Source organism: Plectropomus leopardus, chromosome 5 (assembly GCF_008729295.1).
Source record: "Plectropomus leopardus isolate mb chromosome 5, YSFRI_Pleo_2.0, whole genome shotgun sequence".
In the NCBI taxonomy this organism is placed as follows: domain Eukaryota; kingdom Metazoa; phylum Chordata; class Actinopteri; order Perciformes; family Serranidae; genus Plectropomus; species Plectropomus leopardus.
Genome location: NC_056467.1, coordinates 7,774,406 through 8,024,168, shown reverse-complemented (window position 1 = coordinate 8,024,168; position 249,763 = coordinate 7,774,406). Strand labels below are relative to the sequence as shown.

The window sequence follows — 249,763 nt, the reverse complement described above, 5'->3', positions numbered from 1 at the left end:
AAAAACACCATAATATTGCATGTTGAAAAAACCACTGAAAATGCCATACTATAGTAACCACTAAGTTTTTCAGCTGTTTTTGGGACACGCCATATTTCGTCATTTTTTTTCCATACTATAGTACTGATATTTTTCAGTCATAATATTTGGATATTTTTGGCAATAGTGTGGCATCTTTGGTCGTATTTGGACATTTACTTTGACATTGTATATTATAACGTTTGTCAACAAACCAAAATATGTTTACTTGTCGTCGGTCAAAGCCAAGCAGCAAACAGAAAGTTCACGTTTGTCCAACAACTTGTTTCTTTTTTGTCTTGTTTTGTCTTTTTAGCCACACACATCAGAAGGATGAAATGCAAACACCCAATGATGGTATATAACTGCTTGAGGCAGGCTTTATTCAAAGATAAAAATGTCAAAAGCTTAAAACATAAGCATCAGTTAACTCTCTCCCTTTTACAGAATCTATATTTACTGTCTGACACAAGGTCTAAGCAAGATAAGGCAAAAGCACAAAAAGCACACACTCAGTGATCTGTTCTTTCATGTGGAGGTCCGTCATGTCATCACTCTCTCCACTCTGTCCCTTCTCATTGGCTGGCCTTGGGGTGGCATGCTTGAGTAGAAGCTTCCTCCTGCTGCTTGGGGTGTCATGTTTGGGTAGAAATGTCCTCCTCCTCCTGCTGCTTGGGGTGTCATGTTTGGGTTGCTGCAGAGTTTCCATTCCTCTGCATGTGGTTTTCTGAGAATTGCTCAAATGGCTGCTGCTGCTGGTTCATGAACATGTTAAACATGCTCATGAGCCAGGGTACGGTTGCCCCTACCCCCACCAAAGTATTTTAAAGCCAAAGTATACTATGTCAAAAAATGGCATACTATAGCATTTCGAGAAATTGTCAAAAAAGTGATCGCTCATTGAAAAAAGTCATACTACAGCATGATGAGGCAGTTTATAGTAATGCATGTTGGGAAGAAAACATCAAAAAGGTCAATATTTTAAGTGTTTAACGTCATTGTATAGTATGTCAAAAAAAAGTCCAAAAAGTGATCCCTCCAAATGGTGAAAAAAGTCACACTACAGAATAATGAAGCAGTTTATAGTATGACGTGGAAAAAAAATGTCGTAAAGATCAATATCGTGTGATCAAGTGTTTTAAGGTCATTGTATAGTTTGTCAAAAAACACCATACTATAGCATGTCAAAAAATGGTCAAAAAAGTGAACACTCCAATGGTTGAAAAAAGTCAGTGCAGCATGATGAAGCAGTTTATGGTATAACATGTTGAAAAAACTGCCCAAACTGCCCAATTTTCTGTGTTTAAAAGTCAAAGTATAGTTTTTCAAAAAAGCCATATTATAAGACGTCAAAAAAGTTGTGGGTCCAAATGTTATAGAGTCATAGTATAGTATGTTTAAGTATTTTTTAGCATGGCATGTTGAAAAAAACGGTCAAAAGTCAATATTTTAAGTTTTTTAAAGCAAAGTATTCACAGCAAAAAGTCAATTGTTGAAGTAACTCCTACAGATTTGATTTCAACACTTTTTCAGGGTTTATATAGCTCAACACTTTTCAGAGTTAAATTAACACTTTTGAAATAGTTAAATATTTAACACTATGCCAGAGTTCCTTTTTAGCTCACAAAATAGAGTTAAAGCAACACTATGAGATTAGATCTAATAACCCTTTCCTGAGTTACATTTTTATTATTTGAGTGGTGTTAGTCACTCTCTAAAGTCCACATCGTCACTGAAAAAATGTTAAAATTAATAAACAAATTACAAAAGAATTAATTCAAACAAACAAAACAATTTTCCAAAATAGCATTTATTTTTTTACTTTTTAATCTTAGTCATTAATACAGATAATTAAAACATTAGTTAAGGTACACTGCACAAACTTTTATCTGAAACACTATATGAGCTTTGCACCTGGCATGGGATGGGATACTTATCCATGGTGATGTAGTTGAAGTTGTCAGTCTTGCTATTGAGACGCCCAACAGTGAGGAGGTATGGCTGCCAACCTGGCTGGTTGTGGAGATGCTTCTCCAAATTGCAGCATGACTAGAGCTGAGATAAGGAAACTCAAATTAGACACAAGCAATATGTGTCAGTCAAAGAAAAATAAATTAAAGAAGCGATAACTCAAACATTTTCTTACTAGCCAGTGCAAGATGGGGTGTCTGATCCTCCTCTCCTTCAGATGCCAAGAAATGTATCCTGTGCTGCTTGCACAGCATCCTAGGATCATAGTGATCCTGAAAAAAATAAATAAATGCCTTGTCATATTAAAATCATAAGGAATTTAAGAGAATTCAAGTATCAGTGTTATACATATAGCGCCAGGTCACAACATGTTAGTATGACATGAAAGCATTATAACAATTAAAGCTGCAAGCAGCGATCAAAGGGCCATCACACACCCACGCACATTGGGGTTCCTGGCGGGACTCCAACTGACGCCGCCACTCATCTCTGTCAAAGTCAGTTAATGCACACAGAGAGTTTGGACCCTGGAGTGAGATATTCCATTTAGATATGCCATTAGGTGGCAGTGGAGGGGACATCAATTCCACGTTACTGTGGTGTACATCATTTGTAGGCCAAACTATGTAAATATGTAAATTTAAGGGTGACTGTCCTGTAAGGCTTACTTCCTGTTGCCAGTAGGTGGCACAGTGAATTTGACAGGTAATGTGGACCCACTTGGTCAAAGCAAAGTGAAGTTACAACAATTTCCGGTTGCATGGCGAAACATCAAATTTCGGTGCCACACCACATGAAAAACATTGAAGTTTTGCTCTGAACTTTGATATATTTTGATCATGACGGACTTAAGATTGGAACCACCAGTTTAGAATTATTTAAGCAGTTTATAGTATGGCATGTTGGCAAAAAGTCAATATTCTAAGTGTCACTGTCACTGTATAGTATGTTGAAAAAACACCATACCATAGCATGTCGAAAAATGGTCAAAAATTGTGGTTCAAAATGTGAAAGAGAGATACAGTATTGCATGTTTAAGTATTTTTTTTTTTTGGCATGCCATGTTGAAAAAACGGTCCAAAAAGTCAATATTAAAAGCCAAAGTATAGTATGTTGAAAACCACCATAGGGAGAGCAGAGTGATTTGAGCCAGTTTTTACTTGAGGCATATTTTATGTAAAACTGACACATATATCAGGATGTGTTGCATCCCTGGGAAAAAATATCGTCAGATCTGAAATCAATTCAAAATAGATTTTATTCAAAAAAAATGTGTCTCTCGGATCAACTTGCCCCTTATGAGGTGTAAGTTGAACCGAGGGGGAGGTTAAGTTGAGCAACTAGGGGGTAAATTGTGCCAGTCATGTTAAAAAACTGACCATTTTTACCACTTATACTCCTATATCAAATTCAAGACATCTCTAAGGTTTCATTCAAAGTTAACGTTTGCAATGTCAAAGACCAATTATCTGTAACAAGTCCCATTTCCAAACCAGAGCCAAATCAAGCCAAAAAATTGGTGATCAAATGACCAACTTTGTCTATGGTTGCCTAGAAACAAGAGGTGGTTCCACGGGCTCAAATCACTGTGCTCTCCCCTATAGTAGGGCTGCTCGATTATGGCAAAAATAATAATCAGGATCGGGAAGGCAAGGAACGTGTTGCGGCCGCTACAATAGCTCGGCAGTTTGCAGTGTTTAGGGTAGTCCGTGTGTGCCGTGCATTGATGATGCAATGACAATTCTGTCTGACCAGTCAGTGGTCTGCATTGTTTTGCGTCACCTTTTAGCACCTCCACAAATTGTGCAGAGTTTAAATTTTCCAGGTCTGTTTCTATCACGAGACCTCATAAACTTCAACTTCTAAACGGTATTTTGCAATGTAGACTCAAAACCTGAGGATATACATGCAGTAAAATGAACTAAATTGACATATATCACATGTTTTAGTGTTTTAGCAACAATGGACATGAATTACTTATCATGAATTGCAGTAAGTACTTTCACAAATGAATTAATTATTTACCTTGGTAAAGCCTCATCTTTTTAGTAGCATTGCTCTTTTTAAACAGTTTTTAAACATTTATAATATTTTCCACTTTAAACATTAATTACTGTGTTAAATACACTTCATGTGTATAGAATAACCAATATAAGTAAAATGCAAATATAGTTACACTACAAACCAATAAAGTGAGTGAATACCACTCAAGTGCTACAATGTCAACAAATTGGGTGAAATGCTCCTTAAGGTTTCACCAGCTGACTAAGCAGACTAGCTTAACATTAGCATGGTGGTACATAACTAAACAAAACAGCAACTGCGTTAGCAATTAGCGTTACCCCACGCGCTAGCGGTTAGCGTTAGCATCTTTATTTACATTAGTGCAATGATACAGTTCGCTCCAAAGTACACTGAAAACATTGGATAACCTTCTCATAACTCACATTGTTCTTTGGTTAAAAGTATCTGAACTCCAACACCATATATGGTCGCTTATCAAGAGCTAGCACACAACAACAGATTAGCACGAGACCTGCGGTACTCACCGGAGTTTCAAGCATCGATAACTCGACATAAGTTATTTCCTTCAGGTTCACAGCTCCTATTCTGATAACAGAGCAATTTAAAAACGCTGGTATGGTTGAAAAATAAAACAAGTTTTAAGATCAAATCCTGGCACTTTACACCAGGACTCGCTCTGTCGTTCACCGCGACTTGATAACAGGACGCTCTCGGGACGTTTCCTGCGCGTTATCGGGAAGACAGGTAGGAAGTGACGTCACGCCAGGTAGGGCATCCTTCGGCACTCCAAAGTGGCAGCCGTGCCAACTCACTGCACTGGGCAGAGGTGTATCAATGAATAATGTCATAACGCACTAAATTTTCAAACCATTTTCAAGCTATTTGATTTGTTACAAATGACATATATGTATTTATAAAACAGAGTAACTGCTGAAATAAATACAATAAAAATGAAGTATATCAAATATACCATAATAAACTGCTTAAGCCAAAATGCTAAATATTAGAATACTAGTTCTATGAGTAAATATAAGTTCTATGATGAATTCATGTAATAGAATATATATATGTATGTATGTATGTATATATTGAAAGCACTTTTAAGCACAGTGTAACATACATTTTATATTTATGATAATTATAAATATAGTTCTCTGGACATTTTCCCCTAATTTCACAATAATATTCTAGGAATTTTCCCAACCATCTCACTCCTTTCTGAGATTATTCATTTTAAAAAATCCTATTAATTATATACATAAAAGCCTACACAAACAAGGAATTTGACTCTTTACTTCCAATGTACAGGAATTAAATATTAAATAAACAAAAACAACTAAAAATTGTAGTTTTAAATTTACGTATGTACAAGTAGGATCGTCAGGGTTGCAAAAGCACAAAGCAAGCAAAAATAGACTTAACTTACCTCATTAGCATGGGGGGTGGCATGTCTTCCTCTTGCTTATCACAGTGAACAGCATGATGTTTTGTTTTCTTAATCACCAGAAAATTGTGTCGTTATCTTGACAAAACAGGCTTCATTTTCCGAGATAATGAGATAAATTAATGTCATCCTAAATGCCATAAAGAAGTAATAAAAAAGTAGGCCTATGTCACCCAAAATGGTATTAAAACATACTATACTATATACATACTATATTATGACATCCAAACTATCATTATAACATCATACTATAGTATGGCATCCAAAATGGCATAAAAACATCCTAGTATTGTATGTCATCCGAAATACCATTACAAAATACCACAGGGTCCACCACCATCCATAATATAGTAAGTTTAAAATTAAAAAATCATAGTTTTGATTGTCATAAAAGAAAAAAAAAACCTCATAGTACAGTATATACAGTACACTAGTATATACAGTATACTATAGTATAGTATAGTGTAAAAATCAGGCATGTTTTGAACAGGCACTGCACTAGTGAATGAATACAAAACCATAATAACTGGTGTGGAGAAAGTTTGTAGTTACAGGGGTAACATCCTTGAAAGTAAACACATAAAAGCACTGCACGCTCAGATAACCAAACCAACCCTCCGCTGTGCTCAAACTTGACCATTTTTAATGGGTGAAAATCAGACTCCTAACCCTCCCTTAGTGATAGAAATGTGCTCTACCTGTCATCTCTAGCAGCAAGTCTGTGTTTCTTTGAACAAGTCTATTTTGTCTCCTGGGGGAAATGATCTCCATCGGTGCTCAGCGCAGCTTATTTCAGGCTGACATTTTACCTACTGTTTCATGTGGGTAATTAAATACTGAGATGTAGGCCACCGGGGCCCCTGCTGAGACATAAATCAGATAGCGGCACAGAAAGAGAAAGAATGACATTCAAGGACTTGACCGGACAGGCCAAAAATCTGACGTTTTTAAAAAGACATAAAACTGACAAGCTCTATATTTCCTCATGTTCTGTATTTGAGTGTAAAATTATTAAAACCAAAGGCTCTGTGCTTCTATGAGAAACAAGGGGAAGCTTGATCCCTTGCTGGTTTCACCAATTAAACTTATTCAACAGACAGAGCAGACGGGTTAAAGAGGGACTTCTTTTTTTATACAGTGCACGTCCCAAATTGAACTGTCGGCAGGGAAATATTTTAAACACCGAGGAATACAATCTGTGGAGCTGAAGAGAGGTGTTACAGTGAGATTGGCATCCTTCCTCTTTGCATTCTGATGCTCTCAGCTTCTCTGTCTCTCACACACCTTGTTTTGTCTGCAGCTCTTTACAAATTCACTTCACACATGCCTGCAGCCAAGCGCTTCCACCCTTCCCGATGCTATTCATAATGTTGAGCTGAGTCAGGGGCAGCGGAGAAGTTGCATACTGCTGATTCACATACAAAGATTATTTCATTCTCACTTCTCCCATTCTCCCAACCCACCTCCAAAGTGCAGAAAGCAGCCCGGGTGCTCTGAGTGGTGTTTCTTAGGGTTTAGAGTCTCTAAGCTGTCCTCTTCCTCCCTGTCAGGCCTAAAATAACTACAGGCAAAACCCCCCTTGGATCAGGCTGAGACGCTGGGAATCCATGTCACACAGAGGATGATGGAGGTGGAAGCAGCTAAAAACAGATCAGCTCTCTCTGGTGCCGACTGACGCTGCAGCTTTCCCTATCTTGTGAGAAATTAATTGCCTTTGTCACTGCCCTTCACTCAAGAGGACCAGAAAACTGACTTACAGTGAAAAAGCTGCAGCTAAAACTCAGTGAGGGGTCAGGGGATTTTGCAGAATGCGAACGCTGTAATTTAAAAATAGATTAAGAAAGAAGGTGCTCATGCAGTGCTGTTCCAAAAAAGATGTTTCTTTATTGGAATCACTTCCCAGCATACACCATGAAAACATCTCACTGCATCTCTTTTTTTTTCTGCAACATTTTTTAAAAAGTAAAAAAATGAATATTTTGTTTCTTATCAACCAGGCAAGCTTAAATATGAATTGGAGAGGAGACAGAGGTGGTTCTTTTCAGTTTGTGCTGATATTGGAGTGCGAAAGTTTTTTTTTTTTTTTTTTTAACATTTCTTTCAAAGAAATAATAAAAAAAAGAAAATGGATAAAAAAAAAAGAAGCTGTCCCTGTCTGTCCTCGTCTCTTGCAACAAAGGTTTCAAAGTGTAGCCTTGAGCCCTGCGATATGAAATTACTTACAATTATGAGAGCGACAATCTTTACAATCCAACAACAAAATTCTCCACATTTGTTGTTTTTTGGGGGGATCTTCGATTTGGAGCATGTTGTGGAGCTTGCTGTTGGTGTGCAGTAAAGCCTAAAAATTGCTGTCATGGCCTCTACAATGATTCTCACATTTTCCCTCAGAGAACGTGCTCTGATATTGCAGGTCTCCAGGCTAGACTCAAGTAGGGGAGGAATGAACCTCACACGGGTGCAGACCATGCTGAAATATTGCACACACACTGTACCGTGACTACACAGAAATACAGAAATCATCCACTCACGCAAGGTGAGAGGATGCAAATATACAGATTTCGGATAACATTTCTATTCCACAATCCACTTACAATGTCCCTTTATTGTTTGTATTACACACAGGCTGGCCACTACTCATTCACAGTCACATACAGGTTAGTTAGTACACCAAGTGTTCCATCTGAGTCTCATCATACAGTATCTGTGCTCCTGCAGTCTAACCTACAAACTACAACTGGCCTGAGTTTAGTTTGTGCTCAAACTCGTCATCTACGTCCATTAACAGTCAAATATGTGATCCAACCGCAAGATAAATACAGTACATCTGGATTTTGTGCAAAGAAAAAGAAAAAAAAAGGTACCAAATGTTTTCTTTAAAAACTGAGGAAGTCTGATGGTTTGTCGACATTCACCTCAACTTGACCAACAAGTATTCTCCCACGCCACTAGTCCTGGCTCATCACTGCTCTGTCCACACAAGCTCTTTTTTTTTTTTTATCACATTTGAAACCACACAACAGTGGCAAAAGGACCTGTGTGTGTGTGTGTGTGTGTGTGTGTGTGTGTGTGTGTGTTAGTGCTGGAGCAGAGAGTTGGCCTTTACGATTTCCAGGACAGAAGGTAATTGGTGACCCCTTTGCGGAGAGCTGGTTTTGAAACACATACACAAATACACACACACACACACCTGCAAACAGACAGTAATCACTCATCCAAGGTGGGAATTCCACTGAAATGTTGTATCTGATGTGTTTGTTGTAAACTGGCACTGGTCGAAAAAGTACCATGTGGCACCAGGAAGAGGGAACTGATGTCCCTCTCTGGCTGTCTGAGGCCGGACAGCCGCATCGCCGTTATGGCTTCATGGGAAAGGTCTGGCGAAGGCAATGGGAGAAAAAGGAGGAGGCCACTTGATCGTATGAAACCACAAAGATGATTTTGGCGTTTATTTCCAGCCACTTACAGAGTGTGCTTTAAGTTTTAATGTTGCCCGTACTGTCCTTTTCTCCCATGTGCCCTTGGTCCAGACCCCCCCCCCAATAAGACCCCTGCTTGGCCACTCAGCTCTCATTTCTCCATGAGTGACAGCTGGATGATGCGCTGTAGCTCCGCCTCCTCCTGTTGCCGCCGAAGCTCCGCCTCCTCCTGCTCCCGAGCTGAGATCTCCATGGCAATGCGCAGCTGCTCATCATAGCTGCAGGTGGTTGCCTGCTTCTTGGAGGGGGTGGAGCAAAGGCTGGAGGGGGCACGAGGCTTGTGCTGGGGCGTCCTGGGGTGATGAAAAGTGATGGAGGTAGAGGAGGGAAGAACACTGGTTGAAATATCTGCTGTTGACTCAAAGTATGTCACTTCCTGTAGCTACAGTAGTTTCAGGAGTTCCATTGGACCTTTTTTTCTTTCTTTTTGGCAATGTTTCAACTGTTATAGTAAAAAGAAAAAAGCTATGGAAAATGTCTAGGGAATAAAGAAAAAACAGGGAAAAAACATATTTATAATGATCATAGTTGCATGTTTAAAATTATGTTACAAAATTATTGTGATTTTTAAGCACTCTTTCCAAGTCTTGTTTGCTTTGTTTGCTTGTTTGTTTTACTTTTTTCTTACTTTTGTACTTTTCATTATTTTCTTGCTAATTTTTTGGTCATTTCTTTTTTCGTTGCTCATTGCCCTCTTCCCATGTTTTTGAAAGAAATCAAGCCCATTTGCTCAGGTTCAAAGGGTTTAGTTGAACCCGCTGCACTTTACTACTTTACTAGCAGTTTACTGACATTCAGATGTTGAGCTACAGAGGTAAAGCAAGTATTGTGATGGTAATTTTTCACAACCTGGCGACCCATAAATTAACGATATAACAGCTTATAAATATTTAATGTAAATTAAGAATGCCATATTAGAGAGTGTTGTCATCTCTTCCATATTTCCATTTCCATGTACCACATCATATTCAGTCAAAACAGCCAAGACTGCGTTTGCCTTTTTACACGTAATATGACTGAAAGAACACCACAAATCATTAACGACTCTAGTTTAGTTTCAGTTTATGGTCTATACAATGCTTCCAATGTTATAACCTTGGTGTAAGTACACATTGCAGTAGCGAGATTGTGTCAAGCCAGGGAGCGAGAGAACACATCTGTCTGTGTATCCATCCATTCATCCACAAATGAGGAAGACACAGAGAGAGAAAACACTGCCTAAAGATAACAGGCTAAAGTCAACAACAGTACTGCCGACTGTGAAAGCAGGAAGCTCTATCATCCTCCAGTTACTCCCCACTCCACACACACACACACACACACACACACACACACACACACACACACACAGAATTACACAGTAGACAGGAGATTAGAGGAGAATAGCAGGATGGATAGGAGAATAGAGGAGGGGAGGACGGGACAGGAATACAGGATGTGAGTCAAGGATGGAGGGAAAGATATGCAGGATGGAAAAAAAATACAATGGAAGAGTACAAGACACTAAAGAATAATAAAACATGACAGAAGTGAGAGGAAGTCAGACACAATGTGGGTGGAAAAATGACTGGAAATAGCGCCTTTGTCCTGACAGTCATGGAGATTTATGGTTTTTCTTGAGGATTCCAGCTTTTTTGAAAATAAAAGTCTCATTCAACTTTTAACAACTGATGCTTTTATCCAACTTTATCTGCAGCTCCTGGTTGATTCCTGATTATAGAGGGGTTGATCTTTGGAAGGGGAACGTAAAGTGAGTATATACAGTGACTTACAGAACAGAGTGGAAGGTAAGCGCAAGACTGATGCAGAGAGAAAAGAAAGAAAAATTAACATAAAATACAATTGACTCGAATAAAAAAAAAAAAAAGAGATTGAACTTCTGACCTGTCAAGACGACTTGGATCACAGGACAGGGGGTGTGCTCCTGGCTTGCTATTGGTCAGCGCCTCCCAGATGGTGACCTAGACACAAAGAGGAGGCCACAGGAAGTCAGAGAGGGAGCACAAAAAGTTGGTAGTGGGAGGATAAAGAGATGTTGATACATCTTAAACAACAGCATCCCCTCTGCAGGCCTTTTCCTGTGAATGTATGCTGAAGTACCTCTCACAGACAGCACAGAGACGGCTGATTATGATTTATAAACGGACTGAATGTAAACTAGATTGATCCTGGCCCATGTTCTTGAGTACATACGCCCAATATTAATACTACTACTGATACTGCCATTAATTTTTTATTCATATTAGTCACAAAGTCACTGCAAAACTGAAGCAGGACAGAGAGCTGCATTAGGTCACAGATACTTGGGGGACCATCAAAAAAAGGTGATTTGTGTTGGTATTTTGTTTTAATTTTATTTCCGATATTAGTTATGGGTAAAACAATGAATGGGCGGGTTGTGAATGTTGAATATTTAAAATAAAATGAAATTAATAATAGCCACATTTCTATCCTCTGATTTTAAATTTAAACTATGTAATATTCATGACTAATGTTTTCATTCGTTTATAATCATCTGAAACTAAAAACTGCTGTGTTGTTGTTATCTTAGATTGAGCTCTTTAGATCTACATAGGGAAAAAGTCTGTCATGTTGTTCTACAGTAGCCTAGAATGGACATATCCAGCATTGGCTCTAGGGCCACTGTGGTTCCCATACATGCTTAGCACATGGAAGAGGTTTCACTTTTGCAGCCTTATCACTAGATGCCACTAAATACTGCACACTCGGCCTTTATACATGATGTGTAATCAGATTACACATATGGCAAGACAAGACTATATTCTCAAAATCCCTCTCATACAACACACACTTCCTTATTGTTCCAAACAATTAATATTGCCAGTTCCTCAAAAATGAAGGCATACTGAATGCAGACTATTTATCCACTCCTGTGCTGCTCTTTTCCTACACCAAACTGCGGTTGGACATGCACACAATCCACATTTCTCCTTACTGTTTGTCAGCAAGTTGAATTTCTTGACAGCATAACTATGGCAAAAAATATTCTCCCAGGATTCAACTATAAATAAACTTTTATGACAATTAGGCTAGGTGTCATACTGTCATAAAATTAAAGGAAACTCTAAATCAATGATGGGAAATTACAACCATATGGTGAGTTTTAGAAGATGACAGGCGATTTGTACTGTAAGTTAATGCTGTATGTTTTACATGCAGCATCAACACTCTGGTCCTTTAACACCTGTCCTGCTTCCAAATTAGAGCTATAATTAAAAATGTCACCTTCTTTATCCCAGTTTGAAGCAGCAGTACAGCAGCTCGGAACAGCAGGCTGCGGAGGACGACTGCACAAACTACAGCACCTGCAACCTTGCCTCTGCTTTCTCTACATTCGCCTGCTGCATCCACGCTCAGAAAACACTGAGGATGTTCTGTGACCTGTCTCACTGAGCCTATTTATACTTCTCTCTGTCCCTTGGAAGAAGGCCAAGGACTATCAGGACCAGGATCTCTGGGATTTCAAAACAGCACCTATCCTGAGGCAGTGTTGAATATAATGGGTCTGGGCTCCACACATCACTGGCAATTTATTCTGCTTATTGATTTTGCTTCAGTATTGATTGTTTTTATTTTGAAACTGGTCGCTTTTTTCTTACTTTTCTGTGTCTACTTGCTTGGTCTTGCTTGACTTATTAGTGAATTTACTGCTGTAATTTGTAAAGAGTGTTTCATAGCTGGAATATTTGGCAACTCGGTTGATATGGCAACATGGCTTTGTGAACCTTGAAAAAGACACATATAAGTTTTACAATAGTTATCAAATATCCAACACACTGACAGTGACAACTAAGACTATCCAATCATAGCTTAGTAAATATAACTGGGCATGGCAGGTCTCTAAGGTTTTGAGATATACTCATCATGTAAAGAGTTTAGAGTCTTTTTTTAGCTTTTACCTAAACAAGATTAAAACATATAAGGAATGGTTTAAAAGCATTTGTTTGCTGTAATGTCAGCTTCAGAGTTTTCATGCCCAGCTAATTAGACCGAGGCATTCAAAGCCAAGGAGCATTTCATTAGCTATCTCCAGTGAGCTACAGGTTAATTTAAAAGAAAGCTAAGCTTAATTAACTGGCAAGCTATAGCTGATTAAGCCAAATCTTCCAGCAACAGTTTCTGTTTCAGCCAACAAAATGCTAGAAAAGAAAAGAAAAGAAAAGAAAAGAAAAGAAAAACCTGCTTTTGTTAACCTTTGTTCTAATCATCATGCAGAAATGATTGGGAGTCTTAAGTGGTACAGCTGCTCGGAAGTATAATGCATTCATTTTGTTCAGTTACTCTCTTTTTCAGAATTAAAAAGATAATAATCTTGTAAATTCTCATTTTTATGAATTAATGACATTGTAAGATCTTGTAAATTCAGAAAAAAAAATCAGAAAAACAAGAATACTGATTACAACCAGCAGAAACTTCTCCCGAAACAAACAGACTGGTTGATTAAAACTGATTAAAACACTGAATAAAGTAGTGTCACGTACAAATCAATACGGCTGGACCCAAATATTCAGCTATTCGGATATTCGTTGACTGGGTAGGTATTAGGTTTTCAATTTGAACATTCGGGTATCCTTTTTTCTTTCGGCAGAGAATGAATGCCATTTCAGTGTTTGTGATACTGCTGTTGGGCCTGCCACACACACAGTGACAGGAATGATCATTTTACCCAACAGTTATTAACAGGTTTATTGACTGAGCCAAACCATTTCTGTGTCGTGTGAGCGCAAATGCCTGAGCAGCACAGAGCAGGTGAAGGTGTCATGAAGGGGCTGCTGACTATGGTGACTGATGCAAAGTGTTCTGGGCTACTACAGAAACATGGCTGTGCAAAATAGTGATCTCCATGAACAAGGACCTGCTCTCTATGTAGATATCAAGGGCTCATTCTAAGGTAACGAAAAACAGGTTGCTTATTTTCAGGTAATTATACACTAAAGAAAACATACTTATTATATCATATTCCATTTGTGGCAATATATCCCCCTGTATCCTACACACTGGACCATTGAGATGTTTGACTGGTTTTCCTTTAATTTCAAAACAGAAAATTATCTCTGGAGCATCACACCTATCCCACCTGATCATATTCAGAGCCTGCCTCTAGCAGACTCTGCTGTATGGCGAATTGCAGCAGGTCCTCCTCCTCCTCCCTCATGCTGTCTCTCTGCTTGCCCCCTAGCATGGAGTATCCAGGAGGGGGTTCGAACACACATGGGGGAATCTCTCCAGCTCGACACGACACTGCAGCACACAGGGGGAAGGCAAAGGGCAAGAGATGGAAAGGAGTGTCATCTAAAGGAGATTAGACCATAGGTGAAGAGCAAGGATGGAAAAACTGAACTTTTGGGTAAACCCTTTAAAACCTGAGCAGATAGATTTCTTACCAAAAAACAGGGAGGAAGGCAATCAGCAACAAAAGAAGAAATGACCCTCAAATATGCAAGAAGTTAGTAAGAAAATTGCATCAAAATATGTTGTTTTTATTTTAATAAAAAAAAAAAACAAAACAAAAAAAACAAGGCAAAAAGGACTTGAAAAAAGGTTTTGGCTTAAAAATGATAATTATTCTGTCGCATAACTTTGAAGTGTTATTATTATAATTATAAAGAAAGTTTTTCCCTAGCTTTTTTTCTTTTGGACCTACGCATTTTTTCCTAGCTTTTTTTCCCTTTTAATTAATTTTTAAAATCTACCAATTTCTTGCAGTTTTCGGGGTATTTTTGCCAAGTTGCTCATTGCCTTTTTCCCCTTGCTTTTGAAAAAAAATGCACCAATTTGCTCAAGGTTCACAGGTTTAAATACTTGTAAAAGGTGTCTGAAAGCAGTACAGGTAAAGTGATGTTGCTCTGGGTTTGAAAGAGTTAAAAGAAGAGACATCCAGAGTCAGAAAAGTTGTATCAGGATGTTATTATACCTCCATACTATTATTGCCAAAATATTTTTACCACTTAACTGTATTTCAACAGGACTATAACTTAAGTTGGGACAATTCTGCAAGATTACCTCAAGGACTTCCAGAGAGGTTCCTTCTGAGCGGTCACACAATAAAATGTATTTTCCCTCTGCATGGCTGCAGATTTAAATGTGGCTGTTGGGATTCTGATGAAGTGATAGGATGATGAAAGGGAGCCATAATCTCACATACTACACAAGGAACATAACCTTGCGTCCAACGTCAGTGATAAACACTGCTCATAACTCTATCACGCAGCTGAAAACTGTGTTTGTGGACTGAAGCATGCGGCAGGATCAGCAGTAGTAGAGATTTACACAACAGCTTGTTTGAAAGAAATGGCATCTGTAATTTAATCAGCTGGAGAAGAAGATATAAGAAACAGTGACACCTTAATACAACATTGTGTTATGGGAGTTTGTTCTTACTTGTGGAGCTTGAGCTAGAGACGCTGGAAGAGTCACTGCCCGGAGATGGAGTGTCTGTTCTCTGGGTGTCCCTCTGTCCGTCCCCCTCCACTCCCACTTCGTTATCAGAACGGACGCCCGTCCCCTCCTCGCAGCCATTGAGATTGCTGAAAGTGATCCTGGCATTCAGGATGTGGTAGAGTGGGATCTCTGCAGGCGGTGGAGAGAAATGGAGCAGAGCATGACATTTTTATTGTTATTATTAAGTTTTTGTCTTTGCATCAGTCTCATCATCCAGTAAACCATGTGTGCCCTCATATCAATTCTTATTTAGTGCTCAAATTTGCAATCTTTTCCGTCAGTTTTACTAACTTCATCCCCCTGTCTTCATTTCTTTCCATTCATCTTAGTATCTATTTAAATCTCCCATCATCCCCTTTAGTTAACGAGCCATCATTTTAACCTCCCTCCCTCCTTGCACCCATCCGTCTCACTCTCCCAACTCTCACCAATCTTGACAGGGAAGCCAGGCGGCAAACGCAGAGTGATGAAGTCACGCAGCTTAGCGAACAGGGCGTTGGAAATCGCCATGAGATCGATGATAGGCACCACTTGTTCTGCCAGGGACAGAGGATGGGACTCGCACAACCACAGCTTGGCTTTAAACCTGGACACAAGAACACATGCACACTCTGAAGGTACTGATGAGGTGACCAGTCACAAAGTTTGTTGATTAAAATGGCCAAATACAATTCTGGCTTCAGTGTAATTGAAGCAATTTATGTCGTCATTCAAGTGATTAGCTCTTTGGCCAGAGGTACACAGAGGCATTGATTACATCAGCCAGCAGCGATCGTCCACAAGCTGCTGACTCGTGTTCAAATTGAAGCCGGTCAATGCCTATATTTTAACATGTCAGATATAATGAACACAGAATCGAGAGGCAGTTTCAAAACCTCAAACACTTCATCCTCACAATGTGCTGTCACTTTTTATTAAGCGGCAGGTAATAATGAAACTGACGACTGAAGACAACAGTCAGTCAGTTAGAAGAGCCGAGGGAAGATGATTGGACAGCAGGTTGGCAAGTGAATAAGAGAAGCAGAATCTTGACAACAAGTATTGTTAGCTACATCAAAAATAATAATAATAGAATAAAAGCTTCAATTTATCCTAAAAGATCGTTCATTTTTTTTCCTTTTACTTGAACAGAGTAGACATGATGTGTCATGAGCTGTGTGAATATGTGTGTTTAATATTCTGTCTTTCCCCTCAGGACCTCGGTGGTCAGCTGTCATGGTCGGCTGATTTTACCCTGCCTGTGTGTGTGTGTGTGTGTGTGTGTGTGTGTGTGTGTAAACCTGTCTACTCTCTGTCCATCAGTTTGTCAGCTCTGGCACTTGGTGGTGAGTTTGGAGGGCGATTTCACTGTATGCATGGCCGCCCGTTTGTTTTCCTGTCATGACTGCGTCACCTCTGGGTCTTTGTGGTGAGCTGGCACGGGTGGCCGATGTCCCTCTGAGTCGGTGACGAGCTGGGGTTGAAGTATTCCTCGGCCGTCAGCGCTGCAGGATTGGTCACCGCTGGACACGACATCTGGGTCACCAGGGCCTGCAGGAAGTGAATATTGAATTAAAACTAGAATAATCACCTCATCGGCGTGTGCCTCAGCGAACCAGTCAAGTTGCAGTTAAAGTTTAAATACATGTCTGTCCAGATTCATATGTAGCCATGAAAAAGTCCATGCTTCGAATATGATGCTGCTGCGAAGAAGCTACAGTTTCTAGAATTCTGATATTTCATACACATCTTCAACCAGAGCAGCATAGAAGATCTAAACAATCAGCACAGTTTCAAGGTGGACACCCAAGACAAGTGTCACCAATTCAATATCTGGCCAAATGTCTCCTCTTCTGTTTATGAGATATGATGTCACAGTGAGGTTGACCTTTGACCTTTTGTGCAATTTTGTAATAATAATTAGGATATAAATTCTTGAGTTATGGCCAAAAAAATGTTTTGTGAGTTCACAATGACCTTGACTTTTGACCACCAAATTCTAATCAGTTCATTGCTGAATCCGAGTGGATGTTTGTGCCAAATTGGAGGAAATTCCCTTAGGGCCTTATTGAGATATCCTATTGACTTGAATGAAATGGATGCAAGCTCACAGTGACCTTTGACCTTTAACCACCAAATTGTAACTGGTTCATCCTTGAGCCCAACTGGACATTTGTGTCAATTTGAAAAAAGAAAATCTGTGAAAGTGTTCACAAAACATTGCATTCACGAGAATTTGATGAATCAGGTAGTAGTGACCTTGACCTTTGGATCATTACAATCAAAATTCAGTTCGGTCATCGTTGAGTCCAAGTGGACGATTGAACCAAATTTAAAGAAATTACATCACTGTGTTGAGTTCACAGGAATGAAACATATGCACATACAGCAACCTGAAAACAAAATGCCTCTGTCCACAGCTGTCGTCAGTGTGGAGGCATCAAAACAAACTCCTAATGTAACCATATGTTGCCATTTTAAAGATAAAATTTACCCATTCATAATAAAAATAAAAATAAAAAAAAACATCAAAAAGATTTGATCAATAGCAGTGACTCACAGATTACTTTATAAAGTAGAAAGATTTCTGGCTTTTCAACCTCACTTGCCTTTGCTTTTATTCTGTTGAGGAACAAAAACCTCACCACCTACTGGGACTTCAAGGCTTCCTTCTTACCTTCTGACATTTTCAAAAGCCAGATGAAAGAAAAAACCTTGCGCAAAAGCCAAAAGTTGAGAACAAATGACAAGGCAGTTTTCTTATGCCTGTACTTTTCTTCATTGCAGTAGATTTGCCTGTTGGTTTAGTGCTCTAATTAGTAGCTCACTGTCAGCTGTTAAGTATGACTTAAATACACCCGCCAAAGCCTGTCATCATCACTGAAAGGAAGTAGAGGCTTCGTAAGAGTTGTGAAACAGAAGAGAATTGTTTGCATTTCCCTTCCAGTGGCAGTCAATTCGTCACAATCCATTTAAGGTTTGGCAAAACTGAAACATTGCAGCTTTACAGTTGCATAAACTATCTGCGCAGTGTACATCAAAACCAAAAAAAGCTTGTCTCAATGCTGTGTAGAAAGAGCATAGTGAGAGGCATCAAGTTGAAAAAGAGCAGAGGTGACAGTGAGGGGGAACAAGTGAAAATACAGAATAGAGAAAAAGGGGAAGGAGGGAGGTATGCGTCATAGAAGCTCTCTGACAGAAACAAATTTAAAAAACATAATCAATATTTGAGAGCAGGTTGGAGCCTCTGACTTATTGTTTTACTGTGCAAGCACGCTCACCGGACAAGGAATTATACACTCACTGTCCACCCAAAGAGGGGATGTGATGGCAATGATGCTAATATTAAGGACAATGATTTATTTATGAGCACAAGAACCCATTAATCACTGATTTTAGTTGAAAACATCCTTGTTCCCATCACAACCAAGTATGTTTTTTTGGTGTATTAGATTAAGTTTGAAAAGTTTTTATTACCTCTCCTCAACACCTGGAACAAAAACAATAATCCCTCATTTAAAAATGAAACACTGTCAAATCACCACAAGTGGAATTTCAGGTTACACAATCTAAAATAAACTGTCCACTCACCCCATTGTTAGGTCCCATGTGTTGTTCAGCAATCCCAAGGAAGTTCTGCAGTGGAGTCTTCCCACCTGCTCGAAGACACACAGCAGTGATGAGTTACACTGAGAGAATGTAGTTACACAATGTACACTCACAAACTGACTCAAACTGTCCTGTTATTCAGAGCTTCAGAAACCTCCTGAGTTTTGGTACATGACAGAGCACCCAGAGCTGGATTCAGTTGATGCTTGTTTATCAAGAGATGATGACACATGGGCTCATTAATCTCCACTGTGGTGTCTGTAATATCATTCTCCTCTACAGTGCTCTGTTCAGGATATTTTATTGCATTTTATGCTGTAGTCTTATTAACAACCATGAGCCAGTATGAAATGAACACAACCATAAGAGATTTTCAGTTTAAGTTCTATGTAGCTACAGTAGCAGAGATGGCAGATGGTGGAACAACCAAAGTAACTGTGAAAAACAAAATGCAGAGTGGTCCTGTGTTGTTGGTAGTTGCTAGACTCAGAGGAAGACAGACAGTGATCCGGTTGTCTTTGTGACAATGGCTCCAACGATAATACCCCTTGGAAATGCTAGGGAGGGAAGAGTTTAAAAGTCGGCTGTGTCCACTTGGAGCTGCAACATGAATTCTATAAAAATGAAAAGTCACAGTTAAAGATACTAATACTATGCCATCAGTATATCTGCCTTCACTGTAACTCAAGGACCTGAATGTCACATTTCTACAGCTGAAATCATATTACAGTCTACTCCACCTGAAAGCACACACTATTATACAATAAGCACATGAACACAAATGCAACAGGTGGAAGTTGCTGTCACCATTAGAATGAAAATGCATTAAAAAAATACAGGACATTTGTTAAATAATCAAACACCTATGTGATAAAGACCGACTCCGAAAATGGCAAACGCTCTGAAGAGCCTTTTGGGACTGTCAAACTGTCTTTTTTGGATTTTAAAGAGCCCTCCAGGCATGTTTTCAAACACATGCTCTGCTTAGAATAATAATTTGTGTCAGATATTGTTTTTTTCACAAAAAAGTTACCATTTTACGATTCTTAAAATGATATCTTTTCCTTCTTCCTCATTAAAATATACGGAAAATATGAATATTTCAAAAGCTTAGCCGTTGGAAACATGTCTCCAACTGAAAATTCTAAAAAAAAAAAAAAAAAAGATTTGCAGCAGTTAGACCACAAATAGTTTTCAATACGTCATACGTACAGGTATGAAACTCAGATTTCGGGTGATCACAAAGAAACTTCTTTCCTTTGAAAGTTTATGTGAAAAATGGCTTTTAGAATTACCCTTTGCAAATAAATAATTTGAGCAAAGCTCAAATATCAAATAAGAAAAAAACCTTTTTGAGTGGAGGGGGGCTTTAAATTCTCAAATTAAAAACAAATCAAATTGTTTTTTTCCATGACACTGAGAATTCATCACTAAAAAAAGCATCAATCAAAGCTCAAAAACATTTTAAGTATCTTTAATCAAATATCTAACACTCAAAGACTCAGTTAATCTGCTTCATTAGGACTGTGTGAGTGTGTCTGGACCAGATTTGATTAAAAGTGACCAACAACCACAATCGTCGCATTTTCATTCATGTGCCGCAACATCCTGTTTGGCACATGCCATCACTTGAGCCCTGTCCAGTTTAAAAAGTAGTTGGAAAAGCACAAAGAAAACACAATTCCACAAGTGTCTTGTGTGAGATAACTCACATAATTGCAGATTTTTTTGCAGAAAATAATGAGTTTGTATAGGATGCCATCACTCAGCAAAGAGCTGAATGAGAAAGTGAGATTTATCACACAGTGAAGGAGCCCTTTGTTTTTAAAGTGGCACCAGAATAACAGCAGCTGCTGCTGATTTAGATATGAGAGAGATGTGCGCAGCAAAGAAAACATGACCAGCTTGTTAGTGTGTGACTTGTACTTTGTGACAGAACTGATGCTGTGGTTGTCCTCACCAACCAGAAACTGAATGAGCGCTGAAAAAAATGCAAAGGCCCATCAATTAGTTTTAATGAGGGTGGTGTCATGTCGCGTTGTGGTTTATAAGACAAATGTCCACATTTTGACCTTCAGCCGGCTGATCTGTCTGCAGCTGCTGCTCGACTCAAGATACAGTATGTGTCTCTCTTGATGCTAAGATTTTTTTTACATTGTTGACAAAATGATGATAAGTAGCACAAGGGAAAGGCAAACAGTGAGTCACTCTCGAAAGCGCCAGACAAAGAGAGGGAGGAGAGCCAGCATCAGGCTGACCCAACTTGGACTAAGAGCTGTTCCTCTACCAAGCCTTTTTCAGGCTAATGTCCGGTCACAGGAGAATAATGTGGATGAGATGTGATTGAGGCTCAATCCGCAACGGGAGATCAGGGACTGCTCCGTGCACGTCTTCACAGAGACATGGTTGACCCCTAACATCTTAGATCAAGCTGGTGCACTTGATGAGTTGACCTTGTTGGGAGTCATAAGGACACAAGACTCTGATGCAAATTCAAAAAATGCATTCCAGGAATTTAACAATGCCACCAGCAGCAACATGCCTAAACAACTGTATGGAGTCTTCATAGTAGCTGCTGATTTTAATCAACTCATCCCTCAACTCCTATGATGTTGCAGGACCAAGGACAAATGTAGTTTCATTTTTTTTAAACTTTATTTAAAAAATGACTAATAAATCTACCTTTTACCTTCTATTCCGTATAATGCTTCCAAGAACACTTCCCTTCTCATATTAGCAGAGTGCAGATGGGGATTGTGACCAGGGAGAGTGGAGCTCTCGGAGGAGCATGTGATGGTTGATCCTTGCTGACAGCAATAGTCCAGGAAGAGAAACCTACTAATCCCGTTTGATTTATGATGTGAACCAGAAAACGAGCCGTCGAGCAAACGTTACAGGCTGTTAGCCAAAGCTTCGGGGTGATCTCATCGAACTAAGGTGAGAGGGATTACTCATCATCAGTGCCTCTTTTATCAGACATGGCATGGTAGCACTTGGGCTGAGGGTTACAGAGGGGATAATGGAGAAATTCAGCTGCTGCAGCTGCAACGCACCTGCACATAGAGATCACCTTGACGGCCTTAGAGGTGATGATGTCTAAGGCACAGAAGTACGTTTGACAAGATACAATGATTTACCTTTTGTCTTGTTCTTGTTCTGGTCTGACAGATGGTCAGTTCTGGTCCTGGTGATCAGCTCCACATTGGATGCTGCGTACACCTGAGAGAGGAGGAGACAATTAGCTGTGGGGCCCCACTGCTGTATGAATAATAAGCGCAGATAAGATGAATGTGACAAAGTACAGAAATGAGCATAAAACATCATAATTATACCAAATAAGGAGTTTCCTTTGTTATATGGATGCTAACAAAAATAGTGTGTTCCGTGTTTGCCAAATAATCCTACCCTTACTGGAAATATACAGTATGTTATCCTACATAGTGATGCAAACTCGGTCAATTAGACCCCAGATAAGTCCCAGTTCCCTGTCAGACTTCTTATCAACAAACTTGAATAACTGAAATCCAAACAGATTTATTGTGATTGAGAAGTAACATTGCTATACAACACATAACATCAACACTGATCACAGATATGGAGCAGAAAAAAATCCATTGTATTGAACCATGATTTATAACCATGTCTCTAAGAACCCTGAACAGAAGTACAGTGGAAACCACAGTGAGACATTGTTATTGTTTTTCAGAATAAGAGAAAACAATTTTTATCTTTTGTTTTTTTTTACATAACATAAAACCCCTTGTCTCGTCTCTGCTTAATACAGGTCAACTTCTCCAAACTACAGATCATAGCAGAACACTGGAATTCCTTACTTGTGACCGCAGAAAGGAAATACTGATTAAAAATTGAGTAGGCTGCTGATTCTGAGTTTACACTGGACAGCGTATGAGTGAAAGGAAAAGCTAAAAAGCATCCAGTAAGAGAGCAGCTCAACAGGAGTTGTCTGTTTACGTTTGTAACTCTAAATCAATGATGCAGAAAATAGATGCTTTTCAGGCAGCAGTATTTTACTGTCGAGCCTGTCTGAAGTGCTTTTAAACCACTAGTGACAGATGGTCCAGGGTGTCTGACACTTGTCTCCCATCGATCCCTCCCGGGGGTCAACAAAACAAATGGGGTCAAGGTAATGTGTGTCTGTGCGACAGATAGACTTGTTTTGCTTGTTTTTTATTTTTACTTATTTTGATGGGCCATCTGGTTCTTTTAGATGATGATAAATAGTCCCCATTTGAAGGTCAAGAATTCAGGTCTCAGAAATCCATCTATCATTATTTAAAGGTTATGTCCTCAAGATGTTTTAAAATAACTTTGGGATTAATTCTCTCTGGAAATTACACTCTTCAAGTAAAGTGAACTTTCAGTAACTATAAAACTGAGCTGTGACAGCGGTGGTTTCTCTGGACAATGTGAGAGATCAGTGAGCTGTCAAAGCAGCCTTTGCCCTACCTTGGCTTCATATCCATTCACTGTCTCAGTCTTCTCACTCCTCCACCCGAGTATACCCGTCTTGTTCCTGCAAAAGAGATTCAACACATCCAACATCAGTTCTCTAGAGTCTTGACCCCCAGGTAACACACTGTTGCAATCACAGTCAGTGTAGCTTTGCCCGTACCAAGCAATCTAAAGATATATATCTGGGAGGAAATCATAAATACAGATTAGATTGGAAGTCACAGACTCTGGGTTTCTCGATAATCTACAGCCTGAAAACATTGCAGCCATCGTCCTTGTTTGTTGTCAGCGAAGATCAACAATTCAGAGTGCAATTAGAAAGTCTGCCCAGAAGTTAGTGAGGCATATCCCATCTCCATGATCTATTCACATAAGGTGCTCCTTCAGGACCAAACTGCAGAAAGTGAGTTTTTGGGTTGATTTTTCCATATTAGCCTTTATGTTTCTAAGGTCATTGTATCTTTGAAATTATATCAGGTATTTTCAAAGATATTTTGATCATGTAACAATTTTAGAAGAAAGGTTTTAGGTGATTTTCAGCCATGCTAGTGGTGTGGCTCTAGGGATGGAAAAGTCAGCCAGTGAAACATTTCATCTAGCATTTCATGCGGTAAAATTTCAAATGTATCAAATACTTTGGTTTATGGCAGTTCCCATAGCTAAAGGAAAATTCCCTGGGTGGATGCAAAATAATTTCATGATGCCCTTGCAACATTGTCAGTCACATCTTCACTGCACCACACAGTATGACATTATGTCAGTGTTGTATCCCTGTGCCCCCACTTTAGCAATGACACGACCAAATACCTGCAAAACTTATTACATTTCCATCAGCTTCACTGGCTTTTGTTTTTGTGCTAATAAGCAAATGTTAGCAGCAAACACACTGAACTGATTTGGTGATGATGAAAAAACTGACCTACTAAATATTGAGATGCATTTGGTGAAAGCACAGCTTTGCCTAAGTGCAACATCTCAGAGCCACTTGCATGACTGTAGAGCCTTAGGGAGTGTATCTATGTTCCCAGGGTCCTACATTAATTAGGTCCTACGTTCCCAAGGTTCCATAGAGAGCCTCAGGGTTGATATTTTCTGCAGCCTGACTCAGAACCTTCTCCCGGTTTTCTCGGCAAAAAGCCTATGAAATTTTTCCATTGGATTTTGGATCTTTGTAGAGAAAAATCTATGTGGTAAACAAACATTTATGACATTTACATGTTTTGTTCAGCGAGATAACACTTTCCACTTTCTGGATTTTTGAAGCCTAAATGTAATTCCCAGAAGAAAAAAACTAATGCTAGGCTAAAATGAACTACACTACGGTCACAGACCTTTTTAAAGAAACAAAAGCTTCAAAGTTTGTGGGAAGCATATTTACTGACATACTTTTTGACATAGAACAAAGCATGGTCTCTTTTCAGCTTGTGTTAACCACAGACCTTATTTAAGGCTTCTAACCAAAAACCAGTCTAAAAAACAACACTGACAAAGGAACCTGAGGTGCTGGAATACTATCTTAGTTTCAGGTTTTAGGACTCGTTATTGGGATAATCTATGTTCCCAAAGTCCTATATTCCCAATATCCTATGTTCCAAGGGCTCTGTGTTCCAAGGGTTCTATGTTCACAATGTACAATGTTCCCAAGGTCCTAATGCCTTATATTTCCAGCATCCTATGTTGCCAAGGTCCTGTTATCCCAAAGTCATGTGTTCCCCATGTCCTATATTCCCAGGGTCCTGTGTTACCAAGGTCCTATGTTCTCAAGGTCCTATGTTTGGAGGGCACTATGTTACCAAGGTCCTATGTTCCTAATGTCCATTTTCCTTGTTCCTAGAGCCCTTTATTCCCAGGATACTATGTTCCCAAATTCAATCATCTATTCACATACATTAACCCTAACAATTAGCCAGCTTTCCTTCCTCTCTTTTAATTGGTAAATTAATTGGTTGGCTATTTTTATTATTTTAAATCTAGTGCTGAAATACATTTTGGACTTGTTCCCCATACAAAAAGAGAATTTACTGGGTCACCACAGTAGCTCACTGGCTAGAAAATGCTGGAAACCATTAAGACCAAGTCCAGTGCAATTTCATGACTCTCTAGCACAATGCAAAATCGGTCTGCCACACTATCCGATGTCAAACAAAGTTATGAACCTGTCTGAATTCTGATGTTATATCAGAGCTCAATTACTGGGCATTCAGTAAACTTTACACTTGTTATCCAAGCCCCAAAAAAGCAAAACTGCAGTGTTGTAGTTTTTGTGCATGGCTGCGTGAAGACGTATTAAGTCCAGAGGTGGATGTCCTGTCGGTAGTGCTTGACAAAGTGGTTTGCTCTAAAGCATCATAAATAGATTATTGGCATGTAGACAGGAGTGCTGACCAGGGAAAATGCACAGAGGTGACACTGAGGTACAAGTCTGACAGGGAGATGATTACCCACCTCCCCCTGCTCACTTCTCTCCCTAACTCCCCTCTCTGTCTTCTCGCTTTTTACCTGTTAACATTCACTTCCTGTCTCTGCATCTCTTTCCATGATTCACCTATCTGTCATTTTGTCTCAACGCAGTCTATTTTTCTCCCTTTTCTCCTCCTGCCTTCCAAACCATCAACTCCCCCTATTTTGGTGTCTGTATTGTACTTTTGTCCCCCACATCCTTATGTCACATTTATCTTTCTCTCCCTGTTTCCCTCTGCATTATGTCTACTCCCCCTCATCTCTCTCTGTCCCATCCCTTTTCCTATCTTCCTCCATCCTTTTTCTTTCATCCTTCTCTTTACCATTTATCCCTTATCCCTCTCTGTCCAAAACTCTCCATGTTCTATCATCCCTGTTTTTCACATCAGTCTTTTCCCATCACCTGACAAGAATTAGATAGTTTATTTTTATCCTCTATGTTCCTGTCCCTCCTTTATCTCCTCCTCTTCTCTACTGTTCATGTCTTCGTCCATGTCCTTTTATGTGGAACCGAGCTGTATAACTGTACCATTATTGTAATAAAAAGCTCCTTAATTGACTGCACACAAGCCACCTGCTCATCTAATTTTCTTCCATCCCTCTTCTCCATTCTCCTCCTAGTCAGCTTATGTCTTGTCTCCCTCTTCCATGTCTATTCACTCTGCTGCCTGCCTCTCCATGTCTGAGTGCAACTTACTTTTTTGAAGTGGCCTGAGCCTGAAGATAATTTGTGCCTCCCTACCTCCACATCAAACTTACTCCTGACGCTCCTGTTTGTTTGTTTTTGTTTTTTTGAAGTTTAGCCATTTGGGTTATGGAAATGGAAGGTCAAGAATGGAGTATTTTTGGTGAGATTATAATGCAAAAATGCAATGACTTAATATGAGCCAGCGTAACTTTTGTTGACCAGTGGCTTATATGGCCACAGGAGTTACAAGATAATGATAACCTCTGTTCAGGAGATCATGTTTTCAGTGCTGTTTGATAGTCTGTTGGTTGTTAGCAGGACTACACAAAACCAGTTGGCCTAATTTACATGAAACACAGTGAAAGGCTGTAGAGAGCGCCAAAGAAGAACCCATTAAATTTTGGAGCTGATCCAAATCTCGGGGAGGATACAGAAGTTATTTCTCACTTTCATTAAACTGCTCTCACTTCGGATGTCACAAGCAAAGTTGGCTTAGCCAAAATGACAGCTAGCAATGCCGACATAAGCAACAGTGCTGACAGAGCAAACACACTGCAAAAACTGCAGATCTAACCAAGTGTAATCTTGTATTTAGACTCTCATTGGTCTTGTTTTTAGTATAAATGGCTTATCTTATGCTTTCTAAGTAAGATTAAGTAGACTCAATTCAAGTACATGTTGTTTGCCTTGTCTTGATAAGCAACTTATTGTTTGAGTTATTTTTAACTAGATACAAGGGGTATGGCAGTAAAACATTTACTTCAGGGTGAGGCCTTATTTTAAGCACTAGAATGTCAAAATAAAAACATACACCCAGCTGGTGTTACTGAGTTAGCTGGGATGTGAATTAGCATTTCCTTGAATAGTGAAGGATTGGCCAGTATTATTCTGCTTAACTCTGTCTCTGACTGGATAACCCTGACATTCTTACCCCAACCCTAACCAAACATACTATCTTGTCTAAACCAATCCAACCACAAAAAGCAGTGGGCACTGGGCAGTCAAAGGGAGAGTAGGGTAGGTAATTCCTTCACTATCTTAGGAAATGCAGATTTCCTAAGATATTTACCTAGGCGACCTAGCAAGGAACCAGAGGGTTATTAATGTTTCCTAGGATAGCAAAGGAATGACTCACCCCACTCTGCCTCAGTTTGCCTCTGATTGACGTACCCTGACATTCTTACCCTAACCGTAATCGATCACACCCCTCTTTCCTAAACCTAACCGATCCAACCAACAATTGCAATAACCACTGACCAATCAGAGGAAGAACAGGGCATGTCATGCCTTTGCTATCCTAGAAAATGGGAAAACAAGAGCACCTCTCTTAGGCATATGCCAAGCCCAGGTAGCGCACACTGCAGAGCAGTGACAATACAGAGAGGACATAAATAATAAGAGTTTGCTACAAAATTAATATTATGAGTGTTGTATATTGCACCATCCATCAACATTGTGAGCCAGGGCTTGGGAAACTGAGTGAAGTCAGTTACACAGCAATATCTTTCAAAACTTTTTGGAAAAATAGCCACCATAAGCTCATTGTGCCTATGGCAACAAAGCCCCTGATTATGTTGAAATGATTATGAAGTGAACTTTTCATTTTTAATAGAACAATTGTGTTACTTTTTTACTTTAAAGGCTACACAGTATCACTTCAAACTGCAACAGGGTTTTAGAATTAACTCAGACTTTTAATGCACTTTCTTTACAGGAATATTTCTCCTCTGCTCTGTTGTAGATTATATCAGTAATATGAGTTGTGTTCAATGAACTCTCTTGTTGTCTCCACTTCCTCCACTACTGCTACACTTCTGTTAGTGTTTTTTTCTACATTTTGTGAAATGCATTTTGACAGCCACCAGAGAACGTGCCTGAACTTGTTCCACTCGGCTGTGGGTTGTAGTGTAGGAGACAGCAACAGTGAAAGAGTGACAGAAATTCAACAACAAAAGAGTGATTTTTTTCCACTCGGGAAGGAAAAAAAGGAAGCACTCAGAGCAGAACATGTCCTGAGGCTGAATTGCAATGTGTTGTACAGAGGCTACTGTTGGTGGAGAAAATGATTATCATGCTTGTTCTACGGATGATTTTGTCCTGGATGATTGTTGAACATGGTTGCAAAATGGTGAGAGAAAGAAGCCCGTGTTTCTTGGATTCTGAGGGATGTTATACAAAATCCCAATGTGTATTCTACACGTCTTAGATTTTGTACTTGATTTTCTGTTTCAGCTGCATTGTAAATTGTCACATTACACCATCTAAGTTTGCTTAACCAAAATGACAAAAGCTGGATGCAGAGTACATCAAGAACAGCTGTGTATTAAGTATTTTGTGCCTCTTACTGTACATCATAAAGTAGACTACATTGTATGTCTCGGATTGTTTCTATAATATTATGTTTATGTTAGTATTGTGTCTGACCTCTCAAAGGCGATATTGCGGGTGTCCAGCTGAGTGGTCACCACGGGGGCAGACAGCCTGGCTGCTACTTGCTCATCACTGGGCTGGATCGCCCCCAGAAGGCCCAAACTGGCAGCGTTGCTGCTGCAGGCGGCACCATTCCCTCGACCAGGTGAGAGCGCCGTGAGAGACGAGACGCACAAGGTCTCGCAAAACACCAGCTGCCTGTCATGGTCGACCTCCATCACCTCTGCGCTGGAGTCTGAGAGGCAAGAGGGTGACAGACAGGAAGAGCAAAATGCAGGCAATGTTAGGGAAATTGACAGTGGGAAAGTAATACCAACATGCTACTGTGGCACTTTTAGAGACTAGAAAAATGCAGGGGAGGAAGAGGAATATTTCAGAGTGGTGAGAATAAATATAAAAATTAAAGAACTGGTGTAATAATGCAGAGAGAAGCCATGGAAAGTTGCCTAAGTTAAACAATGAGGCTACAAAGAGACAGGAAGAGAGAGGATCCTCCTGGAAAGGTATAGCCACACCTGAACCAGTCTCTGTGAATATATGCTCCATCTCACATTATCTTTGTGCATGAATGATAAATACTGGAATGTGTTAAAGTACTGCTAATTTCTACAATATTCCACAATAATAACAGTGACAAGAGTCTTGCACTGGCTTGGATAGCTAACAAAAAAGTTGTGTAATGGGTTCAAAATATGTTCATATAAAATTTATGGGTACAGGCACAGGTAAAATTGCACTTAAAGTGGGAAGTCAGTGGGTGAGAGGAAAAATGTTTTTTTTTTTCTGGATAAGTCAGAGATCAAAATGACTTTGCTGTATTTTTAAAATCTAAATCAGCTAATATTATTAAACCCAATCAACTGCAAGGATTTTTTTTTGTGAAAGTCTACAACACAACCAGCGCACACCCAGTGCAGCCAGTGAAAGAGACATTTCCTCAGCTGGATTTGTAATATAGGAACATAGAAACTATCTCAAACCAGGGACCTTGCGTGATAGAATTTTTCTGCACAGTAACCTTAATAGTGAGTGGCAAAATAGGGATTCTTCTACATAGGCTATGATTTGTATTTATGTTACCTGTTTCAACTGTAAAAATAATCCACTGTAAAGTTAGTGACTGTGTAGCCTGCATGTAAAATAATGTGTTGGGTTGCATGACTTATATTAACGAAGTGCTGGAAAGCAGAACGAAAATGACATAAATCAAAGCTCCACATTCATTTTGAAATATATAAAGAAAAATTACACCTTAACAATTTGATCTTGAAAAGTGCAAGGCAGTCATTTTTCTCTGAAGTCATCAACAGACACAGCAACAATTCATGTGTTACTTTTATTTTAAAAACGTAAAATCATTTAGTTATTAATTTTACCTTTTACATTTTATCTCTTTACTCTTTTAATGCAAATCTGTATCCTTTATTTTTTGCTCTGTAAAGCACTTTAAATTGCCCTGTTGTATGAAATGTGCTATACAAAAAAAGCAGCCTTGCCTAATGGTTAAGGGGCTGGTTCTTACTAATTTGTAATTGCAGGTAATGGTTGGTTACAGCACTGATCTTTGCAGGTGCTGGTGGGTGCAGGTTTGTAAAACTGGACCTGTGCAGATCTCTGAACTGTGATCATAATCTTTCTGCTCAATTTTTCAATACAGACATTAGACCTTTGATATCACATACATACATTTTCAGTGTTTGAAGCAGAGTTAATTCATTGGACTGAATGCACATAGAAAGAGGAAGAAAGAAAGTGACTAGAAAAGGGGATTAAGTGACCCAGTGAAGAAAAAAAGGAATGAAACGTGCTTACATTGTATTTACAAGTCAATGCACAATTTGGCCTTATATCTCAAAAGAATATTTTGGGGAGATATGCAGATAACTTTCTCACTAGGAAGTTAGATGAGGAGATTAATGATACTCTCATGCATGTATTATAAGCTAATGCCAGCAGCCAGTCCAGAAAGACTAGACCATTTCTTTGTTGGACGCAGTTACTTAAGTCTTCTTATCTAACTCTTGGCAAGAAAATTAAGTGTATTTCCCAAAATGCCTAATAATCCCTTTAAAACTGTGTACATCTTTATATTTGTTGTACCATTTTCAGTACTTTATGAGTAGTACAAGGGCTTTATGAATAAATATATCCTAAAACAACACACACTCTCTCAAACATTCACACACAGTAAGTCCAGTAAATAGGACAGTGAGATTGACCTCTGACCTTGTCCCCTGAAAATGAAGCTCCGTTTTCCTCTCTGCCAGGTCATCTGCTCGAAGCCCATCAGGGTGGTGTCAACGCGGAGACACTGACCACTCTTCCAAACTCTGTAGGTGTCACTGGGGCAGATACGAGACACCAGGGGCACTAAAGACAAACATAGATGCACTTTCAATTTAAACTGTGTCATTTCTAATTGGTATGGCATTTCAGTTGATTCATGTTGGCAGTTCGTGGACTCAGTACTCTAATGAATCCATACTGCATGCAAAAACATAAGATTAAATCTGCCAGAGATTAATACTGAAATTACATCCAGACGTGGTTTTGTGAAGTATTTAAGATGATAAAACACAAGCTGTTTAACTCTACAACCAAAGTCATGCATACATTTTGCAGTTCCAGAAGTGTGTGAGTATCATTGCCCAGTAGAACAGGAAGAAACAGGCATCTCCAACCCCAGAGGGAGATGATAACATGATTAATTCTGACTGGTCGGGACTGGACTGTTTTACTGACTGTAATGAAGCAAAGACTGGACTCACCCCAGCTGGTAAACTCCCATTTCATTTCCACATAGAAGTCCTGGGCCTGGACAGAAAGAGGCAAAGAGAGAAGGAACCAGAGAAATGAGAAAGCTACAGGCACTGATAAAGAGCAAAATAGAGAGAGAGAGGGAGTTGGAGAGATGGAGGGTGATGAATTTAAAGATGGATAGACGGAGAAAGAGAAGAATCGCAAAGTGAAGAAAAAGAACTGCAGTGATGCTGCTTCATTGTCTGTTCCAAAGATGGAGGGCTGGCACAGAGAAGTAGTTGTGCGTCTGTGTGTGTGTGGGGGTTAATAATAGAAGTGATGGATGGAGAGACGGAGGGGAGATTGATGTGGATGGGAGCAGATGAAGAACGGTGCACAATGTTTGTGAGTGTGTGTGCTTAAGTGCGAGCACTCGTTGTCAAAGTGTGAGGGTGTTGTGTCTACCATGTGCTAAAATGAGTGTGTGTTTGTGTGTGTGTGTGTGTGTGTGTGTGTGTGTGTATCGGGAAGCCAGCTGGAGCAGATACACAGGGAGACAGACTGTGTGAAGGCAGTCCCCTGCATCTCTGCCACTGTTCTCTGCAGCTCGACTGCTGCAGCACGATCTGCTGCACCTCAGCGCTTTCCTCTCAGGATCATAACCATCCACCTTCAGGCTCTGTCACCTTGTCCATTGCTGCTGTTGTGCCTTTAAGCACCCCCCTCCTTACCCTTTTAGAGGGAGGCGTTGACTCAAATTACACAGAGACAGAGAGTTTTGCAACATGGAAACATATTATTTAAGTGTATTTCCCTTGTTGGGTAATAAACAAAGTTATTAATACCTTCAAAGAAAACCAAGAATGTTTAATCCTAAAGCAAAAAATGTAAATATCAAAAGGATTCATCTACATTTCAAATGAATGCATCTCTGCTCACAAATCCCCTGATGTGCCTTCGTAGTTTGTGTGTGTTTTGGTTCATGCTTGAAATTATATTTATATCTGTGCTTCAACATACATGGTTGTTTGTGCCTATGTAGGTGTGTGTGGTCATGGGAGTATCTTTTTCCATGTGTGAATCACAGTATATTTGTGTGTGTGTGTTTGTGTGAAATCCCACTTGGCGCAGACGCTCCAGCAGGACGGGGATGCCCGCCAGTCTCTTGGCAGTCCTCTGGTAGTCACGGTAACGAAGCACGAGACGCACCAACTCCGGATCTCTTGTACTCACCGCCTCCTGAAGAACTGAAAGAGAGAGCGAGACGGAGAGTAAAACAGAGCCAATCACTCAGACCTCATCTAAAATTTATGTAAGTGAGCAATTTAACGGGGGGGCAGCTGGAATTGCCGAAACTGAAGTAGGCCAAAGGAAAAACTGGTACCACCAATTACTGCGGCTTGCCCATCATTCATCAAGCCGCCACTTACAGGCTGTTGAACAATTATATGACAATTTCCTCTCTCTTCGTTTAACAGCAAACATGTGAGTAAAGGCTTACACACACAGCTGAGACAATCTACTGTACATGCTATTTCAACTGCTGACAAGACGCAGTAATCAGATTAGGAAAAAAAGAGGATTACTTTATGACACTCTGTAACCACAGACTTCCAGCAACACTGATGACAAAGTTTTCACTTTGTGACACTTAATTCTATCATCTAGACAAAATAGCCTGATGTCACATGCAGTGACACAGAAGTTTAGACAGGAATGACGGTAGAAACAAACCCAAAGGTGAGGGTGAAGAGATGTGACTCACAACAAAGGTTGTTAAACCAGCCAATACAATTTCATGGTTAAAAAAATGAATTGATTTCAAGCTTCGTTAGTTTCCCATAGCCAGTCCTCCACATTACATTTGCACAGTGCCAGCAGATGAGCGGTGTCTGGCAGAGGACACTTGTACTAAGAAAGAGGTGGCAAAAAAAAGCATCATGAGTGCTTTGCATTTTCTTAAACAATCAAAAGGACACAACCGCACAAAACTCATCAGTACAAATGTAAAATAGAGCCAGTGGGAAATGTTGCACCATTCTGCGATACAGTGATATTGTTTATCATACATTATGTATTATCATAGTCCTCTAATTGTGACCAAGGGGGCCATAGCCGCAACATTTTTTAGACAATTTAAGATTGTTATTTCACTGGGCTACTGCAGATGGCAGGCCACACTTGGCATGTTAAACTCATCTGGTCTGCACACATGCATTCATGTTCTTCATAAGTATAACATTTTCTGAAATAAAACACATTATAGAACAGACCAAGGAGCCTCTTTTTCACTTTGAGAAGGTCTTCATGATCAGACTGATGCCACGTGAGGAGCATTTTTTATAAAAAAGAAGCAAAAAGAAGCATTTGAACATCAGCTGCACTCAGTAGAGGGCCAATCTCCACAAAGCGTGTCAGTGCATGGCGGTGGGGAACAGGGAGTGTTGGACAGGCTGTGTGTCCAACTTGAGTGCATAACAGACGTGGTGTAGTTGATGAGACAGGTGTACTTCTCAAAAGATGGGTAGGCTACCAAGGAGGAAGTGGGTATACTCTCCTGTATGTAGTGTAATGTAATTTTATTTAGACAGGGACAATGCACAATGAAACATTAACCTTATATAAAGCAAGGAGAGATGCATTGTACCCGCTTTTAGCAAAGCTACTATTTTACACCCATAGTCCCTGGGCAGGTAGGTGGAATAAATAATGACATAATTTTATTAAATAAAGTACAAAACATTAGTTCAAAATTTTACAACATTATTATCCTCTCCCCACCTAATCATGAAAAATGTCAAATTTGTGCAAAGTTGCAGCTATGTTCCAATGACTTTTTCTTAGTAGAGAGGTGGGCATACTGTAAATGGCCAGAAAAAGATGTGGGTATATTACTTATATCTGCACATACTCTCAACTACACCACTGCATACAGTAGTTGTTAAATCAAAACTCCGTCCTTCACCTGCATCACAGCATCAGCTGTCACTTATGACAAAACCACTCCCCTCGATAGTATATAACTCCACCTTTCAGACCTTTGACTCTCTTTTTCATTCAAGCCATGCCAGGCAGTATAAAGAGAGAATTGATGTAAGTGTAATATGGACTTTTCACGTACTTTCTTGATATTATTTAAATTGTCTTAAAGTTAATCGACTTTTCTGTGTTTTTTATGCCATGATCCTGAGTTTAATCTTTTGTTAAGAAGAAAAATGGGCAATTATCAACCTTTATTTAAGCGGGGAAGGATATTGAAAGCAAGATTTCTTTTACAAAGACACCCTGATTACACTACATGCAGTTTAAAATCAAAAGCACACCACAGTATACATTGACAAAACATGAGAAATGTGGCCGATACTGAAATGCACATTAAAAGCAAAAACACACAAAAGCCACTGCATACATCAGTAAATAGTCAAAAACATCAACACATGGGACAACATCACTCAAAGAAAATACATGCATTTGCTGTGCTCTGTGTCAGTCAGAAGATATTTAAATTGATTAAAAGGGATTAGCGTGTCTGATTTTAAGAGCTTCTGCAGGTGGTTTCAGTACTGAACCGGAGCAGACAGGCTATATGGAGACAAACCTCAGGATTATTGAAGTAAAACTCCTCCCTGCCTCCCCTTTTCCCTCATAGACAAAGAAGAGATGAGTCTCACTTAACTGAACCTCCTGGCTACATTATGGTTAAGATGGCGGCAAAGATAATGAAAATGGGGATTTATTCATCTCGTATCATTCCTAACTTTAGTGGATCAGTTATAGAATAAATTTTAAGATGTTTCGTTTTAAAATGAGACCTAACTTTTCCATGGATCTCTGCCTTCAACAGGTGGGGCTTGTTTTATAGCCTAGCAAATTGCCGGAAATATTTTTTGCTATGTGATTTTGTTGATCACTTGTGGCCTCTACCAGCCAGCTAAGAGGAGCGAGGAGTTATCAGTTGATGACAGTATGAAAAAAAGTCTAGAAAACAGGTTTTTCAAAAATTTTCTCCACAACCACAAGAGGACACACACAGTCATTAATGTGCAAAAACATATTAGGCTGATGGGTCCAGTAGTGGCCTATTTGAGATTAGCTGCAGGCACACACACACATGATCAAAGGCATGATTCCCTATAGACTTATGCCTGGTGGAGATAATAAATGTGAACACTGTACAATAATGGTTCTGGGCCAGATTGTATGAAATGTCTTGTATTTCTGTGTGGCACATTAAAAATGGCTTCTTTTTACTACTGCAATTACAGTTAGATTTTACATTGCGATGAAAGGAGTTGAAAATCAGTTAACACTTTTATCCTCTAAAGAAGGCATACAGATTCATAGAAAATGTGGTCATAAGTTTTAACAGCTGGTGTGAGATAGAAACTACCAGTTGTCTCCACCATGGTGTCATCGTTTACTAGAATTAAACCGCAGTGTCATAATTACTTTGACATTGATATGTCTATTAGTGAACTAAACAGAACACACTCCAATCCCCACACACCTTATAATGTATTATGTACACTGCACATTGTACATACTATAAGGATCATACCTCTCCACACACAGACACACACAGACACACACAGACACACACACACAGACACACACACACACAGACACACACACACACACACACACACACACACACACACACACACACACACACACACACACACACACTCACCAGTCCATCCATTGCGGTTCTCCTTGCTAACGTCAGCTCCGTGCTGCAGCAGGACCCTGGCACAGTCCAGGTGGCCCAGAGTGACAGCCAGGTGGAGAGGGGTCCGTCCACGAGGGTCCAGAGACTCTAAATTAGCCTGGATGGAAAAAGAGGAGGTTGAGTAAGAAAAAAAAAGATAAGGAAGAAAAGGGAAAGAAAAAGAGAGGGAGAAAAGTATGTAGAAATGTAAGAGGAGCAGACGGAGAGAAATGAAGTAGGAGGTGGGGAAAATGGGGTTAACTGTGTATCATTGTAGTTTTCTTCTATCTCAAGCAGACGGTAGAAGGAGAAATAGAAAAACTTAACAGACACAAGTGTGAAGATGGCGTCAGAGAGTCAGAAAGAGAGACAGTGACAGGTGCTAATTGATCTGTCACCACTCAAACATGGCTGGGCGCAACACTCCCGTATCCCACTTATTTGGATGGATTGGGAATAACAGATTAACATTAGCTGGACTATCTGCTCTCCACCCAGAGCTTTTTAAGCAGCTCTGTTTGTTATTTTTCAAAAAGGCTCAGAGAAGGCTGTCAGTTTGAATATGTGGCTGGAAAACATGAGCAGGTAAAGTAAAAAGGGAGCACAGTTCTCAATCTGCCATGCACTTAAGCAAAATATAACCTATAGTCTCTTTATGACTGAAAATTCATTTTTTTCCCCTTCGAAACATTATGTAACTGTCTGACAACAACACTGCTGAACAAAAAACATAATTCATGCTTAAGGCTTCATTTAAGCTCTCAGTTCCACTATGTATTTAGAAGCATGCCAACAAGACCTCATTTCTCAGCCATATTACATTAATGTTAATTTGTGATACCAATCATGCTCTGATATGCTAAATTATAAAGAAATAATTGCAGAGAGCTTTTAAAACCCTCTCAGACATATTAAAGGACATTTGGTAGACAGCTATGGATTATTTTAGTTGCTCACAAGACTACCTAATTGATCTTTTGGTCTGGTTTTTGGAACATCTTTAAACTAAACAAATAAATAAAAAGGGAGTTATTGGGCTGTGTCAGGCTGTTTTTTTTCTTATTTTGAGCCAGTTTGCTCTCTTACTTAGTAGGCTATTAGATAAGAAGATGTCTGCAACTTAGGAGCTAGAGCTAGCAGACAATTAACTTCGCTTAGCATAAAGGCTGAAAGGAGAAAAAGGTGGCTTGTCCAAAGAAATGAAAATCCACCGCCTAGCATCTCCACAGTTTAAGGTGTTTCTTAGGCTTTTCCACCAAAATTAGTGATTCCAGTAGGAAAGGGGAAAGTGGTTTCCAGTAGGAAATAGGCTTTAGAGACCATTAAGTGTAGATCAGATGCAGTGTTTTGTGAAATTATTGTAGCATGTAACTCCCTGTAAAACCACAACTACTTGTTTTTTTTTTTAACACAGATTCCAAAAGTAATAAAGTGATAATCAGATTAATTATTTTACCTTTTGACATGACAGACAGGCAAACTGTTTCCTCCCTCAGCCTTTTTGCTCAGCTAATTGCTGGCTGAGGCTTCATATTTGGTGTACAGAGATAAAATCTATATCGTCTCAGCAAACACTCATCCGAGAAAAAAAAAAGCAACATTGTATTGAATCAGAATCAGAAGGGCTTATATTTTTTTTTAGAAAGTACTACTGACTTGAATATGTCAAGGGGAAAAATGGAATGAATATTGAGTCAAGGTTGGAAAGTATCTGTCTATTGCAGGTCTTGTTGCATCTCACATACATGTTGACGACAAGATAACATGCTGCTATTGATCATTAAGACTGAGAATCCTACAAGTATTAATGTCTCAAACAGCTACAGCACCCAGACTACTTACAATCTATTTATTACTACAGTGGCTGTAGTGCTTGTACACCTGATGAGATATCATGTCTCTACACAAATAGTTTCCCTTTATCAACCACTGGCTGTATAACGCTGCATGAAACTGCTCACCCCTCTCTCTGCTCTCCCAGGCTATTCTATGCACCACTATTTTCATGTTGTCTCTCTCCGCAGTGTGCTGCACTGATCTCAGATCTGCCATCCAATTAAACACATGCTGACAGCCACCATTATTCAAGACCTAGGCTGATCCAAGGTCAGTTCTGACAGTCCGTCGTGGGCTTGAAATCTAATTAAGAATTACTCTCGGAAATAAGTGTAGTACAAGTCAGAATCAGCACTTTAAAAAAGACCTTTAGGAAGCTGTGGGACATTCTGTCTAGGAAACAAATCAACACTATTTGCTTAACTGTGTGAGGGTTCTAGGTTGTTGTTTTTGTTTGTTTTTATAGCATGTTGATAATAATCTGATGCATTACAAATATGGCTGAGCAGGTGAATTCAGTAAAAGAGGACTGAATCCTTATTGATCCACATAACTCCTTAAAACAAAGCAGTGCAGGGGCAGGGGAGGAAATGTATTAAGGGTGAGTTTTTAAGCAACTGAGAATAGACCAAACAACTCAGCAACTGAATGCTGCCCTGACTGTTTACTGCGCTTAGAGTATAATATCCTCATAAAAATGACTGGCAGCTACTGTCCAACATAGGTTAACCGTTATGCTCAGAGAAACACACACTGTGAGCAGAACCAGAAAAACTCAGCAGTTATCACTCTGTTAGTGCAGGTGTCTGTTTCTGCTGTTTGCAAGGGAAATGAGGGAAACCACACGGGAAATGCACAACGAGCATATATTGGCAAATACGGACACTGAGATACATGTACCAATGCTCATGTGCACTCACAGGCTTTTAGCATATTTAAGTACATACTAGATTGAGTTTCGTTAGACATAACTCAATAATAAGAACATGATATCATGGTTTGAATGTGTTAATGGGTACTATCTCTGTACAATCTTTAACTAACTCAAAAGCTCTCTCGTCTCCACAGCTCTTTCAAAAGCATCCCAGGAGAGAAAAAGACAGACAGAAATAATGTGTTTAGAGACATTTCTAGTGAAAGAAACTGCCTGTCAGCAACAACTGTGACATGTAAGACAAGCAAAGATGGAGAAAGAGAGAAAAAGAAAAGAGTGACAGATTGCTGTTACAAGTGATGGCTATGGCAAACAAAGATACAGGGAGGAGTGAGGAAAGAGAACAGACGGAGAAAGAGAGTTAGAAGTGAGGAGGAAGGCAGAGAGGGGGAGCTGAAGGAAACAACAACACAGGGGAGTCCCTCAGGAACTGTGGAGGCTGGGGAATAGAGGGAGGGAGCGTCATAGCAACGCAGGGGAAGAAAGACAGCAGTCAGCTTTGTTTGTGTGTCTGTGCTGGATAACGAACAGGGTGTAACATGCAAATACAGCCACGCTCTGTGCTGTGTGTGTGCATGTGTAACACGGGCAGTGTCCCAAAGGACACTCCACAGATCATGTGCTTGGGCAGCACAAGTATGACAAACTGTCAAAAGAAAAAAAAAAGTAAAGTGTCCATCATTTCAACATTACTAGAGAAAGAGACTGTGCAAGGAAAAAAAACACAAGTCAATATTATTAGTGAGCCTTGGAAAACATTTGCCGCCCAAATTGAAATATTATTTTGGAGAGAAACCATTCACATATTGTTGCAAGCGCATACAAATGGCGTAGAAGAGTGGAACAGAGAGACTTGAACAAAGCTGATGCTAAAAGAAATAGATGAGAGAAAACAGACAAAATGAAAAGAAAGGAAAATGAACAACTTGGCTCTTCTTTCATTTTTTCTCTTTTAATGGCACTTGTTCTGTCTCACAGCTGTCCTTTCATCCATTGCTCCTGCTTTAAGTGGCTGTGTCTAATGTCTGTGATTATCAGTTTAAGCTTATTTTAAAGCTGTACTCGATTTCAATGACTCTGGATCCGAGCGCTGAGGGTGAACGGCTGAAACACAGAATGGAGACACACAGAGAGCTGGAGAGGAGGGAGGTGTGGAGTAGAAAAAGGGGGGGAGTGCTTATGAGGGCGAGGCTAAACAGAAACATGTGGCAAGGTGGACGGAGACACGGAGAGACAGAAAGTCAAGAAAGGATAGCAGTTAGATGATTACAAGAGAGGGAGACAGGTCAGAGAGAGTACAGGATGCTGCCAGAAAACAGTGTGTGAAATATATAACATGGGGTGACGGGGAAACAACAGAGCAATCCACTGAAGTGTAGCTGCTTTAGCTGCTTTGCCCCCTGCTCAAATACACCTGATGTAGCTCCTGCCTTGGTAAAAGAATGATTGAAAAAAAGGAGGAAAAGGAGAATATCTATCACCTGTCTTCTTAGCCTCTCTGTGATGAATTATACGACTGGCACACAGGATTATTTACTCCATCCACTCTGTTCATTGCATATCACTCTAAGTAAGCCTGTCAAATTGAAGCCTGTAATGTTATTGAGTATATGTCAGCTTGATATCTAAAAAATGCCAGATTCCTAATTTTTTTTAACCTCTTTCAAGGACAGACTGTCTTAACCGAGGGCTGCCACGTTCATAATCTCACCAATGACTTTCTCAACTTTAACTGGCATTTTGAAGGGCCAGGTATCCCCAGTATGGACCATGGCTTTGATCTATAGCAGCCTCTCCCTTCTAAAGTCATATTTATTTGTTAAATCTGCTGTAATGATACCTTCGAGCAATTTCTACAAAAAGTCAGCTTCTGTAGCCTCAATAATTAGCTGTGGTTCATTTGGTCCAATTTGCATCAAAAGTATGGCTGGGAAATGGTGACAGACAGCAGTCAGAGTCAGCAGAGCACACAGGGAGCTACACTGTGAATTCTAAATAAAGTTCAAAACATTAAAAATGTTATTGATGGTTAAAAGATAGGGTAAGGAATGGTGACACAATGACATGCTAAGCTATGCACTGAGCATCTTAATGTTGTGAAAAGCAAAACGTCAGTGGCACAGACACACACACGCACACACACACAATGCCAAGTTTTTTTTTTATCACTTCAGGGGACATTACATTAACCTACTTAAATTTTTTCATTTCCTTGGGATTTACACGAACCCTAACCACTACTTGTCTAACCCTAACCATACCTCAACTTTAAGCCAGTCTTCACACTAAAATTGAATGATTTACATTATTGGGACTTGTGGAAAAGAAATAACACAATGTGATTTTGTAAACAGATTATTGTCTCCACAACATGAGTTATGCCCACACATATACACGTTCACACACAGGAGCAAGATTTAAGTCCACTCAGGGCTAACATCACGATACACTGACCTGTAGACACACTGACATACTTACTTAATGACATGTGAACAATGTTCTGTTGATGAAAACACACACACACACACACACACACACACACACACACACACACACACACACACACTCACACTGATAAACTCAAAACTAAATCATGATGAACACTAAGTTCCCCATTAACAAAACTCTCTGGGGGAAATAGCTGTTTACAACTACTGCGTCATGTAATCTCTCTCTCTCTCTCTCTCTCTCTCTCTCTCCCTCACACCACACACATGCACACACACACATACACATGCACAAGCACATTGGCCTTGTCTGATTTGTTTGGTAGTAACAATGGGACATTACATCATGCCTGCTTGTCTCTTAGCACCTACTCTTCAAAGTGTTACTAATACCATTAAGGATAGGATCTGTGCTATTCTATCCTATTTCAGCCATCATGATTATTTACAACTGCGCTTTTCATGGGTCAAAAATGTCTTCAGGGAAAAAAAAAATGATAATACCATCTCTTCTGTAAGAAATACATTTTTCGTCAATGAAACAATAACATAATAAAATATTATTATACAATATTTCCCTTAGGTAGAAAAAAATACTGTATTTATGATCCTGGACAGTCATACACTCACAGTGTAATTTTTGGTTTTCTAAGCTAAAATTTGGTTGTAAAAAGAGATTGATGTTTGATACTGCATCAGTTTTCTTATCCAGCTCTTGGACAAAATCATATAATAATATTTCATTGTAATGTTGACCTATTCCGTTTAACATCTAACCACAATCTATATCTGAAAGAGTAATTAAAGAGATATGATATGGTTATTTTTCTACTGCATAAATGACTGTGACCATTACAATGAAATAATCAGCTTCCTTTTAGAGCTATTCTAACCTTTTACTTTTGTCAGAATACAGATGAGACGATCATTAGTATGCAGACACTACAGAGCATTTTTGTCTGTTCTGTTGTTCAACCAGAAAAAGGATTGATGTTATACTGTTGCATTATTCCTTCAGTGTAGTTTCTCAGATTCTGCTCCCTTTATAAAAATGAATTAAGTGTCCTCATTAGCATCATGTCAATCGTTTCATTATAAGAGGAAAACGTCCCTGTTATGGTGGCACAGTTCCTTGTTACAAAATAAAAACTTTGCATTTATAATGAGTTTTGAGAACTGTTTTTTTTCCACTGTGGCAGCTCTGCATGTGTTGCATATAATTTTGACTTAATTAATGGAAGCACAGTCTTGTTTTGTTTTCTCTTTCTTGAAACTTTTTATTATACATCTGTATCTCTGTCCTTGCTCTATTTCTTTTTGTTGCCACAACTGATCCGTTTCCACCTTTCACTCTTTATTCCTCCTCTATCTCTTTATTCCCTTCCCTTTCAATCTTTTCCAACCAAAATCTATGTCCTATAATCAAACTTTTCCCTCCCTCTCCTCTCCTCCCTCTGTTTCATTCGTTCCTCCCTATCTTTCCCTCCCTCAATAGTGAGCTCAGTGGAGGTTGCATTATTGATAGGCATCTCTATCTGTGGCATCTGCTCCTTCTCTCACTCCCCCTCCCTCCCCATTTCTCTCCCCCTCCCTCCCACGCTTAGTGTGTGCCTGGCCTGATGCAGCTTGGCAGGTACTTAGGCCAACATCAATCTTTCATACAAACACCACACACACATGCACAGACACACACACACACACACACACACACACACACACACACAGACACACAGACACACACACACACACACACACACAGCTGCTGTATGTGTATATGCACACAAAACTGTGCATATACACATACAGCAGCTTTCCCAAAATGTTTGTGCATGGGGCGCAAAGGAGCAGAGGGTGGCTATGGGAGGGAGGAGTATAAAAATAACTTTTCCTCCCCCCTGCTTCCCTTCTTGCCTCTGTGATTCTACATGCAGAGGAGACTTTGACAAACGCTACACTGCCATGGAACCCTGATCCATTTTCAATGTGCTTCAGATACAGAGGGACAGGACAAACCCTGCGTCACGGATGGTGGTGGGCAGAACAAACGGTGATGATAACACCGCTGAAGAGTTACAAAACCTCTTGCAACGTCTCACGCTCACCTTGTTTCATTGCCACTTGCGCAGGTGTATTAAAGTGCTGTGAGACTGAGCCGTAGAACAAAGACCAAATGTACTGAATCACCAAATGAAAATGCCAGAATGACCTACATTCCAGCATATGCAACTTCTCTGTTTCACTGCACTTCATTCACTTTACTGTTATCTCCAATCTCGACACAAGCAGGCAGACAAAAAGACAGAGAGAGAGAGACAGAGAAAGTAAAAACGGTGGGATGCTGACGGACCTGTCAGAATGGCAAAAGAAGCACAGAGAGAGAATTTCTCTGATGTTTATCTAAAGGTGATGACACCTGTTTGTTGCAGCAAGCTGACAGACCTCACCAAAATGCAAGGAAAGACACACAGGGCGACAAAGAGAGAGACAGAGCGAGAGAGAGAGAGTGAGAGAGCACTTATTCCCTCTCCTCACACTTGCAAAGATGCAGGCACACTCACAGATGGAGAGAGCAAATCTTTTTGTTTGAGGCAGACAGTGCATACGCTATAAAAGAGCATAATCACATAATGTAGCGGCTGTAGCCTATTGGAGTGAAACACCACAGCTGTCATTTCCTTTCTTTCCTTGTATGTGTGCATGTGTGTGTATTAGAGAGAGAGAGAGACAAAGAGCATGTGAATAATGTTGCAATTTCAGGTAACCTCGTGGTGTAGCAAAAGATGGTTGCACTTAGCCTAGGCTGATAATGAAATCAGAGGGTCATTTTCTGTGGAACATTTAGCATTTAACTGGCAGTAAACGTAAACATGTTGGTCAAATTAAAGGAATATTACATGTATTTGTTTACATTTATTGGTACATGTCAACAGAATAAGCTCAACTGCCTTGCTAAAATGGTGTAACAGTATAGCTAACATTTCAGCCTAATCACCAGAAGATGTTGGCATTGTATATTTCTTCAAATCATGGATTCTTTACATATGAACGTATCATATCAACATTGCTATGATTTAGTTTAGATTACTAGCAGAGATTGTGGCATTCATGGATGTCTTAAGCCAAACATGATCTTTTCCTAACTGTAACCACGAAGATTTTGTGCCTAAACACAACCACAAGTTAAGCACAGCTGTGATTCAATGTATCCGCTACATAATAACAGACAAATGTTACATATATGTGGTTTGCTGAAGCGAACAAAGCCAACATTTATCCTGGCTATTGGGTTGAGCATTTCCTCTTGAAATCCAGAGTCAGTGTGTTCATTCAGTATGTTTTTTTTACATCACATTTTAAGATGCAACTTGTATACATGGTAGTCCACAACCAGAAATTGTTAGAATCTGTCAAAAAAAATCACTAATCACAAGCCTCACCCTCAAGCTTAACTGCCTCTTTACTGCCATGGTCCAGAATAGCATCAATATTACTGCAGCTGATGCAACCAGCTGCTCTCCTGAGATACTTGAACTCATCTACCTGGGACAGCTGCTAACCCTCACACCTTAATAGGATGAGCAAGCTTTTTCAACAAGAGAAGCATCGCCTCAGATTTGGAAAAACAAATCCTCATTGTAGTTGTTGCTGCTACTCAAACACAACAACATGCATACAGCAGAGTGCTGCACGGCAGAGGTTGCAGGGAAATGAGGCTGGAAAAAATAGCATCATCTGTGAATATCAGAGAAAAACCTTAGTGCCTGCAAGCTGAATATGCTCACCATTCTGGCTTTGCCTCGCCTATCCATTGTTGAATCATGAAGAGGAGAAAGGACAAAGCCCACAGTAAAATACTGCCTTCAATGGGTTTGACTAACTCCTAGGACGTTTTGACAATCTAATAGTTGATCCATTCTCACAGGGCTAAAAAGCTGAATTGTTCCTTAGGATATTAGGCTTGCCAACCCTCTAGTATCTTTTTCACTATTCTAGACTTTTTACAGGGTTGCTTAGCAGTATGATTCCCTGATAATTAAATTCCTTTCAGAAATTCTGCACAACCAACCCCATTACACAATGGGCCTTAAGCAGCAACATTCTATTAAATTTATATTTTTTTAATTTATAAGAAGAAAAAGTGAGATTATTTTCTCTTAACCATGTAAGAGTGCTTTGAATTCTCTTACCTAAGATAAGATAAAAAAGTAAGAAAATATTGGTGAATGCCAAAAATCCTGGGTACTAACAACATGTGAACTTTGTTTGTGTATACTTTCTTGCATGAGGCCCACTGTTGCTTAAGTCTGTACAACATTGCAATGGCATATCAACTACAAAAAACGAACCGAACCGAACTGTCCTAAAACATCCAATGGATGTTTTAGGACAGTTCACCCTTGGTGCTGTGCCACCATGGAACTATTGAACCTGATGAGAACTTCACCCCTACTTTAACCTCTACCACAGTAATGGGATCTAACCTGCCAGACTTTTCCAGCACTGCCTTCCGCATTTAATGCATGATCACAAGACTCAGGAGCTACTCAGAGTTTTTGACAAAAGTTCCCAGTTTAGGTCAGCACATTTGCACCCATAACCGGGGTATTAATGACCTCTTACAAGGTGCCGGCTGTCCAACAAAACCACATTAAAGATTAATACAGTGCATGAAACCTACAGTAAGACATGGTGGTTGAGATATTCAGATGTGGGGATGTTTGACTCTCATGGAGGTGGTGACTTTCACTGGATCAGTAACACGGGGATTGAGGAGAAAGACTCGAGGCATATCATCCCTACAGGGATCAAGCTGTGGTAGGAAGGACTCAGTGACCCCAAACATGGAGCAAAACTACACCTGTTCCTTACATGGACCACAAACTAGGCAAACTTAACGCCCATGAGTGATCACTTAAGTGACTTTTGATGACTGCCATATAAATGATTTTTTTTTTCATCAGCATTATTTCTATAACTGTTAACTGCATCCTGTCTGTTTTACAGGTCCTTACTTCTAGGTATTACGTCTCTTTTCTCTGATTCCCTATGAATAGGTTTTCATTCCTTACCACCTTAATTTCTGTCTACCCAATCTTTCCTTTATTTTAAATAGCCTATCCCTACCTATTACTGCTGATGTGTGTATCTCTCTTACTCGCTGCCTGTCTCTCTCTATCTCTCTCTCTCTGTCTGTTAAAAGCTTTCAGCAACTTAACTAAATCTGACCCTAACCCAGCCCGCATGGCATCTCTTTGTGGCTTTGCTACGCTGCAATTAGGACTTGGGTTTCATTACACTGAGGAAAGTAAGAGGGGTGAGGATGGGCTTGATAGATGGATGGTTGGAGGTGAACAGGAACGTAAGGCGGCAGAGGGTTGAGTGGGCATCATCAAATGGCAGACCGTGGTACAAACCCAGACTGAGTAACAGTTCTATCGAGACTCATGACCAATGTCTGATGAATTAATAAAAATTAATATTACGTTTATGTTACTGTTTTTTCCAACGGCTGTCGGAATACAGTTAAAATGGCAATGGCCTCACTCAGCTGAGACAGTCAAATCGATTATCTATTGTGCAGGCTGTTCACCAGAGAGAACTGTCACTATCCAATCCATACTGGAAACTAGGGCCTTACATGACTCAGAATTATGTCAGTCAAATCAGATTTGGCGGTCAATATGAATTTTGATGTTTTTTTTTTTTTTTAGTTCATATAAAGTTTTAAAGTTAGAACAGGGCTCAGTGGGACGGTCATGGTGACAGCAGTATTCACTTAACATAGTAAACAAGCTAACTGCGCTAACAGCAGATCATAAGTGTGCAACAACAGTTTTTGCCGACATTAGAGTAAAAAAAGCAAAAACACAAAAACAAAAAAAGAAAAACAATTACAGTTGACTTAGAGGTCTCCGACTGATGATTCAAATCTTCGACTTTTAAGGGACAGCCCTATTGGAAACCTTATTAGTTCTGGTCCTATCCCCTGACCAATAGGCTGTCTTCACCCTAACCATTCAGGGTCAATGCGTACCAACCATTAAGTTAATGTAATTAGAGGAAACAGGAAGAAGTAGGCCAGGGTGTCAACAAGTATCAGACACTTAATTTAATGCTTTTTAACCCTTTAATGTCCTGGTTAGCTGTTTGGTGGAGCACATTTTGAGTCACATTTTAAAACACACACACACACACACACACACACACACACACACACACACACACATATATAACCCCAAGAAAAGCAATTAAAAGAAAGAATAAGAATTTTTCTATCTGTTTTTTTTTGTGTGTAAAGACTTTAAAGGGTTAAGACCTTTCCAAGATCATTCTTTATCAAGTTTTAAGACTAATTTTTGAACAAATCATCTTTGACTTGTAGGTAAGTATAAAGGTCAGTAAATATGTGGATCCGTGCAGAGGTAGGTTTTAACTAGGACTATGGTAATGAGAGTGAGTACGGTTAATGCACACTTTGCCTACAGGTAAGTGCAAGTATAAAGTAGAAAGACAGGCAGGTTTAAAGATTTGTAACATGAGAATTGTGTACTTTCATGCAGAAGAGCTTGTATCGTTTAAACAAAAACAAATTTCATAAATGGATTAATGAAACTAGATAACATGTTTGTGGCCATTAAGACCTCACAAATTCATGTTTTGGACTTTCTAAAGGTGCTGTATGTAACTCTTGGGAAAGATAATTGATTGTTGAGTGCCATTACCAGGTTTTTAAATACTGATACTTTGGTAGTCTAGTAGTCTGACCCACTGACCCAAAGCATCTGTATTTGATGACCTGGAATAAGACTCAACAATCAGCTATCTTTCTCCAGAGTTACATACATCACCTTTAAAAACTTTTAAGGCCTAATATTTCCAAAATTGGATTGAATATATTTTAGGACTTTTAAGGACCTGAAGACACCCTGTAGGCAGATAGGAGAAGAGAAGACGCTTGTAGTAGACAGGTGCAAGCAGATAGCAGATGGTTGGCATAAAGATTCAGGCCCAGAGCGAACACAATAAACCTGTGAGCCTTGATTTATGGCTCTGTTCCCTCGCGCCAGCAACCGAGCACAAGACTTTATAATGCTGATTTAACATTAGCACCTTGCGGAGGGCATTATGATCAAACCTCTCACTGAGAGCTGGGTTCAGAGACAGACTGACAGCCAGGACAAGAAACAGCAACGGAAAAAAAAACAGAGATCAATGTTATTTCCTGCCTCTGTCTTGATATAGACCATGGCCCTCCACATGGCCCTGTTCTTTCTCAGTCACACTGCACTTTTACATCTTTGTACAACCCGGATGTACTCTTTCATTATTCTCTTCCCACACTCTCTTTTTCCTGGTCTTCCGTCTCTTCATGTCTTGTTTGAACCTCCTCTTCTTGGATCAGTCTGTCATTGTTGCCCCCTTGCTTCTGCTGTTTCCCCTCTTTTTACTGGCTTAGCTCTCTCTTTCACATGAACCTTTTATGAATCTGGTGAACAGACCTAAAGGGTGATTTCTCATCCCCTCTTTTCTCCCCCACTGGTTGTTACATTCTCTCTATTTTATAAATCCTCTCATCCGCCTCTCCCTCTGTACTCCTCTCTGTGGTCAGCTGTGTGTATCTGGCCTTTATTCAACCACTTCCCTGTTACTATGTTCAGTTTCCTCTCTCTGACTTTGCATCATAACATCGATATCCGATGTACCAATTATTCCATTGAAGCCTGCTGTGGCAGCATTTCTGCTCCTCTCGCTTACTCAGGTATGCAAAATATCATTACGCTGCTTACGGGAGAGTGGGCAAGCATTGGGGTCTCCATAGTCATGCAGTCTTGTACCACAAGTGTTGTAAAAACAGGCATTTTTAAAAACTTCATCATCCAGCTATTCATTGCATTGTTGTGCTGGAAGGCAATAAGACTGCACTCAACAGTGCCGGATATTTGATGCATGCACATGGTGAAATGAAATGAGTCTCATCATTTTACCCAAAGGCTGGGCAGGCTTTAAAAAGCTCTGATATGGAGACGGCTGTAGATTACCTTTATTTTACTGTGGCATAAAGCAGAGGTCAGAGACATTAAACTTTTCTACAGCTGAGTGGGTACTGAATTCATCAGACACCAACCATTATCATCCGATATCTGCACAATACTCCCTCACTTTAACAGCATGGCCATAATGTTATATCCTAAAGCCTATCATGTGATATCATAGGAACTATCACAATGCACTATTGGAATAATATCACGCAATATTCTTCTTAAATGCTCCAAAGTCTTTTTCTGTTATGGCGATGCTCAGAAATCTCTCTTTAAAAGTGAATCACAAATTTACTTCAGTGTTTATCTGAATATGTCAAGTGCATGTATGATCTCTTCAGTCAGTCAGTTATCCCATATACAAGGGGGGAAAAGTTAAAGGGGCTCTATACAAAATTCAGAGTTGCGTGCACACGATTCTCAACATGGAGGTGGCTCAGCCGGCGGCTAGCAGCTGTTAACTCCATAAACAGTGCTAAACAACAGCAACAGTGTTGACAGAGCTACCAGGGTTAACCAAAAACCAGCAGGTGGGCGCTGTGCTTTAGCGATGACGACATACCGATGACAGTGGTTACCATCGTATGCTAGCCAGGGAAAACAAACATAAGCCAATGCATGCATGGCTGGTCCGGCTTACCACAACAAACTAAAGAGAAGCTTTAATTTCACATGCAGCTAAGAGCTGAGGGTGGAATTGAACCTGTAGCTGCAGTGAGGACACATACATGGGCTGCCTGCTCTAACCACTGAGCCACTGGGCGCCCCAATGGGGCCACTTTAAATGACAGGCTGTCTCATAGGTGTAGCAACAGTCTATAAGTCAGATCCACCCTCACTTCTCCACAGCTCCACTCTTCCAAATGTAGTCACCTCTGGCTCAAAAACACTAAAATTGCGACAGCTGAAATGCCGAACTTGAGGCTTCACAATAGCCTCCCACAAACTAGAGGATGGTGTCACTGTGGCTACGTCCATTATTTATACAGACTCTGCTGAGGACACCATCACTCCACTATATGTTTATAGAACAAATAGCAGTTGGCTGCAAAATTAATGCTCTGAATGTCGCATACAGAACCTTTAAATTGTTTTAATAAACAGGAATAGACCATCAACATGTGCATAAAATGGATTCAATCCAGTGTCAACTTTATATGTTCAGCAGTCATGTATAACATGCCATAAGGAGATCTCTATTGGGGTCATTCTCAGTGGCCCACATTATCAGACAGAATCAGATATTTACATGTGACATTAGGACCAGACCACATCCTCAACACCCCTCTAACCTACCAACCAGACAGCCACACAAAGTTGGCAGCGTGTGAAGGCCATTGTGGACCCTTACTTAACCTTACCACAAAAAAGAGGGAACTGTCCATTCTTTTCCATCTAATTAAATTTCCATTGTCATTTTTCTCTGCCACATTACTGTTGATAAACAAGATAAAGGACATAATGCCTGCCACAACCATTTATAGCTTGTTGCCTTCTAGACAAATTTACACTGTAATGCCAGTAGAATACGGTGAATAAAACCACATGGTTTCCTTCAGCTCAAATGTAGATTGGCAGCCTTGATTATCATCTTAGCAGCTTCTCAATTTTGGGCATCAAAATCTTAGTCAATTCATGTGTTCAGTGTCCTGGTTATTCACAGCAGGCAGGCTAACTAGGTTTTGGACATACATGGCTAGGTAATATTGGAGACCTGATTTACTGGGGGTGGACATTTTAGTAGCTGCAAAGAGATTTACATTTTACATTTTAATTACATTTAACTTTGTTCATTATTCCCGCAATATTACCTCCATCACTTGCCTGTAGCTTTTTAAAAAAAAACTCCTGGTGTTGTCAAAATGGTGTTGATCTGACTGGAGCCATGGGAGTCCCACAGTTATCCAGAATGCTTCTTGACACCTGTCATAAGCATCACGTGTATAGCCTATCGAGTATGTGACTGATGGGCTCGGGGTTGGGGCATGATTGTGTGTATGTGCTGTCCTAGTTTAAGCAGCACCACACATATGAGTACCAGGATGTCAAGTTCATTTTGACATCCACTTTCTTTAATAAAGTTGATGTCTTGATGCTGACATTATACTAATTCTATTAATTCAGTGGCTGAAATAAATTCATGTAGAATGTTAAAAGTGTAACTATGCAAAAAACTGGGTTATACAACATATGTAAAAACCCTAATGCGTACTTACATGTGCATACACCCACACACAAACACAGAAACACAATAAGCAAGAGAGCGAGAGATACAGAGGTGTTTGAATAGTAACAGTCATAGATGAGGCTGAGCAGAAGTTCATCAACAATGAGAGGGGAACAAGAGAAGAAAGAAGAGAAGCTCTCATTTGTTGTTTACTACCTGTCTCCTCACAACTTGCTCTGATCTACCATCAAACACAGAAAGCTGATAACTGAGGTTTAGGGTCTAAGAGAGTGCCTCTGGATTGGCATGAAAGGAGTGAGGAAAAACAGTTGTGAAAAATGGAGAAAAGTTACATTCTCTGCCTTTCTCCTCCTTTTCTATTTTGTTTGTGCTTCTTTTGACAGCCTAAAACAGCTTTAAAGCCTTTAAGAAATAAAACCTATGAAATCCAATATAGCAAAGAAGCCAGGGGATTTGTTGAAATTGATGATGTAGGCATAGGCTTAAACTTTGCATAGATTTAAGGTCATACATTGTTTCATAAAGTTTCTACTGTGGCAAACAGCACTTCAGAATATATCGACATGTCAGCCATATTAATAGAAACAAACACAATGCTGAGAATTACAATAAAAATAAGTCCTTATCGTAGTCTGTATCGTACACATGTAAAAGAAAAGAGTGACTAATCATGCTGATTTACAAAGGATCAGCATCAAATCTCTTTTGATCCTCAACACTTTGGTTCTTGAGATGTTCAACAGATTTATGTTTGTTCTCACACAGTAAAAGGAACTACAACGCAGTCTGTTTGGCTTAGTTTATAAAAAGATCAGATATGATATAAAGGTCCCGGGTTCAAATGCACAGCAGAGGAGCAATAACGTTTCATCATAAAATATTTATAGATACAAGGGTTCCTGAAAAATGAATGGCAATGGGGTTGAGAGGACTAATTTATTGAGTTTATTATCTGTGTATCCCAAACACACAAAAAGTTTCAGTTTAGAGACATGATGTGATATATTACCTTTACCTATGTCAATAATTTAGATTTTGGTAATGTTTTATTATTTCACATAAATCTAAAAATACAGCAGAGGCAGATGAGAATTTGGTCACTTTTGCATCAGCAAAATGTGGGACAAGTTGGTGCTACTTGAAGAAAAATCACCAAAGTAATTACAATAAATCCTCTAGGGACTAGGAATGTGTGCTCTGTTTCAAATTCCATTAATCCATCCAATGGTTGACAAGACATTTTTAAGTGCTGGACAGACAGACCAGCTGACCACTGACACCGTCATCCTTTGAGCCACGTCACGAGTGTAGCTACTGGCTAAAGATAGATCCTTGAACCTACAGTATAAATGTTATGATGAATTTTAAACCAAAGTGCCAGTGAGGAGTCATCTGTTTCTTTTCAAGTCAGTGTTGAGTCAGCAGGGTATGAAAATTAGTATTCATCAACTGAAAAGCTATGTAAGTTAAAAAAAAAGATTTTGCCATCTCCTCCACTGCCTCAAGAACATAAAATAAGGGCCATTACCAGCTCCCCTTTCAAGGAAACACAGTGCGTTAACCAGTGGTGTAGTGAAGGGTATTAGTATACAAGATTGTACGAGGTATTCAAGGTATACTTGCCTCTTTTTATGGCTGTTTATAGTATACCTGCCCATCAGGCAAAAAGCCTTTGGACTATATAGGAGAATATACCTACTTCCTCTACACCACTGCCATTTCCTATAAAATTGACTTGAATACAGAGGTTTTAGCTTGTTCTTGGAGCCTCTTCACTGTGAGGTGTATTCAGTTTTGCCATTTATTTCCCAAAAGTTGTAATTATGGTCAAGGATTAAATGGCAAATGCCACTACCACACCCCCTCGCTGTAGGTAAATGTAGGGATTGTGGTAAACCAATTGATAGCTACCTTTGGGGCACTTGCTGGCTATTTTTGTGTAAAGAAAAAGCCTCCAGGGGTTTCAGGGTTATGACTTTGTAACCACAAGGAGGTAAGAGTGTGCATGTGCAGGCAAGTGTGCGTACATGTGTGTGTAAGTGTGATGTCTTGAGACCACTGCATGATGCATGCACTCGAAATCTGTTGCTAACCTGCAGAGTATCTCTTATATAATGGCAAAGCGCTTCAGTACATAAAAAAAAAAATCTGAATTCACACACATGCATGCTCTTGCACAGTCACCCTCACCCTCTCTCTCTCTCTCTCGCTCTCACACACACACACACACACACACACACACACACACACACACACACACACACAACAGTGTAATTCTTATCATATTATCAAGTCCCTCACCCTGAGCTGAAGTACTCCAATTTTACCAGTGGGTGAAAATCATTTTCCACACTTTTGACTATGACAAACATCTTCTCTGCAAACCAAACACAATACCTTAATGATTCCATTACTGTATTTACTGTGGTGGTTGGCACTGTTCGCCCACATGCTCAGTATCTGCATTGTCTCACCCACTCACGAATGGTTTAGGTGCTGGTGGGAAGGTAGAGAGTCTACAGTTTTGAGTAGATCACACAATGATGCTGCTTTACACACAGGCATAAAGCACCTCTGACTCTGACTTAACACACAAACACACACACAACGAAACACTGCAACACCATCAGGGTCAGCAATTACAGTCATTTGCAGCATTTGCAGAATTTTTCCAGGAATAAACTCCAGTTACAACTTCCCATGCATATTAAAATTACTGGAATGATAAATATTTTAAACCCCAATGCAGTAAATAATCCTCAACATATAAAGTATGTTATGTCACTCTGTGATCTCAAAATGAATGACTAAAGGAAAATAATGAATGACAAAAGGGAAATAGTGTAAATGCAAGTCTGAGGATGGTCTACAAGTGTCCCCCTCCACCCCACAGATAACAATTAACTGCGCTATTATTTATCAGTTTCTTGAATGAGGTATTCCATGAATGGTATTTATAGCACCACCTATTAAATCTACAGACTCACACGCCCATATTAACGCTTATAATAAAGACATAGGCCTGTATGTCAGTAAGGAGAGCTGCCTTTGATCGCTCTTCACCGTCTCACCTGCTCGTTCGTTGCCAGCTCCTTCTCCAGCTGTCGGTGTTTGTTGTGCCACACCAAATAGTGGATAGGATAACGACTCTTCTCCGGAGTTTTCTTAGCAGAAATCATCCTCGGAGCATAGTTTGCCTTCTCCCCTCTCTTCACTGTGGATCGCAAGGATACTTTGCTATTAATTCACGCTATACAATCAAACCTACCATCCTTTATCGGCGGTGATGCCCAACGGCGTATTGGGGCAGCCTTACGCGTTAGAAACAGTGAATGACTCCTCTGTTTGCTCTGCTAAGAATAAACAGCAAAGCCCGAAAAGAATATAATTTATGGAAATAAGCCCCTCGTTTGATTGTCTCTGTAGATCAGGCTACACCTTTATTTCTTAACCACCCGTTCCTCCACCTCTTGCCTCCCTCTCTCTTCCTCCCCTGCCTACTCTAACACATCTATCCTCCTTCTCTCCTCCCATCCGGTGGTGACTGAAAGAGATGCGTTGACAAGCTGCAATGAAATGTGCGCACAGTCAGCCAATCCGCTGTCAGGGATGTTGTGATAAAACATATGCCTTGTGAAAGAAAGAAAAAAAAACTGCAAAAAATATACACTTAAATATTTAAAGCAAACTATATTGCATAATCCTTACAATAATCTTATAGTACTGACAGACCAGAGGCAAAGAAAAGAAAAGGAAAGAAAAGAAAATTTACACATTGACTTCAAAATACAATACAGAATTAAAAATGCACCAAGTCAAAGTATAAATATAAGCTTAATCTTTACTTCTTTGTTGTTTTCTTTATTATCATTGCTTAGTTTTATGCATAAAATCTTGCTTGTATTTTATATATATTTATTTATTTTTATATTCAAATCTGTAGTTTCTCTCTGTCTGTCCAGGTCTTTTGTTGAATTGAGTCTTTTTTTATTTATTTATTTTTTATGGTGTGTATGTCTGTTGTGTTTGAATTTACTTGTTGTTGACTAGATGACAGAAAGAAATAAAAAATGTCATAATACCAATAACAACAGAATACTACTGCTATTGTTCTACTTAACAAGTAGCCCATTTTATTTATGTTATTTTATCTTATTTTATCCTTGTGTAATACCTGTTTTTTATTTTTGGTATTATGGTTATGTTATTGCACTCTTATTCTTTGTGTAAGACATGGTCATTATTTTTATTTTATCATTTTTGTCATTATCACTGGAATTCCTTCTTTATTTTATCCTTTTGCAATGACATTGCTCTTTTGTTTTGGTGCAATATTATACTGTGCAATATTATTGTGATCACAGAGGTCAGTGCAATATTACAGGGCAGGTGCAATACATGAAGGCCAAGTAAATTTCCTTCTTCATTCGCAGATGACATCTAATTCATGTTATCAGTGTACACTATCTTTTGTTTTTCTGTGTGTCTCACTTCGAGGATAATCAAATTTATCTCGATACTTCTACTACTATTATTATTATTAGTAGTAGTAGTAGTATGAATACTAATACTACTAATAATAATAATAATAGTAGTAGAAGTATCGAGATAAATTTGATTATCCTCGAAGTGAGACACACAGAAAAACAAAAGATAGTGTACGTATGTGTGACTGTCTGTTGCTCACTGGCCTATTTAATAATAGTAAAAAAACAGTTTGCAGGACATAACCTTAAACCAATCATTGGTCATATATTGCTGTTAGAAGGACATAACATGTAGGTCAGGGTCAAAAGGATGTCTTACATTTAGACTAAATACAGGTTTATCCATCTAGCCATTTTAAGCATTGCAAGTGAGTAGATTAATCTATCTCTATTTCAATCTGTCTGTGAAATCCAGCTCACTTTTAAAGAAAGACTGGATTATTTTGCCCCCTTGCCCCTCCCTGCCCCTCCATAGGTAGGCTGCAGGGATGTTGGGTGTGTGTGCGGAAACTGACAGGTAGAGAGCTGCCGTCTCTCGGTGAGTCGCAGGCAATGCAGCGTACAGATTTAGTAAATATTCCGCTATGAGGTTCATACAAACAGACAGATTAACAATGTTCGCATAACTTGCCTCCAGGCTTGAGATCAGTGGTGGACGTGGGCGAAGAGACCTCGGGAAGAAACGGGAAATCCAACTGTCAGCTGGCCGGGAAAACCGATCACACCACCCGGCTTCCGGGGATTCAGGGGCCGCATCGGTTGACTGCAGACGTCGGTCGGTAGCTCGGGGGAGTAAAGGCGAACATCCACATCATCGCCGACATCCACCTCTCGATTTCAGCGACTTTCGAGATGTCAAGAAAGCTACAAAGGACAGAAGTCTGCGCCGACTGCAGTGCGCCAGGTAGGGAGGAGGAAAATAAATCAAAAATAGACCACTACACTGGAACAATACGTCGGGAGAGCGACATAGTGGGACAACAGGACCGAAGCTGCTGTCACTGTCAGTGGGTCCGCAGAGCAGGAAAACGGCCAGGGCTTCCCAGCGTCGCTTAGGCCCAAAATAAACAGTGAAAAATAGGCGTGTTATCACAACGGGAAAATCTTTGGCTAATAGCTGCTCAGCGTTAATTTAGCAGGGTGAAATGTTCATCTATTTGACCAAAATCATATGTGAGGGCTACCAGCTTGTTTGCTGCAGTGGACAACCTGAGTGTCAGATTTATGTCGCTTTCCCACTTGAAGAGACGTTTGTTTTGATTTTCGTGACCGGGACAGACTTCTAAACGCGTTAGCTTAGCCATGCTAACGAGCAGCCGATTTTGACTCATTGCGTTGCTGTCTATTATGAAACATTTAACCTGCACCTGGTACACTTACATACAATATCACAATTGTGTTTCAAACCCGTTGTGTTATTGTTAGCTCCTGCCTGAAGCGTTTTGAGATTGTGTACTAGGCTAAAGTTGCTATCTTAGCCACAGCGTTAGCTAGCCTAGCTAACTTTTGCTAAACGGCAAGTTATTGCTAACAGATTCAGCTAACGCATCGCCCACCAGCCAGTCGTTTTAAAGGAATCTGACTTTAGTTTTCGGTAGTTTCAGTACACTGTTGGGAGGCCCCAAAAGCGCTTACTTACTAGAATGAAGGTTATATGTAGTCTAAAATTGTATTTATCTGTATTTGTAGTCTCCTCCACACTTTATATATTCAATTGTCACAAACTTTGAGGGGATTTACTGGCGCAAATTCACACGAAAGCCATTATATCGAACACGAAGCCAAAAATAATAATTATACTTAAACCTCACCTGTCAGAGAAAGGGAATGTGTTATTCATTTTGTTGTCCATGAGTAAGCATGGCCATTGCAATGAGCATTCATGTTTTTAGGTTACTTCTACCTTGTTTGCCCCGGTTTGCCTTCATATGTGTTTTTAGCAAATTGATGAGGTGACGTCAAACCATGGGACCCTCTCCCTTACTTCTACCTTGCATGTGTAGCCTTACATGCCCTCACGTCTAGTTTGAAGCACTTGATTATTGGTGTGTGTGTGTGTGTGTGTGTGTGTGTGTGTGTGTGTGTGTTTTGCTTGCATTCATTCATGTGCATTACAACAGCTGCCCTCTTCACAGCTGCTACCCCTGATAGCGGTGTGTGCAAAACTGTTAGACGCTTTAGGGTCCTTCTGCTCAGTGTTCAAAATTTTGTTGGCTACACCTTGCTTCTGCTGTATGACCTGAACCTATCCCTGCTACTACTATATGCTTACTCTCCTACTGTCTGTACCTCTGCTCTCTCCGCATTTCCTACTATACAGTCTGCCTGGCACTGACCAGCCCCAGCTAAATGTATTTCTTTGAACATCATACCAATTTACAGTATGATTAATGTGTGTTGCCCCAAACAAATTAATACTGTTTGGAAAAAGGAAAAAGTCCCTTTGAGGTTTCCTTAAATTGCACTGATTTTTTATTTTATTTTTATTAATATATAATGGTGCTTAGCTTATCTGTGCTGGTGTACCTGTTACCAGCTTTACATTTCTTCTGCTACCATCAGCTCTTTGCATTTAGCTCCTCCTTACCAAGACATGAATCCACACGCAGTGCGTTCTGCAAAGTGCTGACCTAGCCACTGGTGACAGGCCACCTCCCTACTACCTAGCTTTGTGTCATACTAGGGGATAACTCGATGGCATGGCTACAAAGGACGACTGATACTCCCAATCCGAGCCAAGCCTCAGGAGGCTTTAATGTCATGCCGTGGCAATCTGCACAGTTTATAGCAACACTGAATCATGTTTTCATGATAGTAAACTCTTTATTGAGCCCAGATGCAATGTATAAGAAACTGAGACTCTTGTGCAAGCATTTAGAGCAGCTTGACGGTGATGTCTGATTCCTTTATCACACTGGAAAGGTTACCCTTGGTACTGTGATCAGTGTTTGGTCAAGTTTAAAATGCAAAATTGAGAGAAAATAAAGACTGTTTAGGAACTGCAATCGACCTACATGTTGCTCCTCCTGGGTATTAAATGGTTATATATTAAGAGCTGTGAGACTCTTCCGGTGTGTTTTTCCCTAACATTTAACATAGATTGTTTAAGTTTTTCTTTTCAAAAGTCATGTTTTATGCTTCAATAAATATTTGGGCAAAATGAAATTCTCCTTATTGAGTTTTGGTTATTAGAAAACTGATCTTAAACACAATTCCAAGTGGCTTTAAAAAAGTCTTAGAAAGTCTTAAATCTACCTTTCCTTAAGCTGCAGGAACCCTGTTTGAATCATGTAAATGCTAGAAATCGTTACAGTGTTTATTTCAGCAAGAGTTTTCCAGACTTAAAATGCTATTATTCACCATTAATACTCATTGTTATACATATTTCTATGCCAGCTTAAGTGACAGTTATAGAAACAAATGTCAATGTTGTATTGACAAATTAGGCCAACTTTAGGCTAAATTATGTCATGCTGCAGATTTCGCTAATATGCTGCTGCCAATAGTCTATTCAGGTCTAATAGCTTAATGGTGTAGCCTCATATTGATCCAGCAAGCCAAGCAGATAGCGTAGCCTGTGGGAGTTTTTATATTTATTACACAGATTAAGGAATTAAATTGCTGCAGTCCGGCCTTTAAAGCCTACGGGCTACTGTTCTAAACTAGGCTATAGCTCTTATCAAAGCCATTTTGTATTTGCTGCTACTTTTTCTGCGGGCAAAAAGACTTACAGCATGTCAGTTCATCTGATGATGGACTATTTTAGCTCCATTAATACTCTAAGCCCAGACAGTTTTATCCCAGCCTGAGAGTGACTAATACAGAAAGTAGATGTGTGTGAGTGTGTGTGTTTGTGTGTGTGTGTGTTGGTGAATGCATCATGTACGTGTGTATATATTTGTTTTGATATTGCAGACTGTATTAGTTGTGAGCTGCTCATCACATCAGAGTCCTGAGGGCATAAACATGACCCAGACTCTATGACTAGACTGCCAGGGTCAGCAGACCGGCGTTGACCTCAGCTGCCTCACATCTCATTCTCATATCATTCATCTATTCTGATGTCTTTTGATAAAAAAAAAAAAAGATGTTTCCCCCAGAATTATGCACGCCACTGCACTATCACACCGAACAGACTGAAATGTTGTTATGGAAACCTCAGACTTCTGTCAAACACTAGTAGATCTTACATTTGGCGCAGCCTGTCAGGCACCGCTGGTCTTATACCAAGCTGCTTATGACTGAAAGGTTAGAGTTTGCTCGGTATCTGTATGTGTGTAGAGGCATGCACATTTTTGGGGTTTTCCTTGGTATTCAATTGAAATACCTTAAAATATTTGATATTTCCCCCTTTCACAAACTTCAACTCACACATTTAGATATACATATAAATGATTTGATTGAAAGTTTTTCGACTTGCGTAACCATGACTCTGACTTGACTTTGACCTTTTTCTGGTATAAAGTTATTATTATTCATTTATTTTTGCAGTTTTGTGAAAAACTGAAATCACTTGTTTAAATAATTCTTATAGGTTCAATTGAGCCCCATCAGTTAGCACTTTCTTCAAAGCAGGGATCTGCATGCATTGGTTCATTAGTGAGTAACAATTAATGGAGTATGCAGGGCTCAGGGGAGCTATAGTACAACCCAGCGTATGGAATATTCAGTGTGCGTTTGCTTTATTCAGGTATTTGGCACTTCCCCATAGCATCTTCAATCTTCAGCAAACACAAAGACTGTCTGATAATTCAGTGTTCTCATGCATGCTTTCTTCTTATAATCATAATGAGGTACTGTCTAAATACTATAAAAGATTATAAGGAAAGTATCACTATTCATACTGCAAAATTCATTTTGTTCTCATTGCCCATTTCTTATAGTGAGGTATCCTTCTACCTCAAATTCTCTTAATTACAACACGTTTGCGTTAACACAGCAATTTTATAAATTACAAAGGTGATTATCCTCTAAAGAGTGCTTTGCTTTCAATTTACGTTATACAGTAGTATATACATTGCATGCTAATTTGTGAAATTTAAAAGACTTATTAACTTCATTGGAGTTTTGTTGCAGAGGATGACTGTGCTTAAGCTTTATGCTGTTTATGCTTGGCTTTATATTTGTCATTCTGTGTATTCATTCAACACTTCTCTCTGGAAGTTATCAACTGAGAAACGAGGATGAAAATGAGCATATGTTGGACTTGACCTTGATTTAGAATAGAGGTCTAAAAGGAGCATGTGTTTGACTTGACCTTGAATGAAGCCTGGCCAGAGCAGCAATGTAGGTCGAGCATATGTCTACTTGGAGGAAGAAATGGCACTCCCAAGTTTTGTGGCAGTGAACTGTAATTTAGCCCCCCAACATTGTAATACTTGTACTAAATTGACTGTCGTGGTGAAGATTTATTACAATGCTAAAAAGTCTCAGCATCACACACAGCGTGTTGATAAGGCTTGTAATACCATATATCTGTTTCTGTTTGCCTGTCAGACCCGGGCTGGACCAGTATCAACCGAGGAGTCCTGATCTGTGATGAATGCTGTTCAGTCCACCGCAGCTTAGGCCGCCATATCTCCATAGTCAAGCACCTGAGGCACAGCGGATGGCCTCCCGCATTACTGCAGGTAAGGCTGAGAAATGAAGAGATGAAGTTAAAGCAAATGAGGTACCTGAGGCTCAGAATACTACCACAGAAGATGAGGACCGGTACATAAATCTGACTCAGCACTGAGGATGCAAATCCATTTACAGTGGTTTTCCATCTTTGTTTATTTTTATTTTTTTAAAGTTTGTGTTTTTACTATTTATTTTAAAATATATGCATGTTCAACCATTTGCACATTTTTTTTAGCTTTCTAGCCTTAAAGTATTAGATTTAAAACACTGCAATATGATATTGCTTTTGAGCTTTAACATGACTTTATTGATCAGAAAATATTTTTGTAATTTTCTTCCATGGTGGTTAACTGCTGAACCATCACTGAGTCACTGCTGTGTGTGTTCCTGTGTGTGTGTTTTAGATGGTTCAGACCTTGGCCAGTAACGGGGCCAACTCCATATGGGAACACAGTCTCCTGGACCCTGCTCAGGTACAGAGCGGTCGTAGGAAACCCAACCCCCAGGACAAAGTCCAGTAAGTATACTCCCTACAGGCACAAAATACACAGAACAAAACTATCACACATCTCCCACCAGATCACCTTTGTCGGGGGAAATTATTGTCCCTGCAGCACAGGAATGCTATATAACCTTTTTTGGATGTCATTTGGTGTTTGCAGTAGTGGTGAGCAGTAGTACCCAGTTGTTCCTTAATGTCCTCCAAACAGTTGTCTTATAGTCATGGATTACCTTCCTAATGAATACTGCTCTGTTCTCACAGGTTTATTATCAACCTAAACACAGGATATAGTTCTTTTGTGGTGAAATGTGGCTGTGGAGGTGTCGTGAGATCAGGAATTGGACCTGCAGGAAATCTTGTGTTCATTTCACTTAATTTGTCATTTCATAAATGTGTAGAAGCACATTGTGGACAGTCTCTTTTAAAATGTACTGCTCTGTGTATTGTGTTAATGTCTTTGTATAACAAGCAGGGAACCATTAGTAACCCATCAGTTCTGGCTCATTCAAATAAGATGGGAAGGAACCCTGCTCAGGCAACGCTGAGAAACAGCAGTGCTGTGAGGCGTGTAGTTCTTAGCTTAAGACTTTCTATTGATAAGAGAGTGAGATTCTCAACTAACACAAAGAATCAAAAGGAGAAGGAGAAAAGTGACATCAATGCATGAAAGACTTTTTTTCGTTCAAAATGCAAATCAGCTGTTTGCAAAAGAAAAGTGGCATAACAGAATAACTTGTAACTTAAAATTGGACTAGATCTGGACTGTAGTTTAAATATGATTGTTTTTCCTTACAGTTTAACATGCTTTTTCTGATTTTGAATTTTGTGGGGCGGTGGCAATCTCTGAATCCACTGACTATCCATCTGACGATGACTTAGCTTTGGCAGGCAATGGCCAGTTTTTCAGGAGTTTTGGTGTTGTCAGCGGACTTCTGGACCAAGACTTCCTCTTCAATGTGCAGCTCATTTCAGCTAATTTCTATTAACACATAACTGTAGAGGGCTCGACATCATCACATTAATATCATGATATGAGACATATCTTAGATTTTAGATATAGTAATATCATAAATGTTGTCTCATCCTGGTTTTAAAGCCTACATTTCAGTAAAGTGGTGTAATTTCCCGAACTAACCAAGCTGTTCTAGCTGTTGTATTATTATTCTTCACCCACTTAGTCATTCTTACACATTATTGAAGATTATTATCAAAAATGTTATTGTGTTATGTTTTGTGACCGCACCAATAGTCAACCCTACAGTATTGTTGTGATATCGATATCAAGATATTTGGTCAAAAATAGCCCTTTATCTGCATATGAATGCAGATTTAAAATTGTTTGTAATAAAAAAGATTATATAAAGCTAAATTATTATCAAACGATAGCCAATAGGTTTGGAGATTGCAGTTAGGCCAAGTAAGTTCCACCTCTTTTGCTCTCCACATAGACTGTTTACCAGCTGCTCAAATGTGATTGGTCAAAACTACTGGGACTACAAACAGACTACAAATGGAAATGCCTTTGATCCTAAAATCTTGTCCTGTTGCCTAAATTCTACATAAATATGCAGACATCTGTTTATAGATACAAGAGCCGTAGCTCGTAGTGTCCGATTCAAGTGCAGAGTGTGGACTGGTAGCTGGAGAGGTGCCTGTTCACATCCTGGGCACAGAGGTACCCTTGAACAAGGCACCAAACTCCTTACTGCTCGGACCGCCTGACTATGCGGCAGCCCCATAATTTCGACATCTCTCCACAACAATTAAAGCATGTCTTTATGCCTTGTTTGTGCATGTGCGTGTATTTGAGGTCTACTGAGTGTGTGTTTGTGTTTACTGAAGAAAATAACAATGGAACAAAAAAATAATAATTTCCCCCTCCTCATCTTCTGTCTTTTGCTCCTGTGCAGTCCCACTAAGTCAGAGTTCATCAGAGCCAAATACCAGATGCTGGCCTTTGTGCACAAGCTGCCCTGCCGCGATGATGATGGCGTCACTACCAAGGACCTCAGTAAGGTGAGGGCTCAGTCTTTCACAGCAGAGGGGATGAGAATGTCAGCGTAATTAGCCTACGCAGACATTGCCATACTGCTGAACTGCATGTGTAAGCACAAAGGATTTCATTTATAGATGTCAGTGGGAGACCTGACATATAAAAACATGTGCATGAATACACTCCCACAAACACAGACTGATAAAAATCCCTGGCAAGAAGCGATCTGAATGACACAGCAGGATATAATAATGATCTCCTACGCTGCAGAGCTCCACTGGGTTAATAGGGGATTCTGCCTGTTTCTGTCTCTTCGTGATGTCTAATCTTTACTTTTCTCTCTCTCCCTCCTCTCTACCTCTCCTCTTTGTTTCTTCATTAGCAACTTCACTCTAGTGTGCGGACGGGGAGTTTAGAGACATGTCTTCGGCTCCTGTCCCTCGGCGCTCAGGCCAACTTCTTCCACCCGGTCAGGAAAAATCTAGTCGCTGACTCACTCCATCTCGCAATTAGCCCTGCTGTTCAGTCACTCTCTTTATGCCAAGCCTCTTGTTCTGACTCTATTTGTGTGTTAAACTCCAGGAGAAAGGCACTACCCCGCTCCATGTGGCAGCCAAGGCAGGTCAGATCCTGCAGGCTGAGCTGCTGGTGGTGTACGGTGCAGACCCCGGAGCACCTGACATCAATGGACGCACACCTATGGACTACGCAAGGTACAAAACAGTGGAATCATAATTCTGTAACAACACAGTTTGCATTTAAATCAAATCTTAAATGAAAATGGTGAGGGAGGAAAAGCAAAATGGTTTAAAAAATATAAAAAGAAGGGAGATTAATTTGTGTTGTGTGTCTGTGTTCCAGGCAAGCGGGTCATATAGAGCTAGCAGAGCGCCTGGTAGAGTGTCAGTACGAATTGACGGACAGACTAGCCTTCTACCTTTGTGGACGGCGCCCAGGTAACCCACTGCATCAGTTTGTGTGTACCACACATGCCCTTAAGCATAGAAGGGGTCGACCGCTATTGGTTTTTCAGGGCCGATACCGTTACCGATTGTTAGTAGTTGAGTCCGATAATCAATATTTAGAACCGATATGCACTTACAAAAAAAAAAAAATCTTTCCATCAATACTTAGAATTTGGAATATAACAAACTTTAACACAATACTTTGTTTAAATGCCATTAGCAAATGTTTAATCAAAACTGAAACGTTTAACATCATACACAGCAAGTTCCCGGCAACTTTTTTTATAAAGTTCAGTGAAAATGTAAGTAAATAATGAATAAATAAAAAAAGCTCCCTGAGGTTTTACAAGGTAAAAATGCCAAATATTGGCTCCAGTAATCGGCCAGGCCGATAATCTGTCGACCCCTAAAGCATAGTGTACCTCTGTGACATATGTTGTAGCTTTGATCCAGTTATCTCCTCTCCTCTCCTCTCCTCTCCTCTCCTCTCCTCTCCTCTCCTCTCCTCTACCTCTACCTCTCCTCAGATCACAAGAATGGCCATTATATCATTCCTCAAATGGCAGACAGGTATGGATCATGACATTATTGTTTTGTATTAAAATGGCTATACTTGCTTTGCATTTGCATGCATGGTGTGGTTTGGTTGCATGAAGTATCTTTGATAGTATACTTAAACTTTGCCTTACTTCTACAACTGCTTCTTTTCACTATGTCTCGCTGGCTTGGATTAATTGACACTGATGCAGTTTAGTGTTCCCACCAGAGGGTGGCACCATAGTATATATAACCCCACCCAAAAAAGGAGGCAGCTAAAGGGGGTCTTTCACATCTCAATGAGAGCTGGCTGTTTATTGTAAATGACAATCTAAGGACTAATGATTACAGGTGCCTGCAGTGGTTAAGATACTTGAGTTGTGCTTGGTTTAATAATCCTGAACTGCAGGTTTGATTTGAGATGTGCAAAAGTGCACCGTCAGGTTATGATAAATCAAGCTCGGTAGTACTTGGCTCAGCTTCTTTCAAATATTTGATGGGTGCTGGGTTTTCTCAGCTGAGCTGAGTCAGAGTAGTAGCTTAAAACGGCACTCCCGCATATACATGTGAGGCAGCTAAACCAAGTGCACCTCAAAATCTTGTAACTTAAGTGAGTCTTACTTTTGAGCTGCAATCTAACTCCACTTGCATCTGTTCTGTTCTGGTGAATGGTTCCTCTTGATAATAACAATTAAAGCTGTTTTGATGTGGCTTCTCTACTCCTCTTTCTGTCTGTGTCTTCCTTTTTCTCACTCGTCTTCTGTTCTCTCCATTTCGCTGCGCTTGGTGGAGTCAGAGCTCGTCCTAAGTGCCCGACACAGAGGTATCTTTACTTTCTTTGTTCCTTTTCTTCCAGAATCTCTTCCTTAATGTCAGCCCCTTCTGTCTGCTGCCCCATATTTTGTATATGTCCTTGTTGTGTACTACAATAAGCCTGTCTCTTCTTCAGCAGTTTCACTGTGGGAAGATTGTTAGGCCTTAATTGGTTGTCACAAGAAAATGGAGCAGTACCACTAGTTCTGAGGAAAAGAAATCTAGATGACTAGAAGCTGTTAGGAAATAGAGTGCCAATGGGCTTCTTGTTGTGAGTAAGGTGTTCCTCTGCTCAGGTGAACCACACTAGTGATATCCATACATTCACTTTGTACCAGAGCATATATCCTCAGTGAACATCTCTGACCCCCAGAAGAGTTTTTCCTGAAGTCATTTAGGTGAAATTTCAGATAATGCAGGGAAACACTGGACATGTAGATCTTTTATATATGAGTTATAAAATTTCATTACAGTCTAACACAATTGAGTTTAAGTCTACAGCAACATATAGTAGTTAAAAGTTAAACTTTGAATGGCATAAATATGTACTAATGTTTTACAACCTTTAGCTATATATCTGTAGTTTAAAAAAATCACAGTTGCACCCTGTCCCTGTGACTGTACCGATGACTGTATATAAAGGTGGATGATGCATCTGCACTTCCTCCCACTGTACTAAAATGAAGCCAAAATATCCTGGATACAGCCACTGCCATCTTGCGCCGGTGACATCATTTGGAGCCAGAGTCTGCAATAGAGGTCTCTGTGGTGTCGAGTTTCCACCCAAACACCTGTCCAACTAATCGTAAGCAGGGCCATCAATTGAGAGCACTCAATTGGAACACACAGCTGTCAATCATGACCATAATCCCCCTTTTTTTATAGCGTCAAATAACTGATTATAACCAAACTTAAGTGGAAAAATCAACACTTGAACATATATCAATGTGAAAAAAACTACCTGACAGAAACCATCTTTGCGAATAATTTATTTGAGGTGTAGTTTGAGTTTTTAGTTTGGCCCATGTCCCATGGGGGGGATCAAGATGTATTGGCTTCACTTTTCAGGTGCTCTCATGTTGTCCAACTTTATTTGAACCTTTTACCACCTTAATCTTCATCAGTTTTCTTGTGCTGCATTTAGATGCCTATCACAAGCATTTAAACCTCTGAAACCTGAGAAAACTCCTTTGATTTCTTTCAAAACAGAGGAAAACATAATGAGCAACCTGGCAAGAAATATCCAGCAAACTGCAAAAACAAAAGACAAGCAATAAATGGTGATATGGAAATAATAAAAACGAGAGAAAAATGTCCAGACAACTAAATTTACAATTCTTTTCATTATGTAGTAAAAATTAGGTTACAGAAAGAAAATACAAAATATGAAGAAAGAAAATATTATATTTTTCAGTTTTCCAGTAATTTTCTTCTAGGTCTTAGTAACTTCTTGCTCATTTTTGGGACATTTCGTATGAAGTTGCTGGCCACCATCAGATGTTTTTTAAAGAAACCAAGCTAATTGGCCTGAGTTTCAAAGGGTTAAATTCTTTGGACGGTACAGAGAGTTGCTTTCCAGTTTACTTGGCTCCATGTGGCCGTCACCATTACATCAAGCCACACCTGTGGCATCCCCACCATAAATGCCCTCTGTCTCCCTGTCCCTACCCCTCTTTAGCCAAATCCCCTTCCCACCTCCTCACCTCTTGCTCCTCTCTCCATATCCACGTCTTTTCCTCCGTCTGACTCTGTTTCTTTATTCCACTGTATCTTTGTGGCGCCTGTCTGACTGTTGTCCTCTGTGTTTTTCAGTCTGGACCTCTCAGAATTGGCCAAGGCTGCCAAGAAGAAGCTCCAAGCGGTGAGTCGAGTTGAATTGGGAAATTTAAATCATGGCTTATTTTACATTCACATTACAGTTCTACAAACAGTGGTATTAAAGTGGTAGTTTGTAGACAATAGATTGAGCCAGTTTTCATGTCCTTGAAAGTAGTGTAAAAAGATAAGTGCTTAGTGGAAAAAAAGGGTGAAAAAGTTGGTTGGTGAAGCAACCAGATTTTCTTTTCTTTGCCAAAATAATGTTTGTCCTCTCCAGGGCCATCTGTTCAGCCCCACAGAATGATACAAATCCAAAAACTTCAGAGCTGATGGTCAGCTATCAACATTTGAAGGACTTAAGTCACAAACCGTGAAACAGAAGTTTTAGGAAAAATGCAATGGTTGACTGAAAATGAGACAGCATGCCAAGTAAAATCTTAAAATTTGAAGCCCAGATGAATGTCTTGTCATCTGATCTCCCTCTTTCATTTTGCACACTGTACACCTGTTAACATATCTTGGGTCAATTTGTTTGTTTTTGCACCAGCTCAACAATCGGCTGTTTGAGGAACTAGCGATGGACGTCTATGATGAGGTAGATCGCAGAGAAAACGATGCAGGTGAGCCTCATTCTTCTTTTGAGCCTTCTTCTTTTGTCTTCTATGAGGTAGACATATCAGTCTTGTGCTTTGATTTTTTCCTTATATGGAAACTAGATGTTGAAAGAAATAAAAAAACACCCACCACAAGACATCACCGACGTAAACTTTGAGAAGAAAAGGAGAGAAAATTCACAGAGAAAATAGGTGTTGAGAGAACAGAGAGTGAATTTGAAGGACAGAGTGAGGAGAAAAGGAAAATGACTGTTGAAGAGGAAGGCCAAAATGAGTGAGTGAGTACGGGAGGAGGAGAGACGGAGTGAGGAAGTGCCTCAGAAATTCTTGAGCCTCTCTCCTCCTCCTCGGCTTTCTCGCTTCGTCTCCTTCTCTTTTTTTCCATTTCTTTTCTCCCTTTCCTTCAGTAGCAGTAGCAGTCAATTGTGTTTTCTGACAGAAGCACCGCAGGTAAGTGGCAAGGATACAAAGACGCACGCACACACACACAAACACACGTGCACACACACACACACACACACACACACATAAATGCTCACACTCAGCCACACACAAGGGGAGGGCTCAAAGCCAAATGGTGGATTATAGGGGCTGAATTTCAGTTTTAGGATCTACTGTGTGGTTTTTACTGTGCTTTGTTTACGTCTCTATGCATGTGTGGGTGGATGATCTGCGTGTTTGGCAGCGCATGTTCTTGTGTCCATATTAAACACACATACACACACAGACTTTTTTGCTGTATGTTTGTGTCTCCAGTGTGGCTTACAACCCAGAACCACAGCACTCTGGTAACAGAACGCAGCGCGGTGCCCTTCCTACCAGTCAACCCTGAATACTCTGCCACACGCAACCAGGTAATCAGTCACTCTTATACATGCCTACAGTGCAGCTAGCATGCATGTACTGATAAACGTTTTTTTGGCTAAAACAAATAAATACAAAATGAAATTGAAGCTACCTCTAGATGACTGCGAAACTAAGAAATAGAAGAAACTAAGGGGAAAGAACTCGCAAGCAAAAAGGAAATAGAGCATAGTGATATCTCCAGTTAGACAGTGTATGTGTTTTGGGGAAAAGCCGAGAATAAGTGTGAAATTGACAAGGGATGTTCTTCAGCTGTGAAAGAGGACAAAGATGTAATCCATCTGTGCCCCCTCCCTCCACTGTCTGTGTGAGAAAGAGAAATCCCATATGTCCTCTCACATAGTTTCTCCTCATCTGTGTGGCTCATTAGTGTAAACATTGACTTTTGACACAGACATACACAGAAAAAACCCTCATCGCCACGTTTGCTCTGCCCTGATTGGACAATTCACTGCGGTCACTTACTGCTGCCTGTTTATGGTGGGAAGTTGAAGAAAAACACACACATTCAGAGTTGAACTTTTTACCTTCTTTTGTCTTCCAAAATGTTGTGTTATGAATGGCTTTGTGTAATGGTACTCATTTAGCACTTCACTGGAAAGTGACCTTTTTAGTTTATTCTGTGGATACCAACATACTAGTGTAATTGCACGGGTTATGTTTCTTTCACCATGTTTGTGTATGTGTGAGCACACTTATGTGTATTTGTGTGTGTGTGTGTGTGTGCTGCGAGTGTTAAGTATGACTGGGTTTTTCCACAGCACATGGTCGTTGACCACAGTCGTCACACAGACTGTGAACCACTGACTGGGCTGGATTGTATCTGTATTCCACACAACTGATGATGAAACAACTTTAAGAACATTTGAGACATTTTCAGGCAGTCATGCCAGTGTGTGCACATGAATATAAATATATAAAACCCCCAGTCTTCATTTCTAACTCGTTCTTTTCTCAGGGCCGTCAAAAGCTGGCCCGTTTCAACGCGCGGGAGTTTGCCACACTCATCATTGATATCCTGAGTGATGCCAAAAGGAGACAGCAAGGGAAAGGTCTCAGCAGTCCTACTGGTGAGACACTGGGAGATGTGAAAGACATTAGAGAGGAGGGCTGTAGGCAAGAATAGCAAAAAGAAAACCAAGCAGGGTTCTCACGTCATTGAAATTAGTGAATTTTTGGAAAAGAAAATCAACTCCATGAAAGTTTTTCAAAGGGGCATAGGCATGGGTCAGTTAAAGTGTTGTGCAAGACTAGAATTTGAACTTCTTTTGATACTGCCTGCCATTCATAATTAAAACAGTAATACAGAGAAGCTTGCAGACTTTCAAGCCCCTCTCTCTTTTTTATTGTTCTCTGTGAGCTTCTGTAAAGGCTGCTAGAAATTATCAATGTTATAACAGTAATAGACCTTGATCCATGTCTCAAAGTATGCCCATTGCGTCCTTGAATTTGAGAGAATTTGGCCCTGAAAGTCTTTGCAAAGTCTTTGAATTTGATGTTTAAGAAGGCGTGTGAACCCTGAAAAGGTTATCTAACTGAACCTAGTCACAAATATGTATGTACAGGTTTCCCAATACCTCTCTAAACAAATATGTGGAGCTTTGGCACATTTGATCAAATATTTTAGATTGAAAATATTGTTTTTGCAAACCAGAACATAGTGAAAAGGCTCTAGGCTTGCAAATTATTAATGAAGGGAAGAATGATGATGTGTTAAGGATTTGTTGGGAAAAGGTTACATTTCTGCCAGACCAGGCAGTATGTTTTTATCTGTAAATACTTCCTCTGCATCTGACAAATGGTTCTTATTTGAAACTAACATGCAGCTCCACACTGGAATACTTTGGAAAGTTGTCCAAAATCAGTGTCCAGTCTAATCAGTCTGAGCATTCCCAAGGAAAGAAATGAAAAGGTTGGTACGCTTTATAAATGACAAGTGTAATAACTATGCATATTTGTCCTTTGTCAGACACATTGGATCTGGGCATAGATGATGACCAGCATGACTACGACAGTGTAGCCTCCGATGAAGACACAGACAGCGAGCTGACCACCCAGAACAACAACAACACACAACGCAGCAACCGTGCAAAGGTAGAGTACCACTTCTTTTGGAAACCAATGTGCATCATGCCACATGCACACTCATCACCTAACACACAGCACAGGCTGACACACAGATAGTTTTTAAATATTACTTAACAGTGTTTCTCTCACATAACCTTTAGAAAAGTAGTTGCATTAGCAACAAATCTTTCAATGGTTTTCTCTTTATGACTGCTTGTCCCAGCATGCTTTGCGGGGAGTGGCCAGAGTGAGAGCTGCCACATAGCTCCTGAGTGACATCATCAGCTATTCTGGGTCCTTCTCAGAGAGGCATTGTTCATACACTGAGAGGGAGAGTGTGTAGTAAGAGGGAAGAGAAGAGGGGATTGAGTGAGAGAGAAAGAGAGGAAAATGGTGCAGAGTGGGAGTGGTGCAAATGACAAAGTAAACAACAGTTAAGCTAGTAACTATCTCCTTTTTCCTCTGGACTTGTTAAGCTCATTGGGCAGATCTCAACAAACCACAAGTCATAGGTTCCACTCCCATCTCCGCTCTAGAAATATGTGTTTTCATTATTGTTGTGCTCGTTTCAAGTTGCATTGTGTGGCGTTATCTAAAGTACTCCGCTGATTGGGCAGGAGGTGGATGATGTATAAACAAAGAGCTTTGAAGAATAGTCAATGAAAGATATTTGACATAGTTTGCTTTTAGGGAGTGGTATAGAAATGTGTTTGAGCATGCTCCAGGGTCACAGGAAGAGGGGGCAGATGGTGCATTGAGAACAAGAACTGAGGCTCTACTGTCTGTGTGTGTGTGTGTGTGTGTGTGTGTGTGTGTGTGTGTGTGTGTGTGTGTGTGTGTGTGTGTGTGTGTGTGTGTGTGTGTGTGTGTGTGATGATCAGCTGTAGAACTGGCCTTCAGACCGGCCCTCTTCCTCTCACACAGTTGTAAGCTCTGTTTTATCCAACCCAAAAGGCACCGATTTATACATCCCCATATTACCTCTGCATAAAAACGGCATACATCACATACTTCAGTGATATAACTTGCAGCCTGTGGGTCAAATCTGGTCCCCTATAGGGTGCCAGGTGGCCCCCCAACCATTTTCTAATTCAGAATAAAAGTGAAGTGATTCACATTGGGAATTGTTTATCATGTTTGTTTGCATAAAGGTGCATAAAACAGCATCTAAGTAGAGCTTGTTTAGAAAAAACAGGGCAGTTGAGGATTTTAAGTCTATAACCTGGAACAGGTTCACAGTGCTCATGATGGCAGTTGACTCATTTTGTCTGTGCCTTTCTGTCCACCTGTCTGTGTTTCTGTCTGTCTTTCTACCCATCTCAACGCCTCTCTATAATGCCCTATCAATCCAGAGTATGGACTCCTCAGACTTGTCAGATGGCCCCATCACCCTGCAGGAGTACCTGGAGGTGAAGAAGGCTCTGGCCTCCTCAGAAGCCAAGGTGCAGCAGCTGATGAAGGTCAACAACAACCTGAGCGAGGAGCTCCGGCGGCTCCAGAAGGAGGTAAGGGAGTTTGGAGAGGGGATGAAAGAATGAGCAACTCAGACTCATAAGATCAGAAATCCAGCATATGCAGAACCTCAGTTGAGACACACAGAGCAGCAGAGGAAGCAGAAAGTTTGAGGCTAGCTTATATGTTATTTAATGATAGAGAGCAACACGGGTACAAGAAAGTGAGATAGAAAAAAACAAGAAAGCAGCAGCATGAATAGTGTCTTCGAAGGGTGAATATATATAAAGCTGGTGGAGAAGTTTGATGATAAAATCTGAAGCTCAGATGAAGGGTGGGTGTTGAAGAACACACAGACAGAAGGACAAAGACAGGTTGACAAAATGAGAAGCAACAACTGATTCAGACAGAAGGAGGGCAGGATGATGGAGAGACAAGTGAATATTTTAATATCTTTGCAAGCTGATGTATTTTTCCTGACAGGGTGTCATTTTGCCTACACTGTTATCTCTGGAAGATTTATTTGGTTACAGTTTTTCAGTGTTATTAAGCAGCAAAAGCAGACGTAATTCGAGAGTGCTACAAACACTGATGACATTTTTAGTTTCAACAGGTCTCACGTAATAACATTCATTTGTGGTCCATTGTCGCTTCATTTTGTTTCCTGTGAGTCATCATCATTAGCTCATTGTATTCATTAGTGGCTGCCAGTGTCAGATTATGTGACCCATGATTCATTGGTGTGTTTATTTTTGTCACTTGATTGAAAATTCAGTGAAGCGTTGAGGCAAACATGCACTTGTACAAACATTTATGTGCACACACCCCAGATAACAAATACTGCGGTCAGTTTAGATGGTAGTCACCAGTCCCCCAATGCAGGTGTGCCCTCATTTCCCCTCATTGACCCCTGAAAATAGTTTGTGCATATACACAGGAATGTTTCTTTCCACCCCATTCCCAAGACCTAATCCCTGGCTCGACATGTAACCGATTGAAGCGTCCTCCCTCTCTCCCCAGTACTGATATGAGTTAATATGTATGAGTTTGTGTGATCCTTTTACTGTACCTGTGATTGTGGATGTTTGTCTTTGACCATTCAGTTGACACCCCCTCCTTCCCTTCAACCTCCCAATGTCCCTCCCTCCATCCCTCCCTCCATCCTCTCATCCCTCCTTGCTCCCTTCCTCCTCTCCTGTAGATCACGCGGGTGCAGACAGAGAACAGTGCGCTGCGGGGGGGCCAGCAGGCTGGGGGGGCAGCTGGCCAGGGGGTAGGGGGACCTGGGGGAGGAGGGGGGGGAGGAGGCCACTGGCAAGGGGGTGGGATGAGGGGAGGAATAAGCGGGGGGAGTCTGGGTGGGTTTGGGCCTGGAGCGGACAACCCAGGGCTTTCGGTGCCCTCCTCGGTCACCCCCCACTCCCATCCCCATCGAAGGGACCGCCAGGCCTTCTCAATGTACGAGCCAGGGGCGGCCCCCGGCCCCACAGCCCACGGTCCCCCAGCCCTGGACTCCCTGGCAGCCCGCCTGCAGCCCCTCAACACACCCAGCGTAAGTTAGAACTCCCCCGGCCCTCTCTACTTCCTGCCTCCCCTTTGGTGGCCCTGATTGGCTCTCTTTGGCCTTATTGATGGGCGATAGTCCAATCCTGATCTCTCCGTTTCCCTTCAACTGAATCTCTCCCTGCATCATAGTTCCCGATCCTTCTCTTTCAAAGGTCCAGTTGTGCATGACCCCCTTTTAAATGTGAAACTGAATCTTTTATTTGTCAAACAACAGTAAGACCTTAACCTTTGCTTTTAGCACCTTAAAGGGGATGTGCATAAGTGTGACATTAAGGAGAAAGATGGAAAATAGGAATTGTGTTGTCTGTTTGCTTGGAGGCGTATCTGATTTTTCTGCTCTCTAGCCTGTTGTTGTGCACCCTTTAACCTTCACATTTTCCACCCTTTTTGACTTCCCAGTTAGCTCTCCTTCTTCTGGACAGCTATTTAATACAGAAGTTTGATCTTATACATATGCAAGTGCACACACGCACACACATACAAAAGGAAGGAATAGCCCTTACATGTGTCCATACACATGTGCTGTCCTGGTTTGACTCGGTATAACTCAGTGTGTAAGCCCAGAGTGGCAGAGATTTGCATCTCTGTACAACAAGGCTAACTGATGATGCTCTTGTCTTGGGTCCATAATTTAAAAGCAGCATCTTTTTAGCACTAGACTATAGCACTGTGTAACAATTGTTGGTAGCCAGCTTCATATCATCACAGATGATCTACTGCATATTGCTTAAAAAACAGAGTGTTGTTGGATGTTGGAAATAGCAGCAGAGATTATTTGAACATGTGGCTGAATCGTCCCTGAATGATAATGACGCCTGTCTGACATCACCACAACCTGCCTGGAGGCGATCAGTCAAGCTTTGACGCAACTTAGGAGCTGGTCCATCTCTAGCACGCCTTGTCATCGTCAGCTCTCACTGTGTTTAAACTTGTAATGGAAATGCAAACCAATGCAGCATGGTTTTATAGAGATGCCCTGATGATTTCCGAACAATGTTTTTGTTTGTGGTAAAGAGGCTAATCTGGCAGACACCAATCAGGGCTTTTCCATTTGCACTTCTGGCCTGCGGAGTCGAACCATGCTGTGTTCATTTGCATTTTCATTAACATTTTAAATGCACTGAGTTTTGAGCATTTTGTCGCACTTGAGATGAATCATCTCTGGAGTTGGACCAGAGTGCACCCATCCGCCTCCAGTGGTTTGCAATGATGTTGGGCTTCACCAGGGGCGATTCAGCAAAAACATTCAGTGCCAATTCAGTGTCACACAGCCTTTTCTAGCAATAAGTGGTAGATGCAAATCAGTGATAGCCTGAAAATCCAAGATGATAAAACAGCCTGAAAATCCAAGATGATAAGAAGCTGGCCAACAGCAATTTTTACACAACTCAGCATCACAGAGCGTTTTCTAGCATTAAGCGATAGATGCGAATCAGTGACAGACTGAAAATCCAAGATGATTAGTAGCTGGCCAGCAGCAACTTTTGCACAGTACAATAGTAAATGACACTAAAGAAGGAGCCGCTTTAAAACATCATCAAGTCAAGACGAGCGCATCATCAGTTTAAGAAACACCTTCAAGCGCATGTGTATGGAAAGGGGCTAAAGGTGAAAAAAAAGTTATAGCCTTCAGTAACATTTAGGTGACAGCTACATCTATGAAGCTAAATTCTCCAGACACACAACAAAAAACTCGCCACTTCTGTCCAGTTTTCTATGGAAGGACCTCCACCAAGTCGTGTCCAATTCACCATCTCCGTACACAAAGATTTACCTGTTTGTATGTTTTCTTTCTGTCTGTCTGTCTCTTCACCTGTCTGTCCCTCGCTCACTGCAGTGCAGCCGTGCATCCTCTGGATGTAAGCATTCTGTCTGTCATTGCATTGTTTGTCATTTCATCAAATGTAGGATTCTCTCACATGCAACTTTGCACCACTTCTGCTTATTATACATTCTAATAATGGAGATCAACATTAGTGTAAATATGTGTGTAGTGTGTGATGTGTAGCTGTTCATCACCAGTTAGTTTAGTCAACCCTGTTCTTTGCGCTCCAGTGTTAGGTAACTATAGAGGCATGTCGTCTTGATGGGGTGATGAGTGAGCTGCCGAGTTGATCTGCCGCTGCTCTCACTGGCTCATTCATCTTGTTTTTCTGCTGTTTATAAAAACATCTCTTCTCCCTGTCCCTACACTTTTTTTCCTATTCCTTCATCCATCTGTCTGCTTATCTTTCATCCCCTTCTCCATCTTTGTCCACACATCTCTGTTTCTCCTCTTGTCTTTATCCCTCCATATCTCTCCTTTTCCCCATCTTTGTTTCCCCCGCTTTGCACAGGTACGAAAGGGTGGTACAGGGGGTCCAGCGCCGTATGGAGGCCTGCATCTGTCTGGATCTACGGAGATGGGCAGATACATGGTTAGTTTTTGATTTTCTGCAGATTTACCTTCAATTGCTGTCTTCCATTTTCAGTATTTACATTGTTTTGTCCAAACCTGTCTCGTACAAATACTGCAAAGGCTTGGAATATCGACCAAAAACATGCATTTTTATTGCGGAAAATATATCCTCATCTAAATATGGCTTCAAATTTAATACATCCCCAAATTATGAGCAGTTTCAGAGAAGTAACTGCCATTAATCTTCATTCAAAAGATTCAAACTGATGACTTTAAACAGCTAAAATCTTCCCAATTTAGGAGACTTCTATTTGAAATCATGACATTCACTGAGAAAAACTTGCTTAAACTTTGTTGAAGGAGGTAACTGTTAGGCTTGGGAGTTTGGCGAGGTGTATGATTATTGCACTGATGGAGTGTATTGTGCTCTGTTTCTCTCCTCAGGTTCCCAAAGCAGAGAAGCATGGCAGTGGCACTGACAGCGACTATGACAACACACAAACATACGACCTCTCGCTAAGGTCAGCCCCACTGCAAGTCACTGAACACACAAGGATGAGCATGTTTTTAACCTGTAGTATTTTAGGAAATAGTACTACTAATCAGTGGTAAACAAAAGTATTTCCTGTTATTTTTCACTTTTAAGAATTTTATTCTGAAGTCAGATTTGTACCTACAAGATGACATAAAAAAATAAAATTGTCATGGGATATAAATGAGATCGTTTGTCATCTAAAGCCCTAAAACCATTTTCTAATGTGATTTTCTGTTTTATATTGATGTCATAATTTAATTTGACAAATTATTAAAATTAGCTTCCTTTGCTGCTTTTTTGTTTTTTTACTGTACAATATTGTATAAATGGGGCGCAGACTGACATGGGGCTTAATGATCTTTACCAGCAGCTGTTAATGAGAAATAAACAGGAAGTTTCTGAAGATGATCTTTTACAGTGTTGAGCTGCTGCATGTTCTCTGTGACTATCAGCTCTCTAATTTAGACCAAGGTGTTAATTAAAGTCTATTAAATGTGTTTCTCTTGTCAGTATGGGCCGCAGCAGTGAGGAGGAAGGTCGGGGAGAGTCTGAGGAGGGAGGAGGTGGGGACGCGGGGGAGCCGGACCCCACCCTGCCCTGCACAGAGGATGTCATACTGAAGACTGAGCAGGTGACCAAGAACATCCAGGAGCTGCTCAGGGCTGCTCAGGAGTTCAAACACGACAGGTAAGACAACTCAGATGGATAAAAATGATATTCAAAACATTTTTCCCAGAATAAACAGATTATGTCCTCGTTGAAGAGTGGTTGGATTAGATAACACACCGAGAAGTCACAGGAACATCTAGTGCCAGAATCATCCTTTTAGAGCTTTTGTTACATTTCTAAACACTTACTAACAGCTACACCATGTGAGTGTACGTGTTATTTTTGCAATGGAATGGCGTGTAGCACAAAGTCAGGCTACTTTTTCAAAGTTGTGCACTCATGTTGTAATATATCCAAGTATATAAAAATGTCTGTTAAGATAAATCCAAAGCATCATTCAATAATCAGACATCTGTGTTGCCTAAATCATCTCATCAGCTACCAAATCAAATAATAACTTTTTTTCCTCTTTAGCTTTGTTCCATGCTCTGAGAAAATCCACTCTGCTGTCACTGAGATGGCCTCACTCTTCCCCAAAGTAAGTTCTGCATAGTTATGTTTTATTTCTCTCCTTAGCCACTTTTCCATCAAACACTTCAAGTATGGTACCCTTTGAACCTGATACACAAAACCAACATCAACAAACTAGTAGTGAGGAAGGTGGTCTGTTTTGTTGCCAAATGCCGTCTGTGTCTCAACTGAAAAGTTGCCCTTGAACACACCATAAAGAGTACAGCCAACGGCCAACCAGCATGTATGCCTGCAGGAAAAAACTCCCATAACAGCAGGCGGCAGTTGTCTGTATTCATTAGATTTAAGACTCTAGTTAGCAGGTTAGCACATTAACAACACAACCTGACGTTGACAGACTAATGGATATTTACGTTTTGCGAGCAAACAATGACACAAGCAGTCCAAAGAGCTCAGTGACAAGTAAAAACAGTTATACCTCATAAAAAAAGTTTATTCCAGTCTCACGTTCTCTTGACTTTAGTCGTTTGTATACTTTCCTTACCTCTGTTTCTCTCCTCATGCACCGAGCTCCACCGGGCTGTGCCACCACAATGCAACATGCTGAATTGGCCGAAAAACAGCCGACAAGGGCCAACTAGTGCCATTAGTGCAGAAACCTAGAGTGACAGACACTCACGCGATAGACATTGACTGACAGTCGACTGTGAGGGACATGTGCCTAAATGCTACATCTGTTATGTATTTTCTATGTAGACAGTACTCTTAAATGTTAGCGGGGTCGTTACTCAACTGCTCCATCCAGCTCTCGCTATATTTCTTCTTCACTGACAATGCAGAGGAACGTCTGGATTTTGTTGACCATCCATGGAACAGTGTTCTTGTCAAGCAAGAGTGACAATTCTGTCTTTTGACCAATTAAGAGACTGCAGTTTCTAGCTTCACCTTTTAATATCTGACCGGTGTACTAGGTTCCTCAACAGAGGGGAAAAAGCGAAAAACAGTACGGAAAGAAGTGGTACCATCCACAACTTTTGTCAATGGAAATTTAAAATTACTAATGTATAATGAACTGAACTTAACAAGAATGCTCAGTGAAAACAAGGCTTTTTGTCTCTTTATTTCTTTCTTTCTCTGTCTCAGTGTTGCTCTCTTTATCTCTCTTGATCTGTTTATATCATGTGAGTTGAGTTTTGATTTCCTTTAATTTTGCATAGCGCCCAGCGTTGGACGCAGTCCACTGCTCCCTCCGGCTGTTGGCTTCCAGTGCCTCGCGGTTGCAGGTGGAGTGCCGTAAGGCAGCGCCCTCAGAGCCCGGGGGTCCTGCGGTGGACTACCAGCTCCTCACTCAGCAGGTCATCCAGTGCGCCTACGACATCGCCAAGGCTGCCAAGCAACTGGTCACCATCACTACCCGCGAGAAAAAACAGTGACCCAGCGAATGCATGGATGGATGGAGAGGGAAGAGGGAGAGAGAACGGATCAATGCATGGGTGGGCTCTGAGGGATGGGACGGTCTTCTAGGAGAGGAGGAAAGAGGGAAAATATGATGACTGTAGATGGGAGGACGAGGGATCAGGAGAATGATGGCTGCAACGAGGAAAGGAAAAGTTTGGAATATGCATGGAAAACGAATAGGATGAAAGCAAAGACTGTTTAGTAGAAACACTACAGAGGACCGAAAAAGGATAAATTCCACGAGCGTGGAAGTGAAAGTAGGGAAGGAAAAGTGGAACAGGGGAACTACAGCCTGCTGCAACCTTAAGAAACTGTTGGTATCAGATGTGTATAATAAACCGCTTAAACTGTGAGAAGCATAAGTCAAATACAACGGTGGCGATGTACAGCAAACTGGATCCGGAGATGCTTTATTTATTCTCGCCTGTCACTCGTCATCCCTCCCTCTCCCTGTTTACCTAAATGAGGGAGAGAGAAAGTGTCTGCTGTGAGCAAGGGAAGACCAACTAATGACAGACTCCACCATCTCCGTCCCTCCGTCCTGTGAGGAGTCAGGGCATTTTCTCCTCTCCTTTCCCCTCTGCACCCCCCCCCCCCCCCTCCCCTCTTTCTCTTTCTCTCTGACCAGACTTGAGGCCCCTCTGTCCTATCCCGTCCCAGAGAGGATTTGCTTGTGGTGCAGAGAAGGGACCGACTGGGACCCAACCAGCTCCACTCCACACCCCACCTACTCAGATACAGAATCCTGAGGAAGCTTCTGAAGGGGGGCTCTAGTTTCTCTCCGATCCGTCAGCCCCTGTTGTCGGTGGTACACAGCATGACCTGGCATGTTTTAATTTCTTTCCTCTCTCCTCTTTTTTTTTATTTTTGGAATATGCAGATCGGTTGGGTCTGCACCTAAGGACAAAAATTACTGACAAACAAAACACTTACACTGGAATAATTGTCGTTTATCATGCCTATTGTTTTTTTTTGTATTGATATTTTTACTGACTGTCATCTTGATTTAACTGTTTATGTATGTTTATTTTATTGTCTCAAATATCTCATTTAGTGGAATAGGGAGACAGATGGGAGTATGTGATCAACTGGGATTTCATTAAACATGCACACTCATATAAAAAAGAAATGACCTGTGAAATGGTCCTCAACATTTCTCAAGCACTCTTTCTGGGTGACAGTTGAGGATTTTTTTCATGTTGTGATGTGTCCAAGGGGTTGAACAATTGCCAAAGGGGAGAGGGATTTGTTTTTGGTTTTGATTTATGTCAGACCGAAAGCTCCTTGGTGCGTCATGACAGGACCTGGATCAAAATGCTCTTTTCATGTATCCTCAGCTGTCTATTTGAGGCTTGATTTATCATACAGTTTGCCTCGTATAACAGAGCCAGTGGAATCATCTCATCCCATATTCATTTTTGTGGTGCCAAGCAGAATATTAAAATCATTTGGTGCAGTTTGTGTATGAGGATAAACCTTCCTCCAGTCTTGCTTTAAAGCAGTTTGTTATTTACATGGCGGGTGTGCTCTTGGGTTATCATTATTTGCATGCATGGTCACATTAAGTTGATACACTTAGCGGTCTGTTGCAGTTAAGCTTTAAGTCGTCCTGTGGAAAGCACCAGATTTCGCAACCTGGAAAGTAAAAATGATGAGTCTAAAGCCTCATTTCATGTGAAATAATTTGCTTGTTTGAAATGGATTTAACCACCTCAAATGTGCTTGATGTAGTTTGCCATGTATTATGTTCACTTTTTAGACTGTCTGGCAAGCACAATCAAGCCCACGTTTGTCACAGCCTGCTGATGTGGGCCACAGAAGTTGCCACTTCTAGCTCACTGTCTCTATTTTGAGGCAGCATTGGGAACAAAGTTTTTTTTTTCTTTTTTTTTTTAAAAAGAGAGCGCACTTAGCCTACTGTAGGTTTGAAGCTTGTTGTACTGTGCCGAACAAATATCTGTAACAAAGGATGCAGATGGGATCTAAAAAGTTTTTCCTAGCTGCTGCTCTTCTGGTTTAGATTCACCTTTTCCAGTGGTTGTGTTGCTCAAAGTGTTTGTGGCGTTAGAGGTTGGTTGCTCTTGCATCAGTATAATCTATAATCATGCTCAGAAGGCCTCTGCACATCCTCACCTGAAACATTGACCTCATCCTCCAAACAGCAGTTGCATCTCAGATTTTTTTCTGCCTTTTAGCAAGAAGCAGTTAAACTTTAATTAGCCCCAAACACTTTGAGAGACTGACGCTACTCTACCTTCAGCACTTCTCTGTTCTCTTTATTTAGTTTTTCACACACACACAAACACATACCCTCTTTTACAGTTGCACACATGTCCCTGTGGGGGTGCGGGGGGTGGATTGTTTGTTCTGTTCCCTGTCAAAAAAATCATGTCCAGAAGACACGAAATGTATCATTGTTTGATATCGGATGCCTTTCCACATAATCATGTCCTCTTTGACTGAGTCACAAACACAAATTCTTCCATACACACACACACGCACACACGCACACACGCACACACACACACAAGGGGGCCAGCAGAAAAGCTTGTCCCTTCAATCATGATTGCCCGAGTTTTTAGACTAGAGTCATATATATGAACACATATTTTCATGCTATATTTTATATTAAGCTATATGTTAGGGTTATGTCTGCGAGATATTTATGTCTATTTGTTGGCCCAAGTGGGCTTCAGGCTATGGGATCTGTTCACCAAATCATTCGGCTCCTCAGTCTTGACACCAGTGTACTTGTAGATATTTTAAGTCTTGTGGTTATGCTGTGGTATTATTACCCCCTTCATGTAGTTCTATTGTACATATTAGTGATCCTACGGAATCAGCAGGAAGAATAGAGCGAGTACAGTTTCCAGCTGGGTGAAGTAGGATCTACATTATGTACTGCACTCTCCCAAAGGTCTTAGTTCAAGTACATTAGGTGCAGGATGAGGGTTTGATTCGGGATGGGGCAATAGGAAAAGTCTGAAACACACTTCGGCTTAGCACTACAGTCATCTCAAAATGTCCGGAGGAGGGTCGTAAACGCACATGGCCTTCCCCGATTTAGACGACACTACGTAGGGTGCCTCTAGTATGAATGTTAAAAATGCTTCCGTCAGTTCGTGCCCAATACACTTTCTCCATCAACATGTCCAAGATTTAACACATGCTCTTCAACATCAAACACACACGCTCAACTTATCAGTCGGACCAAGCCTTCTACAAAGTACAAACATGAAAACTGCAGCCAGTGAATTAGACACACACACACTTCTGATACTCAGCCACTGGCAGTGCACTGTGGCCTGTACTGTTGCTGTCCCTGTGTTTCTTCACAGCTCTACACTTTGGGAGATGGGTGACGGGAGAGTTATCTTTTAACAGAAGATGTTAAAAACTGTATAAAGTAGAGAAAACAATGACTTAAAAAGGTCAATCGTAATGGAAACTCATAAGCTGTACATTTGTAATAAAATAGTAAAACAACTCAGTTGTCATGTCTCTGTTTGCATGTTTCTTCTAACTGCAAGGATGTGCTCACCCTGACAGGGAAATGTGAGATTTAGAGCTGCAATAATTAATAGTTTAGTAGCCAACTAGTAAATTAATCGCCAACTAATTTGTTAGTTGATTCATAGGTTTGAGTATTTTTTTTCAGGAAAAAAGATAAATAATTTGATTCTACTCTTGTGAAAGTGAAAATTTCCATTTTTCTTTACTCCTCTGACAGTGAACTGAATATCGTTGGGTTGTGGACAAAACCGACGTGAGGACGTGGGCTTTGGGAAAGTCTGATCGACATTATTCACCATTTTATTTTTATGTTACATTTAATGACCAAACAAATTCTTGTTTGTTGCAGCCCTAGTGTACTGACTTTGCTTGAATGTGTAAGGACAGTTTCCTGAACCTAATAATTTAAGTAGGTGGTGCTGATTACACCCAGGCACCATGCTGAGGAAAAAAACAGCTTGGCATAAGGTGCATAACACCTTGAAATACTGCATAGTCATCAAATCAGCATCTTTTTACTTAATGACATCCTAGTTAACTCTCAGAGTCCCCCTGTGTAAATATTTTTTTTTTAATTCTACCATACTAAGTAAATTACGATTTTGTTTTGTTGAGCACTCCTAATGACACTCCGGCTTCTGTTGGTGCACCAGCTTATATTTGTATCAACACAGAAAAAAATGACAATTACAGGGAAAGTATAGAGTTAACTACAATCATGACCATTTTCATCCACCATAGCATTTAGAATCCTTATAAGAAAGCATATTGCATTTCATTATTCCAGCATATTAAGTCTTAGTTTTAGCATGCATGTATCTGTAAAATGCGTATTTCTTGTCTCCTTCTTAAGTTTTAAGTTAGAGCTAGACTGCTTAATCAACCCCTATATCTTTATCAGTCAAATAACAAAACTGTCACGCAGAAATGCAAAAGATAACTTTGTGTCTTCATTACGTTAAGCTTTTATATATTTGTCACAACTCTTTAAAAAAAAAAAAAAAAAAACCTTAAAAGAAAAAAATTAAAAACTATTACACATCTAATGTTCAAAGAACATTTTCAGGATGTTTATCAATTCAAATAATGTTTCTTCCAGGTTAAATGTGAAGAGGCAACATTTTAACTGCAATATTCTGATGATGCTTTGGTGATGGTGAGAGGTGACAGATCATAGAAAGTTCTTTCATAAAACATTTCCACATTGCTTCATGATAACAAAGAACAAACATTTTCAAAGGAACATATGGAAAATGCTTTCAGGATGTTCTTGAAGCCTGAGATTATGTAACATTTTTTATGAAACATTCCCGTAATGTGGTATGTTAACAAAGGTAGAGCATTTTACTGCAAACAGCAAACAGAAGATTGCGCACTAACGATGGATTAAATGTGTGTAAGTTTACTGCTAAAATATAGCACTTTTCTGTGAATCACAAACCCAGATAGCAAGTTTTGGTTTGAAAAAACGTTCTCAGAATGTTACAATGCAATGTTGTAGACTTTCAGTGGCAGTTCCCAGAATGATCCTCTTTAGGATAGGATCACATTCTCTAATAACACCCTAAAAATGTTTGGTGATAACGTTCTTAAAAGGTTTTTGATAATGCCAGACTTAATCAAAATCAAACCAAAGTACGCCTTCTTCACAGAAGACATTTTGAGGAAAAGCACACGTGTAAGTGATGAAATTAATGACAGCTGATTTCTATTTAGCAGCTTTGATGTGAAGATCCTTGTATCCTGCATAGCTGCTCACTGCCACTCTCACTGGAATATGTCAATACAACAGAGCCATCGTTAGTGTTATTAGTGACACCTGTGCCCACTGTGACAGGTCAAAGTGTTTGCTGTGAGAAAGGCTGATTGTGTTTCTCCATGTGGACCAGGCCACACACAGCTTGTGCTACAAAAAGGTAAGACAGGCTATCACATGTAAACATAAAGAAATTATGCAAATTCAGTCGCAGTTATTACTTTCCTTGGCCTATTTTCTTTGTTTTATATAAGTAATATTAGACAGCTTGTCTGGAGTTTGGCCTGTGAAATGGTAATCCTAGCAGTTCCTTATCGAAAGTTACGCAGTGGTGAAAAGAGAGTTTAAATTAACGTTAGATATTGCATGTCTGTAGGGGTGGCATGTGTAAGTTATGGTGCACAGAGAGCATTTTGCAGACTGACTAAATCAACAGCACAAATGTTCTAAACCATGTGATGTAGGCATGTTTGAATCTTCTGAGATTATTTTACTTAATGTTAATTTCTCTCATCAAACTGGAGCAAAACCCAGATGGAGGGACTTTTGTCATTGTTCACTTTTTTCACTTTTTGACATATCATTCAATTCAGTAACATCTCGTTGTGCTCAATGTCCATATATTTTTACAGCAAAACTTAAATAATGTCTGCAGGGTGTCTTTTTTAAGCACTGCTTGTCTGTCTTTAAGCAGTTCTGACCATGACTCTAGCTGCTGTCTGTACCTCCTCCCTCCACTCACACAGGTGGGCCATTAATTACCATAGCAACGGTTACTGACACACAAAAACAGTGCCATGCTGGTGTGTGCATGTGTTCGTCAATACACAATGTGTCTTATATTCGGTCTTCCAGACATTTAAGTTTGAAACTACTTCTTTGTGTCACTGTCAGACACACAGGTGCTTCTAATCAGCAGGTCAGACTTCCATCAACTCCTTTTTGTTCCTGTAGTATTACTGTCTGTTTCCCTGTCTGTCTCTCTATGTCTCTCTCTCTGTCTCTTTTTCTGTCTCTCTCTCTCTCTTTGACTGTCTCCATCTTTCTCCCTCTCCATCTGTCTCCCTGTGTCTCACTGTGTGTCTCTGTCTCTCTCTCTCTCTCTCTCTCTGTCTCTCTTTTTTCTCTATTTTTCTTTCTCTCTTTTTTGTCTTTCTCTCTCTCTCTGTCTTGTCATTCTCTCGCTCTGTCTCTTGCTGTGCCTCTCTCTTTTTTCCATGTCTCTGTCTCTTTCTCTCTTTCTGTCTGTCTTTTTCTGTCTTCCTCTGTATCTTTCAGCTTCAGACACCTTGCAAATGTCAAAATGTTATACACTTCAAGGACATTTATGCCTAAATATTAAACATTTATTATTTTAACCTTTTCAGTTGACATCAGCTTCTTCCTATGACACTCCCTTGCGGTTTAACTTGTAGCTTCTTCACTTTAGAGCAGTTCAGTTTTCATTTCTGCCAGTTTTTCAGATATTTCCGGCAATTCAATCTCTGCATTTTAGGCTATGTATTTCTGCATTTTCAGCTATATATCTCTGTATTTTAGGCTATATATTTCTGCATTTTCAGCTATATACCTCTGCATTTTCAGATTTATATTTCTGCATTTTCTGCTATATATTTCTGCATTTTCAGCTATATATTTTTGCATTTTCAGCAATGGTTTTCAACTGATTTCAGCTATAAGCATCCACATGCATGTTCCACAGGAAATGCATTTTCTAGTTCCTACTGATGTTTAGTATTTTTTTTTTTTTTTACAAATACTGTTCTTTTAATGTGGGTCTGTTACGAATACTATACAAGACAAAGCTAAAGGTGTTTTACACATGGTCTAACAGGTCTAATTGCATGTTGTTCATGCAGTTGGAACATCTCCTGCAAGTTTCTGTGCACCAGATTTGTTTTCACAAAAACAAGAAACTAATATCCCTCATTTTGCATTCTCAACTACTTTAAAGGACACACTTGCTATGTAAACCAAAGATTGTTATTCCTCACACTTGTCAAATGTTGCATTGAATATGTAAAGCTATTTCACAGTGGAGGAAAGAAAGAAGTGGTGAAGCCTACTGTGTGCTCTAATAGTCAGACTACTTAAATATAATGTTTGCACAAAATGTTTGTATGATGTCTTTAAAGCACACCTTTATTCTGAAAAAAGAGAAAATATTTTCAAAATGTAAGGGCGTGAATTTCTCAATGTTATGAAAAACCATTAAAAATGATACCACAAAATATTTGTATAATGTTTTAAAGGTATTTCTATTTATAATGTTCTTACTATGTTATCAAAAACATTTTTAGAAGGTTATTACCAAAAATGTTTAGGATGTTTTAAGAGAACATTACAAGTTTTAGAAAGAACACTCTAGGTGATAAAAGAAAACTTGCCTTTGAAAATATTACTGGAACATAACATTGTAACCGTTTGAGAACGTTTTCAGAACCAAAAATTTCTTGCTGGGTAGCGTTATAAGAGAACACATAACCAATGTGTCAGACAGCAGACCACACATTAACCACTTTGGCCAAAGAATTTATTGTGTTTGTAATCCTTCTCTAAAATCTATCTACATTCATTTTCAAAATAAAGTTGTTCTCGTTCGTACCATTTAATGAGAACACATACCACAGCGTTGCTTAGAACAGCAACTTATTATTCACACACTAAACCTTCACAGGTAAAAGCAACCTATTACTATAAAACTACTTGTTAAACCAAATTCTGATAAAATGTTGCACAATAAAAACAATTATCGGATAGGAAAGTTGACAAACAAACAGGAGACTTAATATTGATTGTAATACACGGAGTGTGACAAGTCGTGTATGCTGTGCGAAGTGTACCAGACTATTAAAAAAAATTTGCAAGTAACTGATTCAAACCTGGGGGTATCTCTTTGGACTCTTTGATGTGCTGTTTATGTGGATCTCCTGAGGGGACAAAGGACTGATCCAGAACCACATGAATGACGAGGGCTTTGAGAGCTTACGTCAGTATACACTGGCCTCTTTTGTTAATATCCTTTGATGCTTTTTATTTATGGGACTGTTGTTTGGACAAGTGAATGTAAAATTGATGACATGCAATTTGGTAAGACATCATTTGCCTCTGTTCCGGCTGTTCAGAATACAAATACAGAATTTTGGATGGCCAAAGGACGTTTTTCTGTGTACCCTTCTTCACAAGGAGAAGCAGATATGAACATGGTCCCAATCTAAAAATAAAATAAAAAAAAATGCAAAGACTGAAACCATTCTGTACCCAATCCATATGGACAAAGAATCTAACTGACCCTTCAGCAGCTTTGAGACACTTCAGATTCAGCTTTAGGAATATCCAGCAACTTTTTTTGACAGAGGTGGTCCAAATCCAGCTCAGTCAGATAAACAGCATAGGTACAAACAGCTTATAAAATGTGTAGACTGAATAATTATTAGGAATGCTACTAACTAATGAGACTTCAGTGCATTCTTGACATTGCGGGGGGTCTTTCCTTCATTTTTCTACGGATATTCGTCTGAGCTGGAAGAGCTGGGCAGAGGAACACACTCCTGTCTTCTGCCTCTTTTTCGCCTCCTGTTTGCAATTCGTAGCCTCCTGCGAATCACATCTAGAGACACACACACACACACACACACATAAATAATTAAACTGCTTACGAGTATAAACCAAGGGTCCCTTGTTTCACCAAAAGGTATGCTTAAAGTTTATGTTTTTGGCTCTGACTGTCTGTGTTTATTAGCAGGGTCTCTTACATTTTATTTAGGCAAAGGCCAAGGAGGAACAGACTGGTTAATTTACCATGATCAAACTAGCAATTTTCATTGTATTTGCACTTCCACATGTCATCCAGGGTACAGCGACAGATAGCTCACAGAGAGTCGATTCATTATTCTGAGCATACTAGCCATAAACAAAATAACAATGTTAATTCTGCCTTCCTCATTTGTGTGAAGTAATTGGTAAATTATTTAAGAAAAAAAAGTGTGACCAAATAAATTCAGATTTTACAATTCAATTTCAGAAATAAATTATCCATAAACTCTACTACTTCTCGTGTTAGCATTTTTAGGACTTTTGAAACCCTTAAAACCTTTTAAGGCCTTTTCAAAACAGACTTAAGTTCAATGCACATAAGACATTTTACGAATCTGTGGGAACCCTGCAGGATTAAAATAGCTCACTGATGATTAAACAATAAATACCTACCTGCCACACTGTCATAGTCCTGCTGTGGGTCGTGCCAGTAAAGGCTGGGTGTGGTCCTCCAGTGCCGGTACAGGCGGGTGTGAAGCACTGACAGCGTCAGGAGAATCAGCAGGAAGCCCAGAGCTGCTGCTGCCCACACCGCCTCGTCTGTCCTGGGGGTCCTCGGCAAGCCCTTATTCACAACAGCAGCTGAGGCCCCCGAATCCTCGTTGCATTTGCATTGTTCGCCTGCTGTGCAGCCGTCACAGTCGTGCTTGTTGTGCAGGTAGCTGGCTGGCTGTGAATTCTGGTGTTTTGGCTTTGGCATCTTGTGTCCAGAGTGTGTGTGGCTGTGTATTTGCTTATGCTCCAACTCTCTCTCTTTAATATCTACTACATCATTATCCTTCATTGTGCCACCTGCTGTGTTGCTTTTATCAAAGTTTTTGTCTTTAAAGACGTTTTCTTTCTGTTTCACAGAGTCTTTGTCTCTCTGTTTTGTTGAGTCAGTACCTTCATCTTTGAAACTGAGGGCCAGGGCATCTGGCCTGACAGTGTTATTCTTCTGACTGTTCACACCATCTGTGGGGAGATTCAACCCAGAAGAGGGGTTTAGTTTTCTGAGGTCAGTATGTTTAGGAATGGCCTGCTGTGTTTCTGTCTGTAACACTGGCCTGCTTTTTTGAGACTCAGGAGCCTTAAATCCTAAAGAATCACTTCTTACCATAGTCTCAGACATATTTGACCCCAGCAGAGTTGTGGACGTGGATGTAAGGCCCTGATTTAAATTTTTGATCTCAGACTGTGAGGGAACTTCCTTGAGGCCTGGAGGATGTAAATGAGTCCTGCTCCTTGGAGAAGACTCTGTTGATGAGCTGAGCGTGCTGTTTTCGTTTCGGACGTTCTCTGTCCTGCTGGGGGTGGTTCTGTTACTCTGGTGTGTAATTGCATTGTTTCTCTTGTTATCATCCTTCATATTTTCTTGGTTTTCTCTAATGGCAGCTCTTATCTGTCTGCTTTTGCCTTCCTCTTTTATGTGTTTCGAGCGCTCCTTCTTCATGTTGGACTCCAGTTCTGTCTCCATTGCTCCATGCAGAGAAGAGATGGTCTGCTCGCAGCACTGCCTCAAAGACTCCTGTAGATTTACAATAATGGCTACTCAAAAGACATCTACAAGACTACTAAATTTACACTTTTATCTGGCTTTTATTGCAGAAGATGTAAAATTACTGATAAAAAACATGTAATGAACAAAATTAGTCATGAGTCAAGTTTCCAAACCTTAATTTCTGCTGGATGTTCCTCTGGGTGTGCATGCTGCTGCTGGTGCTGCTCGGCCGACCAGGTTAGCAGCAGGTTGTACTTCCTGCTCTGGCTCAAACCACCAAAAACATTTCTCTCAGATGTTGTGGTCTCCAGCCAACTGCAGACGTCTGAAGAGGCCACAGTGGGCAGCTCCAAGGTGTGACCCCATGACACTATGGCTATTGGCTGAACACAAAGCAAACACTGAATACACTCCCCCTGAGTCCTCACTGTCCTAATAAACGGTAATGAGGACAAAAAGGCTACTTAGATTACTGCTTCAGCTCAAACAATGGTGTTTACATATCTTTTATAAGCACATGAAGGCTGTTAAATCCTTTCACGTGGCCTTGTCTTGCTTAGTCAATCCCAAATGGGTCTATTTGCAAATTCAAAGTTTGCAAAGATCAACATATTTTAACAAGTGACCTGAAAATATATAGCCTTAAAAGATGACAAATATATAATATTATATCATATAATGATTTGGTGGGTTAAAGAACAGAGGTAAACACTTTGTCTCACCATGTGTTCATTGAGCTGTGGATGTGAGCTCATGATGAAGTCAGGCAGACAGGACCGGGCGAGGACAGACAGAAGCAGACGCTCGTGGAGAGGAGTACAGGGGTGGTAGAGCAAAACAGTGGCTCCATGCTGGAAAAATACACGCGCGCACACACACACACACACACACACACACACACACACACACACACACACGTGACCATCTTTGGCCCCCATCCCTGGCTCAAACCCCAAAGGGTTTCCACAAATTTGGTTTTCACCATGGTCTGACAGCTTTTACACAATAACTTAATAATGCCAATATTGTATTCCATTCTTGTCTGTTAATAATGTTTTTCAGCTGACAAAGATTGCTAAGGGGATGTCTGGGTTATTTTGTGTAATAAAACAGCTGACAATCACTAAAAGAAAGTTAACCCTTCTGCGATCTGCAGTCCATTCTGGAATTATGATCTACAACTGCGTATAACATTATTATTTTTTTAATTTATTTTTTTCACTCCCTAAAATGCTGTTACTTTTCGTCAAGATAATTAAGAAAATCTATGTTCAGTGGCAGCTCCACTACCAAGGGTCCAAACAGATAGAAGCTGAGGCTTTCCTGTGTTACTCTAATTTAAAGGGTAAGTTGGTCAGTTTTCAATCTGTGCCTTTCCATGTTTTTGTGTCTAAGTGACTAATGGGAACAACAATAATTTTTTTCTTAGCCTGCACCTGCAAAACAAGCTGCAATATAAGGTCCTAGTTGAAAAATAAAAAAACTTAGCCTTTAAGTTGCAAAGAAACAATATGTTGATTTTGCATTAACTCCACAGTTTGATGCATTTCTGGCTTCACTGATTTATAGATTGGGAAGTAACACAGAGGGAACTTTAGGCAAATGGGCAGTTCATCAGACTGTATCTAACTGTCTACAACCACTGTGTTTCTGTCAACCCCATTTGTCAAAACTTTGGCATTTTTGGAAAAATAAATATATGAACATTCAAAAAATGCAAAACAATACATAAATAAAATGGACTAACTGGAGTTATGAAAAAAAAGTCTGTCTCTTCACTGATGCCCCAGAAACAAATATCTACTAATTTGTTTTGCTACGCAGATGAAGGGACTAACTTTGAGAGCGGAGACATAAAACCAAGACCTGTTTGATGTTGCAACTTACATGCAAGTTATTGAGCCACCGTTGAGGAGGACAGTACAAGTACTCGCCACTCTCTGCCCCTACTGGTCTGTGTGCTCCACTGTAACACACACACATGCACACACACACACACACACACACACACACACACACACACACAGCTTAATATCCACAATAGCCCTGGCATACATGACAAAATTACATACATTGATAACTTTATTGCAATTGCAAAGCACAGAAACCAGGATGATCAAGACACTGTTGTGCAGTTTAGTCTATTTTAATATGTGTACATGTGAGAGTGTGTCCTAATTAGTGTTGTCCATCTGCACATCTTTATTATCTTTCCAAACAGTCTTACCTGTTGGGAATGGTGTGGTTGTAGGAAATAGATTTATCCATGCAGACCAGCCTTGCTGGTTTCTGTAAAAATAAATCACGTCACGTCAAAAAAGATTTTATTACTTCATCTGTGGGTTAATTATAAACATGTAGTCACCTAAGACAAACAATAAGTAGGCGGCTGTTCAGTCTATGCCCATTTATTGTTGACAACAGTAACATAACAAGTAAGACATTTCTGTTAGCTCAAACAAAGTCCTCAACAATCTACATTTTTGTAAAATTAAATCAGGGCAAAGCTTTTGCTTCATTTTGTGCATTAATTGTGAACCTTGAATATAAATGTGTCACTTAGTGATATCCCATTGTGCTTTGAATTCAGGAAATAGCTATTGGGTGTCAAAGGTTGGTAAAACCGTCAAATACAGTGCTTGGTAATGTGTTTACTCACCACAGGATCATAGACTGTGTCAATACTGGGAAGTCTCTGGAGATAAGATGTGCATTGGTTAGACCACTGATGGGAGCAACCAAAACAATCCAAGAAGGTATAAAAGCTGACTTACACTACTGGCAGTGCCAGATGTACAGGATTTACCAAAACAATACATAGTTTCCCATGATTGTTTAAACTTCCTGGCACAGAGTAAGCCCACACCCCACCCATCTGAGCCAGTGAGGCTTTAGAGATAATGCTGGCTTGGCACACATGCACACATGATGATGATGATGATGATGAGTATCCATAGTTACCTGTGTAGACTTTGGCCATGTAGACCTTGGACAATCCCAATAAGCAGCATCCACAGACAGGTCCCTCTCCAAAGACAGCTATCACACACGCGCGCACACATACACGCGAAAATTTAATGCATTTAAATGTCTCAAATGAGATAATATATTACTTAAACAGCGCACACAAACACACAAACACCAATAGGACAACTTACCTTTCCGTTGTCACACCCCAGCCCCGGAGACTCGGAGACACCGCACCGACCCAAACTGACCCACAGCGCGGCCAGCACAGTCACTGTCAGCGGCGGGGACGTCGTCTGGCTCGGCATGCTCATTTAAGTGGGACCAGAACCACATTTAGACCACATTAGTCGTCACAGTTGCACTTTGGTCCTCTAGCTACAGAGCGACTGACAAAGACCTTTCTTTATCTAAAAAAACAAAAATTCTACCTAAAGAAGAAAAACTAAAGAAGGAGACTAGGTTAGTTAACGCGATACAAAGTAATACAAAGTGTTGAACACTTTAACGTTACTTCGCCACTGAGTTCACAATTATATCAAGTTAGTAACATTATTGAAAGACGACGTTTTCCTCATATATTTCAAAATAATGGAATTTATGTCACTTTACATCAACTTCATTAACTATGTTAATGTTTAATGTTTCTATTTTTCTACATGTAATGACTCAGTATTTCGTATGATATTTTGTAGCTAGGTACTATACCAATTCTGTTCTGTTTTGTTTTGTATTTTTCATTGAAATTGTAATATCCTTTCCTTTATTCTGAGAGCAAAATCCAATATCCGGTTCGCACTGACTACTGTTTCGGTAAACTTTACTAAGCTACGGAAGCTTGACAGGAACAAAAAAACAAAACAAAACAAAACAAAAAATCCCCAAAAAAACAGTCGAAGCAGGATCCTACCCTGTGGTTTGAGCTCTGAATATCCTCATGGAGGCGACACAACACTTGACAATAATATGGCATGTTTAAAGTCAGCGTTCACTCAGTCTCTTGAAGGTGGTGCATGATAAGGAAAAAGGACTTTGATGCTTTCAACCCAGTTCAGTCTGTCAGTTTTGCTTCTGAGCTGCTGCTAATAAATAAGAATAAAAAACGAAAAAAAAAAAAAAAAAATACAAAGGTTGTTGCCTGGAGTTATGCGGTAGGACATTGAAAATCCATGTTTGCCATTTATTATTATTATTATTTTTAATAATAATAATAACAATAATAGTTTATTTTGGGGTTGGTTTTTTTCGCAGTTGGTGTCGACTTGTTAGGCATAGCAAAACTTCACCCTCTGGAGTTTAGAATAGAATAGCAATACTTTATCATTCATGTGAGGGAAATTGTTATGTTGCAGCAGCAAATAAGACAAGAAGAAGAAGAAGAAGAAGAAGAAATGTAGGTAGGTTTGTAGGTATGCGTTTTATGCGGTAGGCATTGCAGGACGGCTACTGTCCTGTCAGCACAGAGTGTGAACCTATTGGAACAGGCTTTACCTGTTGGCACAGGTAAACCAGCCATTCCAGCTGTGTAGGGCCCACAAGTTAGATACAGCCACAGTAACACTGGGTGTAACTGACGTTGCTTTCAAAAATAAAAGCAGACTTTATAGAGACCATCTTTGAAATAAAAGCACAGAATATGCCTAGTGTCTTGTCACAAAGAACAGAGCTTATTGATCAAAACAGTGGAGTTGACACATTATTACACAGTGGGTGTATTGTTTTTCTCTCTTTCAATATGTGTTTTATTTTGAAATTTGTGAAGGGAATTCTCTTTTGTATTGGGCGTTTTGACACTATCCCTGTTTCTCCACCCTTTAAACTCTCAAACCCCCCACACACACCTTGTTAACACAGTGCACAGGTGAGTCTGTCAGAGGAAACGTGGGTCCCTGGACAGAGGAGAAGTCTGGACTTAAATGGAGTCCAACCTCCACAAAGGTTTGTTGTCTTTTTGACTGTAATCTTTTTTACAATCCACTTAGTTTATCATTTGATGAGTGGGGGCTTAATGACATGATGACATGTCATCACACAACAATAATGTCAGAAAGAAAGAGAAAAGACTCATTTATTTTCTGTTTTATGAAGGAGTTTCTATGATAAATGTAGCATATTTACACTAAACAAAGACTTAGTCTTCTTTGCTTTTGCTGTTAAGGGTGTGGCACCTTTCTGAATTGTTGTGAAAGGCAGCAGATTTTTATTGCAAAGGGCACCAAAGGCATTCAATATGCAGGGACATTTGTACTGATTTAGCTCCTCATGTTTGGGTTTTACTCTATATTTTTTACCTTGCTGTCCATTTGAGGAAGTGGGACAATAAGGAAGTGCAGCCAGGATAGTAAAAGTAGGTTGTGACAACAGCCGATTGTCCATAGTGTTTGCAAACAGTGAGTGGTAGCTCATCAGCCAGTTTTTTAGGAGTCTAAACAAAAAAATAATAAAAAAGAGCGAGATTAGATTAACTGGCATCTGTGTGTAATCCTGTCACCCTGTCCTGTGTAGTTCCTGGTGGCGTGGGCACCGCCAGTGTCCAGCAGCCAGCAGCCACCCCTCCTGGCGGTTTGCAGCCTCTTGCTGAGGTGGCAGAGGCTGCAGACCTGGACAAGTTAGACAAGAGTCAACCTGGACAACCTGCAGGAGATGGAAAGGTGAGGAGGAGAGGCATTTGAAAAGCAAAGAACAGTCATTTGAAGAAAAGGTCCATGAATGCAATACTTTGACACCCAATGTTCAACACACTATGTCTCTTTTATTCATGCCTTATGAATCAAATGAATGAATAAAAAAGATAGATATGAAATGCACCTATAGCTTCAAAATGATTAATTGCATTGAAATAACGAGCATTAGGTGTTACTGTAATGCTTGTCTGCCTTCGGTAATTATTTCCACCAGACTTAATTCTAAAGACAATGAAGGGCACAATAGGTAATCTCTGCTCTCTCTTTTTGTGTGTCACCAGGACCTGTACTCATACGACAGCTCTTCGGACTCCTCCGACAGTGAGGATGAGGGTATTGGCAAGAAAGAAAAGAAGAAGAAGAAGAAGAAGGTGAAGAAGATAAAGAAGAAGAAGAAGGTATGTATCTCAAAAGGTTTATCTTTACCACTAACTAAGCAATAGCTTCTGCTCTAGCTTTTATTGAGTCTTTAAAATACTCTTGGTGACGTACCATTGGGGAAAGTTAGACTATGTTTGTCAATCTGACTGTCTCCTCATGTCAGATAAGATGAAATCATGTCATTTCACAACACCCAGTAAATCTTGTGGACTCTTGAGGGTGTTGCCTTGACTGGAAGCTGCACGTGAGACGTAAATCATGAGTTTTAACTGAGAAGGGAAGTGGGCTGCACCTAGCAACAGCCAATCACACAGGAGTAAACGAGGGTTGGAATTACTTTGTGTATAATGCAGGTCAACTGTCATTTTTGCGTTGGTTTACTCACCGCATAGCTGGAATGGGTGTGTGTGTGCTCCTTTTGGGTAAAATGCTTGTGCAGTTTCTTTTGTGTAGTTGCAAGGTACTCGAGGAGTCCCTCCCTTCTGCCGCCGCCCTCTCTAAGTGTATCTGACAAAGTGTCGCTTCAGTTTGTTTGTAGTGACTCATTGATATAGATTCTCATTTATAACTTTCATCTACAAAGGGAGGCGTAAATAAACCTGTTCAGTGTGCACACACAGTTAAGCAATAACTTTCTTGTTTCTTTCCCATCAGGATTCCAGTTCATCATCATCATCATCATCATCTTCATCCTCCTCCTCCTCCTCCTCCTCTTCTTCTTCTTCTTCCTCCAGTAGCTCTTCAGACAGTGACAGTGAGGTAAGTTGAGGTCATGGCATAGGTGCTGCTCAAGGGTCACACAGAAGAATGGTAATTTCATGCAACTCCTGTCTTGCTCTAACATGTCTCACACTATAGCTGCTATCATCACAAATCACACAGCCCTGTCTGAGACTCACTCTTGATGAGGAAAATGTTGTGTTTGCATTGATTTGCAAAATGCTTGATGCACAACTCCCAGTATTCTCTCAGTTGTATCCACCATAATTCTTTTTTAATGCATTAAAGAGACTGCAGAATGAAAGGTTTTAGAGTTTATATAAATCCTTCCCACAGCATTGCTAAATTAAGTCCTTCCCCATGAGCACAAACAATTTTACTTCAGCTCATAGAAGATTGATGGTCTCATCTAACTACGCTACGGCCTCAGGTGAGGATATTTTCAAAGCTAACAATGCAGTCCATAAAAAGAATATTTAGAGTGATATTGCAGTCATATTAACTGTATTTAGAAATCTAAAAATTGAGCTTTTAGATGTTTTGGCAGGTTATCAGATAAGCACATTAACTTTCCCCAGGCCTGCAGATTCAGCTTTTGAAGGCAAAGATTATCCACAGAAGCATTCCACCTTTTTGTCAAGTTTAGTAACATTACGCCTCAAGTGACTGCAATCACATGATGGTGTGATGACTCGCTCAGGCCATCACTTTATGAAGCTGTGAGCGGAAAATCAGGAGACTCAGGAAAAGTGAGCAGCTCAGCTCATGAAAGCTGCAAGACAAGAAGCAGAAACTATGTTTGTGTTCCACAAATAAATGTTGGGTTACCAGCCAACCTGGTTAACTACTGATCAGAATGACCAGTTAAAAGTGCAAAGGTGAGAAAAAAGAAACAAAAAAAAAACCCCACAGTAATACTGGAATGCATTTCACCCAGGGCTGAGGGTGGAGGCTGTAATGTCCTCGATCTGATAGCAAGTGGTATCTGACAGGAGAGGAACACACCCATCTACAATGTATGACACACCTTTATTAACCACATTACATTACAGTCATGTCAACTATGTATTTTTATTTTGAATGGGAACATCTCAAATAGTACAAATATGTAGTTATACGCATTATGTTATGTGCAGGCTTACATACGTACATGGTAACACAGCAGTATTACTACATGTTAATGCATCCAGCATATGTGCAATAATGGCCATTATGTGCAGTCTGTCCATATAATCTCTCGTGTTTGTATTGGCTGCATGTCCACCATAGGCGTGGGTGTTCGTTATCTGACTGTATTGAAACCAAAGAAATCTTAATATATAACTAATAGGTGCCACCCAACCCTGATCTCCATGGCTTTATCTTTATACATGTATTTGCAAATGTAACACTCACATTGCAAACAAGCTTCATACTTAAGTGCACATGCAGCAGAAGTTTTACAAAATCTAAACAGAAAACACGATTTAAAAAAAACAAAAATGCCCTTACAGGATGACAAGAAGAAGAAAAAGAAAAAGGAGAAGAAGAAGAAGGATGAGGCGAAAGACTACATCCATGACAGCGTTTCCATTACCGGTAAGTGGAACTCAGCATTTCTCATTTGCATTGTGAAACTGGTTAATGCTTTTAAATGTTTTTACATATCAAGTCTCATGAGGATACTGCATCTCCAGGCTCTGTGCATTCTCCTCTATAAAAGAATATATTGTATATCCTATTCCCGCCCCATTTGTCATTGTTTGCTTTCACTCTAATTCCAAAATCTTGGAAAAGCATTTCTAAGGTTCTTTGCACAAAGTTCATTTAATCCTGTCTGCTGCTGTTTTACCTTCAATAACATTTTCTTATCTTTCTTTAGATTACTCTGATGATATATTTAAACACATTCAGTTAAATTTAGTGTCCGTTTTTTGTAAAATGTTTGTCTTTTGCAGAGATATGCAGAAGCTCAGGCATATTGTCGAGCTTTGAAATAGCGTAGAGGTTGGCTCACAGCCTATTAAGCATTCAGGCAGATGTGCTGTAAAATCTGACAAGTTTATCTAACTAAAATAACCTTTGGAACTGATTGCCTTGAAATATTAAAGTAAATTTTACTATAAATATTAATTTGTGTTTACTTTATATCTTTTAGTATACTTGAAATGTAGCTGTATTAACTTTGTGAAGGTGTTGTGTTTATATATATATATATTAATAGCACAGTATACTTGGTTTGCTTAAGCTTAGATTTATTTGGTTAAACTGATCATTTTTAAATTGCATCTTCATAAAATTAAGTAAATATAACTAGATTTTAAGTAAACTTAACAGTTAGATATAAAGTAAACATGAATTAATATTAATAGTCATATTTATTGACATTTTTTAAGACAGTTTGTTTCCTAGATTATGAATGATCAGCTTGTCAGATTTTACAGTGTGGTGTCTTGCTTTAGGGTAATTTGGCAGATTGATTTCAAATTTCAAGCTTGCTTAGAGCTTCCAGTCATAGGGCTCTCTCTCAAGCCGCCCTGAAACATATTTTGGTCATGATGGATGACAGTTAAAGTAGGTGTTGACACAAAAAAAGAGTAAGAAACGTTGGGTTGTTGTTCAAACTTTGATCTATTATCACCCATATGCTCATTTCCAGTTTGTGTGAATAAAGTTGACAGACTTGTATCGGACAATATTCACACCTGCATGATTATCTATAAATTCCATTTTTTTTCCTGCAGCAGTGATTGTATGTGACCCTTGACCAATGGCATTTTGAAATACATGCTTTACATTTTAATGTTTGTTTTCAGGTCCTGATGGTGAAATGGAAGTGCAGACTGCAGAGGGTGTGAAGATGAGCCAGGTGAGAGAAAAATGGACCTTTCATTTTAAAGCATGTGGTTAGCTGTTACGTGGTCATTACAGAATTTTTCTCATTTTCCTCCTTCAGGAATTCGACTCATCAGATGAGGAGGGAGACAAGAAGAAAGAGAAAAAGAAGAAGGAGAAGAAGAAGAAAAAGAAGAAGGTATATGCAAAATTCCCATAATGCAGCAGATTATACAACAATAAGTACTTCATTAGACTTGCGTTAATCATGAATGTAATGGGAATAAAAAATCACTAATATGTGAATACACCTTTAACCTTTATGTTACTGAATATCTGCCATGCTTCTCTGCCCCAGGATTCATCCTCTTCCTCATCTGACAGTTCATCATCTGATAGTGAGGATGAAAAGAAGAAGAAGAAGAAGAAAAAAAAGGACAAGAAGAAAAAAAAGAAGAAGAAGAAGGTATTATGCATTTGATCCTTGTTTCAATATTAAGAATATGCTGGGTGTCTGTGTGTTCTACCTCTGCAAATGCTAAAGATCAAAATGGATACGCTAATTGTTCTCTTCTTTCCAAGGAATCCAGCTCATCTTCCTCTGATAGCTCTTCATCCTCCTCCTCTGACAGTGAGGATGACAAGAAGAAAAAGAAAAAGAAAAAGGACAAAAAGAAGAAGAAAAAGAAAGATAAGAAAAAGGTGAATCAATGTAATTATTTGTTTTCCAAAGTAGTGCTGCTTTTATTTTATCTGCAAATTAAGTACAATAACACATTTGCAGTTACAATTATAATGTCTCACACGTTGTTGCATGAACAGCAAACTTATTCTTTATCTGTGGAGATCTTTATTTCAATTGACAGGATTCCAGATCTTCATCTTCATCTTAATCCTCATCTTCATCTTCTGACAGTGATGATGATAAGAAGAAATTACTTACTTTTTAATTACTTTTTTAATAGCTGCATCAGAATAATTCTGTAGCTTTTCAGGTCAGAGGTGAAGCTGCTCATCAGGTGAACTTCCCCGGGGATTTCACTTGCTGTAGAAATGTCACATTTTTCTCTTTTTGTTTTCTGCATACAGGAGGCTTAGTTCTTATTATATTATGCATCAAATACAATCAGTATCTTAATTTCTTAATGCACAACTGTAGAACAGCTTGTGCTCACTTTGTAATAAAGAACATGCCAGATTTCACAGCAGCACACATACCTTCTGAGGAGCTAAGTAGTAGCTTCTGTACCTGTCAGGGCCTGTAAGGTATGAAAAGATACATAGTACTTACTAACCACAGAGCCTCAACACCTCACCTCATTGTATTCTACTGCAGAGATATTGGATGGATATGTAGATTTGTTTATGATCTGTTTTTTAATTTTTTATTTTTACACGTGTATGTATGTACTGTAGAAGGTAGAGATTTGTAGGGACAATGCAAGGTGCAGCATATATACAAAACATTTTTTTTTTGTGCTTTTCCACAGGATGAAGAGCAGAGTGAGTGTGCTACTGCTGTTTCAGCTGGTGAGTTTTTCCACTATTTAAGACAGAATAACTTGTAGAAATCACAGTCGTCCCGGTAAGTAATCCCATTCATGGGGCTGATGCAGTGTTGCTGGACTTTTCTGCAGATGGTGAGCTTGCAGGGCCGTGTGGTGATGGAAAGACAGATGAAGCTGCTGACAAGGTGAAATGCTCACACATAACTGTATGCATGCCACATATACGATATGCACAAATGCACCATCAATCATTGCTTTCTTTTGTCATGACAGACTAAGAAAGAGCTGAAGGCAAAAAAGGAGGGCAAAGTGTCCTCTGCATTGGCAGGTACGTGTGTGTGCTGCTCAGGCTTGTGAATAAATCAAGCACCAGTTGCAGGCTTTGAAAAAGTGTTTGGTTGTAATGATGATTCCTGTCCAGCAGGGGGAGAAAAGGCATCCCCTGATAGTATTGAGGATGGCAACATGAGTGATGATGAGGGAGAAGGGGGGGAGGAGAAGGATAAGGATAAGGAGAAGAAGTTGAAGAAGAAGAAGAAAAAGGTGATTGTGCAATATGCAAGCGGCTGAAAAGAGAATGCATTAGTCTCAAAACAGAGAATATAGATTTTTTTTTTTTTTTTTACAGACTTTATAGTTATAGTGCATTTCTACCACCATGCAGTCATTTAATATATAATTTTTTGTTTGGCCCCAGGATTCTGGTTCATCCTCAGACAGTGATAATGACAAAAAAGACAAGAAAAAGAAGAAGAAGAAGGAAAAGGTATACATAGAGCTGTGAGAACTGGGTTCATATCTGCTGATGAGTTTGTTTTTGTTTTTTCAAATTGTGTTTTACAAAAAAGTAAATAAAAATAGGGCTGCATATTGTATATCTTTGTATGCCTTTTTGTCATTCAGTATAGTATAGTATAGTATATTGATTTATTTGTGTAAAACAGATACAAAAGTCTTTCTGTGTGCAGACTGGATGAATTGGAAACTGAACTGTCTGTAAGTGTCTTTCTTAAACAATTATAATGTTTGTGAATTTTATTTACAGGACTCCTCCAGCTCCTCTTCTTCTTCATCTGATAGCTCTTCCTCAGACAGCGAAGGGGATGAAAAGAAGAAGAAGAAGAAGAAGAAGAAGAAGAAGAAGAAGAAGAAGAAGAAGAAGGTGAAGAAGAAGGATAAGGTTTGTGGCTACAACAACTTGTGTGATTCATTTTTTTCCAATTGTGCTATTTAATGTTATTATATCATCTCTCTCTCCCTCTCTCTTTACAGGATTCCAGCTCTTGTTCCTCCTCCTCTGACAGCGAGGAAGACAAAAAGAAAAAGAAGAAAAAGAAGAAGAAGAAGGTAAACATGTACATCTCTTAAAATGTTATGTTTTGTGGTTCTCATTCTGCTTATTTGTTGTAATAGAAAAATAATGTGCTGCTGATGCTTTTGAACAGTCAAATAAATGAGTATGTTTCTGTTACTGTCATCCTTTTCCAGAAGGACAGCTCTTCTGATGATAGCTCCTCCTCTTCCTCCTCTTCTTCTGACAGTGATGATGACAAGGTGAGGTGACAAACACACAGTGAATTATTCATCTGTGCCCAAGTTTACAAAGTTTAGAGATAAGCAGCAATACAAATACTCATTATGCTTTATGTCTCCTTCTACTTTAGGATAAGAAGAAGAAGAAAAAGAAGGATAAGAAAAAGAAGAAGAAGAAGAAGGTAAAAGGCGCCATTGCTCAAAATATTATTATGTGTTGGTCTTTCACTGGTTATTGCTTTAATGGATTAACGTCACACTTCTGATGCTTGTGAACAGCCTTATGAATGAGTGCATTTCTGTGACTGATATTGTTTTGTAGAAGGACAGCTCTTCTGATGATAGCTCCTCATCTTCCTCTTCCTCTGATAGTGATGATGACAAGGTGAGATGACAAACACATAGTGAATTATTCACCTGTATCCACACTTACAAAGTTGAGAGAGATAAATGGCAACACACGCTGAGTATATGTCATTTTTCTACTTTAGAAGAAGAAGAAGAAAAAGAAGGAGAAGAAGAAGAAAAAGAAGAAGGTAAAATTTTCCATCTCTTAAATTATTTTGATTGTTGTTCTTTAACTGGTTATTATTTTAATATTCATAATAACATCACGGTGCTGATGCTGATGAACAGTCTAATACATGAGTGTGCTTCTGTGACATATCTTTTTCTAGAAGGACAGCTCTTCTGATGATAGCTCCTCATCTTCCTCATCCTCCTCTTCATCTGATAGTGATGATGGCAAGGTTAGATGACAGAACACAGTGAACCTGTACCCAAGTTTTCAGAGTCGAGAGAGACAAACAGCAACACAATTCATCATGAGAATATGTCTATTTTTACTTTAGAAGAAAAAGAAGAAAAAGAAAGATAAGAAAAAGAAGAAGAAGAAGGATAAGAAGAAAAAGAAGGTGGGAATGTTTATCTTTTGCTCTCCATTCTAGGTTTTTGGTTGGATGCACTAGGTAATAATTTCGGTCCTGGACAACTCTTTATTATGTGACATTTCCTGCAACAAACACACTATTGTTGATCTTTGGTCAGAAAGAGTGACATGAAACAACTGAATCACCGTGCCAGCGTTCACGCGGTGGTGTGATGACTAAAGAAAAGACTTTTTGATCACTCCAGCTCACAACAGAAGGATACGTCCCCATTGCGGATGTATGAATACAGTATGGATGACATTGTATGTGTTTAATCATCATTAATTTCTTCGTCCAGGATTCTTCTTCTGACTCCTCCAGCGATTCTTCAAGTGATGATGGTAAGAAGAAAAAGAAGAAGAAAAAGGATAAAAAGAAGAAGAAGAAGAAAGACAAGAAAAAGGTAAAGCAGTGTGAGCATGTTGTATTTGTTGAGTGCAGCCTCTGACTTAATATATTTGTATATTAAAATGGAATGAAACGGCTAGAGAGTAACACAATATTTACATCCGTCAAGGACTCGGATTCTTCTAGCAGTGATGATGATAAGAAGAAAAAGAAGAAGAAAGAAAAGAAGAAGAAAAAGAAGAAGGACAAAAAGAAGGTAATCTAGTATGTGATAAGCAAAAAACCAAAAAAAAAACCAAAAAAAAACCAAAACATATCCACTATTTTTTTTATTTTATATAAGATAAATGATGGAGTTTTTCTGTGTTTTATATTTGAGCAGGACTCAAGCTCCAGGTCTTCGAGTTCATCTGATAGTTCAAGTGGAAGTGACAAGGAAAATAAAAAGGACAAGAAGAAGAAAAAGGTAAATTATCCATGGGTTAAGAATATCATTAGATTATGTGCAGGGGGAAATCACTGACTGTTTTCCTGTTTGATCTTCAGAGTATGGAATCATCAGAAGCTGAAGCTGACAAAGGGAAAAAGATGGTAAGTTTGCTCTTAATATAAAAAATAGTATGGGTGATTATGGGCCTCAAGTCATTCTTGTATCAAGCTGATATTTCCTCCAGATATTAATGTCGCCATGGTCTTTCTTTACAGTCTATTCACCCTCTGTATCTGATTTTACATTTACAATATCCTTCGTGTGGTGATGTTGTTTTTTTCCAGGAAAGTCCTGATAGTGAGCAAAGCAGCAAGCCAATAACAGGAGTTTCAGGCTCAGGTGGTGGCGGACTTTCAGCTCCCAGTGGCAGCAGCTTGAAGCCTGGCGGAGTTTCTGGTGGAGTTTCTGGCGAAGTTTCTGGTGGAGTTTCTGGCGGAGTTTCTGGTGGAGTTTCTGGAGGAGTTTCTAGTGGAGTTTCTGGAGGAGCCACTAGTGGAGCTTTTGGCAGTACCCATGTGGTCTCCTACTCGTCACTCCCGTCCAGACCTACAGTGAACCGGGATTCTCTGAACCCATCAGCTGTTTCAAAGCCCTCAGTCTATAGCTCCTCACTCAGTATGGGCGAAAGGGTCTCCATTCGCAGACCTCCAAGCCCCATGGAAACTCTAATGGGGAGCCCAAAGAGGCCTGGAGAAACAGGGGTCCGTTCCACGAGCCACCTTACTGCTAACGACCTATTGAAAGGCCCCAAGCCTTACCAGTGATAAAATGTCATAGATTAAAATGTATGTTACAGGGTTTTTTCTTTTTAAAAAGCACAGTTTACATCACAGTGGTGGGTGCAAAATGTGATGAGGAGCTGTCAATGCACAATCAGATGGGATAATTCAAAATTCTTGCTTTGCAGAATAAAACATTACAATATTATGAGTTTGTTTCCTGTCTACTTCTTATGCTGCTGCCAGGGTGTTGGGTTCATTTGAATGTAGACATATAATGCTGAGGCATTTAAATGAAGAATCAAGCCTCTAACAGATGTGATACTCAATGATTACAGTCTGCAAATGACAGTGTGAATATTTTTTACCAGTGACATATCAACTGGAAATGCTGTACTTACAGTGAAAAAAAGTGTAAACAAGGTTTACTTTTCTTACAGCCTGCACACTTCAATAAGGACAGTCTCTCCCATGTATTGAATATGCTGAGTTGGTGGCAGTTTACAATCATTTCAAAATAACATCAGCCAGTAACGACATGTAATGGCATAAGCTGTTCCAGGTGCTCTTACATCAGTTTTTATCAGCTGTAGAGCCATGTCTGTCTCACTGATTTTTAAATCACTAGTGAGAACAAAAATGACACTATACCAACAGTCAAAAAGTACTCCATATACTGCACTTCCATGATGTGCTTGTGTACTCCACCACAATTAAGAGAGAAATGTTGCACTTTTTCTGCTCTGCGCTGCTCTTTTTCTCCACTTGTCTGGTTGCTATAGTTACTTTGTAGATGAAGATTTTGCACAGTGGAAACACTACAAAAAAAAAAAAAAAAAAATGCAACTGGCATGATTATTTAATTAAAATGCCTTTTACACGGTAATGTTAAATGTTAAAACACTCTTAGATTCTGCATGATTTTCAAGGAATTAATTTTGCTTATGTATATATCCTAAAATGCAGTTTTACTTGTAATGGAGTGATTTTACACTGTGGAATTGACACTTTTATATGTATATATATATATATATATATATATATTAAAGCTGCTTTTTTTTTTAACTGCTTTTTTTTTATCTCTTTTCTTTGTATTATTATTATTTTTATATTGCTTATTTATTTGTTTATTTATTTTTTTTAATTTTACATCAGTGTTAAAGTTTGAATGACGTGCGTCAAGGTGTACCAGTACAAAGAGCTCATTGGTTACCAGCTGGCAGCTCTGGCAGGTGATTGGCTCTCTCTGGATGACAAAAAGCCCCCAAAACTAACAAACAGCCATGACAACCGTAGAGCTGCTCGGGGGCAATACTTGTCTCCTTTCTTCCACAACCGGCAACATCTGAATCATGTCTTTGTTTTCTCCTTTTAATAAAGTTAAGTTGGTTATAATGGCATAATTTGGCTTCTTTTAGTTTCCACAGACTGTAAACTTTGTGGTTGCCACCTTCATATTTAATCTCTCTGGTTCTTTTCCCATTAAGGATTAAATCAAGGTCAATTTAATCTGTTGTAATCTGTTCTGTCTGTAAAATATATATAAATATATATAAATATATATAATTGCATGTAAATCTAACTGATAAATCCCGCCCGCGTTTTTAGTGACTCCTGCTGTAAACGTGTGGACTTAGTTGACGCCGTAACAGGAAGCTGTGGTTGATTTGGGGGGGGGCGTGTTTTTGTCACGTGGTTTAGGTGCGGTCATACTCCTGTGTGCAAGAAAAGCAGCCGGTCAGTATTTCTGGTCACTGGTTTGGCAAAAAACGCACCAGCAGGAGTCACCATGTCTTTGGATCTGACCGAAGGTAAGCTCAAATCTACTTTGTGTTTAGGAGGAAAACCTTGAATGTTTGTCGCGGTTGACTTCAACAAATGTCTAAATTCTTGGTTACTGGAATTTAGGAGCAACAGGGATTTTTTAGGCCAAGTTTTCCTCCTGACAGCTTGATTATTTATCCAATGTGTGCTGTAGAAACACAGTCCAAATGTGTAATCAAAGACAGTCCCGGCAAGATGTGTTTGATTTGCTGCACTCCAGCTGTGTAACGAGGCTGCCTCTGTGTCTCAGATTTTGTTTATTATCTGTGTCTTCTGCATGTGTGTAGCTTTAGGTGGGGGTGAGGAGGTGAAGAAGGATGATGCTCAGAAAAATGAGTTTAAGTTTCCCTGGAGCAAGGACAAGGATAAAGACAAGGTTAAGGTAGAGGCTTTGTTTGTGTGCATTCAAACACAATACCAAAAACTAAAAAGACACAATCAATGATTTATTCAGTCTAAACTTTTGCCATTTTCAGGGAGACAGCAAGGACAAGTCCGACAGCAAGGACAAGTCTGACAAAAAAGACAAGTCTGACGAAAAGGACAAGTCCGACAAAAAGGACAAGTGTGACAAAAAGGACAAGTCTGATGAAAAGTCAAAGGATGGAGACAGCAAAGACCACAAGAGCAAGAACAAGAAGAAAAAGGAGAAGAAAGAGGGAAATGAATCTGGCTCATCCTCATCCTCATCTTCTTCTTCATCCTGCAGCAGTGATGAGGTAGGCCCGAAGCTGCCGTTAGAAGTTTAAAAAAAAAATCTTACTAATGTGATTTTTTAATATACTCTAGTGAACCAATTTCGATTTTCCCCTCAGTGTTCAGTTTGAAAGTGTTCCCACTTCTGTAGTTTGTTGTTCTCAAGACTTTTGCAACTGCAATATAAGATTAAATGTAGGTTACCAGGTAACATACCTGTCAAACCTCGTTTCAAAGGAAAATGTGTGTACAATTTAGTTTGGAGCAAAACTGGTGGAACAGGTCTTGACAAGCAGTGTCCCTTCTTATCAGTTGTGACACACCACACCCTCCTGGGTGTGTGCTCTTTTCATAGCTCATACTGACATCAAGACAAACCCCTCAGAGCAACTCAGAGCAACCCCTACAATCTCACATGCTTTCAATCAAATCATTTTGTTGTTCAGTGGAACAACGCGTTGGCCACTTTGGTTTTCCATGACTTAGAGAAAAGAGCCAAACCCAGAGTGGGAGGGAAGAGAAACAGGTCAGACAAGATAGCCATAAAAGAAATGTTCACCTCAATGGAAGTGAACACACTGCGGTCATACCTGTCATGGCATGATTAAACTCTAACATTTCTGCTCTAAATGTGAGTGTAATCTTTGTGCTTATTATGGCTCATACTGTTGCAACAATGATTCATACGTTAAAGAGCCGTGGCACTCAAGATATTCTCTAATAAATCATTTTGAGTAGCGCTTTTGAATAGAGTTCACAGTATAATTATTTAAACTTCTAGTGCAGCAGTACATACTCATTGGTAAAAGAGAACAAGATGTGCATTTGGTGACAGAAGAGGTAACAATCCGGGGGAACTTGAAAATAATAACCGCACAACTCTCTGACAATATGCTCTGAGGTACAGAGGACCATAACTCTGGAACACCAGTCCTCGGACAAACTTGTCCATCATTATTCTCATTTAAGTCTAACATGACAAAACACCGGTGCTGTAGTTTTAGCTGTGTTGATGTGGTATGCATGCATGCATACATACATACTCACATACATATGCATATGCATATACATATATACACCCATATATACACATATACACCATACACACCTTGATCAAATCAAACAGGAATTAATGCAAAAAAGAACAATTTAATCTGTATAAATACACACAGACGTCACAGGACAATAAATTAAATTAAATTAGGTGGTTTTAACACCTTGAGGGCTAGAGATGATAACAATATAAGGGTAGTTAAACTAAATACTTTCTACAGGCTTTTACTCTGAAACAACAGGTCCGAGAAATAAACTGGAACAAACAGAGCGAGCATGTAGCCTATTCTTTGCGTGTACAGGGCACTTCAGATGCCTGAGGAGGTACAGGTTTATGTGGATTTTACACAGGGTGTTGTAGGAAGTGCAGGACCTTCAATGCTTTTTTATGATACAGCTGAGCTGAAATGCAGAAACGTTGCAGAGGAACCACTCAACAGCCAAGGCAGGTGTAGAAAATGATTTTATATCCTGTCACAGTGTAACTGTCAGAAACAGTGAAGCATAAAAACACTGCAGTCGTTGAAAAACATAACTTGAGAGTCACATTTATGATATGACAATCTCATGTGTATACTATATATTACTACGTCAAGTACTCATGTCAACTCAAGTCACATTTTTTTATGGAACACATTTAAAAAAACAACAAATGTTGACCAAAGTGCCGCACAAGGAGATGAAACAAAAGAAAGGCATTCTCATGTAAAAACACAGGGAATGAACAATAAAAACAGCCATAAAAAGGAGAAAGTAACTAAAGTTCATTAGAACATACAATATCACTACAAAATCATAACACGAAAATAGCATTGCATAAACAACAAAATGAAATACATAGAGCCGGGCAGTGTGGCCAGCATGTTGACGTAATAATGGTAAAAAGGCTTAAGAATGGGTCTAAAGACGGATCTTAAATGTCACTGACTGATCTGACTGTTGGAGGGCGACTTTTTCACGGATTAGGACCAGCAACTGAAAATGCTCCATCACCAATAGATTTGAAGTGGGAACATGTAATATTAGCTGCCTGATATTAACAATAATAACAGTATAAATCCTTATTTACTTTCCACATTGTCACTCCCTTAATCCTTAACTTCACATTTCTCTTGCACCTACATGCATGTATCTTTCAGAGATGGTGAACTGTAATTACAAATATTTACAGTTGAAACTGGAAAGAATTATACTGTAAATTGCGAGCCATAATATTAAGTGTTACCCCTTTCTGCAGTAACAGCACTGTCCTTTTTTGTCATTTCAGGGTTAATGCCTCCTGCAGGAACCGGACTGCTCTACTGGTCTCTAGTGTCTATTAACTGAATGACTGTGTGGTAGCTGGCCGACCGCCTGCTGATCGTTTCTAAACAAATCTGCTGATTCACTGAAGTAAATGTTTTGACACAAAAATGCCTGCAGGATTTCTTTTCCCCCATCAATGTCTTCTGTTAAGTAAAGTATGTTTTCTTTACCACGAGATGGCAGTGTAATCTGTTTTCAGGTCAAACACAGTTCTAGTCTCAAGTTTTATTTTCAAGATTTACATTGTAAGGGTACAAAAATATAGATGATGCTGTTTGTCATTGTAATTGATTGAAATGGATTCACTTAAGTAAGAGAATAAATAAAGCAGGTGTCTGTTATAATATGTCTTTTTTTAATGGAAAACCTCAGTCTTCACTGAATGTGTAATGAGAGCTGAGAGCTTTATTTGACCGTTAATCAAGATAATGCACAACCAAAAAATGGAAAATAGCAACATTTGCTACAAAATAAAAAGGAGTGTGCATCATCAAACAGCATACATGTAGTGTCCCGGTAATCATTCAATAGATCATGTTTTGGCTCACATTGTGCTTTGGTGCTGTGTCTCAGGTTATTTTTTCCCTGTGACAGTGTGACAGTATAGACTGTTTCAAATTCTGCTTTTGTATTTAGACATTAGTACAAATATCTTCTCATTATTTTTTTCTAAAAGATTCTTTTAAAGGTTTTAAACACTGTGCTGCATAAAGCTGGTCTGCCCTCAGGTGACACCAGAGAGCTCCTCCGTACTGTAACACAAACACATATGGCATGACATACAAGCTGTTCTACATTCTGTAACACCACTTTTCATTGTTAGATGGATGACGTACAAATTGTACGTCTCTTTGTTTTATTTAAAACAAACAAACATAATTACAGCTACAGTTATAGTCACACCCTTCTCCCCAGGTTTAGCCTTAAATCACCACCAACAACCATAATAACACTATGTTATTAATAAAAAAAATGTCAGAATTTTTAAATAAATGATATCACAACCTGTGATGGGAAGTGATTGCAGAAGTACTGCACATTTAAATATACTTTTGAGGTACTCATTCTTAACTAGTGTTTCCATTTTGTGTGACTTTACATTGAAATAAACCACATGTCAGAGTATTGTACTTTTTGCTCCACTATATTTATATGATTGCTTCATTTACTTTGTGGTTTAATATTTTGTATAATCCAAACACTATTAACCATAGTATTTTTGCCATTGGTTCCCTTTTTGTCCTGCTCAGCCTTGTCACTACACAGGTTTGCAATGTGCGTATAATTCTTAACTTTGATATGCGAGCTTGGACCTGAAAGTATCTGTCCTGCAGTAAATCAGTAATCCAGCTGAGCAGTGGTTGGGGGTGTGGTTAGGTGCGGTTAAAGCAGATTTCCTGTGTGTGTCTCTTTGCTCATTTGTTTGAGAAGGCGCACTAACGGGAGACACAATGTCGGGTTTTGATCTGTGTGATGGTAGGCTCAAATTTAACCCACTTTGTCTATTCAGGAGAAAAAAACTTGACTGTAAATGTTTGTCACAGTTGGCTTCAACACTGAGTGATGATAGTTCAAAATTTTATGTCATATTTATTCTAACCTCATATGTCAAATCTGTTTACCACCTGTCTTTTTTTTGCATGTGCACAGCTTTAAAAGGTGATGAAAAGGTGGCGCAGGAGGAAGCTCAGAGGGATGAGGCATTTTGTAACAGGTATAAGAGGAAGGATAAGGTAGGTGCTTTGTATGTGTACATTCAGTCAAATATGTCCATTTAGTACATACATGTGGTATGCATCTAATTGTAATTTTAGCAGTTTATTTTTGACAACAATGCAAAAAAGTTGCTTCAGTGGTAAATTTGCTTCATATATGCCCTTTCACTGGCAGCTCCTCAGCACAATACACACGATTCTTACTCTGCCATTTTGATGAATTATGATAAGTGCACTCAAACACAACCCTAAAATCCAATCAAATAATGTACTCAGTCAACCTTTGCCATTTTTTTTAACAGGATGACAAGGACATGTCTGGATGTAAGGGCAAGTCTGATCATAAGGACAAGTCTAAAAAGAAGCACAAGGACAAAGGCTGCAAAGATGGCAAAAAGAAAAGGGATAAGAAGGGAAAACAATCAGGCTCCTCATCCTCATCCTCATCCTCTTGCTCATCTTCATCAGCCAGCAGTGATGAGGTAGGTCCACTCCTGCAATCCTTTTTTTAAAGATGTCTTTCCACTGAAGTTGATATGAAATGGCTTTACTCTAATGAACTAGGCCTTAGTGTTTTGGATTTTTGTTACTCTGTACAGCCTTTTATTTCCCTTAGTGTTCAGTTTGTGTGTGTTCCTGCATTTCAGTCTGCAGGTTGTCTTTCTCAAGACTTTTGATAACAAGATGTGATAAAACGCAGCTCACCTGCTTTACCTGTTACACCTTGTTTCAAAGGTTGACAACTTGAGTGATAGGCTCATTGGTGCACGTAGAACATCCACAACAGGTGTGACCAGCAGTGCCAGTTTTAATCAGATATGACACATAAAGCTCATTCTCATGTTGTCTCAACATGTGAAAACCTTATCTGCATATTAATTTTAACTTGTTGTAACCTGAATTCTAACTTTAAACAAACCAGACTATATCATCACCTTTGGGTTAAATCCATTTCCCTAAGCAGCTTTGTTCAGAGGACACAGAACATGTTGGTCACATTTGTACAGATTATATGTACATCACGCTGCAGTCATGGTCTGATTAGACTCCCTAACATTCCTGCTTCAAAAGTGAATGTAGTTTTGGTGTTTGTTATGGCTTCTGCCACAATGACTCATAGATTGAAGATACACAAGCAGCATACTAAGTCTTAAAATAACATTGAAACCACTGTGCAGTAACAGCATTAACTTTTTTCTTGTCATTCCAGGAATGATGCTTCCCTTTGGGGCCAGCCTGCTGTTAGCTTCTCATGATCTATTGACAAAGGGACTGAGTGTTGTTGAGTGTGCAGTAGCACCACATTTTTTTCATGTCTTTTTGTAAGTGGTGCTGCTACCTACACGCACGCACACACACACACACACACACTCACACACACACACACACACACACACACACACACACACACACACACACTATGCACTGTGTGTAAGGCATCAAAACCTGGGGGCAGCATCAAAACAGCGAGTGATCATCAATCATAATCAAAAGGATGAACTATTTAAAATTATGAAGAAGTGCACATCCACAGTAGTCAACATTAAATGTTATATATAATTGGTTGAAATAATAACAATGATAAAAAAAAAAATATGTGTAATTTATAATGTATACTGCAATTGTAGAGTTCTGGCTTTCTCATTTGTAACATTGAAACATTGCTGATTAAACTATATGGAAGATTGCACTATGTGTGTGTGTGTGAGAGAGAGTGAGACAAAATGCCTGGAGGATTTTTTTTCTTCCATCAAGTTTTTCACCTGCAAATGTTGAAGGGAACAAAGTAACCAAAAAAAAAACAAAGTTGCTGTCAAATAGCAATACAAAATACACAAGTAAACATCATTTGGGTAAGATTTATTATTGGACATGCTCTACTTTGTTATTCAATTTAGGTCTTGAAACTAGTTTTTCGTCAGATTTAGCCAAGTTTTTACCTCGACAGCTGGATGTTTTTTGGCCAAACAGCGGTTATTATATGACGCGATGTACAAGGTCTTCTGCATTCTCTAACTTTTGTTTTGTTAGATGAATGAAGTGCACACCATTACCCATTATTTTAATAATAAAACAAAACAAAACATTTCATTTTAGCTTACAGCTATCACAGGCTCCTTTGATAACACAATATTAATAATGAAAAATACTGCCTATCTAAGTATATTAAAAATTATACAAAAATAAAAAATATATATACAAAAAAACAAAAAAACAAAAATATATATATATATATATATATATATATATATATATAAATACCACAGCTATGGTGGAAAATACGTACATTTAATGAAATACTGCACTTGAGTATCATTTTGAGGTACTTAAATAGTTGAAATGAGCTCCTGGATCAATTTATATTAAAATGCTTTTGTCAATGCAGAGGTGATAATATACATTTATATATATATATATATATATATATATATATATATATATATATATATATATATATATATATATATATATAAATGGCCATTCTGCATAATAACTGCTTCTTACTTTTGATACTTAAATTTTATTTTGATACCTAATTTTACTTAAGTAAAATATTAAATGCAGACCTTATGTGATGGAGCATTCACACTAGCACTGATACTTTTACTATAGGTAAAGAAAATACTTCTTTCACCACTGACCACATTTTCTCCTTGTAAATAAAAAAAACACAAAAGAAAAACTTCCAATATTATTTAATCCCAAGTGCTTCTTAAGCAGTAATTCAAATATGCTTAAAATATATATTTAATAAATTATATATATATGAGTGTTGTATGTAATGCCAAACTGTGAGAACCCTTGATCTAAGATCTTTGTTTTTTAGATGCTCCAGAATGGTCAGTGTAGCTGTTAGGTTTCTAAAAGTTCCTCTCCAGAAAGCAAGACCATGTTACAAAATTAAAGATTCAAAACTTAATTGTTACCTGCATCAAAGATCCAGCACCCAGTCTTAGAAAGTTTAATTGTGAGTGAACCTGCTGTGTCTTGTCATAGTAAAACCTTCCATGGAGGACTATCGTGAAACATGTCAATCGAAAATAACACAGCTGGTTTTGGGGCGTGGTTTAGATGTTGTTAATCCAGGGTTTCTGTGTGTGTGTGTTTGTGTCTCTGTGTTCGCTTGTTTTGGAAAGCACATGAACGGGAGTCATAATTTCAGGTAGGATCAACTTTACTTTGACAGTATTTAGTAACCTATAAGGTTAATGTTTTTCTTGAATGATTTCAACAGTATAATTTAAGTCTTGGAGACTGGAATTGAAGAGCAACAGGGTTTTATTTTTTACTTGGACCTGACAGTTTAAGTCGATATCCATTAATTAGATATTCCATTTAGAAAATGATTAAAAACATACGGCCAAAGAAAGTCCCAGCAGGGTGTTTGATAAGATAAGATAAGATAATCTATTATTAGTCCCAAAGTGGGGAAATTTGTTTTGTTAAAATGGTTGTGCTCTTGCCGAGGTTGCTTTTGTCTCTCAGATGTTCGATGAAAATAATTTATATTTGTATATCACATTTATTCTAACATAATATTTCAAACCATCTTACCATCTTTTGCTTGTGTGCAGGTTTAGGTGACAAGGTAAAGAAGACAAAAGTTGCAAAGAAAATGTGGCCCTGGAGCAAGAGGAAGAATGAGAAGGTAGGGTAAAATAAAGTAGAGGACTTGTATTCTGTTCTTATATTCTGCATTCTGTTTAATGTAGAAACTACTTTTGATTTTGTTTTATTTTATTTTTTAGACAGCAAGGCCAAAAGTTCCTATTCTGGTAATCTGTGCTGCCAATGCTTTGGCACAAAACACACAATTTCTTACTCTTGATAGATTTTAATAACTGGACTCAAACACTAAATACTCAAATCTAAAGACTAAATCTAAAACACTAAAGACTCAAATCCCTAAATACTAATCCAACAATATCTTGCTGAACAGAAACTTAGCTAAAAACTAGTTTTCAGCTAAGTTAGTTCAGTTTTAACTGTAACATGCCTGATGTTACATTTAATTCATTTCCTGTACAAACTAAATGGAACTGTTCTATTCAAAGTCAATGTTTGATGTTTTTTAGGAGGATGACAAGGGCAAGTCCAAAAGTAAAGACGAGTCTAAAAAAAAGCACAAGTCAAAGAGTGGAGACGGCAAAGATGGAAAAAAGAAGGAAAAGAAGGACGGAGCAGGCACCTCGTCATCTTCCTCTTCCTCATCCTCATCTTCATCCTCCAGTGATGAGGTAGGCCCTATTCTGCATTTTTAAAAATGTATTTATTTATTATAGAGATGTCTTGCTAATTTAATTTTTGACAGAGAATAATTTAACTCTTTTGAAGTAGGCCTCACTGTGCTGGATTCTTGCCACTCTGAGCACCCACACATAAAACTTCTATCACTCCTCAGTGCTCAGTTTACAAAATTGTTCCCACACCTTTGTAATTCTTAAGACTTTTCATGACAAAATGCAATAAATGCAGGTCATCGGATGACATACTTGTTACATCTCTTTTCAAAGACTGGCAACTGAATTTTTGACTCGTTGGTGCACATAAAACATCTACAACAGGTCTGACCAGCAGTGCCAGTTTTGATCAGATGTGTCACACCACACCCTCCTGTGTGTGCTGTGTGCAGCTTATTTGTGTGAATTATAGGTTTCCATGCAGATGACTAGAGCAAACGCTGCGGTCATGGTCAAACTGGAGTCAATAGAATTCCAACTCCAAAAATGAATAACATTCTGGCACATGTTAGTTCCATAATGACGCATACATTAAAGATATTGAGGGAGTTGTGGCTCTTCAGATGTTTGTTAATAAAACATCGATTATGCAGTTACAGCATTGTCCTTTTTGTAATTTCAGGGGTGATGCTTCCTGTGGGGGCCGGACTGCTCTCGTTGTCTCTCATGATCTTGTCTGTTAACAAAATGTGTGGTTAAGTGTGTAGTAGTATCATCTTTTCTTCCTGTCTTTTCATTGGTGTCACAGAAAAATGCTGGTCTTGTCTAAACAGATGTGCTCATCTAGTGAGGTAAATCAACAAAATGCCTGCAGTTTTTTTTCTCTCCGGTAGTCCTTGTGTCAGGTAAAGTGTGTTTTCTTCACCACAAGATGGCAATGTTAGCAGTATTTAAGGTCAATCACAAGTAGTAGATCAAATTAGTTTTATTTTCAAGATTTATATTTTAAGAGTACAAAAATACAGATTTGTTTTTTGTCATAGTAACTGATGGTGTTTGTTGAAATGACAAAATAGAAAGGATTGTTTTCAGAAAAAAGCTGAGTAAAATGAATTCAATAATAATTTATTTACTTCACATGAATTTCTGCAGAATTGTTGATAAGCTCTTTTGGTCTGAAATAATAATAATCATAATAAACACAACAAAACAATAATAATAATAATAATAATAATAATAATAATAATAATAATAATAATAATATAATAATAATAAAGAAATCTTAGTCCTCAGTGAATGTTTAATGGCTGCAGGGTGTTTTCACTTGACCTAAGTTGACACCATCAGCAAGTGTCAATGGACCAGAGGTTGAAGTATTTTGATCCTTTCCTTGAAGTAGAAATACCACAGTGTAAACATACCCTACTTGCATATAAATGTTCAGCATTTGAATTTTCACTCAAGTAAATACACAGAAGTAAAAAAAAAAAAGTATTTAAAGTGATTATACTCAATGACCCTCTTTAGAGTTACATTGTTGTTAAAATCCTTTTTTTAAATTCAATAAAAATATATGCATCATATTTCGAGAGATAATCTTTTGTGTGTAAAAATATAAATTTGCAAAAAATAGCAATAACAGATAAATGTAGTAAAGCAAAATGTGGTGTATTTCATTCATTCATCAAGTATTGTAGGTGTGGAATTATAAAGCAATGTAAAATTGAAATACTACTGTAACAAGTACCTCAAAAACGTACTCAAGTGCACTTGAGTAAATATATACGTAGAACATATATTCCAGGGTTAGGGTAGTGTGTGTTGGTTCAGGTTTAACAACAACAACAAAATCTCTGGAGATAAAGTGAAGCCTCTTGAAGCAATGTCTCTAACCACTAAAAAATAGTTATTGCAGCAGTAAAGAAAGGATCAGCCGTTTACCAGACATCAATATTCAAGTTGTCGTGAACCCCAGCCTGGACTGACAGGAGAACAGAATTACAGCATTTAGCGTTGAGGATCTCCTTCAGGTCTTTTGAATCTTTTATGGGAGAGCTGAAAAAAAGAAGAAAAATGGAGCCGTTTCAGAAAGGAATCAATAATAAATCAAGCATGCATGTTTCCGGGGGTTGCTGAAGAAACCCAATTTAACCCATCCATCATGTTCAAACCTTAATTTTATTTTTGGGAATACTGAAAGGAGAAATCAGTGGGTGATTTACAACAACAGTTTTGTTCACCTAAGAGGTTTTATTTGTGTGAAAACTGTGCCTCTTTGCAGAATGGCATGTACTACAACATCTCTTTCTTTGAATTTCTTTCCTACATTGTCGTGACTGAACACATTGCCTTTGTTTGATTTTATCTTGCTTCTGCCAACTGAGGCACAAGTGAACAAGTGAAACTAGAGCTCAAATAACACTTGATTATCCTTTGGAAAAGATGCTTTTGTTTAAAATACCTGGTTTTGGGGGCGCGATTCTAGTGAGAAAAACAACAATGTCAGGTCACTTCAAAACACACAAGTCTGGAGTCTAAAAAAAAGCAGCTGGAAACACAAGAATGACTCGCTTAAACACAACTGGTTTTGTTGTTCGTTGGTCTTGAACAGTGGTTAGTCAGACATAACTTGCAATTTAAAGATGATCAAATCAAACGTATAAAATTAAAATATGCCACTAAAACTAAAAAACAACAGCAACACAAGCTATAAGGTCAGAAAAAAAGAAGAAAAAAAGGGTGTGCATCAATGCATTTCATAAACAGAACTCTGTATGTGAAGTGTCCCAGTAATTAAGACGTCAGCTGGTTTTCTCAAACTACAGAGTGTCTTTGATTCAGAAGTCTTTAAATTTTGTGCTGCATCAAGCCAATCTGTCCTCATGTGACCGCAGAGAGCTCCTCCAGGTGTACACCAAACACTGAGCTGCGTCAAACTTTTAAGATCTGACCTGCTGCACTGGATGTTGTTTTCCCTCTGATGCAGTTTGCTTGAATGCAATATCACAATAGCAGTATGACCTTTTCACAGAGAGAGCTGAGGGTGCATAAGAAAAAAGTTTAAAGTTCAGGCAGAAAATAGAGTAAGAAATGAGGAAAGAGAGGGATAGATGTGAAGGCCTCGGGGCATCCCTAAGATCCTCGATCTTGTACCTTATTTGTCTGCAGTGGCAGCTAAACGTCTGTGAATTTCTGCCAACAGCTTCTGAGCAGAATAAAGGATGGAGGGATGGATGAATTGATGCAGAGATGGGTGTCTAGGACATCGACTCTCTTATGTCTTTCCCTTTGACTTTCACTTTCTGAAAGTCTTAAATATAAAATTAGAGGGGTAAATTCAAAACCACTTCAATCAGAATGTTTCACTTTTGATGTTTGGATGGTTGTTTTAGCTAATGAAATGAACTGTACTGCAACCACATGTAAGGAGAGGCAGAAAAAGATACAAGCAGCTATTTAGTGCTGAGGTGAGCTGAGTGTGATCAGTGGATCAGAGTGATTAGAGGCCTGAACACAGTTTGTTTTGATGAAGTCTCTTCAGCTGCTTCTTTTAATCACTCAGTTCCTTTGGCATGCAGACACTGATAACAGACACGTTGCTTTTTTTTGATACATACTTACCATGCTTTGATTAAAAAAAAAATCAAAAGATTTAATTTTAGGTAATGTCTTTACACACTATCACACACAGAGAGGTGCCACTTTTTTATAGAAAAATAATCTGCTGTCACTGTTTGTGCTGTGTTTTTTTCCTCTGATTGGTAAACTCACCTGAGTCAGATTATTATCTGTGTTGCAGTGATGCTGCACTAATATTTAGATTACAAAATTATGAAAAATGACTCAGCACATATGACCTAATGCAGCAACAACCTTCAAGGAAGCTGATAAATTTTACTACCATAGGAAATTATCTGATCTTTTGGATGTTTTTCTCCACACAGCAACAGTCTTGTGTTTTATTATAATATACTATTGATTATCTTTTGCACTTATTATCTACGATAACATTTTTAAAATGCACATAGTCACTAAAAAGAGAAGGCTATCAAAGATATCCTACTGTAATCTAGTTTAATCTATTCCATCATATGTCATTATATTTATCTGCTTTAATTCTATTTTAGACTTGTTCTGTTTTATTCTAATTATTCAAATTATTATTATTATTATTATTATTATTATTATTATTATTATTATCGTTATTATTATTATTATTATTATTATTATTATTATTATTATTATTATTATTATTATTATTATTATTATTATTATTATTTTATCATCATCTGTTTATTCTATGCTGTTTTCTATTCTATTCTATTGAAGTTAAGATGATTTTCTTCTGTCGGTCGTCCTATGATCGCACCACGAGAGGGCATGGACGTCTCTCTCTCTCGCTCTCTCTCTCTGTCTGTCCCGCGATTGGCGTCAGCGGTCTCCTAGCAACAGCCGGGCTCGAGCTCATCTCAATCATCCGCCACTGGGTGCCGTCAAGCCGCACGGACACACTCAGATTAAAACAGGAACCCTGGTGGATTTTACTAACAAATAAAAGCACTCCGAGTTCTACCGTGTTTTTCGCCGTCTCATTTACTGTAAGCCCCACTTTTTCTTTGTTCCTGGATGACGGTGCTTGGTATTTTTTTTCCAGCCTACTGCAGAGTGGAGGGGAGTTAAGAAAAGTAGAGTGTTGTGGAGTGGAGGAGACTCACATTTAAGCTGAATTGTTTAAAGTTAATAATCTATTTTTATTTCGTATCCCCCCCCCCAACATATTTATCTTTGATTTTCCTTTTTTTGTTTTAGTTTTTGAAGACTGGTGAAAATTCTCAGACAGTCAGGTCATGGTAATTCTAGGTGCTATATCATAGGTAACTGGACCTGCTTGACTTTCTTGAAGACATTTGTGTGTGTGATTCCTTACAGAGTTGTTGGTCACATGTGAGCTGTGAGTTTCAGAGTCATTTCACTTGGCCACCATCATGTAGGTCATTAGGATTAGTTGGGTCCAGGTGTGATTGAGTGTTAAGCTGTCTGTGGAGGGAACTCCTCACACCTCAACAACTGTGAAAGGGCTCGCACTGCTGGGCCAAAAGCGTGCAAAAGCCGCCTGGCTTTGTCTGTTGGAACTGAAAGAGTGGCGCAGAGGAGAGGGGAAACGTCTTCCAGAAACTTAAGCAAGTCCAGCTGCCTACGATATAGCACCAAGGAAAACTTTTTTTTGAATGTAGGAAAGTGTGTGGAGCGCACAGTTGTAGACAAGAGAAGTACTTCAACCTCGACGCACGGACTGGCCATCTAGTGTCACCTCATAATTAACATCGGTGGATGTTTTATTTTGAAAAACATCAATGGGAAGTGGTATTGTCTACAATGATGTTAGCTTTACTCTCAGGTCCGTTTAGCAGCAGCAGAACGGACGAGAAACCATGGAGCGCAACAAGACGCGTTGGAGAGACTCACCAAGCGGACGGGAAAAGTGCCAGTTTCGGGTCTGTTTCTGAGTCACTTTTAGCGACAGTCGGCACATTTTGGTTCACCAGCAGGTGGACATTGAGTTTTCACAAGCGTGCGTAAATTGACTGTTGAGGTTTAGGAAAGAAAATAGTCTTGGAGTGACCAGCAGCTACCAAAGAACGGGAGGAAAGGAGGAGTAAAAAGAAGTGCTCGAAGGAGGGACGAGTGCCCGCTGGACAGAAATGCACTCTGTGTCATTTTTCTCAGCACATTTGGACATTTCACGTTGTTTGGGGGAAATGTCGTTTTGGTGCGCTGCGTAAAAACCCCGGACTGCTTTCATGTCGCATGCCATTAGAAGGAACAGTTACTTATCTTCAAGGAAAGTGTGAGCGGAGCTGAGATTTCTTTAAAAAGGAGGCACTGGGCTAAAGATAAGAAACAGTGACTGAACAGTTACGAACCATGGTGAAGTTTCATAACTCGGACCTATGGATAGCCTGGATGGTCATCTTCTGCATGGAGGGTAAGTTGTGTAACTTGTGTGTCTCTCCTCAACTTAAGCACAGTACACATAGTAATAAAAATAATAATAATAATAACAATAAAATAATAATTGATTATTGTTATTATTATTATTATTAGGAGTATGAGAAAAAATGTCGAAAGGCTTCCAGATACTCTATCACGTGTACCAATCATTATTACAATACATCTGCATCAGCGCTGCAAAAAACAGATGTATTTGGAATTAACCTCTCCCCTCCAAGAGCGCGTGCCACATCCATTTGATTCCCCCTCCTCCTTCTTAATACTGTATGTTTGGATCTGACAAATCCCACAAAAAAAAATAATCATTTCCACAAAAACTAAAGCACCGATTTAGGATGACTTTTCCCCAGTAGTCGCATGTCATGTCTACCAAAAGCACTTTTGATTGTGCACATGTTACCCATAATGCGCCCTATGGTGCGCTGGTACCCGTCCGATTAACCAGAGGAGACCTGCTGCAGAAAACCCCAAAGGAAAATTATTTTATAGACTACTCCCATAATTTTCCTATGGGGACTTACACGTGCACATGTGTGTGTCCTTATCTTACTATTTAGTCCAGTTGTGTTAATAGTAATCCAACAAGCTATTTGGAGTGATTGTAAGTTTGTCATACTATTATGTTGGCTCTTTGTTGTATAATATAATAACCCATGAAACACTGAAAATATGACTTAAGATTTGTCTGTCATATTTGTTCGGTAAATTGTAAATGCTTTCAGAGGTTTTCTGCAGTACAGGCAGGAGATGAAATTGAAAACTCTCCACAATAGAAGTGTCATTACAGAAAAGATGAATGACACAATAAATGAGCATCATTTGGAAATGTATTCATGCAAATGTGATGCAGGCTAATGAATAAAGATGTTTAAAATGCATAAAGAGGCCGTTAAATAGCTTTAAGTTAAAGATGTATGAGATCATCACTTTCACTGTCTTTCATGGTGTAAAAATCTTAATCAGAAAAACAGCAAAGCAGAGCTGAAAAATTCTCGTCAATGCCAACCAAGTCCCCTCAGAGCTTCATGTCAGGACACAAGAAGCTTTTCCACTGAATCCTGCAGGCACACACACACACACACACACACACACACACACACACACACACACACACACACACACACACACACACACACTGGCCTGGTGGACATGTCAGTTTGAACAAAACAATTATGTGAGATTGAATTTAGTCCTGATTGCCCGGGTGTTTCACCCTGCCGCTCAATTGTTTAGCTCCATACCTCTGGAGTGAGTGGATGTATAATGTCTTGTCAGCTTTACTCTGGTGCACACACACACACACACACACACAGACATGCAATCAAGCTTATTTAATTTAACCACTCTGACCCTTTGTCTGATAAAACGGGTTGATTCACATGTGAGTCACATGTCCATCCAATTGAAAAAAACCTCAGCCACTGCAATGAGAGAAGGTTCAAGACTGTAAATGACTTTATAGAGAGAACAAACTGCTCAGTGTGTAAGAGCCCAGTGACTCTATTAATGAGCCAACTTGTTCAGAGAGAGGCTGCAGTTGCTGGACAGTTTTTCTTCTCTCCTCTCGCATCTTGGTGGGGAGCTGCCAGTGTTTCTATAAATACATTCTGATGCAGCAAAGTCAGTATTGATTGTGGTTGCTTGTTTTGGCTGTCTGTACTGACCTCCACTTTTTGCATGTCAGACAGTGTCACTAAATTATTCTGATCTGCGTATTATGTTATAATATGTTATGTCTGCTAGTTTAATCTTACTTGTACGTTGTTAAAAAAAAACTCTTGGGGTGGCTCAGTGGATACAGCGGGTGCCCCAGGTATAAAGGCTGTGTCCTCGCTGCAGCGGCTGTGGGTTCAATTCCGGCCTCGGCTCTGTGCTGCATGTCACCCCCTCTCTCTCTTCCCCCTTATACACTTGTGCTGACCTATCAATTAAAGGCAAAAACTCCCCTCCCCCCCCAAAAATATCTTTAACAAAAACTCTTAAACCTTTATGACAAAAGTGTGTTTTTTGGCTTGAATACATGCCCTCCAGTTTGTGTTTGTTGCTGTGGCTGCACACTAAAAAGAAGTGAAAAGAGAAAAGTTTTGAAAAGCAGAAAACAGTGAGCAACTATGACAGGTGGAAGTAAAATTCATAAATGACTTGAACAGACGTCAGCCACGGACAGGTTTTCATGTGCAGCATCAATTAGAGGACATGTCATGTCCTTGTCCAACCATCAACCCTCCCAAGTCACACATAAATATTGTATCCTTAGAAAAAAGCATCTCTACATAGTGAAGGAAAGTTATTCAGTGCTTTAAACGTCTGAAGAAAGTTTGTATAAGTTAAAAGAATAAACAGTAGAGGCTCTATGCTAATAAACTGATTGGTTCCGCTGTTGTCACAACGAACCCCCGCAGCAATACCAACACAGAGCAGCTCTGTCCATGATGCTCCGATTAACGATTCACCCAGAAAAACCCTGGGGTGTTGCAGGGACTAAACCGGAGGTCCAATCAGTTCAGCAAATTAAATTCAAGCGGAGGTGGTGGCTCTGAACTTTTGAGCCACCACTGTTGTTTGTTTTGGCTGGTCTGCATAATAGATTCTTGTATTAAAATTTGCATACATTGAAATGTTTGTATTAGCCTGTGGGCTTCCATCCCACTGTCCTGTATGTTTGAAATTAAGAGTCCAGTGGGGATGGGGAGCGCTCAAGCATAACTAAAAAAATACAACATGGTGTGTTTCTTAAACTCATTGACATTCAGGGCATTCACGTCTGCATCAAAGCTGAACTTAGACTAGCTCCTTTCTCCACTTTTCTCTGTGAGCTTGTTAACTTTTGAGGATCTGTTAGAAATCCCACTATGAAATTATTTAGTCAGCCTGGTTTGTTTGTTGTTTACTTGGTCTCCTTTGTTCAGCTTGCTGATTTCATTTAAGTAAATTTGTCATTCAAATATATTTCACGCCAAGCAATGGTTTCACAGTAGCAATCAGTGGTTTGGGTGATTTGCTGGCCAAAAAACATCCAGCGGTCGAGGTAAAAATTGGACTAAATTTGGTGGAAATGTTGTTTCAAAACCTACATTCAACAACTTTATTAGAATGTATAGCTGGTCCGATGAATCCACTAGATTAAATAAATCTGCAAATCACCAAAACCGTGTTTACCTGTCTGTTTTTGTTGCGACTTCAGTAAATTTTTCCCTTCAACATTTGTAGTCAAAGATAATGAGGGATGAGAGAGAGCAGAGTGACAAAAGCTTTGAAAAGATTTAAAAATGTGGTGGAGAGAGCTGCACAGTTTTTGTAACCTCAGGTGATCTTGCTCTTTAAAGCATCTGATTTGGAATATGCCTCTCAATGTAAAATTCCTGCTAATGCAGGATGCAAATGATAAAAAAAAAAAAAAAAAATCCCGTCTGTGTCAGTTTTATCTCATAAGTAGCGTTTTTTTCCCCCCTCCTCTTTCCGCCTGCTGCTAAAAAGGAGCAGCTGGAACAAGAGTGTTGGACAGATGGAACTTTCCACCTCGATTATTTTTCTCACTAAAAATAGCTTCTCAAAAAATTAAAAGACCTCTGGGACCGCTTGCAAAGTGCATGTGCGTATGTGCATGTGCGTGTGTATGTTTGAGCGACAGAGGCGCGGGGAACTTCAGACGACGGGGTCCTCCGATGATGGCAGCAGCAGCCATCCTGGGACTGTGAATGAATAAATGATGGGCAGATATTTGGAGGAATAGAGCGCAGCATTCACCCGGTCCCACAGTCTCTTAAGCACACATTAAACTAGGCCCCAAAGAGTCCACAGGCTGCTCTGCTGCACGGCAGTTGGCCAAGCATCTGGGGCAAACATCTGATCTGGTCAGTTCACAGAGGTTTGGGGCTTTGAGGTTTTTGGGGTTGGTTGTACCTTTAATCAGAGTGGCAAATGAGGGACTCATGAGTGAATCATGAGCATGTAGGGAGCAGGGTGATGCTGTTGATGCCGAAATGTGATCATTTGTGTTTTTAACTGCATTTGGGTTAGTTGATTGGGGAAATAGGGTGTCGCTTATTAAAAAAAGAGGCTGATCTGGAGACAGGCAGTATGTTTGTTAAACTTGTTTTAGATTAATGTTCATCATCTCTGACACTTGAAGTGACAAACATCTTGCTTTGCAGTGGATGTTTGTTCATGTCAAATGAGCAACTTAATCACTGCAACATCATTCTGTGCACAACCTTATTTTAGAACATGTAAAATATTTGATCAGTGTATCAAAGTTGCAATGAAAATGCTCGAGCCACAAGATCTTTGCCCTGTGCTGCAAGATCATGGATGGATAGGAAATAGATGCAAAGGAACTGCAAAGTGACACAAAATAACCACAAAAAGGGACAAAACAACCACACCTAGACACAAAATAACTACAGACATGAAATGATAAAAAAAGATGCAAAGTTACCTAAAAGAGACACAAAACACTTCCAAGAGCCACAAAATGATCAAAAAAGATTAAAAAATGACACCAAAAAGACATAAAATGACTTAAAAGGGACACAAAACGACACAGAATTTAGAGACACAGTTAAGAGACACAAAACAACAATTTAAAAAAAAAGGAGGCAAAACTACAACAAAGTCTGTGCTTCTCACTCATGTATAGGAGAGGTGGGGGAGCCCTGACAAGACCACATAACATAACTGAATGTATATGCTTTATGTGTATAAAACAGAATCTTTGTCCATGACGTACTGTGACAGATTTTACTATTCAGATGAGTCCGTCTTTTAACTTGATTTCCTTTCACACGCATGCGTGTGTGTGTATGTGTGTGCGAAGAGCCCTGGGCTTATACATATTTAAAGCGGATGTCTTCCTCCTGTCGTGGCACCCTGTAGATCCTTTCCTTGAAATGAGCAGTTTTGCTTCGCTGGCTCTTGTGGTTTGACAGGACCTTTGCTGACAGGACTCCTCCATCACATCTCAGGAGTTGTTTGGAACATGCAGATATAACATTAAGGAGGCCATTTGGATAAGTGTCATATGTTAGAAAAAAATTGTTTTTTTAAATAAATGTTCAACTCTTTGTAACTACCAGCATGTTTCAGTGTTGTGCTTACTTACATGACAGTCATACGCATAGTTGTTGCTTACTGTCAGGGATTGTTCTGAAGACTTAAAATGAACAGAGAGATTGAAAAAAGTCCCTTAAATCCCATGAATTTGAGCAAACTCATGACATGTGAGTCAGAACCCTAAACTACAGTCACTAATTGGAGCTTTCCACAGACTTTGCTCAGACAGAATAATTATTGTTTCTTTGTACTCTTGTGCAAGATCTTGCACAATATCGCATCTGTATCACAAAATTAGCAATTTTCAACCTTGACTCTAACTGACAATCTTGGAATAGAAATCATGTTTAACCATCAAAATTATGTGCCAGCCTCAAAAGGCTACAATTTGTGTTGTTGCTTTATTTATCTTTACAAACGTGATGAAAATAGTGTGCCTCTCTCTGTCTTTAGGGCACCTGCTCACTTTCATGTTTGCAAACAATCCATGTTAATTGACTTATATTTTACAAAAGCCCTCCCACACCATTTGCTTCCTTGTGTGTGTGTGTGTGCGTGCGTGCGTGCGGGCGTGTGTGTGATATATTGCAGTTCTCAGTCAGTGTCTGCCAGAGGGTCGTTAAGTTGATCTCTGGTATTACCAAGAATAGTTGCTGTGTTTATCATTGTAAGCCTTTATGAACTCAGATCAATGGCGAAGGAAATACTGCTGTGCACACATTATTTCCACAAGTGTGTGCTAACAGGCATGGTGTGTGTGTATGTGTGTGTCTGGGACCACATATTCCCCAGGCAAATAAATCACAGCGGATCCCAAAGGATCAAGGTTTCCCTCGGACTGTAATGACCTCATCAGTTTGATCAACCAATCACAAATCTTCTGTTTCCAAACAGTCAGTTTGTCCTTTAGGTTCTTTAGGCCGGTTCACGCTTTCCAGTGGGCTCAGTGTTGAACTTAAAGGGAACTCTCTTCAGACTTTTATGCTGTTCATTTACATGCAGAGGATATGAATAGACTATTGATTTGGTCAGTCAAACCTTCTGGAAATTAAAACTTCAGCATATTTTTCCGAAACTTAAAAAAATGTCTAAAGCCCAGAAGTTAATGATGTTTAAAGGATTCTGATGATTATGATTATTACCACCAAACTGGTAATTCATATCCTTAAATTACTTAATTTGTTTCCCAGAATTGCTTATCCATTTCCTGAAATTATGAAATCATGTTCACAGGTTACCTTGGGACATGTTCTTTGCTCTTACTTTGCATCCTCCTGTAGCCAATAAGCCAGAGCACTTTTTTGAGTAACAGTCTTAATGAGATTTTAGAAGAATGTGTAAGAAATATAAAAAATTACATCGCAAATTCAGATGCATAGCCGCATGTAAATAAAACTGTGACAAATCAAAGGAATTGTAAAGCTGGGGTAGGCAGTTTTATTTTGACAACAGTGGTTGAAAAAAACCCCAAGAATAACCTTTTAGAATATTGTATTTTGTGAGGGTCTGGTCTGAGAGAAAACTAGACTTCTGCACCTGCCTCTGGGTCTGTCTTCAGGCTTTAGCAAATCTGGACTGTGACAGAGCATGTGAGCGGAGCGTAGTGGGGTGCCCAAGCGGGAGGATTTTGGCTGGAGCACAGAAAGCCTTTTATAAAAAGCTGGAGAATCACCTTATCTCTCCCTCCATCACGCTCCAATTTCACTCTGGTACCACTTGCACCATGCGTCTGAAGCATGTCTGACCCAGACAATGATATGATACAAGACGTAGAACATGGCAACATCGTTTCAGTCGGTGAAGATTCACTAAGGAATCGCATTTATCAGACTACAAAAGAGTACTGAAAAATTGAAATGTGCAATGGCGTATAATTCGGGTTATGACTGACACTGCCAGCAGCATGATAAAGCATTTAACCTCCTCTCTTGCACTGAGGTAGAGGATAGTCAGGGACCACCTGCGCTCTCACAAATCAAACAAGCTAAAATTAAAATACAAGGCAGATGTTTTTATTTTCTTTTTCTGGAGTGATTTGAGTGGAGCGGGGTGAAATCTGAGTGAAGGGTGAAGCGATAATTAACGGATGGGCCTGCGTCGCCTCTGAGCGGGCAGAAAGTACAGCTCCGTGTGCGAGGAACGGGAATTCTCATCGCTTTACTCTGCTTACATGCTCTGACCTGTGACAAGAATACTTTGGCTAATCACAGGTCATTTCAGAGAGATGGCATTCCTGTTGGCTGCTCTGTAAATGCAGATGCACGTACTCATGCCCTCTGATAATGAAGTTTGATTCAGTGGTAGAAAATCATGCAGGATATACTGCAAAGCAACTCTAAAAGGGAAGATGGACTTATTAATCAAAAAGAGTTTAAACAGTCTGACAACACATGCAATAAATCACTTGTTACTGTCAGCTGGGCATTTCAGAGATGGACAAAAAATGTTGCTAATAATTTAGCCTTCTGCTAACTGAAGCCAAAGGCTCACGGCAGCAGCTTATTAGCTCACAAGAGTCTTGAATCACAGGATATCACCTCAAGGGGCTTTTACAGAGATGGACCTTCAGTGAGCGATGATAGTAATTTGAATTCAGCCAGCATAAACCCCCAGCACCAGGGACTGTTCTGACTTCCCACTGGATCAGCAAACTTTCTGTTGCTGCTTATACACAGGTTTGACCTGGTGCTGCCACTGACAGCCTGGCGAACTATTTATGATATTTTTTTAACCCTTGCAACCTGCAAGAAATGTTACATTGAAAAGCTGTTGCTGCTGCTGCTGCTGCTGATGATGATGATGATGAAGAAGAGTGCAGACTCAACTGTGTGGGGTTTTAGGTGAGAGTTTCCTGGCACAAATGACTCCTGATGCAAGGACTACAGTATATATAGGTATTTTTGACTGTACTCTCCGGAGTACTGCAGCCTTGCATCTCTAATTTGAAATTGATTGTTAATTGATCCACACAACAACTAAATGACCTTACAGCACTTGATGAACCCAGCGGCTGATCTGGCTCATGTCACACTGAGGGATAATGCAGATCCTGTGACCTGCTTTGAGTGCATGGTGGTCCATTGAGCTGTCTTGACCAGATAATTGTGCAGGCTCTAAAAATATACTGTGGATAATTTCATATTCTAGAGGAATGTAATTTTGTAAATTGCTAACTGTTGCACACAATAAATTGTCTGTGCTCTTCTGTAATGGCTATCTCTACTGTCAGGTGCCTGGTTGAGAGCACCTACAGAAATTACTTCTCTTCATTGAGTTTTTGAAAGCTTTCGCGGGTCAGAGGCGTCAGACATAATGTGGTTTCAAAAATGATGAAGAACGAGTCAGCTGCAGGTTTTTTGCTGCCGTATACAGTCTTTTCTTTGGGTTTGTGGAAATTTCCTGAATCATGTTTTTAGCCCTCTGACAGCAACATGTTAGTTTAGTGGAAGCCTTTATCTTTGTGGTCAGGGTGAGGAGATGAACTGAATTTGAAACCCTCTGCTTGTCATCCTGACAAACACATCTGCTAATGGAGTGAAAATGCAGAATACTGCAAAGAGAAGAGAACAGAGGGGAACAAAGTGAAAAAGGGGACAGATTCTCCTGCATTAAATATGCCCAGGGCTTTTCACAGCCATAGGTAATTCATAAACTGGCTGTTGGGCTAAAACACTGCTGTTTTATTTGTGCTTTTGCTCTTTTAATCCAGTTCAATGTCTCTACTCTCAAAATCTATTTACAAGAAGCACATTTCCAGAGGCAGCAGGGTGGCAAAAAGGTATACTACGCAGGCATTGTCAGCAAATGTGTATAAACAGTATCACCAGTGAAAATGACGGCTGACCCACAATTCATTATATTTGCTTTTTTTTTTCTTGGTGCAGTGTCCATGGGTTTTCTAGCTGTCTAATTGATATGTACTGCATATGATCTGGTATCCGGTCGCTACGTTTTTTTGTCAGTCCAGATATCACTTGCGCACCGACCTCAGGAACATCCTGAAACAAGCACTTCTTATCGTTCATAAGTGATGTTTTACACGTTATATTTTTCTTAGGAAAACCTGCATAGCATACCTTTAAAGGCATATTAGAGTTTCATATAATCTGGTAGACATGGCTTTTGCACTGAAAGTTAACTGCTGAATCAGTTTATATATATATAAACATTTAACTGATGCAAAAGGTGCTGGAATAAATGTAGGATGATTAATATAATGACTTGCTTTATATACATAAAGTTGGTGGATATGAAAGTACAGCATGCTTAGATTTATATTTTACAGTACTGATGTGTACATTACATGTGTACTGAGAGGAAGTATGCACAAAACTAAGATCAAACTTGCAATAAACTAAAGTGAATCTTAACAATCAGGTATCTGGAGAAATACACAGAAAGTTCAAGTAAAGCCATCTGCAGTTTGTGCTAACCCCACAAAGTGTATTGCTCTAAACTTTGAGTCAGCACTGTGCTTGTGCAAAACACTACAGTGTTACTATCTGGTTAGTAAGGACACTGAAATGAGATGTCCCTGCAGGAGTGGAAGGAGAACTCTTAGTGTGACACACTTTGTCTCTCAGTAAATGTGTGTTAACTGCCTGAGTCGCTCCCTGTAGGAAAGGTTGCGCGTCAGCTCTCTGTAGTTTCATTATTAGTCCCTCTTTTGTACAGCGGCCCAGAGCCATACTCTCACTTGTGTTTCTCTTCTGCCCCCCCCCCCCCCCCCCTCTCTCTCAGGTGTCAATCTCTCTTGCTCTCTTTAATATGACCTCTATCTTACATTTCTCTCCAACCTCCTTGTATTTGTGTTTTGCATCCCTTTACATCACTCTTTTTTCCAATTTGGCTCTCTCTTGCTGTCTCTTTTTTGCTCTCTAGATCTCTCCGTGCCTCTCTTTCACACACTCTGAATTTCTCTCTCTCTCTGCCTCTTTTTCTCTGCCCTCCTACACAGTGTGCCGACACACAAATGACTTTCCAGGGATGAGGATGAGACTGAAAAGTGGTCCCCGCTTGCTCTGTCCTTGCAGACAACGAATGAGCTTGTCAAATCTGATGCATGTGAACAGCCAGGAAGAATGGGGCATTAAGGCACACAGTGAGGGACAGAGAGAGAAAAAGAGAAAGAAAAAGAGAGAGAAGCAAACACGAGAGATCCCATCTGTGCATTGTTACAGCAGACTTCACCTTAACATTGCCACTGTTGTGTCCAATAGAACAGGAGGGGGCACAGGTGGGACATTGAGAAACTGGGGAACACACACTCTGCCCATTTTATGTTGATATACACACACTCAGATGCGCTTGCGAGGGAATATCACAGACGTACATTTGCAGTACCTGCACATGTCCACACACAGATATACAAAAACACAATTTGAGTGCATAGAAATGTGGACATCCATGCACACGCGCGCGCACACACACTCACACACACACACACACACACACACACACACACACACACACACACACACACACACACACACACACACACACACACCTTCGTCCTAAACAAACAGTGAATTTTCATATTCATATCAAGTTGATCTTAGTTGATCTACCCCTTAAGTAAATTAAATATGTGCTACTGTATGTAACTCTATTTATTGTTTATTAATTATTATGAGAAGGGTGTCATTTTTTTGCTTAAGCACCAGGCCCTCTAAATGTATGTATACAGCACTGCAAATTACAAGTTTTCTTTTTTTCCATTTTTCTCCTGTTGAAATAGAATATTCCTTTATTGATAGAATAGAATATTCCTTTATTGATCCCCCATTGGGGGAAATTCCAAATGTTACAGCAGCATGAAAAAAGAAAAGTGAAATGTAACAAAGAAAATAACAATAACAAATAACAATAAATAAGTAATAAAATAAGTATGTACATAGAGGAAATAAGGTATGTACACATAATAATAAGTAAGTAATAGAATAGTATGTACACAAAAGATGGATTAGAGAATAAAATGAAATATATATTGAAATACTTCCATTTCACATGGTGGTTTAACTTGATGACCTGTCGGCCACTAAAAGTTGTTGAGCACATACTCTAAACTTTAACGGTTGAATTAAAAAGATGAGATGAGCACTTCACTTTCTTTACATGCCATGAGACCTTCTTCTTGTGGCGAACATGTAGGCGATGTTATTTGAACAGCAGTATGAGGGGCATGGATATCAGGGGGCACCATATGTTGCTGTGTCCCTTCAACCCTTAATCCATGCCTCCACTGCCTTATCTGGTTGCCCTCCCTGACAGCCTGGAAACTGGTGGTGGGGGCAGGAAAACACTGCCCAGTACGCTGCACACTGTTTTGTATTTGTAAAGTGCTCAATTTGCAAATCCACTCGGCCCTAGACAGTTTTGCCAGAATATGAAAAAGCCAAATTTGCCATCACACACACACACACACACACGTTAAGGCATGGATATACCTATCCACCCACGCATAATGACACACAAACACACAAAGGTTTTTCACCCCCCTTCCACATGCATTCATATCACGAGGATATTGCACAGACTTAACTGATAATGCCAGATAGTAGTATTGTCACCAACTCCACTGACACACTATGTGTGTGTGTGTGTTAGTGTGCTTGTGTTCTATTTGTCCACTGTCCTACAAAAAGCCTTTTAAGTAGATCCCAGCTATTGGAGGAGATTTAAATAAGCGTAACACAATAATGGAATGTTTGTCCATCCACGCTTGTCTCACATGACATCCGCTATGGGGAGGGATGAGGGAAGAAAAAATAGAACCACTTTACAAATGCAGAAGGATACCTAATTCATAAAATGTAGATACAACAGTCCACTGACATTAATACTGACTTTGTTGTGACACCCTAAATATGGTAAACTCTGTAATTACAGTTAGACACGTCAAAATAAACCCAGCAACTCCAGGACCCTGGCAGAGTGCTAATTAACGTAAAACCCAAGTGGAACTGACTGGGAAGACTAAAACAGCTGTTACACAGTTACTAAGGACCTGGATAAAGCCTTAACTCGCATCCTTAACCTGCATCTTGTTTGAATATATTTCTAACACTACAGTGACATTATTAGTGACAAAATCAATCAACTTTCTATTTCAGTGAATGATATTGTTCAATACTCACTTGTAACAACTGCATACAATTTTACTTCTCAGCTGAATATTACTGTACATTGTAGGGCTGTCCCTTGAAAGTCGAAGCTCGAATCATTTGTTGGAAACTCTCAGTCGACTGAGATTGCTTGAAGTCGAGCAGTCATTTTTTTCTGTGCTGTGTGTTTCTGGGGATGCTTTGGTCCCCAGATTTTGCTGCAGATTGAGTGCTCTTGCCTTTCATGCTACTCTTTATAGTTGTGGACAGGCAAACAGCAGCACAAAGGGGGAGAGATTCCACATCATAAGGTGAAGAAATGGTGAATTTACAGCTCACAGCAAGTTAATAGCATACAGTCTTTGGTTTTTGTTTATATGTAGTATACCAAAAAATGTTGTGCATTTGTGACCTGTCGTAAGCTTGCTTACTATATTACATCAATGCTGCTGTCACACTAAACACCCCGCAGACTCTAAAACTTTATATGGAAATGAAAACAAATTGTCTAATATTGAACAGTCAAATGTGATTCCATTGGCATAATCCTTACTTGGGGACAGCCCATTAGGGCTACAATATCAAAATCATACAATACATTGTATGATGGAACATGGATACGCTAATGATTTACCTTAGCATTAGCATAAATATCTCTCAGACAGTCAAGAGCAGTAAGCTATATGGCTGTAACCTATTGACTTCTCATATAAAATAAAGTGAAGTGAGGTGATTAGGATGTGCTATTGGGTTCTTTCAGCAGACCAACCTTTAAGTTATTGCACTTATTCACATGCATCTTTGATTTCCCATTTTTGACATCTTTTTTTTCTGCTGTAAATATATTGTCACTAAATGAAACCCTCCTTGTTGCTTTTATATGACTGAGGAGGCTGACACTTGCTTACTTGCCCCCTCTATTTTGAACCATGCCTGCTGATCCGTACCCAGCTTGTGTGCTAAGAGGTGATTTGTGAATATGGAACAATGTGTAAACTATTGAGCCAAGGCCGAAATCATCTGCTAAAATGAGCTTTGGTACAGATTATGTCTGTCATTTGGTCTGTGACCCAGGTTTATAGATTATAGATAGCTTTGGCAGTATTTGATCAGTTCAGTGACATAAAAACAAGACCTCGCGTGCAAACACATACATGCACAAAGGTTAAACAGTCAATACAGATTTAATTCTGATTTACGCCATTTGATCTGCTGTATATATCCATTTACTTGTCTTTTTTTAAAAAAAAAAAACAAAACACAATTTTTATGCCATGCTGTTGTTCACCATAACTTGTCAGGAAATTCCCTGAAAAAAAAATCCACTTTGAGATCTGTCCCAGATGTGTTTACAATTCTTGAAAGTGTGCCTGTGCAGTTTTGCCCATATTGTCCTTTTAAGTAAGTGGGCTTTGCATCCACTTCCACGTAAAACCATATGATAACCATATGATTTTTTGGACAAGCAGAAAGACAAACGCACACTTGAAGCAGACATGTTTAACCTGAAAGCACAGCAGACAGGAAGTGAGTGTAATGATGCAGCAAATATGGCAGCTCTGGACTTAGTTTTGGAAAACTGATTTCTGTGTACTGAAGTAACAGAGAAAGTGTATCTTTTTCAAGATAAACGGTGGATTGGATTGGAAGATTTACACAGGTTTATCTTCCTGAGGGGACAGCAGTTCTAAAGATATGTAGCTTGGCAGGAAATGCTCTGTTGCCTGCTAATTTCATCTTGATTGTCGGTGACAGCCTGCCAGCCAGCACCCCATGATCGGAAGGCGTGACAGGGTACATAAGGGATGGTGAGATCAGATAAATATGATTGTGTGAACTTGTTTGCTATTTATATGCTAACAGAGGCTGCAGTATTGGAAATCAGATGTAGCTCGAACTGGGAGCCAGTGAAGGGAGGCCAGTATGTGTGCAGTGTGACCAAATCTTATGATTTCATTTACTATTATTGAAGCGTCACTTTGTGTGATTTGACTGTTGTAATACTTGTGATTGGTAGCCTTGGAAACATGGCATGTAGGTACACGAACGTGTATCAAAAAGCATTTTGCCATATGTGGCAGAAAATACAATTCTGTAATATTTATTTTCGATTATCAGGATGCCATTAGCTTAATCAAAGCAGCTCTTCCAGGGGTTCAGGAATTCAAGTTTGGGTATTATTGGCAAAGCTGTTAGAAATGAAGTCATAAACATGAATATAATTAATTAAAATAAATGATAAAATAATAAGTGTCCAATAATAATAAATATAAAATAGCAATGGGCCCAGGAATGAACCTTGCAGAACACCCACCTTTTCTTATCTGAATTATTTTAGTGTTTTAAAGGTTCAATGTGTATGATTTAGGGTAATCTAGGCAGACATAGTTTATAATATCCATAACTATATTATTTTCAGTTTATAATGACCCTTAGAATTAGCTGTTATATCGGAGCGGGTCGTCTCCAACAGAGTCCACCATTTTGTTTCAATGTGTAACTTTTTAGGAATGATTTGAAAAAGATTCCTAAAATAAAATGAAGAATGAATCTATGTGCCAGATTCAGGTGGATGAAACACTGATGGTAAACTTTTGTCCTGCTTGTCCCATAAAAAAGTCTATTAGTTTAGTGGCACCTGTTCCACACACACACACACACACACACACACACACGTGCGCACACATGCACATATATAAAGATGTACATATCCACACAATGTCAAACAATCCAATTAGCTGCCATCTAGTCAATTGGGGTAATTACCCAGAGACTATTAAGTCGTTTTCTCCCTGTACACTATCACAACTGTAATTATAGCAAAGCAACAATGATGTGCAATTACTGTTCACTGCCAATGCTCCATAGTGTTCTGATGTCAGCAAAGACAGCAGAAGGGCGCCAATATGATGGAACTGCACTATATAGTATTGATATAGATAGAAACCACAGGGTGGGGAAAAGGGCGAGCTAAGTCAACGAGAGCAGGACGGAGAGTATTCTCATGGGGACCTGTGAGTCAGATTCTAACGCTTCATAAACATTTTTCATAATCAATGGCAGAATATCAAGTGATCCATCTTCCCCAGCCTGTAAACGGATGACATTTTCCCGTAATTAAAGCTGTGAGATGAAACGCAGGGTTTTAACGATGACATGAGATGATCAGTGACTCCATTGTACTTGGCTGGTGGCTGGAAGGTGCTTTATTAACATGGGACATTGTTCCGCTCCACAACAATTTCTCCATATTTAGAAGATGATTTCCCCATTGGAATTTGGGTCTCTGATGTTCAAAGTTGAATGTGTGGCTCTTCCTCGATTGTGCATTGTAGAACAGGCCTATGTAATGCTAGAGACAGGGTGTGACGGGGGGGTCTTTATTTCTGTACCACTGGGTGATGAGAGAGATGTGGAGACGTGTGTTGTATATTGGAGCACAATAGAAAAAAAACAACTCTTTGTTAAAAGAAGGATGGTCTAGAATTGGAGGGTCCATTGAGAATGCCATCAGTGTGCCTGCACAGCCACATGAGACACTATTCACTATTGTTATAATAACGCACTGTTTCAATAAAAGCTCATGAATACAGGTTGCATAGAGGAGCTGAAGAAGTCACTCTGTAACAGATTACACTGCTGCCATGCGCAGCGGGGAGAAAAAAATGACTCCAGTTTTAATTAATCCTTGTTTAAATTAGGATGAAAAATTAATCCTGCGAATTGGCCATGCAGATGAGATGAGGCATATATGATACAGTGGTTCATAGCTAGTTATCAAAGCATCACAGACACTGAGGCGGGAGGTGGTAGAATATGAGCTAAACTCGTAAGGAACGTGAGTGGGAGAATAAGTGGAGACCAGTTGACTGTAGATGGAGAGTTGAGAGTGAAGCTGAGCGAAAGCCAATCAGCCGCACAGGCAGATTTCACACCTGGTTTCACAACTGGTCTGAGACTGAACCTGAGAGTGAGGGAGAAGATGGATGGGCGAGGAGGGACAGACAGTGCAGGGTGAATGGACAGGACTGAGAAATTAATATATCACATATTGGTTTGCCAGTTATGTTTGAGTAAAATAAAGGGAATTAAATGCAATTTTTTTGTACTGCACAGTTTTCATAGACAGGTGGTCTGGATGAACAGTGAGGGTACACAATGCAGGACTTTGATACTAGAGACCAGGATTCACTTCTTGACTCCTGTGTGTGGTTAGGTTACAGCAACAAAAGCACTACGGTAAAGTTTAGGGGAATGATTGTGGTTTCAGTTGAGTATTACTACAGTAATATGTACTTCAAGACCGTGTTGAGTTTAATAATAAACCAGGACCATGTTCTTTATCTAACCTTTAAGCAACCTCTGCAGCAAAAATACATATTTTTCCTCTTGCCTCTTGTGATATTGGCAACAGAGATGTTTGCCCTCTTTTGAAAATATAATGGAATCAGATGGCACTCAGTTTGTGGTGTTTTAAGTGACACAAAATACATTTGAAAAGCTTAACAGCAATGTCTCTTTTCAGAAATTAGGTCCTGGTTACTCAAAATAATCCACAGACCTTGTTGTGAGCAGTTTCATGTAGGAACAATTGTCTTTGTTCTGAACGACATCCACCAAACATCCAAACATATCACTTATCACATATCACACAGAAGGAAGTGTGCATCTACTAATGGGTTGTATTTGTGACTCCATGAGATGTAAACATTAATGGCGTCCTCCTCACTGGAATTATTGTTAGCTAGCTCAACGGTGCTAGGTGCACAAGATGCCACCTTCCTTTTGTGCGGTGATAAGGTTGGCAGGCATAGTTCAGTAGAAAGAAAATAGATCAAATAGTTTCTCCATGAATCTGCTCACAATGAGGTCTATGGATTATCTAGAGTAACCGGTTCATAATTTCTGTAAAGAGACATTGCTGTTGAGTTTTTCAAATATACCTTTTTGGTGCTTTGAGCACGACAAGCAGGGTGCCATCTGGTTCCATTATAATGGAGAGAAGGCAGACATTTCTATGGACGATATCTCCAACACTCAGCAACACACACCAAAACTTTCTGTATCTATAAATAGCACCACAGGTAAGATGTATAATATATAGATTTTTTTTTATTTCTGGGTATCGTGAGTACCTAAACATATCCGTCAAAAAGTTTAATCATGATAAAATTGCTGCGTACACACATTGTACAAAAGTAGAAAGTGTAGGGGAAACAAATGAAATACATCATCAGAACCTTTTGAAAAACAAAAATGACAAGAGAAAAAAAACAAGATAAGTGAGGTGAGAATGGACAATAAACATAGGAAAGGTTCGAAAGTCAGAGAAAGGAGGGGGGACAAGCTAGAAAAAAAGAGGAAGAAACACAGAGGAAGTCGGCCTTAACGTTACATGTATTTGAAAGGAGGCTGATATCTGAACCGCATTCACCTTTGTTTACCTATTCAATTTGACACTAAATAATTTGTTGCTCTCTGCTGCTGTGTTACTGTGGTAGCTTTTATCCAGTTATTAAGTCTCCTACCCCGCCCCACCCCCCACCCACCCCCAAACTTCAAAACATCTGGAGCTCACCATAGTCTAAATCCCTCTCTCCTAAACCATTTAACACTTGTTTGCTTCATGCCATCCCTCGATCTTCCGCTTTCAGTTCAGAGGGCAAAGGACTCTCGACAACCCAAATGTTTGATTTTCCCTCTTTTCATTTCCTTTCTTTATTCCCAGCTTGGGGAGTTGTGAATGAAAATGATTAAAAAAGCAACAACCAAAAAAAAAAAAAAACAACTTTATTTTTATACTTCATTTGCACTGCATTTTCTCTCCACTGCCTGGTGGAGACTCAGGTGGGCATGAGTATTAATAACTTCCCCGTTAGTGACGTCAGCTGAAATCACACAGGCACCTCTTAACACTCAGAGGTGTTTTATGTTAGTTAGACACATCACTTTCAGCAGTTATTTAGTCAGTGCTGTAAAGCACTTGTCAGTATAAAGCAGAAAGGAAAATCTCATTTTTCTCTCCTCCGGCCTGCCTTTCTGCCTCGTAGCTACAATCATATATTCATTTTCATGCCTCTTCTATCTGCTGCTATCCTGCTCTCTGCTCACCAATCTTTCACTCTATCTATCTGTCTCTTAATCATTCTGCTCTTTATTGTGGCTGTCAAACAGTTTTTCATTCCCCCTCTTTCCCCCTCTATCTCTCTGCATGTGACTAATCTTGCTCTGTGCCTCTCTCTCTTCATTGAAAAAGGCCAGTATACTCTGTCTGAAAGCTTTGTGGGGTCCTAAATGCTAAATGCCAGTCTGTCTCTGCCAGGCGCCCGCTTAGTGCTGGTCTCCTTGGTGATGAAACGAGCGATCAGGCCGTTCTGCACCAGACACTGAGGGGTTTGTGATTTCGAGTGCATTTTTTGTGTGACTACGTGTGTGTTTGTGTCAGTGTACAGTAGATTTGTGTGTGTGTTTTGCCCCCTATCTGTGCAAAGACGTGTACAGTATGTAAGGGAGAGAAAGCGGGGTAGTGCGAGGGACATGTATTCACTGGCTCATTATCATGTGAATGCATTATGTTTCCTGTCAACATGCCTCTGCCAAACAAGAGGGGCCCTGTTCTCTCTGCCAGGACTCAAGCGGCACAGCGGCCCAGCCAGGCCCCAACGTGGTGCAGTTCTGCGCTGGCACTATTTACCAGGAGTTTAGCTCCACAGACACTGCTGTTGGCCTCATCCCGATTCAGTCCATCTGTACTGGCATCTCAGCAGCCGGCGATGAATCAGTCTGTGGGAATGAGAGGGGAAGACTCCATTCAGAAACATTTAATGACCGATGGAGGGCTTGTCACAGATTAGATAATTATAATATAACCCTGAAGATTGTATAAATGTATACAATACCCAGTGGCATTGTCATTTTAAGTTTGATTATATTATTATATTATAAAAAAAAGAATACAAAGCTGTTTTACAGTACAGTACAAAGCTCTGCATTTATTATCAGTTTAGTCTATACAACCATTTCCTGCTGTTTATTTGGTGCAGAGGCTCGGTGGCAGCAGGCTAAACAGGGTAGCAACATTTTCCAGTTCAATATTCCGGCACAATGCTCCAATTTGCCTGTCGATCTCATGCTCCACTTTACCCTCACTCGTAAACAAGACCCCAGTATACTTACTAAGATTCCCAACCCAGAGGAAGCAATATGCTGTTTACCTGCACAGAACTTAGTGCCTTGGAGGTGCTGACTTTCATTGCGACGGCTTCACACTTGGCTAGAAACTGCCCCAGTGTGCACTTAGGGTATTCAGATGAAGCCAACAGAAGCACATCATCTGCAAAGAGCAGAGATACAATTCTGAGTTTATCTAAACTGGACATTCCGCTTGCCCAGGTGTGGCTTGAGCTCCTACCCACAAAAATCTCAAACATAATTGCTGACAGGGGCAACCCTGGCCGGAGCCAACACTAAAAACATGTTCGATTTTGTACTGAAAATACGGATACAGCTCTAAGCCTGGTAAATAACTGGTTCATTGTCTATGAGAAGGGTTGAATCCACATTGCTCCTCCTGAATTTGAGGTTTGACAGCCAGTTGGAGCCTCCTTTTGAGCACCCTTACATTGGACCACACCCTCCGGTCTAGGTTATAAAAAAGAAGTACCACCTTAGTCTGACATTCGGCAGGCAAGAGTAACTAAACCCCCAAACCATTTTTTTTCAGTTGAAAAGCAATACATATGTGTATTTAGTAGTGTTGTTAATTGATTCAGGTCCAATTCTTGACATTTGAGTACAAAACATTAAAATTCTACATATGCATAGTGCCCTCTAAAGGTTGAAACCTGGCTATGGCAGTTATATTTTGCTATTGGCTGATCCTGGTAGGAGTAGACTGCTTTCATCACCAACCGAGCCCCCTGTCGCCGCCTAGTCGCTGTCCTCTTACCAATCAACTTCATTTTGTGTGCGCAGGGGGCAGAAAGGTGCTGTGGATCAAGAGGGGGCATGATTGGGTGACTGGGTGTGTCTTAGCTCCCCTCCCAGCCCTGCCCATTTTTGAGACTTTTTTCACCTTCCAGTGAGAAGGCACTCAAGCCAAACATTGAGGGTTTAGTTCTCTTTAAACTTCATGTTTGTTGGATTTAAGAGTTCTTCAAAGTCCTCTTCCCCCAGGATCATCACCAGGTGGTAATGGGTTGACAGATCTGCATCTCTTTTCACCTGTGTGTCCAAGACATGTGTCCACAAATTTGATGATACTACCATATAGTTGATAATCGACTGCTTACACGTATCTTAAATAAAAGGTAAATAAAGGTATATTAGACCCAATTTTGATCCAATAGGAGTAATCCCTCTTGTATCAAGTGTTGGTCATGCTAGTAATTATGAAACCAGATGACCTGATTCTGCTTCCCTTAATCAAATCCCAAGGTGATTTTAACAACAAACTAGAATAAAATTTTCCCTTAAATCAAACCTGTGCTCTGGGGAGAGCCACTGAGCAGATGGCCTTTGCTATTATCATTATTGGCCCACTAATACTCTGCAACAGCCCCCCCTAAATCAGAGCTGGGTCTCTAGCTGCTGTTGGGGGTATTGATCTGGCTGACAGAGACTAATTCTTTGATACAGAGGCGTAGAGTTAGAGGTCAGCCCTGTGGTCTGAGCTCTCACATCTCACTGGGACCAATTTAAGGGTCTGAATAGCCGGGGGGGCAACAGCATGACTCCCTGTGTTAATGCAAACCTGAGGTGTTGTAAAGCTGTTTGTGCAGGGTTTCAGTGCGTGTTACGGCAGGTGTGTGTGTGTGTGTGTGTGTGTGTGTGTGAGAGAGAGAGGGGGGTCTCTTATATATATATATACGTTTATGCATGCATGCTTTGAAATGCTTGTGCAAGCAATATTGAAATGCTTGGACTTGCATCTGTGAGAGATTGCATGCAGCTCACACATACTTATTATGTATAAATGAATAACACTCATCAAGCCTATGTGAATGAGTATATTCTGGACAGCTGTGCTTATCCAGAAATGGCTCCACTGTGGTCTAAAGCCTCATATATTATGAAGACCACCAGTTACTGTCTGTGGTCTGAACTCAGGTGGAGGTGAATGTCTGAAGTGGGCTTTTAAAGGCAAAAGAAAGCCCTCAAGGGAATACAAGCACAAATAAGGAATAAAACACAGAATTAGCTCAGAGTCAGGTGTTTTAATCTATTTATATTATCTAGCTGTTATTTTATCCTACCAAAGCTCAGTTGAGATCCAAAATGAGTTTGAAAGGGGGAGACCTGGTCAATGTAAAAGAGGCAGACAGGACGAACAGTAAACCCATTTCACAGTGAAGAATGAATAATCTCACTGCTTCCAAATTAAGTCATTTTATTTTAGAGAAATTGTTAAACAATTTAGGAAATGAGCTTATTGCCTTTTTTTTCCGGATGGTCCCCATAGATAAGCTTAGGAAGGTGGCTGTGCACAGCTCTTTATTGGGGATGGGAAGTTAATCAGCTACCAGTACGTCCTTGTTGTCGAAATATTTTCTCTTGCAGAACTGAAAAATGCTATTTAAACAATTCTGATGAACCATAAGTCTCAAAAAACAGGCTAAGCATATCAGGCAGACTGGACTCTCTGGTGATTACCTGGCAGCCTTGCAGTGATGACAAGGTGACTGAGTGACTGTGAGGCAATGGTAACAGGCCTTAACATTGTCAGGTACTTAATCTGTAAAACCACATCTTGCTGTTTTTGTTGTTGCATACCATAGCTATCTTACATTTAAACCTTAAATATGTTGAAATGTTATGTTTCTTTACATTTCAACAATGTTGTGGATAAAGTTTGGTTTTGTTTAGACACGAAAAACACTTGGCTCATGTTCTGGCCTAAAATAACTGGTTTTGGTGCCACGATTACTGCTGGAAATGCCACATTGTCTCTCATATAAACAATCAGTTTTAGTGTTTGTTGGTCTCGAACAGTGGTCTGCAGCTTTGCAGCCATCTTGCCTAGGTGTCACATCACTCACCATCACCTTATCTTCTAGATGACCGTCAGCCCATATACTACGTCACTTTGGGAACGTTGATGTAGTATGTATGAAATGTACAAATGTAACATATCTGTGATTTGCAGAAATGTAAAATATCAACATTTTATTCTGCCGACTGAGCTGCCCACTGTTTTCAGTCTTAATGCAAAGCTTAGCTTAAGACATTAAGTGATATAAAAAAAAACCAACTTAATTTATCACCTTAATTTAAGCACTTGAAAACGTTGTTTTGGATCAGAAATGTATATCCTTGAATAAATAGAAGAAAGAAAAAATACAGAACAACTTGGGAGTGATTATGTAAAAATAAGATATTTTTTCAGTAAACTATTTTTTGTTGTTCTGTTAATTTTGCTTGATTAATTCCATTCCTTGAGTCAAATCAAGGAAAATCACACCTACTGTGCAGAACGAAGTGAAACACCTTATTTTGGTTTCTGAAATTGAGGCCTGATTGAGAGAGAAAAATAATTTGGCTAGCTCCTCTTGCAAATTGACTGTAAAATGACCTTTTGATAAAAGCGTATGTGAATCCACTAAGTTGGCTCTGGCAGTATGTGCTAGACTGAGCCACTCTAACTGCTCATATTTCTTTCACACTTTTTCCAATTAAATATGACTTGTGATTAAAGGACATCAGTCTGCTTGGTAATATGTACAATATGTGTGAGTGAATGAGTGTTCAATAGAGAAATGGAGAAACTATAGGCAATGTGTGTGAGTGCAAATTGTGCCATGACGGAAAATGTTGGCCTGTTGTGGTGCATGTGTGCGTTATCTTCATTTAACTGTGCGTTTATGTATGTGTGAGTGTGTCTGTTATCTTGGCTTATGGGATGTCTGTGCCAAGAATTCACACACGGGGGTTAATTGACCTCTGGAGACGTTTCTCTCCTCAGTGATAAGAAACGTCTGGGATATGATTATTCTGCATTTGCTTTAGATATGAGATTTGTAAGGGGCTTAGAGTTCTGAGGTGGCTCATTATTTTTGAAAGAAGACATTTAAACACACCAGCTTTCATGTTTTAAAGGTTTCTTTGATGCCTGTGTCAGAAATATGACCATAACATAAGTTGATTTTGCAGCATGGAGGGTTTACTCTTTAAATTTGTATCATTTTAAGGCGTTGCATATGTAACAGTCCAGTCCCCAGAAGAAAATGTTGGCATTGTATGTTTCTGTAAACCACGAATATGTTACGATTGTATGTTTCATAGGTAATATATCAATTTTCCAAAAGTGCTGTAGCGTATAAGCTTTGATTAGGAGGTGGAGGGGATGGTAGACAGTGAGACCCTAAAAGATGCCTCCCAAGCTGCAGACCACCACATACAACCTGTTCTCAGTCTGAGCTTGTCAAATATCGCTGTTCTGTCACTGCTTTCGACGTAGGAATGTGAAGCCAAAAGCTACCTACCGCATCCACATGCTATGCACACGGAAGTTTCACTTGACAATGCAGCCGTATGAATCTTGTCGCCTGCACCAGAAATGCTGCAGGACAGTATCAGGTAATGCTACCATGAAATTTTTTTTTTTTTTTTGACATGCAGTCATCGCTGTATTTTTGTTGGGAGAGTGCCACAAAATTTGATTTATTCATTTCCTGAGCCATCGCTGTGTTTCCATTTGGGATTGTGCCACAAAAGAGAGTATTTTAAGCCAATACTATAATCTTTTCCCAACCATAACTAAGTAGTAGTTTTTGTGCCTTAACCTAACCACAGACCAACCACAGTTGTGTTGAAATTCAAAGTTTCATCTGCTACTGACAAACATACAAAGGTAGCATATCAGTTACATTTCTTCCCAAAATTGTGTTGTTTGGGAATTATTTTCTTCCCAAGCAGCATGGTGGTTCAGTGGTTACCACGACAGTATTGTAAAATAACAGAAGGTTGACAAAGGTAGACATAGACTGGCAACATGCTTTACAGGTAATAATTTTGCCACAAAATGGATATTGTGCTTTGGAGCAGATCTCTTCATTTGTTTTGTTCACGTGCAGATACATTTTATATGAGCAATATTAAAAGGTCTGATCATCAATGATTAATAGTCTTTGTTCTGTAATGTAGGTTAGGGCCCAGGAGGCTAGTGTGCTGGAACGTAAAACAAACAAATCATTCCCCATAAAGGAAAACATCTTTTAACACCCTCTCTGCTGTAGCCTGCATTGTAATGACCTGTATTCCCAATAACAAAGAGAGCTGACGATGAAAAATGATCAATGCGATGAAGTCAGAAGGGGTTTTTGTTACCTGTGTTGAAATGTGATTACAGCACTCTCAAGGACAGTGTGTGTTTTTTGATGCTAGATGCACACATACACTCACTCAGGGGGATTCACACCTACACAATCACATAATTAAAAAAAAACAAACAAAAAAAATGATAAACCTTTTCTGAAACAAACAACTTGATTAAGACTCAGGAGGGGTGAGAATCAGGTGTGAACATTGTGGCTCATGAAATCATGTGTGAATGTATGCCAAGGATGTGTTTGTAAAGATGCAGTTTATGTGGTTTTTAAGGGATACTCCGCTTCGTCAGGGAGTTTGTTTGGGCATGTTATCTCCATCATTGCCGCTTTCTACCTGGTGAACATCCTCTGGCTGAGCACACCAGCAGGAGAACCGAGCGTAGGTTTGCCTCTGGGAAACACTTTTTTTCTTCCTTGAAGCTGCATTTCTACAGTGTCCACTGAGCAGTTCTTTCTTTTTCTTGTTCTCGTGCTGAGATAGAATTTAAGTGTGAGTGAGGCAGACAAGAAAAAAAACAAGAGACATTGCTGGCTGAATGAAAGTGATTCTAATAATAATAATGTGATATAATCTTTTAGATTACCGAGAGTAAATGCAAGGTATATGCTTTCATTCACTACGACAATTTAAATATGTTTTACTTCTTACAGCACTGAAAATATAGCAATAAAATATTCAACCTCTTATTTTCACTGCTCAAATGGTGTCCTCAGGAATGCATATGAAACTAAAGGCACAAAGAGTGCAACAGTGTGCTTGTAACAGTCGCATTCCCCAGGCCCATTCACTACCATTTTTTATCTGTCCACCCTCAGACTTTCCCTCCTTTTGCCATCACCTGGGGCACGTTCAATTTGAAAGGTGTGCACCATTTTGCTATGGTTTCCAGACTGAACAACCTGTTTCTTCAAAACGGTGTGCAACAGGCTTTGATGTCTGTTTTCTCCCATTTGGTGGGTGTGCCAGAGGTGGACCCAATTAGCAGTGACAGGTATAAAAGTATTTGTTTTTATTTTACACCTAATTTGGCAATGTAGAGGTAAGTTTTCCAATGCCAATAAAGCCCTTTTAAATTGAATTAAATCAAACACTGCCGTATCAAAAAGCAGTGTGCCTGCGTGACACAACAGTGTGTTCAGTGCACCACTGTTTCTGTTTAAATATAAGCTTTGCAACATGTTGTTGGGACTGAACGCAGCCCTGGGTACCCCACCTGTCTATACACCTCTTCCCAATTTACTCATTTGCTCTGCAGTTACTTGGGGCACATCTGAACGCTCTGTTGTTCTATGCAAGTGCACTGCCTTTTTTTTCATATGGCTGGGTTTACATACATCCACCAAATGAGAGAAAACATTCCCAAAGCCTGCTGCACACCTTTTCACACTGATGCAAAATGGTGCACACTATGTTCAGACTGAACATTCCCACATCCAGGCCGTCCCTGCCCACCCCCTCACCTGCGTCTCATTCCCTCATTCGCCACGCACTACATATACTGTCCCTTGCGATCTGTAAATCTTTGATCTGAGACCAGAAATCTGTTAACTGCCTGTTTTGAACCTCTGCATGGTATTGTTTGGACTTTGTATTTCCCCTCTGCCTCTTTGGAATTGTTTGCCTGTTTGGACTGCCCTCCTGTTTGTGACATGTCGCATTACTCTGTATGTATGTAAGTCCCTGAACTCGACCTCTATTGTCTGCTTTTGAGTCTTGTTACTTGTATTCACTGGCCATGACAGTGCTCTTAGAAAAAAAATAAAGAGCCTGATGAATCCACATATTTATGCTACGGAGGGAGAGAAGCTGTGAGGGTAAAAAAAAGGTTTTTGTGTGCATATATGATGATGTAGGAGGGCTAACCTTAAATTTATGTAGGTTAGATGCCAAGAAATAGCAGTAAAAACAACAAAAGAAACATTTCATGCCTCTTTGGTTGCTCCTCTTTGTAGTTTCTCCACCTCAATCACAATACAAATGTGAGTTTAAACATGACTGCTTCTGCTTCAATTTAATTAAGTCAAGGACAAGTGGCCTTTATTTGGTCTGAGAGTTGGCAACACTTTAATACTTAAGAAAATGCAGCTGAGCTCCATCAGGATACAATTTGGATGTCGGTAAGTGGAGCTGAGCTCCTGTGTGCGCCAGTTCATTTTAACTCCTGGGCAGCAGACACAAGCTGTGAACACACTGACATGTTATCAACATTAACATTAATATATGGCAAACATATGAGCTAACAGTTGCTTATTTACGCATTTGGCAGAAGTCAACATTATTGTTCAAGTGGAGTCGTGTCTTTGGCCACCTGGTAAATGTAAGACATTTATTCACTCTTAGTTAGCTCTTTTTTGGTCTTTTAAGACATTCTAGACACAGTAGAGTCTATGCATGTAATGAGCAGAAGTGACGAGAGAGTTACCAAACCAGTAAAGCTGCAGCTGAAAAACAGAAACAATGAACTGAGGGGGATGGGGTTTGTCACCACGAGTGACCTCTTTCACATATCAATAGTCATTTGATCCATTGAGAATAGATAAATATTGATTACAGGAGCTTTAAATAGTCAAGTTGCCACTGTTAAAATAACTTTTTGTTATTTCTTAAATAAGGGTTCATCTGCTATCAACTCTGAGCATTAATCCTACTGATTTACTTTTACTCCCCAACTTTCTTTAGAATTTATACATCTTTCCATCTATTCCCACGAACGCCTCCAGAGTCCGCGGGAAACTGCCAAGAAACTGCAAATGAGCAATTACTAATGCGGGGAAACACAGAGGCAGATGTCTGAACTGAGAACAAAGACGTATAGATTAACACAAACACTGATGTCGGGGGAAAAAGAAAGGCCAAGACAGTACACAAGAGATAACTACAGTTAGCTTTGTGATATGTGCCCTTCTATGGACTTTTATTTTTATTTGTGGCAAGAGAGGGGGGCTACAGCTGGGGTGGCTTTGGTCTCCATGGAAACTGACATTCCCTTGAAGGTACTTGGCAGCCACCGCCAATTGTTGAGCTTGGGTAATGGTTTGAAATTCTCCGTAAAGTGCCTCAGAGGTTGAGATTAAATTCAACCTGCTCGGGGTAGACTCACGCAGTGACTAATCAGGCCGTTTGAGAGAGAAGGAAAGACGGAGCTTAATGGCATTCTAACAGAAAAATATAGTATGTCCTGTTGCTTGCATGTCAAATGTTTATTTTAGCTCTTTTTTTTGTTCTTGGCAGCCAGTCACTCAAGAACACAATACTTGTCATTCATTAAGAAGCACTTCTCATATCGACAGTCACCGCTCTTATATATATATATATATATATATATATATATATATATATATATATATATATATATATATATATGTGGGAGGTGTATTCAGGTCATTTTGAGACATTTCTTTTTGTCAGACACTGTATATCAACTGTTAAAATAACAGCATGTGCAACACTAATTTTTCTCTTTCATTCCTGCACACCCTCCCTGTTTCCCATGAGCCTTTGCTCCAGGTGTCAGACCTATTTGAATGAGACTGGACAGGCACAGCTGCTTAACAAGCAATAAAATGATTGCTCCCCTCTGTCTCGAAGTATAGAACGCTTTAGCCATATGTAGTGAGAAGGCCTGCTTCTTATGGGCCGGTGAATGTCAGCAGCTGAAAAGGATCAGTCAGGCGAAGCATCAGCCTCAAACCTCTGCCCGCGACGCCAGCTCATGCTGAAAATATGGACCATTATTACTGTATTTTTTACATTTAAACCACTGAATGCATCATCAAGAACATCTAGGTGTCTTAGAATCAAATTTATATTCATGGGGTTACCTGAACACATACAGGGGCACTTTGTAGTGGGTTTGGACTGCTGCTGTTAAATTTAATCTTGTCACAAGTGAAGGGGGTGTCATAGGAGCAAGTGCATTGCCATGTGCGTTTCCAAGACTGTAAACATTGGGATCTCTACAAAATATTGCTTGCATTGGTAGCATGAAAAAGCAACACTGAAGTATTAATTGTGTCAAATAGGTAACCAGAAAAAAAGTGGGGCTAAATAAGATTTAAGTGAAGGATTTAGGTGGATTTAGTGGCATCTAGCAGTCAGGATTGCAGATTTCAACCCCCTAGCCTAGGATTCCTATAGTGGCCATTGTTTAGAGGTTTTTACTGGATACTGAATTATCCACAGAGGTGTCTTCTTCTCTTTAACAAACAGACCTGGTAATTTAAACTGGTAAGAACACTGACTAAAGTGGGTTCTCTTAACAAACTGGTATATCTCCGACATTGTTTGGTATGTCAGTGGGGGCAGCTCGTCCACTGTCTACTGTTCTCACCTTTGTTTTACGATAGCTTCAAGATCCATAATTTCATGAGGCTTCTACCAGCACAGGCATTATTCACAGAGATCTCTTCTCTCCAAAACAAACAGGGGCAATGATTGGGTCTGCATCATAACCACACTAGCATATGCCTGTTTTACGTCAAGTAGGTGGACTCTGAACACCCTTTGATTGGAATGGTAGCTGGCAGATATGCTTGATCTGCTGCTGAATTTGAGTGGTGAGAGCAGCAAATACGTCACTACAACCACATGTCCAATACAAATAAAAAACAAATAAAGGGAAACTGATAAAACAACAAACTGTTGAATGTCATTCAGGGTTATATAAAAAATAATATTGTGAACATTACTGTCCATGTAGGGAAATTATTTGTCAACTAGGAAAGCTACCATGGCCTTTGTCCTATAGGCTGACATTGTTATTTGTTTTGTTAGCTGACATGCTGCCAATGTCTGACAGATTGAACAATTTAAACAGCTTCCTCGGCACTCGCTGTTGAGCGGTAGCACCGTAAAATGGAGCGGGCCCATTTAAACTGGTTAAAACACACATTAAAAACCAGTTTGATTCTGATGCTATTCCTTGCAGATAGGCTTCTAACTATCGTGAACAATGAGAAAACCCAAAACACAAATGTCCGTATTCACAGCCAATATTTACTTTGTCTTTTCTGGGCTGCTGTAGAAACATGGTGAAACATGTAAATCCCTGTTAATGAGGACCCACTCCCGATGCAGATATAAATGGTTCATTCTAAGGTAACAGAAACAAAAACAGTTTAAAAATATATATATTTTCAGGTGATTAGACATTAAAGAAAATATACTTGTTATATGACATTCTGTTTCTGCCAAAAATCCTACACAGTGAACCTTCAATATTCTTTTTTTATACTTTTTTTGGGGGGATTAAAATGCCACGAACAGCATAAACATGCAAGTGTGTTTGTGTGTGTATGTCAGATGCAGATTGTGAAGCTTATTTGTATGCCACAGTAGCTTCTGCTGTTTCCTGGGCTCCTGTAGACTGGGTGGTCAGTCTCTGTTCAGCCTGAGTGACTCAAAGGTTTTCAGCACATGATGCATTTTAACTGCTGTTGTTCCCTCTTTTCACAATTCTTTAAAGGGAACCACAGTGCACAACAATGAAGGCAGTGTTTTGTCAGAAATAAAATAGGCTGATTGAAGTTGAAAACTATATTTAAAAAAGTTGTTTATTTCAAGTCTTGCAAATAATCAGATTTGGCTAAAGTAAGTCAGGACTCTTGTGAAAGTACTATTATTTAGAAAAGCAAAGATAAAGAAATACACAGCTGAATGTATGTATGTAAGCCATGTCAGATTGTTTCATCCTGGCAAAAAGCTTTTATCACGGATGATAGTGTTCAAAGCACTTTGAGTGAAGGCTGAGAATCTCAAACACTCACTGTAGCATTAAAAAATGCTACTCATCAATCTGCAGCCAGCGCTGGACGATCCCACTGAGCAGATCCTGTTATCAGGCAGCAGATGTAGCAGGCATCTGTTAGCACATGTAAAATCAACTAGACAACAGGTCTAGATCCAGCAGACATGAGCTGGTGGGTTCCACTAAATCAGCTTCAGACAGGAAACCAGTAATCGAGAGTAGAGTCCTTCGGGGGAATCGGGATGAAAATGTTCTTTTGAGGATTTTACTACTGGCTGTGTTGGTTGGGCACAGTTTGGCACTGGGAGGCGTATAAAACATTAATTGAAATTCCCAGTGAATACATTATTTATTATGTATCAAAATGAAGATGCAAACATATCTACAAACATATTTTCTGTCTATTCTCTGTAGCCGGTGAGCATCACCAAACCTCTTAGCACAGAACGGAAAAAAATTCATCATACTTTGCACTGTAACAATGTACCTAATGTGCCCTCGCAGGAATCTGTCTAGCACACTTATTTCTTTAAAGCATTGTCTGCTGCTACCATGCTGGTGCATTCAGCCATGAGCAGAAGCCAAATCTGTTGATTGCTGCCAATTGTAATGACGATAGCAGTAAAGATGATATTGGCGGCCTGTCAAATGCGATGTCGATGGAGGCACATCCAGCTGCCATCTGATGTGATTTTGCTTGGCAGAGAGAGATATTTAGTTTGGGCACATGAGCTATTGGGAAGCAGTTTATAGTGACAGAAAGATGTCCGATGTTTCTGAACGAATGCTCGCAAAAAGTGTTTGGTGTTTGGTGCCACTTTGCAATCAGGATGTGCAGGTGTGTCTGTGTTACAGGGGTGCATACAGTATGTGTGTGCACACGTGGTGTATTTAGCCCATGTGGATGTTGACTTTTTTTCGGTGGATATGCACACACATGCACAATAATTACTTTATGCTCAGTGCCTGGGAAGGATTTAATTAACTGTCCCCTGTCAGGGTAGATAATTAGTCAATAAAACACACACACACACACACACACACACACACACACACACACACACACAAACAAACACATACTATTTCTCTTTCAGGAACATAGAGTCAATATGTTTGACATGCTAACACTAATGCTGAGACTAGAACATACTGACAATTACTTGCTGTTGCAGGAACATAAAGTACAAGTCTTGAGTGACATAGCTCAATAGGTAATTATAAAGGAGTATTGAGACAATCTGCAGACAGGAACCAAGCATGGTGTGAGTTCTGTCTGCCCACAGAGAGAAGCTAATGTTGTTGATTTTTGTTTAAATTGCTTCATCAGTGCGGCAGCACGCTGTATGATCTGCTCTGCCTCGCTTTCGTTCGCTCAGAACACAACACTAATTGTCTTCATTTTTTTTTTTTTGCAGGTTCAAGGTTTGATCTACACACAGGGAAAGGTAAAAAAAGTCTTTTATTTGCTTTTCGCTGATCTCTGCACTGTTTTTATCTAAGGGAGACAGTATGATTGGCAGGCATTAGACTGTATCTGCAATTATGTGTGTTCAGGTTGTGTGTGGATGGATATCGAGGCATTACTTGGAAAATTTGTGAAGTAGTTTGGCATTGTTTTCACTGCATGCTCACGCACACAGATAAGAGTTAGTGCAGCCTGTTATCCTAATCATGGTGAACATAAAATGTGGATTAGGGGTGCCTTATGGTATCAGTCATAATCGCACACAAACGCATACTGAAATACTTCCGCACACATGCACCTGCTGCAAAACAAGAATGCAGCTAGTGTGTGATAGTGCCTCATATTATGTTTTAACACAAATGCCATCCGAGAGATGGTTATACTCACTTCATAACATTATTAATTGATATTAGTGTCTTTAAAGGTCCCCTGCTGTGTGTACATTTTTGCATGTACTATGTTTAGCTAATGACTCCACAGGATGTGTCTCCCAACTGATTTCACGCAAAAAAGACAAGAATAATAGAACATCAGCATTTTATCTGTATTGAGTATTTATTGTGTTATTTAGGATGGCTTTTATAGCCGTTTTGGGTTTTTGCAATCGAGGCAGCATTTGCTCATTATGCCGATGGTGGACCTACAGCTCTTTTTGGTCTATTTCTGGCAGATGGAGTCTGTAACGGTTTATGTCTATGGCCTTCCCTCTGTAGATCCCAGAGTATTTTAGTCCAGAATAATCCCCACCATCTGCTGTCTCCTCTACTACGTTTTAGTGCTCAGTATCTCTCCCTCTATCTGCCACTCTGGTTTGTTTCCTATTGCCTTTCCTCTTCTTGTTTTCTCTGTATTTTACAGCAATCCCTCGCAGCTGCATCTTTTAATTCTAATGCCTCTCCTCTTTCATTCAGGCGTTCAATGTCCATCACTTTCCTTCTCCCTCCTCTACTCAATCCCAATCTGACCACTGTTTTCTTAATTTTCTTCCACTTTTCTCCTGTCCACTTTTCCATGATCTCTTCCTCTTCCTTTTAATATTTGCTCATTCTCTGTCCTTGGTTTTAATCTCTGGATGTCTCCACACTCTCTAAACCTCAGTGCTTCTGTCTTTATCCCTCTCTCTGTCCACACATACACGCCCACGCCAATGACTCTCTACAAGGCTGTCAAATCCTAATCTGGGTTTCATGAGCACAGACTATACCCTCTGGTTTCTAATTTGAAAGTCCTAAAAATCCACTCCACAAGGAATATAGCAAAATTTTTATGCGCCTCAGGGATGTGTTTCACCAGCTATTTGCAAATCCATTACTGAGATTTTATGTTAAATCCTCTCTGAATTCTGAATAACTACAAACTAGTTTCAAACTAGTGATTAACTGTATTCAGTTGTTATGTTCAAAGTTAGGGAATGTCTTGGGTAGTAGAGCTTAAATATGTTGCTAGGAAATATCTGTTGCACTGTCTAGAAATTCAAATGTCATGATTTTTAGGAATGAGAATCATCAGAGGCCCTGTGATACAATATTAATACATTACTTAAGTCATGATACAACAATTTTGCAGTTTTCAACTTGTGATGTGCTGCATATTGTGATATATGGTAGTTAATTACTTTTTTCCAACTTCTAATTATGTCCCAAAGAAAAAGTTTTTCAACCTGTGTTTTATCAAATAAGATAAAGTTTTCGGTCTGTGCAACTCACTTCAGTCATTTTTATTGCAGCAAATTTTTTATATTTAAGTAGGCATTTGTATTTGTAATACCAAACATTTCTCTAATAACAAACAACAACAACAACAACAACAACAACAACAACAACAATAATAATAATAATAATAATAATAATAATAATAAATAATAATAATAATAATAAAAAACAACAAACAAAAAAGAACTTGGCATAAATGTATCAATATGCTTTTCCCTTGCAAAATTATTGTGATACTATGCTGTATTAATCCCCCCCTCCCCTATTTCAAATCCATCAAAAATACAGACGCTCCTCTTTCTATCAAACTGCTACGGAAATGCTGTATTGAGGTGACGTAGTGCACAGTATGCATCACCAGAGGCCCATCTCTCCGAGTGGAATAAATGGCTAGGCTGAAAATAATGGCAAAAGATGGCGACTGCAGGTGGTGGGGATACCACCAGTACAATATTAAAAAGAGAAATGCCTCTGCCCCTGTAAGGGAGTACTGCCATGTATGACTGTATCATGTTTACTTCTTTCAAGAACAATTTATTAGCCACGTGATTTTATTCAACGGATAATTTCTGTTTAGCCCAAGTTTTATCAGGTCCTTCAGCAAGACGGGTGATTATTTTTTTATCTAGTCTAGTCATTATTCTTTGGGCCATGAGTATTTAAATTAGCAAGACATAACTAAAAGGGCTAATTGCATATTAGAAACACAGCATCTATTCCTTTCTTTCTTTTCTTTCTTTTCTTTTTCTTTTCTTTTCTTTTCTTTTCTTTTCTTTTCTTTTCTTTTCTTTTCTTTTCTTTTCTTTTCTTTTCTTTTCTTTTCTTTTCTTACACATATACTGACATCCAAAATGTCAAGACAGTATGAAAGATGTATACTGCCCAAGCCTACCTGACAATATTGTAAATAAAGCTACACATGTAAGAACTCATTTGTGTTGTATAACCTGTTTAAATTTAGTAATGTGTAAATCTAAAAATGTTATGTCATAACTTGACTAACTCTGAACTCACTAACACCTTGTACAACTGGCTCCAGGAGAGCCACAGACAGCAACCAACACATCTGTGCTGGCCATGCTGCTGATAAAATGTAGAACATCTTCCACTGTTCCAGGCTGCCAACATATTCACTCCTCACAATACCTTGGAAAGGATTTAGTAGCATGTTTGTAACAGAGGATAACAATTAAACAGAGACTTGTTGATCAGAGATGCTGTTCCTCAGCCAGGTTCATATTGCGGAAGTGTCTTTGAGCACTTAACCACTATACTTGAGAAATCAAATGAATGGAATATTACATTATTTTTCTCCCTCACACCCTTTTTAATCCAAAAATTGTGCAGTTATTTTGAGATCTGAATCTGTTTGCTAGTAAAATATGAAAACATAAGAGCTTGACAGAACAGCAGTATTTAAGAGGCTGGGCCAAGGGGCATGTGACTAAAATCACAACTGTAAAAAAAAAAAAAAAAGTCTGCTTGTTTGGAAAATCTCATTTGAAATATGGATGGCTCTCATCCTCTACACATTCCACTAAGGTGCCCTGGGAAAGGCACTTGACTTTCAGCTGCTCAGATGCAGTTGTTCTGAAGCAAAATGCTACATGACTTCTGCAGAAACCCTCAAGTGTGTACAACAGTGTCCCGTATTTCCGCTGCGCTCTTCTCCAACTGATGCTCTAAGTGAGGCTGAGCTCCCTGTTAAAGTAATACAACAGAGAACATGACAACAACACTTCATTGAGCGCACAGATACATGCTTTTACGACATTGATGATCTCCATTGAGAGACGTTCAGTGTGCTATAATGTTAAGGGCAGAGTACATCGTTTAATCTCCTTGATGTATTCAGATACTGTGTGTGTGTGTGCCCCCGAGTGAGTCACAGCAACAGGAATGACAACATTAGCAGCCAAAACACAGACAGGTATGACATCAGCACCTCAGTGACATGCTTGTCAGCCATGTACAGCACATCTCTGTACTAGCACACAGCTGGATTAACAATGACTGAATGGATTAGTGTGTGTGTGTGTGTGTGTGTGTGTGTGTGAGAGAGAGAGAGAGAGAGAGAGAGAAAGAGAAAGCTAGAGAGCCAGAGAGAAACAGAATGATAAACACGGTGGTGACTCCTGTGTCAAGTGGGTATTTGATAAAGCCGGATACCTTAAACAGATACAGATAATACCCGGAGATCATCATATTTTGGCTTGACTGCTAATGACATCACAAAAACCATGCACTCCACATGTACATGTGAGCACATAGGCATATACCCACAGCACTGAGCAGATCATATCCTTCTCATCTGACCCAAATTCATTAGCACTAGGAGTCACAACCTCATCCACCCGCTCTTCTCCTTCAATTTTCTCCTCTTCCACTTCCTCCTCTCTCATTCTTCCCCCAGACATGAGGTCCCCTTTGTGGGATATTTCCTCTGTGAGCTCATCTGGAGTTACATGAACAGAGACAGTCGAACAGTGAGACTAGGCATGTAGGTGTTCACAGCCCTGTGGGCACTTATGTTGCAGCTTTTTAAGTGGCAACTAAAGAGCCAGCCTCTTTTAATGCCACTCAGAATGACAAACGTATCCGTTTTTACTGTTTTGCAGTCCTCTGAGAGCAGACAGTTATATAAAAGCAGATAACTTTGACCACAGCTAAAGCTCATGTAGACATCATCTTGCATTAACCCGTTGAATCCTGGATATTACTTTTCTTGTGCTGCTTTCAGACACCTTTGAAAAGCATTTCAACCTTTAAAATGTGAACAAATTGGTTTGATTTCTTAAAAAAAACATGGGAAAAAAAGGTAATCAGCAACTTGGCATGTCCTGCAAATTGCAAAAGATGAGTAAAAGGTAACAAAAAACTGTCTAAATTAAAAAGGGAAAAATTTGAGGAAAAATATATTTTCATTAATATATTTATATACATCATTTTATTTCAGCACTTTTTTCCAGATAATTTCCTGGTTGTGTTTTTTTATTTTATTTTTTTCAAATTTCAGATTATTTTCTTGTAACTTTTTTTTAAGAACATCATAAACTCTGTGTGTTGGCAGTATGATTGCCATCTACGCCATCTATGCTAAAACTGCATGTCTCTGCTGCTGTAAATTGCTTTTGATTGCTGTTAATAGCTACTTTTGCCATTTCTCTGTTGAGCCCAGCACTAAAATCCACCACAATGTCATTTTTCTGTCGCTCTTTTATCCTCGCTGCTGCAGTGTGTTTCTTGGATTACTTAAACATGGCGTAGCACTCTTAGAACACCAGTAATGAATATAAGGCATGCGATCTGCTTGACGATTCAAAACGTTCCTAATTGAAATGCTGAAAAGACAGCTCTAGCTAATCAGCTTAGAGATGTAGTCCACAGTTGACGGATAATAAAGAGGATCTTAGTGCTGAAGAGTCTATTACCACCCCTGTAATGAGAGTTCATATAATATGATCTGAGGACAATGGGGGGATAGAGAAGTTAGGAGGGAGCGGGTGGCAGGCGTGGAGGAGTAGAGAGCTGCGGGAGGTTGAAGAAGCGGCTCCCATTGTTAAAAGAGAAACATCACTTCAAAGGGGCTGAACTGCAGAATTGCAAGTTTGTAAAATGAGTTTTAAGCGGAGATTTCAAGGATGGGACTGATGTAACCAGGTGAACTGATGCAGGGTATAAGACCCAGTGTGGCTACATGAGAGCATAAATGTTCACAAATGCATAGCATACTGAAGCCACATCATGGTAGTCAAGTAAACTTATTGTAAAATCTACTGGAATTCGGCACAGATATTCTTAACAAAAAACACATGGCCGGAACATGATACAGTTGGCCCCTGGGCAGAGTTATGCAAAAGGAACCACCACCCTGTAAGACACAGAGACCTTTGTTTTTACTTTGCATCTCTTTGTAGTCGTTATGCATCTTTTTAGTGTTTTTTTGTGTCTTTTCTCATGGCTGTTTTGAGTCTTTTCCTTGTCATTTTGTCTCTTTTTGTGGTCTTTTTGCCTCTTTTGTAGCTATTTTGTGTCTCTTTACAGTTCCTTTTCTTTTGGTCTTTCTGAGTCTCTTTATGGTAATTTTAAGTGTTCTTGTTTTGCACACATCAATTTGAAAGACATTTACAAGTGAAGGAACCAGGGTTCTAATGTGTGTGTCCTTATATTAAAGGTCTTGAATGAGGGTAGCAGTCACACTTCTTTGGCAGAATGTAAGAGAGGACATTCATTTGCTCAATGACTAGAGTATCTTTGTTGATAGGAAAACGTAAACATGTCATTTTCAGCATTAGGGCAATCGACCATCGCTGTCAGACAATCTCAAAGGTCATTCGTCTTCCTTGTTGCACTCAGGATTCTGGCTGCTGAGATGAAGATGTGAACAGGCTTTACCTCTCAGCCTGCCAGACTGTAATCAGTCTTAGAAAAGATAAAAGCCTGAAAGACTTTCTTCAGTTTAGATTAGAATAAAAATTATCCTTTTTTAGAATGAATTTCAAGTTGACTGAAATTCTTTAATCTGAAATATAAGTCCTCAATTAATTCCTTAATATTTGCTTCTGAGGTGTGAATATATCTTGGTTTGATTCTAGTATATGATACCTTTTTTATTATGATAAGCCCAATATTGGTCTGTTGAGAGAAGAAAAAGGGCAGCAGGCTAACAGTATATTAATAAACTAAAATGCATATTTTTACAATGTTAAAAACTGAGTATGGTAGGTAGAATTATGTTGTTAACTTGCCAAAAAAAAAAAGATCTCTATGTGCTCAGCTGAGATCTGGTGTTTTACCTTGACACAGGATGGCAGGTTAAACTAGAAGAAGAAAGCAGAGCTTACCAAAGTGCTGTTTAATTAAAGAAAATTAGTTACATTTTGTTTTCTACTGTATTTAAGACTTCACATGTGAAACTTATAAATAACCCGGTTATCTGGATAAAGCTTATGCAAAAAGTATTATGAATGTAAATATTATAAATATTTGGTAGTTCCTATGTGTGCAATTCATTTGGGATATTGCTTTTGTTTTGCTTTTAGTTTGTGTTTATTTGTGGTTGTTTTTCCACATGTTGTGTATATGCAAGACCATGTACAATGTACAGACAATGTATTTTAAAAAGAAATCTCTTGTAGGCCAAATGCTTTACACAACACAAGATTAAAAAACAAACAAACAAACAAAAACATTACAGAACTGTGTCATAGATGCCTCTCAGAATGATTTCTGAAAGGTTTGGGAATATAGCAGAAGATGACAGCCCCAGGGTGACCCCCCCCATTGTCATGTACAATATGCCTGACATAAACCCATGTGACAAGTGGCTTCCCTTATTGAAATAACTAAATTGACATATGTACTTCATACTGGTAACTCTGGTATTGCCCCACCTATTGAAAGGGCAATCTCACAAGTACAAGCTATTCAAAAAGTAACAGTTTCTAAATGCTGACTACTTTGTTTCCTGCAGTAAACACCTCAGAGGGGGTTGCTTTGTTTCTGACATGATGTATCTTGGGAAATCGGTGCTGCAGTGAGTACAGTTAACATCATGGTACATCACCTTGCCCTTACGGAAGGATGAAGGACGGCTCTCTCCTGACTGTCTGTCACTCATATTTCTCACTTTCCCTCCCTCTCATACTTTTTCTGACCTGTCAACCTCGCCTTTCCACACACACATACATACCCGCAGAAAGTTTCCAAAGCCTCTGTTTATGAGACGGACAGAGGTCAGGGCTGTGCAGTATGAATGGAATGACACAGGACACACTAGCACTTTTCCAAGCAGCTCAAGTCTCGACTAAAAGAGGGTGACCACCAGTGTAACATGGAGTCTTACCTCAAAGTGACCCGCTCCTCCTACCTTATTGTAAACTTCATTTGGCAGTTCTGTAGAATGTATTTTTTAATATCCTAATCCTATTAAAGATGAAAGTTGAAACAAACACCACTTGGAATTAGCAGCGCATGCCACAGTAATTGAAAGGTCTCAGTGTGATCAGATGTCCAATTTAAATTAACCTGTCCTTGCTCTGACTCTCCTCATAGTTGGCACTAAGCAGGGGTTCCTTTTGACAACACTTACACCTACACACACTAGTAGGCTGTACCACACATCTTATTTGTCTTTTATATTCTGAAATGCAATGCAATATTTTTTTTGTCATGGGCCTACAGGAAAAATAATAATTTGTGCAATAATCTAAATATAACCACAGGTAGTGTGCTTAATACTTGTGTAACTTACATTACTTACATTTGTGTTTTTACGTCGTTTGCGTAAAAACACGAAGTCACATGACGTGGACACGAGTCAGATCTGAGTCACACATCTGATGACTTTAGACACAATTTGACAAACTTAAAAAGACTTGCAACACTACTTGGACTTTAACACCAATGCCTTGTGACATTACTTGGACTTGAACATTTTGACTTGAAAACAATTGGTACCTTCCCCCAAATCCAAAGAATGAAAAGTATAACATTTAAAAAGTGTGCAACAAATAGATGTATTTCCCTTTATTTCATGGAACATTTCCACTGTAGGCCCATATATTTATCAGCAGCACATCGTCTCTCTTAACTTGGGACTTGATTTAGAATTTGAGTGCAAAGACATTACTTACTTGTGACTTGCACCTCTCGACTCTGCTCATTCGTCATGTTAGTGGTTTTGTCTTTTCAGCTGCAGATATAACTGTTAGCAGAATCCATCAAGTTATAGAGTGCTCTGTCACCAAAACCACCACCTTGTCCTGCACTGATTATGTAGTCCTTGTCAGGGACACATTAGCATTTCCATTACAAAATATATGTGGTTAAATGCATCCCAGACCACCTCGACAAATGGTTTGAGAGATGGGATCACAATGCGTCTTGCACTTGTATGAAGCCCTGTCCACTTGTGGTTGGATCACAAGACGCATGTTGATACCAGGTATTACCAGGCTCTGAGTTCTAAGATTCTGTTTTTTTCTATTCCATTCTGTTCCATTCTATTCTCTCATGATGTGCCAAGAATATAATATATGTTAGTTTGCTCTGTTCTGCCCTGCAGCCAAAGATAGGGCTACTTTCTCTCTACATGTGTAAGGTAGGCAGATGCCAGCCACAGGAATGGAAGAAAAAGGGCACAGCTAAAGTCCCACTGCTCATTACCGGCGACAACGCTTTCATTAATCATCACACCTTCAAGTATCTAAAACCTGCAGGATATAAGCACTGAGTTGGGTTCAAAGGGTAGCAGCAATTTAATATGGACGTACCATTATAAAGGCCATCACCAAGTGACTAAAGCTATGCATGTTTTGAACAAGTGGTGTAATCTTACTGCTTGTTGAAACCTAAAATTGTTTAGCTTATATTGTTCCAGTTACTCAAGCATATTTGCGTATAAACTAGAGATTTTCACAGTTTCCAAAAGATGTTATAATAAGACTGGGGACATTTTGGTCTGATAATGGTGTGTTTTAAGGCATTCCATTTTCACAAGATATATCTTTGAGCTCCAACCTGAGATGAGTTTGAAGTGTGGAAGACATTGTGGGTAAGGGTGAGGTCAGGCCCTGAGGCTCAGTCAGTGGTTTGTGTTAGGCGGTTAATTTAGAAAGTGTTGTGTCAGAGTAATAGGAGCTGAGAGGAAACTCCTGATACATATCACACACACTTACACACACACACACACTCAAGCAAACACACAAAGGCCTACTGGCTTACTGACAGTACACTTGTCCCATTTGCTATCTGCTTTAAGTACATGAAAGAAAAGTTGTGTGCGGAAGGAAAAGAGAGTAAGGATGCTTTATAAGGACAGACAACAGATGGGGAGGAAATATGGTGAGTTCGGAGAGGTGGGGCTGGAAGAGGAGAGTTGAAAGTTTGTGATTGACAGAGAGAGGAAGGCAAGGAGTGAAAGAGAAGGAGGGAGGGAGAGAGGGAGGGAGCAGCTGTCCTTAGATGTCTGTCTCTGAGGGCTCAACCAGGAAACATCTTTTAAGTTTCTCAACCTTGGCAATTGGACACTGAGAGGAGTGCAAAGATATGAAAGCAGGGTCCTGAAATAAAACTGTATGGACAGGATGGAATACTGTCTGGCATCTGTCTTATTTGGACTTAAAAATTAGAGAACTCCAGCAATGAGTCCTAAAACCTGGAAATCTGTTAACATGTCAACACCACCAGGTCCCTCGTCTCAAACTCAATGTTTTTTTTTTTTTTAATGGGTTTTTGGTTAGAAGCATAAATAAGGTCTGTGGTAAACACAAGCTTCAGCAACTTTCACATTGTGTTCTACAACATAAAAACATTTCAGTGAATACCCCACTCATTAACTTTGAAGCTTAATGTGTCTTGACAAAAAGCAGTTGCTGACAAGTGGCTAAATGAGACTACACAACATCATCAAGCCAAACTGCACCGAACATGGCTTTACAGCCTCGTAGTCATGCGACCATAGTGTAGTTGGTTTTAGCCCGGCAATAGCTTTTTACTTCTGTGTCTCCACATTTTAACTTTTAACCATTTCTCAACCAACGCAATGTATTTAAAACGCATGTGACTAAACCTCCTATCTCCATTGGATCTTTTTAAAAACACGGTGTTTTTTCCAATTCCTGAAAAATAGCAATTTTGAGGACAGGTGGTTTGTGCGAAACAGCAGCAATATGCAAGATGTGTTCAGTTCTGTAAGACCTAACCTTTTACTCCTTGCTTTTTAAAATTTGAGTTGCAGAATTACATACTCTACTCTACCTCTGGACAGTCTATGCTGAGAGGGTTTCACAGTCCCATTAGATCCATTCAAGACCGATTATTGCATAATTTCAGAAATAGAAGGGTGGCCAAAGGAAATGAGCCAGTTTTTTTATTGATTGACCTTTTGGAAATAAAAAGGTTTTAGTGTGCCAGAAGCAGCATCATTGAGGTAGCAGAGCAACACGATCCATACACTCCAACCACCTGCAGTGATTGTCATAATCACAGGAGCACTGGTGAGAGATAGACTGGAACATGCATTGATTTCTGCTCAGTCTGTATTGTAGTTTTGGCACAGTGTATTGTTCACACTGTAGAACCAGTGGGACACGTGGGGAAGACCCGTGGCCTATTCATCTTCGCCTGCCTGCTTTGCTATCTTGTCCTTGTCACCTTCCATCTGCCTGTGTGGCAGTGCGTCATATACGTATGTGAGGACTCAGTCACGCTCACAGCTTGCTGCCCCCATTCATTTTGAGGCTATTTGTTTTGCGGGTGATTTGGGCCATGTCCTGGCACTCATGCATTATACAGGAAATATTGCACTCTTCGCTGCAGGAGAAAAGCAATAAACATTATGCCATCATCTGTTATTCTGGGGCAATTAAAGGATAGTAACGTGCCTGCAGAGCACCCACCACTGGATAACCATGTTTCCCAGAGACACTTTTGGACATCATTGCAATCACTGCTGTTATGATTTTCTTCCAGTTCTGGAGAGATGACATGTTTTACTGTCATATCTAAGGCGGCTGGAAATCAAATATTCTGTTTTAAATTAAGCAACACAACCCCCTCCTTGAATATCAATGTGAATAACTGAATTTTGAGGTGAGGTCTTTTTTATATCACATGCCATATCTAAACTCATCTGTGAGAGAACTCATTACTCAGCATGGCAGATATCTTGTTTCTATTTTTTTTTTTAGGTAAAGGCCACTGGATATATTTTATTTACACCTCTGTGAATAATTCAGGGGGAAGTGTTTCTAGATGGAGCAAGCTAGCTAACTGTCTACCGTCTATGAATGGTTGAGTTATTCTAATGATCCCCCTGCTCTCCCATATGTATTAGTGCGTGCCTGAAGGCTTTACCATAGCTACTCATCAGAGAGTTTCTGGATTGAGAGCATGAGGATTCTCTCTCAGCAAAAAGTTGTTGCTTTAGTCGAGACTTTCACAGAGTTCGGCCTCCCGAACCAGCTCACCAGTGTTCCAGATTCATCTCCCCAGGTGTGATGTGTGTGCGAACATGAACATCTTCATGCATTTTTCCTTGTGTGTCCTGCTATATTTTCCATGCAAATATTTCTCCCTCTTTTTGTATTTCCTTTTTTTGCAGAGTAATCCCTCCCCTGTGTTCCTTTCATCTTACCAACGCTTCTCCCTGTTTCATTCTGCCGCCGTTTGCTCCCATCTTTTTTATCCTGCTTCATGTCTCACCCTTCACTCCAACATCCCCTCCTCTCTTTCTTCCCTCTGCCTCTTTGCTCCTTCTTTATCCACTCCTTCATCTTTTGCTTTGAAGTGACCACAAGGCGAACCTTATCAAATGCAGCTTCATAAGACCCCTCAGCATTTTCCCAGGAGTGTTTTGTGTGTGTGTGTTTGTGTGTGTGTGTGTGTGTGTGTGTGCATGTGTGTGCGTGTGAACAAGGCATATTTGTCTCTTACTGATCTCTCTGCCAGGGAATCCAACCTGTCAGAGATGACAGGGCGTTCAAACAATATCCACTTTAGAAATATCTGACTTCAGGCAGCAATGGTGTTTGGGGTCAACAGGAAATTACATTTTTTTGCAGTGTAGGGTGAGAATCAGCGGAAATCTTTTGAAACTAAAGTGTTAGATGTATAGTTTTGCTTTATACGTTCTTTTTCTTGTAGCTGAAAGAGTTGAACTATTCGGCTTGGACTCAGGCCAGCTGCAACTGGGTCTCTAAAAACAGCAGTCATCAGTCGCTCAGTGCAGGCTCCCTCCTTCCTCCTCCCAACACACACACATGCTCTCTCTCTCCTTATTCTCCTCTCTCCAAGCCTCCAAGATTCCCTCCTTACTTCCTCTGATCTTCTGAACATCAATCCCTCATTCCTCAGAGCAAAAACGAGGGGAAGGGAGATGACAAAAAATGAGATGACAGATTACCTGCTATATATAGAGCTAGTCTTATGCCGCTTCTCTTATTCATCTTCTCCCCGCGCCCCAAGACATTGGATACACCTTTTGGTTTGCAACTGGCGATGCAAATAGACCCCTCTCTCTCTCTTTCTCTCATCACAGCGCCCTCAAAATGCAATGACTAGGGCCACATGTTTTTGTAAATGGTACGGAGCCTTGTGGCGAGGATGCGAGAGCAGTCGGGCGAACACATTCGCAGGTTCACAGTGATTCGCAGTGATTCACAATGATTTGCAGATGGCTTTTCACTTGGAGGGGATTGTTGTTGCAATGGTAAACCCCAGTTCTTTGCCTTCAGTTTAAAAATGACATGATCTTATTAGCTCAGCCAGCAAAAACAAATAATGAATTTGCATTATTTTTAGCTTGGAGGGTGTCTCATTTTGGCACACTATTGAAGAACAGTCACAGTTTCCCTATAACAGAATTGTGGTAAGAGTGCTCATGCACGTTTGTTACACTTAGTGCCTATGGAAGCATAGTAACATACTTATCTATCTAGAGAGAGACAGATTACCATGCTCTGCAGTGTAATATCCTCTGTTCCCTCCTGTCCATTTGTCTGCTAAGTGTTCCTATAGAATGTGTCATACAGCAGATTTATGCTCTCCTGGCTCTTTGCGACAATATTGTTAAGTGTGGATTTAAACCACAGTAAAAGGCCACAGATAATCTCAAACTCCTGCTTCTTTCTGTCATTCTTACTCTTCTTTGCTCTCACTCTACCACCTCACTCTGCTTCCTTGTTTTGTTCTGTAAATCATAAGATTTTTTTCTTTACGTCCAGGTTTAAGCTTCTGCTTAGAAGGTTGATCATGTGCATTACAAACCCAATACAGCTGGCCTTTCTTCTTCTGTAGCATCATTTTGCCCGCAGTTGTGCTTTATAGGCAAGCTTAACATAGGTTGTTTTATGAAAGCACTAATCACAGAAAATCAGTCACAGCAACATTGTTAATACAATGCTGCAGGTTTTCCAAAAACACAAGTATTTTTTGGCATTTATTTATTATTTTCTCTGTAGCATCCCCCAACTCAAAAACAGCTTTTGCATATTCATCACCTTAGAGTTAGGTTTTATCTAACCTTTTTGTCAAAACTGAGTTGTTCATATGAACTCATTCTATTTGTTTTTGTATGTGTTTTTTTTTTTTTTAACTTTTTATTTAAAAAACAAAACGCTATTGATAATGCAAAATTTTGAATCTCAATATCTCAAAACCTCTCAGAACGTTATAATTCTAAGGTGGCATATTGGGACCTCCCATGTTAACTGGAAAAGGCAAGGTTTTTTTTTTTTAAATGTTTTTATAATGTGGCATTTTTGATGTGGTCTGGCAGTGAGTTGATAGAGAGGGAGCGACGACTAAAATCCCCCTGTCATCCCAGGTTTGGTGCTCAGTCCTTTGAAGAAGATTGACATCAGAAGTGTGGCGACATCGGAAGTGGTATTGCTAGTAGAGAAGGTCAGAGAGATAGAGGGGAGCCAGATTGTGAGAGGCATTACAGGTGGTGAGCAGAATATTTAGGTATATGCAGTGTTTGACCAGGAGGGAGTGGAAGCAATGGAGAAGTGTCTCGTGAGCAGGTACTGGTACGTATAGGCAACCAGCAGAGTTCTGTACATACTGAGGTCTGTTAAAGACATTGTTCGGGGTACCACAGATGATAAGGTTGATTTTTCTCTGAGGGAGAGGTAGATGTAATTTCAGAAAAGCTTAACTATGTAATTGAACTTGTTTCTGGAAAAGCAAATCAGATGCACATTATTATGCGAAACAGAATATTCTAATGTGCCTGGGGGATATTTTTAAGTTTCAGTTATTCCTGGCTTTAACAATCAAAGAGACAGATTTCCAGAAAAAGTAAGAAAATTCCAATTTGGTGAATAATGTCTTAGTTTTTGCTGAGCAAATAGGTGAGCATAAGGTGTCAGTTTTGACTGGATGGTCAGTTTTAAGGCTTAGATTTGTGGCAGAATTCCAGTCAAGCCAGTTAGCGTTGGTGTGCGGCTACAGTACCTGTGATACTGATGTTTGTAATGTACTAAGGCGTATTGAATGTAGCACGTGATTTTACTCTTCTCAGTTAAATTTGAAAAACTGACGAAAGAGTAAAGCCACCATGCTTCAAAATGATTGAATCTTCACAAAATGCGTAATCAAGATGGGTTTTTGTGGCCTATATCTGAAGCACACTTTACATATAGAGAAGGGCTTCCATAATTTTTTGTTGTTTTGTTTATTTTCTGTCGATCATGACAGCCGTGTGGGAAACAGTTAAACTTTTTAATCTGTTGTCATTCCTACAATGATCCTCCTTGTTAGTGTTATGATTTGACTGCATTAAGCAGTATTTGTGTAAAATACAGAAACAATAAACGTTGGCTAGAGGTTAAACACAGACAAACAAATGGCTTTGTTTACTCCCTGAATCCAGAGGCCTTAGTAAGGTGCTTTAAATGTTAAACCTTTTGTTTTTCCGAACACCAAAGGCACATAAGAGCTGTCACTTACGCACTCGTATACAAGCCTCGCTGCATATTTATTCATTCAAAAACATTGCTCCCTCTTTCTGGCTCTCTGCCTCCACCTCGTACACTTTCATCTTCTGTCGTGCTCATCACCATATCATCAGCATATTGCTGTGTTGTTCTCTTTCTTCTGTCACCGTAAAGTATCACTCTCCCTTCACATCACCTTATGTACTTTAATCTTCACGGGAGCAAGAGGGAGGGAGAGAGGTAAAGGTGCAGATCCCACTTGGGAAATAATTTATGTTTATCGTATATATTTACATCAAACCCAAAGGTAAGGCCCCACTGTACACCAGCCACTACCTCCAACTCTAGATATGAATAAAGATTCCACATCTCCAATTTGATTTTCTCCTGTTCTAATCCTCATGTCTTTTCCAATAGCATATTTTTTCACTTTTTTGATGAAACAGAAAAACATCTACCAGCAAGGGCAGGGAGAGACAAATTGGAGCCATGAAACTATTCCTTTTCATGCTGAGAGGAGAAGGAGAGCTCTGTTAGCCTAGCTGACACTCCACTTTATTTGATTCATTACTGTGTGGTGACGCTATTGTCGCCTCATGCAGGGAACTGGGCCATTTGTGGAGCTTGAAATATCCTGATCATGGAGAGGAAAGCCAGTACAGTTTGAAAAAATATGAACTGATGAAGCTTTTTCCTGGCCCTGGCCTTAACTACAAATTGCCTTTACCACAATTTCTCACCATATTTGTGACAGTAAATTGTGAAAACAACCTGTTGGTTGAGATTCAGTCCAACCAGAACCAAGCCCATGGGCTTCATAAAAGTTGAACTCAGCCAGCAGTACGGACTGGAGCTGTGCAGTACATTATGAGTGAGTGGAGTCTTATATAGAGGAACAGACAGTAGTCACAGTTTTTAATGCATCCTGAACAGTACAAGCTCTACGCTGGCTATTTATAATATTTGTACATACCTACATCTAAATAATAGGGCAGGTGTTCATATATTTTTTTTCTTATTATTAATATTTCACACAAAAAGCCCAAAAGAAACAAACAAGAAAACAAACGTGCTGTCGTGCTTTCTTACTTCATTTAGCTCCAAACCCATCAATTCTATTGAAAGCATATTTTTTCAGCTTGGCACCGTAGTTTTTAGCAAACCTTACTCAAACTGTATCCAATGGTGTTTCTGTTAGAGACTTCTTTTTTTTAAATAAAATTAATACATATATGATGCTCAAGGGAGTATTGGCAGCAGCAGTTTATTTAAAGTACTAAACTACTGTGTGTTTTTCTTTCAATCAAGGAACATGACATCCATGACAAAGTGTAATTTATTATTAAAAGTTTTGGACAACAATGAAGCTAACAATATTTGTTCGATGGACCAATTTATTGTTGTTTTTTGTCTTTTTATGAGATTTATTGAAAATAAGAAAACTAAAGATAAATATAGAACATCACTAGACTCATCACTTAATATCAACCCTGGTTCATTTTTCCTTGTTGAATGTCCTACAATGGCTGAAATAAAAAAAAAAAGTCCATTCGGACATTCTGTAAAGTCTGAAAAAACAAATTTTACAGGTTTTGTACCACAGCCTCGATATTCACTGGGAGCTGACAGAGATGGCAGAGAAACAATATGTAGTTGTGATATCACTGACATATGAATGGACTCAGATGGAGAGCAAAAGCACAATCTGTCTGTGTGACTTGCTGTTGTATGACTCATACAGTATGCATACAGTATGGACAACTGGTCGCTGGGCGGTTTGGCCACTACAAGTTGCTCACTCATGCTGTTGTGGTTCAAATACATAACGAGTGATGAAGGCATGATATTAAACCAAGCAATAATCATTTCAATTAATTTAAACTTACATTCTCCATTAATATCTTGTTAAAAGAGATTTTAAAAAACATGTTCTGGTTAGGTTAAAAAAAGCAACACTTATATGAGGATTAGGGTGAGGAGGTTAGGGTTATAATGTGTATTCAGTGTTTTGTGTTTTTTTTTTTTTTTACAGTGTAATAGTAAAATGAAGATTTTTACTGCCAGTACTGTAAATGTGCAAGAGACATACGCTATTTAATATGATGCATGGCTCTCCGGTTATTCAGTGAGCTGTAGGTAGTGGCTTCTTACTGAGAGCCACACATCACAGGGGTCCATGTTGCGGTTGATATGTATGATTTTACTCACATAGAATATATGAATATTAGCATACTAAACAAGAACCTGCTTCTGGCTCTCTCTTATTATTTCAACAAAAACATGCATTTAAATGAGTGATTATATTACCATATGCAAGTAAGAGACAGCAGGCAAAAGACAGGTCGTTACTGTCCTTCTGCACGAACACTTTCTGCTTTCGTAATGACAGTAAACATTTTTATTTTTTCAAGACTCATGCACTGGTGTCTTTGTGCACCAAGCCTTACTGACAAATGACTTAAGCAGAAGAATAAAGAATGGGGCTTTTTTGTTCGGACCAACTCATTTTTCACCATCAACATCCGATGGACTTTCTTTTTTTAACAGATGGTTACTTCCTTAATGATTTCTACACAATGGGCCACAATTGTAAATTGTAAACTGATGAACTACATATATTAAAAGGCATTAAAACAAACATGCATTTAAGTTTGTTCAAAGTCTGGGTTGTGGCTTGTCTCCTCAAAGTACAAAAGCACATTTTAAAGATTTTTTATTTTTGAAACATTCTTGAAGGCATCTTCAGGCTTTTTCTGTCTTAAGGAGAGTGAGCTGCCCACCATCTTCCATACATTTTCATTCTAATACACAGGAGTGTAGAAGGTTTGGGAAAGACAAGATCATTATACAAAGCTGCCCAGAGCCTCTGGATGGATCTAAGACCTATTGTACAGCGGAGGAAGATAATTTTGATTGGCATGCAGAGACTACATTCATTCATCATGGTACGCTTTTATACACCGCCACAAGTGATTTTAAACCTAGCCATCCACCGACTTCATCTCCCAAACCCCCGCTTTCCTCAGCTATAAATCATCATCTAGCTACAGGCCATTGGGCGCAGAGCAAGGTGACACTCCACTCTGCTACCAACACCACTGGAGGAGAGAGAGAGAGAGAGAGAGAGAGAGAGAGAGAGAGGAAGGATAGGGAGAGGGAGGAAAGGGCAGCAGGTTGAAAATAGGCCAGAGGGAGAGAGAGTGTGTGAGTGTATCTATCTACTCGGCCGTCACAGTGGGAGGGAAATCTTTGATGTATACTCTATTAGTATTTGGCGTGTAGAGACACAGACTTGACTGGTGGTTCACGGAACCTCAGAAAGAGTCAATCCTGGCTGGAAATTCGAACATGCAGAGACCCTACAAGTGAGAAGTGGTGTAACAATATGAAATATGTTTCCTTTACCCGCTGGAGATATTATTTTTACGGTCTGCCTGGTCATTGAAGGAATAAGATGGTTTGTAGGAATTTCAACCCCTTGGAGAATTGCATTTTTTATGTGTCTGTGTGCAGTCTGACCTGATGTTCAACAGTGAATAGCCTATTCTAGCTCAGGTAATGAATGCACTTGATATAAAGTAGCAGCTCATGTCAATATAGACACCTCCTCCTCTCCTCAGTGATGAGACAAAGGGCTCATGCAGAAGACAGCCCCCCCATTCCTTGTCAAACTCTTTTTTTGTTCTCTTGCTATGCTGTGAACTAAGGTAGCAAGATTTGAAACATTAAAAAAAAAAAAAAAAAAAGATTTGCTGGGATTTTCTTACTTAAGCTAAGAATTAGCAACTAAAAAAGTCAGGAACTCCTCTATTTAATCTTTTAGTGAAGAGCAGGAACGAGGGTGGCAGAGAGAAAAAGACTGACGTTGGCAGTCCTCACTGGAGCACTAAGAATGTACCTTGTGTGTTTGTGTGTGTCTGTGCTGGTACACTACTATAAAGCAGGCCTGTCCTTTTACTGTAGACTTTGTTCTGCTAGACAAATGAAACCCTTGATGGTTTTTAATTTAAAAAAAAGTTTCACAAGGGACATCTCGTTTTGATCAGCAGGATACTGGCTCGTGAGGAGCTTTTTATTTGCCTGAAACAATACTGATGATTTATACTGCCCTCATTAATCAGCTCTCAAATGTAATGAGCTCATCCAAGTGGGAGCAGCAGGTTATGATAGCAGCGAAACAGGGAATTGGCTCACTTAACCTGGACCGAACTGAGTCTTATTTCATGCAAGATGGTATAGACATAAAAAAATCTAATTTTGTTGAATATAACACCAGCTGAAGTTTAATGACCCTTGGGTATTTGAGAAGAGAAAGCAATGTTACTGCACATTACCACTTGTATCCCATTGTGACATTCAAACACAGATAAAGCCATTTACAATCTAATTTTTATAACATCTCAGCTGAAGTGAAGTAGGGAGGCTGAATGTACTGTAATGCTATGAGACTGACTCAGCAGGCCCAGTGGGGAAGGTTCAATACCACCATAGCTTTATTTCCTAGTTTATGAAAGTGAGGCAGAGGAGGGTGATGTCGGCCATTTGTCAGCCAACAATGGTAACAAGGCTGCCCTTGTGCAGAGTTATTAGAGAAGCACAACAGGAGAGAGAAAAGAAAAGCAATATAAGCTGTTCCCCCCATTGCCATCATTTGCTTCATATACAACGGTAATGGCATGTCTGATTCAGGTTGTTGCAAGTATTGATTCCATGCCATCACAGCTTTTATGACATATAATGTACTGCATAATAAAAACACGAGATCTGTATTACTGCGAGCAACAGTTTTAGTTTTGATTCATTTTATCTTTGCAGTAACTCATATAACATTAGCTGGACAGATCTAAAATTTGGACAAATTTGTGGCTGAAGTTGGTGCAATGATTGGCTCCCGGTGGAGGGAATTATAGTACCTCCTCTGGGAGAGTACAACCACAATGCTTCTCCAGTTAGAATGCAAATGAGTATGTTGATTCTATGTAGATTTTTTTTTCATCAAGGGAGGAAAAAAAAAAGAGTCACTGCTCTTTCCATCCCCCCTGCAGCATTTCTGAGACACAGACTAACGCAGACACGCAGACGCTATGCAAGCAGTGATTTCCGGATGTCAGCTACAGATGGCCTGTGCCATGCCAGATTAATGGCGATATCGGGAAGAAAAAGAAACCATGCAGAGACTGACACAAAATGCCCAAGTTAACAGTAAAACCAAACTAAGATCTGCAAATTTCAAACTTGTGCTCCACTACAAACCCTTTATAAAGTCTCTGTTGAGGTTTATTCATGTATGTGACATGCATGCTTTTCTGGAAAATTGTGCGTGTGTGTGTGTGTGTGTGTGTGTGTGTGTGTGTGTGTGTGTGTGTGTGTGTGAAAGGTTTTTTTCTCCAGCTGGCTGTCTGTGATGTGATGAAAGCATCTGCAGATAACAAGAGAGACACAGCTGAGGACAGAGAGGTATATGTACGGATGGATTGATGGTTGGGTGAAGGAAGAGATGAATGCAGGAACCTTTTGTTTTTGTCAGTGCCAGCTCAGCATCAGCTCATGCACCAGTTTCTCCTCACACATCACTTGACAAGGGTGAAGAAATTAAGAGCAAGTCCTCGTTTGGCCCCAATTGTGTTAATAATACACAATACTGGTACAGTGCTGTCTGAGGTTAATGTCTGTCACATTGCAGGCCTTTCATAGCACATTTGCTCACCCGCAGAACTCTGGTTAGACACGTAAAGAGAGCAACGCTGCAGTGTCAGTGGGCTACCCAACACTCACATCACACACACACACACACACACACACACACACACACACACACAGACATAACATAAACACACACACAATGGTCTCTCTTGCTCCAGGCAGTTCTTCTGCTTGGCTTGCAGTGCTTGTCCTCTTGTTGGCTAAAAGGCTTTGGGTAGCCTCTCCAGTTCAAACTATGATAGCATCACTTAACTCTCCCTCCAGTAAGACTTGCATCCTCTACTGTTCAGCTGGAGACCACTTATATTTTTTTATTCATTCAAAGACAACGAAAACACACTGCAGCCATTGTTCTCATGCTGTTTGCTTTGCAGATGTACAGATGTGTCACCTGCACACCCACAGATACACAAACATGTACACAATGGATGATTATTCTCACACCTGTTGTAGCTTTGGCAATTTTCATCACTGCATCTCACCAGACAAAGTCACACTCATCCCCTATTCAACCACACTGCACTGCACTTTCAGTATATTCCTGCTTAAACTAATAACCAGGATTTGTTTTCACAATGTTATAAAGAAGACCTGATGATAAAGCTTAATGATTTCCTCAGTGGCCGATTCTGCGTCTTGGGTTTATATCAAATATTCTTGGTTGTATATTGAATCCATATTTCCTGAGCACAGTCTCACAGGATCTGTAATAACCAAGTGGTAGAATTAGAAGTTTGCACTTAAAGCCGTGAGTTGTCATCACTTTGTACATACTTAGTTTTAGTCCAAAAGCTAGCAGATGCTGGAGTCTATTTGTAGCATGTCCCTGCTGGTCTCCCAACACAGTGGAGATGATGTGTGAATATTGCTTTTGACTAGTCTTCGGTGGAAAAGGTTTTTTGTGGGATGTACCACCATGCATTACACTAATGGAAATCTGAGGTGCCATGTACATTAATATAAAGCACCGACTTCAAAAGGTACGTTAGATAAACAATGAAGTGGAGTTCTGGAGAATTATTTCACTCCTCTTTTATGGATATTGCAGTTGTTATTTCTGTCTTTTTTTTTTTTTGACTTGTGCCTCAAGGAAAGAGCAGGGGGTTCAAACTAACTGCACACACTTTTTCATGTGTTGGTGGAAGCAGAGTCAGTCTGAGTTGCTTGTCTTGAGTAATTGGCTAACTAATCAGGCATGTCTGTAATAGATTTTTAAATGCGGTAGAGGTTCTCTTCAGAATATTTTGGAATGTATTTTGCATATTTGTACTCTGACAATAAAATGGGGAATGAAAAGGGGCTTTGTTGCTGGATTTTGACATCTGCCTGTTGAATGGAGAGTTTGGAGTGAATGCTGTGCGGTGAAGAATTTCGTCTTTTTTCCATCATGTATTTTCAAGGGCTGTTCAATTTTATAATGTCATAATCAATAGACGTTAGAAGTTTTAACACTTACAGCACTAGAAACAGAGAAATGAACCCAATGTAACTCATTTCATCCTCTTTTCTATATTTAATGTTTTACTTTATATCTTTAACAGATGTATGTCTCAAATTCATGACTATAATTTTGTAATGATATAATTATTTTTGGTATTTTAAAGGGACAGTCCACTCCAAAATCAAAACTACATATTTTCCCTCTTACCTGTAGTGCTATTTATCCATCCAGGTGGTTAAAGTGTTGCTGAGTGTTGGAGATATAAGTCGTTGAAATATCTGCTTTCTTTCCAATATAATGGAACTTAATGGCACTCGGCTTGCGATGTTCAAATTGCAGAAAGAATTTTTTGGAATTCTTTGTTTGTTTGTTTGTTTGTTTTTTTGGCATCCATTTCCCTAATGTCAGGGCTGAAGTAAGTTGGGGTTTAACTACCTTCCCATTTGTCACTACCTTACTAGACTCTATATATTATGTCATGGTTATAATGAGAATTACCAGTCAATCCCATGTCATCCAGCTGAAAGAGGCATGACCTCTCCCTAGCAACCCTGTGGTTGGACTGTGTGACTTTGGTACTGTGCTCTACAGTGTTTTATCCTGTCCTATTCGATGTCCTGGCAGTGTGGCTTTACAGGTTGCGACCTAACCCAGCTGTTCACCAGCTCTGTCATGCTCTGTGTGTCTGTTCAGACCTGTATGAGCAGCCTCCTGCTCCACCTTCTGCTGTGCACAGTGTGATGTTGAGCCTGCAGTGGGTCATCCGGCCCATCAATCTGCTCTCATCACACCTGACCAAGTCTCCTGTGCACAGATCGTAAAATATATATATATCCTAATAACAGTATATATATATATATATATATATATATATATATATATATATTTTTTTTTTCAATGCCTTTATTAAAAAGAACACTCTACTAAACTTACCTACATAGTTTCCTAGTTGTCATGAAGACTTTTACTTTGCCTGTGAAACCAGTAACAGTGTAATGTCTTTTGTAGCTCTGGAAGAAGTTTTTAAGGGTCAGGAAAAAAATAACCCACTAATGTCTTGACACCAGCTGCTGCAATTTCATCATTTTTTAAAAATCTAAATTGCTGGAGTGCCCCTTTAACAAAATAAACCTAAGTTCTTAAATGTTATTGTTATACAAGCAGCCATTCAAGAACTGTCAGATCAAAGAGTAGGTTAACAAGATGGTGAGTATGAGGAGATTTTTAGCTATTTCACGTTTTTTATGCTTTGGTACTGGCAACAGCCGTAGCTGCAGGTATTGTGTTTTTGCATTGTCCCTTAGGGTGTACAAATTTTAAAACTGATCTGATGTCAAGCATTGGCCTGGACCAGTATACCAAATTTCATGCACTTGACTCTGCAGCTGCTCCTAAGTTGATCATGATGACATTGCACATAAACAGCTAGCTGTCCGTCCATCCATCAGTCCGTCCACCCTCACCCATTTATCTGGCTCCTGAGCAACGCTTTTCAGAACCTCCTGGGGGATCCCAAGCCGTTCCCAGGCCATATGAGATATATAACACCACCAGTGTATTCTGGGTTGACCCTGAGACCCCCTTACCAGTTGGATGTGCCCAGAAATTCCTAACAGGAGGTGCCCAGGAGGCATCCTGATCAGACCACCTCAACTGGCTCCTTTCAATGTGAAGGAGCAGTGACTTCATCCGGGCTCCCTCCAGATGTCTGAGCTCACCTTATCTCAAAGGATGAGCCCAGCCAGCCTCCAGAGGAAACTCATTTCAGCCACTTTTCTCTGTGATCTCATTCTTTCAGTTACTACCTAAAGCTCATGACCATAGGTTAGGGCCGAAACATAAATGGATTTTGAAATCGAGAGCTTACCCCTAAAACCCTACTCACCGTAACCGGCCCAGCTCCCTCTTTACCACAGCAGTTCACATCGCACCAAACTGTCTTTCCATCTCACGCTCCATTTTACCCACACTCATAGACAAGACCCCAAGATACTATAACCCCAAGATACAACCAGAGAGTGGAAATCTGCTGTTTCCACATTTCACTATCAAAAACAATATTAAATTTCAGTAATCAGCCCTAATTAATGCACTATTTAATCCTTTGTTGGAGTTGGATTAGATTTATTTGACTTTAATTTCTACCATACCACTTGCAAGTGTATATAACTCCTAATGGATTAACTAATTTTGAAAAGCAGTACATTTATTTTGTTCAAGGATCTATCTGAGTGATTGCGGCTTATTGGTTAAATCTTTGATTTAATTCACTATGCAAGTAGTGAGAAGATAATTGCTGTGTCTTGAACTGTAACAGTGGCTTCTTTGTTTAGATCAGTTGTATATTTGTCTTGAAGAGGGATGCTTTAGTTACACATGAGGAATGCAGAAGGTTTGGTCAGTTCACAAGAACATGTGATATATATAAGATATAAGAAATTAAAAAAAAGTGTCACCAATTGAAACTAGAAGATGGACACAGGTCATAAATAAGCTCTACTTGACATTTAGCTTGAAGGTTCAACATCATACCAGCTTTATCAGGATTTTATCCCTACTTTGCATGTCTTTGCCTGTCAGTGGCATGTGATTCCCCATAGAGCACTGAGTCTTATCACCTATCAGCACCTCGCATCTGACTTAACAATTTTTTGAGAGACACCTCAAGACGACGGTACTATTTTTACACAACAGCAGCTGTGGCATTTGAATGGTGGAGGAAATTGTGTCAACTGTTATTTTGAGAGTTTAACGCACCAGGCCCGGCCGTATAAACCAACTTAACTGTCTACCCAATGTGTGTGTGTGTGTGTGTGTGTGTGTGTGTGTGTGTGAGAGAGAGGGAGAGAGAGAGAAAGAGAGAGAGAGAGAGAGATTTGCGAGAAATGCAAAGAGAAGGCGAGAGAAGCTTCTTTGACCCTAGTGAAAGTGAGGAGGAGATCAAGTTGCTGGTGGCACTAAGTGAGTCGGCTATTCCAAGACGCAGTGTACAATTTCATCTTTGTCATGTTGAAATACCAAGCCCAGGCCTCATATGTCTGTCTGTCTTTCAAAGACCCTGTGCTAATTTGGAAATGTTTCCCAGACGTCTGTACATAGGGCAGCATTCGTGCATCGAGAAGTCTCATTCTGCATCTCAGGCTCAGCCAAAAGTGTGAAGGAACAGCAGGAGTGGGTGTTTGTTGTGAGAGTGAGTGATACACACACGTCCCCTACCAGGAAATTGCACTTGTGTCAGCCATTATGTGTCAAGGTGATCTCTCCTCCTAATTTTGGAGCGCATTATGATCGCTACGGCTATATGTTATATGTAGCTGCTCTGGTGGTCCAGCTGTAATTAGCCTCTAATAGCATAAGCCATGTCCATTACCTGATATCTCTGAAGATTTACTCCACCACAGGGCCAAAGAATGTGTCTTTTATCATTCTCATCTTATCTCTCCTTTGAAAAGCATTTCCACTGGCATTCTATTACTTTGAGACATCCTGCATGATTTTCTAAATACATCCTTAAGGCTCATTTTACGAGGCGCTCTTTCCGTGAAAGCAGTTTTCATAAGACATGCTGTAGATAATCAAATAAAATCAAATACAATTTAAGGACCTCACATGTTTTATAAACGTCCTTTAATATGCAAAACACCCCCACCAGAGGACACGTTCCTCATGAGCATGCCTAACGAACTGAAGGAACTAACGGGCCAAAATAATTAGTCTTCACTGGCGATCACCACGCTCGTTAATCAGCTTAGAGTGAACCGTGAATACATAAATAGCTTTCATACTAGTCCTAAATCCACAAAACATTACCAGTATGTAATTACCAGCCGGATTACACAGAATATATGAGTCTTTAGTCGTTACTAACCGCACAGTAATGCAGTCTTTTTCCATTGCAATCATTTCTAGAGCTTATGCCAAGGCCTGAGAGCTCTTGAATGCAATCAATCAAAACTGGAATGAAAAAAATCAGCGGTATTCAAGCTTCAGACAGTTTAACAGGCAGTCAGGGTTACTGACAATTAATGAGCGTGACTGTCTCACAGGTTAAGCAGCTGTGTATGTACATAAACAACTCTGCATACTGTAAAGGTTCAGCTCTCAACAATGAGAGCTTTGTAATTTATTCCTGTCGTGGGCCAAATGTGTTTTCTTTGTGCTACATGTTCAGTGTGATTTATGACAGAAGTTGACCCCCTCATTACAACTCAGTTCCAGCCGAGTTCTCTCACTCTCTCACACACACACACACACACACACACAAGATCTCTCCTTCTATCTTTCTTTTCCAGGCTGTGATAGGTGTGAGTTAACTTATTTGCATGATTTGCTGATGCCTCTTAAGTGCCGTCCCACATGTGTGCCTGGATACAGTAGTTTTGCATAATCGGTGTGTGGTTGCCTGTGTGTTTGCGTGTATATATTGTGTGTATGTGTATGTGTATGTGTATGTGTAGCTATGTGTGTGTGTGTGCGCGCGCTCTGGTGCTGTGTGTTTTAAATAGAGAGTTAGCTGATATTATGCATGTCACGTCACAGCCAATTAAGCCCCTGCTTACTGGAGCCCCTTTAAGTGTGATTTTTCACAGGAGCGAGTGTGAAATCTCAAGGATCAGATGGAAATTACACCAACTCTATATTCAGAGACTGAACCAGGCCCTAAATCCCCTCATCTAAACCAGCCTCTCTAGGTTACCCACCTAATGACTGTGCTTTAATTCTGGCAATTTAGGATTACTAGCAATTTGTGGTTGATTGGTTACATTCAGGTGGAAGATAACAAAAAACTATGTTTGGTTTTCTGCCATTTAGTCAACTAATGATCAAAAAGTTTGAGATTGGAAGAAGAAGATTCAATTTTTCAGGTACACAGTCTATTGTAAGCCCCTTTGAAACCTTTTGACACAAAAATTGTTCTATAAAGCAGCTACGAAGTCCTTTTTGCTGCCTTTGCACTTTTACACAGAAACAAATAACAGTGGCACTATGCTGTTGCAGTGTGTGATTTCTGACAACATGCCAGCATACCAAAAGCAAAGGAGGCATGAGGTATGACAGCTATAATGTTTAACACAACAGTGTTGGCCTCTAGTGTAGCATGTAACATATGTGTTGGCAGCACTTTCTAAACAATAACAATGGCATAACATGGTAATTACAGTCTCTTGCCATCCCTGTTATATTGTCTAATTACTGCAAGATAGAATTTAAATAGCAGAGAGAAAGAAGAACAGTAGCAGTAAATGTGAGCAAATTGGGAAAACAATAAGATTCAGGACCTCTCTACCCTCCAAGGAGAGGATGGGTAAAATGTAACACCTCTTTTGCTTCTGCGATGTCTGCATGATGTCTATAATGAAACACAGAATAGGCAAGATGCTGTTTGTTTATGTTTCAAAGTGCAAAGGCAGCACAAAGAAGGGAATTAGCCACCCTTTTTGCACAATCTCAGTGTGAAAATGGCTCTAAAGTAGAGTACAGTTGCCATTTTCCTTATGACAATAACAAAACTATAAATAATAAGAACCACTGGCCTGTTTTTCCCCACATGTATTGTTAGTATAGGCAACTACAACCCTCCCAGCCTGTATATCCTCACAGTATACAGTAATAAGTGCTTGTCTCTGGGCAGACATCTCATGTCTCCATACTTGGCCTTGAGTCTGACCCTGTGTTATCACAGCATAGGTGTTTATGATTCTTCCTGGACACTATCGTGGGATGCGTTTGAAGCCGTTTATGATTTAAACCTCCGCTGGGATGAAAACGATCCTTGGAAAGGCTTATGGCTGCATTGTAGCATCTTTGGGATTCATGTGTGAAACTGTGTGTGATGGAGAGATAACTGCAAAGTGAAACTGTCAGTTTTGTTTTGTTTTTTTCTTATTTTATTTTTAGACGGCAAGTTTGTTAACAATATCCCTTCTGTGTCTCTGACTCTGGTGTATTTGGTTACTCTGTTTTGAAATCTTAATGTCCCACTGGAGACATTAGATGGCAAATAGATGAATGGACTTGACACTATTTATTTTACCAGCTTGTGTTTTTGGTCCCAAATGATGTGCCCTTCTCCTTTTTTTATTTCTTAATATGTAGCCGACTGTTAAAATAACTAAAAACAAATGACAGACATTTCCTACACAGCTTGAATTAGACTGTGCTTTGTCTTTTCATAATGTGTGCCTGTCATCTTTTTCTGCTTTTTAATTGTGGCATATTTGGCAGGAAACAGCATTGTTGTAACATGTAGTGCTTTAAATAATTCCACTTGTCTGGAAGCTTTACATTCTCCCTGGCTGCAGAGTTGTTGTCTTGACATGAACTTTCACCCAGCTGTGTCTGTTAACTCAGAAATGTTTGTGTCTATTTATTTTTGTGTGCCAATTTTCCATTTGTGTGTCTCTGCACTTGTGAATATGTGTTTGTGTCTCCCAAGTTTACAAGGCGTAACCTTGTCAAATAGGGCTGCATCATGTGCTGATCATCCCCCTGTCTGTCCCCAGGGCAAATGTCTCTCTCTCACCAGCACTCTGTGAGGCGTCTTTGTATTCACTGTTAATTGGGTTAGAGGAGTGGTCTTTGGATTTCTCTAACTACCCAAGCATCTGCTAGGACTGCTGCAGTTTAAAAGAGGTTCCCACTGATGTTATAGCTGCTGTAATGCGGCAACGCATCAGACAGCTGATTAGATACTAGGATCTGCAGTGACAAACAGGTTACAAGTAAGACATCAGTCACTTTGGTTCACATTGGCGACATTTACAGTGGGCTGTTCTCATGCACTGTTCATGTTTTCCTACAAAAAGTAATTCACCACAATTTGTGCACATCCTATGTGGTCGTGAGCCAGTATCCATGTGTAACTCAGTATTTGGAAAGGTTATGATTGTGTAATCAGTGTGCTGAAGAGAAGAAGCGGTCCCATTCAAGTAGCAGGTTGGGGTGGTGGAAGGGTAACAAAACACAGAACTTTCCTTCCTATCCTTTCCCCAGGAGACCATTGTTTCAAATGTGAACTTTGAGTTATTTTAAAGTACATTATTATAATGTTTCATCACATATGCACCCTTTACATTAAGTATTATTTGTGGGGCACTAATTTATGATATCATGCAAACCTGTGTATGTGCATTTTCATGGGATATCATAGGAACCGTTGTGTGTGGACTGGTTTGGATTTTGCAAATTTTGCCTTATTCCAAATGTAGCATTTACTGATTAATATATGTAGGTTATGCAGATATTGTGCAGGCTTGGGTGCCCTCTTTGAACATAGTGCATTCATAGCACATCTCAGTTTTAGTTTATACTAAATGGAGTTCATCATTTTGCAGTCAGCTCTGTGTGTTGCACACATTTGCAGTGCTGTGGTAGAGTGGAGTTCATGTACAAAATAAAAGCCCTCATTTCTGGTCCGAGAGAGAAACACATCTTCTTTTAAACGTATTGAGATACTTTGTTTCAACAGGTTTTGGATTTGTGCAAATATTGCAATGCTGATATCTTCAAGAAGGTGGTTAAAGAAATGAAAGAGGGAGGCTGTGTCCAAAACTGGTTGAAAGCTTAAAAAGCTTTTTCGGAATAGGGGGAAAACAACAACAATACTTTGTGCATGCAAATGTAGTCATTGTTTCATAAGAACAATCACATAATGTAATAGGAGAGTCATATTGTTTGGCTTTAGTAGTCATTGCTTTTGTTTTTTTGCCCATTTCTGTTTTAGTTACACAACAGCCACCTGCATCTCCTGGCACATAGGTTGGCTAAGGGATGTAAGACATGTTTAGTTGTGTTTTATTGTGGTAATTTTCCTCCTCAAAGGTAAGAGATTTAAGAATGTATTTTAAAGTTAAACGTGCAATAAAATGTTAAGGCAACCCTTCATAAATTACTACTATTGTATATTCTCTATTTAATCCACTTAATAACTTCTGAGGTTCATGACTTTTGGCCTTTCCATGCAACCCATAGAGATGCCAATTATCTTTACTTTGAAATTAAAGACCTCAGACAGCACTTAGACATAAGCCCAAGTTAAGCAACACAGAGATAATGTATCTCTTAGTGCTCTCCAACCTCCCTCTCTGCCTTTTATTTTTAGTGCAGCTTGTTCTTTGTATGAAGAAAAAAAAATCTGCATCACCCCGAGCAGAATTTCAGAGAATTGGTTGATACTAATTGATATTCTAAACTTGCCTGCCCCCCCCCCCCCCCCCCGGGCAATCCCGTCTCTATTAAACGATACAGGACAACCAACAAAACTTCTTTTCTTGTCGATCTAAGCAAAAACTTGCAGCACACCACCACGAAGAGTGAGGAGTTCCTAGAGGACGAGCTCCAGATGAGGGAAAATATTTCTCTCCCTTTTATTCAGAGGAAGGATATTAAGGGAATGATATTCACAACTGCTGCATATGCTTGGCACTGTTAGATGACGTCTCACTGCTGTTGTAATATTGTAACTGTATTATGACTCAGTCCATATTAGGGAGTGTATGCATGATATAAAAAGGGCAAACTTTCCTTCTTATTATGCTCAGCACCTTTTCCCATGATCCTTGTCATCTGGAATACATTATGGGTAAAGTGATAACTGCTAACAAAGTGGTGCAACAAAAGACAGACACATTTGTCATAACTGTATACTATGGACTTGCATTATTCTGGCTACATGTGCTTCAGCTGAGCATGCTGATTACCTGAGTGTACCATTAACTAGCATTGCTCCATGGTAGAAAAAGCCAGCAATAGAAACTGTAATTTCCATCAAATAAACATATAACATGCTGCGAGCAGGTATACAATTACCTACTCTCTTCTTCCTCATCTCAGTACCACAATCTCTCCCTTCATTTCCTTTGCTGTCCCCAAAGCTAACACAGTCTTTCTAGGACTATCCCCAAGACAAGATGTGGGTATGAGTTTCAACCAAGGTCGACCATTCATTTTCTAGCTTGTGACAGTTCTGTGGTACAGATATGGGTCAAAACTCTCAGAGTGTTGCCATACTCCCCCCTTTTTTTCTCCCTGACCCTCTGCTAAAGGGCTTTAGGAGGAGGTGGGGGGGGGGTGTAAAGTTATTGTACATATACACTCACCATTTCTTCTGAGACGTCTCAGTGGAATTCCAGTATAAATTTAGACTCTCCTGCTCCCCACCAACATTAAGTGCTGAGAGGAATCTGCAATGATCTTTCATTGATTCTGCAGCGCCATATGGAGGCCCATTAAATTGATCGCAGTGGCAGCAACGGGAGCAACAGCACGCTCCGAGCTAGTTGATTTCCTCTGTGTCACTGTCACCTCTTGCAAGTCAGTATTTTACAGGTGAAGGATGCCACATAGTACCCACGCTGATTGGTTTTCTCATTATTTGTTCATTTAGCACGCAGACGGCTAAGTAATCACGACTTCATTAGGCGTAGTCCCCACATGGGACCAGTATGAATAGAAATGAGGGAACGTTGAGGCAGAGATGCACTTTGGTACCATTTACAGCACTTGCTATATACTGCAGCATAATACACTGTATATACTTTAACTATCTATATATTGTACTGAAGGTTCCCAACAGGCCTACTCATTAGAAGCACAGCATCTCAGCCAAGATTTCTTTATTCATTCTCTGTGGAGATTGCTGAATGGTGATAATGTTGGCACTCAAAATGCATACTGTCCTGATTTTATTCCCATTGTCTCTCTTACTGTATGATGTTTGTGCAGTACAATGGCCAGCATAGACACTGCCTTTGCTAGCCTGTGACTTCCCTCAACAGTGAATCCTGTTCTTTATTTAATGACAGTATATTATCACTGCTATATAAAGTCATACAGAAACCCCCCACTATAATTGTTCTTCAATTCCTAATAATCCTATATGATCATATCCAGATGAGCCTATGCAAATATTTCCATCAAGGGCCCCGCATGACATTTTCTTCATCATTCATTCCAAGGTTAGCGCTCAAATTAGCTTATTGGACGGCTAATGCCCTGTGCAATATGTGTCAGAAAAAAAGACTCTGTGAATTAAACATATTTTAAAATATGGATGTGACGAGACAGATACACATTTCTCTCCCTCCTCATAAGAAATATCAACCCCAAGACATTTTCGCTTCTGGGGAAATGGGGGTGTGGAGTGATCCATTTGAGAAATCGAAGGTTCTTCAAATATTGTTAAAGATGAATGCATGAATCATTCATAATGTGAGCCTCTCTGAGCATGATTGGTGTCTCATCTCTCTCTCTCTCTATGCCACTAATTCACTCCTTTTTTGCCCCCACATTTTCTCTGCCTCATTTTCTCAAGTCTACACACACACACACACACACACACACACACACACACACACACACACACACACACACTGACTAGTGGAAAGAAATAAAATTTATCCTCCACTTTTTCTGGTTTATTCTCAATTATTAAAAATGAATTTTAAATACATTTAATTTGATTTTGCTAAATACTGATGATATTTGACAACTTCTGTGACTGTTCTCTATGCTGAGATGATCAGTGGGGGATAGTAAATACTACATAAAAATGCCACCTTGCGGAATATCTTTAGAAAAAGGGATCTCAACTGGACAAAGTTTACATACCCATTTTAATTTCAGTGTTTAGTTTCAGAGTGTTGTGTTGCTGATAATAGAATGCAATGAAAAATGTGGTGCAGGAATATGAATGCAAATTTACACACCAGATCCTGTGTGAATTATCTGCATTTTCTAATACATTTTTGATTCATAATAATAATAATAATAATAATAATAATAATAAAAAAAAAAAAAGTTTTTTTTTTTTTTTTAAAGTGCCAGTTTCTTTTTCATACACTCATACATAAACTATACATGCATACATACACAAACTAATTGGATCTCAAACTTGATGCTAACCAAAGCTGTTGTGGCTAGCCCTGTTGCATGACCACATACGTATATCATCAGTAAGATCATGTCAGGTGCATTACCATCTTCAACCTATCCTACCTTGGCAATCTCAAGCCCTAGATTTTCCTTTGTTTGGTTGTTGAGGTAGTCGTTGCAGTGTTTGTCATACAGTATTGGTTGTTGAGACACCAAAGTGGTTTTCGCCTTTTTTGCAGGAGGCTAGCTATGACCTGTGTGTATGATAAATAATTTTATTGGTCAAATGCATATTTCCAAAGGTGAAAATCTGCTTATTTATATTTTTGAGATGATTAATAGGAAATTTCCCTCTGTCAGCAGAAATCAATACAAAACAACTATGTGATTTTAGATTTTGCCCTCCACTGGGGAACCATTGAGATCACAGTGAAAAAAAAAAAAAAAAACTCTTAGGAACTCATTACCACCTCTTTCAGGTCAGCAGAAATTTACAAAAGGGGAACAGAAGTAGTGTCAATGTATCTGAGGTGATTAATATGTGTTGCATGTGTGAGAGAGATGAGAGTTTGCTAGAAAAGACAAGTCAGCCGGGCCAGTGAGTCAGATAGAAAGCGACAAACACAGGAAAACCCAATGACATCTCTTACTGAAATAGTCATGTTGGGAAATCCTCTGGAGGGTTTTGGAGTAAAAGTGCAGAAAGCTCTTACTGAAGATGGACTGCTATGAGTTAGTGTTATGAGCAGCACTGACTGAAATATTGCTGCAAATGCGTGTAAATGTTACTGCCTTAGCTACTCTTCCTTTCCCTTTGAGACAAACTAATGGCGACCCTTGTATTTATTTCTTATTCCCTTAGTCATGATGTGGGGAAAAAAATCCTCTCTAGATCATGCGGGTGAAGTGCAATGAGACAAAAGTATTCTGAGGATTTGTCCCTTGCTCTCTATATCATACCTAGATCTCCTCAGAGGCCATGTGCGCTGTGCCAGGTCGGTGTTGCATGATTCGGTATATGGATAAACTTAATCCCGTTTATCCATATGTTATGAGGCTGTCGCATGAAACTATATATTGTCCTCTCAATCTGTTTCACTCTGTATCTTCTGTGTGTTGAATGCATTGTGCAGTGCAAAATAACACTGACTTACCAGTGCGCTGATGATAAATGAGATTACGCATGCAATATTTACTGTATCTCTTAAAGCTTATTGCGGTGTACAGCACCAGTGTAACACAGCTCATTTTTTCTTAAGGTATTTAATTTAAGGATGAAACACTTGCGTGATGATTCATGTGTTAGTGGAGTTAGCTTATCAATTTATGTCTCATCAATAATCAAACACAAAAAACATTAACAAGCTCTCTCCATTTTTTAAAAAATCTATTAATGTGAATGATGTATGATGTAAAAAGGTCACAAGAGGCTCAGTGCTCACAGAGATATATCAGACACAATCCATTAAAAAACATCTTCCATCGCAGTGGATAACATCGTCCAGATATATGTACCCTATTGACCCTACAAATCAGCAGATGTAGTCAAGTTTGGGGTTGAAACTTTTGTTGTGTTTATGTGTGTGTTTGCTTGCTCCATCACCAGAAGGCAGGAGGTTTATTAGAGCAGCTGGAGTCTGAACGCCCTCTGATGTGGCACTAAACTTTAAATTACAGACTTTAGTGTGTGTGTGTTCATGTGTGTCTCTTGGTGTGGGTCTATGTATGTACTGCTGCACATGTGGATTAAGCACATGGTGACCACTAACAATCAAATGAGTGCCACCACTGTAATCTATATCTCCATTTTTGAAACTTTCGTCTGCGCATGTGTATTTGTGTGTGTGTGTGTGTTTGTGTGTGTCTGTGTGTGTGTTTCCTCCCACTTGGTCCAGGTGGCACAAGGAGGCATCCCTTCCGGCTTCCACTTTTAAACACACATACACAATCAGACACACAAACTCACTCCGGCGGATGACTGCACGTTTCTACAGATGATTAGATTACGTAAGAGAACACCGCAGAGCCCTAATAGTTGGTAAACCCAGATTACGCAGGATTATCATCCCTTTTGCTCCGCCTCTGTTCTCCCTCTTTGTGCATGTGTGTGTTTGCGTGTCGGTATGCGGGGAGAGTGGATGACGGGGGATGAAACAAGAGGAGGAGGGTGTGGGGGGGAAGGGACGATGTCTGTGGGGTAGAGGGGGGGTTGAATGATGCTGCAAACACCAGAGCCAGATGGGGACAGAACCCCTAAGCAGCTTAGAGTCACAGTAATCACGCAGGCTAAGTTGCCATCAATGGTGTATGTGTGTGCGTGTGTGTTTGTGTGTGTGTGTGTGTGTGTGTGTGTGTGTGTGTGTGTGTGTGTGTGTTGCATGCATGTAGATGTGTACATATATCTCTCATGCATTAAACCTGGGCTGCGCAGACGCTTGCTCGTGCACAGACATGGACATCAGAGAATGTGAGAAAGAGAGTGAAGAAGAGATGGAGCAAACATTCTCATGCGATCAAGATATTAGACGAGACAGGGAGAGAGAGTGAGAGAGCAAGGCTGCGAGTGGAGGGAGTGTGTTAGTGGTGTTGTGGGAAGCAATAATGGAGACACACAGGTCAAAAAGGTGGTGTTATTTTGCCCTCTTGCCAATGAGATATCACAGAAACAATAGAGTGGAAAATGACACTGTGCATGTCACGCTGCATGGATATTGGCCTCAGGGATCAGGAATCAATGTACTTCTGTCAATAGCAATCTGCTTTGAATTTGTGTATAAAATTGAACACCTGAGGGGGCGGGTTGGTGTACTATCCACAGATTTTCATGCATGCAGGAGAAGTCTGAACATGGTAATACAGTAATACATGCATATGTATGATGCATAAACACATAAAGAGCACTCATGTCTTTTCAAAGCATTTCTGTTGTATTTTTCCAAACATAGTGAAAGAGCAGACGACTTTAAAACTACAAAACTACAAAAAAAAAAGCAAAAAGAAAGAAAAAGAGCAAACTGTAAAACCCAGGAGAGAAGCTTGCATGGATGTATTTACCAACATGAATATTCAATAATGGGGCTGCAGCACTTCACAAAGGGAAGTAATCACTGATTTATTTATTAGTGTTTTTGACATGCTATGCAATTATGCCATTGCAGACAGGCTGTTGGGCTGCTCAGTGCCCAAAGCTGTGTGTATGTTGAGTTTAAAGCTCTAATAATATTGATTTAAATGGATCAATAGTGATGATTATTCTGGTGCAGACATGACAAAAACGATCTATAAATGATGTGAAAATGATATGCTGCGGAAATGACTTGCAGTGTGTCATTTTTTAGCTCAAAAGCTTTCCAAAAGGATCAATCATTGTTCATTTGTGAGCTTCTTTGTTCCAATTATTTCATCTGGATGCTAAAATCAGACTCATTCTATAACTTTCACATCACCTTACTTTTCTTTCTTTTCTGCGTCCCCCTCTTCTATCTCTTCCTCTCTCCTCTCCCAAGAGAAGAGGGAGATGACAGCAAGCCCCACTCTCCGCTCATTGAACATTCAGCTTTGCTTTTGATGGAATTAATTTGAATGTAAATTATGCTGTGATGGGAGAGCTTTCATTGGCCCCAGTGAAAAATTTCACACAGTGATATACCACCCGTGCTACCCCCCCCCCCCCCCCCCCCCCCCCCAAACGTTTGAGCTGTCCACAGAGAGGGAGAGAAAAACAACAAAGCACTACAACATTATGGAGCTATTACTTTCTCTGACGCCATTAACAGCTGTGGAACATAATGAAATTAAGTGTCGGTCAGTGGATTAAGTCAGTGATTTAATCAATAAATGTCTTAATTCTTAATTTGTAATTTTGACTCTATGCCACTGGAGCAATTTGTGTCTTTATGGCTCTTAAGGGAGGAGGTAAGATCAAACGATGTGTATTTTTTGCTTCTAAAATGGCAATTGACACCAATTAAAGGCAAGGAGTAAGATGGAAAGGACAAAGAGAATAAAAGGAGGCAAAAATAAGACTGGAATTACAAAACTTACTGTGAAGTAATGCATCATTGCTGAAGAAGTTTCTTTTTACAGATAAAACAAGAGAAATAAGCATCTGGTCAAAATGTAGGCAAACAAGTGCTCAATGCAGGCCTCTGAATAAATGATGTTACAGGTGGAGATACTTGCCCACATTGTGGAAGTGTGTCCTCAATTACAAATTGCAGTGGCAAATCTTCTGCACACCTGTCTACAATAAAGGAAGATTATACAAAAATCTGCAACAAAGATATCATGTAAAACATTCACAGGAGAATAGGTGTAAGTGCAGATAAAGTCCAGGTTACATAGCGTGCACCTCACAAGGGTGAACCATAAGAATAGCCCCTATTTTAGTTCAGTTTAATTTTTTGTCTCCCCTGCATAATGGAGTTCCTCTGTTTTTATTAATGTGGTGTAAGTGGGGAACTGTGTAGGCCTCATTTATGAAAGAAGTCAAATAACCATAAAAAAAAACTCAACAACTTTTGTCTCACCTGCATATCCTCTCCTTTCCACTCCTCTCCTCTCCTCTCCTCTCCTCTCCGGTTCTTCTTTTACTTTTGTACTTCACTCATCTTTATGTCATATCATTGTGCCATCCTCAGGATTGTATTGCGCCTGTGCTTCACTTGTCACCCACTCATATGTCTGTGGGTGTGTTTCCATCAAACTCTTTTTTATGCAAGTGTTAAATTTGCACATATAAAAAGTCCTGAGTGGAAATGAAATTTGAAAATGTATAAATATTGCATGTTTTCTATGCTTGGGGGAGTTGAAAGGGTTGGTGCATCGATAAGAGTTAAATGCAACTAATGGAATAACAATGGATAACAGATTCAGCACAAATGTTGACATACTGTCATGACATACTGTCGTTGCATAAGCCACTGCAAGCTCCCTTCGTCATCTCTGGAGGCTTTTAAGACATTAATGCACACATGGCTTTAACCAGAGCTCTTCCACGAGAACAGAAGGGTAATATTTAGTTGTTTAAAACTCCCTATTTCCATTGTCCAGTGTGCTCTTTGTTATTATACAACCATTGCTCTCCTTCATTTGAAGTTTGACTGGTGCTCTTTGCCTGCAGTTGTATAATGTTACCTGACTGCAGGTAGCGCCATCTACTGCTTATCTTAATTTACCAACTTCCAATATTTTTTTAACAGTAGTGTATGGAAAAGCACATAGATAAGCATTTTGCACTACATTTGGATGGAAACCTCAAGAAACCAAGGTCTTTCCTTTGGCTCTTTCTTCATTTGTCCTCAGAGATGTATGGTTCTTTTTAATTTACTTCTTGAGGTAAAAAACATGAAAATGCACTGACTGTCCAAAAAAATCTGCTCAATATATATAATATATATATATATATAGATAAAAAGAAAGAAAGAAAAAATTGTGTTTATATGGCTTTCCAAGGAGAAAGTAACAATGCTAAGATCATAGACACTGTTGTTCAAGTAAAAGTAAATATTAAGACAGAAGTGTGATAAATAAAAGGTAGAGAGAAAAAGAGACCGTATGCCACAGTAATTAAATCCATGCATCTATCCACTCCTTAGTCTATGTTAGACCAATTTAATATCCTATAGGTCCACAATTTATGTTTGCCAACATCTGCACTTTACCTTTCTCCCACTAATCACTGTATTTTATTGGGCAGCTCCAGTCTCCTTCATGTACAGAGGTCTAACGTAGCCACATTTACCATTCCATGTCTTTTACACCACCATTGATTTCCAGTATCCTCCCAATGTGAGCATTCAGCCCGCTCACCCCTCGCATCATACATCACCCGACATTAAGGCTTCACCTTTAACATCTCTCCCTTTATATCATCATATCCCTCACAGACACCTCTGCCTTTACGGCTTCCTTATTCCCTCTGATTTCGAACTGATGCCTCTCTGAATTGCCACTTATCTTCCCTTGTGAGGGAGACAGTTATGTTTTTGAAGATATTTCTTAGTATGAAGGAGGTTTTGAAAGATTTATCAGCCTTTCCAATGATACGAGCATCCGCTTTTCTTGAATTCTCCTTTTTCACATATCGGGCCTGGGCGTCAATGTGTGAATCAGTCAAGATGTCACTTTGATGCTTTGTAAATCGCGCTCCTCTCTTTTGACTCTCCTTAGATGGAGGTATAAGTCTTTCATAATATCTTTTGGAAATTGTATGCGTTCACTGTTCTCTCTGGGGCTCTTTGAGACAGGAATAGACTGATGAAGTGTGTGACTGCCTCCACTGTAATTATGTGATGAATGCTTTCATTCTGTGTGTAGCCCCGAGCAGTGAATAGCTCAACTGATTATTGAGGGGTGTGTTCTTTGTGAGTGTATGTATGTGTGCACATAGAGTCAAACAAAGAATCTCAGAGAACAAGGACAGTGTGCATGTTATTATTTTATGTGACTCTGAACATGCTCCCAAATCTGATGTAGCGATGAATGAATAGCAGGTTCCCTTATAGATAAACTGTTAGTAACCTGGTGCGTCTTGTGAAAGTCTTATTAGCCAAAAGGCATGCCATTTAGCACCACACCCTCCTGTATCATTGTCAACCACACATTCAGAAATATTGAGCCAGCTGCCAGTTTGCTGTTTCTGTGACAACCCCATTTCTTTCTGCTTTGAGTGAAACGTTAAGACTAACACATCAAGCCTTCAACATTTTAAACCCCCTTAGATGGATGTTAAGCTCCATTAATAATACCACGGTCTTGCTGTCCAGCTCATATGGATTTTCCTTCATAGACGAGATATAGTGAGAGTGACAGAGCTAGAGATTCTGAGCTGCAGAGAGCACAAGATGGATCATAGAAGGATAATGTACAATAGCTGGTATATCTAGACCCTGCACAGAGCTACATTAGCTTAATGTGAGCCCTCAAGAGTTGGACTTAAGCAAACATAGTTGTGTTTGGATAAGATGGCAGGTGGGAAGTACCAAGAATTCTGGGTTGTAGTGTTTTTGTTGTAGATCCAGCTCTGGGAGCCAGGAGATCCCTTTATCTCTTAATTGTGTCACAGTTATATACAGTGGTGACAAGTAGTAAAGTACAATTTCTCATGTACATTCCTTAGAAGAATAGTTTACTAAAAAACAATATAAATTGTAAAGCACTCACCTCTTTGCTCTCCGTGGTTCAAAAAGTTTTCTATTGATTAGCATTAGGGAGAGTGAGAGAATGCCCAAAAAATGAAAGCACGTCAATGCAGACAAACTTTGATGTATGTGTCCAAATGAAAGGTTATAAAACATCTGAAAAGTCCTGTGCAGCGTTATCCAAGTGTTTATATCTAATTAAGTGCAAATGTGATAAACTTGTACTTTTCTCAAGTATTATTATTTTCATTTTACACAACAGTTTATGCTACTTTACAGTATAAATTGGTTAGCAATCTGATCTTCTCTCTAGGTGTTGGTCATGAGGCCACCATGGTGGACTAGTGTGTGCTTTGTGTCTTTTTTCTATTCTTGTGCATTTACTCCCCTCCATTTATCTTACAACTGTAGGTGCTAATTGTTATTGTGTTTTTAATTTTGATTTTTAACACACAAACATATGATTATTTGATAGAATATGCAAGTGTGATAGCTTATAGAGGCCTCGCTGTTAGGAGACGCTTATCATTTTAGTCAAGCTTGTGTTTTAGTGCAATTTACCAAACAAATGTTCAGATGACATTTAATAAAGGGTCTTTGGGGTTGCTGGAGGTTTGGAGTTAGTTGCCCACTTTGCTCAATTGGTAATCTATGTAAACAGTTTCTAAAGATACGCCCACATTCCCACCTACGGGCAATTTAGATTCTGCTGTTCACCTAACCCGCATGTCCGAGGACTTTGGGGGAAAGCCAGAGAACCTGGTAACCACTTTACCTCTGTGTCATCCTGTTTATTTTTTATATCAAGAAGACTGTAAGGCTGTAACACACACTTTGTGCCAGTAAATTATTATATTTATTTTTAAAAGTTAAAGCACATTTTGCTGATGAAACTTCTGAACTTTAAGATGTTGACAGGGTTTTTATTTGTAATGGGGTATGTTATACTGTTGTATTGGTACTTCCACATTGGCTCTTATACAGTTTGTATACAAGACTCACATGACCACAGCTACACATGAACATGGACACACACAGTCTGCCTCTGAGGCCCCACAACCAGCTCACTGCCTGTCAGTCAGGCCCTGAGGACTCTCAGTGGACTCTTGCACACACAAAGACATGCAGAAAAGATCAATGGGCTCGCATTTATCGAGCAACATATCACCGACACCCCCCCTACACACATATATACCAACACCCCGCTATCCCCACCACCAAGTCTGAGCAGGCCCTTGTCAGCTGACGCAGTGAACGTATTGATTTCCTCATATTAACTCAGTCTTCATGAAAAGCCCCAGGCGGCAGAGGAGGAGCGAGAAGAGGAGGGAGTAAAGAAGAGAATTGTGGGAAGAATAGGAGGGAACTGTAAGAGATAAGCGATGAGAAGAAGGAGGAGGAGGAAAAGGAGGGCAGGGAGGAGAAGTGTAAATCTGGTGTGTCTGATACTGTACATCGTGCTCAAAAGAACCACATGTCAGATTTAAGGGAGGCCGGAACTTCAGTATATACCCTGGCCTTTGAAATATTGGAAAAGAATTACTTGAACTATACTTGCTGTATATGATATAATTTGATTTGCATGATTCACATATGCTTCAAAGGAAATGGAGGATGACAATTTCTAGAGGTAAATATGCTTACAGTATGGTACCTACCTTAATGATTTATATTTAGCACCTATGGATTTTTGCCATCTTTACCACTTATTTTTCTGCTATATCTCTCTGCTGCTCTATGTTCCATGGTCCCTTGGCATGAGTCTTAAATGTGGCCATATTTTTAGTACGGCAGCACTGCTGAGATGTTTCTCATATATTTGGATATTATTTCTTCCTGGAATCCATTATAACCACCACTAATCCACTATACCGAAATCCCATTTGTCCACAAAGAATCCCAACTTCAAATTCATCACTATGAAAAGAGGATGTGTTCCTATTTTAACAATCTTCTAGTTTACATTGTGTCCCTGGCATTTCGGGGTCTTTATTTGAAGTACATGAGTATGTTTACATGCACAAAATGGTCTGTTTTTTGGCCTTATTCTGAAGAAGACAATATTCCCATTAAGCTGTTTACATGACTGTTGAAAATGAATATTCCACTAACAAATCCGTTTACATGCAGCCATACATACTCCAAATAACACACCTTAACATCTAATTTTTCACATGAAAGTATGGAATAGTAGAACAGCTGTAGCCTCTTGTCCTGTTGCTTCTTTGCATCAAAATATAATTATTGTCACAGTTTTGTACCAGTTGCGGACTTGTTAGACTCCCTCTTTTCTTCCTGCAATCTATTTGTTCATATCCAAAAACCTGTTGATTCACATCTTTCATAAAGTTGAAAACAGGTCTGTTTCTCCTTCCGACCAGAAATGTGGGATTTTCTTTTGCATGCATCTCTATCCCACAGCCCTGCAAACAGTTTGCGAGTTGGTTTGTGTGCAACATATCCATGATAACACAGAGAGCTGACCGTAAACATATGAGAGGCTGTGTGTCGCAAACTGTGGTGGAAACTCCACTTAAATGTATGTTCTAATTGGCTTTACATGTTCAAATAATGCTCCTAAAACCCAAATAATGCAAGCGTTTGACTAGTCTTAATTGTAAAATGCAAAATTCTGAAATGGGCCTGATTCGTAATGTTTAAACAGAATATGCTGTCAAAATGACCTATATACAATTCAGAATATTGTCATATTCAGAATAATAGGGGAACATTGATGTGCATGTTACCATAGCATATGTTTTTGAGTGATTTGTTGTTGTTGTTGTTTGAATTCATGATTTGTCCAATGACTTCTGGAAGGGTTTCATTAAGTGTTGTGTACCCACTGGGGTTAGGTTAAACCAGGTTAAAAGGTGATAATCACCACACTTACCATCCTAGAATAATGCTGTAACACCTTTTCTACAATGTAGGCAGTTATGTAATTCCTGTTTGACCTGGGCCTGCTTATGTGGATGGAGGAATGTAGTCACGTTAGGGTGTTTAAAACATTAGTGTGTTTGGAGGTGGAGTGGATCTGTCCGCTGAGCCTAATGGGCAGCACGTGTGGCTCCTCACTCATCAGCTGTTACTCTCTTCTGCCTTCCTTCCCTTGACTGTCTCTCACACGCCTTTTTTTCTCTGTCATGCACGCACACTCATTTTCACTCATTTTCACTCATTTTCTCTTTTCATTGCAAATTCTCTCTTTGTGGAGGAGGAATAGGAGGCGTGTTTGCCAGCCATATGGCAGTGCCAGGGGCGTCCGGAGCAGATGTGCTCAGCATTGGGGCTCTGCTCCATCAAGCACACACACACACACATACGCAGAGGCTTACATAGCGCCTGTAACCGAGGAAGAGGTCACTGACTGACAACAGCATTATCTAACTCCCAAAGTGCAGCCACACTGCTGCAGGAGTGACAAAACCTACAGTGAGCAACCTCTGACTACTCAATGGGACTTAAAATTAAAGTTAATGAGTGCCTCCCTTTGAATGTTATTCAGAAATATATACACTGTGTGTATTAGTAATACACAATTTAAGGAAAATTCAACCAAATGAGAGAAAAAAATATAAGTTTTTGCACAATGTGAAACACAGTGCTGCAATAAACATTCCTTTTGTTGTTTGTGGGCCAGCAGAATATCAGTTTACTGATGGGCCTTTTTTATTGGTCACCGTGATGTGTTTTGGTCGCACTGCGTCAAAACCTGCCGCACTGATTGGCTTTTCCATTGTCAATTTTAATATACGTAGCCACACCTAGCCATACCAAAGATGGATCTTCTCCGGAGTAGAGACAAAAGTTCGCCTCAGTTAATCTGTCAGTTTCCTTTAATTGGTTAGTTGTTTGTTCTAAAAAAATTACAGAGAACTGTTTAAAAAAAAGTTAGTGAGTGCCCAAGATGACGTCCTCCAATGTCTTTTTTTGTCCACAGCCCACATATATTCAGTTTACTGTCATAGAGGAGTAAATAAACCAGAAAATATTCACATTCAAGAAGCTGGAATTGAAAAATGTCTCCTTAAAAAATATTCAAATCTATTAATTGATTAACAAATTAGTTTGCAATGCATTTTTTCCGTTTACTGCCATTGCAGCTTTAGTCCTTTTTATGTGTAAGTGCACCAGATGCAGGTTAGCGGCTTGTGTAGTTGTCTGACTGATCAGAGTGTTAGAAAACTCTCCTTCAGTGATCAGTGTGGTGTTTTTGACTTCCTGGTTCGTTCACTGTCCGGGAAAGAGCAGTTGCCTTAAGAGCTCCGACTCAGCGTATTTGTGTTGACTTTTTTCTAGAGCTGTTATTTTTTGCTGAATAGTACAAGAACGATTGAGGTGTGTGCGCGCGTGTGTGTGTGTGTGTGTGTGTGTGTGTGTGTGTGTGTTGTGCATGTGTGTCTTACAGTACACTAAGTTTCCTCTGAATGAAATGGGATGTAAATTTGACCAGTGTGCAGAATGAGAATGTAGGCTGCTTCCCAGTGTTTGCTGAGCCAGCGTTTGACCTACATCAAACATCCAAAAGCAGAATTAGTTAGAAAGCATCAACCATGCTGGGCAACACCTAGGCACAAGTACACATCAAAGGGTTCAAGCTAAAAAGGGCAAAACTCCCCACACAGAAACACTTTTTGAGGTTTCTCCAAATTACTGTTTCAGATGTAGTTCTTTTTTTATTATTAACATCTCATTAGTAAGAGAGATCAGAGCTGATTGAGGCAGAAATCAAAGGAAAAAATGACAGTGATCATGCCAGCAATGACTGACTGATGAACATTTCCATTAGGGACTATAAGCTCTGACACAACATCATATCCACAGATGATCATTTGTTTTTCCTGTAACAAAGGGTATGAAACAATGCTACATGTAAAATCATTTGGTGATGCAATAAATTTAATCAAAGGAGGCTGAGCTTTTTTGTAAGATTTTTTTTTTCTTATTTTCTTTTTTCTTACTTTCTTATTATTTGAAATATATGTTTTGCAGGTCATAAAAATAATGTAATATGGCCTGAGCTATCACATTCTACTTCAGAGACTTCATTTTAAAAGTATATTTGTCACTGCAAAATTATATCCTTGCACAAGTGGACTATTCATCAAGAGTCTCGTTTACACAAAAGTGTAAATTGGAAATGTCCATTTTGAAATAATCCATGTCAGCCCACCCCCTCTACTGTTCCTGACTCTGCTGATCTGTTCATGGCGTCACTAAATGAGACAGCGAAGAAAACTTAAAGATTTTTAAATCAGATTAAAATGAGTTTTTGAAGGAAATCAATATTTGTTATTATTTCTCCTCTAAATAACAACATGGATCACTTGGCTGGTCATATGTCTTGGTGCAGTCAGCTGAGAGCAGCTGTCCTCAGGGAGATCACAAACCCTTTTTGACACTGGAGCAACAAAGTTCAGGGCAAGTGTGTGTGTGTGTGTGTGTGTGTGCGTGCGAGTGAGTGAAAGAGAAAGAGAGAGAGAGAGAGATAGCAAGAGAGAGAGAGACAACTGGCTAGGAGCAGTCAATGGATGCTCAGCCGTTTCAAATATAGCATAAGTTTGAGTGTGTATGTATATAAGACTACATTTTATGTTTTAGGTTGTTGTTTTTACTAATTATAAGGAATGAGAAACCAGAAAGAAAGGAGAAAGAAAGAAACAGATTATAACAGACACCATGTTGACATCAACAGAAGAAAAATTAACGAAAAGCATTTCCCTATTAGAGATATTAAAGTAGGAAGTTGCTGTAACTCCTGTAGGGAAATGGCCTTGGCCTGATCCTTCTATTCCTTACAGTCCTCTGACTGACTCCATTTCCATCTGATTATCTGACATACTGCTGTCAGAAACTCGGCCTCCACAAGCTCTGGCTTTAAAGATGCATTAATACCTGGTTTCTGCTGACAGATAGCATGCTTACAGGCTAAAATGCAACATTGGTACAACAGAATTTCTCCAATTCTCGTAATCTAATCCTTCTAAAGGGAAAAAAAAGAAGTTAATTATAGCATTTTTCACAGCTGCTGGCTGTCACTCAAACACAAAAAAATGGAAATGATGGATCCAGGTAAAAAACAGAATAAAATAAAGTTAACCTTCAGTAGAATAACAGCAAGATCGCATGCTGAGGATTGGCAGTTAAAGAGGTGTATTTGTGCATGCTTACTTTTTACAACTACTTTTTCCACTTTCTCCATTTTCATATGTGTGTTTTAGGGCTGTACCCAACTCAGAATTATACCATTTGATTTGGATTTGGCAATTTAATGAAAATATTTGATTGACTGTTTTGTTTCCCATTCAAAGTTTCAAGTTTAAATGGGCGCTGCGGGACATTCAGTGCAACAATGGTATTCACATAAACAAGCTAACGACACTAATGACAGATTGTACATGTGCAACGCTTTTTGCCAACACTAGATATTAACAAGAGCAAGATACTGTATCGTATTAACTTGCTGTGAGCTGTAAATTCACCATGTCTTCACTTCACGGTGTGGTCTCTCAGCAGTATGTCTGCAGCCACAAAGAGCAGTGTGAAAGTCAAGAGCACTCACTCCGCAGGAAAGTCTGGGAACCAAAACGTCCCCAGGAGTAGACTGCACAGAAAAACAATGACTGCTCAACTTGAAGCAGTCAGCAGATCGCGTTGCCTGATTAATGCAGGTACTGTTTAATACTTTTGGCACAACAGTAAAGGCATAGCTTGATTACTCTTAGTTTTTTGTTTTTCTGACTTTATAGTTAGTAAGTAATACAAATTCATCATATCTCAAGCAGTACGACGTACGTTTCCTAAATTGAACTATTTATCTGAAATCAGATGTGGTACAGCACATTGCCCTAGCTATAGCCTTAGCTGCACCTTCCAACACCACTCTCTGCTTTCCTCCGATAAGACACATCAGTGGCACTGAGTTTAGAGAGGGTTCATCCTGAAGGTAAGCCACAGAGGGACTCAAACGGGCGATAAATCATTGCTGGCCCTTATTGCTGGAGAACTGTACTGACCAAATCACCCACAGAAGCACTGCTGTTCCCAGGAGGCCTGGCCAGTGTTGGCGGGCTTAAAATCACTGTCTTCATTTGCAGAGTCTTCAGTGAAGGGTAGGAAGACAGAGTGGCAGATGCACAGAGGGGGAGATCAAACTAGGCAGAAAGAGTGGGAAAAGAGACAAAAAAAAGAAGGTTAAGACAATTAAGAAAAAGAGCAATCTGTACCTACAAGCCAATTACCAACTAAGGTGTAGCAGACAAGGTTACCTTAGGCTAAATGCATGCTCCAGGAATAGTCCACTAGTATTATCTGCTGGCTGGCATTGTGAGGCTCTGGCTGGCTGACTGAGAAGCTTAGACTGTATTTGTGTTCACCTGTGGCGTGCAGACAGTGGAGAGAGTGCTTGTAGACTGGCCTTATCTGCTGACATTTAGAGGGAACCAGCGCTATCTTTAAACAACACAGTAGTTTAAGTGGTTTCACTGAAACACCGGCAGAAAACTCAAAAGTGATATTTTTTGAATGATTTTGTGGGAAATTTCCCTTTACAAACAACTCTTTATGGTGGTTTCTTTGATTAACTTTTGGGGAAAATTTTTGATGATTGCTTTCATGCCAGCTTAATTTTGGGAATGCTGCAGTTTTTACACATTTTGTCTCGCTAACTCTTACCTCTATACTAGCTGTACCTATACTAGACATAGAGACACACTTTGGTGCTTCATCCAGACATATTTGGCAGAACCAGGCTGTTGTCACCCACTTAAAAGGGACTTGAGGATGGCAGCTGCCAAATAGCGAAACAGAACCCCTTGCCAATCATGTCATATTACTGGCAGATCAGTGTGCTTGCCAGGATGTTAGATTTACATGCAGACACAGTGACAGGTTTGCCAAACATGCAAGTCTGAAAGGGAATGGAATTACTCCACCCAGAGGTGGCTGGTGGCTGACAGGAAAAGAGTCTGTTTCTTAGGGGAAATCCAGGTTTGGTTCCTCGGCTGTCATATGAAACAACAAACTAAACAACACGTGCTGGAAGTTCGCAAAACAACATGTTGTTTTTGTTGTTGTTCTTTTCCCCTTAGTGCTGTATTAGCAGGCATGGCTGCTATGTTTTTGATTAGAGCTGTATATTTGCGATTAGTGTACTCCACTGAAGTTGGTACTTGATGTTTTTTGGACATTGACATTGTTTGAGTGTGTTAGTGTGTGTGTGTGTGTGTGTGTGTGTGTGTGTGTGTGTGTGTGTGTGTGTGTAGCTGTGTCCAGGGCTGCATGTGCAGAGCCATCTGTTTGCTGCTTTAGCAGTAGTCTTCCAATGCCCAGGCTTATCTGTGCACGAGGGCAGTGGCCTACTTTAACCTTCTGCTCGCTCAGTGAACACAGCCGCGCACACTAGTTTAGTTGATCACCCGTTGTTCACGATAACTTTGTGACATTTAATTCACATAAGTAATCAGACTGTAGACTGTAGTTTTTAAAAAAGGAAATATTCCTTATATTCTAAATGATAATTAACACTTCACGTGAGTAGTGATTCCTTATACTTCTAACAATGTTACCATATAGTATATAGAATTTTAGGACCTTAACGAGCCAGTTGCTTTGCAATGTTTCTTATGCAACCTAGATCACATTAAAACGAAAAAGAAAATAGTGTGCAATTTTGAGTCCAGGGTGGTAGACAGATCTTGTGCAAATGTCAGAGAAGCACACATAAACCTAGTCAGCTGCAACATCTCAAACAGGTAATCTCACGAGAACTAAGTGGGTACGTTTTACTCATGTGATATATGCTTGTTTGTACACAAAATGAGACCAGGCTAAAGTGCAAAGCATTTATGTCATTTACCTAAGGCACGGTAAGCATGAAGGGTTAGGGAATGGGGTTAGGGTAAGGGGTTTACTTCAATACTACAGATGTAATATCTTTGCAATGCATTCCAGAATAATGTGGTTTAGCTAAAATGAGAGTGAACTCATTCAGATGTGACAGACTCTCTATTCATGAGTGTGAGACTGTGACAGCGAGGCTGTTTGCAAATACTGTGACCAACACTACATGCTAAAGCCTGTATGTGCAGCCTTGTGTTTATAGTAGTAACACATTAGGAGCGCAGTAAGCCTGGCTAGGCAGACTAAGTACAGGAGAGTATTAAGCTATGTGGGCTAGTCAGTGGGCCCTGTCAGGGAGTTGGCTTTCGTGGCTAATAGGTCAACCAGGAGGGGCAGGGCAGGGGATGAGGGGGAGGATGAGCAAGAGATTTTTAAGGCTGTTTCATTGGGTGAGGGTTTGCCGGACGGAGTGAAGAGGGAAAAATGGAGGTGAGGCGAGGAAAGCAAATGAAGGAAAGGAGGGATTAAATGGGCAAAGTCATGTGAGCAAAACCTCTGACAGACGTTAAGCTGACATCATCTGCGTCCCCTTTGACCTGTTAAAATCCCTCATCCAGTGACTGTGAATTTTCACAAATGAGTGTACAATCGAGTTTTCCCAACTGGGATGCTTAACCTGAAAAAGTACCAGTTGTTCAAATACATTATTTATGTACCACCTTTCTGGATACACACCATCATTTTGCCTTTATTGTAGTCAGTAGCTCTGATCAAGCAGTTGTAATAAAATATGCACAACCTTTGAACTAGGACACTGCATGCAGGCAGAGGTTTTTTTTTCAGCTTTAGTTCATGCAGTTCTGTTGCAAGCACAGTTCGTGTGTTTTGTACACAGCAGAACCAACATCTGCTTCCTTTTGAAATATAAATGAGGACCTTTTATTATGTGGTCCCTATGGACTATGGTTATAAACAGGTCTGTCCGAAAGGTTTAGTTTGTTTATTCAGATGTTTAACATCCCCTTACAGCCTTATCTAAACCTAAAGTTAATAACAGGGCTTTCCTACTATCAGATGTAGCTTGAGTGATCATTCAAAAGAGAGATTATATGGTATATGTATAGCATCAAAAGCCTGGCAGGCAGATGGAAAGCATCGCTTGCATCAGAAGCTCAAAGGAAAAGACTGACATTTTGGGAAATTAGCTTACTCTCATCGTCCTAAGAATTACTTTAGACTGATACCATTCACATGCATTTATTATGGCTGCTGTTTGCCAGTTTAGCATAAAAAAAAAACGACCCATAGCTAATGAAGTCCACCCAACAACAGCTCTCCAACTCACCAACTAACATATTGTATGTTTGTTTAATCTGTATGAAACCTGTGTATAAACAAGAAGTTGTGGTGTTGGTCGCGTGTAATCACTTTCCATGGAGACTCCACCGTGAAACAGTAAAAGACATTAACCAATGTAAATCAGAATGGTAAATGGACTTATTTGTAAAGCACCTTTCTAGTCTTTCGTCCACTCAAAGGGCTTTTACACTATGTCATATTGACCCATTGTGCGCGTTCGCTGTTGTTGGCCAAGGCTGCCATACAAGGCACCACCTGCTCATCATTCACATGCACTCAAAGCCATCGAGGGAAATTTGGAGTTCAGTAGGGACCCAGGCCCAGGATCAAACTGCCAATCTTCTGATAAGTAGACAACCTTGTTCTACCCCCTGCAGCCGCCCACAAAAGGCCATTTTACACTTCGATTCTTGTATGCAATAAACAAACAAACAAGCAAGATATAATGTATCGGTGGATCCAGACTAGCTGCTTTCCCCCCCATTCCATGTTCTTCTAAGTTAACTAACAGTCTTCTGGCTGGCTTCACTCTTGGCAAAAACGTGAAAAAACACATTTTCTATCCCATTAACTTTACTTTTTTTTATTTCAAAGCTAGATTTAAGGAAGATTATTAGTTATGTAAACTAACTAAAGTGTTTTTATAGCAGTATACATTCATTTAAATACCCTTTAAGTAGAAAAAATTAGTTGGTTTGTGACTTTATTTTCACCTGGGCAGTGCTTTGAGCATGGTGCTTAATGAGTCCCACCGAGCAGCTGGGTACACAACTATACCACCTGAGTTTCACACGGATGTCTTTGCTTGCTCGTTGGTTCACCCTGGTGCCTCGCAGGCAAGCGGTAACATCACAGGGTCCGCCATACATGAACACAGCTCATCATGAAGCCCCTGGGTCTATTGCAAGAGAATAGGACACAGAGCTTTGTTTGTGTGTGGGCACAGGTGTCTGTACACATAGTTCATGTGTGCATGTGTGCATGCTTGTGTTTCATTTCATGCTTTTGCTGTTTGCTTGTTTTTTGTTATTGTAGTAAATTCATTTCTAGTGTGGAGGTTAAAGTACTAAGGCACTTGCAAATTGCGTTTGAGTCCAAAGAGAGATTCAAAAGGGATGCAGATTAAACATGAAATGTGATCAGAGCTGCCAACTGTCACGCCTGAAGCAGGAGATACATGATTTTATGCTCGATCTCTCGTCACTGCCTTCTCCTCTCACTTCTTAAGAGCTCTCATGCAAAGAGAAAACGCAGCTGACAAAAGGTGGCTATCACGCATGAAGTCGGCCGCCTGTGACGTTAATGCTGCTGTCTGGTTTAAAAATCTGAATACTATTGGTGTGTCATGGAAAATTAGATTTAAACCTGAAAACAAAGATGTTGAAATTGGGTGCACATTTGGTGTCGAAGTTCACTTTCTCTAGTCAAACTTTTAGCACTATTATCAATCATCGTACTTAAACAGGTGTATGCCTGTGTAGGTGTGTCTCTGTGTGTCTTTGTGTGTCCCAGCCCACCCACTGAAGCTGTGCCAGAGGCTCATCACGTCACAGCATGAGGGGCATCTGTTTGAAACTGAAATAAAAGTAAAGCGTATGAATAAAAGAGCCACATGAATAAAAACACAGGATGCAAATGACTTGCCAAGCAAGGATTGTCTATGAGAGTGAGTGAGTGAGTGAGTGAGTAAGTGAGTGAGTGAGTGAGAGTGGAAGTGTTGTTTTCACCCTGCATTTGTTCTCCATCCCATCATAGCTGCACCTTAGCTTGACTGAGTGAATAAGCACACACACACCCATGTACCACATAGACTCACACACATTTCCATGCTCTCTGAGGTGTATGGTTTTCTCATGCATTAATCAACAGCAGTTTTGACACTTGGCTCTCAAATGAGGAGAGAGAGCTGTTTAACAGAGCCAGTTGGTTCTCTTCTTCACTCCACAAGCACTGCAAGCGCTGCTTGAGGTGACTTTATCAATTAGGCCTCTCTGGAAACAGCAGCACCCTCCTCTTGCCTTACCTCCTTCTATCCTCCTCCCCTTTCTCTTATTCATTCCTCCTCTCTGTACCTGCCTGTCTGACTTCAGTCCCTCCCTTCTCATTGTGCATCCTTCTCTTGTGCTTTTCTCCTCCTCCTTGTCCATTACTGCCCAAACTTGCTCACAAGTCCAACCACTTTGTTCCTCTCTTAGCTCCACCTCTTCTCCACCTTTTCCCATATTACTTCCTCCCGCCTGATTTTCAATACTTTGTCATTTTTGCTACACAAAAAAATATGGATAATATGCTAAAATGCCGAAACTGATATCAAAAACTAAGTAATGGTTAAAACGGTATACAGAAATAAATAAATAAATTAATTAATTAATAAACAAATAAATACATAAATCCTATGTGTAAAATAATTGATTTTATTACAGTTTACATAGCCCATCTATTTGTGGTGTGAACTTTTTTTTCTCTGATTATTAAATGAATAACAAGTAATATTTTCCTTTTTTTTTTTTTTAACATTTTACTATCGGCAAAAAACATGCAAAATGAAAAATACAACAGGAGGTGATAAGTTGCTGTTAATAAGGGTGAAAAAAATATTTTTGGTTTATGATTTGTTCATCTTGACAGTGTTCCCAAAAACTCCAGGAAGCTCATGTAGCCTATGTGAAAGCTTGCAGCTCATAGATGAACTGAAAACCTGCCAAATTTCTAAATTTTGCAGTCTGAGTCAACAGTGAAATGGTATTTTTGGCAATCTATATTTAAAGAGATGCTGTATAAGTCAGCATGTGTTTGTTGATTTTAAATATATTTCATTCAAATGAGCTTGCAAGTGACCAAAGCTCTAAATGTATTATACCAACATCATAGGGGTGCAAAGTCCGTCTGCTATGTCGCCTCACATTGTATGTGTCTCACATGCACATGAGTGCACCGCAAAAACTACAAGCGATGGCTAAGCAGCAAGAACATTGTGCTCCTGCGTGAAAGAAAATATCCCTAGTGGATGGCGGTGATCTATAATCGTCATTCAAAAAGGGAAACTGGAAGCCCGTCATGATGCTAACTCTAACAACACAATCCAATGTTGAAAGAACAAAGCATATTTACATCCGTAAACAACAATTCAAACCATCACAAACTGTTTTGACTAAAGTTGCGAAAGAAAAATAATCTTACCTTCTATAACCAGTCAGTTTGTTTTGGCCTTACTCACTCCACTTGGTGTACTTTTTCACTTTTGTTTCTCTTCTCGTGCGCTGAACTGCCCATCAGAGTGATTTCATTAACCGACGGGCTCTGCCTTCTACAACCCTGACACAACATGATGAATTGCTAGGAAAAAGCAGACAAGGGCCAACGTTGTGGGACACGAAGTGACAAGGGAAAGGGACGCTTACCGACAACCCAACATTGACTGACATCGGACTGACTGTTGGCTTGATGTGTCAGGGACTTTAATTAAATGAAAATTACATCATGCAAGCAGGATTTTTTTTTTCTCAAAACCTGATATAACTGATTCCAATAACCAACAGCACCCCATAAGTTTTTGATTGCGGCCTAATAAAATGATAATACAGTGTCTGTTGCATGTATACATAACTGTGGACAGTGGATGGTCAGCATCAGGGAGAACTAGCGCGGTTAGTTTTTGCTGTTTGCTGTTAGGTAGCCTGGTCTGGGTCATGCTGAGCTGTGCCTCGGGGCAGCTAAGGGCTGGGAAAAAAAGGGCAACAGAAAATGACGAGTTTTGGATGGTAAACCCAATGAGATGGACAGCTATTTTACATTACATCTATGCACATCAGCCTGGAGACATGAAGACAACAGCAGATCTCTGTGCTGCACTCAGCCCTGGGCAAGAATAGCAAAGTAACATACAAGAAAAAAACACGTAAAAGCATAAAAAGCAGTTACTGTACCAAACACGGCCTGACTTTGAGAGCATTTCCCTAAAATTAGTGTAGTGTTTGCTTCTGACTAGTCCTCTTTGCAATAGTACAAAACACATCATACTGTGATTTTTTTTCTTTTTTCTTTTTAATCTTGGTGGCCATATTTGACAATGAGCCACTCACCATTCATCCCTTTACGTATCAAACCCTTTACAGTATTCATTCTGGAGGAACAGTTGTCTACAGGACATGCTCCAAGAGTAGCTCTACAGAGCCAACATAAAGCTTTGGCAGAAGTGTGTGCAATGATGAGGCAATGCCAAGCAACCGTGCCATTTAGCTGTTGAGCTGTCGAGTTGTTCCCGTCTCTTACATGTGTCCCTAAAGGGCTACTATACATGTCACCGGTGACATGCAGTGATGAGATAGTGTGCATGGCAGTGGGTGGGATGCCATGTGGTGGAAGGCACATGTGTGCATATGTTTGTGCGCTTGTTTTTGGGTTTTTTTTTTTGTGTGTGTGTGTGTGTGTGTGTGTGTGTGTGTGTGTGTGTGTGTGTGTGTTTGTGTTTGTGTGTCTGTGAGTGCATTTCTTCTTTGGTTGTGGGAGCTTACAGCCTCTCTGCACAGAGGTTCCCTAATCCAGTGTTTTGAAATGAGCCCTCCAGCTGTTGTGGGCATGAGAGACTGCTGCCTTGGAGGAGGCTTAGGGACGATAAGATGCTCCTTCTATCTTCATTCCTCTAGGACCTCCTCTCTCTCTATCTTTCTTTCTTTCTTTCTTTCGTTCTTTGTTTCTCCTCTTCAATCTGTCTATGTCTATTTTCCCACTCCCTAAATTTAGACATTTAATATCTATGTGATCATGAGAAACACTTAAACTGGTCTCATGCTGCCGATACAAGCATGCATGCTGTTTGGGTCGTAACCTTTGTGTGACCCTTCTTTGCTGCTAATCTTCCAATATGAACATAGGTTTAAGATGCACATGAAGTGAACATTGTGCACACACAGGATAAAAGAACATCAGATTAGAGTAGTGACCTAATACTTTGGTTTTTATTATATTTCTAATGATGTCTTGAGATTATAGGAGTCATGAGGGGTAACGGGAGCTCATGAGCTGCATTATGACGTACATGTTGAAGAGACTGTTGCCCAATATACAGTGTTATTATTTGAACAATTGAGTTATATTGAGGAATACTACTGTAAAGGATACATATTGACACTCAAGTGGAATATAATGCCTTTTAGTGCTTGCATAATTTATGACAAGTCTTTTCATGAATATATCTCATATGAACCATAACTGAGTGGAGCAGTTCAAGCGCTGCCTATCTCCCCTGTGCCAGCAGTGAGCCTGCAGGGCGTGTGGTGTCTGCCAGCAGAAGGAAAGCGTAGGAAGTCTGCAGGTTTCGGACAGACAGAGAGGGAGCAACAGGCAGTCTGTCAGCGAGAATATTACAGTCAGTGATATTCAAAACCCAAATTCAGCAGAAATTACACTTCTAATAATTCTATAATACAAATAACTAGATGTATGGTTGGTTGATATATATTTTGTGCTTGGATTTGACATCTGGTTTGACTCCTACGTACTGTGCAAATGGCATGCTGATGGTTTCTGCTATTGGCTTATGGCAAGATCATCATCTTACATTATCACTAACAAGAACGATTCACAGGACATGATCAATTTTCTGTAATCATATCAGTGCCATCATCCTCCTCACCATGTTTAGATAAGATTACTTCCCATTGGGGTTTTTGGACATGGATACATGCTTGTGGGGGAGATCTAACTTAATTTAGGCTTTAATGTCTTTAGCTGTTCTAGAAATAGGATGCTGCATGTACATATTTCTCACTGTGGGTCTGTTATGGCTGACAGCTGAGTCCAGATGGGGGAAGCTGCTCCTCAGTACCTTCATTTGAGAGAATAGACCACAAGACAACAAGCTATCATGGTTGTTTACTGTGCTTGTGCAGGCAAGAAGCAGCAAACTGTATCTGAAATAACCATTACTATCCCCACTTGTCATGTTCATTTAGTATGTATTGATATAGACCGTGTTCCTGTGAAAGCAGCAAGAAGCGAGTTGTTTTAGGGAATGAATAACTCAAAAGACAGCCTATCGTGTCTCCCCATTTAACTATTACATATTTCATGTGATCCTTCACAGTGTGGTCTAGATGTTTGTTTAGAAGAGGAGCTTGGTTCAGAAATCATGTTTGTTTTTGCTGTAAAGATGAAAAGGCAGCAGAGAGAGGGCACACCGAGAGATTATAGATGACTCCCTTGTCTTTTAAAATTTTGTGCTTTTAGATGTACATGACAAAGATTTTGCTTACTATTATTTGTATTTATAGACCCGTCCCTCTGTCTGTGTCTGTCCCTCAGTCTCTATCTTTGACTCACTGGTGGCATGATTTTTAATATCACTGATATAAATGATCTTTAAAGGACTAGTGTGTAAGATGTAGGGCAGTTTAGTGGCATAGCGATGAGGATTTGCAGATCAGCTGAAACTTCTCCCTGCAAAAATTCCTTTAGTGTACATTGTTCAGGAGGTTTTTTTTACCAGGAGCTGAATTATCCACAGAGGTATCTTCCTCTCAAAAACAAACACAACAGATGATTATTACCTGTAAAACACTGAATATAGCGATTTTACATAACAAATCAGTGTTTTGTCAACACTGTTCTGCATGATGGAGATGGGCTGCTAGCCCAGCACCTGTTAATCTGTGATCATCATTTTTCTTTCAAAACTTGAGATCCAATCATTCAGGAGGTCTTAACAAGAAGCCGAATCGCCTGCAGAGGTTTCTTCCCCTTAAATACAAACAGACCTGGTGATTTGAAGTGATTTGGAAAAAAAAAAAAAAGGCAGTTTCATCTTAGAAAATGTTTTTCTGACAGCTCGTTGCAAAGAGGCTGCTAATTACAGTTGCTGCTGCAGATATGTGTATGGCCCTATCTAGAGCATGTGTTTCGTATGCCCATTCTGGGCTACAATTGAAACATGGCGGTGCAACATGGTAATCTCTATGTAGATTTGAGCGGCTCATTTTAAGGCAATGAATACAGAGCAATACTTGTTATTAAATGGTTATACAAAGAAAACATTTATTGTATTATTTTCCATTTCTGCCTATATATCCCCCTTCATCCTACACACTGAACCTTTAGGTCAAATACCCTTAAGGAAGTCTAGCTAGCTTCTCTTACCAAGTCCAAAGATTTATAAGAGAGATTGAGCAAGATGTATTGGTTGGGAGTTTTAATTATACAATTAGATGTCTACAATCCCCGTTCTGTTTTTTATTTGTTTATGCCTTGATACGGTATGTGCTTATCCACTGGGTAGATACTGATCATTGCCTCCTTCCTCCTGCAGTGTGTGTGCGGGCGCTGGATGTGACAGTGTCCCAGAGCAGTATTCAGGTGGCCCGCGGCCAAGCAGCCGTCCTGCCCTGCTCTTTCACCACCAGCGCTGCCCTCAACAACCTTAACATCATCTGGATGGTGATTCCGCTGTCCAATGCCAACCAGCCAGAACAGGTACAGTGTACGTCACTGCATGCACCTGCTCAGTCAGACCATTCCTTCTTTTTTTTTTAGCAAAGAAGCATAGAGAATGAATGTGGGATTGAAAGAACAAAACACATTCTTGATATTTGAAACCAGTATGCTGATGCTAAACAGCCAGAGCTGCAGCCCACTGTTTACGTACTTACTGAGGTGTATACTGCCTTACTGAGATGCATCTAACTCATATTCTAATGCAATATTACTATATATGCATCATGTGGATGTCTGTGCGGCTTCCCAACACCAACTTTACAGTCAATGCAGGTACACAAGACTTGATTTGTGCTAAGGTGTGCTCAGATACAGCGCAAAGAGAAAGTGAAAACACTCAAAAACTGAGAAATTTGCACAATGCAGCCACAAAAAAATAATTTTTGGAGCTTAAGGGACATCCAGCACAGTCACATGGCAACAATGGCTCTCACTTACAGTGATAGTCATTAAAGAAAACTAAAGCTGCAGTATATTTTGCAAATATATGCCAATGTGCCATGGACATTTGTGCGAAAATCCAGTCTGCAGAAGTGCTACAATACAGTCTGTTTGCAGAAACACAAAGACACAAATTTCTCTTTCCGGTGCATCTGAACGCACCTTAGCACCTTAATAAATTATAGATATTAGACTATATTAGTGTAATTTAGATGCAGAAGTAAGTTTAGATTGTGGCCATAGTTTAGATAACTTTCCAAGTGTAGCCTGTAGGACAGCAATGCCATGTGGCATTTCTTTTCAAACAATCTATCAACTGTATGAGAAAGAGCATCCTGAAGCTAACTTTGTTGTTGTGAGTTTCTTTGGGAACACTGGCAGCAGTTTAATTCGCAGACAAAGACACAGCTTGATGTACACTTTGGTTTTGTCTCACCAGTGGTAATTTTGTCCCACTGGCTTCTCACCATTGTCCCTTCCTGGCTTGCTACTCTCGTTTTCTTTCTGCTTTTTTCTCACCTTCCCCCTCTCCTTTACTCTCTCTCTCTCTCACTCTCTCACTCTTCCTCCCCGCTTGCGGGACTTCTGTGATTCCATTTGAGTTGTTTAACATGCAGCTGCAGGCCGTACAAGCTCACCTGCCTCCCTTCACTTTGAACCCCGGCGCTGGTCGGCCGTCCAAATAATACAATCATCTTCTGCACTAATTACCTCACGCCCACGACAGGCTCTATATCGCAGCTGTTCTCACCACACACACACAAACACCGGCACACACACAAACTGGCATTAGACAGACTGCTGGTCCAAATGTAGTGCAGATCCACATGAATACATGCAGGGCTTGTATATATTTACTGGCTTCACACATACAGGCATTCAGAGTGCACAATAAAAGTGTGAAAACTATCATGCATGTTTCCATACACCCATAAATAAATGCACACATCACAGAGTGATGCTCCCATGTGCACACCTGTGGATAAGAGCTTATGAAACCAAAAACAACAGTCACATTAACACGTATAGGCACTTATTTGTGGATGAATGCATGTGACTTTTAGATGCCAGGCGAGTGATGATGAAAGCTGATAGATTTAGAAGGCTGCATAGCATTCACTGGGTTCTCACGCCATACCTTCACACTGCATTGTCTCATATACATGATGAGATCCATGTGAACCTGGGAACATTGGGTACAAGCACAGTGATGCACACATGTTTTTAAGCGTGCATTGCTACAAACAGAACATTAAATTTACATATGCATACAATGACACACACAATCCATGCAGTCATATAGAAGAAGACACAAATATTGTGTGAGCTACAGTTCTGCAATAAGGTTGCAGAACTGTAGCACGTGAATTCGGTGAGCTGTCTAAATAGTGATAGAAATAAAGTGCTGCATGGGGCGACAGTACAAGTACAAGGTCATTTCAGAGGAAGAGAATGTCATAAATGATTACAGTTGATGCTAAAAGCCATTAAGAATTACTGAACAGAACTCTGAACACTTCCACACCCTCATAACCTACGTTAGCACTTTAGCGAGTGCACCCGGACCACTCAGATCTCTCTCCGCTCAAATTTGAATACCATGTTCCAATTACAAGAGACGATGCAACTTATTTAGCACTGTTAGAGGGCAACAGCATGAGATCTACTGGTCCATCTAACTTTGCAAACTTGGCTGTTTGTTGCAGCCCAGAATAACCCTGTTGTATATTTGTTCGATGCTTTGACCGGCTATGTTGTTTAAGACGTCACCCTGTGTTTTACAGCCTCAAGCCTACGTGGTTGATTCCACATTATAGGCTATATAACTTAATGAGTCAAGTGTGAACTTCATATTATATGTTTACAAGTGGAGAAAGTGTGCCAGTCCGGTGCATCTGGAATCTCAAGTAATTAATACAAAAGACAGATGGTAATTAAAACAAAGACAAAACCAAATTATTCTATTAAAATGCTCTCATGTTTCTAAAGTGGCTGCAGTTAATATTTTCATAAAGTGGATCAATTTAAACGATGGATCCAATGATAATGAGGAGGGAGTTGCAGGACTCTGCAGTTTACCTCAGCTCTATTGAGTTTTAGAACATTGCTTTTTTCTTGTTTTTTTTAGCCCAAAACTTTGCTGTTCTATCTCACACAGGCTCGACCCTCTCCTGGACTCTATGGTTAATACTATGTTCCAATCATGTGCGAGATTCACCCACTCAAATTTGCGCAAAGGTAGCTGGCCAATCATGACATGCCTACCTGAATATGTGCAGACCCCACAATCATGCACCACACGCAGCTGTCCTTTTCTCTTCATAAAATGGTGATTTTGCCCACAGGTAAAAAGGAATTTGTGTTTGTCAGTTGTGTTGTACCTGATGTCCCTTTAAGCATAATACATCTACATGTTCCCATGATCCTGAAAACTCAGGAAAAGTGGTGTGCAGGGTGTCTATTGCTCGTTTTTCAACTCCTGCAAGGTTAGGCCATTGCTCCACCTGTTCGGTTGCATACTGTCTGGGTTGAATAGGACCCCCTACCTCTTAGAAAGAAGTAGGTGGGCTACAGGGCGTTCATTCATGGCGTTACACCCTCTGTACCACTAGAGATAGACCGTGTGAGATAGTAAATGCAGTTCTATTAGCACAGGCAGAGCCCTCTATGTAGGGCCCCATAGCTCTTACAGCACCCGCTTAAGAGAGTGTAAGATGGTTGACAGTATTCTATCTTGTATACTGTGGGTTTCACACTTATTCAGGTAGGTGCTTCCTGATTGGGTTGCTAGGTTTATCTAAATTTCAGAGGGCAAATGCATGCGTGTGACTGAAGGACACTAATACCCAACGGTGTCCAATAAAGGGCTCTGCATGTGCCAATAGAACTGGGGTAACAATATTGTAACTTTTGTTTTGGCTCCCTCTCGTCCCATAGCAGCATTTTTGTCTGCAGCAGGCAGTGATTTTTATTGCAAACACTCCAAAAACCCACAGTACACTACCTACCAATGCAGCATCAAACAGCAGACACACAGAGACTACCTGGTGAATACAGTGGAGCCGTTAGTAGATAAAGAGCCAGATATTTCCCACAGGAGTTGGTGGAAGCTAAAACATAGCTAAAAGAGACTGGATATTGGATGCAGACTGACATGCAGATCAAAGCCACATTGGGGTTGGATGCAGGTTGTAGGCTGCCCAAAAGATTTTAATCCCCGTCTACAGTTCAGTCTGGCTTTGGTTGTAGTCCTGTTTGTTTATTCTGAGTACCTGACAAGCTGAGCTCCAGATTACAACATGTAGGCATGCAGCTCAATGAAGTGTAGGAGTGTGTTTGGACGTTTATGCATGTTCATGTGTTGTTTTCTGTGTATATAATCTGTCTATCATGCAGTTGTTGTTGCGATCAAACATCCTGACCTCTTTCCTCTAGGCTGCTAGGTGTGAGATAATCCTGATAAACACACACACACACACACACACACACTCACACACACACACACACACACACACACACACACACACACACACACACACAAGTTGACAATGGTTTTATGTTTTTGAGCTGTTGTTTATCCTCTCTAAACTGTTTGCTTGATGTCTGTGTTATTTATGTTCTCTTAAAAGCTCCAGGTTCAGTCTCCTCTTGCACCACCTGTGAAACTAATTCCTAAAACTGATTTTGTAGTTGCAACCATTAAAATAGTTGATGTATCAAAAAAATCCTACCCAACACTTTGGTGGAGACATTTCTTCAGTGTGATGCACCTGGCATGGGGGCGTCTTTACTGTCTTACTCCAATTTAAGAGATAAATTTGTTTTTTTTACTCCAGGACTGATGAAAACTTTTTGCAGTGTCATTGTATCATTTCTAAATAATTTTCTGTCTGGAAAAAGATGACTTAAATATGTTTTCATCAATTCCTGGAAAGGGGCCGTGTTGATTTTTGTAACTCGGAGAGTAAAAATTGTGCACTTTCAGTGAAATGAGGCTGTGATGAAATTGAGGTCATAGAGATTCTGTGGTGCAGAAATGATGTTAATCTGTAATTGAGAACATCTGTCACAGTATTTTAGATGATCACATTCTGATCCCTATCTGAACCTAACAGTCTGTCAGAAGATAGATCAAATAGACGCTGTATTCACATACCCCAAAATATGACCTTTTTCTCACCGTGTCGCCTCCCTTCAACCCTGCCTGAACAATGTTTGCAGGACACATCAAAGGAAATGAACAAGGACCCATTTCAGACAAAGCCCAAACACAAAGTTGTTTGTCTGGGGCTGTAACTCCTCCTCGTGGACAGGCTGAAGGAAGGTTATATTACAACTCACACATTTAGCTTCAACATACTCTCATATACACTAATGTGATACCTTTTATTGATCGGCCCGGGGGAAATTTTTTTTTTTTTTTATTTGCTTGCCTTCCTCCGGGGACATTAGTATGCAGAGTCAGCAACAGCACAGTAATTTTCACCAGAGGGGTTTTAAGTGTCTTTCTTAAGGACACTTCAGGATATAAATTATTTCTGGTACGAGGACTTGAACTCTTACCTTTAGCTGAAGGACATGGATCACTAAGCTACCGTGACCACTGCCTAATCCAGATCACTTACAAATTTTACACCATCACTACATGGGAATTCCATTATATATATATATATATATATATATATATATATATATATATATATATACCTAGATATTCTTTGCTGTATGTTCATCACTTGTCTTTTGGATAGGATCTCCTGACCACAGAGCAAAAGGATGCAATGTGTCTGGACAGCTGATTTTCGGATTGTCAGATGTTGGACCACCCTTATACCCTTCTTCCTAACCTCTACCAACCTACTTTAACTCCCACCTCATCAAATACAGACACTTGGTCAGTGGCCCTCAGTGTCAGATACCAATACTCTGAGGAACCCTTTAGCTCTGCTATGAGACTCACTGGGTTATAACATTTTTTGACACTGGAGCAACTGCAGAAATGTCAAAAGTGAGAAATTCTGCACAAGGTGGGCAGGAGGGGAGGTGAATGGGTCAAACAAACTCAAGCCTTTCACCTAGTAAACAGCTGTTTGTGTCCTGGGTGAAAAGTGATTCAAGTTATTTTCAAAACAACAGAGTCTGCTAGTATATGTAGCATACTACGCTAATTACGTATGTCATGTGCCATATGTCGTGTATGCCATATGATGATGATTACATGATTACAAGACATTAGTAACAAACATACTTATTAAAAGCCAAACCATAATGTTTTTTTAAACCTAACCAATAACCTTTTGTTGCCTAAACCTACTTGAACTTGAAAGCTTCCTGTGACAACTGAATACACGCAATTCACGTAACAAGTTTAACTACTCATACTAGTCATCTCCAAAACTGATACTGGAGGCCTAAAGCATCAGAAATTGACATGTAGATGAGTATATTTGGTATTTGATTAGTTGGGATCAAGAATACTTTGCCTCTATCTGCCAATGTCCATTGCACAATGACCAACATAAAAAGCTGATATAACACATAACACATGGACATTAGGATTATAGGTAATTACTACATAATCAGCAGATCAATAACAGGTATATTGTTGGATTTTTAGCTGGATTGTTGGATTTTGTACTCCCACTTCATATTCTGTTTATTTTTTTCTACTTCTTCTGGCTCCTGCACCTCCAGCTGTCTGAGGAGATGGCATTACTCTTTGAATTTTCCCCATCCCCTGAGGCTTCTTCTCTTTTGTTCTCCATGTCTTAAAAAAAGCTTTTTTAAAAAAAAAAACGTTTTTATTTATTCATTTTCTAATCCTTGTCTTCTTCGATAGCTTGTATGGGGTAGGAAACTGTTGTTAATGTAAGCCCGGAAAGACCATTGATACATGATATGTGATAAACAATTAAAGTTGACCTGATTTGACCCACAGTGAGACTTTTTATATCAGCCCTCCCAAGATGATAACCACAAAAGATACCATTGTTTTAGTGTCCTTGAATGACCCACGAAGCAAACAGAAACACAGCAATGGGCTGATCTTTCCAAAGACTGACTGTATGCTTTGGAACATGGCTGGCAAAAAAGGTTAAGTATATAAGCAATATGTAGTTTTCGGACTTAATTATGCAAAACCAGCAGTCTGAAAAGATAGACTAGCAACATGGATCTGGGCCCATATTGTTCAGAACATGTCTCAGAGGATAGAAAGAGATAACAGTGGCGGCTTATGGCCAGCAAATTGACGGGAGGCTGGTTGGGTTTAGAGGTTTATTCAGGCTTTATTGAGGCGATGGCAGTGTCCCTCATGCCTGGGGCCAACAGGGCCCTTAGGGTTAGTCAGAAGTAGTGAGTGAGAGAGAATATCTGAAGGTTTACTGTGTGCATCCACATGTGGCTCAAACTTACAGAGTGGATTGCAGAGCAAGAGAATGGGATGAACAGTTTGAGGAAATGTGTGTGCTGTATGTGTGTAGGGTTTTAGGAGGGAAAGTATATAGCAGAGGTTTACCGCTGGGCCAGCAGTGGGACGTCCAGACAGTCCAGCTAGAGTTCTTAGGGCCGTTCGCCATCTGAGTGCCAGCCATGACCTCTTTTTTCCCTGCGCACAGCTACAAAGCCAACCAGGTCATGCGAGAGGATGAGGTGATTTATACACACAGAGATATGGACAGAGCAACACAGTGGACACAGTCTAGAACATGAGTGGAATGTGTCATGTTTAAAGATGGAAAATACACATGGGATACAGATTTTTCTGTTTGCTATGTTTTTTTTTTTTGACACAGTATTATGGCCTTGATTTTATATTTTTTGTTGCGTCTAAAATAATTGTCAGAAAACTAAAATCCACAGCAACTCAGTAAAAAAAGAAAAAGTAAATAAATGTAAACATGAACAGATTTAAGATGCACCACAGTTCAGGGCCTGCTGTAATCCTCTGCTCACTCATGCACACACACAGACAAAAAGCACGCCTGGTGTGTGTTGCGTGTGAGGCCGATTGATTGGATCACTTTCACCGAGCATGCAGATTATATTGTTAGGTCACCAGGAGTGTAGACCAGGTCATACCGGTGCCGTCTGTTAGAGAGGGACACGAAGAGGTAGGCAGAGACAGACAGAGAAAAAAATGAGGGGAAAAAAAAAGTGGACGGGCAAAAGATAAGTGAGATCACTCAGTTATTAGACTGGAAAACAGTCTGGCAGAACAATCACACACTTGCACACACAACTCAAAACCGCTACACTCCCTGTGAGTATGAATATACACTGAAACACACACACACATACACAGAAGATGCAGTTGCAATCTCACATCACAGCTGAGGAGCTGCCTATTCATCTGCACATAAGAGGACAAAGCGAGCGCACTGCACTCAGGAAATTGCAGCCGCGCAATTTACAACCGTTAAGCAGCAGTGGAGGACACAGTCACATACACACTCCTGCACGTCCATCACACACACACACACACACACATGCACACATACACACCCACACTGGTGCTGGTTGTTTCCCTGCCTTGGTCTTTGAGCAGTTCAATGAGGGCTCTTTTCACGAAAGTGAATAGCCCCTCTGATTCCCCTCTGTACTTTGTGTGTACGTGTGTGCATGTGAGCTGGTGCGTTTGTGTGTGTGTCAGACTTGTGTGCACATACCATGTGTTTGCGTGTGTCATCTTCATCTTTTGTGTGGGCCCAGCTGAGGGGTGAGAGCTGTTTTGCATGTGGCTTGGCCTCACAAACGAGCTGTTCAGACTTGAGTTTTAGGCCTGAGGGAAGCTTTTGAGCAAATTGATCCTTCTTCGCTCTTTAACTTGGACCTGTGACAAGCTTACCTCAACCCACAGGCGTGAATTCATCCTAATAAGTGTGTTCTCACTGTCATTATGCTCAAAGGTCACTGATGTAATGATAAAAAGCGAGGATTTGGTTTAATTTCTCGCTGGATTTGACTCCTTGTGCAGAAAACTCTTTCGCATTGCTGTTGCTGGATTTATCCGATGTGGTTTATATGTTTCCAAGTTAAAATGTTTTCAATTATGTATACCATTTGGTGGATGCTTTTATCTGAAGGGGCTCATCGTAACATAAAAGCATACTTTTAGTATGTACTCCTTACCCTGGAATCTACCCACTGAGCTAGAAACAACCACTTACAAATAAAAGGTTCTTTCTCCGTCTGTCTGTTTGTTTGTTTGTGTCTTAGGAAATAAAGTCTGTGCACTCTTTAACTTTCTCTGCCCACTGTCAAGCTGTCTTTTATCCTCTTTGTAGAAGTAGGTCTCCCTCTAGTGAGAGGTATTTGTAATAGGCCAGAAGAGTAAATGTCCAAATATCACAAGGGATTGAATTATTATAAATACATACTCGGCCATCATCTTCGATATTTCATTGGATGACAAGAGCAATTACAATTCTATGAATTGTTGATTCTCATTTTTTTCTTTTTCTTTTTTCCACTTTTTTTTCTGACCTCTTTTCCACCAATGCTTCTTCCCCTCTTCCACCCTTTCTCATCTGATTTTCTATTTTACCAATTAATTTCAACTCACCATCCTTTTCTACATCCATTACATCTCTGTCTCTCTTCCATCCCTCTCCTCGTGAAATCCCAATCCAGGTGATAATTTACCAAGGTGGCCAGGTGTTCAGCCTCGCCAACCACCTCAATGGCCGTGTGGGTTTCGTGGCCACCATGCCAAGTACAAGTGCCTCCATCTTCATCAACAACACCCAGCTGTCCGACACTGGGACCTACCAGTGCCTGGTCAACAACCTCCCAGACAGAGGGGGGCGCAACATCGGCGTCATTGGGCTCACTGTGTTGGGTAATTCGCCACACTTCACAACAGAATGTTTATTTTTAAATGTTTAAAAGATATGTAGCAAAGAACATATTCTTAAATTAGACAACAGCAATGATATTTCATCTGATTACCAGTATTTTACTGTTTGAAACTGTCTCGCTTTTTGATTTCCCACAAGTTGTGGAGCTCTCAAGACAAATAAACAACACAAATTTAAACTCAGTAGTCATTATTAGAAATTTTAGGAGGTTTACACTTTATTTTTCATTTTGTAATTAACCAGAATAACCTTTTGAGACACAAATTTTGAACCATTTGCAAAAACGCAGCATGTAAGCACTGTGAGTCTTAAGCTTTTTTGAATATGAAATTTTCTCTGCAATTAGGAAACATTAGATTTTCTTTGTATAGTGTTTAACATGCTGCCGCCCACTCTCTCCATCTGCCAGTGCCCCCCTCAGTGCCAGCATGTCGAATTCAGGGCACGCTGGATGTAGGCAGTGACATCATGCTGATCTGCAGCTCAGACGAAGGCATTCCGACGCCATCCTACTCCTGGGAGAAGCTTGATGCACTGCCCAAGCTGCCGCACAACGCCATGCAAGGTATTACTAACAAGCTGGCCGTCGGAGTTCCCTTTTGCCCCACCTTTGCTGGTAAATCCCACACACATAGCGTTGCTCAGACTCAGCAACAATCCCACCATCACCGCCACCTGTCATGTGCCAGGCCCAAACCACTGCCCGTCCAAGGCCCAACCCCCCCACTGACCCTGCTGAGGGGTGAATTTGGATGGATGGAGTGATTCAAACCATGTGTATTTGTGTATGAGTGTATGAGAAACTTGTTTGTGTGATTAACCCAGATTACTTGTGGTGTTGTTTTATGGTCTTCCTCATTCTCTCATGCTGAATATCACTTATTCCAAACACTTGCCATTTTTTGTACTGGACTGGTGCAATGGTGTTGGCTAAGTTTGATAAGAGGAGCAGTTGTATTGGAGATGTGTTTGGTTTTCAGCATCAGAGAGCTCTGGTGAAGTGGACTCTCCTTTCTTTTCCAGCTGTGCCCATTGCACAGTCAAATAATCTTCATCACCAGTCACTTTCTTTGTCTGTACACTACTGGTCAATAAAAGGCTAATATACAAAATGTAACAATCAATTGCAGATTGCAGATTCCCTTGACAGGAAAGTTTTGTTTTTTTTTTCCCTCTTACACATACAAACACAAATAATTAATGGTGACACTGGGAAAGGAATGTAAATGTGTAGGAGAAAAAAAACACAACATAATTGCACATTTAAGTAAAAAGCTATTTGAATAGATGTTGATTATTCAGGTTTCTGTAACCCAATCACCAGAAAACAAAACAAAAACAAAAAGACAGTGGCATTGTGCTGTTCTGCAAACCATAGACATGTTATATTTGTATGTTATTAATATAAATATTATTATTATAAACTTTACATTTCTATATGTTTCAAACCAAAACAAAACAAAACACTTGGTTATGTTCAGGAAAAAATCATGTTTTCACTTGAATTACCCAGTTGTGGTGAAAATGACAACTGAAAATAGAGCAATGACTCGCTAAAAACAACAGCATTTGCTGTTTGTTGGTCTTGAACAATAGTCTGCAGCTTGGCATGCCTCTCACCAAGGTGTCAAACCATCCATCATCCCTCCCATCTGCCAATGACAAAGTTGGCTCAAATATTATTTCACTTTAGAGATGCTGATTTGATGTAATAAGTATAAACATGCAAATGTATTGTGTATGTGGTTTGTAGAAATGTACAATGCCACATTTCCTTCTGGTAATTGCAGTAATATCTGAGGTGCTGAGTGACATGTCCAACATTTAACTGAGCTTCAAAGAGGCCAAATTTTAACTAATCATTAGGAAGGTTTCTTACATGACTCTTGGTGTATTCTGGTTACATTACTTTATCTTAATCCTGATTCTGTAAATTAATGCTGTATTAAATATCAACAATTTGGGAGATTGTTTTTTAAGATATTTTAATTTAAGCTGCAGGACAAAATCACATCCTGGAAACATCTCAATTTCATAAATACAAAATATTAAGACCAACTTAGCCTGTTTGTTGAACTTTGTGCTGATGGTGCTACAAGACTGGTTAAATCTGTTCTTATAATGTCTAACTTTTACATTGAAGAAGCAAACGTCCCCGGTATTTTTCACTGAGTTTTAAGTCGTTCTCTGCTGGTTGCATTTGATTGACACGGAAAAAAAAAAATCCTGGATTTGTCAGCGTCACTCTCTACCAAGTAGTTTGACACATAAAGCTGTGACAGCTGTCATGTCATTGTCAGGGAAACAGGTAAAAAATCTTAGGCCTTTTTGATGAATCCAGTAGTGTACAGCTCTATGGTTGCAGGCTCACAACTCAGCCCATTCATCATTTGTAGAAGAAAGGAACCTGAAGTTTTACTCTCTCAATGTACATTGTACTTCAGTTGCACAGATCATATCAAAGTTATATAGCACCCTCTGTTGGTAGGTTGTATAAATAGTTCAGTTGACTGAATGCTTACACTATAGGAGGATTAGTATAACAAACTGATCCAAATTTAATACAAATTATGATTGAGTTATCCAGTTGAATTAATTTTAGATGAAGTCTGATGCTTAACTTTGCAGAGTTTCTGCTGTTTTGATATGCATTGGATCTTAAGTTTGTGTGCTTTAAAATATAGTTGTGTTTTAGGCCACGATCCAAATGTCATATTTTTTTCTTTTTATTTCAAATTTTGCACCACAGACTGCAATAGATAAATGACCACAAAGGTCAAAGTGCAAAACGCAATATTATTACAAAGGTTAAAATCCAAATTGTATGCATACTCCATGCCATGCGTGTACTTTTTAAGGGAAGTTGCAGTAAAAATAAAAAGTAATTGATTTGGAACACAGCCTTTGTCACTGTAATTACTATGTGGCTCTGTGTGTGTCCTTCAGACCAGATGCAGGGCACTGTGACACTGAGAAACATCAGCACCAGCACCTCAGGACTCTACCAGTGTACCTCCAGCAATGCCATTGGCAAGAGCACCTGCCTGCTCAACCTGCAGGTCGTGGCACGTAAGTACACTGCAAACACTGCTCCTTCACTGCTGGATCCTTTTGCACTGTTATTGTCGTACATAGATCAGCTGACACATGGCTGTGTCTATTTCAAGTTTTACATTTATAGATAGAAAGTGACACTCAAACTTTGACGGAGGGAAATAAAGTTAGAAGTCGTCTCATTGTGTGACACTTCTCAGGCAGACAAGCCAAACATAAACAAAGACAAACTAACAATACAACCAAATAAATGACAAGAACAGGACATCTTGCAGATAGTAGCACCCCACACGCCTGCACCAATTGTAGAAAAAGACAGACGGTTGGTTTGGGGTCATGCTGGGTCGGACAGTTTGGATAGCTTGACAGAGAGGACTGTACCATGGTTCGTAGTCTTTTTTTCCTCATCTGACAGTGTGTGACAGGATGGCTTTTAGTGCCAGAAATACAAGCAGACAGACAGCAGAGTGCTGAGTCTGTCATTCAGAGACAACAGTGGGTTTCAGTCACTGCCAACACGGTGCAGATGAAAATGCTCCTAAAGAATAAGTGTTAAAAAAATATTCTGTTTCATCACTGTTTTTATTTTACTTTACGGTGCTAGATTTCTCTTAGTCTCTATTCTTACCATGGGATACAGAAACTATAATTTCATACTAAGGGACATAGTATAGCTGTTGTCCACCAAAGAAACTTTGAGTATCTTATGATAGCAGTGGCACATCCTCTCACAAATTATAGAATGGAAACAGTGACACTTTTAAATAGCTCCCATTAAGTCAGGCAACACTTACCTTTAGGTTTGAATTTGTAATTTAAGAGTTTTAGAGTAGAGTTGTTGCTGAACAAAGATTTGATTGCTACATTTGTGTGTGCGACATTGAAATTCTTTGAAAATGGACACATGATCTTTAAAACAAGTTAAACAGCCTGATGTGTTTTCTGTTTTTTAGTTTCCTGTAACCCATCCACCTCCCTGTTCAGCTAATGCTGATCCCGGTTGAATTTTGATTGAACTTACCATCAGTTATGTGGCAACAATTGGTGAAACTTTCTCCCCCTGCCTCCCTGTCTTGCAGCTCAGCCTCAGAGTGTGGGTCTGATAGCAGGCACTATCGCTACAGGAGTGCTAGCTGTCATCATCTGTTCCCTGTTAGTGGTGGTCACGCTATTCTACTGGAAGAACAAGAACAAATATGACGAGGAGGAGATCCCCAATGAGATCAGGTTTGGCTGCGTTTTTTGGCTTTGGTCAATTGCGGCAAAACAATCATGTAGTCTCCAGTGCATAAAGAACATTCATTAATATTAATGGCTGTATTGGATGTAGTAACTTGAACATGGATTGTTTAGTTACAAATGGTTTACAGACTGGCAGGGTGCAGACTTAGTTTGCAACCCAATTGACAGAATAAATATTTGCTTTGTATAATACTGCTTTTCACAGATACGTTGTTGTTTGTTTTTTGTTTTTTTTTGTTTCATGAGTTGAATTTGGACATTTAACTTATAGCAGATATGTTTAAACTCTTCTTTATTCTATTTTTACATTTTAGTCTGTTTTCACTTTGTCTTATGTTGTGGTTATGGTTAGGTTTAAGCACAAAAAGTCACTTGGTTAGGGTTAGGAAAAAAATGTGTTTTGGCATAAAATATCTGGTTAGGTTACCACAAATGTGGCTGGAAATGTGTTGTTAAATGTATCCTGTTTTGTGGTTTGTTGGTCTAGAGCAGTCATCCGCAGCTTTCTGCTGTTTGGCAGCTATCTCACTAAGGTGTCACAAATCAAACAGAAGATCCACACACTGAATTAAAAGCTCCTGGTAAATTTTGATTATGCAGTGTGTCGATGTAACAGATTTCTTCATCATGCATTTTAAAATCATCATCACAAAACAGAGATACATTAACGTACTAACCCATATTCTGGTAAAAAAATAAAAAAATAAAAACATTTAAAATGTATCATTACCTGGAACACAAAAAATGTAATTTATAAGATCAAATGTGGCTGCAGCTTAGCCTGTATAGGAAAAACAACATGCCCTCTCAAGACCCGTTTTTCAGAACACAGAGTAACATAAAAGGAGGTAACATCAATGACATGCTTTTACAAAGACAGGTGTTCATCCTGTCACCTAAATTCTTAAACTCAGATTTTGATCTTAAACCATTGTTTGTAATTGGCTATATTTTGAGAGAAAAAAAGACAGAAGGTTCATTATCTTTTTTCTGTTTTCTTTGTTTGTGTTCTCCTGTTAGGTCCCACACACAGGTTTCAAACTGGTTTCTCTCAAAAACCTTAAACCTTGTTGGAAGATAATTTAGACTTTTTTTCCCTTTTTTCTATATATGATGATGATGATGATGATAATTATTATTATTATTTATTTACTTATTTCATTTTTTACCTTTTCCATGTATTTGTCTAGGTAGTCATTCTTTGTGATTAGTGGGGTTTTTTTGTGTTTTTTGGTTTTGTTTTGTTTTTGTTTTTTGTTTTTTTTTTTGGGGGGGGGTGTTATTTATGATATATATTTGATGTAACTTTTGATGTTCTGTATTCAGTACATTCTTGTACAGTATTGGTGTCTTTTCAATGAGACATGTTCTGTCCCCCATGTAGAGATTGCCTTTCAGCTCTGCTCTGATTGGCTTAATCTAATTGTTTCAACCTGCGTGTGGACTGACTCTTAATCAAACAAATCACAATCACCTGAGATATGAATGAGCTTGTGTCTTTATATTGCTTGCTCTGCTTTGTAATGATGATTTGAAAGTGCCTGACAAAGCTCTCTGTTAGATCTAAACGTCGCACAATTATTTACATGGAGCTTTTAATACAGTGTGCAGATCTTAGGGTTGATTTTTTTAACAAGCACCTGTAAAAAAAAAAAACAAAAAAAAAAACTTTTTTTTCTTTTGGATTTGTATGCTCTCCACCTTGCTTGTCACTTAGGTGTCACACCATCCACCATCCCCTCCCTTCTCCTCCTGAAATAAAACTTAGCTCATATACACATAATCTGACCTGTGTCAAACAGACAAAAGGTTTGGAGATTTAAAATGTTTTCAGCATCACTGGCTAAAGGGTCTGTTCAAATGAGCACCAATTGCTGCCCCAATCACTCGACAAATCGTGGCATTTGTCTCATTTTAAGCTAAAATCCACATTCACATAAAGTTTTCACCCTGACAGCTCTGATTTCCCCAAAAACTAACACTGACAGGAAATCACAATGAATACGATGTCAGCCAGATTTATCAGGAGCCAAAGTCATCTTACCAAAATTAATCAACACAAAAAATAACACCCTTTATTTGAGCAAGGAATGAAAAGACAGAGAGTTAAAAGCAGTGGCATTCACTGCATATTTACTGTAAGTGTATCTACATATATATATATATATATATATATATATATACATACATAATCATAAAGAAATAAAATAGCCTGTCTTGTTCAAGATCCTATATGATCAAAAGTCAGATTCCCATGTCTTTCTTTTATAAGGCAGGCATATAAATACAAGGAAAGTATGAAAATGCTCAATCCACAGAGAAATGCAGACAGGCCGTATTCAGAAACCTTTGCTTTTAAACATGCCATCAGTACATCCTTGAAACTGTGATGTCACAACAATAATATATTAAGGTAGAAACTGCAGCTACAGTCATTTAGTGGCTGCAATGATGGTGCAAGGACACCAAGAGCGCAGATGTGGAAGACCTGGAAATGCTGACCAATCAGAGCAGACTGGGCTTTTTTGGGAGTGTGGGGCTTAAAGAGACAGGCACTAAAACGGAGTGTTTCAGACAGAGGGTGAATACACGTATATGCAAACACACTGTATATTAAAAGTTAGGTGTTTTCTTAACAATACATAAAAACAGGTTCCAGTATCAACCTGAAATACAAGTATGAACTTGAACCTGAAAATGAGCATGATATGGAACCTTTATTTTGTTTGATTTTTTTGGTGGGTGAGATTATTGTTATTGTTATTATTATTACCCTCATGCAGGGTTTCCAATTACTGTGACCACCCACTGTATATTTAAGAGTCAAGAAATAGATCTAATCAGAGCAAAACTTCATGAAAAAGTAGCATTAAGATTCATAGTGTATTGCAACTTGACTGCATAAAGGAGTGCATTTAATTTTTAATGCTCCAATAGAGGATTTGTGCTAAATATTTGAAGACAAACTAATTGGTTATCTTACGGCTATCATTTCTAATATCACTGACATCTTCACAACTCCTGCTTATATCTTCTAAACAGAGAAGATGACCTTCCTCCCAAGAGGTCATCATCAGTAAAGGCTTTCCATGCAGACGCATCATCCTCAGAGAACGACACGCTGACATCCACCAACACCTACAACAGCCGCTACTGGCACAACCCCAAGCCCAACTATGACACCAACTCCTACACACGCTACAACGGAGACACTCGCCAGACCTTCTCCACTGCTGCTCACGCTGCACATGGACATGGACAGGCCCAGAACGCAGGTCACGGCCACAGTGCAGTGGTCACAGCACCAGGCTCAGCTCCACTGTCCCGCCATGCACAGCCCACAACGGCAACAACAACAGCGTTCGCCAATGGCAGCCACACGCTCCCGCCACCAAAAACTTTGGTGGTCACCACAAACTCTGCTCCATCCCCTCCCGCCATGGTGCGCAGCAATGGCACTGTGAGCCTCAAACCGGTGGTGACGTCCACACATGGGCAACACACGCACTCCTACGCTGTGAGCCAGGCCACGCTGGAGCGGATGGGGGCGGTGCCTGTCATGGTGCCCGCCCAGAGCAGAGCAGGCTCACTGGTGTGAATTCAGCTTTGAGACTAAATGAGTGTTTGGTTGTGACGTTTGAAACCACAAATGAAAAACAGACAGAATATGGGCTGAAGCAGCCCGCTGCCCTTTACTACTGTGTCTTTCTGTATGTCTTGACCTCTACTTCTCAAAACAGACTGGGATTTTACAGTGCAGAGTTCATATTATGCCAATTTCTCGATGGACGGGACCCTTTGTTTTGTAGACATTGAATCTGATCATCCCCTTGGTGGATAGATTTTCCTGACCAGTGTGGTAGGACCTATTTTTCAACCGCTTGGATGATTCCACAAAGCTGGAGTGATATTTCCTCCAGATCTTTTTCAGGGCTGGATCATTGTGATGATTGTGGGGTGTTTTTTTTTGTTTATTTGTTTTTTTAAATTTGTCCATACCGCACGGTCAGACAAGCGCAAGCTTGGATTCCACATAAATGCATGTGTCTCTTATTTTAAGATAACAAACTGAATCCATATTATTTCAAATACTTTCTTTTCACACTTGTAATTTTGATTGACCATTGTGATAGAGATGATGAGGATTATATATTGAAAAGTGAATGTTTAAATGTCTGCTGGGGGTAACTTCAAGGATGAAAGTATAGGACTGAAAAGATGTAGGGTGAAATGGCCTTAGAAGTGTTGGTTTTATGGGTGCAATACATCACATAGTATACTTTAATTCACTGAATGCAAACATTTTATGTTTTTGCACTTTTCTGAGCAATTTTATATCAAAACTACTGTCTTATAAACAATAACTCAGTCTTACCAATGGCAAGCTTTACCCGTACAACATATATCAGTTTTCTGCACATACGCACTAATGATAAGTAAGATAGCACAAGCACTGGATTTTCACAACAGGAAGCTACTCTCCCCCTGGTTTGAAGTTGAACCTGCAGATGGATATTGTCATACTCTTTGCTGTGTTCATCCTTGCTGTTTTCCTAATACGGTTCATGTCACATCAGTGCTGCTTTCAGAAGACATGGGTGAGAGGATGTCTTATTTCATAAATGCTTTATAAAGAGACAAATATATATTAAAAGCCGATTTTTTCCCCCTTGACAAAGGATAACACCTATCATTTTCTACTGTACATATTGTAACTACAACAGTAGGCTAGATTGTGAATCAAAGAAAATACATGTCTGACTGATACATATTCTGCTACTCATGTGTCTTAATTTTAAAACACTTTTGTTACTTTAGACAACGAGCTGGGTTTGAGAGTCTGATTATGGTTTAAATTAAGGGATGTTTTTTTATTCATTCATGTTTAATTTTTCTAATGGATATTGCCATTCATAACAAGGTCTGGGGTAAATAGCTACAGCATGGCTCAACAAGAATGACCATATGTTTTACTAGAAATAATAGACACCTTTGCTGTACATGGTAGAAAGTAATGCTGTGTTTCTGACCTACTGTAATTATATTTTAACCAAATTTCAACAAACTGTTACAGTGTTCCCAAATTTAGCAATCATTTTTTGTTGTGCACTACCCGGATGCACAATACTAATAATTATTTTTAGCTTTTTGCAATATTTGATACAGTTATAAAGTGTTTTTATTATTATTATTATTCAAAGCAATTCCTCTTGTGTCAAATATACCTTTTAATTAAATGTGCTGTTCGGGCATTTTGAGTCTTACCAAGACAAATTTGTGTGCTAATATTACAAAAAGTGCTCCAACTTTAAAACATATAATTTCATATGGAAAATTTTGTATTTATTTTTTTTAGCCCAGATGACTTTACTTTTATTTTTTATTTTGAATTTGGGGACATTTATTTATGTCTTAATACTGTTAGTAGGTGTTATATTGCATTCAAAATAGTATTAATTGAATCAGAAAATTAAAGAAAAAAAATTTGGCAGCTAGTTTAGAGTAATTTTACCTTTGTATTTTACACTAGAACATAAAAACAGAATGCTTTCAATCATAACACATATTCAGATAACCTGAGCAATAAATGCTAGCTAAGATGATGCACTTTTTGATTTTAGTTGATGTCATACATTTAAGGGGACCTACACCCATTTTTAAAATTCATAGATGCTATTCCTATGGTATAAGATAGTCCAAAATTATTAGCAAGCATGAACAGCTCACTAAAACTCTAATTTGTTATGTCGAAGGTAATACATTTTTGAGCTGCTCCATCGAAAATAAGTGGTTAGAGATGGTCTAGATGACACTGAAAGAAGGGGAGTGCTCTGATTGTACTGGTTCACCTTGTGTTTCAAAATATGATTAATCTCATTTGGGTGTTAAAAAAAAACACATTCTGGGGGTTCACAAAATCAGCCATTTATTTTCTGTGGAACACCTTCAGACTTTATACTTCATAACATCAAAAGTTTGAGACTTACTTCTCTGGTGTCTGGCTATGTTCACAAATACTGATTGAATTCTCCTAGGTCATGGAAAAAACAAAATCAAGCCACTGAGCACCAGAAAACACTGGTTTTCCATCACAGTTTTTGGCAGTGATGGAGGCTTGCCTTTTACAGAGATATGGATCAAACAGTAATCCTGAATTTCTCCTTTTTTGCCTGGAAGTCATCATATAAATGTCTTGTGGATTATTATCAGTATTTTTTTTTCAAATTTGTTACTGCAATACGTCCTAGTCCAAATCAATAATCTATATGTTTGCTTATCTTCATACACTTGACCCCAGGGTGATCACAGCTATAGTCCTACACAGTGTTGTTATAGCCACATTTAGCCAACATGGGGGGGGGGGGCAAAGGCTCACTACTGTTTTTTTTGGTTAAATCCATCTGCACTACATTGATTTATAAATACAGTATTGCTTAAACAGTTCAGATGATCAAACATCCATTATCCTCCCCCTTTTTTTCCTGACTCCTTTTTTTTTTTTAAGAATAATGTATTCTGTCTGTGCAGATTTCACTCACCATCTCTCTCACTGTCCTTGCCCTGAGCACTGGCTGACAACATTAAAGAAGAACTTGTCTTCAAAGATCTCTGGCTTTATACTTTCCAGAGAAAATTTCAGGCTGGTAAAAGCTAAACTGAGATTATGCCATTCTAACTATGCCCTCTGTTTACAAGAGCAATGGAGGAAAGAGAGCACAATCGGTAGAAAACTACTGAGGCTTTACCCAAATTAAACAAACATCTCATCTTCCACCCAGCCATAGGTTGGCGTGTGGTACATAAGGTGGTACATGGGTTGTGTACATAGATGAATAATGACATGTGATATATTGCCAATAGTAAAACCAATCTGTAAATATGTGCAAAAATACATCTTGTTCTTACTGTTGGGTAAAAATGAAATAGGAAAAATAACACTGGAACTTGTAGTGAATAAATATTGTTAATACATTCTAGTTGGCTTCCTGCTCATTTGTTTGTGTTGCATGTTTTACTTGGCATGAAACAAATCCCCTGCCTGCTTCGTGTTTTGAAGATGAAAGTAGCACTGTAATGAATAACAATAACCAAAAAAAGAGAAGAAAAGCATTTTTCATCATTAAGAAACAGAAAGACTGTGCTTTATTTTCATTACATGTAGGTATAATGTGTACAGATTCTGCATAAAATGTCTATGTACAATAGATACCATCTTCCGGAGGAGCTGCTGAGGTAATATGAATAACATATTTCAGCCCTTGCTCAGCAAGCTTTCTATGAAACTCATTCATCGAGCTGCTGGTGCTCCTGCAGGCTGTTAAGACAGCCATAAAGACGGGAGCTGCACAGAATAACAATATGAAGAATATGCAAGTGTGCTAGTTTCTTCATGCTCTTGTGGTTTCTATTCCCAAGACAAATTGTGTAATACTGCAACGATGAAATGTCTTCCAAGTGAGGATAAGGACCCAAAACAGATACATGAACAGATACTTTAAGACGTACATTTTAACCAATTATCATTTTTCTTTTTAATGCTTATGTTTTATCTGCTTGCTCTTTGTGGTGCTTCTGACTCCAGCACGGATTACACTGTAAACACTGTAAATTGTATCCATGTTAGTGTGCACAAACATGAACTCTTTATGCTCATAACGGTCTGTTGTCCAAGTATACTTTGTCATGTTACACTGATACTTTATGAATTTGGGGCATTACATCTTGCACTGCCTTGCGCTCCTGATTATTTGGTTTGTTTAATGTTACAGGAGTGTGTGTGTTTGTCCTCTTTAAGTGGTTCTATGTTGTATCTGGGAGATTTATCTTTAGCCATGATTAATTTAACAAGTTTACTAATCTGTAATGCAAAGAAGTTAACTGAAATATCTGGACTGAAATCACCAGAAGCTGAAGTTTTTACATTTACCAGTAGGGAGCAGTGTTTATACACACATTGCAGACAGACAGAAATACATTCTTCAGTTCAGTTTCAAATCCCATCATAAGAGTTCAAGGTAATTCATTCTAAGCTATCATTATAAAGGACAAAGGTTTTCTGATGGTGGTGTATTAAGTGTTAATGGACTTATTTAAATTCATTTGAACAGGGGGAAATAGCTTGCGTGGACAGAGAATGTGTCTAAAAGTGATCTCAGTGGTGGTGGTTTCATTATTGCATTTCCATCAGTTTTCCTTTATTCTTCTTTAACTCATTTCAACTTTAAGAATCAACAGAAATGACGTTTGGGAAGGCAGGAACAAAATTAACTTCTGAGGACTGTGCTCATGTATATCTGAGTGTCTGTGTTGGTTCAAAGCATACTATGTGTGAGTGCATACTCTTAAATAGAGCACTGGGGTTAATAATATTCTTTTCTGAGACCTGAATTATGATGAATTAAGGAAATATTCCTTTTGTTTCTTCTATATTCTTCCACCATATATATATATGTGTGTGTGTGTGTGTGTGTGTGTGTGTGTGTGTATGTATATACAATCCATTTAATAGTATTGCACTCCTTGTGAGTGGCCACTGGGTTGCTGGCTGAAGTCAAGGTTTCAGACTTTGCCATAAAAGCTCCAAACAAATAAAGCAATGTCCTAATAAAAAAAAAGATAGCATATATAGCACACACACACACACACACACACACACATATGTATATATATATATATATATATACACATATTGTAGTATTTTTCTGTGTTGCTTGCTGTACTTGTCATTATTATCATTACAAGGTCCTCTATTAGCTCTGATAGATGTCTTTGAAGATGGCTGTGTTAGTCTGGACAATATATTTTTACCTCCTGTGAAGGCTGACCACAGTAGAAAGCTTTTAACTTTATTGAACTGTCAAATGCTACCATGTGCTTAATGGTGGACACAAAACCTCTGTGAACCAGGAGCAAATATCTTAGTATAGAACACTTCAGACTGATTGAGGCAGAAGTCCCACCTTTCATTCTTTCTTTCTTTTTTATTGTTTCTTTCTCATTCATTTTGATGTTTTATTGCAAATTGCATCCTTATTAACTTGATAGTGACAAACCTTTTGCACACTTTTACAGCCAAGTCCAGTTGACAGATAAAGATACTGCCTGAACTTATGAGAAATGTCACAATTAAAAAAAATGAGTGTCCAAAGAAAAATAGATGAAGCAGTAAATAGAATTCTAGGTTTATGATGCCCAGGTTATTGACATATGGACACCATTCATATGTCTTGAGAAATCTCATTATGAATTATAATACCTGGATGCAAAACTGGATGCAGTTGCTTTTATCATTAATCATAAAATTACAGCACTGCAAAAACCTTTCAACCGCTAAGCTTTTATCTTAATTAAAACGTGTGTTATATACTCTGAAATGGAAACACATTTTGCATGAAATAAAGATGAATGGTTTTCAAAATCAGGGCAAACATAGTCTAAAAAGCTTTAATGGAGTCTTGATGGATACCTTAAGTAGGAGTTATGCATCCAAGGAAGGCACAGAAAATAAAAAATGTATGTATGTGCATTTGTGTATGTGTATATTCATCTCAATAGTCCTGTTAGTCATTAATCTGTGATTCACTAACTGAAGCTGAACAACAGAAGTGAACAATGTCATGGGCAACAAATTAAAGAGAGAGAGAGAGACTGAGAGAGAGAGAGAGAGAGAGAGAGAGAGAAACCCATTTCCCAGCACGCTGGTGAGGTGACCAACTATGGAGCTGAATACAGCCAATCAAGCCTCTCTGGTTTGCAGGCTGAATGCACAATGCTGTTTCTGAGAAATCACTTTAGACATCCATTACATGGTCCTATCTAAAACGTTCCCTCCTCTCTGGCATTGTCTAAAGAGTAGCCATCCCATAATAGCCCTGAGCTTTAGAACTGGCTCACCGTCTCACTTTCTCTCTCTTTTTGTCTCTGTCAGGCCTTTTTGTGCCTCTGCTGCAACCACAAAACAGTGAAGTCCAGTGTGTCAGTGGGTCCAGTGGGTTTCAGTTCAATTTGTAAAGCTAAAAGTGTGTCCAAAAGCAGACATATTATACGATACGATATGATATGATACACTAATGAGTGCACATGCCATTGTCAGGACACCATTACATTTACCGCTCTCCAAGGTGCTGATCCTGATGTTCCCAAAAGATTCACATATGTCCAGTCAGTGCTTCCTGGTTGCTGAGACTTGACTTTTCCTTTCTAGTCTGACTCTACAAAACAAAACAAAACAAACAAAAAAAAACCAAACAAACAGTGAGGTTGCCCTGTTTGCCACAGTGTTTCTGCTTTCATTTGCTCTTGGATTCTACATTCACTAGTGGTTGTTAAAAGAACTCAGACTTCATGTTACTGTAATATGTTTAGGCTATCACTATACTCTACTATCTTGTGAACGGACAGGCAAATTCCAATGTGCCCCATTTTTAGTTTTTCACAATAATGCATTCTGTTCCTTCAACGTAGCCACTGAACTTACATGCACTTGGCATAGAAACCAACCAACAAACCAAACAACCAACCAACCAACCAACCAACCAACAAACAAACAAACAAACAAACAAACAAACAAAACAATCTTGCAATAAGTAATCCATCACTGTGAATATTATTAATATTATAAGTTAGATGGGCCATGCATATTTTCATAGCTTTTTGAATCAAATGAAGCAGATTTGAGGAAAAGAAGGAAAGAATAAAAATAAAGAATTAAACAGAAGTTTTATCTAAAGAATTTAATCAATCAATGCAAAAAGTGGTAGGAGTTTTATTTACACAATGAATACAGTTGTGTGCACATACAATGGCATAGATGAGGAGAGAAAGAAACAAAACAAGGAGGAAGAAGAAGCACCAGTTAGTTTGATGGTTATGTTGTTTTCCATCTGATAGAGTTGCAGAAGTTCTATAGATGTTGTTAACTCCTGAGTCAGAGGTCACAGCAGTCAGTCTTGGAGAAAATCAGTGGAGAATGTGGTAGAGAAGAGAGAAAAAAAACAGGGTGATGAAAACAGATTAAGCACAGTGATGGACAGGTTGGAGTTTAGAGGAGGACAATGGCACAGAAAAACAATTTAAACTTGGATCAAGAGTTTAGTGGGGATGGATACAAAAAAGTAACTCTAAACTTTAATCATTTTTAGAGCTTGGAAATATATACTGGACAATATCAAACGCCCACTTCTAAAGCAAAAAAATAAAAACAAGATGACTTTATTGTTTCCTTAAGACACCAATAAGAAATAACATACAGTAAATATGCTGCAAATGGTATGAAATGTACTGTGTGATGCACTGCAGTCAGAGGGAAGGGCCGAAAAGAGACGACAGGGGATAATGTAAAAGGAATTATATTTATAAGCTCTGTCATTTAACTCTCTGCTGTAGACACTTTGGGTTACCTGACTTCTCAAGTGTGTCTAATGGGCAGGACAAGACCATCGCTTAAGGAACAAAGTTTGCTTTACATGTCAAACTAAAATAGTGACGCATTATCGTGGTCATCAAGGGTCATTGAATCCATAAGTCCTCATTTTAACAGTTAAGTGGTATTGTCACATATGGCCTCTCTGTTCCTCGCTCCAGTCACATTCCCACTTCCTCAAACCTCTTCTTTGCCATTCTCCACCTGTCCACCAGATGCCCTCTGACTTTTTCCCTCACTCCCACACCCAGCCACCTCTTCCTGCCCTGCAGTAACCCCTTACCCTCTAGTCACCTGACCTGCCTTGCTCACCTCCTCACCTGTTCCAGCTTTCCCCATCAGCCCTGCAGATCTGTAAAGAAGCTCTTTTCCACTCATTCTCTGCCAGTTTGTTCAAGTTCCTACTGTATGTTGCCGCCTTTGCTTTCGAGCCATCTGAACCCAAACCCTGACCTGATCTGTTCTTGTTTTTCCCTTGTTCCTGGACTTTGACCTGTTTCCTGTCCCTGACCTGCTCACCAGCCTTGTTCTCTGGATTTGTTTTCCTGTTTGGACTCCCAGTGTGGAACCCTGCCTGCATTATGAATCCTGTACCATCCTGCCTTCCTGTAAGCCTACATATACCTTCACTTTGCAAGTATATCCCTGAACTTTGCCCACCTGTTTTGTCTGCATTTGGATCCTATCAGCATTGCCCCACACTTACCAGTCAAGACAGATATACTACCATATAATCTGTTGAGATGAAACAATAATAATTCCTAAACATAATTATAAATAGTTTCCTGGACATTTTCCCCCTAGCTTCTTAAAGATATTTTCCTTCCACTAATTCCTTGCAATATGCACAACATTTCTTGCCAAGATGCTAACTGCCATTCCCCCCATGTTTTAAAGATAAAACAGACCAGTTGTTAGAGGTTCAAAGGTTTTAATACTTGTGAAAGCTGTATGAATGCAGCACAAGAAAGTAATGTCTGTTCAGGTTTCAGAGGTTTTTTTTATGATATCAAAATATTTTTAAATTTAATTTAATTTTAAATCTGGAATGTGATGACCATCCACCAACTGAACATGTCTTTGATTCTTACCCAGCTATGCATGGATGCTAACTTTTGATATGGTTATTTGCATATTGTATTGCCATAGTTTTATTTATTTTTTCTGTCATATAAACATCAGATGCTTTATTGCAAACTTTTTTGTGTGCAAGTATCCCATAGATAATTTTGCCTTTCCTTGCTCTGGAAGTGGAATAAGAAGACATAGAGAAACTCTCATCAAACTGATCTGCAGTTTTCCTGTTCGCATAGAGACCTATAGAGAGAAAAAGCCTGCTGGCGTGTAAAGCCCAGAGTGAAGATCTACAGTTCCCCCCTGTCATCTCTCTGAAACACAGACATGTACTGCACATGAATATGGAGAAAAGGGAGGCAAAAGTGTATGCTGTACTGTAAGTGCAATGTAACACACACACACACACACACACACACACTTCTTTATATGGTCACACTCACATAAATTCAAACACTTTAATTCTCAAGATGTGCTGAGTTTTGCCTCTGCCTCAATTAGCTTGAGGCACCATATAAAAAATTCACAGTGCGTTAAGGATAAAGGCATTTTGTGAGGGTGTGTGTGTGTGTGTGTGTGTGTGTGTGTGTGTGTGTACCTTTACAACATTGTCAGGAAAGGGAAAGTAAAAGCAAAAGTCTCCCTGAAAACAAAACGCTAGCTCCACTCGATCATATTTGCATATTTTGATGAATCTGGTGATGGAGAAAAGCTAGAACTTTCAGTTTAGAAAATGAACTCCTTATGAACTTGTCAAAGCCAAAAAAATATGTAAAAAAATGTTCTCATTAAAAAGTAAAGAGGAGAGGGATTAGATGAAATGACTCAATCATTTTTTTCTGTCATAGGAGTAAAGATATGGGATCAGATCTGGCAGACTGGGCATGGGATGCAGGTTGTCTTGTGGAGCAGGGAAACCACAGAGCTTTCAAAATAATCAGACAACTTGACATGACACACAGAGAGAGAAATGCTAAGACACATTTTCACTTCATACTGTGCCAAGTTTTCTCAAAGCTGTGGCTTGACACTGCTGTTTTGTTTGAATGAGTGCCTTTTAATATACAGATCCAAGATTACATTCCCTTGCAGTGCTTTACTGTGGTTCAGCTTTGACCTCTTTACCATGGATGTCCGTGTATTCAATGCTACAATGCAATAATCAAAATTGAGATTTCGGATTTGTTCAGTTTCAATTACAAATAAATGCTTTAGGTTAATTGGTTAACCTTGGGCTTGTTTAACCCCCCCCCCCCCCCCCAATAGGCTGATGCTTTTCCATATATGACTTGGCTGTACATGTGAGGTGCTCAGTGTTGCTGCACATCCAGAGCTCAGCAGTAAGACTCAATAATGAAAATATCCCATTGCCACAATTTAGAAAAACACACCTTAGAAATGCAAACTTGGCCCTACATAATGTTAAAAGGTTTTTAGGGAAATTATTTTCCCTTGTAAGAAACATTTTACATCTTTGTGAAGTGAGTGAGAGAAAATCCCCCACAGTAACACCCCTTTAATGAAATGCTTTTGGGGAGACAATTGAAGTGAAGTGAGGGGTCATTACTGCCTCCATCCTGCCTCATTCTCTTTATAAATGTTGGAGTGGTGGAGCCTCAGTCTTTTCTTTTTGCCTCCATGAGAAGAAAGAGAAAGGGAAGATTGCATTGCAGGATGGAGAGGATGTTGCAATGGCATGATGGAATCAAATTTAAGTCTGTGTCAAGGCCTTGCCACCTGTCACATAATCGGTTTCCTAGCTGCTGGCATGGACTGTTCCTCTTCCCCCTCTGTGTCTGTTCTCAATCGATTTCTACCCCTTTCTGTCTGTCTATGTTTGTACCCTCTTTCTCCTTTCTTAGTCACCTTATCATTTTGCTTGCAGTCGTATTGTATTTGTCCAGAAAATAGGTCTGTTGGACATCAAACAGTTTAACATTTTATTTGCATTGTGGTAGGATAAGACAGTGTTTTGCTATTGCATATAGAATTGAAGGTGAGGTTTTTTCTGATAATTTGCCTTTTTATTTTATTTTATATTAATTTATTTTATTTTATTTTTAGCTGCCCCTGACTACATGGAGCTCTATAGCAAGTTTTAACTAATAGCTGTCTGGTTCGCAGACTAACTGTTAATGATCAGTTGTTGAACACATTTTGCATTCATGCTCTCTTCACACAGCAAAAATGAAAGAGAGGGTTTGCTGGATGGTAGTGATACCAGCTATGGAGAATGGTTTGGGGGCAGTGACACTGACAAAAAGACACGAGACCAAGACAGCACAGGTTAGACAGTTTGGAGACAAAGTGAGAGAGGTGAGATTGAGAAGATGTGTGCAAAGGAGAGATACAAGGTAAATCAGAAGAAGGATGCCAAAAAATGTCAGTGAAGAAGAAAAAAAGAAAGCTGAAGAGGAGGTTTTTAGATGCACTGAGGGGAGGAAATGCAAGTGGTTTTGTGACGTAGGGAGATGCAGAGGACATGGCATGACAGATGATCAGCTGTGGCAGCCCCTACAGAAAACAGCTGAAGAAGAAGGTGCTAGTCTTTTCAAATGCACTTTTGTGAGAGTCATTAGTTCATTCTTGAAGCTGATGACCGGCTGTATGTTCTTTCCCGATCACCACTTTCAGCTGCCACACATTTCTTGCAGTTCTCTCAGAAACTATTCTTGCCTCTCCAAAGCTCCATCAGCTGTCCCAGTCTGCCTTGATTTCCCTCCAGCTGTTCTCGTTGGGAGAAAGGCAGCTCTGATTCTTTCATTTGCGTCCTTCAACTCCAGTCTTTTTAGTCCTTTCTGAAAACTCAAACCTCTGATTTCGTCTGAATATAAAGTTTCAGTAGAGGGGAGTCTCTTCATTTTTCTTTATATCTCTGTCTTGTTTTGATTATGTACTCATATCTCCTTAAAACTCCTGTAGATATGTTCTCACTTTGAATTTGCAGTTGTAGAATTGCTTTTATTTCTTGCACTTTAAGATCAGTTATTGTCAGAGGACTATCAGAGGAGCAGCTAAAACTATTATTTTTTCATAAATTAGACAGGTGTTCTGGTGAAGCTCCATTTCTAAGTTGTCGTCCTTATTTAGTTTTGGAAGCTTTATCATAACTCCCAGTGTTGTTCCCACTCAATCCGTCAGTGTGATTCCTTAAAGTGAATCTGAGATGCTTTATAAATAATGTCCCAGGCAGTCAACAGAACAATTGGGCAAAGAACAAAAGATTTGACAGCATGGACAACTCTGACATCTCAGACAATCTTAGAGTCACAAAAGCATCTCCCCGTATTGAGAGCATTGATAAACAAATGCAGAACAGCTGGGCTGGCAGGTGGCAGGTGACACAGTCAATCATGTAATGAGCAGAGGAGAGAAGCTCTCTGGAACCAGTGAGCCTGTTGAATAAACACTGAACACACAGAGACAAGGAAATCAGAGAGCCAGAGTGTGAGAAGGCAGATGGTGCGGGCATCACCATGACATGAATGCAGTGATTCCATATCCCAGAGGGAGGTTTGGGTTGCCTGAGTGAGCAGGTCAGTTCTACCTGGGCTTTCCTTCCTTTTGACAGCTGTGAAACTATTTTTGAAGGGTAGTTGACAGCCAATCACCTGCTCAGCGGACTGGACAATGGATTGGCTGCTATCCCTGAAAAGAGAAAAAGTGGTAGAAAGCCAGACTGCAATAAATATTTAAGAATGGTTCTGGATATTAACCAGCAGAATTTGGCTTGAATTTGACATGATACAGGTCAACTGCGCCAAGTATTGGACTGGAACCAGAAGGATACTGTCATCTCATTAAATTAAATAAAAATGAAAGGGAAAGGAGTGGAGGAGTAGGACAAACTTTTCATAATTATTCAGTCCTCATCCAGAACTCAGTCTGAAGACGATAGCAGACCGGGGGATCCTGAATGCCTTGAAAATCACATATAATTGAAGACATGTTCTGGAGGAAATATGGAAATATTGTATATCAGAAGGAAAGACTAAATTGGTACATATAGATATAGATAAACTGCTTATAGTCGTTGGAAAAAATTGTCTTTACAGCTGAGAGCTTGGCTCTGTGCTCTATTACCGTACTGTCTCTGTCCATGGTGCTGAACTGGTGGTTTGCAAAAGCCACTTACACTATGATGTTTCAACAGACATATCACAGCACCGGGTAAATAGCACAAACAACACAGTGGCTGCTCTCTATTCGCTATTCAAGGACTGTGGTGCTGAATGAGCAACAACATTAATCCATTAGTGTAGTTCAGCTTAGTTCAGTGTCCCTGGACTTCCCTTGGCAATGCCTTCACCCATGTCCTATTCACCCTGAATAAACAGCAAAAAAGGCATTTCAGTGGCTTTTACCTCAGCGGAGCATTACAAAAATGATGATTTCCTCTATTTGGGCTGACATAAAATGCTTGTGTAAAATCTTGGACTTTTTTACCCTTTTTACCCTGTTGACAGAATGCAATAAGGCAATTTCACCTACACTAATTAAATGTCTCAGAATGCTTTGATTTGGAGGCAAGTGTGAAATTAAATGGACTGTTAAATTCACCATGTTAACCGCATGATAGCCACTTAACTTAATCCTTAATGGGTTTTTCAAAAATAATTTCACACCAGGAAATTAATAATTCTATTCTACAATTTATTGAGGCTACCATGCGGTCACTACAGATTTATATTTATTGTTAACAGTGGCTAAAGACGGCGTGTTAACAGCAAGAGTCATATAGTTTGTTACACAAGCCCTGCTCTGAGACACTTTTCCTCTTTATTGCAGTGCTATGAGGTTACTCAGCATTTGCAATGGGAGCATGAAGACGCACATACAGACATACACAGAAACAGAAAACAGTGATGGTGTCATGAAGAATGTATGAATATATGCAGTTTGTATGCTAAAGAAGATTTTTAGATGTCAGCTCTCTGGTCTGTGGTAGTTGCAGTTTTCACACATGAAACAAGACTTCCCATCAGTGGGAAATACCAGTCTCATATGACCACCTGTTGGGACTTGTACATATTAATTGATTTATGTCTGTCCCCTGTCCTCTCCTATTTTTTCAGTCTTTTTATCATGAGCATATATTTCCCATGTCCCTTTTGTAACACCTAAAATACAGAGAGATTTAAGTAGTATTTTGACATGCTGTTCAAAATGATGACTGTGTCCGCACAGTTACCAGTCTGAAGCTAGGTACAAAGAGGTCAGATGAAAAGATTATTCATGCAATTGCTGCAAAATAAGCAAGGAAGATAAAATGATAAAAGCCACATACATAAACATGCACAAATGCATCTGCTCAGCAGAAACAGTAGCTGTTATTAAAGCTGGTTGCAGTGTATTCACTTTCTCAAAGCAGAGTGACACAGCCCTTATCAGTGCTGAATAATTCATGACTCGCCAACATTTACAAACTGACTGATGGCAAATGTTCTGCGCTACTGTACACTGTTCTTGGAGAAGTGTTGCACCAATCTCCTTTGCTCCCTGAATTATTAAGCATTTGTCACTTGGGGAATGCATTTCAGTACTGTGGTCTGCCATCTCAAAACCACAATGCATTGCCCTTAAGGGACCCAACAAGCTTCAAGAAAAAGACAACCCTACACACAAAAAACATGTCAAGTGTTGTATGTGTACTTCTGTATGTTGAGGAAGATGTGGATAGAACTGGAATGGATGCTATATGCAAATGTTTTCTGTGCTTATCTAAGTGTAATAAAATGTAGAGAACCAAGTTCAAATGCAAATGCATAGCTAATGCAGCAAAACACTGACACACTGCCAGACACACTTGTGAAGCACCATATCCATCCATCCATCTTCATGTCCTCACCCTATCATTGTAAGTGAGGACACTTATCCTGCGGGGAAATCTTGCATCCAAACAGAGATAAAGTGCAGCCCAAGTGGGTACATGAGGCCAGAACAGCCTTTCAGCAGGACAAGAGGTCAGGAGAACTCTTACAATCTGTAAGGACTTTTGTGAATGCTTGTTTTTCTCGCCTTCTTAAACCTAAAAAAGAGCTGTTTTCAAGCATCCAGACTGTGATCCAGGATGCCTGTAGAAAAATTCAGATCAAAGTCCCTGCTGAAACACTGTATGGCCCTGAGTATAGTAACATGCTGGAAATTTCAGAGCTGATAATTACACAAAAGCTCCCTTGTAGCTGAGAGAGTGTCAGAGTTTTGCTAGAGGCCCCCTCATATGCACGGATAATAACTTTGCAAGTGAAGATCACTGAAAAGGACTTGGTTCAACTAAAGACTTAAAGATATTCTTGAGGCTTTTTGCAGAGCCCAAAACGTGGCAGTGAATGTGGAAAGACAAAGGGTTATGTTTGTACTATGTTACTTTTAGTGCTCCCGCCACAATTTAAAATAAATGTCTGTCCCTCATGGAGGAGTTGTTGGGAGAGACAGAGGTGCTGCCTCAACACCTTGATTGATATCAACAAGAGTTAGATTACACAAGCCGAAGTTTCAAAGGTAGGCCCAGGGGTAGAATGTTCTCCTGGGACTAAAGCTGAGATTAAAGTACAAAGTGTGTCAATACTGTGAAAAAATATATTTAAAAAAATGTCTATCTCTAATTCTTGTAATTACTTTTCAACATTTCTACTTGGTAAAGGCAAGGGCATGTCCATCTAGCTGAGAGGCTTGCAGCAAAAAATTAATTGGAATTTTTTCATTAAAGCTTTGGGAGTTTACAGAGTGTGCAGACTTTTGCATTTATCAATTTGTACTAACTGTTGTCCTTAAAAAACCCTTTCATGTCCAGCCTAACATTTAACAATATTCAGTATATTTGATGGCTTGAAAAATATAGACAATGAGTTCTCAGAGCTTTGGGTCTTTCGATCCAGGTCAAGTGAGTACCAGGACCATTGTTCTGCATGCAAGAGATCACCATACAATGCATGTTGCCCTGAGGGTGGTTAAATACTGTATTTTCTGCACTGATGCCCTGACAATGGTATAGCTGCTTGTTAAAATTTCCATGTTGCCTCTGACTGTAACCACAATGCCATCTGTAATGCAATGGAGCCTGGTACATCATTAACAAGCAGCAGAAAAAAAGCTGATTTGGTGCTCAACAACCCCCTCAAACTCTGCCTCACAATGAGTGTTTAACATCCTTAATTATTCATGAGTTTCAATTCATTTGGTAGTCATTAATGAATTTTTGATTGTGGAATACTTTTAAAAACAATGTTTAACCAAGCTTTGCAAAATATTACTAAGATATTCAAAATAAACCAAGGCTTTTGATTTGCAAATAGATTAAAACACTTTTAAATAATGTATGATATGTTGATGATTAACTGTCAGAATTATGTCATCTACATCATTTTATGTCATCGTGATATGGACAGCACATTGCAAGTCTGAATTCTAAACAGGTTTACCAATCATGGAATAGTCTGGTTTTCTCTTAATGTATGTTTAATAAAAAAACACATAGAAAACAAATGTCAAAGTATGGTCTGTCTATAAAAAAAATAAAAATAAAATCACAGTATAGCATGTTAAAATAGAGGGAAAAAAAATATGTTGTAGTAAATTATGCAGAAAAAAAAGTCATAGTATAGCATGTCATAAAGAGAAAAAGAAGTCATTGTATAGTATGGCGAGAAAACTGAAGAAAGAAACGTTGCAGTATAGCAAGTCAAAAATTATATGGATAATTAAATAAAAATTTCTGTTGAAAAAATGGAAAAAAGTCATGGTATAATATGTAAAAAAATGGAAAAAAAAGTCAGAATATAGTATGTCAAAAAAAAAAAGTCTTAGTATAGCATGTTCAGTGTGTTATACCTGAAGAAAAGAAAATATTATAATAATATTTATTTTGAATAATAGGACAATTAGCTGATTTTAATTGTATTAATTGATGGTGGTACATTAGACCAGAGGGAGACAGGGATAACTGATGTTATCAACTTCATGTAACATATTAACAATATTTGTCAGCGCAGACTCCTTGGAATATATCTCCATGGCAACCTCAATTAACCTTGATTTATTCAAGACACGGTTTTTAAAAACCCTGCTGAGATAACACACTGCTCTAATGTGGATAGTGGCTCATTGAGCTCAGCTTGAGTTCCGCCTCCGTAACAAATTCTCCTTTTCTATAACACCGCTAGATGGCAGCGCAGGCCAAGTCATGATCGCCGCGCAAACACATTTAGCAGAGTGAGACTGGGTCCAGTGTTTGGTTCTCCAGCACTTGTGCGGTTCGCATCGACTGCTGCTGCTCAGCTGTGTCACTTTGAGGCTTTATTTCCCGAGGATAGCTCCTTACCTTCGTGATCAAGATACTACAAGTGGACACCGACCCTCGTCTGGAGACCAAGTTTTGCCTGGAGGACCCGATTAAAGGACGCCATGCATTACTTCTGGATATACAGCGTTTGGATCCCCGGCGTTGCTTTCCTCTTCGGATTTCAAGGTAAGGATTTGCTGTTTTTGTTCATTTCTTTTACATTTACCCGGATGCATTTATTTTAGATTTCAATTTAAGTGTGGTGATGTGAAATGGCGCAGTTTGTAGTAGTTTTTGGCGATTGTTTGAGGCAGTGCTGATTGCCTGTTAGTGACTGTCATGGTTCACCAGGCTCTTGCTAATAATGCCTGGCGCTTTGACTTCTGGCTGTTGCGCATCTTGGGTATTGTATCTGCATTTGGTGCGTGTTTGAAATGTCAAAATATCCTGGGTGAGACAAACCGGTGCTCAGCAAGGTGTAGATGCACTCATTTGCAAACTTGATATGTGAGAGAGCTGAAGGAATCGCACACATATTGTAGACTCTATCTGCACAAAGACGCATGATGAAGTCATTGTTTTGTTGGGAGACTCATCGCCATTAGGCATAAAGTAAATCTCTTTCCAAGCTGTAAGAGCAAAGCTATAATGTGCACTTTACTGTGACAGACACACAATAATCTGTTGCATTTTGTGTGAATGCCTGGTGTAGGCTGCAACAGCACGCTCTTATCCTGAGCAAGAGAGCTTTGATGGCCCTTCTGGCAACTGGCTGCTTGTCATTTACTGGCCCAGGCTTGTAATTTATGGTCATATGTTGCTGGCCAGCCAGCTTTGTTGTGTCGTTTAAGATGGTGATGACAGAGTTGGTTAAATGCCAATCAGCCAACCATGCCCTCTGCACCAGTTTAACCCTTTGAAACCTTAGCAAATTGGCTGGATTTCTCTCAAAAAACATGAAATGAAGACAATAAGCAAAATTCATTTGCAAACATTTGCAAGAAAATTGCCAGAGATTAGCATAATCAAATACATACATAAATAAATATATTTAAGATACATAAAAACACCTTGACATTTATCCCAGTCATTGGGTAATATTCTGATTTTTATTTCATTTTTAAGCTAAAATCTTATCTATTCATCGGATGTCCATCAAGTTTAAAGCATTGCAGCTCATTATTTGTGTTGGTTGCAATTTTGGCAAGTAAAAACTGGTAAAGATTATGACAACAACACACAGTTGTCTTGTCTTTTCTACCAGCATCAGACAACTTTCTGTAGTACTGAAAATGACCAGCAATAAGCATCAGAACCTGATGTTGCTAGGATATGTGAAAGAGCAAATTCCACTTACCCTTTGTGAAACTAAGGAAAGTGACTGTCACATTTCCTTTAGTCAATTTAGTGTAGACTGAGTCTCATATCCTTTTAATTGCATCGCCTGTCCACACTGATCTCTTTTCACTCTGAACATGACTTTTCACTCTGACCATAGAGCTGAATTGGGAGCTGAGAGTTGAATCAATTAGCTTCTTTAGTCTCCCACAGGAACACAGGAACACAGTACCTAGAACAGTGTACAGCCCGACCAAGCATTGGATTCACTTTAACAGTGTTGTGATGTTGGCAGGCAACGTGGATGGTGTGAAGTGCCAGATGGGGAGGAGGAGAGAGATGGAGAGAGGGGCAGAGTGTGGGAGAGAGTGTGAGGAGAAAAAGGATGGAAAAAGAGAAAACTGTGATGACTGAGAGAGAATCCTTTAAAAAAAGGTACATGTAGGGGATACTGGTTTGCAGTAAGTTTCTTTCTTTCATATTTGTAATTAGATATCAGCCGTTAGTGATGCTGTTCTGCGTTCTATTATTTCACCATTCTACATTGTGTAAATTAATCATTTCACTGTCATGTTCCAAACATACACCGTGTTTCATTCACGATTCCTGAATGTGAATGAGCGATTTTAAAAACAATGACTGAATCTTTCATTGTGAAATTAACTGTGACACCACTATTGTTCTATCACAGAGCAAATGGTGTGAAAGTGTCTCACCACAGTCTCCCTTCACTGTTACTTACAGTAGTAACTCTCTTTATTCTGTTCTTTCTTCTTTCCTCGCCCACACGTCTTCTTTTTATTCTTATTCAGCTCATGTAGAGTTTGCTGCCTGTTCTGAATTTTAAAGTGATACTGGAGCATTTCTGCTCACAGCAGAGCAGCTTTTTAACTTGGTAAGATTGTGAATTGTTTCACATAATGGAAATTACTGCTTACTACTGCACTGCAAACTAGCAAAATTTCACATCTGTCTGTCTGTACCATCCTGATCCAAACCCAGACTCTTCCATCCAGTCACCACACAGTCATGTTGGTGGGTAAACAGCAGGTGATTGCAGTGATTTTAATATCACAGACAGCAAAGTGTGCTGTCTGTTGATGTTTTTCATGACTAGAATGTCTTTCCAAGATGATGAGGATGGAAGCTGTAAATTATCTCTCTCAGAGTCTCATTACATTTGAGATTCAGCAGCTGCTTCTGCTTCCTCCTT

At 39.5% G+C, this 249,763-nt stretch overlaps 7 protein-coding genes and 3 long non-coding RNA genes across 12 annotated transcripts; 7 read left to right on the top strand and 3 right to left on the bottom strand.

Annotated features, from left to right (window-relative positions):
- Window positions 1-1,951: 1,951 nt before the first annotated feature.
- LOC121942989 lies at window positions 1,952-4,578 on the bottom strand. The gene is made up of 3 exons (XR_006105842.1): window positions 4,539-4,578; window positions 2,165-2,261; window positions 1,952-2,073 (listed from the first exon to the last, which is right to left on the bottom strand). It is a non-coding gene; the product is annotated as an uncharacterized LOC121942989 (long non-coding RNA).
- A 3,461-nt stretch (window positions 4,579-8,039) lies between these two features.
- ankrd13b (ankyrin repeat domain 13B) lies at window positions 8,040-55,432 on the bottom strand. Its single transcript, XM_042487305.1, has 15 exons — window positions 55,001-55,432; window positions 36,468-36,603; window positions 32,900-33,024; window positions 31,807-31,852; window positions 31,265-31,408; window positions 29,033-29,273; window positions 23,455-23,521; window positions 22,125-22,206; window positions 18,970-19,034; window positions 16,793-16,929; window positions 15,828-15,985; window positions 15,340-15,528; window positions 14,036-14,199; window positions 10,822-10,898; window positions 8,040-9,230 (listed from the first exon to the last, which is right to left on the bottom strand). The coding sequence occupies exons 1-15, from the start codon at window positions 55,106-55,108 to the stop codon at window positions 9,029-9,031; spliced, it is 1,941 nt and encodes a 646-aa protein (XP_042343239.1). The 5' UTR covers window positions 55,109-55,432; the 3' UTR covers window positions 8,040-9,028.
- Window positions 55,433-56,933: 1,501 nt separating this feature from the next.
- Window positions 56,934-83,926, top strand: git1 (G protein-coupled receptor kinase interacting ArfGAP 1). 3 transcript variants are annotated; one of them, XM_042486236.1, is made up of 22 exons: window positions 56,934-56,954; window positions 57,054-57,320; window positions 61,913-62,046; window positions 62,443-62,555; window positions 64,451-64,556; window positions 64,916-65,002; window positions 65,116-65,246; window positions 65,395-65,489; window positions 66,026-66,068; window positions 66,832-66,858; window positions 68,661-68,709; window positions 69,214-69,286; window positions 70,037-70,134; window positions 71,103-71,214; window positions 72,114-72,238; window positions 73,564-73,716; window positions 74,865-75,215; window positions 77,566-77,646; window positions 78,072-78,148; window positions 78,673-78,849; window positions 79,246-79,309; window positions 80,460-83,926. In XM_042486236.1, the coding sequence occupies exons 2-22, from the start codon at window positions 57,269-57,271 to the stop codon at window positions 80,673-80,675; spliced, it is 2,364 nt and encodes a 787-aa protein (XP_042342170.1). In that variant the 5' UTR covers window positions 56,934-56,954; window positions 57,054-57,268; the 3' UTR covers window positions 80,676-83,926. The 3 variants fall into 3 exon arrangements, with proteins under 3 accessions (XP_042342170.1, XP_042342171.1, XP_042342172.1); XM_042486237.1 differs by lacking the exon at window positions 74,865-75,215 and having other exon boundaries at window positions 56,935-57,320; XM_042486238.1 differs by lacking the exons at window positions 66,832-66,858; window positions 74,865-75,215 and having other exon boundaries at window positions 56,935-57,320.
- A 4,559-nt stretch (window positions 83,927-88,485) lies between these two features.
- On the bottom strand, window positions 88,486-94,740 carry tp53i13 (tumor protein p53 inducible protein 13). The gene is made up of 9 exons (XM_042486657.1): window positions 94,424-94,740; window positions 94,227-94,304; window positions 93,925-93,960; window positions 93,493-93,554; window positions 93,153-93,231; window positions 91,988-92,116; window positions 91,439-91,648; window positions 90,179-91,292; window positions 88,486-89,579 (listed from the first exon to the last, which is right to left on the bottom strand). Exons 1-9 carry the CDS (start codon window positions 94,544-94,546, stop codon window positions 89,473-89,475), a joined length of 1,938 nt encoding a protein of 645 aa, XP_042342591.1. The 5' UTR covers window positions 94,547-94,740; the 3' UTR covers window positions 88,486-89,472.
- A 1,326-nt stretch (window positions 94,741-96,066) lies between these two features.
- Window positions 96,067-105,590, top strand: LOC121943727 (suppressor protein SRP40-like). The gene is made up of 23 exons (XM_042487329.1): window positions 96,067-96,170; window positions 96,738-96,883; window positions 97,198-97,314; window positions 97,952-98,056; window positions 99,511-99,595; window positions 100,813-100,865; window positions 100,953-101,030; window positions 101,190-101,297; window positions 101,414-101,533; window positions 102,322-102,361; window positions 102,469-102,524; window positions 102,613-102,667; window positions 102,761-102,882; window positions 103,037-103,105; window positions 103,385-103,501; window positions 103,828-103,893; window positions 104,004-104,054; window positions 104,195-104,257; window positions 104,364-104,408; window positions 104,550-104,786; window positions 105,100-105,204; window positions 105,319-105,405; window positions 105,532-105,590. Exons 1-20 carry the CDS (start codon window positions 96,149-96,151, stop codon window positions 104,628-104,630), a joined length of 1,599 nt encoding a protein of 532 aa, XP_042343263.1. The 5' UTR covers window positions 96,067-96,148; the 3' UTR covers window positions 104,631-104,786; window positions 105,100-105,204; window positions 105,319-105,405; window positions 105,532-105,590.
- Window positions 105,591-108,058: 2,468 nt separating this feature from the next.
- Window positions 108,059-111,736, top strand: LOC121942773 (protein PXR1-like). Its single transcript, XM_042486023.1, has 4 exons — window positions 108,059-108,169; window positions 108,470-108,564; window positions 108,659-108,901; window positions 111,199-111,736. The coding sequence occupies exons 1-4, from the start codon at window positions 108,148-108,150 to the stop codon at window positions 111,202-111,204; spliced, it is 366 nt and encodes a 121-aa protein (XP_042341957.1). The 5' UTR covers window positions 108,059-108,147; the 3' UTR covers window positions 111,205-111,736.
- An 833-nt stretch (window positions 111,737-112,569) lies between these two features.
- On the top strand, window positions 112,570-114,641 carry LOC121942774 (protein FAM133-like). Its single transcript, XM_042486024.1, has 4 exons — window positions 112,570-112,712; window positions 112,887-112,969; window positions 113,254-113,433; window positions 114,162-114,641. Exons 1-4 carry the CDS (start codon window positions 112,688-112,690, stop codon window positions 114,165-114,167), a joined length of 294 nt encoding a protein of 97 aa, XP_042341958.1. The 5' UTR covers window positions 112,570-112,687; the 3' UTR covers window positions 114,168-114,641.
- Window positions 114,642-116,010: 1,369 nt separating this feature from the next.
- On the top strand, window positions 116,011-117,106 carry LOC121943810. The gene is made up of 3 exons (XR_006105869.1): window positions 116,011-116,114; window positions 116,527-116,600; window positions 117,028-117,106. It is a non-coding gene; the product is annotated as an uncharacterized LOC121943810 (long non-coding RNA).
- A 41-nt stretch (window positions 117,107-117,147) lies between these two features.
- On the top strand, window positions 117,148-118,005 carry LOC121943809. Its single transcript, XR_006105868.1, has 2 exons — window positions 117,148-117,189; window positions 117,815-118,005. It is a non-coding gene; the product is annotated as an uncharacterized LOC121943809 (long non-coding RNA).
- A 4,158-nt stretch (window positions 118,006-122,163) lies between these two features.
- igsf11 (immunoglobulin superfamily member 11) lies at window positions 122,164-231,459 on the top strand. Its single transcript, XM_042486841.1, has 8 exons — window positions 122,164-123,118; window positions 154,788-154,817; window positions 212,656-212,819; window positions 221,913-222,120; window positions 222,549-222,704; window positions 225,086-225,208; window positions 226,273-226,420; window positions 229,478-231,459. The coding sequence occupies exons 1-8, from the start codon at window positions 123,058-123,060 to the stop codon at window positions 230,031-230,033; spliced, it is 1,446 nt and encodes a 481-aa protein (XP_042342775.1). The 5' UTR covers window positions 122,164-123,057; the 3' UTR covers window positions 230,034-231,459.
- Window positions 231,460-249,763: the final 18,304 nt, after the last annotated feature.

Coding starts and splice junctions, on each gene's coding strand:
- ankrd13b (XM_042487305.1), bottom strand. CDS start 55,108: ATGATTTCTGCTAAGAAAACTCCGGAGAAGAGTCGTTATCCTATCCAC. Junction 29,274..31,264: donor CTTCATTTTCAGGGGACAAG/GTCAGAGGTCAA, acceptor CTTGCCTCTCAG/ACTCCAGCGCAGAGGTGATG. Junction 19,035..22,124: donor GAACAAGAACAAGACAAAAG/GTAAATCATTGT, acceptor GTCTTCGAGCAG/GTGGGAAGACTCCACTGCAG.
- git1 (XM_042486236.1), top strand. CDS start 57,269: ATGTCAAGAAAGCTACAAAGGACAGAAGTCTGCGCCGACTGCAGTGCG. Junction 62,047..62,442: donor GGCCTCCCGCATTACTGCAG/GTAAGGCTGAGA, acceptor TGTGTGTTTTAG/ATGGTTCAGACCTTGGCCAG. Junction 73,717..74,864: donor TCCGGCGGCTCCAGAAGGAG/GTAAGGGAGTTT, acceptor CCTCTCCTGTAG/ATCACGCGGGTGCAGACAGA.
- tp53i13 (XM_042486657.1), bottom strand. CDS start 94,546: ATGAGCATGCCGAGCCAGACGACGTCCCCGCCGCTGACAGTGACTGTG. Junction 94,305..94,423: donor TGGGGTGTGACAACGGAAAG/GTAAGTTGTCCT, acceptor CGTGTGTGATAG/CTGTCTTTGGAGAGGGACCT. Junction 91,293..91,438: donor AACATCCAGCAGAAATTAAG/GTTTGGAAACTT, acceptor GTAAATCTACAG/GAGTCTTTGAGGCAGTGCTG.
- LOC121943727 (XM_042487329.1), top strand. CDS start 96,149: ATGGAGTCCAACCTCCACAAAG. Junction 102,362..102,468: donor TGCTACTGCTGTTTCAGCTG/GTGAGTTTTTCC, acceptor ACTTTTCTGCAG/ATGGTGAGCTTGCAGGGCCG. Junction 103,894..104,003: donor CTGACAGTGATGATGACAAG/GTGAGGTGACAA, acceptor CTTCTACTTTAG/GATAAGAAGAAGAAGAAAAA.
- LOC121942773 (XM_042486023.1), top strand. CDS start 108,148: ATGTCTTTGGATCTGACCGAAG. Junction 108,170..108,469: donor GTCTTTGGATCTGACCGAAG/GTAAGCTCAAAT, acceptor GCATGTGTGTAG/CTTTAGGTGGGGGTGAGGAG. Junction 108,565..108,658: donor AGGATAAAGACAAGGTTAAG/GTAGAGGCTTTG, acceptor TGCCATTTTCAG/GGAGACAGCAAGGACAAGTC.
- LOC121942774 (XM_042486024.1), top strand. CDS start 112,688: ATGTCGGGTTTTGATCTGTGTGATG. Junction 112,713..112,886: donor GGGTTTTGATCTGTGTGATG/GTAGGCTCAAAT, acceptor GCATGTGCACAG/CTTTAAAAGGTGATGAAAAG. Junction 112,970..113,253: donor GGTATAAGAGGAAGGATAAG/GTAGGTGCTTTG, acceptor TTTTTTTAACAG/GATGACAAGGACATGTCTGG.
- igsf11 (XM_042486841.1), top strand. CDS start 123,058: ATGGTGAAGTTTCATAACTCGGACCTATGGATAGCCTGGATGGTCATC. Junction 212,820..221,912: donor ATGCCAACCAGCCAGAACAG/GTACAGTGTACG, acceptor ATCCCAATCCAG/GTGATAATTTACCAAGGTGG. Junction 222,705..225,085: donor GCCGCACAACGCCATGCAAG/GTATTACTAACA, acceptor TGTGTCCTTCAG/ACCAGATGCAGGGCACTGTG.